This window comes from Lonchura striata, chromosome 11 (genome assembly GCF_046129695.1).
Source record: "Lonchura striata isolate bLonStr1 chromosome 11, bLonStr1.mat, whole genome shotgun sequence".
NCBI classification, from domain to species: domain Eukaryota; kingdom Metazoa; phylum Chordata; class Aves; order Passeriformes; family Estrildidae; genus Lonchura; species Lonchura striata.
Genome location: NC_134613.1, coordinates 17,910,850 through 18,124,962, shown reverse-complemented (window position 1 = coordinate 18,124,962; position 214,113 = coordinate 17,910,850). Strand labels below are relative to the sequence as shown.

The following is a 214,113-nucleotide window of genomic DNA, read 5'->3' as shown; positions in this document are numbered from 1 at the left end:
AATTAACTCCTCAGATCTTGCCATCCTAACCATATTCCATCACTACACGCATGCACAGCCTCCAGTGAATGTCCAAATCTCTGTTGTCCTTCCTGGCATTACTTTGATTTCCTAGAACCCACACAGCATTTTTATACAGCACATGATAAAGCAGCTTCCTTTTCCCCTCTTGAGAACTGAGGTTATTTCACCCTATGCTACAAGAGATCTGCACTTGTTGACAGGCCAACTGTTCATGCTGCTGAACAGAGATGTTCAATGGCCTTTTGTGCTTTTCTGTGACTTGGAAGTGTGTTAAGCTGAAGAAAACCACAGTGCATTTTTGCTGACCCTTGTGCACATCAGCAGTTCTGGTGCAGAAGTACGAGGACCATCTGGTGGGTGCATGTCAGCTTGCAGAGCTGGGCTGACTGGCAATGGGTACAGAACTTATGTGTGAGAAAATGAGGCTTCATGAGCTGAGCTGAGGAACTTTCTGGCTGTCTATCACTGGAAATCTCTATAAAAGGAGTCTATTTTGCTCTCAAGATATGAAGCCAACCACAACAGTCTGCTACAGGTACATGTTGTAACACACAGGTGTTGGCAAAACAGTTGGTGGGTGGCTGATGATGGAAATTCAGAGCAGTTTTTAAAGCAGTTCAACCCATAAGTTTTGTTCCTGTGCCGGAAGCATGGTCCATGATGGGAGTTTCCACTGTGTACTTGGACCTCTGTGAATCACATCCAATCCCTCTTTGCCCTCCTGAGGAAGGCATCTCTCTTGCTACTTATTTTTCATTTGGCAGATGTGTGAAGATCCATAGGAAAAGTTTGGGCAGGTATTTCATGCAAGGGTATGAATGGGAGAAAGTGCTTATATGTTTGGGTAAGCTGGAAATATTTGCCATTACCCACGGTTCCCAGCACCTGGAGGACTTTCCTCCCTCACATTCTGTAGTTTGGGAGGTCTCATCCAGTCCATAGACAGCTCCAGGGAAAATCTGAATAGTACAGGTCAAGGATGGAGCACTCAGGTCCTCGACAGAGAAAAAGACACTTTTAGACATCCACACTGTACATTCAATTTCAGCCTGTTTCACCCTTCATAATATTTGCAAGACTCAAGCAAATATTGTCAAGTGACCTAGATGTTGACAGTTTCTCTTGCTGCCTCACACAAAAAGTAAATGCACCCATCAGCTCTGGCATGGATTCAAGAGAAGCCAGGGGTGCCATATACATTCACATCCTGGCCACACGTGGTGATGGCAATAAATAATTGGTTACAAATGCACGTATTACTTTCTTGGTTAGTTGCTTTACTGTGGAATCTGCTGTATTGATTAATTTTAATCTACTTTGTATGCTATTTAGATATGAAATTGAGTCGAATGCAGAGGATGGGGAAACTGCGCTAATTTTTTGGGAGTATGCTGCATTTGATTAGTTTTATAGACTGTGTTGATAAAAGCTTTTATCCTAGTCTGCTATCAACTGTCTGTGTTTGTCATTTTTTACTCCTGGGGTCCCATATAATTCAGTTTCACAAACTGATTTGATGAATGTTTTCTGATGCTTGATTAAAACCTTTTGGCACAGATTTGCCTATCCCTTGCTCTGCACGTACGTACCTGGACAACATTTGCTGAAGACAGAAATAGAACTGTATTCAATTAAAAGGTGTATTGAAAAGAACAGGATGGCCAGAGCAGGTGATTGTAAACAGTGTGCTTTGACAAAGCATGAAGTATAAAACCCAAATGAGAGAGAAAACTGTCCCAGGAGGACTAAAGACAGTTTTTGGAGCCTGCAAGTCCCCTTCCATCCCTCCTTCTGCTCTATCTACCATCCATCCCACGGGGCTGAATGGATGGCAAGCCTGCAGTTATATCTTGAGACTCTTCTGGGCCAAGGAAACACTGTCTGATCTTCAAAGGTCTGGCACAGGCAGTAGGAGGCTGTGTGAGTTACTTCTGTAGTTGCTATTAGCAAAGAATCACCAAATTGTTTGCATTGGAAGGCACCCTAAAGTTCATGTAGCTCCAATACAGGGACACGTTCCACTAGACCAGGTTGCTCAAAGGCCCCATCCAATCTGGATTTTATTTATTAGACCAGGCAGGAGGGCATGAAATGTCACCTTTTTTGCAACACACCTGCACAGATCTTATCCCTGTGGGATGGCAAAGGTCACTGTGGAGTTCTCGTTCTTTGCTTGCTTTTATTTCTTGTTTCTGTGTTACAGTTCCAAGCCTCCAAGAGTTCAAGGAATGTTTGGACAACATTCTCAAGCCCATGGTGGGACTCTTGGGGTGTCCTGCACAGGGCCAGGAGTTGGACTCAATGATTCTCATAGGTCCATTCCAAATCAGCACATTTGATGATTCAGTGAAGTTACAGATACAGATGGAGCAAGGCAGCAGGTGCAGGTACCACATGGACTTCAGCAGAAGATTTCTTTGGTCTGGAGGATATGTAAGGATGACATGAAATAAGATGATTTGTACCTGTCATAAACTCAAGTGTGTGTGATTCTGCTGGGGCTGTCAGCAGAGATGTTCCCTGTTTGCATGTCCTTTAAACAATAGTAATTGGAAAGTTTTGACCAGAAAAAAAAAACAGTATTTATGGCAGGGCTTCCAGTGATATATGTAAAGGGGACTTTTGAGAGCTTGGTGTTAGCACAGCTTATCAGCATGTAGAGGGGCCCTGTGAGCTGCAGAGGTGGACCTGCCAGATGTGCCCCACCAATTGAGCAACTCAAATGACATCTGCACGAGCAACTGATAAGCATTGCCTCCCAGAATTGAGAAATCATCACAAAGAGCTGTGACGAGCTGCTGGGGTGCATGGTGGGTGACACCTATCTGCAAGCCTGCACCCCTTCTTTTCCCAGCAGAGCCCCCCAAACTTTCCACAGAGGGGCAGAAGAACCCAGTGAACTTCTTTTTAATTCATTAACCTAATTTTGCAGGTCATTAAGTGTTTGTGTTTTGGATGGGTTTTATTGCAGTTCACCCATTTCACACCATCTCCTGTGCCAAGGGTGAGCTCTGATGTCTGAAGATTGTGAGACACTAATTTTTACATTTTAACTGAGATATCTATACAGTAGACAGGAGTGGGGCTGTCAGCAGAGATGTTCCCTAACCTGTTTGGATGTCCTTTAAACAATAGTAACTGGAAAGTTTTGACCATAAGAGTGGTTAACTTTTCCTGAAGGCTGCTTTCAGCCACAGTCCATGATTTTGCAGCAAAGATTGTAACTCTCACAGGATTTTAGACAATGGTAGAGTTTCAAGAAGGAAAATAATATTAAAATCTCTTCAGGTGCAGCTGCTGTTATTATCAGCTACCAGCACTGGCTTCAAACAAGGAGGGGCACAAAGAAAACACCACACACTATTGTCAGCAACACTAATGCTCAGTGTCTCAGTTTTGTAGCTGCTTGGATATGATGAAAACAAATCTTTAATAGCTGCTGCTTCCACCATTGCACTGCACTCTGTTTTCTATTCAGTTGCAAGGACAGCTCATTTCCAGCAAAGGGGAACAATGTGCTCATATTGCTAATTCACGCCACTACACACAAATGTTCAGATTATGTTGTGCAGAACCAAATTCCAGCCTCATTCATGAGTGCAACTTGCACTTCAATCCAGTTCCCTAGCAAGAAGCAGGGAGCTCTGCAGCAAAGCTTGTGACAAATTAAAACCTGAAAGAGGCAATGAAAGAACATCTGATAGATTTTATTATTTTTTATAAGGTTTGAAAAGCAGACCTGGACATATAGCAGAGGATGGAACCTAGGGGAACTAGTGTCAGAGATGATTTGATGGCAAATGATTTGTCAGGAGGTTGGCATCCACAGAGTGCTGCACAAATTTCACTTAATCTACTGCCTCCCTGTTTTGGTTTGTGGTGATATGTATTTGCAGACAGGATATTTTGATATAGAGAATTTGGGGGTTGATAATTTAAAGACTAAAGTAGAGTGAAGACTAATCTTGGGGAAATGCAAGGTAAAAAGATGTGTTAACTGCTGCTGAGAGCAGGGGCTGGGCATCTCAAGTGGTTGGTACAGCCTTTTTGTGGTCTCCAGTGGTCTCTGCTCCTGGGGCATCAGGAGCCCACCCACAGGCCAGGGGCACTTGGGCTCAAATCTAAGCTGAGATCCTGCCCAATCACTTGGCAGTCTGGGGAGCTGCCTACCCATCCCACAGTGCTGTCTACCTTTGCTAATTCTCTTCCTGAGTTACCACCAGCGCCTGGCACTCCAGGGGTATGTGGGAGGCTGAAGAAGCCCACTTTGGCAGGGAATATTTATCTTAGGGAAAATTACACCATCTCTGCCTGTGTTTTCATTCACCTTCTGTGACTGCATGGGCCACAATATCTTCCATGAATGGGGCCAACCAGCCGATCCTCCTGCTTTGGTGCTAAGCTGCTGCACTGTCTTTTCTCTATATTTTCCATGCTAATTTCCTTGCCACCCAGTCTGGAGTATAACAACTATGCTAAATGCCTCTGGGCAGCCCTGATGACAGATGATCTTCACACTCTACACCCCAAAAGCACTTCCAAAGTCTTTGCAAGAGTGGCACATACAAGCCCATCTGCATGGGCATGTGCACAGCTGGTACAGACTCAGGGAATCCCTGCTTTGGGACTTCTGATCCCCACTATGTGACAGGGGGGCACCTACAGCTAGACCAGGGCTGTGTCAGCTCCAGGTGAGGCAGCAGAAGACAGGGATTGATTTTTCAGGATGGAGCTGACAAGCAAAGAATAGTCCATTGATGGACAACCAAGAGGGTAGAGCTAAAGATCTCGGTGTTCTCGTTATGGAAAATTTTAGGCAGGTGTTATCTGCTACCACGCTACCTCGCTCGTGATTACTTCAGATGCGAAGAGGCAGGCTGGGCTGGGCTGGGCTGCGTCAGTCATTGTTTGGTTGGAGGCTTGGAGGGGACAGTTTCTCCGTCAAGACGTGGCCTTTCACTAGATGGTGCTCTTTGCTGAGCCATCGCTGTGTCTGACCCCTCTTCTTGGAGCTGGGAACTTCCAAGTGATCTGCCCCATAAGCCCTTCTTGTACAGATTGCACTAAGGCAAAGGAAAATGTTTTTTCCAGAGGCCCTGCTCTCATGTGCCTTATTTTATGGAGCCATATGAAAAAAAAAACAAAACTACTTCTTTGTATCTGGTTGTTAAGATTGTACAAAGCTGGTAGCATTCCAGCCTCCAAAACGATCAAAATGCACAAGTATTGAAACAATTTTTATTGTTTCAGTTGCTTTCAACTGAATCAACAGTGCACATTTTGGAAGCCAATGCCAAGTTCAGGTGCAGGGTTTTCAGGAGATAATGTTCTTCACCATACACAGTGCTGGTTTTCTGTTCTACTTAGAGAGAACGTGATGCATGGGAATTACCTGCAGCCTTCACCCAGTGCTCTGATTAGCAGCAAAATCCCTGGAAAGTATTTTGAAGTGGTTTTGGGCTGGTTCTCATGAAGTGACACATGTAAAGCTCAGTGCTGATACTGCCTTTGTGCACATCATCATGCAGCCTCTGCCAGTGCTAGCAAGGATACACAAGTGTGCTGTAGAAAAAGCCAAGCACAAATGCTGGGCCACCACAAGTACACATCTCCAAAGAGCTTCCAACAAAAACGATAACTGAGGGCAAGTCACCACCACAAGAGATCAGGCATCTTCACTGTGCAGGGCCTCCTCCAGCCCAGCCGCACACAGACCGCAGGCCAGATGAGCTCATTTGTAATGGTGGGGTGCCGTCTCCACAGCTTTTCTGGGGAAAGGCGTGGGAACGGTATGGGAGATGTTCCTCCATCAAACCTACACAACCACAGGAGAACCAGGAAAGAGGGTGAGGAGCAGGATGAGGCTGCAGACTGGGCTGGTGGGACTCAAGTGGAGCTGCTGGGTTTGTGACAGGTACAGATGTGCAGCAGATTCCGTTCACAGCTGGACAGCTCGTGCTCTGGGCACTAGGAGAGGCTTTAACCACTGGAAGTGGGGACGGCAGAACTCCAACACCCACCAGTACAGGCCCTGCAGCCGGAGCTCAGCACGTGGGAATGCAGGATGCTAAAATCCCATACAGGTTTGGGTTGGAAGGGACCTTCAACATCATCCAGCTCCAACCTCCCCGCCATCGGCAGGGACACCTCCCACTAGTGCAGGTTGTTCAAAGCCCCATCCAGCCTGGCCTTGAACTCTTCCAGACATGAAGCAATCCCCAGATCCCCGTTCGATGCTCAGCAGCTGATGCGCTCTCTCAGCCCCGCACCACCATGTCCCACGCACGCCGCCGGCTCTCCCGCAGCAGCCCAGCAGCCGGGCCGGGGCACGGGCGGGGCGGCAGCCCCGGGGCAGGGAGCGGGGCTTTCCCCGGCGCTGCCCAGGGCAGGCACGGCCGGACCTCAGCCCACAGAGCGCAGCGCGGCCCCGCACGGCCCCGCACGGCCCGGCCTAGGGCGGCCCCACCGGGGCAGCGCATGCGGGCTGGCCGGGCGGCGCGGCGGCGGCTCAGGTTGCGAGGCGGCAGCCCCCGGCCCTCCTCCTCCTCCTCCTCCTCCTCCTGCTCTCCTTCCTGCCCGCCTCCCCGGGCGGAGAGCACCGGCCCGGCCGCCTCCTCCGCCCCCTCCCCGTCCCCGTCCCTCCCGGCCCCGCTGCCAGGGGCGAAGCCGCCCGCCGGGCCCCGCGGTGAGTTTGCCCCGCCGGAGTTGGGCGAAGCGGGGCGGGGGGAAAGTTTGGGGAGGCCGGCGGAGGGGTGGGCGCTGCCCGGGGCCGGGGGCGTGCGGAGCCCCCCGCCCCTTCCCGCGCCCTCGCACGCTTCCCCCGCCCTTCCCCGTCCTCCATGGGGGTTTTTTTCCTCCGCGCAACTTCGCGTGGAGCCGCTCCGGGCGGTTCCTCTCCTCCGCGTGGCTTTATTCCTTTTCGTTTTCCGGCTCTCGGTAGTTCTTCATTTATTTGGAGCGCTCTCTCGCGCGGCTGCTCCCCGCCGCTATTGTCTGCGGGCCGGGGCCGGGCGCGGTCCCCCCGCAGCCGGGCGGGGGTGGCGGCCCCGCTGTGCCCGGCAGAGCGCCGGGGACACGCACCCGCCCGGCCCCCAGCCTCCCTCCGCTTGAACACTGATACCCTGCTCGGAACCCGCCTCCAGGCTCACCGGCACAACTTTGTGTCTCAGCTCATTGCGCGGAAAGTCACCGCGGGTTCTTAGCTAGAGCCCCCCCGCAACACGCTGCTGTTGGTGGGTGTCACCTTTGGGTCTCGGTGGCCTTTGGTGTCACTCAGAGGGTCATTGCCTCTGTGGGCTCTAATTCATGCTTTCAATCTGTTGCTTGAAAATATAATTATTTTTGTTCTTTCTCAAGTGCAGACCCTTCTGAAGCAAATGAAGGAGTTTCTGGATGAGAATTGCGACATAGTAGTTTTTCTGAACCTGTATACTGTTGGGGTTTATTAATCCACCTTCTGTGACTGTGTTGTAACCACAAGTCATATAGAGGATGGGGATTTGCAGAATCTGATTTTGCTGACCTCTGGAATTGGTTCTGCTCCAGTGTCCTTTACAGGGCTTCATGTTAGCTGGAGATAGTAAATGGGAAAAAAAGTGATTTACAAAAACTTCTTTTCTTCTTTTTTTTTTTTTTTAGAGTGCACTGTGCCAATTCTGCTGTGGATGACCAGATAGGGATTCGATAAAGGGATTAGAAATCCTGCACTGCTGTAGGACAGTTGGTCGCTGTGGCTCTCTGTAATCTCCGTCAGCCGTAAAACTTTAGGTACTCATGGAGATATGCGATGCAGTAGAAATATGTAAAGCATGTAACTTCAGAGCTGAGTTTAGACAGTTGGTCTGAGATCTATGGATGTCTTGTGTACTTGGAGTTTTGGCTAATGTAATCTAATCGGTTTTAAAGGGCCAAGTGACATTATTTCTGTTTGTGGTGACTTCTTTAGTCCCTTGATGGGTGTGTTTCTCATGTTTTGCACGCCCTTGCTGAGCTGTTGTGGAACAGTAAGGGTGAACCAAGTTCCACGTGGGTCCTTGAAGGTAAGATATCATTTGTTGTGGTGTTAGAGGAGGTGTATTTTTATACATAGATACTTTAGCAGTGGGAGTAGATTGATTGTTAACCTCATAACATCCCTGCTGTGGATAGAAATTGCTGTCTGTAATAGAAGGGCATTTACTGTGCTTCGGGACATGGTGACAGTGTCTTGTTCGCACACTTGAAATTGGGTTAGTTTGGGTTTTTTTTGTTTTGTTTGCTTTTTTTACAAGGCTGATAGCAGATTAAGGGTGCATTAGGCAAGGTGACAATTGTCTGGTCGTGCGTTTTCCTTTGGCAGGAGTTCAAGATTGTTGTTCATTTTGTAGGTTGAGCCTCTCCATCGCCGTCTGTCCTTGCAGCGCTGCCTGGTGCTGGACGGACGGGCTAGCCTGGGGCTGTTGCTAGAAGGGTATGGATGTTGGGTTCTGCCAGGCAGACAGGTTTTGTAGGTAGCCTGAATGACGAGTCCCCCGCAGGTAGTGTGGATGAGCTGTGCTGTGTGATGACAGCGTTCCAGCCTGGATTTCTTGCCCAGCTCCGGCGGCCACGGATGGCCGGCATAGCCCGAGAGGTGAGGACACGACGTGTCCGAAGTGAGGGAGTCCAGCCAGGGACTGCAGCCAGAGAGAAAGGCAGGAGCTCGATGTTCCTGATTTACAGCTTCGCTGCATCAAAGGAGGGAAATGCATTTAAGAGCTCAAAGCTTCTCAAAGGAACAGAGCTCTGCCAGGTACTATGTGATGATGGATGTTTTTAAACAGTCTGCGTAGCGCAGCTTTGAGACTCAGGCATATGCAGAACTCACTAATCTCTCAGCAGGATATGCTTGTGAGTAAGCTGTGTTCTGGTCTAGGGTACACTCCTGTGCTAAGAGGAGGATTAAGTACTGTTAAAGGAATCTGGTTATTCTATCCAAAGCATGAATTAAGAACAGCAGTCAATAAATTATCCTAGAGGAAAAAAACATTGGTAGGTTTACTGATGGTGTTCACATGCTCCTGTGTTACAAAAGCAGTGGGGTTCTTTCATATAATTTTCTGTTGGAATATTAAGTCTTAATAAATAGTTGCTTAACAAAAAAGTCGTTAGTAGAAACTGTAGTGCCTGCTGTACCTATTTCTTTTCCACTGTTTCCAGGACACCACCATATCAGTTTTCTTTGCCTGGTGGTGATCCACTCGCCAGTAAAACCGACCTTGAAGCAGCTTGGAAGCTTTTCTGCTTATTACTGTAGCTGGTTATCTCTGCAATCTACTTGAGTGCTATTAAATGCTATTTCTATAGGGGTTCCCCACACAGGCAATAAATAGCCTGAAGTCAGCTAAACCACACAGCTGATTGATAGGGAGGAAATATTTGGTTTTGGCTTGTCTCTACTGGTAGAAGGCACTGCTATGAAGTTAGAAACTTGAGGAGAAGGCTGGATAGTCCAGGAGGCCATAAAGGCGTGGTATGGCCTCCCTGTGTGATTGTGGCCCTATGTTTTACCAGTCTCCTGCACAGGGAGTTGGCGTGGTTTCCAGCTGGAGGGTAACTCCTATTTGCAGACACATGAGAGGCTGGATGTGGAAAGCTGGGGAGGAAAACACCTTGCAGCCTGTACCTTGTGATTACTGGTTGCTGTTCAGTGCCAAGTGTTCATGTGCTTGCTTGCATTGATCACCTGTAGGACAGATAAAGGTAATGAGTGATGTCCTGAAGCAGCTGATAGCTCTGGTGTAGAGTCCTTTGCTGCCCTGGGGTTTGCCACAGGGGATATAATCCAGCTGGGAGCCTGGTTTGGGCTGGCGTGTACCACCTGGTCAGTCAAGTCCAGGGAGCCCTGCACCTTTTCCAAAAGAAAACTTGTTTTTAGGGTGTTGGATATAATGCGATTTTTATGAATAGCTTAGTCATGCTTCACTTTTTTTTTCTTCTAAAACAGCTGTCAACAGTCTCACTGTGGGGAGGGAATCAGCCACTCCTTCTACTTACTGAATAGTCAGACACTTCAGCCTGGCATTGCACTTCTTAGTGGCTTTTGGAAACAAAGCCGTGGATGTGGCACAATGGCTTATTTTTATTTATTTATTTATCAAGCCTGCCTTTTTCTCTTTGCAAATGACCTTTATGCAGATCTAGAAGGCAAAGCCCATCACTGGGAGTTAGCTGGTTAGTTACTTACAGTTACTGATAAGAAAATATGATGGCAGTGCTCCAGGAAAAGCAGCTATGCTGGGAACTGCTGTACAGATCTTTTTCAGACTGATATACCTCTGTATATTTATGGTGCTTTGTCAGGGAAACAGGGTGACTCCTCTCATAATGTCTGCATGACAAATAAGCTGTGACGCCACAAATCCTGTAAAGAGTTTACTGTCCTCCTGGAGACGGCTGGTGGAGACATGCAGTAGGTAAAAGTTTCAGTGTCATGCTAAACTTGAACTGCAATTTTGTCATCTCATTTCTTGTGTGTGTTGGCGTAGCATAAGCAGCTTCTTCCAGTTCCCCAGCTGGGCCGTACTGGGGTTTTTGGGTCTGTTCAGCAAACCAGACTGGGAAATGGATCCCAGCTAAGAATACGTTATTGTTTTTTGTTATACAATTCATAACTTGTGTCAGTTAAGAAAAAAAGTTCATTCTGTACCTGTATCAGTTACCTGACTTGTCTTCCTTTGTGTTATCACAAGCAGCTGCTGTGGCAGAGGGTTGGATGCTTTCACCAGGAGAAACCTAAGCTCTTGGAAGTGCTTTTCCATTTGCAAATAAGGCATTTGGCTGTGGTGCCCATCCCTTTTTTATAGCATCAGAAGACAGCATGGGAGATAGATGTTTCTGAGATAAGCCAGTGAGCTAAAAGTCATAGTGTTTAATTTTTATGTTCTGTAAGACAGCAGTTCAAGAGCAAAGAGAAATCACTGCAAAATAGGTTCTGCCATTTTAATAATGTTCTTTAAAATTTTCTTTATAACCATTTTGGATAGGTTGCTAGGTTTTTGAGAAACAGGGCAAGAAAGTGCAATCACGAATATTTTTAAGTAGTCAACAGTCCTTAAATGTACAAAGTGTGATACCTTGGAAAAAGTAAGCTTTTGTTCTGTTGTAGCTGAAATGGAACACATGTTGTGACATGGTCAGGCAGTCTAGCAAGCCTGTTTTATATATATTGAGACGAAACTTACAAATCTGATGCTGAAGAGTTTATTGGATGGTTTGTAATATGCGTGAGAAAAAGGTTCTTTGTTGGCATAGCAATGAAGTCCTCACAGTCCAAATGCTCAAATATTTAATCTGGGATTGGAGAAAACTTAAAGAAAAATTATCCCCGAAACTACTGTCAGCACCTTCTACAGCACTTGTGCTGAGGGCTTGAAATACAGTATATTCCAAGCATGTTTTGGGTGTGAGGTTGGGTTTGGTGCCTCTGGGTGAGGTCTGTTTGGTGTGGGTCTTGGGGGCTTCCATGGTTGGGGGAGGATCTTGGCTGTGGCCCTGGCTATAGAATCCAGAATGGTGCTTCTTCACCAGTGAACTCATAACTCTGTAGCGCAGGTTCTTCTGCCAAAGTTAGATCTCCTGGACCCCTTGGATTTTTCTTGAAAATCTCTTTCCCCTTATAAAGGCTGTGAATTGACTTTTATATTCAAAATAATCCAATCTCTTCAGTCATATTTTTCTTTTTTTTTTTTTTTTCTCTTTTTTTATTTTTGTGATTCTGTAAGTTGTGCATAATAAATAATTTTCCTGTTTGGCTGCTCTTGTCTTTCCAAAACTGGTCACAGTATTTTATTTGGTCAATGTGGCAACGGAACTGTCACAGTTTTCTTGTAGGTTTTATCTTTCCATGGTCACTTTTTGATTTCCTTGAAAATCATGGGGTGGAGACTGATTGCTCATTGGAGTCTGTGGAGCTGCTCTTATGAGATGATATTTAAAATGTATGAGTACAGGTAGTTGCAAGTAATCCATTGTGTCTTTGTTTCAAGCACTTGTGAAATTTTCTAATAGACTATGCAAAATTTGCCACAACTTCTGCTTCTAATCTCTTTTTTTATTTTTTGACTGCTTTCAGGTGGCTATCTAACTTTCCCGTTAGTCTCATTGCTGAACTGTTTTTACTTTAATGTTACATTTGCAAAATACACAGTGAGAGATCTCCCCAAATTGTTTTTTAATGTGAGATGTTATTTACAGTGTGACAGCACTGCTGAGATTAGCCTTATCCACTCTAAAAGGAAGAATTTAAGGATTTTCTTCTGTAGCAGCTCCTTCAGGTTTTATTTCTGAGAGCAAGGGAAAAGAAAATAAGAAATGAATTATTCATTTTAAAATGAGGCTGAATTTTGGTGAAACTTTTTCTCTGTGAGTATGATTTAAGGCGGCCAACTTAAAGGTCATTTGATTATGATGATCAAAACTTTGTGTGGAGAGAAATTGCCCCATGTGTCATGTTTGAGTCTTCTGTGCTTTTTATCACCCATGACTAATGCAAACTGGAGCAGCAAGTTATGTTAAAATCTGTGACATATTTGTATCTTCATCTAAACCGTATCTGAGGTTTCTGGCAAAATTACTTGGGAAAGTAAATCTTTTTCCCAGTGTGTCTCTGCCCTCAGTGGTGTAACTGTTCTGTAAATCTGAGTGCTGCACTTAGTAAAACCATTACAAACAAAGATTCTGGCACGGAGCAGTTGTAAACCAGACTGTCTTCAGATCAAACTCCTGACTCACCCATTCATGTGTCACGCATGGGTGCTGGCCGAGCCGTCGTGTTCTTGCAGGTATCCCTGCCTCTAGTGGAGGGAAGGCTGGAGTGGGAGTGGGAGTGTGCACAGCAGTTTAAAACGTCCTGCTGGAAGTTCTTTCTGAGGGTGGGTTTGCCCAGAAGATCCTTTTACCGTGTGCCTGATGCTGCTCTGTTCTGCCACTTTTTAGGGATGCGCAGAGTGGCTGCTTGTGTGAAGTCTCTCTCTTCAGGGCAACAATACAGAAAGCTGTGCTGGCTCAGACCATGGTTTGTCTGGCCTTGTTTCCTGCCCCGTGGTGTTGGTTGTGGGTTCTTGAGGAGGTGTGAGGGCAAGAAAAGTCCACACCAGTGACTGGGCACAGTGGGGTTCAATACCAGGATGTGTGGCACATTCAGCTTCCTAGCATGTGTGACTGTCAACACCCTGCCAAATCTTGAAACTTGTTGTCAGTAGGAAAAGAGGGGAAAATAAGGAATGGTGGGAGTGAGATTGCTGAAGTGAATGAGTCTTGGTCACTTTACACATGCTGTTTTCCCTCCTGAGTTTCCTCTGGGATGCTTAAGCCTTTGGTCCCATAATAGCAGTGGGACAATGAATGCTTGGATGAAGGAAGCAGGTGTTAAAGGAAGGGGGGGAAGTGATTTATTTTGAGGGGAAGGGGAGGACAGGATGGCCATATTTGCCTCTTATACAGACTGATTTCTTTTGGCTCATGAGCCTTGTGCACAGCATGCTTCCTAATTGCTGAACCCACAAATAAGATGGAAGCAAAACTGGGACTTGCTTCTTTATTTTTTGAGTTGATATCACTTAGTGAGTCAGCTGAGGAGTGAGGTTTGCGTGATGTACCTCTGGTGTTACGTGATGAATTCTGTTGTTTTCTTCCCTGTTACCATAAACCTTTCACTGCAGCAGCAAGGCTGCAGTGCTGACAGCACTGGACGTCTTTAAATCTGCACTTTGTACTTGGGAGTGCTGGTTTTTAATTGTTTAAAACCAAACTGGAGCTGATTGGGTTTACATGTGGCCTAGATGAAAACAGTTTCTGTAGTGTGATTGAAGGTCTTTGAGTTGGTGCAGAGGATGATTCTGAAATAAAGTAAAACAGGCTGCTTCAGATGTAGCAGATGTGCTTGCATCCGTAGCCCAAAGATTTCCCATCTTGGGACTCATGACAACACTCCCATTTCAATGGGGTTTTCAGCCTGTGCAGGAACCTCTCTTGAGCATGGGAGTCAGTTTTTCCATCACTGAGTGTTTTGCAGCCACTCCACCCATTTTTATGATGAGTGATCATCAGCGAAGAGCACAGTGGAACATAAGAGGTGGTGAGCAAACCTTTTGTTACATTAAATGTAAATGTTTATAGTTTCTCTTCTCCTAGCAGCTGCAGAGAAAGTAGGTTGTCTCAGCTGGGTATAGAAATAAAGACTAAACCCTTTTTATATGTACTGTCATAAAAGAAGGCCTTGTGTAATAAACATTCATTTCACAAGGTCCAGGTGTCTCTTTATGCTTTTGTGTGATTCAAGGCAAAAGGTTGCTGCACATGTTTGTTAACTGCAGGTTTTTCTCTATTGTGGTGCAGATGCCAACAGGAAAATACACATTTGTCCTCAGACCCATTGTGGGAGGATGCTGGGGGTTATGTTGGTACCCACTGTGTGGCTGCGTTTGAGTTCTGGTGGCTCCTGCTGAGGTGGGCAGCAGGAGTGTGAATCCATTTGTGCAGTGGGGGCTTGGGAGTCTTCAAACTTTGGAGCTGCTTTTCCACCCTGGCTAGAACTACTAATTAATTTTGGAAGAGTCTTTTGGTTATGTAGCCTGAAGAAGAGTTTGTGTGTAGCATGGAGACTGAGATCTGAGCACTTAACTAGCAGAAAATGCTTTTAACTATAAAAGCATCATAAAAGTGTTTCCTTGAGTGGGTGCCTTTCTTGTCCTTCTGTAAGATGCTGATGGGAGTGGGGTGAGGAGAGCAGGTTTTTTGAGAACTGTCCCACAGTGAAAACAGGGCTTTGATCCTTGTTTTCATGGGCAGTGTATTAAGCTAGAAAAAGAAGTAGACCGTTGCATGAAGAGTTTACAAGTTGCTACTGTGGATAATAAATATGTTTGCATGGATGTTAAGAGGATTAATTTTTGTGACGTGCATTGAAAATGGGAGAATTAAAGAAGTACTTAAGTGCTAACTGGATTCGTGTCTCGTAGGTCTTGTAAATGTCTTTCTCCCTCCTTCCAGTCAGTTTTAAATTGTATTTGTTATGGGTAAGTTTCAAGTTGTGTTTGTTATTGGTATGAAATTTACCTGTCAGTCCCATACTTCTTTTTTCTGTGTTCTGAGAATTTTGCAATTTACCTATGGGCAATAAGGTGGTAAAATGTGTTTTCAGATGGCATTTCAGAAAGAGAGGTACTCTGCTGAATGGGATGTGCTTCCTTCTACAGCTTCCTTCTACTTAAACGGCAGGGTTTAGTGCTTAGACCTCCCTAGTTTTTCCTTTATCAGATTAGCTAGGATTTTGGCAGGACTTTGTGCTGCTTTTTCTTAGCCAATCGACTTGCATGTGAGTGTTCAGTAACTTTCTTGCTTTATAATCTCAAAGTTCAGAAGTCATCGAGTTCCTTGAGACTAATAAGAGATCCTATCCCCAGCAACACCTTATGGCAGGCAGAGAACACACTTGAGTATGTGGAGAGCAAGTTTTGAAATGAAAATTCAAAACTACTTGAGGAAGATGGAGGACCTGTGGCAAGGAAAGTGCTTGGAAATGTATACATCTTCTTGAAACTACAAAACGTGAATTTGCTTTTTACCTTTTCTTTCCTGGATTATTTGCAGGTCCCATCCCCTCAGTGATATCAGCTCATACTGTGAGATGGCAGACAAATGGCAGTCAAACAGTTACTGTACAATTGCATTATATAAAAAGATTAAGCATTGTGATAAAATGTATCAAGTGAGTATAAACTTAAGATTTTTAATACTTGGCTTAGAGTAGTCCTGATTTTCCCACCTCTCTCCTCACCCTGCAACTAATTAGTAAAATCTTCACTGATTTTTACTACAAATCTAGTCTGATCAGTGCTACTAATATTAATTAAGAAAGAATAATGCCATTTGCGTGAATACCTGTGTGTATTTATGCTTTGGGTTTGTTATATCTCGGCCAAAAGAAACGTGGAGCATTTTGGAGGAAACATGCTCTAAGTCTTGTTGGAAGTTTTTCTATGAATAAGTACATCACTTGGTGTTTGCCGTGAAGGAAATAAATTTTTTCCTTGCAGAGTTTTTTTTTGATTCTTAGATAAGTCTGAGTCTGAGCCACTGGATATTTTGGGGATAGAGACTTGTTTTAACATTTGGTGGAAGGTGACTGAGGATCAGGAGCTGTTGTAGTGTGGTTGTGTTAATGTGGCTGTGATGCTCAGCAGAGCAGTGTTTTAAATTCCCACACAAGGCATGTACAACTCTGTCTACTTGAGACCTTGTTACTTCTGGCTGGTTGGGGGGGAAAAATATGCCCATGATGGAGAGGAGAGAAAGAACTGTTGGATTGCTGCTAGATGAAAGCCTAACAGCAGTGGGCAATTTGGGAATACAGCCGAGCTGGAATGCAGGGTCAGGCTCTGTGAGTGTGCCTTCCAGCCAGGGAGGGTGGCAGGGTGGCAGTGGCAGGGACCACCCTGCGTGTTGGGAACCAATTGTCACCCCTGCTTCGTGCTCAGCTTCGAGCTGTCCCCTGTTGAAGAGCAGCCTGCTGGGTGTGCACTGGGCACTCAGCAGCATGCTGTGAGGAGACAGGACTAATCCTGGTTTTTGCCTTCTCTGTGACTTAAGCAAACTTGAATTCACTGCTTAGTGCAGGATGCTGAACCCCTGGTGCTTGATGTGCCATGTTCTCCTTGGTCAGTGTCCTTGTCCTGCCAAGGAGCAGAGGCAGGATCAGAACACACACTCATTTCTCTTTGCCTCTTTAAATTATCTGTGTTAACTCTCTGATGTCTGTTATTTAGAAAATAAATTTCGGCTCGTACATCCAACCAGGAAAGCGCTTATATATCCAGCAGCCAGGAAATTGAATGAGTCCTGATCTATTCTTAATTTCTTGTGTTTCCTGTGGTTTTATTGTTTGTGTTACCAGCCCTAATATTTACATGCTTTTGAATGAGCTTTTCTTTTTTTGGAAGATAGTGCTTTGTTTGTATGCCTTGCAAAACAGGTTCTTCCATTTTTTTTTTCAAATAACCAAACAACTTAATTTCTGAAAGGAGTAGGAGGAAAAAAAAAAAAAAGGAAGATTATAAGAATCACCAAAGGGAGTTATCTAAGAATAGATTTTTTTTTTGGTTTACGAGATGCTAAGACTCATTCTAAACTTCCATCTATCCCTCCAAATGTCCTTGGGCTCTTTAAGAGCTTTGTAAAACTTGTTGCATATGAAATTAAGTGCTTGTGGGTGCTTTATCTGAATAGCAGATACGTTTACAGTTGACATTTTAAATGCAAAGGTGCTTCCATGAAAAATGCTTGTAAGAACAAAGCCGTAGTTCCCACTGAAACCCCAAAGACATAGGAAGACAAGTTGGTGGAGTCTGCTGTGTTAATGTTTAAAAGTAGTGCTGGTGACTGTTGTTTATCTATGTGTCTCTGGAAACTGATATAGTGCTTTTTTTTCTACAAAGTAAGGAATATGTCATAGTTAAACTCCCTGCCTTTCTTCTGGATATGGAGGACTGATAGAGCTGATGTTCTTTAGGGGATGTGTCCTTTGGTACATCAGCTGGCTGCCTTTTCCATGGATGTTTGCTTTCCTTTAGTAATCCGTTAGGAACTAATTTGAAATAGCCAAATTTTTAAAAAATAGTGTTCTCCATGGAATCTGTGATCAGCCTTTATTTGCAGGTGTTACTGTTGTGTGTTGAATTTCCAACTAATCTTCAGATATTTATTTCTTTCAAAAAATAAGACAGAACTTCAGACCTTTTTCTTTCAAATCTCTTCTGCCTGCCATGGATAAAACCTAGTTGCACGTTGATGAATAGTGGCTGGGAAGGCTGTCTGGTTCTGCAACAGGATCAATAAATAGCATTAATGTCTGGTTTACTTTGGGAAGGAAGGTGTCCCGTTGTGGCAGTGGCAGGAGGGGAGCCTTGCACTCACTCCCAGTAAAGTTGCCCTGTCTGGGCAATGTTCACCAGCACGAAACTCTGAGAAACATGATACAGTGTCTCTGCTGAGATACAGAACCCCTTTGAAAACTCCAGAAAGTACTGACATTTATAGAAATGGGTAATACTGGCCTTTTTATTTTCTCTATCCCTTTACTGTCAGCTCAGAGAGAACTTGGAGTATCATAATATGGTGTGAAAACGGTTTCCCCCATCACCCTCCCTGTCATTTGCTGCAGGGAGCACCTTGGGACATGCAGAGCACATTGCTGCATGTGGTCCATGTCTAACACTCCTGTGTGTTCAGGTGGATGGGCCAGCACTTGGAGTAGCTGTTCTGGTTACCAGACTGGATCTGGCAGCTCATTATCAAACATGTTGGGTCTCAGGATTGAGGTTTGGATGAATGCCTCTGAAATGCAGCCTTCCACCAAGGATATTTTCAGGTTTGGTCTTTGGAGCATTTGGTTTGTGGCACAGTTGCTGAAGGAGAAGCTCTCCTCTCTGCTAGATCAAAAATCTGTTTATTTTGGAAAATGGAAAGAAAATGTCCAGGTTGTTCAGGGGTGGCACAGTTAATAATTTCTGACACCCCAGAAGCAATCATGTGTGCAAAAGGGCAATGGCTGGTAATTACCCCAATGCAGATGAGACTTGGGATACTTGTGTCCTGTTTCATTGGCAAAATGAAACCAGATAAAGTTTCAGAACTGGAATAAAAAAAGTTTAATTTTCACCCTTTTAATGAAGATGATGATAAAACTTTGGCTGTGTGTTTTTTTTTCCTTTCCTAAGCTGCTTGTGGCATGGTTATTGCTGGATGTTGTGAAATGTAAATAACACCAAGGTAGTGAACTCAGCATCCCCTGCTCCTTGGCAGCGTTGGTGAATGGAAACATCTGTCCAGGGCCTCTCTGCTTCCCTTCCCTCACACAGCTCCTGCTTCCAGCACAGTGCTGCAGAACGTGCTGCAAAGTCCTGCAAGCCCTCTCCTTAACTCTGCACCGCACAAAATGGAGGAAAATCGAGAGGGTAAAGGCAGTGAGGAATGTTTTTTCCCATAGTGGATATTTCAGTGCAAGTCATTCAGATTTCTGGTGTTCTGATGCCAGCCTGTGACATGGCACAGACCTGAGCTCGTGCTCTTCGCACAGTCCAGCTCCTCTGGTGTGTGCATTTCACTCTCAAATCACTCACTTGGCAAATGCTTAAATATTTCCTGTCTCTCCTATTCAGATTATACATACAGGCTGTGGCAGGGTGTCCTTTAGCTTCACTAAAAAGGATTTGTGGGTTTGCAGGCGTGGGGATGGGTGATAGGGGATGAACTATTTTTTTACTTCTTAAAGAGGAGTAGGAGGCGAGGGGACAACCCAAAACTGCAGCCAGAAGGAGGGTGGGAAACCACCCTGGTAGTTCACTTGGAGTTTCCTCTTGAGCTTGGGTGGGAGATCTTACTAGGTTTTCACTTTGTGGCCATGAAAAAAAAAAAAAGGCAAACAAAACCCCAAAACCTAAGTAACCATGCAAATAATGCAGGAAATACGTAGTGAATGTTTTGTGATTGGGAGAGATAGTAACTGAGGTTTCTGAGCTTTAGGTTGGCTACAGGATGTAAATACTGCTTGTGTTGATGTGGGTGGCTGTTGTGGACCAGGTTCATTGACAGTTTGGACTCTAAAACTTACTCTGTAAATTTCAGACAGTGATTTGAAGTTGTTTTCATTTCAGCTAGAGAAATTGTTAATTTTGTCCTGTTGGTGGAACATGAAATTGAGATGTTGTCCTTACGAGGTGTTTTCATGGTGATTTTTATTTTAAATTTATTTTTTTATTTTGTAATCATAAATTGGGAGGAATGCATGGGAGAAGAAAAGGGATGCTCTTGTTCATTTTTTAATGTAGGAATACCAGCTGTTTTTCTCCCCACTCTCACTCCTTGTGTGAGTGGTGAAAAAGAAGTGTCTGTTTTTAAATAGATCAAACATCTTTCTAGCACATAACATTGGTTTGAGGTGAGGCTGCATGGTGGGTTTTGATGGTTTAGGGATATATTCCATTAATTAATACAGCCATCTGTGATGCATTTATGAAAGCTTTTTTTTTAAGCTTTCTGTGTTTTTTTCCTTTGCTGTCAATATAGAAAAAATTATTTCTTTAAGGGAAACCTTAACTGTGTTAGCCAGGGGCTAATTCTGCATGCAGTATATCCCGTTCTGAAAAAAAAGTGGGTTATTCTTAACATAAATTACATACTCAGAATTAAGTAAGTTTAAAATTACAGTGAAGACAGGCTAATAAGGGTTTTACTCTGCTGAGGAATTTGACTTAAAGCTTGCATTGGAGCCTGAAGTTGAATTTGCCAATCCAGCTGAAGTGTAAAATGCCTTCCAGTCTCAACTGGAGTAAGCTAATGCAGAGTTTTAACTGAATTATGTTTTTTTACTCTCCTCTTCATTGGACAGATTTATAAAGAATTATTCTGATGATTTTATTTTCCCCTCTGAGTACTTCCAAAAGCTAACACAAAGCATCATTGCATAATGGAGGGGTGGACAGCAGAATGCTTCTGTGATCTCCAATGTTGCTTCAGGATTTCTAGTTCTGTAAATAATTGCTCAAGGCAAAGGTACACTAATATTATTTGATGAACAGGAAGTCTGCAAATAGCCATGGTATTTTGCCATCATTACATTTGCAGTGGTGCAGGTGTTGAGCCTTACCTATAGCCAGGAAAACCAGTGCCTCAAATAGATTTGTAAGAACATGTGGGTGAGGAGATGGGATGTAGATCTAAATTTAAAGGATTGAAAAACATAAGAAAGTTTCAGGAGATGTGTTGGTGATGGCCCTGCTACATTGCCTTGGCTTTGTAACAACAAAACAAAACCATCCGAACCCCATTTCTTCAGAAATGGCAAGATATTCTTAGGTTTTATTTGTTTTTAATGGATTATGGTTGTCTTAGATTGATGTGCTGCTGGTTCTGCTCAGGGCTCACTGGTATTTGTTACTGTGGTTGTTTTGCCTCATGCTTCTCACACCCAAATCTTTCCTTAGCTCATTTGATGTAAAAATCCTTTTCTTGGCTGTGTTGGTGACCAGAGCAGCTGAGTGTGAATCTTGAGCAGCTGGTTAGGTGACACTCCATGTCTCCTCCAGACAGTGAGAGTGTTCAAGCACTTCATTAATACTTAACTTGAGCTGTCTCAATGAGATGGCTGAAGGAAATTAAATACTGTCATTAAAATAATGCTGCCAGAAATGCCTGGAACCAGCTATATTGGGAGCCTGGCTCATCTGCCCTTGCTCTGGGAGCATGGCTGGATGCAGTGGGAGGGTATCCTGTTTTTTTCTTTCCACAGCTTCACGACCTTGCATCACCAGCCCATGCATTCATTTGGGAGCAGACTGATGAAGGAGAGACTGAAGGATGATATGCAGATGGGAATGTTTCTGAGGGTGATGCTTATTGCTGAAATGGTCTTGGAGTAGTTATTTTGAGAGAAAATCTTGGCTCATGTTCAAGGAGCTGAACTACCAAGAGCAGCCTGCGAGGTGGAAGAAAAAGGGATGGGGAGCAAGGAAGCAGGTGGTGAGAGGATGTATGTAGCAGAGAAGTGAAGGAGCACTCGTGTTATCTCTTCCAAGCCCTCTGCTTTTCCTCCCTCTAGAGATGGCCATTATTTCAAGTGGGCCCTGAGGTTTGGAAAAAAGGTTTGGGGTGTGTGTGAGCAGCAAGTATTGAGAAAATTGCTCTGCTGTGTGTAAACCTAGCATGGAAATTTGTAACTGAGATGCACGGTGATGTCTTTGCTTGATTTTGGCTATGAAGCAAAGTACTTGGTGCCAGTCCAAATGGACTGGTATAGAAGTAAATAAATACTTGTAAAAGATTGTCTCTATCTTGCTTAGTACTGTTCCTGAGTGTTTCAGTTTCAGATGTTCTTGAAGAAATTGCTCGTTCTTAGTCTAAAACGCAGCACTTAAGATATTTAGACAGAAGTGGTGCTGCCTCTCCAGACAGGAATTTTTGTATAAATGTTTAAAGTGTCCAGTTAATCTGGCAGGATTGTGACCAAGGCACGGTACAGTGCCTGTGTGCATTTACACTGTAATTATGAATGGTTTGTGGTGTGAGACAGTGTGATGGCTTCAGTGCTGCCTCTTTGTTATAAATACAGCATCTTCTGGGCTGTTGTTTAAAGACTCCTTTGGAAGCCTGATTTAGTAGTTGAGCTGAGTGAATAATTCAAAACCTTTTTATCAAGTTCTTGTTTAAATTCTTAAATGAGCTCACCATAATCTTTTTATGTACCCCTCCTGCATGTGTCATACAAATATTAGAATAATTGAGTTTTACTAGAGCAAATATTTCTGTGAAGCAAATTTTTAGAGCTTGATGTATGATTGTTTATGGAAAGGGGAATGTTAAAATCTCACACACCAGTGCCTATGCCAGAAACTTGTGCTGGCTTACTTAGGAAAAGGGTGGGGGGTGAGACCCTTGGCTTTGTTGGAGCAATCCTAACTGAGCTGGTTTGTCAGATTGACTTGTTTGCAGTTTAAAAACTGAACACTTGTATTTCAAGGAATTTCAGCTATATCTCTCTTACAGGCCATTCTACAAACAGTAGCAGTACCTAGTTTAATATACTAGCTTTTTTTTCCCAGGAAAGTACTATTTTGGCTCTTTTTCCTTTTCTCACCCCTTTACATGAGATGAACTAGCACATTTGTAATGCCTCTGCTTAGCATCACTGAGTAGCTTAACAAAGGGATGCAGATGAGAGAAAATCCATAGTTACCTTCCAGGTTTCATCATTCCTTGGCTTGAAGTTCAGTCCAGGCTGGAGGAGAGCCTTGCAGATAGGTAATTTGAGCGGATTTAGTATGCCTACTCACATGTATTAATGTTTGCAGACTTGCTGGTGAAAGCTCATTAGTGTTAAGTCACTTCTGAGTACTGATGGTCTTTAAAAGGCAAATGAAAGCCTTGCAACCAGGCTGTCTGCAGAACTGGCATCCATTTGTCCTCTGCTTCTGAAGAAAAATGGAAGACTTAAAAATCTAAAGCCAGCTCAAGAAGCAGGAATTGAGGATTAGTCAGAGAGCTGGGAGATGCTGTTTTCTCAGTGGAGAATTGTTGCTTAATTGGTTACAAGAATTTAGTCAAGGCTGTTTATGCTGTTTGCAGACAAATCTTCTCCTGTGCATGCTCTGGCAGTCCTCTAACCTTCCTGGCACTGCAGTGTGTGCTTGGAGATGAGATGGAAAATCCTTTCTCTTGCAGTGCATCATGCGTTTGCAAAGTCTGATTTGAATGTGCAGGGTTTGCTCTCTGAATTTTGGATTTCTTTGCTGACTTTTCTCTCTAAACACTGCTGCAGCCACCTTTAACAACCAGTAGTAATGCCCCATGCCCCTTGCAATGTGTGCAGAAATCTGGAATTGCAGACTTGTGTGACAATGAAACTACTATTGAAACTTTCCATTGCCTTCAGTCACAGCTAGTCCAAGTGTAATTACTGACAGTACAGATGCTAGAAACTGGGCATCTGTATATCCATACCCAGGCCCGTGAGAAACATAAGGTGGTCTTTAAAAGTAGGAACTTTTAGGTTTTGGGGTTATTAAAAAAAAAAACCACAAACTGACCTCCAAACCCTGGCATCATCACAACAACCAGCTTTGACTTTGCAGAAGGACCCGAGTAAGCCTGTTCTTTTTTTGGCTTTCCTGAAATTGTTATATGTGTAGAGTCATATTTTCACTGAACAAAATGAGTTGTATCCAGCACTGTACCAGTGGGCCTGGGCTCTGGTTGTGGTGTTCCTGTAGTCTGTCAGCTTGAGTGGGAGGAAGAGTGTTCAGACTTGGTCTGACACCCTTGCATCACCTGTAACATTGCTGCACTTGGGTTTTTGTGAAGCTGAAAATACCAAGGAAAATCTCCTTCATACCTCTTCATTTCCTTGTGATGCAGTATAAGCTCTAACTTGCCACTTGTGGTTTCCTTGGACCTTAAAACAAGTGTGAAATTTTGGGTGGGCTTTTGCTTGGTTTTAATTAAATAGTGGTGTAACAAGAGTGGTTTTGTGATGAGAAAGACCCAACAATCTTACCAAACATGCAGAACAAGCAGGCTGTCTTGTCATCCTGTTATGACATTCCCACTGTAGGAAACATCCTTTGTGCTTTGATAAGTTTGTCCTCATTCATAGTGTGAAACTGCAAATAAACATGTAAAATTGCTTTTGTGCCTTGGAGATTTATAACAGTTTGTTGTCCCTTCAGATTTGTGTTGCAGAGTGTCTGTGAAGATAGGGGAGCAATATTACCTTATTTATTATGGGAGGAATCTGAGACTTGGCAGCTTTTTCTGAGATACCCATTAAACTGAGCATTTGCAGAGTTTGCTGTAGTTTATGATTGAAGTTGGTGGTTACAACAGGCAAGATCCTACTGCAGCACAAAGTGGGGAGAGGGGGTGTCAGCTGAGCTTTGCCTGAAGTGGATGTGTCTGCAGAGATGCAGGCTGGAGTAAGAATAGAAAAGAGGCTGCTGTCTCCTCATTCCCTGATTATTTGATCACTGAGAAGAAATAATGTGACCACAGGGCAAACTGATCTGTACAGTTTGTGCTCAAGTTTTGTCTAGTATATATAAAATAACCTAAAGGAGGAGGGTGGATCAAAATAAGCTCTGGATTTTGTTGTAGCTTGATGCTGTTTGATTGCATATGAGTATTCTGCTAGGCAAGAGTTAATTTATCAACCTGTCTCCATTTACATAAGTACCATTGATACTTCACCCTCCCTGTGGTGACCTGTGAACCATCACTGTTGGGTCTTCATGCTGTTCTAGATTTGATTATTCCCTCTTTCTGCCCAACAGAGATTTACACTCCATCCTTGTCTAATTCAAACTGGTGCCTTTAAGTTTTCCCACTCATATAATAGTATATTAAATATATATCTATATAATTTTTGCTTGTTTTTATCTCATTTAGCATTGTCAGAGGAGAAAACAGTTAAAGATTCAATGTGTGTTTGGACTGAATGGAGTAATGATGAGGTATAGCTGAGTTATTTTCTTTCTTTTAAAGCTGCTTGTGATTTTCTGCTGTGGATATTTTGATTCTTGTTTATTTTACTCCTTCGTTCAGAGAAGAATAGTCTGGGAGAGGGGAAGGAAGAGGCAGGGTTTACCCCTACAACCATCATTGTTAGCCCTAATTTCTGGTACAGCTTTGCTGCTTTGGCTCAACCTCTTTAAACTTGAGAAATGTGTTTTTGTTTGCATTCCCATCTTGTTGCATTTAAAAACTATTCTAACTCTACCAGATTGTTTGAACATTAATGGGAGAGTGTTTTTCAGAGACTTGATAGAGTTTCCAGACAGCTTTTCATCCACCAAATACTGTACTGGGCTCTCACTGGTGAGGTTTTGCTTGGTTTACTCTAAGAATCTGCAAAGCAACTGTTCAAAATTGCTGACACATGTTAAGTAATGTGGAAATCACCGTCCTACCCCATTGAAGTCTGAGAGTGCTCATGTCGACAATAAGAACAAGATCTGACCCTGAAAATGATTATATGAACAGTCTCAATCTGGAGGCCATTTTTAGTGTCTTCCCTCTGACTCTGGCTAGTTTATCCTTTGGTCTTAGGTATTCTATTTTTAAAAAACTTATTTACTCAATCTCCAGAAAAATACCACATTCTGCCTTGTGTGTGTATTTTTAAATTATTTAACCACATGTGCATATTTGATGATGCCAAGTTCAGAGTAAAATCTCAGTTCTGTAGTTGAGTATCAGGAGAGTTAATGTTACTTCTAATAATAATGGTAGTGATGTAATGCTTATTTAATAAGAAATCCATCATCTTCTACCTCTCTTCTCCAAACCTCTAGTTTTCAGCTTTGGAGCAGCTGTAATCAGCCTGTACAACTTGCTTCCTCCTCTCATGAATAAATCCAGCTACCTTATCTTCTCTATCGGAAAGTCTTCCCTGGCTTTAGGAGGGTATAAAAGGGGCTTTCACTGCCTAACAGGAAGCAAAATGAATGGAGGAACTTTTGATAATGCCCCGTCTGTCTGAGCGGGGGATCAGCCCGACTAAATTGCAGCAGATTAGTGAATGATAGTGCTTCAGCTGGGGCCAGAATTATAAGTTTTTAATCTTGGAACAAGCAGTGATTTCTTCCTCCTAAACAGTGGTCAACTCCTTCTTTGATTTGGAGGCTTGCAGTCATCCATATTCAGTTAGTTTGGGTGTGTGGTTTCTTTTTTTTTTTTTTCCCCTTCCAGTCTGCATTCATGAGTCTCAACAAGCTTTTGGGATTTTTGGTAGCAGTGATTTTGGTGAAACCTGTCATGGCCACATGCCATTTTTGCCAATAACTTGTACTTTGCTTTGGAATTTTTTTGCCTATAATGAGGTCTTGTATTTCCCAGCTTTCTTAATATTGGTATGTGTTATTCTACCTCAGCCTTTTCAATTAGCTTTGGGGTGGTTAGGGTATTTTTTTTATAAGCAGCATTTTTGTTTCTGACCACCTTCTTCAGCCTTACTCTGTGTGTGAACATGTGTGACTCCTTGATTCCCACCCCACAACTTGGTCCAAACTTTCTGATAATCCATCTCAGTGGGAGGGAGAGGTGACTGAAAGTCTAAATGGGGCAGTTGAGCTAATTGCCTTAGGCCTGACTTGTCTGCTGGATAACACTAGTTTTATTGCAACCCGACGTGATTGACATTTAGGGAATTGCACTGGTATAATGCTGGCAGCAGCAGTGAAAAATCTGCCCTATTGTTTCTGATACATTGCTGTCTGAGGAGGAGCTTTTTGTTATAAATAACTATCAAAAAGGCAACTAATGGAATGAAGTTACTTTTTCTTTAAATCACTTAAACTTTTCCAATTCCCAAGAAAAAAATATGAGTGAGAGTAATATCCTATGTACTAAAACTTTGCCTTGTTCTATGTTTTTTTCAGGCTTTTTTTCTTAGATTTTATTACTGGAAAACTCTCTAATGACAACTTTGCTTAGGTAAGTGAAGCAAGATTTTTTTCCTGTGGATTTTTTTAGAATCACTTCCCCTATCTTAACTTCTTTTGCATGTTGGGTTGAAATGTTGAGCTGCCAGCCAGCTGTGCTCTGTGTGCTGTGGTTAAAGGCTAGAAAGATGTTGTAAACAAAAGTGGGGTAATGCCTCTTGTATGACATAAGGACCTCATTTATTCATTTAATCAGATGAAGTGGACATCATGCAGAATAATGAAATACAGGTTATATCTGCATATTACTGCATAATCTCATCAATTTTTTTTTTTTTTTTTTTCAAAAGTTGCTCTGCTTTTTTTTTCCCACTGGAAAATAAACTTGTTCATTTTGTTATAAAATGCAACCTTCATGCTTCCAGGTTTTTAGATACAATTGCTCTTCCTCCATCCCTTTCTCTTCCCTCTTATCCTTAGGCAGGAGCTTCTAATACGGAAAAATCATAAGAAGCTTGAGAGTTTTGTATTTTTTTTAGCCCAAAATACAGGAGAACATGAACAAAATTAACACCTCTCCTTTGATCTTCTGAACCTCATATACACCTCTAAAATGCAGATTCCATATAATTGGTCTTTGACAGGATCTGAGTGTTGACTGAAAGCACCTGGTCTTGTCTCTTTCTAAATTTTGTCTACCTTTGGGGCATTCTGAGCACAAATCCAGTGCTGAGGTGCCATGGATAATGGGTGGAAGAGCTAAAAGTGCTGCTGTACCAAAATGTATTGGGCTTTTCTTTGTGGTGGAGAGAAGACTTGATTGACCTCTGATGCAAGACAAGAAGTTAATCCCTAGGCATACACTTAATTTTATGTGTTAGTTGGAGTTGCTTGTTGATCCTGGATGAAGCCAAAAGCAACTGCAGTGTTCACAAGGGAATATAATATCCTAACATCTACCCTGACAAAACTGCTGCTACTCTTTGCAAAGTGTCTGTGAAAGGCTTTTAATTTTTCTCCTGTCTCTGCTTTCTGCAGTACCCACCCTCTCTTCTTTTCCATCTCCTCCCAGTGAATGGTCAGCATGGCAGGTTCTCTCTTTGAGAGGAGGGACCTTGGTGAAATAAAATTGATTGTCTTAAACCAGAAGTCTTCTCCTATCTGCTTTTCCTTGGTATTTATCCCTCTTCAGGGAGGACTTTAGAATAATGAAGACAGTCAAGTGCAGGGAGGCTTTTGAGTTGCATTTAGTTTTTCTTTTAGGTAGCTCATTGGAGTTTATCTATCTGCCATTCCTTTGCCAGTGCTGAACTCAGGGTATTTTATGTGGAGTAGATGTTGTCTCTTCCAGAAACACATGGGGATGGGCTGGTGGACTCCAAACTGTGAGTGAGCCAAAAAGGTGGAAAAGTCCTCAGCAAAACCCTCTGAGGGCATGTCTGAGAGAGATTGCTGCTTGGGATCCAGCACTGCATTGCTCTAGAGACGTACCTTTGCATTGTGCTTGAGCTTCCCCCATGTCTCCCTCAGCTGCTTGAGCAGTGACTAATTTACAGACTGAGGCTCTCTTTATTGATGCCACTGCCTGTACAGAGGATGGAGAGGACTCTGCAAATAAGGGAGTATTTAGGGATCAGTTTTAAGTCCTTTTAACACTATATATTAGACACATCTATGAATATATGCAGACTGAACTAATAAATAACCAGGGAATGGTAGTTAAGAGGAAAGGGCATAATTAATTCTGTCACGTACTCTCTTTTAAAGTTGGGTCCAAAGCAGTAATGTGTTAGGCTGGGAAGGTAAACACTGTCATTATTCAGCAACAAAACATGTACAAGGCTGACATTGTTTTCCTCCTTTTTATATAATAATTTTTTTGCAGTGCTTGGAGTATCTTTGGTGGTCTTTGGTGTGCTAAGAGCCTGATGAAGGCCTACCCTTTCCGAAGGGTCAATGTTCCTTTATTTGAATTGAGTTTTGTATTAATGCTGCTTTGCTGACACAGAACGTGTGCTGTTCCAGAAAGCTCTTACTGTTTGCTGTGGTTAGGGTGCTTGGCTGGAATTCCTGCAATATAGTTTGGAGGGAGGTATTTCTGTTTCATCAGGTGATCCCTTTTCAACTCCCCACACTGCAGTGTTACCCCAGGTCAACTGTACATGTTGCATAGGAAAAAATCCTTTTCGTGCAGATGCTGTTAAAAAAGCCAGCATGAGTTTACCTTGTATATCTTTTTTTATTTTCTCCTCCAACTACACTAGCATGCAGAGAAAGGTTTGACTTCAGCAGATGCAGCTTTGCATGGTCCTTCAAGGTTAATGTGTTTGGACCTTTTTTAATGGGGAGAGGGATTCAGGAGAGTCCTTGCTTTGCATCTTAAAGCATCGGAAGTTGCAGTGAGAATGATGATATATCTGCTAAAAGGAATAGCTGTCATGGTAAAAAGTTACCTAAAGCAAGGTAGTTAACTTTTCAGCATGTATGATAAATAGTAATAGGAAAAAAAGCTAAAGAGTTTGAAGTTCCCCCTCCTTGCTGTTACTCACAGCACATCCTCTCTCTTCTCTCCTTCATACCTCTCATTTTAGCAAATTTCTTGATTTATAGTTACACGCACAGAAAAACAAGCAAAGACAATATGCATATTTCTGTCTTGACTGTGCCCCACATGACCCACCCTGGATATCAGATCACTTGAGTTTGCATAAGTGAAGATGTGTGTATCCAAAGTGGGTTGGTGTTGTTCAACCCCTCTGTGCCTCTTTCTGTTGAGTTTTCTTACAAGTTTTGCAGCTCTGGCTCTTCCAGCAGAAGTCTTGGATAGAAAACACCCATGGAGACACCAGTGGAATAGCTGATGCAGCTCAGCAGCCACCTCCTAAAATAAGTGGTGGAAGGATTCCTGTTTCTCTTAGCAGTATTTTCTTTGGAAGATGAGCATATCCTCAGCATGTCCTTGGCTTCTGTGTCTCCCTAGCAAGCTGCAGCACTGAATGCTCCTTCTTCCACTGTTTCCAGCTCAGTTTAAAAGTTCTTCATTCAATGTATTTCTGTGATCCTTCAAGGTCTGCTCTGTCTGATTGCAAAACTCCCAGAAATTTGGAGAGGGAGTTCTTCCTTGGGATGGATTGAAAAGAAGTTGTGTGTTGTCACTTTGCACAAAGTCTTTCTTCAAAGTATGATGTATTTTTTAGGGGGAAGGATCTCTTAAAAAGTTATTAGCCCTTGGTGGGTGGCATGAACAGCATTGACTGGAGGGGCAATTGTTCTGTGGTTCATGTGTTGTTTATTTTGCAGGCAGTGATGTTTTTATATTGCTGAGGCAGATGGAGGGATTCCCAGCTCCACAATCATGACCCTGGGGGAGATGAGCTGGTTTTAGGTCTCGCCACTTGGATGATGAGGTTAGCCTGAGACAGAGATGCATCCCTGTGTATGGAAATGGTCTTGGCCCAGATCTTGTCTGGTGATGTAAAGCCTGAGAAAGGACCAAGAGGTCAGCTTCAGCTTTTTAAGGAATCTGATGTATGGTCATTCTGTGGCATGTGTGGACTGCTGCTTTTTTATTTCAAAAAGGGTAAAAAATGTACTTTCAAGTTTATGTGTTTTTTTTTAACACACTAATTAGAGCTACAATTAACTCTAAAGTAGAGCCTACTTTACAGCTACATAAATATTTATATCTCTGATACTGAAACACTAATGATAAAGACTCCCAAGAGGTTTTTTTCATAGCTACAAAGCAAGGAAGATTTCTCCCATTCTCTGTCTCTTAGAGCCTTTCTTCCACTTCACCTACTTCCCTCCTACTGAGCTGAGCAACATCCTCAATCTGCACACACTGGGACTCTATTTATTTTTTTTTTTTTTGCATCTATAGCAGTCTTAAATAATTACTCTTCTAATACTTGCTACAGAAGTGAGCTCCTCTGCTTATGTCAGTCAATGGTATCTAGAAAACTGAAGCTCTGAAACAAGCTAAAATGAGTAGAATCTTGTTTCCTCTTTGCTCACATGGGTACTTATTCACTTCCCCATCTGCTTTGACTTTGAAGACTGCTGAGGTTCTTCCTCTGTCTGACCCACTTGGCATAAGCTAGAGAGGATTGTCTTTCTTCGGTAGCCAAGTTTATAGGGCTTCAGCTTGTTCATAAATAATCCTTAGAGTTTTGAGTGCTGCTTTTCTCCTTCTTTCCCCTTCAAAACTGACCTGCTGTCATTTGTGTGCAAACTGGGGGAATATTTTCTCAGTCTATCTATAGAGGAGAAAATTTGTGCAGCCACTGGACGCAAGAGACTGTTAAGTGTGCTGAGAAGATTTCACTATGGATCCATGATTTTAAGTACTTATCCACTTTCAATTTTTGATCCCAGCACACAAGAACATCAGCTGTAGAGGAGGGCTTTGCTCTGCTAGTCCTTGTACAACCACAGTTCCAGAGTACAAAATACAGGATTTGGATATGCAGAGGCATCTTTATAGGAACGTGTAAATATTTAGTGTACTTCAGAGTGGGACAAGGTGTTGCTCTGCCTTTGCTTTCACACTTAAGTACCTGCACCAGTAATTGGTTTGCATGTGTGAATGGTTATTTTAAGATAGCATTAAAACTCACTTTCAGCTTTACTGAAGTTCTGCAGACCAGCCTCTCCTGACTGGAACTCTGGGGCCTTGTGATCTGCATGTGGTCCTTCTGGCTCTTGGTAGCAGGAGATAGCAACTCTCTGTGGAAAGATAGGCTGTAATTTTGTCCTGCTTTGAACATGTGGGATTTTAAGTATTTCCTATGAGATGCATTATTAGTATAAACAAACTGTTTTGTTTAGTGTAAGCTCTTTATCCCAATAGTATTTGAGATATCTTATAAAGCAATCACTGTAAATTTAAAACTAATATTTGGCATTATTTAAATAAACATAAATCAGGATAGTATACAAACAACACAAGTTCCCAGCCCAGGGACCTGAAAGACAGGCCTACTTGGATGTAGCCTGTGTACTTTTTGTCCATTTCCCTGTTAAATTTAAAGCATTGTGCACCTAATAAAAAAATTATATATTGCAATGGACGTAGATTTTAGTGGTACAATTACAGAATAGATGTAAAAGCATGCAGGGTAGGTAGATGTTTGTGCAGTCTTGTGGTGCAGCATCTTTGCTGCCCTGGTTGGTTTGGGATTCCAAATTGAACCTTTTAAGCTGGAAAGGGCAAATTACTGTTTAGTGTGTTGTAAAAGGTCTTCTAGACTGTGGGAGTAAATGAGTTATTTCAAAAACATAATGCTGGAGAGAAATTTCCATGCCAGACTGTTAAATTTCATTGCTATGTTAATTAGATAGGAAGAAGCCCCTTATTTTGTAAAGTTTTCCAAGTCAGTTGAAGCTCTATCACATTAGATGCGACAACTGAATGATCAACTACTTGTCTGGGTGCCAGGAGCCTTGTACTTCCAAATTAATTGTGTTTTTATGAGCCAGTGTTAACTTTTTGAAAAATAAAGCTTAGGCCTTGGAAAAAACAGATGCTGATGACTATGGGAAGGAATGGGGAAAAGAATATAGTGTTCCTGGTAATGAGGTGACCTCTGGTGCTCTAATTTCACTTACCAAGTAGCTATTATTTTTTTATTATAAAATGTAAAATTTTGCCTTTGAGGAACTTGATTTTAGAGGGTGGAGGAGTTCACAATCCTTTCAAGGCCTGAGTTCAGCTGGTAATCCAAGAGGGAAATTCAGTATCTTCATAGATGGAGGGTGTATGAGTTTTTTTTAGTTTGTCAGGCTTTTCAAAGATGTACAGATTTGCAGATGCGTGAGCGACTGGGGGGAAGCCCTTGCCTCTAAGTGGTGGTAAAATTTAAAACTCTTATGGGTATGGCTCTGATCAACATTCATTTCAATGTTCCCATAAAAAGCTTATGACTTGGCCGGGTTTCAAGGACTGAAAAGAAAAAAGCTGTGTATACAACATGTTTTATTAATGTTGAAGGAGTAATATTGCTGTATTTCAGAGTCTGCCACTGCATAGAATAAATTCTTTTTGGCTCTTGTACACTTTGGCTTTTCCCTTGAATAAAACAAGGTGTGACTTCACATCTGCTTTTTCCTAGTAGCCTTGTATTAATCAGGAGTATACATATTTCCAAGTTTTGGCTAGGATTCATCCTTTTTCTTTCTAATTCTCCTATGTTGCAGAGTAAATTCATGATTCTTGACCCTCATCTGATACTGTTAAAGTGTATTTGAATAAACTTTGATGTTAAGCATCACATCCCACTTACTTGTGATGACTTTTTTCCCCCTTTTAAGCTGTATGTAAAGGTGAATTTGAAATTAGGCAGCTCAGAAAGAAGTCTTCTGTTGAAACTTGGCAAATGTGCATGAACTAGTAAAAGCAAATTTAAAAAAAATATACTTTTAAGGGAAATCAGTACTGTAAAACACGAGCTTTAAGATGAAATTGTTGAAGATAATTTGTGCAGCCAAAGTGCAAGAGGAGGCAGATAACACAAGTCAAGCACAAAATCCCACTTTACAGCCACGTACCGGTGTTCCTTTGGTAAGATTACCTCTGCGTGGGGCTTGGCTGGCGATCAAGGCACGGCTTAGGGAGCCGGCTGGAGCGGGGTCGGATCGCTGGCCGTGCGCGAGGCATCGGGCACGCTCTGAAACAGGAGTCTGGGTTCAAATCCTCCTGAAACAGGAGTCTGGGTTCAAATCCTCGTGAAACAGGAGTCTGGGTTCAAATCCTCCTGAAACAGGAGTCTGGGTTCAAATCCTCAACACCGGCCTCTTTCAGAGTGTGCTGCGCTGCCTGGCTGTGGGACACAGCCCGGGCTCTGCGAGGCAGGAGTTGGGGGTATGTGACTGCTTAAAAGTAGCTTTTGTTCCCAAAGTTACTGTGTGGGTTTTGGCTGGAGTAGAGTTATTTTTCTGTGTAGTAGCTAATATGGGGCTGTGTTTTTGATTTGCTCTGGAAGCTGTTGGTAACTCAGGGATGTTTTGGGTACTGCTGAGCAGAGTTTACTCGCAGCCAAGGCCTTTTCTGCTTCTCACCTGTGAGCAGGACTGGGACACAAGGAGTTGGGAGGGGGATGCAGGTGGGACAGCTGAGCTCAAATGTCCAAGGGATATTCCAGACCATATGGAAGCATGGCCAGTGTATAGGACTGGGAGAAGAGAAGAATGTTCGGAGAGACAGTGTTTGTCTTCTCATCTCACCATCATGTGATGGAGCCCTGCTTTCCTGGAGATGACTGAACACCTGCCTGCCTGTGAGAACTGGGGAGTAAATTCCTTGTATTGCTTTGCATGTGTGCAGCTTGTGCTTTACCTATGAACCTGTTTTTAAACTCAGTGCATGAGTTTTCTCACTTTTACCCTTCCAATTCTCTCCCCCATTGCACTGGTGATCGCAGAGTGAACTAGTGGCTGTGTGGGTCTGAGTTTCTGCCTGGGGTTAAACCATGATAGCTATCCTACTGTTAAAAATTGACATAGCTAAATCTCAGTCTTATGCTTTTGATTTGTGAGTAGTGTTGCTTAATTAACAATTATGAAGCACTTGGAGCACTTTAAAAGTGCTGTTGGATTGTAAAATATTGCATTTGCGTGTGCAAGCTCTTAAATGTGGAGGTTTCCATGCTCCTGCTGTGCAAGCACTTGGCTGAGTCACACAGACTCTTCCTGACCCAGTTTTCTTGTTTTCTCACTCCTCCCATTTGACCCAAGCCATCAGCCTTTCACTTGCCCACCTTCTTGTCACAAATTTGTGAGTCTGTCCCTCAAGAAGCAAGCAGTTCTGCTCCACCAGTGCTCAAAGTCAGCGTGGAGGGGGCTTAGAGCAACCAGATCTAGGGATAGATGTTCCTGCCCATGGCTGGGAGTTGAACTAGGTGTTCTTTAAAGGTCCCTTCCAACCCAAACCATTCTATGATCTCTTTCACAGAAGCTCCTTTGAAGGTTATTATCACCCCATGGCCTGTTCCAGGAATGCTCTTCCCCACACCCATGAGGTTGGGCTCTGGTTCCTGGCAGCAAACAAAATCTTCCTTCTGCTGTTTCCTTCCTTGTGTCGCTCCCAGGCCCTGCACAGAGGTTTGGCAGGTGCCCTTTAGGGAAACCATTTGGACTTTGATTTGCTTCTCCAGAGAGGAGCTGGGTGAGCCTTAGCTGCTGTCCTCCCTGTGGTGGTCATGGAGACCCCTGGGGCTGAAGAAGAGTTCAAGGGCAGCAATTGGAATTGCACTGGGGTTACAGATGGATGTGTGTGCAGGTGTTCCCTGTGGCAGGGACACAGTGAGAAGGTGCTTTTCCAGGAGAGTTGGGGGAAAGTTCATTTGGAGCTGATGTGGCTGTTGTGACCGAGAACATTGGTCCTTCTGCACAATCATGCTGTAATGGCAACTGCTGCCTTTGTGAGACCACTTGCATTGCCTCTATCTGACCTGTAAACATTTTGAAACTTCTCTTTGATATTCATCAGTGCTAGAGAGCTGAAACCCACCCATGAGAACATGATTTGATTAGTTATTTGAAGAAATTCCCGCTTCCCATATCAGAGCAGGCTGAATTTTTCAAGAGTATGTTATTGGCAGATGAAAACGGAGCACTGGAGTGTCTAACAAGAGATGCAAAAATCCCAGCTGCTTCACCAAGAGATGAAATCTCTTTGGAACCAAACTGAAGCTCCCTGGGACTTGCTGGTGTTACCTGCAGTGCTGGCACCAGCACTAATGGCCAGCATGCTCTGAAAAAGAGAAAGCTCATGTAACTTGGTCTGCTGAGCCAAGGCTTTAATTCAAGCGTGGATAAAGCAAGGAATTTGATCAGGCTCCTACCGTTGGTCACACTTTGAGCTCAGTGAAAAGGAGTAGAGCTGAGCTGTGGGACACAGGGTTTTCCTTGTGAAATCTGAAGTGTTTGGCAGATCCCTGAAAAATATGCGTGCATAGTCTCCATCAATTGCCACGTACTCAGGTTCAGCTTCTTGCCATTACCTCTGTGCAGTGAGCTCGTGGCATGGATGGTATGGAAGAATTTAGTTTTTCTTTTTGTCTTGGCCTGTCAGCCAGTTCTCTCAGCAACTCTTAATCTTGGATATTTATGGCTTGAAATAGTGTGTGTTGAGTTGCATTTAATCCTGAATTAGATCTATACTCAAACTAGCAAAGGATGAAAAATTCTGTTATGCTGGAACCCTTCTTAGGAGAGGATTCTGTGGGTTTTCTTAAAATAAAAATGAGGGAAGGGAAGGAGGAATAGATGCTTAAGTGGTTTCAGTCACTATTAATGTTTGCCTACTGCAGCAATAACTTGTATTTCATGTCTTTTCCCAGGGATGGGAGAGGAAGAAAGAGAATGAGGAAGTTGGTAGTACAGTTTTAGTTAGATTTGATTAGCACTTGTTCAACTGATGTATGTGTTACAAACCTAAGAGTTGCTTTTGTTTATGCTCACTTGTGCCCAGCATTCCTGGGAGTTCTGGAGTTGCAGTCTATTGGAAGATCTAGATTGAATTCCTGTTGTCATTGTGGCATTCACTGTGCGCACGACTTGGAAAGTTGGCATTTTTTTCAAATTTAAAGTATTCCTTGGTCCTTTTTTCAAATTTAAAGTATTCATTGCTGTGAGGTGTCATGAATGTTGTCAGCAATAAAATTTTCTTCTGGATGCCTTTTGCACTTGTTGCTGTGCTCATTTCTGTCTTCTTTCCAGGCAGTCATTACCACTTTCTTTCTTTCTTATTTTTTTCCAGAATTTTGTTTAGTAAGGAATGACATTCTGCAAACAAATCAAACGTGGAGCAATCTAAAAACTTCAAAGCTGACCCTGCCATGAGTGAAGTTTTAGATGGGGTGATGATCTCAACGAGGAGGTCATCACATGGTCTCCAGTGCTGTTCTCTGCTCTGTGAGCTGTGTGTCTGCCACTCACCTTGGCTGGCTGGAGCTGCACTTGGCTGTTTGTGCCTGTTTAAGAAGTTAATCTTTCTGAAAGGCTGAAAGCTGCTTGCTGTGGTGTGGTTGCCTCAGCTACAGGAACATAAACCAGTAATGCTGGGGAAAACAGAGGGATAAACATTTGCTGCTCTTTATTTGTGTGAGGAATTACAAGAACTTGGGATACATTTAGTGACTTGGAACAATTTTTATTTGAATGCTGGCTCTATCATGACCTCTGCACATAATGAAATAAAGTACTCAAGCCTTGCAATGCAATAAGGAAAATCTGTTAAGATTGTAGTCCCTTAACATCAGTTGACCTTTCTCTAACAAACCAATGTGGCTTAATCCTTGTTTTTTAATTAAACATCAGATACTTGAAGGCATAAGTTACTGGCAACTAATCAAAGTGTTTAGGAAACCTGAACATTGGTGTCTGTACTGCACAGGTTGAGAAGCTTGTGCATAGGTTGATATTTTAAATTAAATGTGTAAAGATGAAAGAAAAGGGAATGAACTTGAGAACCATAAAGCTTGCTTTTTAGTGTTCCTGTGAATTAATTGCATCTGTTTTTCCTGAACTTACGATTAGATTGCACCATGGAATAGTTGAAGTGCCACTGATTTGGAGGTTCTGTAGTGACGTTTATCAATGTGGCCTCCTAAGACAAAGTTGATTTATGATGTAACCTGGCCCCTCTCCAGTGGAATCACTAGAGTGTGGGCTCTGCATGTGCTGCTGTTTCCTGTCTCTCCCATCTTCTTCCCAAGCCTTGGGGAAAGAAATGAACAAGATGTTCATCATCTCGAGGTTGGACAGTCTGTTGGGAGGCCGCTGGTATTATTTGGTGGCTTTTCTGTTTTATTGTACAGTCTTGGAGCCATTTGAGCAACTTCAAGATCAGGTCCTATAGAGTAGATAAGGAAGATGTGTGCAAATGTGACATTTGTGTGCATTGTCCCCTTTTTTTTGTATGATAAGTGATGCCACATGAGAAATCCTCTTGCAGACATATAGATGGCACTAATAGTGATGCAGGAGGATGTTGGCAGACTTTTATGGGTAATACTCAGAAAGTTGGTGCTCTTTCCTGACCACTGTCTGCATTTATGCTTCTGTGCTGTTGTGACTTTCTAAGATGTGTGGTCTGTATGTTACTAAAAACATGCAGCAAGTAAACTTGTCCAGGCAAGAACATGACCTTGATGCACAATCATTACCTAGAGCCCTAGGCTGGAAAGAATTATTAGTGTTGTAGATTGTGGTAAGGAGTCATCTTCCAGGTCGGTCCCTAAATATAGTCCTTTAAAGGTTTTAGCAGTGCTTTTGGACTATAATTTTTTTAATTGCAAAGGACATAAATCTTCTTGTTACAAGGGAATGCAAAAAAACCCACCCAAACTTCTTTCAATTCACAGTACATTTCTCATTTTACAAAAGGAAAAAGTGCCTGACAGATGGAGTGTACACCTTTTGAAGCTGTGTGGAAATGAATATTCAACCTATGAGCCAGGAGCAAGATGTAGCAGGGATTGTGTGAGAGCTTTGTGTGGGAGGAATTAACTTCCCATGGTTTACATAGTGTAAAAAGAGGAGACCCCTCTTTCCTTGATGGGAGTAGCCCCACTAAAGTCAGAGCTCCTATTCACATGGAGGAAGATTTGCAGATTCAAGTCTTAATTTAGATGCATTTGTTTGTATAAGGCTGGCTTGGTAATACAGATAATACACAATTTATTAGTCTGTTAAACTTTCAGATTTCCATCCAGTTTAAGAAGAATTTATTGAAATTTACTGCCCTGAAAAATGAGCCTGTCATTTACTGAGGAGTAATAAAGAACACTGGCAAAAATTATAATGTCTTCCAAGACACAGCAGTGTTTCTGAGTGTGTTTTTAGGCTGCCTGGCACAGAGTGCCTGAGAGGGCAGTTTTAGGTACTGTGGTGTTATAATATCTAACCAAACCAAGCACGGCTGGTTGAGCATTGGTGGAGGTTCCTGACTTTGTCCATGACTTGGAATGCATGGGAGTAGCAAAGCCCTGTAATGCAGTACAAGAGGGTGGTGGAGTTGGAATTAATTTGCTGGGAGTTGCCTTTTTATGGGGGAATGGGGAGTTTCTGCTCCCAGAAGAGATTTCATGTCAGACCCATCAGACCCAAAGATCCAACATCAGCCTTCATGCCTTTCTCTAGCAATACTTTTAGGAGAGTGATGAGTTGGAGAGGGGAATCTCTTCATGTGAAGCAAAGGACACAGAGTTGGGTCCTCAAACTGAGCAAAAGTTACAAAAGAAACTTAATGACAGCTGTGCTTTTTTGAGGTACATTCCTTAAGCTGCTGGGATTGTGTTTGTTTGGGTTATACCCATATTTCTTTGCTGTGTTTGAGCAAACTCTTTGAATTCTTTACATGAGTTGAACACCTTGCTCTATCCTACTGCACGTGACTGGATGCTCATCATTTCCATTTCAGCGGTGCTCATCATTTCCATTTCAGCATTTGGTGACCTTTGAAAAACTTTCCTCTTATTGCTTATGTTCCACTCCTTGCCCTCTGAAGATGCAGGATGATACTTAGTGTTTTTTTCCTCCTGTCACTCCAGTTCAGAAAGGGCTGGAAAAATTCTCTATCAGAAGTCACTTAAGGATTTTTTTTTGTCTGCCTTAGGGAACTTTCCTTCTAGTCCTCACCTCTGCCTTGTGTTGTCTTGTAACAGAAATGTTTCCCTAGGAACACAGTGTACCTGAGAGGCAAGACGTGCTTATTTTGCTGGTTAATCATCATGGGTGCTGATATGGACTAAGTTTGTGAGTCTAACAGCAATGTTCAAAGCTGGTTTTCAACAGGAGTGATGCTAGTGAGAGCTAGGGTGCTGATGGGACCCAATTTAAATGGGAAGAAACACAAGCTGCTCACTTTTCAACCTTTTTTGGAAGAATATAGGACATAAAGGATAATTTTTCTAAGGTGGTTGTATATTAATGCAGCAGCTGGACGGAGGAGAACCAGCATTTCTGGTAGGTGCATGAGCAGCATTGTGCTATTTTGCCTCTGTGCACCTTTAGTGTTCATTCCTGTCATGTTCCATCCATCCAAAACCTCTCCAGAGGATAGGAATTTCAGTGGACCTGTGCTGTTTATCCTGACTAAAGGGTTATTCTTGGTGCCTTGTTTTCCCCTCCTATTGCTCTCCTCCAGCCTGCTTTTGTTGAGCTGGCTCAGAGCTGGGCTGCTGCTTGCAGGCAGAAGACAAGTAGTGTGGGAACAGCTTCTTGCTAACAGAATCCATGAGCTGGGGATAAAGAGAAGTCCTGAGACATTCTTCTGCAGTCCACAGTCCAGACTGCTCCTGAGACATTCTTCTGCAGTCCACAGTCCAGACGCTCCCTTCTGCCTTGTGTTTGTCATACCCACTCCCAGCAGTCTGGGAAATGGGGTGCTTTTGGATTGCTTTAATTTGAAAAAAGGAAAAACCATGAAATATTTGATCAGGCATGAGAGGTGGGAGTAATGAACGCGGTTAAGTGTAATTTAGGTACACAGAGCAATTTGACACATTTTAGACAAAATGTTGCATTATAAACTTTATTTGCAGTGCAAGTGAGGGATATTCTACTACCAGGCAGAGTTGTGGAAGAGCTCAGCCTTATGCTTTGGGAATGAGGCTGAACTTCTTGGGAGAAATTCTACAAAAGGAACCCAGATCACAAAACCCCCTCCATTAGTGTAGACCTGTAGAAGAGCACAGCTCAGAGGCACATCTGGGCACATGCTATGTTGCTCAGACACTCTGTGGTCAGTGGGAATCTTTCCATGCTGTTTCTATTCTATGTCAAGTGTCCTCAGGCAGAGGGAGCCCAGCTTACCTGACTAAAGGGACATCAAAATGATTTCTGTTTTTGTCATCTATGTGCATCAGGACTATGCAGTAGAGACACATGCTCACAATGAAAAGAAAACTGAATCTGCATTCTTCTGTTTTGCTTTTTTGTGGGCCTTTTGGTTCATGACTCAAAGGCTATTGCAGAGGCTTCTGAGCCAAAATGCAGCTGTATTTTTCAGTCACATGCTGCCTTGCCAGATCCAATAATAGCAACTATTGGGCAAGAGAGAAGAGAATAATACAACCTGCCTTACTGCAAGTGTTTGTGGAACCATACTCGTGGGAAGTTGAAGATGATTTTCATAGTGAGCAAACCTTTTTATGAACTTCCTCCATCTCCTCATCCCTATGCATGTGTACTTGTTAACACCCTGGGTGCTTGTGGAAATAGGACTTGCTAATAAAGGACATCTCCATGGTTTGTGATGGAAGAGCAGTGACTGAACTGTGAGATATTCCTGGAAGAGTAAGATTCAGTAGTAGGGGAGAGGGTTTGAATTGCAGCTGGAAAGTGTTGAGAAATCCCTTTTGGCAAATATATTCAACTGAGAAACGAAAAGCAAAACAGAGACCTGATGGATCCTTGAATTGGACTTTAATCCCTCTGTTATGCTTCCCAAGGAGTTCACCAGCATGTTTTGCACATCTTCAGTCCCCAAACTTGTGCTCTTGTCTTTCATCTAAGGTTTTAGTTTTATACTATGCCATGAGAAAGATTTGTTGTGTTGACAGACAATGTAAAGAAGAAAAGGAGTAATATTGCAAATCCCTCTAAAATACAGTGGTGGGTTGGTAGTGTGGCCCTTCTTTAAAACCATCTGTAGAAGCCCTGTGATACTCATCATTTACATCTGATCAGAAGGCAGCCTGTAGGCTTTAAGCCATGTGCATTTTTTTCCAATTAAGTTGTGTCCTATGTTGGATCCTTCCCATAGAGTATGGAAAATAAAAGATGCTTTTAGTCTTTCCCAAATTTGTAACAGCACTTTTTATTTGGTCCATATTTTGCCTTTTATGTAATATATATGCTTTCTTACTGCCCAAAATTTAAAGTACTTTTCTTTACAAGCTCACAAAACTTCTTTAATCCATTACTGAAGTGCTGCAAACACAGGCTATGACTGTAAACAGTACATGCTATTGGTGAAGAAAAATTACCATCTTGGAGGCCTTTATTTTAAAGGTTGCATTTTGTTCTACTTTAGAAAGATACTGACTTGCCAGAGTTTCAGCATTGCTTCTTTTTCCCATCTGCAGATTGTGATCTTTCATCTTGAGAATATAAATATCATTCACAATTTATCGTTCTTTATGCATGCTAGTGGAATATGAGGTTTGTCCTGCTGCTGCAACCCCTTGTATTGGAGATGTTGGCCAGAGAATGTCCCCATCACCACAAGGAAGGGGCACATCTGGACCTCCAGCCAAGCAGTGCTGCAGCAATTATTTCCACCAAGGTTCCTGAAGTAAGAAACCAGATGTGCTTGTATTTGTATAGGATTTTGGGTGACAAAAAAGACATGGATAGGAGAGAATGCCACCTATGTTTAGATCACGCTGTTTTCTGTGTCCTGTTGTTCTTGGCATTGGGAGGGGGGAAGAGTCTGGGAACAGAGCAGTAGCTGAACAAAACAAGGTGAATCAAGGGCAGAGCAAGAAGCTTAACTTGCAATTTCCTTGTCTTTGTTGGTTTGAATCTGACCCTCCACATTGTTTAATGTTTTGTATTTCATTTCCTCAGTTGCTTAAGGAATGGTTGAGGCTGGCAGAGATGCTTCAAAACCATGGTGAGGTAGGGCGTGCAAGATTTGAATGAAGAACTTGGTTTTTACTTCCAGTAGAGATTCATGTTTTATTTGAAAATAGGTCAGAGAAATTATTTGCTTGTTCCAGTGGTGCAGAGAAACCTTTTAGTCCTGGTTGGCTCATAATTTCCTTCTGTACCATTGAGGATGAAAAAAGAAAGTCCAAAGTCAAGTGTCTTGCACAGCAGGAGCTAAATCAGTGTGTTAGTGGTCAGAGTCTTGCTTGCAGCAGAACTGGATTTGATCTTTTGCTGCATCTCCACGTTGAGCTTTTGTTTCCAACCATAGCACTTAGCTGCTTTCCTCTCCTGGTGCTCTGGCAGTTGAGAAGTGGAATTTGTAAAGGAAAACAGCTGTAGTTCAAGCTGTGGAAAAGTTACTGAAGACAAATCCCTTGGGGGTATTTGGCTTGCTTTCCAACTTTGAATTTCTCCTGTAAGCATTTAGAAATAGACTTAATCCTGGAGTCATGGGCTTGAGAGGAATGTGAAGGTGGTATTCTTCAGCCTTTAAAAGAAGCAATAGGACTTGAATGATCCTAATGCTTATTTTTGACCCTAATGTTATCTCTAAAAAGGAAAGAAATAACCTCTCACTCTCAGATAAATAAAATTCAGTAGGTAGATGTTTATCTCCTCTGGAAACACTGGAAAAACTTTGTTTTTCTCTGTTGCTGTGACTGTCCCCACCTTTGCCATTCCTCCCTAATCACATGCATACCCCCAGCTCATGGCCTCCCTGGAGGTTTGCATGGGAGGATCTCTGTTGCTTAGGAATTAATCAGCTTCTGCTGGCTGTCCTTCTTCCACCTGAAGTTCTCAGGTGATCTCTTCCTCCTGCGTCACCCCTAAGAATTCAGATGTCAGAAAGAGCCTTGCCCTGAGGAATTTATAACTGAGTGAAGGGCCCTTCCCGTAGGTCCCTTCTGTTGACAGACAATGTAAGGAAGAAAAGGAGTAATATTGTGAATCCCTTTAAAATACAGTGGTGGGTTGGTAGTGTGGCCCTTCTTTAAAACCCTCTGTAGAAGCCCCAGCTTTCTCAGCTGGCTGCTCTCTAGGCACACAGGGATGCTGGAGGGGGGCAGACACAGGGCTTTCCTTGGGATGACACAGTGCTCAGGCTCCTTCCAAACTGGGAAGGCTCCAGCAGAAAAATGATGTGTCAAATGATTTTTTCTGCTCCAGCAGAAAAATGATGTGTCAAAAGGAACGTGGGTGTTGACCTGGCCAACTCTTGGTCCAGCAAGCAGCAGATGTATGGCTGGTGGCAGCTCAGGGGTGAGCAAAACCTCCTAATGGCAACTGTTGGGTGCTGGCCTAAAGTAGTTATTGAAACCTTACTAGAGATGAAATCCCTCACTGGAGGAGGCTTGGCAGTGACCTGTGGAAGAGCACCTCTAAAATTTAGCTGTGTCTTCCTAGCACTGGTCAGTGTCAGGTTTCCCTGGGTGATCCAAGATCAAAATGTTGTTTGAGATTTTCTGTGAGGCTGTGACTGTCGGTGAAGGAGCATTTATTTTCACCTGTGGCACCAACCAGTTCTTGGGATCTGGTGGGTTGTCTGTGATCTCTAGCAACCTCTAGTGCTAAACACCTGTGCTGTAGGCTTGCACCCCTTGTATTTTTGGTGAGAATGATTATTTGAAACTGCTAGGAAAAAAACTGAATGGATTAGGGAATGTGTGGTGAATTTCTCAAAGTATTTTACTTCATCTAAACCCCTATGTTTAGATTTCTATGTAGACATTAAATTCTGCTGTCTTTATTTTCTGTTTTTAGAAATGCCAGAACCTATTCATTTATTTAAAGCATATTATTTCTTGTTATTTATGCACAGATCACACAAAAGTTAAATTGGTATTAGCATGTCACTGCTTTCTGTGGCTTAACTCTTTCTAATACTGAACATGCTGTGGAAAAAGTGCATGTGCCTTTAGTTATAATTAATGAAGTGTATATTGGAAAACCTGTCAGGGAGTTTTGATTACTTTTCATTAAGGTTTTATTTTTGTTTTGTTACCAGCTAACCCTGTTCAGTGCTCTGCTGAATGGCAGTCAAGTCCTGAAGAAGGCAGGCAGTGTCTGACTGGGAGATTAGCCACAATTGCAGGAGTATGGGCCAGAGGAGATAGCAGCAGTATGAGGCTGGGTTTGCAAGAGCTGAATCACCACTTGCATAGGTGTAGATAGATAGATAGGCACTTTTCAAACCCTACCTGCACGTGGAAATGCGGGTAGTGCCTTTGCTTGATTGCTGTGTTGGTGCCTGGGTAGTGCCCACAGTGCTGTTGACACTCAGGTGCTGTTGCACAAGTGGTCATTTACAGGTGCACGGGGAGAGGGGTGTGTCCTCACAATTAGGTGGCTTTAACTTCGTATTTTTCCTTCACTGAGCAAAAATCTCTACCTGCTTAGGGTAGGTGAGGAGGGGGAGGGTGTTCTGCTGGGTGAAAATGGTTGTCACTGCTGTAAATAAAGATCCTTTGCTTCAGGGGATGGTTGGGGAATAAGTCCCTGATGTACCGGCAGGTACGTCAGCAAAGTTGCCCAACAGCCCGGTGTACCTGCAGTAGGGTTTGGTAAGTGATGGTAGCCTCATGTAATTTGTTTTTGTTTTTTTGAGGATGCCTAGCAGCTGGCAGTGAAGTCATCACAGTGCTAGTTGGGTTGTAACTCTTGAGTAACGGGGTGGAGTGTACTTTGCAGAGAAAATAATGAGTAGGTCTTACTGTGGCTGCCTCCAGCCAATGTGTGAAAGACATGGAGGATGCAGGCACCTCCAGGATTTCACTTTGCTGTGTGAATGCAGAGCCAGTAACAGGCTCAGGTAATCTCAGGTTGTATTTGATGTCAGACTTTGAGACAGAAGTTAAACGAACATTTGCTGACTTGTTTCAGGAATTTTTTTGCTAGTGGCAAAAGCTTGCTTCATCCCCTGGCATGCACTTGGAGTTACATGCTCTGGGCTCTTTGGGTACTGGGAAAATTTGTGCCATTTTGTGCTAATGCTATTTGTGCTAATGCTATTTGATAATGTCCCTTGCTTTTCTACTCATAATATACTGCCTTGCTGTGATCTGCCTCTTTAAAGAGGAATTTGTTGCAGGTGTCTGCATTTGTAAAAGGGGGGAAAAAAACAGCAGCTGAATGAAAACAGTCTTTTTGTTTAGAGGGAGGGAAAAGAGAAGTGGAGCTATATGAAAGCAAATCTGGCAACCTGCTGAAGGGTTTGCAGGGTAAAAGATGCTCTGTGGTTGCTTGTTGGTTGTTTCCAGCCATCTGCCTTGATGTACTAAATGCTGATCTGTTGCAGCTGCAAGTGGCTTGTAACAGCACCCTGTGCTTCCTTTGGCCTTGGCAAAAGTGAGTGGGAATGGTCACACATGGAGATGAACAGTTGCCATTATGGATTTTAATAGAATTAATAGTGTTTTTTACAGGTGCAGAGGAATACAAGTATGGCATTTTTCTATTAAGAAAGTGACACACTAGTGACATTTTAATGGGTTTCTAGGTAAGGCACAGCATTTCGTCTTGAGGCTTTTGTTTCAACAAGCATGTGCGGATATTGGTAAGCAGCTTCCCAGCTGTTGCTATCACTCTTCCTTCCCCACTGCAGTTTTGGTCCTGTCAATTTTCTTATGATCCCCTTGATATTGAACATATGGATTGGCCAAGTCACTTAACTGCTTTTTAAAATCTAAATAATACTTCTCAGCCCTGATGATGATATAGTGCTTTTCATCTGAGCACTTTACCAAAAAAAAAAGAAAAAAAAAAGGTAAAATAAGCCTGCTAAGCTGCAATTTGGTATTGTGTTTATGGACATGAAAGTTCAATAGATTCTAAAAGAATATTTCAAACCAAATGGTTTCTCCCTTAAGCTATATAAGTGCTATGAATAGAAATCAATACTATCTGGAAGTATTTGAGCTTATTTTAGTAATAAGCTCTATTCAGAAATCTTGAGGTAGGAGCACTCTCTTCCATATGAACAGTTCATGCTGAGTGCTCATCAAATACCTAAATTACCTTATTTGCTGTCAGTTCATGGGTGATATCTCTGTTAAAGCTGTGCTCATAATGCTTCCTTAAAGGAGGCTGCAGCTGGGAGTTAACTCACATGGCACAATGCAAAAGTCACTCCAGCTGTCGACTGAACAGGTTTCACTGGAGTTATGTCATCTCTGTGCAATGGAGTGTTAATGTGGGAGGAGGGAGCACTACTTGTGAGATGTAAGTGGTTGGTAGGACAGGCTTCAGATAAATCTTTTTGAGTTTGAATGTGAGTTTGGGAAAAGGGCTGACTGTGCTTTGGGCATCTTTTCTCCTGGATGTGGTTGACTGCTGCACAAAAACTGATCCTCACCTTCATCCTTGAGCTTCTGGTGCAAGGGAGGCAGGAAGGGTGTGTTTGAGAGGATCTCAAGTGCTTGGAGTCAGATGATGGCTCTGGGAAAATGGGATGTGCACTAGGCAAGTCTGCAGCCTAAACGCTGAATTGTTTGAGCTGTTGTGTAACCCACCCGTGCTCCGAGTGCTGCGTTGCAGGTTTTTGTTGCATCATTAAACCTTCTCTTGCATTACTGGTTTAGGACCATTATGCAGATCTCCTAATTCATATAATTAAGTACTGGGCAGCTCCAGTGACATGTTGATTTGAGCAGTGAAGTGACTTAATGTCACGGTTGCTTGGCAGAGCCAGGCAGCCGCAGGTGGGGATGGAGACAGCTTTTGAAGAAAGGGGGAACCGTCACTGCTGCTGGGGTGGAGAGGTGATACCATCCAGATTACAGACTGTGCTGGCAGCCATCTCTAAAGCCTTGGGCAAGTTGTGTCGTTTTCTGTCCCTTTGTGTCCCCTCCCAGCATTTCTCTGTTTATCATTGTAACAGAGGGATTCTTGGTGCATTCATGAGCTCAGCACAGAGGGGCCTTGGGCTCAGCAGGAGCTGCAGTGGGAGACAAGAATATAGATTTGTTCTTTGTTTTTTATACCAAGATACCTCCTTAGCATGTAGGAGAAAACCTTGTATTAATGCATCAGTGTGTGTTATATGCTGGTGTTTGGTTTCAGCATCTACATGTTCCCATCCTTGTTACAAGGCTTCTAAGTACAGTAAAAATTTATTTCCTTTATTTTACTGAGTATTTTTGTAAACTGTGTGGAAATGAAGAAGAAAATCAGTTTTGTACATGGGGAAAGTCAGATTAAACAAGTGAATTTTGTAGGTTTCACAGGTGGAGCAGGAATGGAGCACTGATGGTGAGTTTGATTTCCTTCTGTGGTGATGGAGCTCAATTACCTTATCTAGCTCAGTTTGACATACAAGAACTGAGAAACAGGCTACATTGACGGGGACGGTTTTGAACAATGAAAGCATGGGGATAATTTCATAACCTTGATATCACAGCCTAGCTTTGAGCAGGGTGATAGACCAGACAAACCTTCAAACTGAAATTTTCACATGAATCTTTTTTCCAGCCACTCTGTCTTCTCTCAGGGTCCATATCCTGTTCTGGGGGTGACATATCATCTTCCCAGGAAATGTCTGGCATGTCCTATCAGAGCCTGCACCCAGTATTTCAAAGGAAATAGGCCCATTCTGTTAATGGGGAGCTGTGGTTGAGTGGCATTTTCCTGTGCCTTTGAGGCATTCTGTTGGTAGTTCTTGATGATGCTAAAGTAGTCCTTGCCTTTGCTGTTCGTGCTTCCTCTGTTTCTGGTCTTCTGAAGTAGGTTTGTTTTGGGCTTTGCCCCATTCTAGCAAGAGGAACAACTCATTGAGACTGTCACCTGAGTGTCATGGTAGAGGACAGGGGAAGGAGAAGAATCTGTTGCAGAATTAAAAGTTTTTTAAAAAAGATTGTTATAGGAATGTCTGAGGGCTTGAGATGTTATTGCAGCATGTTGCTGTTTGCTTTGTTTTTTAGCTAAGGTGTCTGATACTGGTTCCCAGTAAGAAGGAGAGTAGAGGTCTTGCCATGGTGGTTCAGTGAAGTGCTAAACCCTTGCACAGATTTTAAACTGTCCACAAGTTAAGTTTTAATATCTCCCACAGATGGTCAGCCATGATGGAAACAGTTGAAGGTAATTTGTGGAAACAGTCCTTATCTCAATCCTGATGTGCTTTAACAAGGCTGTCTGGAAAGAAGCAGTTGCTATTTAGGGTGAACGTGGTGACAGGCTGCAGTTTAAAGAAGAACAAATTTCAGGACCAAGTCCTGCTTTTATTAGCAAAAATGAACGGGTAACAAAAGCATTATTCTTTCCAGTTTTTCTTTTGTTCAGTTTTGAAGGCTGAGACCTTGTGGACCTTTGAATACCTCTTGTGCAGGACCGTGCTTTTAGAGGTGTTGGGGTTTTCACTGCTTGCAGAGTCCCTGTGGCACCTCATCTTCTCCTGGGGAAACAGGTTTTTGTGTGTCATTGTCCAAGAGGTGTCTATGGGCCCAGGCTGCTGCCCCGATGCAAGGGAGAGAGCTATAAAGCATCATTGGTCTCTTTGTTTTGCTGCTTTGTTGTGATTGCTTGTGGAATTAAAAAACTTCAAACAACTTCTTCAAAAATTCAAGCTTCTTCCAGTTTTGTGCAGGTCTCCTAGTTCTAGAGAGAAAATTTGTGTCTGCCCAGGGCTAGAGTGAGTAGAAAAGTGCTCTTGGTTTGTTGCTTCCTTGCTTCCCTTTTGCTCCTTTTACTCCATGGGACTATTCCTGTTTACAAGTTCAAGGCAACACTGTCAAAAGAGTTTGGGTTTCAAAAGTTAACTTAGTGTATATGAAGGAATATTTATCTCCCATCTCTTGGTAATCAGGATTGATGGGACTCCAGTTAACATCTTAATATTATTGCTTGCTCTGCAATGTGTAGAGACATGTGAAATATGGATATATTTTACTTTCTGTTGTTTTAAAATTCTTGGCTTTTCTTCATCCAGTATGCCAAGTCAGATGCTGCTCTTTAAACAAAACCTATCATTTACTTCCAATGGAATGTTCTGTGTATGTCAAAATGTGATGAGCTGCAATCTGCCCTCCACTCTATGGTACAAATGTAGCTTGATGCAATGGCTAGAGGATCACACTGTATTTGCAGTTGTCCAAAGCAATACAGATTTTAGGCAAATAATGTTTTTTTCCTCCATTTATATAGGATCATAGAATTGTATAGCTTGGAAAAGACCTTTAAGGTCATCAAGTCCAACCATTACCCAGTTCTACCAAGACCACCACTGAATCATGTCCCTAAGTGCCACTTCTGCACATCTTTTAAATGCCTCCAGGGGTGGTGACTCCACCAATTCCTTGAGCAGATGCTCCAGTGCTTGACCAACCTTTGGTGAATAAATTTTTCCTCATGTGCAATCTAAGCCTGGTGCACCTTGAAGCAGTTTCCTCTTGTCCTTTTGGTTGTTACACTGGAGAAGAGGCTGACCCCCACCTGGTCCAGCATTTCCAGATCCCTCTGCAGAGCCTTCCTGCCCTCCAGCAGATCAACACTCCTGCCCAACTTGGTGTCATGTATAAACTGAGAGTGCCCTCGATCCCCTCATCCAGTTAAAGGTGTTAAACAGGACTGGGCCCAATACTGAGCCCTATGGAACACCAATTGTGACCTGGCTGCCAACTGGATTTCCCTCCATTCACTGCCACGTGCTGGGCTCAGCCATCCAGACAGTTTTTAACCCAATAAGCAGCAGAATCATGCACCCATCCAAGCTCTGAGCAGCCAGTTTATCCAGCAGAATGCTGTGAAACAAGGTGTCAAAGGCTTTCCTAAAGTCTAGGCAGACAACATCTGCATCCTTTCCTTCAATACTAAGCGGGTCACCTTGTCATAGGAGGAGATCAGGTTAGTCAAGCAGGACCTGCCTTTCCTAAACCCATGCTGGCTGGGTGTGATCCTCTGGTTGTCCAAGGAGTGTGTCCAGAGTCCCTTCCCTAAGGAATTAGGAAATACAGTTCTGACCATCAACCAAACTTCTGGAAAGGTCTCGTGAGCCAGTCTCGCCTGGGAGATGTGGCAGAAGCAGGAAAAGGATGTCCCGTAATGGGAATATCATGGTGTGCAGTATAGGCTGTGTATTAAGAGCAAAAGATTGCAGCAGCACACAGTTGTACACCCAGCAATTTGGGAGATGAGGAGGAGAAACAGTGTCTTCCTTGACAACATTTGATATGAAATCGTGAGGAGGTTTTATAGCAGGCAACAGCCAAAAGTCAGGTAAAACCCCAGAGGTTTGTTTAGGTGCTGGGGACTGGCTGTGCTTGGGTGCCTTGTCTATGAAAAGGTTCTAGCTGTATCAGATAATCCCAAATAATCAGCTGTCCATCTCCTAGACCATTAATTTTCTCATCTTGGTTCTGCTTTTTGAATTTGTTGAAAGGTTTGCAATGGCAATTACAACCAGATGGGGAGATAACTTGTTCAACATGTCAAAGTACTCAGATGGCAGAACAACAAAACATGGAATACTTCTCAGAAAAATAAAATAGGTTTGGGTGCAGGGAAAAAAAGAGCAAATTTGAGGAGTGGTTTCTTCTGTTCTGGACACTGGGGAGTGTTTGGGAATGGTGGGGGTTTGCTGGGGAGGAATCAGCAAAGTAACTGGAAATCCTGAGGTCCACATGTTGGGACTCTACCAAGCATGTTTAAGAGTCCCAACTGATTCCTCTCAAAAGATTATCAACACAGAATAATTTCGTTTTTGTCTGTGTTATTCACTGTCGTTCATTTAATTTACAAATACAACAAGACTACTTTTTGATGCTTTTCTCCTCTGCCTCTCGAGGATGTATCAGATGCAGATCACCTTTAAGCTATTGAGCTTTTTTGGTAAAATTACTCATCTCTTACAACAATTGCATATATAATCCACAGGGTCAGTTAATGTTGTCTTCTTAAAATTGTAAGTAGCTGTAACACTGTCCTTAAATTTTCTTTTCCTCTCTCTTCATAAAGAGTGTTTCAGTAATTAATCAGTGGCTTGGGTAATTTCTGCTTTAGCTGTCTCAATGGGGAGGGAGCAAGACCATAAACAGTCTGCTATCAAATAACTGTGTCCTAACAAAAGAGATGGGATTTCCCCCCTATTTTTACTAAACTCAAGCAAAATAGGATGTGTAAAGGTGGGTGTCAAAAGGATTCTTGTTTACATTCTCATTTACTTTAGTGAGCACTGTGGGAGATCATGACTGTAAACCCTTTTAGAGGAGAAATTATTCAGTTAGAGGTTGTTTTGAATATTTACACAGCCTTGTAGAAACTAAATTGCTTTTTATAAAGCTACTGTATGTCATCATTTTCTTGTAATAATACTGAGCAGTTTTTCATTTGTAAAGCAGTATGAGCTTGCCCATGAAACATAAATTTTAAACCCATCTTTTTAAGATTCAGAAAATAGGAGCTATGTCAGTGTTTGTCAGCACTTGGTAATGATTTCCTAGTAAAGGAGGAGGAGGAGAAGAAATCCCCATGGGGAAATCCTTCTGAAATGGGTGTGCTTAGGCATGCAGGAGTTTTCCCATAACGATTTCATGGAAACAGAAATCAATTCTTTGGGGAATTAGTACTTCGTTGACAACCTTGCTGATTGTGCAGGCTCTTTACATACAGAACTAAAATGCATAAGACTCTTTAATGTTACTTTCTTCTTCTTGTAGCAATATAAAAACTCCCACAGAATAAAACCAGACAAAAAAGTGTGAGGAAGAATTTTATGATCTATGTTAGTTTTTCATAGCTGGGCAGTTTATTTTCTCCGGTTGCTAATACTTTCCAGGTCCTGAGCATCCAAGTGAGCTTTCCATACACACACCCTCATTCCTTAGTGGAGATGAGGAAAAACCTGCAGTGATTCACAGCATGCTCACGGATACCCTGGCAGTGTTAGCCATACCCACAGTCCTTGTTGGTTCAAAGGGATAGCAGCAAACCCTGCTTTCTCTGCCAAAATATACAAATAGACTCTTAAAAGCCAAGTTATCAGTGTCTCAGAAACGAGTGAAACCAGTGTATTGTTATTGTATGTGCCTTGGAAAGAGCTGTTCCTTGGAGATCAACACAGGATGGCAAATAGTTAATTATTGCTTTATCAAACAGTAACCATGTTCTAAATTGAGGTCCTGAAAATAACACTACAAAAATGCCAGAGGAAAGTTCCAGTGTGCTTGTTTGTGACTGCGAGGGTAGTTTTTACTGGTTAATGAATCCAGAGAGTGTTTGTACGCTCTTAACTGGGATTTAAGAGTTCAGGTAATTCCACTTTCAGCTCCAGTAGTTTGGCATAAGAATGTAATTCAGAAATGTGTGACATGGCAATGAAGGAATTCATGCACAATCCTCATACTTTAAGAGGATGAAATTTTTTCTGGTTTTCCTCTTTGGTCTACATCTAAATGAGCATATTTGTAATAAAGCACAGTACCCTGTATTGCCTTGCAAAATACTCTCCCTGTTTCTCAGCAGAATGGAAAAAAGAGACTTTTAGCTGTTAATCTTAAGAAAAAACATTGTGTAAAACCAACATTGAGGTATTCAGGTGATGCAGTTCTTGTGTGGATGGAGTGAGATTTGTTGTGCAGCGCCTCACCTTCCAGTCCTGTACTTTCCCCAGCTAATTCACACAGTACAATTGATTTCCCAGCTGGTAACTAGTTTTGCCATTGTTACTTCTGTGCTTGTAATTGCACTTTGAGGTTGGCAGGTTGGCTCAGGCTGTGAGATTCCCAGATTATGGATGTTTTCCCAGCAGGGAGAGTGTAGGGGCAGAATGTGTCTCTGGTAGAACAAGAAGAGGCCATTGGTGTGTTGTCCTTGTGTTTGGTGGTGTTTGTGTGCAGCCATAACCTTTCCTGGTGTGGTAACCAAATGATGGTCTGAGATACCCTGATAACTTCGACTTAGCTAATAAAATCTCCCACACAGCATTTAATAAACTATAGCTCAGCCTTGGCTTTTTCACCTTTTGACATTTGATTCACTTTAACTGCTCTTTCTAGGTATGCTTTGGAGACCATCCCTATGGATGAATCTACTGAGTAGATTTTGCCCCAGAGCAGGGAATCAGCCTGTGGAAAATTGCAAGCAACCCCAAAGGGTTTGGCAGAGACATCCTGGTAGATTTGGACTTCATTTGCTGTTAACCATCTGCCATCATCTACCTTTGTTACTGTTAAAACACCTTGGTATAATGGAGTCTGTCTGGGAGAGGCTGTGTTGATGGAAGCAAAGGACTTAAGGCCAGCTTAGTTGTTTGGGATATGGTGATGGACAGCAGATCAACAGCTTTGGGGATAAACCAAATAACAGGAATAGCAGGACAGCAGCAAATAAACTCAGCAGCACAGTTATTCTTAGGTGGTGCCAGATGCCTATGTGTGTCTATAAATAGCCCTATCCATAATGTGGCCATTGACCTGTGTGTGCTCATGGAACCACATGGGACTGCTGCAGGAGGCAACACATGCTTCCCACATGGCTAACAAGGGAGAGGATGGTTTCCATCCCCCTTGGCGAAGGTGTGGCAGTGCCAGTTTGGGTGTTGGGACTGCTCTCAGCTATGCTGACCCTTGCACCTGGTGACTCTTTCTTCTTCTTTCCCCTTCTAGGAGCTGAGTGTTGTGACCTGCCCTACTTCTCCCTGCTCGCTGTGGGAACAACCTGAGGAACGTCTTGGAGCCACCTGTACTGCTTCATGCAGTTAAAGTAAGGTTAAGTGTTTTGGCAGCTCTTTTAGGTATACAACAGGATTGAGATGAGGGGTTTGGGAGAATGGGTTTGCCCATTGTCAAGCCATTTGTCAAACTTAGCCTTAGGAGGAGGGGATGCTGATGTCAGAGCAATTACAATGATATAAACAAATCCAAAAAATTATTTTGCCATAAAATACAATCTCTTTGTGGTGGGGTTAGAAAAGAGATGTGTGATATTGCCTCCTGTATCAGCCAGATGCCACGGTATAAAATAGCACTTAACACTTAAAACATCAGCTGTTTTTCCCTAATATTTTAAGATAGAGCTTTTATGTCCCTGGGGCAGGCAGGCATACGGTTACAGCCCCAGGATTTCCATGGGAGCCGGCCAGGATCAGAGCTGAGGTGCCTCCCGGTCGGCGCAGCGGCTGTCGGTCTGTCTGCCCCGGAGCAGTCGTGCTGTTGAGGCTTCTGGGTTTGTTGTGCAGCTAACACCAGCTTCTTGGTGTGGTGAACCAGATCATGGGATGGATCTGGCCTAAACGTGACTGTATGGTTATTGCAATGCTGACAGGAGCTGTTTGACTCATGGAGTTACACCCTTTCTCTCCAAAAAGACTTGAATGTGCAAAAACTGTTAGCCTGAAGCAAAGAAACTGCCAGAGTCTTGCCTGGAAATGGGTGCTTGCCATGTGTGAGCTCTGTCAAGGGAGGGAGGGAGGAAAACCACAGCAAGCTGTCTCTTTTCTCCTCCCACTGTCCCTAACCTGTTTACCTTCTGCAGTGCCTCCTGTTTTCCATGGTCTTTCCTACAAGAGCAGTGCTTTAACGAGACTGAGTCCAAATCGCTTGGTGTTATTGAGCTGTGGCAGCAGCTGGGTGGATTAATCATAAACTGTTGTTACTTGTAGAGAGACAAGTATGTATCGTAATAATTTGGGTTTTCCTTTTTTCAGTGGGGTTGAACAGTGGAATTATACTATTTTCAGACCTTGAGAAAGAAATAAAGTCCTTGGCACAATTATGAATGGAACCTGCTTTATCAGGAATGAATAAGTGGCTTGCTGAGAGCTGTTCTCCAAGTTCATCATGTTTAAAGGAGGAATGCACGACACCAGCTGCAGAGAAGCAATTTGTGGCTTGATTTGTCATAGTGTTTCTTAACTTTCTGCTAATTTGGGGAGCGTGGTGAGTTGCAGCAAGCTGTGCTCACTGCTGAGGAAGATTCCAGACCCTTTTTGGGGGTGACCAAGGGGGGTGACTTTTTACATTCATCTACAGCAGTGAAATCTCTGGGGAGGCCCAGCACAGGCAGCAAGAGCTTCTCATCTGAAGTCCTGCCTGGGAACCAACCTCTGCCTCACGTCTGATTTCTGGGTGTGCCTCCTCTGAAGGATCTGGGAGAAAAAGAAGGCTAATTTGGAGTTCAGGAGCAGCATTCTCATACCCTTTCCTTTTTCTACCTGCTGGTCTAGTATTTCCATAATTGTGCTTATAATGACAGTCTTTTCATTTCATTCATAAAGTGGTTACTGCTTAATGAACTTCATGTTAATGAACTCTGTAACATTTAAAACAGCTGCATAACTTGAAAAAAAGAAAAAAGCCATCAGCAATGAAGGGACGGATTTCCACTCCCCGAGTTTAATCCTGTGTTATAACATAATTGTGGAGAGTTGCCTGGCTGGGAACAGCTGCACAGCGTGGGCTCTCACTTCTGCAGAGCTCCTTGTCCCTGAGCTGGGGTAATAAATGATTTACTGGGGAGGCTGGGACCTGTGGGCACTTAACCCATTCATTTCCTGAGGGACCAGCCTGAAAGGTCACTTTGTAAAGGCACATTGTTTCTTTGAAAGAAACAATTTTAGGTGTCTGCAAAATGTGAGGTTTTGCATATGAGCGTGCTGCTGAAAGGCTCAGGTGCAGAAGGTGGGGTAGTGGAACTGGGTACAAACTGTGCTTACTTGGATTTTCATTATTTGATGCTTTAATTTATTTACAAATGAGGCTTGAATGAGTGTTCTCTCATTTCTGGGCTAGGGATGTAATATTTTATGTTGCTTGGGGTTGTACTTCCTGTGGGATATTCCCAGTGCAGTACAGTGTCCTGGGAGCAGAGCTTTAATTTTCCTTGCAGGGAATGCCACACAAAGTGACTCCATCATTGCAGTTGCTAAGTGAATGAGGAGCATTTTTTGAGCCTGTTGTGCTTCAGAAAAGATATTTCAGCAAAATGAGCGTGTTCTCTCACTGCCTAAAGTACATGTTTAGAGAAGAACATTTTCCCATAGTTTTGTGAATTGAAAGCAGAGGAGCAATTATGAAGAAACAATTTGTAATTCTGTGGTGTCAGATGTGGTCATGCTGTGACATAGGGAGTGAGGTTAGCACAGGTACTCCTGTAGGAAACCTGAAGTTTCTGATGAAATGTTCTTCTGGAGTGTTAGCCAGGCTTTTCCTGAGTAAGTCTCTGGTGCCTGGGGCCACAGTGGCAGCATTTGCAAAATGGAGCCTAAAGGGAAAAGTGAGTCTGATTATTCTTCAGAGAAGAAAAGCACATTAAAATGTTGGGCACTGAAGCTTCCTAGACCAAAATGCAAGCAGAAACATGTCTTGCATCTTGGTATTGATGCTATTTTTTTTCCAACTCGACCTGTGGCTAGAACTCTGTGCTGTGGAGAAGTAAGGTTGGTGCATGACTTTATTAAAATAGGCATTGGGTAACTACCTGGTTTGTAAATGCTAGGAAATATGTCATATTTGTCTGCTTTAAAGTGTGTGATGTTTTGGGCATCCCGGATAGTTTTCTACTGCAAGCCTATGTTTTTGGGAATGCTGTACAAGTGCTGTGGTTTGGGAAGCACAGAAGGAAGCAGGGCCTTACTGCTCAAATCTAGGGCTTGGGGGTGATGTTTCTTTTACTGAAACCATCATTGCTCAGCATAGTTCCTCAAACAGCACAGCCTTGAGAGTCAGAGGATAGTGCAGTGGAGAAGGTTTAAGGACACGTGCTGTAGTAAGAAGTGTAGGAATCAATAGTTAGAGGCTTTGCTCACTCCTATTGCATATGTAAGGCTGTAGGCATCTCCTTTCTGTTGACAGGTCTCCACTGTGTTTATCCTTTTATGCACTGGGGTGAAATGCTCCCCAAAGCCTGTTCCTGCCTCCCTCCATTCTTCACCTCATCCCATATAATGCATCTCTGTTTTGAAAGATAACCAGTAACTTGCATGATGCTTCTGCTGCCCAGTTTGGTACCTGGGGATTTTCATGAAGCTCCTGGTTAAACCCCAAAGTCGAGAATCACCCCTGCAAACATGAGCTGGTTCTCACTGAGAGCTTCCCCACAGTTTACTCCCAAAACTGCTCATTTGAGGAGGCAGCTAGAATGTCTGCTAAGGATTTCTGGAAGTTAATATTGAGCCTGAGATAAAAGTCTCTTGCATACGTGAAACAGCTGCCCCAGAACCTGTTGGAGGACTTAATTTGAGTATAAACATATGTGTGCTCTTGCGTACATGCTGCTCTTTAATTCAAGTCGACTGTTGGGTCTTAACTTTATTAGGATGTAGCTACTTGAACTGAAGATGTGGTCTGTGATTTTTATTTTATTATAGAAGCATGATGCCTCCTTTTGAAACGTTGTTTGGATTTTACAAATTGGTATCTTAAGTGCTGTTTGCCTTTAGTAATATATTAGAGGAAAAAATTTACAAGCGAGGGCAGGGTTATATCGGATTACAAGTGAATTGCTTGACAGTATGTGTGTACTGTAAAATGGGAAATTAATCACCCTGTGTTGATGATCCATGGACATTTACAAAAGGCTGGACTTTCTGCAGCACAAATAGATTCCGGAAACAGGAAAGAGGCTTATGACAAGGGGATGAGATCAGTTTGTATAATTAGAGCTGGCTAATAATCCTGTTTTACTCTCTGTTTTTCCAACTTTTACAGTATCTTTCTTTATTTGAAATTGGGCATATGAACTGTAAAGAGATAGCTGCTGTGATTTGAGTTTTGTAGGTTTGGTTTTTGTACCTACTAATAGGTGAAGGGATGGAGCAGGGAAACACATTTAATAGGGATCTCTGCCTTCCCCTACATGGGGAAAGCGCTGCTTTTGTTAAGCCAGTATTGCTTCATATCTTCACAGGCTTTGGGCAGGAATTAAGTAATCCAGGAGATTATCTTTTTGACAATTATGAGATTGAAATGGTCCAAAAGAAGAAACTTAATGTTGAGACTAAGGGTGTTTGGCTCTGGAGAAAGACAGGACTGACAAAGCTGAAATAGGGACTTTAATATAGCATAGATAAGGTTTAAGCTTATTTTTTTATGTGTGTATCTGCTTGCCTGTATCTGAGCTTTAGTGTTACACTTCATTATTTTGGGAAGGGTAATGGGAAAGGTTTGGGTGAGGCAAGTGGTGGATGCAGCCCCTGGGCAGCCCAGCTCCCAGCCCAGGAACAGTGTGGTGCCAGTTCCTGCTGCCAGGAAGCTGAGCTACATTAAGCAAAGCGAGTTAATCTATATCCAGGGCATTTTATTAAATCATCAGTCAATTAAATTGGTGATGCTCTGTTAGCTTGTGTTGCAGTGAGGCTCCAGCTCCTCTGCAAGTGGCTCAGCTCTACAACTCCCCCACTGCTGCCTGATGGGCTCTGGTACATGCATGCCACAGTACTGTGGTTTCCAACACTGTAAAGAAAAAATCCAACATATTTTTGGCAGATTTTGCACTTAAATATGTTCTTTAAATTACTTTTTTTCTGGAGGGAGAAGATTGTTGTGAAGTTTCTTTTCTTTTTGTGGAAGGAATTGCTGTGTGTCTGGTTTTCCTGAGGGTGGTTTGCTGGGTTACCTCTGTGCTGTTGGAGGAGAGTGGTGGTAGATCCAGAGCAACACAAAACATCTCTAAACCTCCTTTTCATCCCTCCTTTGTACCCAAGGATCTCCTGTTTTGTCTGTAGTTGAATGGCAACATATGTTTTTGTTTGCAGACAGTACACAGCTGGGAAACAGTGTCACCTGTGGAAATGCTGCATGAGGAATGTATTTTTATTCCTAAGCAATCCATTCATTGAGAAAACATCATGTTCAGCAAGTTACATAAATTCAGGTGATTGTACACAAATATCTGGAGGTTTTGTAGTTCTGGGCTCAGCTGTGAAGCTAAAAACAATGCTGCCAATATGCTGGTAACTTGTTTGGCGCTTCGTGTTTGAGATGTAGTTTCTTGTTTCCTCACCTCCTCTCCTTTCCAGGGTCAATGACTTTTGCTGGTGGTATCACTTCCCTGTGTGTCTGCTAAATAAATTTGGGATGGGTTACTTCTTCTAATGCCTCCAGCCTCCTGTGTTTGACCAGATATACAAAATCATGCATTATTACAGCTATAGAGAAAGTTGTTCTGCATTTGGAATTATGGTGCTTGTCTTAGGGTTTATTTTAGTCACTGCAATTGCAGCTACTCTATTTATACAAATTTCTCCATGCACATTCTTGAAGAACTGGGCTGTGGGTTTATTTTTCCTGTCAAAGCTGTTTGTAGGTTTTGTCCTGTTTTTTTTCAGTCTCCTTTCACATGGGTTTTAAGGGCAGGGCAGTAGTGCAGTGGTTAGAAAGCTCATTCATTTTATGAATGGTCAGTACTGGTGTTCATTCAGTGTTGAATGAAACTTGTGGAACAGAGTGTGTGAACAAACTCATGTCTTGCTTAATAATACAAGGTAAGAGTAACTTACTGCAGGTGACTCAACTTTGCAGGAATATACCCATGAAAAAGACCACACAAGAAAATATAAGTAATAAAAGCAACATCATGTCATTGTTTCTTTCAATTTTCAGAGTTTTTGATAAAGGTGAAAAAGAAAAAAAAAAAAAAAAAAGCCAAAAATGAGGAGATTGCTGATGGGAGTACAACACAATAAAGGTCATATACCACTCAGAAGAAAGGGAGAATATTCCAGTTTAGCAATTCCCCTGACACTAAGGGAGAACAATAAACTTGTGGAAGACATTGCTATTTTAGTTCTCTTTGCATGAAATCATGGCTCCAGCAGGAATTCCTCTGTATATGGGCAGTTGGTCTCCCTTCTGCTTCCCTCACCACTTCTCCATCTTTATTTATCTTGTGTCGTTTAGAGCAGCAGCTCTGTAGGGCCTGAAACCCAATCCTCTTGATATTTCCAAGTACTTCATAAATTAATATTTTGTAGAACCAAGAGTGCCTTGGAGGACACTGTGCTTTGTTGAATGAGAAGTGATGTGTTTTTGGAATCTTGGCTTTAATTTTGTAGTGCAGCCATATAGAAGGAAGTGACGCAGCTCAGCAAGGGAGGTGAATGTGTGCTCCCAGGAAACCCTGGGATTTCTTTAAACTCTTTCACAACTTCTGGGCTATTTGTCTCAAGGGTTGCCTCTAAGGCAGGTTGCCCCACTGTGGGTTAATGGTCCCCCTGTTGAAAGAAATATATAAAATAAATTCTATTTGTTTTGCTCTCTTGCAGATAACAAGCATCAGTAGTGTTTTCCTAATTTTTATAGGATATATGTAGTTTGGACTACCTGGTGAATTGTTATTCCAGAGCCTTGAAATCAAAGTGTAGTTTCTTCAAACCAGTGTTAGAGGATAATTTTTACAAAGTAAGTTCTGTTGCATCAAAAAAAAAAAAGTAAATCTTACTTTGGCTTTCATCCTAGTGACTCTGTGATACTTACAGCTGGAAAGCCATCCTGCTTTCTCTGCATTTCTGTTTATCTACTGGAATGCTTTCCATGCCATCTGTAACCATCAGATTCTTCATGTGTTTTTTGGCTGTTCTTTCTTGTCTACAACCACAAGCTCTTTATGATTGGGTTAGGTTTTCTCCGGGCTTTGGTTTTTTTCTTTGGTGCAGCTGAGAATGCATGGGTAAAGCTTTGCAAATAACGATCAGTGTTTCTAAAAATCAAATGGTAAAATGAGAAATTAAAAGGTCAAGTGCTGAGATTCAGATAAAGTTCAACTCGAAGTATATGTCTAGCTGAAGTTTATTTAAAATACCTAAAAATTGAACTTGAAAAGCTTGAAAACACTCAAACACTTACAATTGAAGTTTGTTTAGTGCATGAGGGAGAGGGAAAGGGGTAGGTAGGCTTTCCCAGCTGTACCATGTGGATTAAATACCCCTCATCTTCCTTGTTGTTGCAGTTCTGCTCAGTTGTTGCAGGCAAGAGTTGTTGTTTTTGTTTCTGCCTATCCTGTAGATCTTTTTTCTGATAAAAAAAATGAAAACAAATTCATTAATGGACAACTCTTGGGAGTGGCACTTTCTCATATGAGAGTGTTTTCCTTCTTAAATGCTCTTCATATGGAGCCAGGCAGCCAGGAGTGGATGCTGGGGAGCTCACAGAAGCTGGGCAGTGAAACCAGCATTTGATTTAGCCCACTGCCAAAAAGAGCAATCCTGACCAGGCTGTGATGGGAAAATGGAAAAGGCATTTTGGCATTCATGGTGTTCAAAGTCCTTCAGCCCTACAGACTGTACAGGGGATGGGCTGGCCTGGAGGAGCACTGACCTCCCTGTCACATTTGTCCTCATGATACACACTTTGCCTGCAATGCCTAGAAGAAATAAGCCACCTAATTAAGGCCAAATTAGTGGTAGCTGGGGGCAGTGGATGAGAAGAGGGTTTATTGCTTTGGCACAAGGGGCTTGTATCCTTTCCTGCTGCCTCTGCTTATTTGTAAACTCTTTAGGGCAGAAACTTCGTTTGCATTGACATTTTTACAGCATGTAACCAATGGGGCCCTAATTCTGGATGAGGTTTTGGGAACCACAGTAAAGCAAATAAATTTTTTTTTTTTTCCTTTCTTTCCCTGACATATATTGCCATACCCAGAGAAGTGAAGAGCAGTCATTTGTCCTCATCCATGAAATCCTGTGTGAAATAACACAGAGGTTCTCTAGAAAATACATTAATAGAACTCACTGTATTAATTCTTCAGTACTTAACAGAGCAGAAAGGTGTCTGTCCCATTTTAAGAAGCTCCAGTAGCTTTCTATTTTACTGACATCTGCAGATTTTTATAATGTCTGAAACCACTGTTGCTTTGAGGAACTTGAACCTGAATTTTCATTTAATGTCCTACTTTCCAAAGGATTTCACTGTGTTATCCTAAGGTGGAAAACCTAATATAATTCTAGGAATCTTGCAGTGTAATTGTCTGAATGTATATGGAGTTTGTGATAAACCTCCCAGCCACTGAAATTGGTTTAGCTATTTGTGAGAAATACCATAAATGTTTTAAGTACAGGCAGCTGCTACTGGAACAGAATCTGTAGGCTGGCATGAGGGTGTTGGGTGGGAGCTGGGCAAGGAAGGTGGGATTTATATTTACCTGTTCTTATTAGTTTGGCTTTCAAGACAGTTCATGTGCAGGCTAGATCCTGATTTCACAGTAGGACCAGTGCATTCTTCTGTATCTGGTGCAGCAAGTTCTTCCTGCCCCAAAAGATAGAAATGACTTTCTGGGGCTCAGAGCAGGCATTGGCTTAAAGGATGTGCTTGTCCAATAATAAGAGAAAACAAAGTTTAGCTGTTTAGCTTCCTTTCCCTCCTCATTTTTACACTTGAAGTAGTCCAACTTACTGGCTGTATTAGGATCCCTATGTATCTTGGCTAGGTTATGACCAGTATGATCTGCTTTTTGCTTTTCCTCTTCTTATTGGATTAAAGGTTTTTAAAAGTTTTTCAGAGGCTTCTCCCTGCCTGTCTATTGGTTGGAGAAATTCACTTGTCTAGAAACCTAAATTTAGTTCTTTACTGACGCAGAGTAGTCATTCAGACTTATCAGTCACTCAGTTTTTCTCCTGTGTTTTTGCCAAAGAACTAACTACAAGATAAAATGAAATATCTTCCAAGCCTGCCTGGCTCCTTGTAAACTAAGTTTGCATCCTTAGAAAAATTTGAATGACATGTACATTATGAACCACGGAATCACTTTAAGTGACTGATGTAAAGGCCGAGCAGTAAAATAAGAGGGGGTAAAAAATCTTCCTCCAGGAAGTATTTCCATGATTTTTTGACAAGACCTGGTGTTCAGCAGTGTCACCTTATTTCACTGCTGCTGTGCACTCTTCTTGCCAGAAAAAACCCACCAAAAACTGTCATGAGTTTGAATTCACAGGGAATTAGTCTATGCCAATGAGAAATTCTAAAAATCATATGTGAAGTGAGCTTGAAAGGTTAGAATTTTTTTCAAGCATGATTTGATTTCTATATTATATAATAAATGATCTTGTCTAGGCAATGTTTTTATGCTCCTGTTTAGGACATCTAGGTTCAGAACAGGAGAGAGCAGCTCAGGTAGGTCATGAGGGAGCTTGGCAGGTTTTGTGCATTTTTTGGTTTTGTTTCTTTTTTTTTAAATTTGAGCTCTCAGTAGGACTGGAACTGCTAGGGATATGTTGTAGGGCACACATGAAGATTGTTTGCAGAGCTGTTCTTGGAGCTCACCTGCCCAAATGGCAGCTAGTGCTACTAATCCCCTTTTCTTGAGTAAGTTTTTGTAAGAGCTCAAAATACAGGGAAAACTATCAGGCCTAACCATTCTGGGGTGTTCTTGCTGTACAAAGGGGAATCTCAAGGTTGAAAGCGGGTATGAATTGGACTGATTTAAAACTCTTGCAATTACTTGTCCATCCACTGGCTGCCTCAGAGGACCTTTTGCAGAGGGGCTGTTTTGATGCACAAGCTTGGCAGGTCGCTTGGTATTTTAAATCAACTGGCACAAAAACATTTTGTAAAATAAAGAGAGCGTGTGAGGGAGCAAGGCTGGCTGGAATCAGCTAGGAGAACTTAGGCTGTGGTTTAATTTCTGTCTCACTAAAGGCAAACTGTGGGATTTGGAAAGGAGCAAAGAATGAACAAGATCCTGCATTTTTGGTGTGGAAAGCAGAATGGTATTTCATCTATTTTAAAAAGAGCTTGAAGTATTTGCAGAGCATTACCAGTTTTGCAGACATGAGTAACAGCAGAAATTCCATTTTTAATTGTTTTGCATTCCTTCATCTTAGAATCCTGGATCGCTTAATACACACATTAAATGGAAACTTAGAGTTTTTGTTTAGAGAGAATATTTTCTGCTGGAGTGGAGGAACTAAGGCAAGAGAAATTCTAGTTCAACTGGTTCAAAACTCGATATAAGAAACTTTCACCAGGTTATAGAGAAATTCCAGGGACAGACCAAAAAAGAGGAAAAATTCTTGACTAAAATAGCTTTTGCAGGATGAGTAATCGTAGATTTTGATTAAGAAAAATTCTCATCAGAATATGAGCATCAGATATTATGGAAGTTTTTCCTTTAGAGCATTTTTGTTAGTTTGTTTTTTATGTAGTTTTGAAATGTTTTTTAACAAATAATCCAGTGAAATGGGTAAAAAATGATCCAAATTACCTTGGACAAGGTTGGATTTCTTGAGCAGTAGGGAGAACTGCAAATACTCATAAATTAGTTTTCCTGGGGGAGTGGGGAAATTGCTGGAAGTATTTCAATTAAGGATTGATAATTGCCATAAAAAGCAGATATGAAGTGAGGATTGCTGGGAGGAAAGGTGAACTGAGATGTGAAGAGGAAGAAAAAAAGTGCTTATTGGGAAAAGGAATGTGTGTGAGCTAAAGCAACTTATAGAGAAGGACCTACAATTTTATGAAAAATAGCTTAAACTTGCTTTTTCTTTTTTGTTTCAGTGTTCTGAGGTCATGAAACTTAATCCACAGCAAGCTCCGTTGTATGTGAGTACCAATTAAAACACTTTCCTATTTTATTTACACCTTACTATTCCCACAAAACACTTTTTGGAGATGCTGCTTCTTTGCTCCCTAAGCAAAGGGATTTGTATTAATTCAGTTTGGATTTGTATTTGTATTAATTCAGTTGCAGATGCTCACTGGTGACACTCTCAGGTAAGTCACAGAGCCCCTCTGGTTTCCAGCAGACTGTTTGAAGTAGGTTTTGAGCTCTGTAATGCTGTCCCTGTGCAGGATCCCCCAGTTCTGTTTTTCCTCCCCAAGGTGTGCTGGGGTGCATGGCTGTGCTCGTGTCACTTAATGTGTTGAGAGGTGGTGAGAAGAAATTGCTCGTGTGGAAAAACAGGGCATCCCAACGTGCAGGGCTTGCCCACTGTGATAATATTTTTCTGTTTGCAGTTTTAAACGTGGCAGGGAGGACCAGGAGGCAGCGCAGGGCTGGGCTGCAGCAGGGTAGGGTTTACGTCAGCCTCTCCGAGCTCGTAACCCCCATTAATAAGGAACAAGCTTCCCCTGGCTCTGAATAGCAGCTTTGTTGGAGAACATGGGCACTGTCAAATCAGACCTGGAGGAGTGGGGGTGTGTGAGCGTGTGTTAAATCTGTGCCAAAGCTGCCAGCCAGCTCTGTAACTGTTTGCTTTCCACATCACCTTGCCATGCTGGGAGCAGCCTGAGCTGCTGCAGCTCGTGGTCCTGCCCGCAGACCTCGCCAGCCAGGGCAGAGCTGGATGTGAGGATGGAAAATTTGAAGGGAAAATTGGTGATAGACCTTTATCTTGGAGAGTGTTGCATGTTGTCAGTAATGGATCATATTGACCTTTAATGCTGTGGAGTTTTTAAATTTTGCCTACCTTTAATTACCAACTAGAAGTTTGCATTGGAATTTATTCTCTACCCGCTGTCCTAAGTCTGTGCTTGAAGCAAGATTTAAATACTATGTAGTGTGACCTGATTTTGTAGAGTGGCTTTCCAGGAGTACACCATATGCTGAATTTTGAAACTAAATGTTGCCTGAATTTTGTTAAATCTCAAGTCTACTGAATGTACCTTGACTTTAAAGTTATTTCATTGAAGTTTAGGAGACATTAAGAGAGAATGGAATTTATGTGCAAATATATGATGAAATTGCTACAGTAGAAACACGTGAATGGTGTAATGCAGAACTAAATTATCCTCATATCATTTGAACAGTGTATGACTTTGCTAATGGATTTCTTTTCTCAGGCTTATCTACTGAATTAGTTTATTTTCCTGCTGTTTTGTGTGGGGTTTCATTGAATATGTAATACTGAAGTGGTACACTTAGAAGTCCTCATTCCCATTTGACAGAAAACTGGGCTGAGGTCAGATGTAGCCTGATGTAAAATAATGATTGTATGGCACTTGGTATAGTGTTTCTTTTCAATGCAAATAAGTTACATTATTAATACATCAGTGACTCCCTTTTCTCTCCTCTTCCCCTGGTCAGGTGTATACACAAATCAGCTCCCTTTCAAAAAAACCAAATTTGTTGGTAGCTTAAGGAAATTTTAAAGGTCAAGATTTAGTTTTTGTGTTTGCTCTCAGTATAAATGCTTTGTACATTTTAAGATCAGTTTTGTTTTCCACGTGTTGCTAATTGACAGCTCATCTGAGAGTTGTTAGGTGCCAGCAGAATACAAAGAAAAGGGTATCTTCCTGTTATTTCTATTTTTCTAAAGGCAGACACAGCAGTCTTGTGGTCTGGCTGTTGGGAGGCAAATAACAAACCTCACCACATTCCTTCTTCAGAGTGATGGCAACTCCATTTTTCACATACAGCCTCCTTGATCTTGTTTCCAAATTACTGAGAATAGTATCCTGTTAATTCCTCCATGAGGAATTTCATCTCTGTGAATGACTGGAAATAACAGGCAACACTGACATGTCAGAGGATTTCCCTATCTTTACTTTCAGGAAAATATGCTTCTTCCACACTTGACCCTTTTGTTTTTGACATCTTTGCGTCTTCCTCTTCTAAGCTAATATCTTAAATTAAAGATTATGCAATTTAATTTTTTTTTTTACTAAATCTGCCATGAGTTTCATCCTGAAAGATCCATTAGATAGTTGTTTCCATTAGCAGCATTACTGAACTCCTTTTAGGAGGAGAAAGTGAAAAAATGATGTCTCCAGTTCAGTTCCTGGAAGCCAATTAGAGAGCTAAAGCATACTTTGTCCTATCTGGTAATTACCAGGTTGCCCAGATTTCATAAGTTATAATTAAGAAAAAGGGTTTGGGAACCTGGAGATGTTCAATGTATTTGGGGCCAAAGTTTTTTGGGTGATGGAAAAGATGGCATTTCCACATTCACACCAATAGAGAGATAGAGATTCTTGTATTACTCAAATCAGTGTGCACAAAAGGAAGGAAGACCACCTGCTGTATCCTTCTTGGTACTTTCTTTTGGCTGCTTGAACTTCTATTTACCTCTTCTGTAAAAATCATCTGTCCTGCCTCTGCAGAGCTTGTGACCACTGGGAGGTCACAGCCTGTAATGATGAGACTACTGGCCATGATAAGTGTGAAGATTAAGAAATAAGGTGGAAAACATATCCTGTAATAATGAGTGTTGTGTTTTTGTGGTTCAGTGTCTCATTTCAGCCTTACCTCATGGTTCGCTTGTTGATGAGGTTGCCAGGAGCTGGAGCTCAGCATTGTCGCAGGTTTGGGCTGGGACAGCTGCTCCTGCTTACAGCTGGCTCCTGTCCCCCAGGAGCCAGGATCCCAGAAGCACTGCGTGTGTCACCCAGAGCTGTTCTTACCTCCACTAAGGAGCTGTTCAAGGAGCTCCCCTGGCCCTGGGAGCTGCTCCCAGCAGTGCAGTCATGGGGCTGAGGAGCTGGTGCCAGGAGAGATAAGGGCAGGGAAGTGTTCCCCAGTTTAGCTCGGGTGCGATAGAGCGATGCCGCTGCTCACGTGGGCTGGGGGGCAAGCAGCTCCCTCACCCCTACCACCCTTCCACCACCATGTCAGCATGGAATTGCATTTAGAAAGGGTGGTGGGACTTAGCAGAGCCTGTGGCTGTATATTGTGGGGTGAATTTGCAATAAAAATGTTCAAACCCGCTTCCTTAAGATATATCAATTTCTACAGCTGCTAAAAAAAACGTGCACGTGGCCAGGCAGTCCTTTGGTTATCTGCCTCAGACTGCAGTTCGGAACATCTTTATTGATGCACAGACACTGGATTCAATCCAAAACTAACTTTACTCACTTCCCTCTTGTATTTCGGTGCCATCCTGTTGATATGGGAATTCTTATCAGGCACAGTGTGGAGGATGCAGGACAGTGTTTCACACCTTACTTGTGGTCTGCCTGGGACTTTGTGCTCAGGGAGCCCAGGGTCTCAAGGCTGAAGCACCAAGCTGTTCTGTTTGCTGGCAGGGCTGGGGTGGAACAGGAGGGTGGGAGATAAGAAGTCACAAACTTCAGTTTTGATTGTTTTTTTTTCGTGCTTGCAGTGACCTCAGTGATTGTCTCTTTTTATAAAAGTTCTATCTCCTACCACCAAAAGTCAAAATTTCAACTTCAGCATTATAAGGTATTTCCTGGCTCTTGTCACTGTTGTATTGGAATATCCAGATCGTATAGGAGTATGGAAAAAAAAGGATTAACAATGCTCTGAACAATGGAAGCTTATTATTAGTGGCCTTTTTATTGTTGTGATTCATTAATTCTCTGTTTATAGATGAGATGGTTTACATTAGTCACTTAGATTAAACTCCACTGTTGCTAACATCCATGGGAAAGTGCTTTGCAAATGTGAAGTGTTGATCTTTTTAGAAACATCATTAATTGGGAGTTGAGCAAATTATTCAGCAGGAGATTTAATTTCAAAAGGATCAAGGCTCACAAGCCATATCCTTATATCCACCCAAACTTTAATAAATATAGAGTACACATGAAAGAATGATCGAAGTTGTGTCTTCAGCTGCACAGAGTGTCCTGAAAATCTCCCTTCAAAAGTGATGTGCACAGCTTCTGACTTCAGCCTCTGCTGGCTCTGGAGTCTTTAGAATTTTGATAATTTTTGTAACCCAGTTGTATCTCCTACATCTCTGAAATCAATGTTAGTTTGGGGTTTTTTTTAGAAAAATGACTTGAGAGCAGTATTTGGGTATGAATATTTGGAAAAGCGCTGGGATGACATGCAGGGAATGCGTTGGGAAACATTAATCTCATCTACTCTTGATTGCAACCAAGGTTACAACCTTAGATCTGCCTTTAAGACGGGAATATTTTTTCATGGTGATAATGATCAGTGGGTGTGAAATGGAAAAGATTAACAGCTGGAGAAGCATGATGTATTGCTGCAAACTTTCTTTCCTTTTTCCTTTTAGATTAAAAGGAACAAACGTTTTAAATCACAGCACTCCTCCTCTGCATGGTTTGTCTAAGGTGTGCCCACGTTATTTGGAGTGACAAACCCAAATGTGTCATAACTGGTGATTGCATGGGAGGGCAAACACTTAATTGATAAAAATGCTGCCATTGACTTTGGTCTTTAATCAGGTCTGTGGATGGAGTCTCTTGTCTAAACTGCCACTTAGGAGCTGTGTAACCTGCAGAGTTTCTCAAGGAGACTTTTTGATAGAGATGAGAGCTCCCACTTCCAAGGCAAAATGGCATGCAGCTTAATGAAGAATGAACTTCAAAAGCCTCAGAAGGAATGCATTGACCCTCTCTTAATATAACCTGGGGTTTGGGTACAGTAGGTCTTCTTCTGTTAATGAATGAACTGCTCCTGTAAATCTCCCAGTTTGTCCTGCTTTAATCTAAAACTGAGAAAAAGGATAATGCTTGTAATAATTTCCTCCCACTTACATATTCATACAGAATGATGCCCTACTGAAGTGCACCGTGTGTACCTGAGAAAATTGTAATGCCCTCTGATGTTCATGTTTCAACCCCTTCCACTTTCTGAGATAATATTAAAGAATTGAACAAAAAACGTTCACAATGCAGAGTTTTGAGGCTGGTGGCAGCAGTGTCTGCCCCAAGTGCTGTGGCTCCCCATGTCCCTGAGTGCAGTGAGGTGTTGTACCTGTGTGTGCCTCACATCTGGCTTCTTATCTCAGGTGTCACTTGTGCACTCTTGTGTGCTATACAACACAAAAAAACAAGTATCTCTGTGAAATATCTACAATTAACGTTCTTCAAAAATCTCTACCAAGGGGACAAAAGGACAAAATGAAATACTTTTATAGTTCTACAGTAAGATGCTGTCATGAGGTTGGCAGCTGTGCTTAAGTTACTGTTCTACTAAAGCAGAAATTGTTTGCTTAGTGGCATCTATGGTGACAAAGGCCACTGAGCTGCCTGAATATCTGAGGTCAGTCCAGCAGAAAAGGGAGAACATACCACACATGCTTTTGATGTGGGAATTTCTCAGGAAAGTCACTATACAGAAGCCCTGTCTTTGTTTCTCTCAAGGTCCTTAGGCAAGAGGACATCCATCCTTGATGTTTAGTTCAGCTCTGTGGTGAGAGGATCTGATAAACCTCTTGTCTTTTATTTGTTGAGTACTTGATTTCTTCTTAATGACAAACTAGTTTTCTGCCCTACCTTCAGAATGTCTTTGAGTAATGAATGAGTGGAGGCCTCTGAGCACCTTTTACAAATAAAATATTTGCTTGCATTGCTTGTGGAAGAACCTGCTGGTTGGTTGGTTTTAAGAAAGTCAGCTGGGGCGCCTGAATAAACTGATTTTTTTTTTTTTTTTGTAAGAGGAATATATTGCAGCTTGTCTGGCTCTGCTTTAATTCTCCAGGCAAAATACTTTCCTCACTAAACTGTGCTTGACCTCATCTTTTAAGTTTTTGTCACTCAGATCTTTGATTTAGATTCTTTTCATCCTCCACTTGCCAAACTCTGGTCTGCATCATGCAAGAAGCTGTCCCTTCTGTGGAAATGGGTGTCTGGCAGCTGCCACCTGAGCTCAGCACCGTCCCCTGGCAAGCTCCCTGCTGCTTCTGGGTTTTGTCACACCTCAGTGCAGACTTCTGCTCAGTCTGCTTATTATGAGGCTGATTGCTTGGCTTGCTCCTCTTAAGAGAGACATTCTGTAGCTCATGAGATCTGTGTGATGTTAGCATAGGGCTGTTGGTGAAATGGTCACTTTTGTGCATTTGCTTTGCCTGGAGAAGTCGGATGAGGCTGCCAGACCATCAGCAGCATCTTCCTCCAGGAGAAGCTGTTTCTTAGATTACAGCTTAGAGGCCTTTTCTCAACCCTTCTTCCATATTGTCTGAAACTCAAAGTGCTGGATATGGGTTCAAAACCCTCCTCCCCTCATTATCTATTTGAACTTTGCTTCTGTGATCCTGTTTTGTGGGTGTGAAAGTGCTGGTAAACAATAAACAGTCTGGCTTGAAGTCTGGAGCACTGCTCTGAAATTCTGCCCTTAACTCACCACTACTTTGCAGCATTACATGTGAACTTTAATATGACTTGCAGAAGATGCTAGAGCTGGTACAGCTGGTAGGGGTGGGAAAGCAGAGACAATAATCTGCTTTTGAGGAGCTGTTAGATCGCTTCCTCCTGTTTTCTTAAGCTGCAGAAGGAATCCTTAAAGTATAACACTAAGAGTTATATTAAAATTGGGTGAAATTATGTACATATCTTGGGCTCTGTGTTTGGGATTCATTATTTTTTGTGGTAGCTGATGAGCTGGGAGTAGCTGGGCAGACACAAGAGATGGTGTCCCCATCCCCAGCATCACTGACACTGTTGCCTCCTCTCCTGTCAGGAGGAATAAGCAATGGAGGTCTGCATTTGGGTTTAAGAGAGCAAAATTACTCTTCAACTACTGTTACACTGTGGGTTGTATTCTTATGTTACCTTTAGAATGAACAAACACATTTCCCATGTTATTCCTCAGGATACTTGCCCCTGCTGTATTTCCTGTAACAAAGTGCTGACAGTCATTTTGTTCAGCTAGAGGCAGTTCTGACAGCAAAGCTGATGTGAGAGCAGTGCTCATGAAGATGTTGATTTCATGAAGCCAGAATTTCACATAGCCTCCCAAATCCCCTGCACTCTGCTGCAGTGCTTCCCATTGCTTCCAAAGGCTGTGTTGGATGTGGTCTCCCTGCAAGTGCTCATACACTGCCTGGCTCAGTAAAACATTTCCATATTGTGCTTAAGTGCAAAATAAAATGTGAACCACTGTAGCTCGATGCTTTGCAGTGCCATCAAGTGGCAGCTCTGTCGCAGGACACATTTTCAGAGCAGTCTGTGTTTGTATTGCTGTTTTAAAGTATCTGTTTTAAACAAAATAAAAGTTTCATCTGTCTGCAGTTGGGGGGGGGGGTTACTTTATCAGTAAGATAATGATTGTAATGGTTTCTGTTCTCTAATGGCAAAAATGTCACTTAAAAAAGTGTCTCAGGCATTGCAGTAGCTCCAAGTGCTGTAGCTGTGAAAAATTTAAAGACTGGCGAGGATATTTTGCAGCTGGCAGGAAAATGAGTGCTCTGGAACACACTGAGCTCTGTCTCTCTGAAGGTTTTGCTGTACTGTAGAGGAGGCTGAAGTATCAGGAAAAAAGCCATCCTTCATCTCTCTTCTGCTTTTGGACCTTAGTGTTCAAACCTGATTTTTTTTTTTTTTCTTTTGGTTTTCTTTAAGACACCCCAAGGTTATTTGTGAAAATAGTCCAGTGGTAGAAGATTGCTTCTAATAATATGTCATCATATGTACTTTATCTTCCAGGAATTGTGACTCTCTCCATCCTTCTGGTGCCAAGAGAGTAGCTGGATTTCTCTTAGTCACTGCACACATTCAGACTGCCTGCTATTGCTCCTAAGCACTGCAATTTTGTTGTTATTGCTAGATGGGCAATTAGTAGGAAATACTATCAATCACTCAAGCAGCTGGTTATAAAATTACCTGGTTTGGTTCTCGTAAGTGTAATGAAGAACAGAAGAGGCTTTAGGATGAGGCCAGAGCAAGACATCCACATCAATTTGGGTGTGTTTTTCTAGGAACTGATTGAAGTAGTTTCCAGAATCTCAGAAAAAAAAAGCCTAAAAGTAAGAGCAATACTTGTCATAGAAACTGGATGGTACTGGAGGGGACATTCTGCAACAAAGAAATTTCCCCCTTTCTTTTGTCCTGTCTTCATGTTCATTGTGACATTACAGGGACACTTGCATAATTTAAAGGTTAACTCCAATGTGTTACTGCCTTTGTGTACATCTACACCTCCTTCTTTATACCAGGCTTTGTGGTAGAAGGGACTTGGGGTTACTGCCACTACTTGCTTATTCAGGCCAGAAAGTTCACAATTCTTTAAGTTGATAGCCTGGCTAGCACTAAGCTGCCTGAATAAATGAAAATTCAATTGATACTTTCTTTACTGTACTGCCAAATTCACCAAAACAATCAAGTCCCCATTGCAGTTTTTCCCTGGGTGTTTACATTTAGTACAAAATGTTGAATGGTACCCTTCTTATCCTTTCTGTTTTCTCCTTAAGTTTGATTTTGCTGCTAATTGTACTGTTAATTTTACCATGTTTCTGTGTATGCTAACATTATTAGGAATGACCTTGGCTGGTTTTGGTTTTGGTTTTGTGAGGGCTGTCTGTGTGCAGCACAGGCTGGCACTGAGCTGATGCACCCTGCGTGCTCTGAGCGAGTGCTGCAGAGCATGTGGAGCCCTGTGCCAAGGCAGTGGTACAGCTAAATCAGCTATTAACGGCCCAATCTAATAAACCTGCCTGGTTCTTGCTAGCAGAGTGGCATGTCAGGAAGATCTCTGCATGAAGATAAATCATGTGTCTCTTTCAGCACTAACGAGATCCTGTTACTTTGATGGATTTCTGCTGGCACTCTGTAGAGATCTCCTTTGAGCTGCATGGATTAATACGTGTGTAATGGTTATAATAGCATCTTGCCACTCAATAAAGACTCATCTTGGAGCTGATTGATTTGGAGGCTGACAGAGACATGCTCTGTCAAAGGATGTGGGCCACTAAAAATGGATTTCTTGGAGCATACCCATTTCCACGGGAGTTTGTGCTGCTCACACTGGTTCAGAGTAGAAAATCCACCCCTTGCTCTCCTCAGACCTTTTATCTCTTTGTTTGCAAGCAAATCCTGCTGCAGGATTAGACACCTGGACTGGCTTGGGCCGTGGTTGAGGTTGTGAGATGGTGTAAATAAATCAGCCCTAACAATGCTGGCTCTGCAGACAGGCAAATTGAGGGTGTCCATGCCATGGTTTTTAGCACAGGTTGCACTCGGGGTGGATCCATGAGAGCCAGATTGGACCTGGAGGCAACAGCTCAGGGCTGTTTATCATAAATGTCCTTGTTTTCCCACAAATTCTTTTTTGCCCTAAGAGTCTTGAATAAATGGTCTTTTGACTCTGCACTTGTGTCAACATTTCATCCATCAATGTGCTAAGCTAATCTTATTTTTGGACCAAATTCTTTTTCACCTTTGAGGAATGAAAGTGGTGGAGAGTAGAAAGTTATTTTGTCTCTATGTCAGTGTTTCAAGTCATGGCTTTGTGGCTAGTTTTGGAAGAGATCACTTGGCTCAGTGCAGTGTTAATGAAATATAGAAGGTATCACCTTGATTTGTTCTGTGGGCTGGCAGAAAAATGTCTGCCATCATTCTGCTCTTTTGGTGGCCTGCGGGCAAGACAGAATGGTCTGTGATTGTATTTTCTAAAGAATGAGAGAGTGCTTTGCAAAATCTGGCTTTCTAATCATAGAGGTGCTCCAGTATCTGTGCTGTTAACCTGAAATCTTTCACTGGTAAAATAATAGCACTGCTGTTAATTTTAAAAGGAAATAAGGTTAGGTCTGGAGGTCCATTTTAAAAAAAAAATATTTATTTTATTTAAAACATTGGAGTTATTCTTGTTGTCTTCTTTTTTGTGGATGTTTGTGTTTTTTTGTTAGGAAAACTTCTCTGCTTCATGCTTTAAGATCAAGGAGTTTGAAGTCATTGACTATGACTGCCCCAAAACTTGGCAGCTTGCCATTCTGTTTATTTCTGGAGTCTTTCCCTGAAGGTTTTATCTGCAGGAGGTTGCAACACTCCACCCCAAGGACATCCATCTTTCTCCCTGCTCCTGACCCAGGTCACTGCCTTTATCATGGGGGATATCTCCAGGTGAGGGGGGATTTCTAGAGCTGCTCATGTTCAGACAGATTTCACAGCCCTACCTTTGTTCCTGGGGCCTGGAGTTCTGCAGAATGAACCGTGTTTGAAGTGATTTTTTTTTTTTTTTCCTCCTAAGTGCTCCTCTGAGTCAATCTATAGTGGTGAAATTGAGGATGTCTGTAATAATTGCTGTTACCTTGCTGTAACAGATACCTCAGACCTCTTCCCATGGTCCCTTCTTTTTCTGTCCGTGTGCTGGGAGCTTGCAGGCTAAATGGCTACATCTGGAAAAGGTGATGGATGTTCCAGGCTGAGGCATTTGAGATCCACTGGCAGAGAGGGAAAGGGACTCAGCTGGGTGTTTTGGAGGTAGAACCCATCCCCAGATCCTGCCCCTCAAGTGTGAGCTGTTCATCTGTTAACCGGGGAATAGCAGCCTGGAAGAGTTTGGTGGATGTAGGTTATTTTCTTGCCATGCAAGAAGAGCATCCTGTGGTTTTTGGATCCAGCAGCGATAGTGCTGTGTCACAGCTGACTGGCTGGAACACTTACTCAGACCTGGAAAAACTGGGATCTAAGCCTTTCTTAATCAAAGGGTTATTCCAGGAGATGAGAGCACTGTCATGTTTGCTCTAAAAATAGTTGCCCAAACCACCATTTCCTTTTGCAGTCAGGAGCCTGGGTGGCTGCACATGGTTTTGTTCTGCATGGGGATGTCCATGTGTCCTTTCCAGATGTCATTCTCCGAGGGTTTAAGCACAAGTTTGCACCAACCCAAAGTAACCTTAGATGGGAGGGATCTTCCAGGGTACTCAGCTGAGCTATGGGAGCTGTTTGGGAGCAAAAGTTTAGCTGCTGATCTTGTTGTGTACTGACAGAGCTAGATGGTAATGGATCATTGAGCATCTGAACAATTATATTGCACTTTTTTCCTTATTTGATGATTTCTGCTACATTTTGTAAAGGTGTCTTTTCCATGTTCCAGCTGCTTGCAGACTCCTCTGCAGTTCTCACTTTGAGGTGGAATTGTCTCAACTTTCCCTTTGATTTTGTCTAGTTTAATTATTGTCAGTGCTGCACATTTTCCAAAGAAAACGTCATGTGATTGAAAAGCCAGCTGTTCCTTTAAAAGCCATCTGTATGAAAAGTACTCAGTGTTTAGACCACAATTCCCATTTCATTGATGGAGAAACTCAAAGCACAGGGATGTGAAAGGACTTGCCTCCTGCTGGAATTCCTGCCTGGGTACTCTGTGTCAAACAGTAGCTGGGGTAACAGTGAGTTCATCACCATCTAAAAATTAATAAATAAAGGTACCAATGAGCCTGAACTGCAGGAAGAGAAGGAAAAAAACACAGATGGGATTTTTGTGCTGTACTGGGTATGGTGAAGCTCTTCTGGGAGCAGTTTAGGGCTTCCCAAAGGAGAAGAATCAAATCTGCAATAAAGCAGTGACTCACCAAGGGCCTGATTCATGTTGTGAGTAGGGGAAACAAACCAAAACTTGTTACAATGGCAGGTTACATTTACTAATCTAATCCAGCCTCTTCAATAACGCATCATAACCCCAAAATCTACAACTCTTAGAAGGAAATACCTAGGGAAGGAAGCTTTCTTCCCTGCACATAAATCTCCGACCCATCTAACCCATGGACTTCCCATTCAGTAGGCTTGTGCTGCATGAGAACACAGCCACAGTTTGCTGTCAGTGGTCAGCAGCAATTTTTGTATTTTGCTTTTCTGGGTAGAATAAATTAATGATTACTGGTTGTTAAAGTAACAATTGAGTGCTGCAGTAGTGCCATCTAATGCACACTTAATTTTCATAAGTATTTTTAGATTTTGTGTGTGGAGATCAGTGGGTGGTTAGTAGCTTAAGTAATGTTCTTTAAAATTCCCAGTATGAACCATGGGGGGGAAAACCAGCTTAGAAATTAAATGCTGCAGCTACAAAAATACAACTTGCCTTTTTGGTTTTCTGGGATTTTTTTGTTGTTTTTGTTTTTGGTTTGTTTGGTTGGTTTTTTTTTTTTTTTTGAATATGGGTTTTTGTGGGGCTTTTTTGGTGTGTTATGTTGGGGTTTTTTTGGGGGGAGGGGTTTTGGCTAGTTTGGGGAGTTTTTTTGTTTGTTTTTGTTCTCAGAAATGTTAATATTTGTTAGCCAACATGTTAAAAATACTTTTTCCCCTTTTTCAGTCCATTGTTGACAAGCATGCCTGTTTCTGGTAGAGCTGATATTCCTTGGGGAACCTTCCCTACTGCCAACTAAACTCATGGTTTTCATCCTAAAGCCTGGAGTTTTGCATTTGCCAGGGCTGTTTTCATGGTCCCAAATGATGATCAATTCCCCCAAACCAAACAGATTTCCAGAGCCTGAAGTGGAAAATAAAGATGTCTTTATATGCTTACAACAATTATTTCTTTTTGGAAGATGGATAGTATTTTTGAGGTGATTACATATATGATCTTAATTCTTTTGAGCGTAAAGATTTTGTTCACTTTGTTTCCACTTCCAAATATTGCTGAGGTCATCTATTAAAAAAAAAAAAAAAGCCTTTGAAGGTAAATAGTCCATTTCAGCAAGCTAACTTGGAGTTGTTTGTGCTTTGCCTACACACCAGCCACAACTGCTGGAAAAACTACTACCTAAAAAGGTGGAGTTGTGCTAATGCCAGCAAATCATGCTGACAAACAGGTGCCTTACCTAGATAGGTCTGGGGTTTGTTCTAATGACAGCATTTGGGCCTTTTTGGAGATAATTGTATTTCTGCTGCCCTAACTACACTTACACTTCAGAGATGGGCCACACTAAAATCCATTTCTATGTTGTTTTCTAGTTTAAAGCTCGAGGTCAGGCTTGGCTTTTCCAGTGCACCTGTCCCATGGTGAGGCAGACCTGCTTTCTCCCTGTGGTTTGGAAAAGGGAACATGTGTAGAGGAAATAGCCCTGTCCACCTTCTTTACATCCCGTTACGTCTGAGACCAGGGATTTTCGAGATCCAAACAAGGGACAGGGTGGCCTCTTTCATGAATGAACCAAGATGGAATGTTTTCATTTCCAATGGGCTTTAAGCCAAGTAAATATTAGTCGATCCAAACTAGTTTTGAAATTAAATTATTCTTATTTGTTGGAGCATTCCAGAGAATGGCTTTGATCTGTCTGTACTTTCACCAAAGGGATATTGGCAGGCTGGCCTCCCATTTCTAGCCATTTGGGATGAAAGAAGGGTTATAATAACCACCTTGTGTGGCAGTGATCCTGAACAGATGACATTTTTTGGACAATATTAAATGGATAAAGGTAAACATACTTCAATTAAAATGTTTTTGGAGGCTGAATGCAATAGGGCTGTTGGAAAGTCTTCTATGTGGGTTGGAGGAATTTGGCTGCATTTGTAACTGATTTTCTTTAACTCTAGAAATCTTGGAAAGGGAGGGGTTTGTTCTGTGCATTATTTCCTTTCCAAATAAATACATTGTTTGAATAACTTAAAAATCAAATCAAAATTGGCAGTGAACAATGAAATTGTCAGTAACTGGGAGGTAGAGAGGTTGAAAAAGGAGGGTTTTTTGTTTCTTGGATCACATCAGCACAGTGACCTGTACCAGGCATAGTGACTGAGTTAGCTCAGGTGATACCTGCAGGGAAACTGAAGCACACAGCAGTTAAGTAGCACATTATCAGTCTTACCAAAGGTATTTGGAGACAACTTAAAAATTAAAGTAAAAAATCCAAAAATTGAGATGTTCAGTGTCCCACAGTCTTGGCTGAAGGATCCTCCAGAAGAGGTGGGAGCAGGTTGGTGGAGACCCTCCCACCATGAAGTGCTGCTTAGACACAGCTGAAGAACCTTTTAAATTGATACCAGTTGATAATTTGTAATCTCCCTAGACTTAAACAATAACTGAATTAAAATCTAAGGAATGGAACAAGTGGGTTGGAAGGATCTGCTGGAGGTGACTTGTCTGACCACCCTTCACCTTCAAAATTTGGTCAGGTATCTAACTAAGTTCAGCTATATGTTTAACTTCTAGCTTAGATTTCAGATTATGTGGAACCTCTGGTGTTGAGGTTTCTTGCATGTATTTACTAGATTTTCTGTAAATAACTAAATATGCAAATTGCCATTTGTAATATTGATGCAAATTAAATTGCTTTTCCTAGGAATCTGAGTAGTTTGCATGGACAGACAGGTGCCTTCTCACAAAAACTATGTCAGTTTGCTTTGATTTCACAAAAATTAGACTAGCTGTATTTGATCTGAGTTAAATAAAAGAAAAATCTCTTTTGACAGATACCGTGTTAAACACTCCGTGCTGTTGGTGCGTGTTCTGAAGTGTCACCTGCATTTTAAATCTGTTTAAGTACTTTGTATGTTCATGCCTTGAGGGAGAAGTGGTTTGAACAAAGACAGATATAAAAAAAGAAAACACAAAGGGTTTGTAGGTTAAAACTCAAGCTTTTGTTTTTTTGAACATCAGCTCAAATCTGGATCCATTTGCTTGAAATTTAATATTTAGTTTTCAACTCGGCATGTGAACTGGTCATGCTTGAATTTAAGCCTTGATTTATTTCTTTTTGCACCTGTTTTTATTTTAACACTGACTCTATACAAGATAGAGTTTTGCTACATGGCTCCTTCCTCCCCAGCTGGAAGTCTGGTCTGATATTATCGCGTGAGACCTTTCTAAAATTTACATTTGTAACTCTACAACCTCTGAAAATACAAACTACACTCGCTGCTCCATTAGATTATGGAGTTCTTTTTGAATTTATGGTTTTCTTTCCTGTGTCACAGAACTAACCCACATATTTTAAGACCAGTGGCTGGTCGTGAACTTGCCCTGCAAAACCTTGTTTGTATAAAACAAGGTGCAGTCCTGCCCCTGGCAAGAGGTGCCAGATGGGCTGGATCAGGGGAGAACTGGACATAAATTTGGAGGAGGAAACTTAAAAGGAGCTGAGGGAGAGAAGAGGGAGACGTGAGGCAGAGCGTGGGAAGTGATGCTAACACAGGATTGATGTACAGGAGGGCCTGAAGTCTGGGAGTTTTCTACAACAGTTGTATTTGACAAAGAGAAGGCATGAACTCAGTGATCTTAACGGGGAGGTTTTAAAGGAAATGACATGTGCAGTCTCTTGAATATGCAAGTCAGAATTACATAATCTGGAATAACAATAATAATAATCATAAAATCTTTTCCAGATTTGCAGCTGTTATCGTATGCTCAGTGGGGTGGTGGCAGGGAGCAGGCAGCCACAGCTGCTGTGTAAAACTGGGGCATCCACCTGGTTCTGATCTCCATAGAAAAGGGACAGGAGGTCACATCACAGACTGTTGTTCTCAGTGTCTTGTAGTTTATATAATGTTTTCAGGCTAATAAGCAAAGTATGGGGAGACCCCAGAGGCATTTAAAAGATGTGTAGATGTGGCACTTGGGGACATGGTTAGTGATGGCTTGGCAGTGCTGGCTTACCGTGATGCTCTTGGAGGTCTTTTCCTACCTAAATGAGTCTTACGATTTTTTCATCAAATGAAATTCCTCACTTAGTTCTGCAGTAACTGTAAGCCATCCTCTTTCCTTGCTTTTCTTTCCCCATGGAATACTGAAATTGGTTCATATTGCCCTGTTCTTTCCCATGCAGATGTAGGAATTTCAGGTGTATTTACTGTACCCTTTGCTGGGTTAACTGTGATAACCGTGAGCACCCTTTATAAATATAATTTTTCCTGAGAATAAAGATAAGTTAAATGATAAAGTATGTTGTGATACTGAAGTAAACGCTCCATAATACTAATCAGTAGAGTTTAACCAACCCATCATGAATGATTTTTTTCTCAAGGCTTGAAGAACAGCTCTATTTACTAACACACATATCTTTTCACCAAGGCATGAGCTTATCTGATGAGTGAGAAGAGCTACATCTACCACTGTCTGTGCCACCACCATTACTGTTTCTTTATATGGAAGGTGGAAAAAATCTCATTTGACATGAAACCTTGGTATCTTTGTATATTTGTGGATTATAGATGAGAGATATGTTCAGTAATCAAGTTGGATCTCTGGTTTTAGTGCTAGCTTGGACAGGGGAAATGTGAGTGCTCAAGCAAGAATTAGGGCATTTTTTCAAATTTCTGAGAGCAGAGGCAGTTTTGGCCACTATCTCATTTCTGTTATATATGTCTATATTCTGATATGCATTATATATTGATATATTCTATTTGACATATATTTGACATATAATATATTTAACATATAATATTTGTATTATATATGGATATATTCTGTTATATGTGTCTGTATATGTGTGTACAAAAACCCCTGTGTGTAGCATGCACATCTTTGTCAGACTTGGTGTGATTCATCATATTAAGTTGTTATTTTGAAAATACCCTGGAGATTCCTGCATGTCTCTTCCTAGAGCTGCATTCAACTTCTTTCCTAGATGTTGGCAGGCTTTGACTTGCATATCTGCAAATTAGGATGGGCACTGAGTCCTATGATAGGAGTGTATGAATGGAGAGTGTGAACCTTGTAGGAAGAGTAATTTTATTTCAGATGATGCAGTTCTTGTCATGTAAACCTGATCTTGTTTCTTGTCCTTTTTCCTAGGGTGACTCTGTTATTACAGTGCAGCTGACTGAGGAAGATAAAGTTGAAGATGATGTAGTTTTTTATTTGGTCTTCACTGGATCAACTGTCCAACACTGCACAAGCACGAGAAAGATTAATCCTGGGAGTCTGGAGACAATTTCTCCTGGTAAACAGTTGCTTTCCTTTGCATATCAGTGTATCAGTCTGTGAGATTTGGTTACTAGAAGTGGACTGGAATGTAATGCTATTTGCTTGGTTGACTTTTCCTCATTTACACATTCACAAGGAATAGAACATGTGGTTTGGATGACTGCTTTTGCCTTTTACAAACCTCTTACTTGATTTCACTAGAATTATATGACTTTGAGATTGCAGTTATTTAATATGTAACTAAGAGATACCATTGTAGAAAACTCACAGTTACACATGCACATAGTAAAAGGCTTTTAAATGCAGCAAAGATGGTGGAATATCCATTTGTAAAATTAAAAATGCTATTGCCCAAATGGTGGACAGCCCAGTAAGTCTTAGCTACGCTCATCATATGCTTGACTTGATGAGGTTCAGTGCTCTCTTCCTGGTAAAATACAAGCCTTTCCCCTAAATCCTGTTCAGCTCAGAGCTCACAGAGCATTTCTGGGGCTCCTGCAGTACAGGTGATGTGCTGCTCAGTGCCATCTCTTCATGGCTGGTTCAGATGAGGTGGGTTTCCACATGAAAACCCACCTCATCTTTTTTATCCTTTTATCCTTTGTGCCACCAACAAAACAAAACCAATCAGCATTTCCCTTTGGTGACTTCAGGACCGTGGGAATGAGCGTGTTCCAGGCTGCAGTCCTCACCATTAACCTTTCATTCTGACTTGTTGCTATGCAGCACATTGCTACCAGTGTGAGAAAAACGCCTGACATTTTCACTACACACAGTGTAACTCAGGCCATCAAGTGTTTTTCTTGGGTTTGTCTTTTCATCTACCTCCTAAGTATTGTTTTGTGAGAGATGCACGTGGAGTAAAATTTGGAGTTGTTTTCTCTTGGGAATGAGTGGCTTAAAAGTTGGCTGCTCCATTTTTTTCATTTCCTCCTCTTTTTGTGCCGTTGATGTTGTTCAGTTGGCTTGGGAAGAGAAGCCTTTTTATGGCTACTGATGACTGGAGCCCCGTGCAATCAATTAGATTAGTGCTTATTTTCTCCCAGAAGAGCAAGAGGGGGTGACTCCTTCCCTGCTTTTGTGTGGTGGGCGTGGGGCTCTGCCAACCCTGCTCAAAATGACTTCACCTCTCCCTCGGGGCCGTGGCTGCTGAGCCAAGAAAGGAACTGAAAAGCTTCAGTGTTCCCTTCAGCCCATGTGGGAGCCAGGCTGCTGGATGGGATTTCCAGGCAGGAAGGACACTTAGGACACTTTCCCATCGCTGCTGCCCTTGCAGCAGTGCTGGACGTGCCCAGGGCGGTGGCTGCCAGGTGGGACCAGAGGGATGCTCTGGGCACTGCCTGTCCTGCCAGCCCCAGATGTAACTGAGTCACTGGGGAGGGCTCCCTGCAGCTCCTTCTGGTGCTGTTAGTGGGAAATCTGACACCGTTCATGATTCAAAAGGAAAAGAGGGAATTTCTCTCAATTGTTCCTTTAGCAATAATGGATTTTTTTTTTTTTTTTAACCCAGCATAGTCATGATCTTGTGGTGTGTGAAGGTGGACTAGGATGGGTGCTGTCCCAAAATTCAGCTTGTTTCAGACAAAGTTTTAAGGGACCTTTCAGAAAGGCAGTCTCATTCCTGCACTGTGCAGGGCTGTGGTGCAAGGAAGAGGTGACATCTCAGATGTAAAGTAGCCACATGGCTAACCACCCTCATCTCAGACCTCATCTCATGCTCAGACCTCATTTTGGTGAGACTGCCTAAGAAAACAAATACTTGAGTGATGAAGAGGTTGTTGAGGAAAGGCAAATCAAGAAATGGGAAAAGCCTAATTTTTTCATAGCCTTTGCTGACACCTGTGCATTTGTCCAGTGTTGTTTCAGCAGTGCTTACACTGATTTCAGTGTAAATATGACTTAGTTCAGTGCAGCTCTTCCTCCTCCTCCTTCCTGGACGCACAGTGAATCTGTAATCTTGTGTTTACTCTGTATGTTCCACAGTTGCCTTGGCGATGGCTGTGGTGACTCAGAGCGTTATTTGACCTGGGAGGGATTAGCCATGAACAACACACAGTGTGTGTGAGACCAGCCCTTGTTCAAACACCCAGCCCGGGGCGCTTAGCAAATGCTCTGCAAGGAAACTCCTGCAAACAGCTTTTAGCCAAAATCTCACCCTTTTCTTGCAGCTCCGAGCATCTTTCATTTGTTGCTGTGATGCAAGGAGTGTTGCACATCCCTGCGAGCACAGCAGCTCAGGTGACAGCTCGGGTGCACTAAGGAAGGGCTGATTCACTCAGGAGCCTCTCTGCCTTCCTGGAACCTCCTCTGCATCCCTTCTGCACTCGCAGGCTCTTCCCTCATTCTTGCCCCAAATCCTTAACATTTCATTCTTCCCCCAAGTTCTTAAAATTTCATGTAGTCCCCAGGAGACTTTAGAAGAAATCCATCAACGGCTGGGATGAAAGTGGTGACTGTAATTCTGTTCAAGCTGAAGTAAAAACAAGCCCAGATTTGTAATTTTTTATTTTTATTTTTTCAGTGTGTTTCTTAATGTACAGAAGTGTAACAGACAGACAAATTACTTCATTGCATTTGCTGCCAAAATTAATCAGAATGTTTCAGCAATGCTTTCAAATAAAATCACATTTAAAAAGAAATCTTAGCAACATAAAGTTGTTTTAGGTGAAAAATTAGAGAAAATGGAATGGAAATATAAGCTGTCAAAATATCCCATAAATTTTCATTGTGTGTGAAAATTCTCTATATCCTGAAAGACTTTACCTAAATAAAAGATTATCACTGCAGAATTAAATGACTGCTGCATCATATATAATTACTAGAGCAATCTGCTTATTTCCTGTGCTCTTTTTATCATCAGCCTTAAACACTGAATATATATGTAGTCAATACTACTGTTCAAATATGAGCTTTTAGTTTTGTGCATAGTAGAAGAAAGAACTTCTGATTGTAAATTTATGGGAGCAGCTTTATTTTACCAGAGATGTGAATAAATACAGATTCATCACTTCTTCAAGCTACAGAATACTTACCTGTATTTATACTCATGCTCTGAAGAATGGGACGGATTATCTATCCTGCCCTGCTGTTGGTTGTGTTAATTTAAGGAAGGTAATTTCCCCTTGTAAGAAACAGATTCTCATTTGACCTGCCCAGTCATAACTTGAAGGGTCAAAATTAGCTACTGTGATTCAAGAATTAGGCAGGAGACGAGTTTTTGTGTGCTTTCAGTAGTTATTTTGCCAGCTTGAGAGCTCACCAGGTTACATCATCCATGCAAGCTTTCGTTTGTCTCAGTGAAAAGCTACCAAAACCTTATTTAACTGTTGGCTTTACTGTCAATGTTACAGTTCTTCTATTTCTAATTAACCTGGCTGAAATTCTCCCTAATGGAAGCAGTTTTCCTCAGTACCAGAGGCTCTGTGTAGTTCTACAGCACAATTTCAAGCACTGTTGTATCAGACACAGCATTAAGGTGAGAGGTGGAGGTATAATGGCACTGGCTGTGCTCCAGTGGGGATCTCAGTGCAAAAGCTTGGTCACTGGAGTTTGGGTGTTAAGAAATCATCAAAAGTCTGAACAGGGAAGGAAGTAGAGAAATGATAGCATCTCTGCTGCTGTGGTTAACTGTTGTTGGCTGCTGAATTTGTACAGTTGGGGATGGGTCACAGATGCTTGTCCTCCTGGTGTTGGTCATTAACTGAGCTTTTCAGCAAGTCCTTATTCTTACAGCAGCTGAGACTGCTGTAATCTCAATGAATTTTTTCATTTCCACCATCTCTGCAGGGTAGGGAGGCTAACTGAGGCCAAGCAGATTGCATGTGGTAGTGAAGGAAATCTGTGTAAAGCAGGGAAGTGAAACATTCATTGCAAGACAGCAGCCTCATCTCCTGTCTCTCTGCTAGAGCAGCTTTTTTACCACTGGGAAAAAACCCAACCCAGTAATAAAAATCCTCAAATCATGATCTGGCAAGCAAACCAGCAGAAGAAGGAATGACCTCATCACTGTCCACACAAGTCAAAAGTCCCAACCACAGCCTGCCGTGGCCAGCGGAGGCCTCTGAGCATCAGGAAGCTCTTGGGGAGATCTGGGGGAATTTTCTTGCAGGAGCTGGTGTGCTGGGAGCTCCACTATTCGTGTAGTGCATTTATTGCAAAAGTTTGCATGCCATCACCATAGCAGCTGTATGGTTGGACATGTATTTTGCTTTGCATTTAACGACTTGTGGTCTGGAAAGTGTGGCAGACGTGGGGGAAATTTGAAATGAAATTTCAAACAGGGAGAGACAGTCCAGAAATCCAGAGCTGCTGCAGCAGCTCTTGATCAAATAAGGGTAAGAAACACCCTGTCTGTGAGCCAGGTCAGCAAAATTTAGTGAGAAGTAAATTTAGTGAGATACAATTGCCTTGGTGAGTACTTTTGCAATGTGTTGTATCACTCCGAGCTCTGTAATACTAAAATCGCTTGAACTCAGAAGGTGAAGGATTTTTGTGTGGGTTTCAAAGGGGAGGAGAGTCAAAACTGGAAGTAGAAAAAGGGTCTGAGTGACTGTCTGTCTGGTGGTAGCTGCCTGCCAGCAGTTTCCACAGGGCTGACACATTCCCCTTGACTCAGTCCCAGCTTTCTCTCCATCCTTAAGCTAAGACAGAGAAGCAGCTTCAGTCTTTGTTCTTAATTCCATAGCTGTCAGAGTTGTTTTTTGGGTTTTTTTCTCCTTACTTTCTTTATGCTAGTTAAAAGGATAGACAAAAATTAATTTCACTTAGCTTGGAAATGCCTTCATTTCAAACTTCTTTTACTGTGAAATCCTTTACATCTGGTGATGCTTTATTCATTTCTGCCACAGAATGTGTTTTCCCCTAAGAAACAACTCTTCATAGAAAAAGCTGTATTTCATGAATTACAATCTTTGTATTGGTAGACCAGAAGGGTAAACAAGTTGCATAACAAATGGCCACTTGGCAATACCAGTTGTGGATTTGAAAATACTCTTAATTATGAAACAAAAAAACCCTTAAAATAGACTAAAACAGCATAGCCAAGAAGACTTTTTGCAGTTCATCCTCTTCGGTGTATTTAATTGCTTGAGGCAGTGTAATTAAAAGGAAGTGATGCCAGTACTAGATGACATCAGTCACAGGAAAAAGTGATGGAATCTGTTTTGAAATTATTTAAGATGTAATGTGTGGGTTCTTACACTTCTCTAGGTTTTTAGGGCATCTGCAGTGTGTAAAAGCTTTTAAAAAAATCTTTACCCACTCTTCAATCCCTCTTTCACCTTTCCAGTGCAAGGTTTGAAAGGAAAAGCAGAGGCTCTTGTCCAGTGCTGGTGCTGTGCCTGTGTATTTCATAAGGCTTCCTGTGTTGCAAGAGTGAATACAGTAACTGTGTACATTTCACAAATGTACTTCAAAGACGGGCTCTGATTTTCAGAACCAGACCTCAGGGTTTCTGAAGCAGAAAAGAAGCACTTTTTGGATAGTCACAGGAGATCCCTTGGCTTCCTTTTCCACAAGCCACCAGATGGCAACATCTCTTGGATGCATCTTGGATGCAAATCTGAGATCCTTCATGAGGTTCACAACATTTGTTGTCTGGTTTTCCTGTCGTTAAATCTCTCTGTAAGACCTCTTTCAACCCAGCTCCACCATGGTGACTTGGAGGGTGCAATTATTCTTTAGTCAGCTACCCAGCAAACCCAAACATGTGCTTCCAGCAGGGCTTTAAATAGCTGCCCAGGCTGGGGGCCCATTGTTTGATAGCTCCAATGTGAGTTATGAAAATGGGAGGTTTGGACAGGATTTCCACTTTTGGAGGAGTAGGAAATGAAATCATCTTTTAATAAAGCTCTGTTTAGGGGTGTTTTGTCTCCATGTTAAACAAGAAGTCAGAGGAGTTGAGCTGCTGCCCTTTTAACTGCACCCCAGGTCACAGGCACAGGTAGCAATTAGATGGACAGGTCTAAGCTGTTCATTAACTTCTCTGCTAATGACTTGCAGCTGAGAAATCTCCCCCTGTTCTCGTGCTCATTGATCTGCATCAGCTCCATGTAGAGGAAGCAGTGCTATCATGCTGATACATCTCATCTCTCTTCAGGGATAAGAACAGACAGACCAAAGCACCATGTCTTCATTTTTCATTCTTGTATTTTCCCCAGAGCAAGCTTCATTAAGTGTCTCCATTCATTCCCAGTAAGGAATTCTTCAGTTCAAGAGCTGTTGTCTCATTTAACATAATTTTGAAAGTGTGGTTTGATGTGTAGATGAAGAATTCACTTCATAGCAGCAGAATTAGTCACTGTACCCATCCCTGCATAGATTGAAATAGTTTTTTAATTTCTGTATTTTTCCTACAATATGTTGGTATTTCTCAAAACAGCTCCAGGTCAAGAGCTGTTTCCAAGCTAGATTTAAAGTAACTGAGGAGCAAAAGGAGAAATGGGATAAAATGCAATGTTGCTGCAGTTAAGGGATGGATTAGTTGACTTTTATCAAAGACAGCATACAAATGACCACATTTGATACTGTGGGGAAAAAAAATTAGTGAAGTATAGCCAGGCAGTCTGAGATGTCAGCTAGAGAGAAACACTTAAGTTTGTAAGGAGAGTTAAAATTTGAACAAGGATACTGCTGGATGGTACAAGCAAGACAATAATTGAGTATTTCATAATTTCTATTGCTGTTTGGCCAAAGGGCCTGATTTCTGGAGAAGGCTGAAGACAATCAGAAGGGTTGCTAGGCAGTATTGGGAACCTGATGGCGTTGTAAAGCATGGAGATTTCTCATCCCTTCTCTGAGGTGATCTTATCTGTGTGATTTATTCAGTTACATGTGTTTTCAGCCTGTGGAAATGCAAACCTTTGTAAATAAGCTCACTGCTCTTCCTGACTGTTGTGGTTTAACCCCAGCCAGCAATTAAGCCCCACACATCTGCCTCTTATGCCATGGGGAAGAGAATTGGAAGAGCAAAAGTGAGAAAACCTGAGAGTTGAGATAAAGCTAGGTTAATAGGTAAACTAAAAGCCACATGCAAACAAAGCAAAACAAGGAATTAGGTCACTCCTTTCCATGGGCATGCAGGTGTTCAGCCATCCTCAGGGCAGCAGGGGCTTCATCACATGTATTGGAGATTTCCTCCCTCTTTCCCCAGCTCTGTGCACTGACCATGACTCCATATGGTCTGGGATATCCTTTGGATCACTTGGGGTCAGCTGTCCTTTTTGTGTCCCCTCCTAACTCCTTGTGCCCCAGTCCTGCTCACTGGTGGGGTGGGTGAGAAGAAGAAAAGGCCTTGGGTCTGTGTAAGCAATGCTCAGCAATAAGGAAAATATGCCTGGATGATCAAAATTGTTTTCAGCACAAATCCAAAGCACCCCACGCTAGGTACAGCAAAAAAATTAACTATATTCCACCAAAACACCAAAACCAGCCCACTGAAACACCCAGAGTTTTTTCCTTTTCCCCTTTCAATGTCACATTTTTCTGTTCCGCATCTAGGCGGTGTAGGAGGGGGCTACAGCAGTCCATAGTGGATGGACAGAGGTGATGGAACCACCCTGATGGCTGATAAGTGCATAACTTGGTGCTTAGCCCATGTTAGAAGAAAGCCCTGCTGTCTGCCAGAGGGAGAAGAAGGGTGAGGCACGGGAGCAATAGTGGCTGTTCTGGCACTGCCTGGAGCTCTGTGTGATTGTGAGCAAGTTACTTAACCTCTTGAAAACAGATTTGGTTTTGCAGTGATAACCATTACCTCCTGAGAGTGCCAGAAAGCTCAGTTCCCTTCTGGGGAGCTCTGGGACAAGGGCTGTAGAACTCAGATTTTAGTCCAGGCCATTGGATCTTTGGTGTGGTGAGAAGTGTTGCCCCACTGATGGTTCCTTCAGAAGGTTCCTGTACTGGGGACGTGTTTGCTCACACTGTTCCAGCAGCCATTTCAAAGCAGGGGGCAGAGACCTCTTGAGCAATTTTTCTGGTATTGTCTGCTCTTGTTACATACTGGCTCCCCTTTCATTTGAACTGCTTGCCAAAAGTCAGAACCTGTCCCATGTTCTTGCCCCCACGGCTGACATCTTCTCAGATGTGAGTAAGCACAACATCAAAGCTGTTGCAAGCTGTTGCCCTTCTGAAGAGCATTCCCTAGGGTTTAGCATGTTGCTTGTTTGATCCTGTTAGATAAAAAGGGATTGTCATGTCTATCACTTTCTCTTCTAGGCTGCATTCAATATCTGGGGAAGTTTCAGTAGAATCCTACAGGTCAGGACATGGTCATTTTATCACCTTCCCTTGCGTTGCACTTTGAAGCTGGCGTTTAACACAGGCTCCATCCAGGAGAACTTTGTGTACATCTATGATGTGCTGCTTTCAGGAGACCACACATCCTGACAGAGGTTTCTGTAGTTGTTGTCTCGATGGAGGAGCTTTTGCTGTCCAAACAACAGCAGAGTTGTTTGGCATTGTGACAAGGAAGTGACTGTCCCAAATGATTTCTCTGTAGCTGCTCGTGGGCCATTTTGGCTTGCTGCTTCAATCCTGAAAGTCTGCTGGCAGAGGAGTCGTATTCTAGGTTATTCTGCAGATGGGATTCTTATGGGAATAGGCAGAAAATATTTTTTAAAATTTTAATAAAAGGTTTAGCTGTCTTCATGCTATTAAGAAAGCTTTTACTGTGTTTGGTTTTTTTTTAAACTGCATTCTAGCAACCATACATTGCTGTGAGTTAGGGAAAGCCCAGCTTGTAGGATTTGAGTCAGCTGCTGTAGGTTGGCACAGTCCTCTCACAGTGTGCATAGAGATCACTGCTTTTGTGGAGGCTGGAAACAAAATTAATCTCTTACCTGCTCTGTGTTTGATGTTCTTAGGAAGATCAGCAAAGCAAGAAGGTGTAGGAGGAGGCATGTACAGTTCTAAATGACCTTAAAAGCCAGTTCCCTCAAAGTTGTATCATCTTTCCCCACTTCTCCCTTGATCATTTGGGGCTTTTACTGTGAGGATGATTGGAATCTGTGAATGGGTTCCATCTGGCAGCTGAGTCCTAATACAGTAATGTATTAGAATGCACATGCACCATTTTCAAGAACAGTAGAAATTCTTCCTACCCCTATTCTTCAAAACAACAGAACTAGTAAATCTACTCCTTCAGCTTTCTTATCATCCTGTTGCTAAGAGGTATCTGGTGCTGGAAGGAAAGAAGTTTACTCACCTTTCAGCTTCAGAGCATCCTGGTTGTACTGAGCAGTTGCAGCAACATCCGTGTGTGTTTTCCTCCCCTTCTCCACTTGCCTTTGATACCTTTCCAGCTGCATTTGCTCTCCTTAGGAAGCCACAGCCTCATCTCTGACAATTTTGGTGTTACCCACAGTGTCCTAATAGCAGTTTTGACCTTTCAATTAACTTCAGGATTGCCTCTTTCAGTAGACAAAATCTGTACGGATGCCAAAAGCCTCAGAACAGATTTGTGAGGTTGGCTGAAAGACCATGAAGATTAGGGACATATTTTCCCTTTTGTCAGGGAAATCAACAGCAAAAGGCCCCAGCAGAAGAAGGAAACTTTCCCACTGACCACAAATAGGGGTTTAAATTGAATTTTCAAGCCTTTAAAAATAAATTGTCATTTTGTATTTAATTAATCAGGGTTTCATGAATGTGGTAGTATGCTGAGGTCATGGGCAAAAAAAAGCTTTTCCAGTAATTAGTACAGGGTCCATGCTGTTCTGGCAAAAACAGCCATGATGTCAGTCTGAGGCTGGAACAAGAAACTGTACCACACAGTGGACTTGAAACACAAACCTTATTATTGAAGGGGCATGTCTGACAACTACAAGTTCTGGTTGTGTTGGACACACAGTATATTTTTCCGTTTTAAAATTCCCAAAAGGTGTTTGGTTTGGTTTGCTGTTTGGTTTTTTTTCCTCCTCAAGTTTCTGAGTCAATGAAATTGCTGCCATGCCTCCTTTCTCCTGTTTCCTTTCCCTAAATAAATAATTAAATTACCAGACTTCCAACCCTCTTGTTTTGTAAATATGGAAAATGGTCATTTCCATGTTTTTATTTAGCAGAAGCAGCTTAGTTTTTAGTTTTGTTGTGTGATCCCAAATGCAAGGGGCAGGTGCAGCAGTGAGCACACCCAGGGCATGCCCAGGTAGGTCGTGCTCTCGTAGCCATGTAGACCTTTGTTTTAGATGAAATTTCAATGTTTCAGTGCAAGCCAAGTGATGTGACAACATTTGGAGTATGTAGTTTTACAGCACTAGAAACCAGATTCTAGCTTCTGATGACTTGCTGGAGTCCTGCGGAGCTGCAAAAGAAATGTTTGTCCATATAACCTGGCTTTAGGTATGTTAGCAAAATCTTTCACTTGAATTACTTAAAATTCTTGAGATTGCTTGTTGCTGTATATAATAGCCTGGGTGGCTTATAGTTCTTGGCTTATACTGGGACTGAGAAGAGCTATCCACCTTTTCCTTTCAAAATGTATAAGAAATACTTATCTGTGATGATACATATAAATTCCAAAGACAACGTTATTTTAGAGTTGTGACCCTCAATAACGTGGTCTTATTTGATTGAATGCAAAGAGTGTGTATGTCAAAAGGAATTGCTCAGGTTTTTTTTTTTTGTTTTTTTTTTTTTTTTTTAACCATATTTCTGAATTTTGTTTTGCAGGTCATGACTGCTGTGAGACGGTGAAGGTGGCACTTTGTGCCTCTAGAGAAGGTCACCCCGTTCTGGTTGTGGCAGAAGAGAGTTTCCAGTTTGTCCAGGACGAAGCCTACGATGCTGCCCAGTTTCTGGCCACCTGTGCTGGCAACCAGCAGGCGCTGAATTTCACACGGTTCCTGGACCGCTCGAGGCCACCTGCTGCAGACGTGGACTTTTTGGATGAGAAAGTGGCCTTGGCATTTCGTCACCTGAAGCTGCCGACAGAATGGAACGTGCTGGGAGCAGACCAGTCCCTGACCGGTGAGGACTTGTGGGGCACAGGGACATTTGTAGGTTGGCAGAGAGGTAAAAGCCTGGGAGAAAGGGTTCCCTGCCTTGGGAGCCTGCCATCCAAAGGGTGTGGTGGCTCTGCTCAGAGATGGGATGTGATGTCCTATTGTAAATGCAGGCGAACCCAGTGGGAAGAAATGACGATGTCTGACTCAATTCAGAAGGCTGAATTATTTCTTTATTATAACTATGCTAAAGTACATCAATATCCTATATAAAAAGAGGATACTAAAACTACATACTACTTACTCTGACTCTAACTCACACACAACTTGTGACCCTCTCTCAGAGTCCAGCCCCAGGTGGGTTGGATTGGCCATCAGGCTCAAACAATCCTCACCAGAATCCAACCAAGCACTCACTCCAGGTAAACAATTCTCCAAACACATCCCACATAGGAAAAACAAGGAACAGAAATAGAAATTGTTTTCTCTTTCATTTCTCTCTGTGCACCTCCATGAAAATCCTGAGAGGGAGAGAAATGTGCTTGCCACAATGTCCACATCCCATATCCCATATCTTGCCCACCAGCTTCATTAAAATATATAAGGTATAAAATATATAAAATATATAATCGTTACTCATGATTTCTCCTGCTCTTCTCTTATGAAATGGCAGGAGCTTACAGTCAGTATTTTCACATATAGCCTGAAAACATTTTTTTTGTGTGTGTAACAATGGCATGTGCATCAGCATAGTGCTATATGCTGGTAGAACCCTTTGTGTAGAATATCTGATGCTCCTAGAAATATCCTTGTGCCAGAAATTTGGTGCTTGTAGTAAATGTTGGTTTTATAGCACAGGTGCAAAATGACTGTGATATGAAAAATACACGTGATTTTTTTGGAGAAAATTTGAGGCTCTGGCCCCGAAGGTTTATATCACATCTCTGGTTGCACACAGGGTGGGTTAACACTGCAGTTCCTCAAAATAAGCCTGGCCAATTTTGCAGATAAGGAAAGGGTGGGAAAACTTGACCCTTAACCACAGCAGTGAAGGCTACTGAGAGCTTATAAATAAATCTCAAGGCTGGCCCAAAGTCTCTGGTGGCTGCTGAAGCAGAAGTGCTGAGGTGTTCAGAGTGCTGTGATGTGTCTGTGTCCTTGGACTTCTGCTTAGTTTGTCACAAGGGGATGAAAGGAAACACACGTGGGACCAGGAGACTAGTTCCAGTATCTACAAATCCTTGCTGTAAATTTCCAGGGTATTTTGGCAAACAGTTTCACTTCAGGAATGTGACTGTGAGGCATCTGTTATCTTTTATAAGATGCAATGGCACAAACACGTGAATGGGGCTGGGATGTGCCTTGCTCGGGGCAGCAGGCTCAGTTCTGCTCACTGCAACAGTTTTCCACAGGAGATTTTCCTGCTTTATTCTTCTCCACCTTGCTGACTGCTTTTGTAAAGCTCAATACAAGGACAGGCAATTCCCTTGTTAGCAGACATTAAAATATTTGATCATACTTAATGGCTCCTTGATAGAAATTCAGCAGCTGTCATAGGTTTACAAGGAGATAACACTTCCTCTGAGTGGAAGTCACTGATGTTTCTTTCTGCATTTGAAAGTGTTGTGATAATGCAGACATTCTGGTTAAGTGATATAAATACGGTCACAGTGATCTTAACGAAAACTTTGAAACTCTGAATTGTTGCTGTTTTTGCATGAAGGCTGAGATCTGCCTTTTTTTTCTTTTTGACTTTGATTATTCTTTGGAAAATCAGCACATAGGGAAACAAGGCCATAAGATTTACATTGGTTTGCTCAGTTTGCTTGTGTGTCTGGAAGTTGTGGTTATGCAGGACTCTGTATGTTGATGGACTTGTGGAGCATCCACAGTGAGAAGAGGGAGCTCTGTGGTGCCAAATTCTGTAATTCTTGAGTGTTTTGGCATCTTGTGATGAGGTGTGCATAGATAGAAGTGAATATATATAGTGTCACTAAATGCAAATCTAATTCAAGAATATTAGTGCTGTAAAATATGTTCCTTTTTGTTAGCGGCAGAGTTATCTGGTAGGTTTTTTTTGCAGGGAGATATTTACACATAGGGAATTAGGGGGAATTTTTGTCTCTGTGACAGGAAGGATTTGCATGCATAAGCATTCTTTTGGTCACAAAACTATTTTGCTAGAGTGAGATGGAAGAGATGTCCCTGGTTTATGATGGAGTGCTAGATTAGAAAAACCTCTGTGCTAAAATATAGCACCCTTATTCTGGTGCTTGTGTGTTAATTTGTGTGTGGGAGAGAGAAAAGCACTGCAGAGATTGCACTGTAGGAGTGTTTGAACAATTAGGCACATTCTGGCCAATGCCTGCAGTGGGACACCCTGTCCTGCACTGCTTCACTACCTATGAACAGCTACTGCAATTCATGCTTCACATTTCCCTAAATGTCAGCACCAGATAACTTCAAATAACCTTCTCGAAGGAGAATATACTATAGAAATGAGAACAAAAGAAAATGTCAGATCCCTTCTTGAAAGATGTTTAGCGCTGCCTCTGAGCTGGCACATCTCTATGGGCTCTTGTGGGCTGGAAACAAAACGCTGCTGTTCAGCAAAACCTCTGAAGGCAGGAGGGAACTGAGAACCTCTGCCAGCCCCCCGAGTGGCACAGTCTGATGGGGAACTGCTGCTCAGAGCAGGCTGCTGTTGTCAAACACGCTGAAAGCTCCATTTCTCAAAGGCCTGAAGTAGGAGTCTAACTTTTGCAGAATTTAGGAAGTAATGGCTTTCTGCAGGCAGAAGCTGGGTGCAAGATCTACCACTGAGCACAAATCCAGGCTGAATTTTGGGCAGGGGGTGGCTTTGAGTGGAGGCTTCTCCTTGTTTCGCCTGCACCCAACCCTGGCCAGGCTTTGAGCAGAGGGCAGGGAGTTCACTGCTGTCACCCCAGAGGACAGAGGGGCTGCTGGAAGTTCCACCCACCTCAGTCTCCTGAGGCTGTTGAGCTCATCTGCTGTGTCCCTGAACAGACACAGCTGCAGAACTGGGGATGGGGACACCTGGGATTCCTGACATCAGGGGTGCTTGGGCTCCATTCTCATGCTGGGACTGGCAGAGGGTGTTCAGCATTTGGAGGGATGAACTGGGAGGCAGAAGAGAGCCCGGGACAGTGTGGCTGGAGAAGACCACAGTCCCTCAGACACAGCTGTGCTTTCACCAGGCACACACTGTCCCTCCACAGCAAGCAATTCCTGGGCCTTGCTCTTAGTTATCTGTCTATCTGGATGAGCTCCAATGGCATCCACAGTTTCAGAATATCCATAATTAAGGATTAGTCTTGTTACTGTGGTATTCCAAACAGCATTTCTTTCAGGTTCCATATAATCATGTCTGTCTTAATAATTACAAGTGCACTGTAACTTTCTAAAGAACATAGTTGTTACTGCTGTCAAAACTAGGGCTATTTACTGTTCTCAGTAGCATTTAAAGGCAACTAGTTAAATGGAACAGATTGTTATGCTTTATGTCTAGAAATCAAAATTTAATATGTATCCTGAGGATGTATGCAATGTTAATGCAGGACTGTGATGTTCTATTTTAAATTACTGAAGAGAAAATAAGCTAACTAGAAAACCACAGCTGAATAGTTTGAGGTATGAGTAATGATTATGGCTTATTTATGTTGCAGTGGGGTAAAAAAAAAAAAGGAGAAAAAAATGAGGGAGCATCTGAGGCTCAGGTATGAGAAGCTTAGAGAGCTTGATTGTATCACTAGTAAACAGATCACTTCCAAAATAACTTGGAAGCAATATTCTGACAAAACCTTTGAGGAAACAGTCTTTCCATTTTGCTTATTAAAAGTGAGTGTTGAAACCCAGAGCTGTGGCTGATTTTTGGTTGTGTGAGCTTTTTGAGGTGGTGCTTCAGGAGCTGGTTAATGTTGGCAGAGGGTTGCTGTGATCACCATGATATGGAGCAATTTCTCTGGGAGTGTAAGGACTGCTGTGAGATAGTGAGCCAGATTTTCAGGCAGATAACCAGGAGACCATCAGATTAGATTAGATAGAACACTTAACTGATTGCAGTTACTGATGTGTTGAATATGCACAGCTTCCCAGAAATGCTCTGGGATAAACATCGTCCTTTGATAAGAGCTGTTTGGAAAATTAAACTCCATGACCTCACCAGGTGGGGGTGGATGTAGAAGGAGACTCTCTGCCCTGGTTTAAAATAGTCTGAATGTGTTAGGATTATGGGTTTAATAGCTTCATGTACAAAACCAGTAGGATTTCAATGTACAAGACAGCATGAGTGTCACCAGGAATAGAGATCATGAATTGGGTTTTTTTTTGCATGAAAGGAGAATATCTGAACGGAGAAAGTAACCAAAAAAAAAATCTTATTTTAAACAAAAAATCCTAAAAAACTTTTTAAAAACCTTTAGAATTATTATTAATACCTAGAATTTTTTTTCCCATGGGAGAATGCTAAAGTTGTGCTATCGATGATGTATTTCAGACATGAAGCTTTAATCTGTTCATCTGCTGCACTCTTGTTATAGTTTCTTTTGGAACCCTTTCAATGTAATAGTTACAGGTGTTCTTTTGGTTGGGTTTCATATCCTTTCCAGTCTGCTGCTCAGCTTCTGTGCTCTCTGATAAAGGATGGTATGGTATAAATCAGCATGATCTGTTCAGTGCCAACAGCACAAAGTGCTCTGTTCAGCAGCAGTCCTTGATAAAATGTAAAAAGTCTTTTCCATACCTAAATTTAGTGCCCTCTGCAGTGGAAAATGGGAAGCAGAAAGCAATTCTTGTTCAGACAGCTTCAGAAATGTGCTGCTCAAGACTAAGATGTACCATTTAGTCTGTGGCTGAGAAATTGTTGGCATGGGAATGTTCCTGTTCCCTTTGATATTAGTAAGAATGGGGACATGGAGATCTTTTGGTGTGCTTTGAAAAATTTCTTGTTTATCAGATTAAGAAAGGAATTATGCACACATCTTTGTATTAACTGACCTCATAACTCCAAACACATTGTCTTTGCCTTGACCTTTCTGCAGGGCAGTTGTCTGCTGGAGCCTTCCTCTAGGAGCTCAGTGTGAGGAGGCAGCTTGGTTCTGGGACTTTTTGCCCTTGTTTCTCTAGGGTTGATCTAAGCAGTGAGAACATTTCCAGCAGATAGCAAGCTTTTGGGGCCAGATGTGATGGTAGATTTCCAAATTGCTGAGTGTTAAGTGTTTGGGTGAAAACCAAGTAAAGGTCACGAGCACAGGAAGACAAAGCAATGCTACTCCATTCCATGGCTGGCTTGTGAGATGTCTCAGGGCATGGAGGATAAACTGAGCATTAGGTGTGTCATCTTGATTCTTAAGATTTTCTAAAGCCTTCAGAGTTTATATTCTTGTAGAGAACTTTCTTACACAACTTTCTGTAAACAACCTGTTGCTTTACATTCCTTCATAAAGGTGAAGAAATTTGATGTACTGTACTTTGTCCAGTGTCGGAGAGGTGGCACGCTCACCCTCCAATCTACAGTCACCTTTAGAAAAGTATAAATGTTAAGGTCGGACATAAAACTTCCCCTTTTTTACCTGTGCAATAACAGCAGCTCGCATCGTGCTTTCACGTATCATATAGTAACAAGGTGTAGGTTACTCTTATCTGGAAAGTTGTTTTAAAAAAGGAACAGTAGTTTTTGGGGTTTTCTTTTGTTATTTAATCAGGTTTAAAAAGAAAGTTTTTACTTAGTGTTCTTGGGCATGTCATACCCAAAGTTGTTTTTTTTTCCCCTTCAATGCTTATTTGTTTTGTTCTAATAGCACCTTAAACCTTAATCCTTTACTATTAGCAAAGTACATAGGACAGTCTTCTATGGAAATTTGGTCCTCAGTTGTGCAGATAAACTGTCTGTTCATGTATCACAGCAGAAAACAATTACACAAAAATAATATATTCAATGTCTTGTATTTTGCCAGCTGGACTAGAGTACCCTGCCATTATGGGGCAATAATCATATGTTTCAACTCTTGCCTATTACTAGGAAACGAGAAAGGAACAAAACAATCTTGGCCTTTTCAGTATCGTGTGTATTTCCACAATTTCCTAATTACCAGAAGCTTCTTGTTGGCATTGAAATGACAGCCATTTTAAGACAAGAATCTCTGGCTTAGTGTGTAGTAGGAGAAGGGGCTCTGGTTTTTGCATGGTAAAGCTTCTGATATTCTTTCATGTGTGGGACATTCTGCACCACGACAAGATCATAAAATCATTGACTGGATTTCAAACATTTTGTGTGACAAGCTTCATTCCTGCAAAGGTAGGAAGTCTGAAGGGATCTGTCTGTCTTCTTCCACTCTCTATCCAGACAAATGTCCATACTTGATGCAGACCAGCTCTTGTGTAGTTTTGAGCAACACCAGCCATCAACAGATGTATTTTCATTATATATTAGTAGTTAATCCAGCCCACAGATGGCACATGCCTTTTTAGCTGTTACCATGCAAGCTTTGCACACTCCAGAACCTTCCAAAGCCTTTGCCTGAGGCCCCTGCAGTTGTTGGATGTACAGTACTTTGTCTCTTTGCTGCCATCATCTGTGCCCATCTGTTAGGGTGGCCTCGTGCCAGGTTCTGTGTCAGGCAGAGCCTTCCAAAAGCGGGTAGTGAGCTCGTGTGTCTGATATGCTCTGGTGGCAACATGCCACCTCTCCTTGTGCAGGTCCTGTGTGCACACTGTCACTGCCCAAAGGCACCAGGGAAGTGCCACATTCACCTCAGCTGCATTTCAGGCACCTCCAGCCACGCTCTGGAACTACCCTGTCCACTGATTCAGTGATAAAGGAGATTGTTTCTACAGAGCAGGAAAGGTGTTCTCAGAAGGTGCAGGCCATATCAGCAGACTGGGACAACTGGGGAGGCATTGTGACAATTAGGAGGGGCCATTTCATCTTTGGGCATATGAGACAGAGAAGAACCCATTTGGCTCAGGGACAAGAGCAATATCTGCCTGCATCTTGCAGAACTTGCAGTTGGTAGTGTGTATTTAGTGGTGAACCATGAGCTGGTGAGCAGAAGATGCTTCTCCCTATTGGAAATGCTCTCAGCTGAGGAGGAGGAAGCATTTGGTCCAGGGATCTGTGCTTATGCTTTGCAGGTCTACGCTGCTCAGCTCTGAGGCAAGACTGTCCATTCTGGTTAGGAAGATGATTTTCCTTTTCAACAAAGCAGCCATAACAGGAGGTCCCATGCAAGAACAGAACGTGGTCAGACCAGTGCAACACATTCTTTATTTTGATGGCAGTTGTTTGCTCTGATAGAAGTGCTTTTGTGCCTCCTGCATCTCTGTAGGAAGAATTAAACCACATTCATTATGTTGGCTCTGCCAGTCAGTGTACAGGTAGTGTGGGAGCTTTGTGCATGTACAAGTTCTTTGAGTAAGACACTGGGCACTTGCTTTCACTCTGGAAAAGTCCTACCTGTATCCACATTTTGCAGCCTCATCAGTACCCTTTCTTCTGTGTCTGTCTGTATGCTATGTTATTTTTAATTTTTCTTTAAATCCAGGGCTGCAACCATTGATTAACCTCCATGTTGTGCTATTTCTAAATCATTACGCTGTGTAACATTTAATACCCAAATCCTTCTCATTACTTAGCCAAAGGCTGAGAATTTGTCTCTGGGAGAGCTCATCCATTCCCTTTCCTCTGATCAGCTGGAGCCTCCATTCAGACACACTCGTGTATTCAGGGCAGCTTGGTTTTGCTTTACGGTAATCAAGAGGAGGTTGGGGGAATACTTGGTTTGTAGCCCAGAGACCTAATTTGGAGTCATTCAGAAGAGAAATGGTGCCAGAAAGCCTTTGGTTTTTGCATACAGATTAGTTCTTCAGAATTGGATCCAAAAAGTTGTGAAAAATTGTGTGTGAGGCAGTGGAGAGCTGCCCGTTTTTGGTTTGTTTTGTTTTTCACCGAAGGTCTTAATGATGTCCCTAAAGTAAGTAAATAAGCAAGAAAAACAGCAGCACTTTGAAAAAAAATACTTCTCTTGGGGCACACTTCTTAAAGAAAAAAAATACAAAATTAAATCCTAAAGCCATTATGTGTATACATTTTAAAACCTGTTGTATGGATTTGGCTGGAACCCAAATCAGTAACCTAATAAATAATTTCTGTGATATTAAAGGGTTTATACCAAGCATGCTCATTGGCATGGCTTTCTGAGACCCAGTTGGTGCTTTTTTGTTGTTGCTGCTGTCAGTCAATACTGAAATCCTTTGTTAATTAAAAGAACAAATTTTTATTTCTTGCCATTTTTTTAACCCAAATGCTTTTGCCTTTCATATAGAAATAACATGCTTTGATCTGCAAATGCTGGATTTCAGCAGTGCATCTGGAGCTCATTTCTGGTTAAAGCTTTTCAGAGCATCATTCTAGGGCTGCAGCTTTTGGAGTAGGGGGATATTTTTCTGAGATGAAAGCTCAGGCTCTAGAGTGACTTTTACCAAATTAGAAGGTCATGGTTATTAAATACATAAAACAGCAGTGGAGATTGGTAGTTTATAAATGCTGCTACTCAGAGTGACAGAGCTACTGCATTAACAGAGCTACTGTATTAGGCTGAGAAAAACTGGTTTGAGGCATAATCAGATCAGGAAAGAAAACATTTTTTTGTCTGCGTTTTTAAACAGTTCATTTTTATAACTCCTTTGGTTCTGTGCATTAAATGTAATTGCGTTTTTTTTTTTTTTTCTTCATGCCTTGGGATAAATCAGTGTCCCATTAGGTAACAAAAGTTGTCTGTCCCTAAAACCTGGTCCTGGTTGTGTGAGGAGAAGTTTTGTACATCCAGGAAAACCCACCTGACCACGCTTCTGTTCGGGTGTGCTGGGGCTTGGTGCTGGCTGTGGCTGTTGAGGAAATGGTGGGGTTTTCACATTGACTCCTGTGGTCAATCTCAGCATGAGAGGTCCTGAGCACTTCCAGCCCCACCGAAGCATGTCCCTCACTTTGAGACTGGTGTCTCCTGGATATTGCCAGCCGGGCTGTTTTTCCAGGTGCTGCAGGTTCCTTTGGGCTGTCAGCTCCATGCCAGCCGCTGTGTGGTGGAGCTGAGATGTGGGGCTATAACATTCCCCTAACCTGCAAGCCTACGAATTCCCACTCCTGACTTTCTTTTCCTCCCTTCCCAGAGAACATCCCTCGGGAAACCCTGATGCATTTTGCAGTGAGGCTGGGTCTGCTGCGCCTGACGTGGTTTCTGCTCCAGCAGCCGGGTGGAAGAGGAGCTCTCAGCATCCACAACAACGAAGGGGCAACGCCTGTGAGCTTGGCCTTGGAGAGGGGCTACCAGAAGCTGCATCAACTTTTGACAGAGTAAGGATGATTTGGTGCTTCCTCAGCTGGTTTTCCATTCTCTACCATGCTTGGCTTTGCTGTATGTTATCACTCAATGGTGTCTGAGTGCTATACTCCATCCTTAAAGGCAATTTTGATATAATTTTACTTTTAACATACTTGCTACTAGCAGTGGGGGCAGTCCTGAGGGTTTAGGGGAAATGCAATAATTTTTTTAGGGGGGTTTTCTTGTTGCTCAATATTCTGCTTCCAGCTGTCTCGTAAAGTCCAAAGTGAGTCACTGTAATATTGACTAATTAAGACAAATCTTATGCAAACACAAATGAAAAGCTTTTCTTCAGGCAAGCACAACTGCCTAAAAGAGGGGAGCTAACAGTCATTGTGGTGGTGGTGGAATGTTGTGTTCCTACTTTTTAGAGAGGGAGTTTTTTAGTTAAATGAAATAATGATCATTATATTGACATAAGGCAGCATCTTGTAGAGAATAGGCATTTTACTGATGTAGGTTAAAAAAAATAAGGTAAGAATTAGTGCAAATATTTAAAGGAGAACAGAATATTTAACAGAAACAGGTCTGTTATAAAGGGTCTTGAGAAAGAGCCAGGTCTTAAAACACATAGCAAGTAACTAGTGGCATGAGCATTTATTGCACTGCTTTACAATGAATCCTTTGGAAGATGGCAAGTTAGTTTTGAGCAGCAAATGTTTGGAGTTCTAGCTTTAATAGCTGAGGCTAATAAAGACAAAGAGCTTAAAAAAATCTCAAGAGGGCTGTTTGTATAGGAGAAAAGATTTAGTCTCTGTGTGTGTTATTCTGATGCCTGATTTTCTTAAGCTTTGTTATAAACTTTGTGTTTCTGAATTGGTTTCTCAGATACTTGGAGTTTATGTTGAGTGACCCAATGTCATGTTTAGGAGTCTGCTGTGTTGTCCGCATTATCACGCAATGTTCTCTGTTACAAATTGTAAATTATTCTGCTCTCTATAGTTGTTGGGTGCAGTGTTGGGGGACAGAAAATATGATCTGTATTGCTGGACTGATTTCATTTAAGTTTTATCCTTAAATTCAGGCAGCCACTTGGAAAGTGATGGTGAAGGGGAAGGTGCAGGGTGAGATGGAATTTATACCCAAATAATTTCTCCTGCCACCCTGCATCAATACAGAGAGGATGATAGTGTTACATTATTCTCCATCAAGGTTAGTCATACTGTGAAAACACAGCCATCTCACAGGCTAGATTGTAAAAATGGGATATGCAAATTCATCCTGTAGCTGCAGCAAGGTTCTCCAAGGTGAGACTAACCACATTAACAGGCTTTACATACTGTCAGGAAGCTTAAGCTGGCCAAAACTTGATTATAGAGCTCACAGTAAATACTGCAACCCTAATGCGAGTAGAGCTGGTAATTTAAATAAATATGGGAAGTAAACAAAACTATTACAACAGCTATTAATGTATTTGGTGAAGTATTTCAAACTGACTCCAGTTTTGGAATGGCAGTTCTCACTCTGGAATGAAATTCCATGACACTGTCCTGTGTCATTGGCCTTAAGGAATGCTGCTGGCCCAATCCATGGAATTTCTCTGATGACCTTTGCAGTTTGTCTTTGAAAATAAGACACAAGCAATGTGTTATCGTCAAGGTCCCAGTTCCTGTTCTTCTTGGTGTATCCTTAAACTGTTTCTTGTGATTTGTTTTCCTCTTGGATTGCTGGGTGGTAATTCAATGTATAAACATCTGACAGCCATGCCACAGGTTCCCTGACTCTGAAAACTCTTCTATTCCCATGAAGCCCTACAAACAGAAATCTGTGGATGCTGGAAATCCTGGTTCCCTTTCTCAGTGGGTGGTGGAGCATCGTGGTATGACCTTGGGACTGACTGGAACAGTGACATTGGGGATGGCCACAGCCCTTCCCCACAGGAGGGTGATGGTGAAAAAATGGGCACACCCTGATTCCCCAGCAGTGATTTTTTTATTATTATTATTATGCTGAGCATTTTCTGCAATAAGATAGAATCAAGATTTGAAAATCCTTATTGGGAGGAGAAATACTGAGCTTCAAAACACAGACAATTCCGTGCAGATAGCAAGTGTCATTTATGTGCTGTCAAAACACAAAGGACACTGTACAACCTCCTTTCTGCACTCTGCCTATGCTCACACTATATAATCCATGCACACAAATTTGGCACACAGCTCATCCCACTCAGCAAAACACAGAGCAGCAATGCATGTTAGTGAGGGCCCCTACAAAGAAGTCATTATTTTTACAAGTAATTAAACTGCACTACGCCAAATAAATGAATGCAGCATGTTTTGTGATGCATTATCCTTGAGGGGAACTTATTGTTCTATTGCTTGCTAATTTGCAGTACCCTGCATTTTACAATGATTCTCCCAGCCAGCACTGGGAAGGGGTGAAATTTTGCCATAATTAGAATACACTAAAGAGCAGATATAAAACCTTCTCTGTTGTTGTTTTGCCTTGGTTTGTCTGTGAAGTAGCTTGATTCAGCTGCAGTATAAATATTTTTCTCAAAAACTAATTTCACTAGCAGCACTTTGAATTTCTTTTTATCTGATGAACTGTCCCTTCTCAGCTTTTGCAGTATTTCATGTAAAAAAAAAAAAATAAAAGATGCTTCCTATGAAAGTTTTCCATCCCTGGAAATATTCTGTTCTGTGAAGTGCATTGGCTTTTCATCCTCAGACAGGATGGGCTGTTTCTTTTGAGACCCAAACAAGGAGCTGTCACAGAACCTGTGTAGGTCATCAGGGATAGAGAGTCAATAGCAGCATTCATTAAAAAATATTCATATAAACAGATAAATATTAATCATCAGCAAACATCCTTGTGTTGTGTATCATTCCTGAGTGGACTTGTTTTATCTCCAAGAGGAAAACTGTGCAGTAAACAGTGTCCTGCAGTGCAAATGGAATAGGATAGTGCAGAAGTGCAGTAGTTTTGTAGGGGAAAAATAGATATAAAGATTTATCTATAAAGATAACTTTGGAAATGGCACAGTTTGCAAAGCATTCGTTGAGTTTTGACAATTTCCAGAGTGAAGGGTCTGTGGTTGGAGCCTCTTTCTCCCCAGTGTTGGAGCTGGGTGGTGCTGACTGCAGGGTGCTGGTCTGGAGAGGCAGCACAGCCATTAAACAGGCTGGTGGAACTCTGTGAGTAACTGGACAGCTGCAGAGAGCAGGAGTTGGTGTTTTCCAGAGCAGTCAGGGCAGTAACACAATCCCCTGCCAGCTCCATGTTCTGCAGGACTCTTACAGCAGTGGGAAAATGGCTTTGAGGCACCGGGAGCGTGCAGGATTGCAAAGAGGTTGGAAGTGCTGCTTTGTAAAACATACAAACACTGATTTTATTTCTGTCCAGTAACATTTCTTTCCCCAGCAAAGCCAAACACTTGTAGTTCCTTCACAGCTGAGAGTGATTTATGTCCTCTGAAAAAGGGAAGTGAGAGAAAAATAAAGCCCATTTAAAAAACAATTTAAATTGCATTTTTCTAATCCCTGCAAAGAGTTGGAACAGTCTCTGAGTTTTTTACTGTAAACTTTTTTTACTTTTGCTCATTTCTCTGCTTTTTGCTTTAAAGTGTTTCTGCACAGCTCTGGGATTGCTCTTCTCTTCAGATTTCAACAATCTGGAGGCTCACTCTGTGAAACTGTAAATTAGTAGAAGTTTGTATTTCCAAAGTTAAAATGACTTAATTAACACACATGAGGAATAACTCACTGGTAGCAGAAGGGTTTTGAGAATGTTTTTCAATCCATGATTATCACTTGCTATTGTTCTGATTTTACATAAGTAATTGGTGAAGTCTGGCCTGTAATCTCCATGGTGCCTCTCAAATAAGGATGCTTTTTCAGTGACTTTACTTTTATAGCTAAATACACTTTTCTGCTTTTCTGAGCCAGAGCTGCAAGAGGATTTGCCTTGTATGTCTTTTTTTTTTTTTCACCCCAATTTAGCAGGGCCTTTAAGCAAGTGTTTAATTTCAGAAATACCCAGTTTATGTTCAGCAGAGTGTTTAAGCATGATCTCAAAATCAATCACATGGTATACATATATTTTATTTCTGGCTAAGCAGAATCAGAGGCTGTAAGGTTTATTGAATAAGTGCTGATGTTTCTCCATCTGTTCTTCCACTCCAAACCAAGCAACAAATCCATTTGATTGCTATTTGGGGAGCTGGGTTTGAGATATGTCTTGCTGTGGTGTGGCAGGAGAACAGCTAACTTCATATCTACAAGTGATGGCACAAGATGATTGTGTTAAAAGAGATTCAAAAATGTTAAAAGGGCACTGGAAGAGGACTCAGAGAGGGTGTGTTAAGGAGATGCTGTTTAGCTACAGACAGTAATCTTCTGGAGTAGTGTGGGAAGGCCAGAGGTCTACAGGGTCTAGTTTTGTGGCTGTAGGATTTTCAGTTGAAACACCATAATTTAATAGCTTTAAAATCATGATTGGAAAGATGCTGAGGTGCTGCGGGTTTCTTGTGGCCACAGCAGAGGACAAGACTGGGAGTGGGAGGATGAGGCAACCAGGTGTAAACGTGATAGAGCAGGAAGGATTTGTGTTTCTCTCTTCCACCCACTCACCCCACATCAGGCTCCAATTTTTACTGACTTCCTCGTGTGTTCTCACATCCTATGAAGACTTTTCATTGTTTGGCTCCCTCCTCTCCTTTGTTTTGTATGTAACCACCTCTGAATACAGAAGAGAGAGAAGGCTTAGTCCATGTGATAGAAACAGCTTTTTAATGTTTCTGTATTCCCACTCAGAAATTGTAGTCCTGGGAGATCATGGAAACAGACCTGTGAGGATGAGAAAGAAGAGATTTAGAAGAGATTTGAGAATATTTGCCAAGATATAAGAAGAAATTATTTTACTTCCCCCAGCAATCCTGATCTGGAAATGTTCCCAAAAATTATAGGGGCCATAAGTGCTGGACAGCCTTGTATAGTTGGTAAGTGATTATGAGAGACCAGCTCTGTTTCAGGATAAATTTAGAAAATGCAGATAAGTGGTTTCCCAGAACTGCTGGGTTTTTGGCCTCAGGCATGGGCTTGCTGGATACCCAGTTAGGATGCTCATATTTAGTCTCTGGAGCAGATTTGCTCCAAGCAGTGACATTCATGACAGGGGTTAGAGTTTGAAAAGATGATTGTAGAAGAAGTCTTTGTAAACTGCTGTGTCAGAGGCAGTCAAAGGCACAGTTTCTTCTCAGGGGTGTGTTGCAGATCCAGTGATCACGCTTGCTTGCAGCATGTGGAGATGTTTTGCAGAGACAACTCTTCTTCCATATCCCTTGTCTTGATCTGAGGTGCTGTTTTTAGCTGTAAACACTGCTTGCTGAAGTATTCTACATTATGGTGCTTTTTAAATTTAAAACACAACAAATGGCATCTGTTTTCACTCTTGAGTGCGTTTCATATATTCACCTTAAATTCCCTTTGTTTACGGATGAGTCTCCAGGTGAACCCTGGGTTCTGTGTTGGACCTACAGCTCCACATCCTGAGCAGGGCATCCTTCTTGTTAAATTTATTTTTTTCTTTGCCACGTGGATCTAGAGGCTAGTGCTTTCAGAATAAACCCACAGCTGTTGCCAGGCTTGCAGTAAGATAATGAGAGCTGGCAATGCTACGGAGCTTGTTTTGTTTCAGCTCAGAAATCTGGAGGGGATATCCCCAGGAAATAACACCTTGAGTTCCCACACTGCCTTCCTTACCACCTTGTGAAACTGTGGGATACATCTCCCTAACATGAAGTTTTGCTTAACTCACCGAGTCTTCTTCATTCATCTTCTGATCTCTTCCTCCCTCCTCTTCCTCTCCCTTGCAGCTCAACCCTTGTCTCTTGGTACTGGAAAACACACATGCAGCAGGCGCCAGCACCTTGAATTTCAGACCCATGTTACTGAGCAGTTTCTGCAGTTTTTGAGGCCAGGCAGAGCTTTTGATCAGGTGGTGGTTTGTTGTTTTTTTGGGGTTTTTTTTTTGTTCTCCTTTTCTCACTTATCTTCCCTCTTCTTAAAAATCTCTCGCCCGTATCTGCCGGAAGCCAGGAGCAGTGTGGTGTTTTTCCTTTTTCCGACGCTCACTGTCTGCTTCCCTGCCAGATGAGGAGAGATTCAGCACACAAGTATGGTGTAGCTCTGCTGTGAGAAGGGACCAGTCTACTTGGGCAGTGCTGGGAGTTTAAATAAAAACCACTTCCTACTTACTGTCCCATCCCAGCTTGGCTGGGGCTTGGAGCAGCCTGGTCTGGCGAGTGGTGTCCCTACCCACCTTGGGATGATATTTAAGGTCCCTTCCCACACAAACCATTCTGTGATTCTGTGATCTTGTCTTACACGCCAGATGGGCAGGAGGTGATCCTGTAGTTTCAGCCATCTAATCAGCTCCCACATGGAGCAGGACATGGTCTGAGAGTATTTTGAAATATTTTTGCTTCTCCTCCCTCTTTGTTTGAAGTTGTCATCCTTCTCTAAGCCACCTTTCTGCAGATGAAGGGTGGGTTGGTAAGTCTGTTCTTCATTTCAACCAAAAATTTCCCTTCTGGGTTTGCCTTCATGGCACAGAAGACTGACCAGAGCTGGAGGACTTCTTCCAGGCTTTTCAGTGGCCCATGGCATGGTTGTATAGAGGGTAGAGCTAGTGAACGTTATCAGCCTTCTCAGGCAGTCCTTGCTTTTTTAACCAAGATACTTCTGTGAAAGTTGAGCTCAGAAATGTTTCTTACAAAATGTTCAGTTCACTGGTATCTGTTACATATTTTGATGGGAGCTGTTGAAAAGGGAAGATGAGAAAGATTTGACCCAGGATGGTTAAATCTCATAAGAAGACAGATTTCCGTTGTTTCTGGCAAAGCGCAGCAAACTAAATTTTTGTGCTGAACAAAAGCAGATTCTCAAACTTCTTGAAGGCTGGAGTTTGTATACCTATTTTTGCTAATAAATCTTCAGTAAGTATTTGCATATCTGTTTTTATCTCCTAGCAGAGGAGCTTGGATATGCACTCCTATACAACCACTACAAAAATTCCAAGTCTGGACAAAATAAGCATCTTTCACAGCCAGGAAGTACAAAATGCGTAACAGCAAAGCTTTTTTCCTGGAAGAAAGTGTGTTTTTATCATCTCTCAATAAAACCCAGGACTTGCAGTGAGACATGCAGGAAAGGCACAGTGAAGCTCAGTGTTATGAAGGCAAATGAGCAGGAGTGTCTTCTCAAATGTCCTTGGAAGTGATTGCCCGAACAACAGGAACAGTGGTGGGAAGATGAGTTAAGGCTTGTGAATCCTTATTTGTCCTCTCTGCTTCGGACCATTAGTGCTGGGATGGAACAGAGTATGAAAGGGATGGTTTGAAGGAGGCAATAGCTTGAACCATTCTCTATCTCACTGCTTAATTTCGTGTAACGGAGGTGACTGCTATTAAAAATGAGAGCTTGGAGTTTGTACTTGGCTGAATCTGAGAAACTTCTTGCTTTCTCAAAAGGTTTAAAGCTTTTTATAAAGTGTAACACAGACTGGCAGCTTGAATATGAAAAGAAACTGCTGTCTTTGTAAGCAGGAGTGACTGTTTGATCCCTCTGGGCCGTGTGAAGGTTGCGGATTGCTGGAGGGGTGGACACAAATCCAGTGTTGTAGGGGACTCTGCCTGTCATCTTGCTCCAGACCGAGCCTTTTGAAGTTGCTGAGGGCCCTTTGAGGCTCAACAGGTCATGCAGGCAGCTTTGTGGGTGCTGATTTGAAGATGCTGTGAGGGTCCTTGAAGCTGATGGGAAAGGGGAGCAGATTCATGGTGCGCAGTTCTTTAATCCCGCTGCTGTTGTCCCCGTGAGTGGGTGACTCTGGGCTTTGTGCTCACTGCCTCGTTGGACTCTGAGAGTGGCTCTGAGTACACTGGTTTCCCATACATGACAGCTGAAGAGAAAAACACTCCAGACAGAAATGTCTGTGTTTCCCTGATAAAGGAAGGTCATTTCTTTGGTTGCTTGTAATGGCTCAGTTGACTTCAGTGCCTCTGTGGATTTATACCAATCACCACCAGAAACTGGCTGCTTCCTTCTGTTTGTTTGTGGAAATATTGATTCTGCTTAAATCAAGTGTAATTCTGCTGAAGTCAAGTCATGAGACAGATGGTGGAAGCCATAGTAATCCTTTGTCTGAGTTTCTTTGCAGATTTAACCCAAAATGAGTCACGGAAGGGATGGGTGGCTGTGCTGGGGCAGAGCAGGGGCAGCCACTGCCACCACCACTGCCTGCACAGGTTTCTCTGCCTCTGATGAACCATTTGACTGTTTCCCCACCCTGCTGTGCTCATTCCTGTTATGACTTTGCTTTCTAGATTGCTTGACTTCCCAGAGAGATAGCCCCATGGCTTGCTAGGGGGCCCTTGCCCATAAAAAAAGTTTGCAAATTTTACAGTAAGACTTCTCAGCAAAGATTCTGAAAACTATGTGTAGATTTACCTGGTTGATGGCATGCATTTATGTACCTTCTTGAATTCTTAATTATTTAAAGACCATCACAGCTCTGCCTCTTCCAAGGAAATTTGTAGCTGGGCAGGAAAGGGAGATCTGAAAATGGTTAGTCTCTGCAACAGGGAGGGGACATCATAGAAGCATGGAGGAGTTTGGTTTGGAAGGGACCTTTAAAAGTCATCTGGTCCAATCCCCAACCCAGCTCATAGGTGGGGCTGAGTGTCAGTAGATGCATCCCTGGTAGAAGGAAGAGAGGGAAATTCCCATTTCTTGCACCCCTGAGCAGGTCAGTCTCATCCCTTGTTCATGTAACATTCCTGGGGTTTGGCTCCATGTCTCTCCTGGGGGGATGCAGGGCTTGGTGGGGTGGTGCACAAGCTGCACTATCTGAGATGATCAAAAAAGATTTTGGGTTTCCTGAATCAGTTCTGGTTGAAAATGAAATCTGTGAACCTGAAGGTGGTGAGTGCCTCAGTGTTTGCTCACCACCTCAGTGGGCCAGTGTAGCTGCTGTGCAGCTCAGTGAGACCTGAGGAGTCACATTGAGTGGTGCAAAATCAGGGTTTGATGTTCAAAAAGAGAGAACTGAACAGAAATTTCTATTGACTTCATTTACCTATTATTTTTCATTCTGATCTACAGCATTTTTCCTTTCTTTCCTTTGGATTGGTAAAAAGAAAGCCCATGATAGTCCTGCAGAAAAACAGCTGTCTCACAACATTGAGAGCATCTCGCACAGAGGCAGTTTCACAGTACAGGTTCAGTTCATTTCTGGAGTGATAAAATTGCTGCAATTCAATGGCTGTTGGGTGTTTGTGAGCAGTGTGCTGGCTTTGGTGTAGAAGTTGTACTATGATAGTTTTCATTCCTTCCAACTTATCCCTTTGCTGTTCTGCCTTTCAGGTCTCTGATGTTCTGTGACAGCTGCTTTGGTGATCTTCACCTGTGATAAATCTGATTTAAAATGCAGTTGTCATGCCCTTAGCTGCTATTCTGTCACAGTCTGGGGTAAAAACCACTGATCTCTACCTGAGAAGTACCTTGTGAAATAAAGCTTGTGGCTGGCATTAGTGCTAAATCACATTAATTTTCAAGACTGAGGAGTGTGTGTGTATCTGTCTGTCTGGCCCTGGAGCCAGTGCCATGCTCCACTCGCTCCCATGATTAGATGCTGTCCAGAGTGAAGGAGAGCGTGCGTGTCCTGCCGTGCAGGATCCCTGCTGGCCTGCCCACTAACCCATCTTAGCTTTGCAGGGAGGGAGCCAGGGAACTCTAACCCACCCTTGTTTTGCAGGGAGGGAGCCAGGGAGCCGGACTCGTGGAGCACCCTGTCTCACACCGTGCACTCGGGGGACTACAGTGTGAAGCACCACCGCGGGCTCGACGTGTACCTGCTGACAGCTGAGGCCAAGGAGGGGACAGCAGCCAGCTGGGAGAGGGACATCCAGCACCTGCAGATGCACATGCAGAGCCACCAGCACCAGGTGAGCAAAAGGCTGAGGGGAGGGAAGAGGAGCAGATCTGGCTGGTTGCAGCCTGGCGCTTGGGGAGGACTTGGACATGTCAGCATCTTTCAGGGCATGTTTCCCCAAGCGTTTTCTCTGGATTCATTATCAAGCATCCAGGTAGACACCTGTCCATTTGCTTCCTATTTGAGCATGGGGCGATCTGATTAAGCTGTATTAGACAGCAAATGTTCTCATTCAGAAGAGAAGCAGGCTCAGGGCTGTGTAACACAAGCTCTGGTTTGCCTCTCTCTGTTCCCAGCTCCTGCCTGACCCACTTGGATGGGCAGGAACACTTTCCTGGAGACATGCTGACCCTCTGCCTGTCTGGCAGACACTGGGCAGCTTAAGGCAGGCTCTGGAGTGAGGCTGGGGGTGTGGGCTTTAAGTAGACTGGGGACATCTCTGATCAGATGGGTAAGTTCAGGGTCAGAGAGGAGACTGAGAGGAAAGTTTCTGAGACGGGTGATGGATAAAAATGGCTGTTTCAGTAGCCATTCAGTGTAGGACTCAGAGAGCAAGCCTGCCTTGGCCATGCAAGGTCTGTGTCCATAATGGTCCCTTCACTGTGCTCCTCTCGAACTCTGTAGTGGTTGGACCACAGGAACTGCAGGCTTTGTAAGGGCTTTCTCCTGCTGCTTTAAAATCCATGCCACAAGGGCTGAGTTGGGAAGGTGAAACATCAGAAGATTTTTGTGCCATTTCTCAGAAACGCCCATGTGTCTGTCACCATTGGCATCACTTGTGGGTGTTCCTTCATCAGATCACATATCCGGGGTTGCAGAGGTGCAGGATCTAAACAACAGGATATTTTTGTTGCTTTAACTAAGGGAGGGGAGAACTGTTGTGTGCAGCCAGTGGGCTGGGGGAATGAGCAGAGGAGTGGGCTATGCTGAGCCATTTTTAGCCTTCCCTGAGTAGCTGAGATGTTAATTACTCCCAATCTCAAGGGGGATGGCATGAGTGACAAATCCAGGCTAACTCTGAAATCTCTTCCCCTTTCCATCAAAAGCCCCTAAGCCATGGCAAGCTCACTGCTTGTTTGCTCATGCGAATGCCAGAATGGGAACATTTTCCCTGACAGTGAAATCAGAAATAGACTTTGCTTTCCACCACTGTTTTACTTCACATCTAATCTGATTTGAATTTGGAAAGCAGCCCTGTAATTATTTCATTTAGGTTTATTTTGGGTCAATTGAAAGCCTGTTGGCTTCCTTTGGTGATGGCTGTATTTTTCCGGCTATCAGCAGAGTGACTTCATTCTGAGGATGCTGGGGCTGCTGCGGCCCCTCCTTTTGAAAACCCTGCTTGTTCCCAAGCAAGTGTCACTGTTGTGTGTCTGTCCATCCTGGCTAGGATCCAGGAGCACAGTCTCCATACTCTGCTGTGGGGTTACAGCCACCAAAGGCTTGGCACATTGTTTGCCTTACAAAAAATACCTGCAGCCTGTGGGTACCACTGCACACGGAGCCCTGCATCCCATCCCTGATGCTACACAAGGGATGGAGATGCCATGCTGCTGCCTCCAGTGCTAACCTGGCTTGGGATGCCTCAAAACCAGGGAGGCATAGCTGACAGTGTTTATGGAAGCTGGGCAGAAGGGTTGTTTGGAATAGCAGGGAGATTGATAGCAAACAGAAGTACATTTAGTGGTGTGTGACTCAGAGAGCTTGTGGCACTGCTCAGTGTTTGTAAACCTCAGAGTGTGGAAAGGCAAGTGAATGCAATATCCTTAAGGCAGCAGTGATGATTTTAGCCACTATTAGTATCTGCAATACCCAGAAGTTCTCCGTGATGCATCAGTTAACATAGTGGCTACTTTAATTATCAGGGTGTTTAAGCTGACAGTTTTCGTATGAAATTCTATTTGTCTGATAACTAAAAAATTAAACAACATTTGCAGGGAGCTGTTCAAGTTAGATTTCTAGTATGCATGTATTTCTTTGAATAATTTTTGAATAAGCGCAAGAAAAGTTCAGATTTTACATAGTTCATTGGAGTTTTACGTATGTGGAGAGTCCTAGGCACTTAGTGAGAAACCAGTGTGACCTTGGAAAGCTTGTGTTGCAAAACCCCAAGCAAACCTGTGGGGAGCTCTGTTGGGTGTACATCAAGGGACTGGGGTTGCTCAGTAATTTAACAAGCAATTATTTCTAGGGTGTGAACATTGATACGATCTCTTCTACAGTGATGAGAATATGAAAGGAAATATTGAAACAGAGGGTTCTTTTTAGGTAAAGGTTTGTTTGTATCCAATTATAAAAGCTTGACAAAGCAGGTGCTCTGGAAGGAAAAAGCAGATTAGAGAGGAATTGATTATGATCCTAATGTTCCATGATAATGCATGTATTAATTTTAATAATATGTCATAATTCTGAAATTTTTATTTCCAGTTAGGAAATAAATTTCAGATATTTAATTATGCCTGCATTTCTCAGGAATAGATTAGATAATTATTAGTTCAGTCCTGAGAGCAGGAGACAGTTGGTGTGTTTGGACATTGCCTGCCAGTGCCCATATCTGAAGTAGCATTTCCATCCATAGAAATAAAAGTGAGAAATGCTGGCAAGAGCTGGGGAGTGCTGGGTGGGGATCTGAAGGTGCTCTTAAAGCATCATTTGCTTGAAGTTCTTTGGGACTAGGCTGGTGTATATTTGCATTATTTGGTGGACTGAGTTCTGCTCTTTACTGATCTTGAATTTAAGTGCACTCAAGAACTGAGACTAGAGCTTTTCAAAGAATAATTACCAAGATTATAATTCTTTTCAGTGATGGCAGATGGTGTAGCAGGGGGGTAGAGAGACAAATTTCAGCTTTGGGTTGTTCAGGCTGGCTTTAGGAAAAATTCTTCATAGGAGAGTGGTGTGGCATGGGAACAGATTGTCCAAAGAGGCTGTGGATACTCAATCATTGGAGGTTTGGCAAGATAAAGTCATGGTTGACCTGATGCTGCAGTGGCAGTAGGCCAGTTTCAGGCAGGTTGTTGGACTAGATGACCTTTAGATGTTCTTTTCAACCAATGCTTCTTTCATTCTAATAATTTCAATATTACCTCCTTCTAATAAAACAGCATGTAAAATATCCACTGCAGTGCATTTGTAGCTCTCTCCTGGATTACACCAGGAATTGGATTAATGTGCAATAGAATTAAGTAGATACAGGTCTTGAGTAACTGCATGACAGAATAAACCTGTATTTTTGTTCTTCTGTGTCTTGTTACAGAGTTTAAGGCAGCAGACAGAGCCTGTACTGGGAGATTCTGGAGACAGCTGTACTAAAGGAGCAGAGGGTCATATAACCACCACATCTCAGAGCCTAGAAGAAATGGCAAGAGAAGAAAGGCAGGAAAACCCATCTGATCTGGTTCACCTGGACATCAGGCAACTCTCAGACCAAACCCGTCAGGGAGACAAATGCAACAGCAGCAGTCTGGAAGCTTTTAATGATGCACCAAAAGATACAGTCATCCCAGGGGGTGCAAACAGCCCAGCGAGCTTCTGTGAAAGTAAAAACACAGAGATATTGTGTAAAAAGGAAGGAGAGGCGGGGCTAAGATCTGCAGAGGGCTCTGGGACTGTATCAGATGAGGACTGCACTGTGAGCCTGTGTGCAAGTGTAAATGGTGCTGTAAGTCTTCCATCCTCTGGAGATACAAATGAAGAAGCTGGAATGACATCGGCTGGAGTTATTCTGGATCAAGCTGGTGTGGGTGCTGCAGACAGCGCCCATCAGGAAGTGCAAACTGCAGAGGAGTTTGCTGGCAGTGCCGCTGCTGTGGCTGCAGCTGCAGGTGAAGCCTCAGCTTCCTCAGAGGGCCTGGATGTGGCCATGGGCCAGACTGAGTGCAGGAACTGTGCCGGGGCACCTGAGAGGGCTAAGGGCCAGCGGCGGGCAGAGGATGGCATGGCAGAGCCTGGTGAGAGGACTGCAAACCTGCAAGAGAAATACCCAGCTAAGGAAGAGTCATCCGGCGCTGCTCAGCCCTTACTCAGTGGTTTCAACGGCACTGAGTGCTCGGATGGGGAGGATGCAAATGTGGGAGTGGTGCCAGGCTGTGACGGTGCAAATGCAGGTGGTGACATTGGCAGTGTCTCTGCTGACCTTTGCAAGACTGGCAGTAACAAAGAGACTGATGTGGATTCGTGCTCTGCTCAGGTAAACGGTGACTTCACGGGAAGCCAGGGTGATGCCAGTGTCACAGGGAGGCAGGAGGTCACTGCAAGCACTGCAGAAGCATTGCCAGCGGCGAATGGGGTGAAGGTGCCTGCATGCACAGCAAAACCTGCTTCTGGTTTGGAATTCCGTGGCAGCAGTGAGAGTGGGGAGCAAGAAGGGCAAGTGGAAGCAGGCTGCACAGGTGGAAAATCCAGCCTGCCCTCGCTGGAAGGCAATGTAGAAACTGATGGCCCTGCTGCTGAGCCTGCAAACAGAGATGTTGGTGGATCTAATGAAAGTGGTGCAGAAGCTGCACACTGTCAGGAGAGTGGTGAGATTGCTGACTGTGGGGCTGCAGCCATGGAGAGCAGTGAAAAACAGCCAGTAGGAACTGATACCAGCAGCTGCAGAGATGGAGGAAGCAAAGATTCTGCAGGCGGTGGTCAGGAAGTTGCTGCCTGTGCCCCTTCTGCTGCTCAAACTGGTGTTAAAGGTGAAATGGGCAACAGCTTCAAACCAGACACTACTCAGCAGGGTGAACGTGAGGAACGTGAGCCTGCATCACTCCCTCCAGAGGATGCGAGCACAGGCCTGGCAGAGAAAGAGCCTGCCCAGGCTGGAGCAGAGGAAGCAGAAAGCGCTTTGGAGCAGGAGGGGAGAAGCAGCAAGGTGGAATCGTCCTCTCCCCTACCCAGAGGAGAGGGGCTGGCTGTGAGTCAGGAGGGAGATGCTGCAGTGGCACCTCCCGGGCAGGAGGCAGCTCTGCAAGGTAATGACCCTGGATCAGCTCCGTGTGCCAAGGGCGCAGACTGTGCCGAGGATAATTTAATAGGCACACCCTCTGCAACTCATAATGAGGAATCTAAACAAAACCAGGAAGCGGTGGTGGCGAGGGCAGGCTCGGCAGAGCTCGCCTGGCAGCATGGTGGGGAGCATGGCGGGGTAGCTGCTGCCTCGCCTGGGGACCATGCCAGGGAAGAGGGCTCCCCTGGGCAGGGCCACTCGCAGCAGCTTGAAGGAGGCAAAGTTGAGCCTGAGCAGGAGGCTCATGTGAATGGCAACGAGCAGGTTTTGTCAGAGGAAGTTCTTGCTGCTGTTGTGAAACCCTCTGCCTGTAGTCTGGGGCGGCCTGTGGTGGGCAGCAGCAATGTGGATGCTGGGCTGAAAGTGGCAGACCAACCCAAAGAAGATTGCAAGACTGGAGGAGCAGTTGCAGCAGAAGGCACCATGCATGGACCTGCATCAGCAGAGGAGTCGGTGAGTGCAGAGAGTGACCCTTGTCAGAATGCTGAGCTGAACCAAGGACAAGACTCCACTCAAACCCTGCAACGAATCTGCCCCCCCAGCAGCACCCCCGAGTTCAAGGGCGCCTCAGAGGCAGGAGCCCCGAGCGATGCCTGTGAGGGCAAGGAGGTGCCCAGGCCGGTGAGCATGGCCCCTGTTGCAGCGTATGATGGGGAGCAGGGGGACACGGAGAGCGTGCTGCCCCGGGCAGCGCTGCAGCCCATCGCGGAGGAGCCCACGTGCGACAGCGACTCCAGCACCGACACCGTCTGCCCGGCTGCTGACAGCCACGCTGCTGCTGCCCTGCCAGGGCCTCAGGGGGAGGGCTTGGCTGAGCCCGATGGAAAGCAAAGCCAAGCTGTACCTGCCGTGTCCTTCTCGCCGTATTCCTGCTGCTTGCAGGCTGTGGAGTCAATGGAAAATGTGGGAGTGAAGAGTTTGGTATCGGCTAATGATGCCTCTTCTCTGGATAAAGTTCCTAAAATGGTAAAAAGTTTTGATGCAGTGGTTTTTGCAGCAGAGACACCTTGTTCTCCTGAAGTACCTGCCGCAGAAAAAGTGGGGCTTGAGCCCCAGACTGCAGTGGATGCCAGAGCCAGCTTTAATGGAAAAATGGATTTCAGTTCCTCAACAAAGAAGAAAAATGTCAGCATGGCAGTGCAGGGAGCTGAGCCTGTTACAGGTAGGAAGAAATTAATTGGTTTTCTACTTTTTAGTTTTTTCTTTGTAGGCGTGTCTCTGTCACGTCATCAGCAAAGGAAAGGAAGTAAGAGCTGGATACTTGTGTTGGAGAGGAAGTGTTTGAGGTTTTTCTTCTGGGAAACAAAAAAATTTGTAGTTTCATATAAAAACTTCCAATTCAAATGCATGTTGCTTGTCTGACACTGGAGATAAGAACAGAGCATCATCTCCTATGAATTTCTACTGAAGAATTTCTAGCATGTAAATCCTCACTGGAGAAGAAATGAATGGGCTTGAGCTGTTTGGATTACTTTATCTTCAAGTTGTAAACTTTCATATGAGCATGAGGGTTTATTTCCTTGGTGTTACTCCTTGGCTTTTTCCCTTTATTTCTGCTGATGTGGAGCCAGTGGGTACAACAGGGCTCTCCTGATTTTCTTTACTTGTCGGCTTGAGCCAGCTGCCAGTGTCCCTCTGAACTGCCCGAAGCTGCTTCCTAATTGGCAGCATTAGGTCATTTAAAAAAGCCATGAGCCCTACCCCCGCCGCCTTTTCCGGCCTTCAGAGCTTTTTTGTCAGGCAGAGCAGCTGGTGGTGTTTGCCAGTGCATTTCAGCAGTGCTGGAACTCGGGGGATGAGTTTTACTGGCTCCTGTGGGCTGGGAGGTGGGACTGGCGTTCCCCTTGGATGAGTGGTGATGGGAGAGAGCGGTGGGACTTGGGGGACAGCAGAGAAGCCTGGGGTCCATGCAGCAGGAGCTAATGGAAAACATCACCAGGTAACTCCAGGAAGGGAAATAAAGGGGTACATTGAATGAAAAAGAAATGGGTTTGTTGCTGCAGCCTGGGATTTAATTGTAGATGAATTTGGTACTGAAGCATGGAGCTAATCTGATCTGTGTATCCCACCTGTTCAGGCAGCTGTTCTATGGAAGCAGCTGAACTTTTTCAGTTGGCATTTTTTCTTTGCTCTGAGAAAATGATACAGTGCCTCTTGCTTTCCCAGCACCTAGCAAACAAATAAACAAAGCATTTAAATGATTAAAAGAAAATCTGCCATGATATAATAATGAAGTTGTGAAATTATAAAGCTGTTTCACTGCTCTAATGCTGAGAGCTGTTTCTTCAGTCTAAGTGCAGCATGGGGTGATGGTAGAGAGTTTGTTCTGTTATGTGACAGCAGAATAATTGAGGGCAAGAGAAAGGCTTGGAGGGGAGGAGGGTGTCAGTGGAGGGTCTAACAAATCCATTTTTTGTTGAGTTCAGGGTTTTTAGGATGCTTGTGTGTCAAGAGATAACCAGTAAACATGAGTCAAGAGATCACTAGTAAATAAGTAGAAAGATCTAAAGGATTAGAAAGCTGTTTTCAGAAGGAACATGTTTTAATGCTGTGTTGGTTTGACAGTTCAATAGATGGGAGTGGCTGTAAGTCAGAACTTGGCTGGGCTCCTTTTCCTAGGAACCTCTGGCTCTGCCAGCTCTACCTGTACAGTCCAGGTCTTTACCTCTGGTTGGTTTCTTGGAGCTGTGACACTGTCTAGGTGAGGTTTGAAAAGGAAAAGGGACCAGACAATCCAATAAGATAGTAGCTAAAGTAGGAAAGTAATGTTAAGTCATCATTCTGTATTAGGATATGGCAAGGGGAGAAAAAAAGGAGTTACTGATTTAAGATACATAAGGATTTAGGGCTGAGAGGTCTTGCAATAAAATGGTCTGACCATTAAGCAGAAATTGTTTATGTGCAATGAGATGCCACACAAAACAAAATTTAAATTGTAGTATTTTCACTTGAAGTACTTTAGAATTATTTTGAATCAAAATGTTGGGGAAGCCCAAGTAAAAAATTGGCTTTAAGCAGAGGCAAGTGACTGTTATGAATCCAAGATCTCTATATAGAATATTTCTGATACTGACCTCCTATAGAGCAGTGTCTAGAACTCTGATATCACAGTAATTCAATAGAACTGATTTCTTTTTTATAATTATTGCAGTCTACATTTTTCATGTTGGTGTCTAGCCTTGGGTAGCCCGTTTTTTGTATGAGTTCAGTGGCAACCTTCAATTTTTTTTTGCTGTGCCTGTTCTTGGAAGTTTTCTGTGATGTCTGGATTTGTACAGAGGATTTTGTATCCGTGCCGGAGTGGGACTCGTCAGTTCTCAGGATGAATCACATCTTTTTTTGGTGGAATACAATAAAACCTTCCCAAAGGAAATGTAGGTCACAAGGCCATTTCTCAGAAACTCGTGTAGTCAGAGGGGTTTATTGTCATAGTAATTTATCAGCGATGTAATCAGCTGATAATTGCTGTTGGCATTACTCCAGATCATTGAGGTCTTTAATTTTTTTATTTATATTGTGAAGCTGCTCCCAAATATGCACCTGTTTATCTCATTGCCCCTGCTTAGTTTCCGCCTACCCCCAAAACAAAGGCTTCAAAAGGCTCATTTCCTTATCCAGACAGGTGTCTAGTGACTGGTCACAACCCTGACAGAAGCTGATGAAGGTAGATCCTGTTTTCCTGAGGCATCTCCTCCTACTGTTAACTTTAGACTCAGAAGTGCATTAGAGCTGAGTAATGGGTTCTGCAAGCTCATTATCTGCAAGTCAGGCAGGTAGATGCTCCTCATTAAAAATGAAAGGAGTTAGGGTATGAAATCATGCCACAATAACCCGGCTGGGAGAGAAGAGAGGAGAGGGGAGGGGAGGAGAGAAGAGGAGGAGAGGAGAGGTATTAGTCGTAGTTTTATTTATTGGTAGTATTTTCCCTATGGAAAAGCTCTTGGAAGGATTTCCTTCCCCTGTTAGAGTGGCAGGATGAGCAGGTAACAAATGCTACTAACGGTGCCACACTTGCAATAAGGGGTACTACGCTCAGAGACCTCTGTGATAGCTTTATAGTGCTTTTCCTTTGGGATATTTCTTAACAGAAATTTAGGAAGAAGTGACAGAGTGAAAAAATTGTCTTGAATTTCATCCTGAGGGCAAAATGTCTTCATCCTCCATTTCTTACCCAGCAGGGTGAGCTTGCTTCTCCCATCCTCGGTGCATCAAATGTTTCTTACTTGTGTACTCTGTCTTTGGGTCAGGATCTTAACCACAGTGGCATTGCCATGACCCCGAGCACATCTCCCAGCAAACGGAGCTCACAGAAATTTGTAGCATTATCTCTGATTTTTCAGTCTGCCCACGAATTCATGCAATCGAGGCAAAATCATTGCAAAACCAGATGGTCCCAAAAAATAAGGGTAGACATTAAAGGCCGTGGAAAACCATTAGTGACAATTGTTAGGACGATTTCCCCATGAAGATGGGAGGCTCCTCTTGCTAAATCCCCGTAGGGCTAAACTCACTGCAAGCATACGTCACCCTTAAGAAGGCGTTGTCATCCATCCAGTGTTTGTTTTTAGGAGAAATGAGAGAGGGAGTGGGATCAGAGGGGGGTTTAGCCCTGACGCAGCCACTCTCCATCTGAGAGGCTTTGGTCAAGTCACTTCACTCCTCTCTAAGTGTCCTGTGTGTCATGAGAGTCCTTAGCTTAGGTTTGAAGGAGTATCATGAAGTTGACTTCATGCCAGAGAAAGGTAAGCAGGGGGAATCCCTGGGGAATGGTGACTAATGAAAACTTGGCTGGGCAGAAGAAGCAGCTGGGACATGAAATTTGTACAACTGTGGTGGTGACACCATCATGGGAGCGTGGAGAAGGGAAAAGTCAGCTGGGACTTTGTAAACTCCAGCAGCAAAAGTTTTGCTTTCCTAGTCCAGGGGGATAATTCTCTCATCCATAGGGCAGTGAAGGTGGGTCAAGCTTTTGCAGCTTGTGATTTTTTTTTTTTTTTTTTTTTTTGCAATGCTTAAAATAGATATTGAGGGCAGACAAGGCTGGTTTCTTGTGTTATGTTTGGGTTATGGTAAGGAGAAAAATAGCAAAAAGTTTGATTCTTTATGTAGATGAATGGGAGCCAAGAAAATACATTAACAAATACCTGCAGATGTGCTTGGCCTCATCTACAGGTTGTCAGGGGTTTCATCCTTTGTTTGCTGCTGTTTCCTTCAGTCCCAGATACGATAGTTGTTAAAATGAATAGCAAGAAAGCAGTGAAGTCAGCAATGAAACCAGAATTTGGAAATCAAATGGCCTTGTAGGGGTTCAAATGGACTTGTTGAAGGGCCTTGGGGGTTTGGTTTTCTTCTCCTTTTTTTGGGTGGAGGAGAGGACTGGTTTGAGTAAACAAAAAAATGTTAGTAGCAATGAAAGAAATTTGTTTTAAAATAACCTTTGTGGACCTTCTGTTTGCACAGGGATGTTGGAAATGAAAACTGAGGACGAGGTGGATTTTCAGAAGGACGGCACAGAGGAAGTGGTAAGTGCAGGTGTTGTCACCTTGTCCTTTGTTGTGCTTTATAAAGAAACTTGACTGCTACTGTGACCTGGTGGTTTCCTTTCTGTGGCCTCTGCAAAGCTGAATGGTGCCCAGTGATGTTGCTTTAGCCTTTTAAAGATAGCCTGGGCGCTTTTAGCCCTTGCATTTTCAACTGCTGGATTCAGGCTGCATTGGTGTTCTCTCAACCTGTGACGGATTGAGCCAAGAGGTTCCTCGTGGGGCAAGGTTGTACCAAGATTTGTGTATGATTTGACAAGAGCCACGTCCTGGAATGCACTTGAGGTTGGTGGTGCTGTGTGGGGCCAGTAGCACCTTCAAGGTCCCTGCATTGCTGCTGCTGGGGTGGTCCTGGAGAGTCTGCCCATCCCTTCTGGTGCTCTGTGTTTCCAGGGAGGTTTTGGCAGGAGGAGCCGTGGCTGTGGTTTATGTTGGTGTGTGCACAGACTCTGAGGTCTAAAGGCATCATGGGCTGGGAGTGTTTGTGTCTTAGCTGGAAGAAAAATGAATTATGAGAGGATATATAGGGATCAAATGTGGGGGAAATGCCATATTCCTCATGTCAGTGAAACAATATAAAAAGGTCATGCCAGGAATCAGGAATCCATTGGTATTGTATTTTATTACTTGTGCTTTGCCATATTTAAGGACTATCTGTCATTTAAAAAAAAAAAGGTTGGTATTTACCTTTACATGAACATAATTTTCATTTCAAGTACCACTAATACAAATTCTGCTTTTTCAATAGCTGTGGGTTTTTTGGTGTTACCTTTCCTAGATGGATTTGTATTTGCTCCTGTATTTTATGTGTGGTTTCGTATTCCTGACAAAATGTTTTGTACATGGCAAATTGATGGCAGCCTTGTTTTGGAGCACATTACCTTTGTGCAGCTGTGTTTGTGTCTTCCCCTACCATTATTAAGCTGTTAAAAGAGAAAATACTGTGGGGATGAGTTTACACTGCAGGGTGGAGCTCCAAAAATCTTTGCTCATCATGCAGTAAAGCTCTTTGAACAGCAGAACAGTCTTGCCAAAGCTTGTAATAAAATCAGGTTTATTATGTTTTTAACAAGTTAAGGCTTAATTTCTGTAGCTGTTTGCTCGGTGAGTTAGCCAGGGACTAGAGAAAATAACTTTCCAAGCTAAAATTTGTGCTGTCTGATATGGAAGTCTTTCATTACTGGAATGTGTGAGTGTAAAGATGCTATTGATTTTTTTTTTTTTACAGACCCTTTATTAAAGATCATTTTCCTGACCAATACTTCCAAATCTGGTAGTGAAATAAGAAATCTTTAGAAAATGCAATTTAGGACACAGCCTTTTACTTTCAAAAAAGGAGAAAAAAAATTGAATTTGGTTTCCATTTTGCATGTTTTACAGGCATTTTGGGTTTTATGTGTGTGCTTTCTTCTCTTCTTCCTCTCCCTCCCACCCTGTCAAACACCTCTTTAGAAATCTGGCTTTTCCGAGGCAGGAATGGGAGTGCCAGGGGAATGGAAACTTTGCTGCAGGACTGACAGGGTTTCCTGTTGCTACGTTCAACAGAAAGAAAATAACAACTGCACTATATTAAGGCCACTAAAAAAAAAAAAAAAAACCACCAACCCAACAAAAAACCCAACCAAAAAGGAGTGGAAGGCTTATAAATAGAGCTTAATTCACACACGAGGGCCGGTGAAAGCCACCATCGCTCTGTGCGCCTCTCCTGCCACATCCTGACTCTGCTTTATTTAGTGCTGCTTCTTTTTGTAGCCAGGAGCCTTTCAGGTGCTCATTGGCTTCTCATTACAGAGCCATTTTGTGGTTAGTAAAGGTGGTTTTCTTAACTTGCTGGAGATAAAAGTGTTGTTGCTTGCCCCTGGTTGGGAGCTGCAGGTATTTTTGCAGCCTCGCTGGTGCTGTCGGCAGTTTTGGATATTGGGAATACTTGTTAACTCTTGTTTTATGGGTGAGAAGTTTGCACACTGCTTTTTATAAGCACAAGTTACTTAAAAAAAAAAAAAGTCTTGGAATTTAAATAGTGCAATTTCTTATATAGTTCGGTCAGGCTGAAGGACAGTAGCTTGAGTACTCTGGAGAGAGAAGGGGGAAAGCTCTTTCTTCTAAGCTGAGTTGTGAAAAATAAAAAACTGTGAAACATTTTTAGAATTAGCTGGATCTGTGCTGCCAGTGTTACAGATGTGAGATTTCACACTTTCTCCTGTAGTTGTTTCAAAAGATTCTTGCATGTTGTGGAAAAGCTGCTGTTAAAAATTGTTTAGGAAGATAATGGTCTGTAGGGTTATAAGCACTGAAGAGAAAATAATGGAAAAATATTTTTTCCAATTAAAATGAGTTTTTAAATTATCTACTTCTTAAATTTCCAGAATCTTTTCTCAGAAATTGTATCTGTTCAGATATAAAACTCAGTAACCAGAACTTCCCAGGCTCCTTGCATGGTGGGCAGTGGGTGCTTATCCTGGTGGAGACTCTCCTGGTCCTTATGTTCCTGCTGAGTTTGGGAATCTTGAGTAGAGCTGGGAGAGTCACTTGATATCATCTATTAAAATGAGACCTTAGCATTTTTAAAATGGAATTATTTTTAACTCTGATGAGAAATTTGGTTTGGCTTCTGCATGCTACAATATTTAAATAATTTTAAATGGAGCCTGTGGCTCCAGCATCATAAAAGTAAAGCAGCAGTTTAAAATGAGCTGTACCCTGATGTGCTTCTCTTGTGTTGATCCCAGAAATTGGTTGTGATTCATTATTTGCTGAATCTTTGTCTTCACGTGGCAGGATGGATGAGGTTGTGCTGCTGGGTTCATGCGATGGCTTTGGTTGTCTGAGCCTGTGACTGAGAAGTTGTAGCTGGCTGACCTCAGGAACAGAGTTCACTGGGAAATAGCCTTCCCATTGCATTTTATTAACTGTATTAGTGAGTTCCTATTGAATTGAATGCATCCTACCTTTACCAGAGGAATCAGTATTTAATTAATGTCTGTATTTTCAGAAATTGATGACAATGAAGCTTAGAAAACTCTTACACTTACATCCCTCCACTGATCCAAGTAGTGCAGTAACAATTGGTGTATCAGCAAGGTCACTTTCTGGTGGGAAACTTGCAATATTTTCAGTCATGATCTGGAAGATGGAGGTATGTTTATAACACTCAGATGATATCAGGTCAGGAGGGATTGTAGGAACTTGAGAGTACAGGGTCAGGGTTCAGAGTGACCTTAAGAGATTGGAGAGCACATCCAGATAAGAGATAAAAGCAAACAGTGAGTGCTGCATTTGCAAAGGAGAAAGCAAAATGCACTTTTACCAATTCAGGCTTAAGCTGGAGAGGGATAGGTTAAAATAAGGCTGAGGATTTGTAGTGGATAACAAATGAATCAACTGCAAGAGTTATTGAAAGAGAGACAAATCTTGTTTGGAGTTGTATTTGAAGGAGTGTCCTCCGTAAGGTGTGGGGGGTGACTTACTCATGTGTGGCACTGTGGAGCCATCATCAGTGCCATCAAATGTGGTTTGGAGTGCCCTGCTCAGAGGAAGACACAGGCAGACTGGAAAGTGTTCAGAAGAAAACAATGAGAAGAGATTAAGAAACGTGAGAAGAGACTGAAAGAACTAAATTTATTCAATGCAGCAAAAAGAAAACCATTGTGCAATCCAGCAGTCTGCCAACATGTAATAGTGGTTATTAAAGTCCCAGATTTCCATGGCAGTTTAATTTACTGATTTGCTAATTTGCCAGGATGATTTAGGCTGGATGTTGTGAAAACATCCTGTTACCATCATAAAACTGTTGCAAGACCACCTAGGGAGGCCAGGAAACCTCCTTTCCTAGGAGTTGTTACAGATAAGAGAGATGATGCTGTCAGGACTGAGCCTCAGGTCCGTTGTTGCCTGTTGGTTTTGGTTTGTAAGCCCCCATGTTTGTGCTTTACTGAACAGGGAGAAGAGCAAGAAGCTGCTTGGCCAGAGTCTGGCAGGGTGAGCAAAGGAAGGGGACTGGGACAGCAGGACTGCAGGAGATGAGAGTGGGAAGAAGGGGATGGAAAAGAGCCTATGGGAGATACTAGACACCCAAACCGCACTGAGATGAGTGTTGGGATGGACAGTAGGTGTGAAGAATACAGGGATTTTTCCTTCCCCACAACTGTAATCTCTCATGCTTCTCTTCCTTGGAGTCATCAGATAAATGGATAGAATTCTGGCCAAGGTGTACAGTGTCACCCACCTCCTGTGGCTGGTGCTGAGGAGCAGAGTCTAGTGCAGTTTTTGTCAGATCAAGTGGTGCTTCATGGTTCCAAACTGCTGGAACCTTGCTGGTGACCCAAGACAAGGGATTGTCATAGTTCTCCAGGCTCCAATTTATTTTCTTAGGAATTAACTATTTTAACAAACTGCTCACCCTGAGGACCTGACAAAATTCAGGTTGTCTGTATGCACTGAGGTTCATTTTCTCTATCTGCATGGGTGTACACATGTACATACTATGGGATGGGGGTTGCAAATCCTTTTTTAACAAAGGGCCTGCAGAATAGCATAGGAATTTCCTCAACAGTTTGGACAATTTCAGAGCAAGTGGCTGAAGTGCTGGAAACAAATCAGAGCTGGGTCTGGTGGTGGAAAGTGCAGCCTTAACAATAGGCTGTGTTCTCACCCTGCCTCTTTAACATCACTTGTGTAACCCTCTCTTTGTAAATGTTGTCCTGTAACTACAGTAAACACGGAAAACCCGAGCCAAAAGGGTGCCTGCTCTAAGCCTGGCATTAATGCTGGAGGCTGACACACACTTACCCATTGGGTCAGGGCTTTGGGCTAGTCATCTGCCAAGCCCTTTCTCACACCCACCAGCATCCTGTGTCTGCCCTGGATGCTCAGAGCAGAGGCTTTGAGCTCTGGGAGGAAATTGTGTCAGCTGGCCAGCCCTGAGTGAATGCATGGCTGTGTAGGACACATCACCCTGGCTTTCGCCGGCTGCTCTGGGCATCCCCACACAAGTTGCAGGGAGCGAGAATAAAAGCTGGGGGAAGGAAAAGAAAAAGAAATTAAAACCAGGCTGAGGTTCTTGTTTGGCCTTTACCATTACTCATGCCTTGAAGGCATTTATACAGCTATTGTGGCAGGTTCTTTTGTCCTGCACTGAATTTCTCTGGGTGCCGCATTTCCGATGCCTTTTTATCCAGAACGCTGATAATCCCCAGCTCAAGACTGCACTTTCCAAGCTCAGTCACAGGATTCACGGATGTTAAGGGGCGAGGCAGGAACGTGGACACGGAGCCAAATCCCCAGCTCAGTGCAGGGAATGCTGCTCCCAGGTCTGGCTCCAGGCTGATGAAGGCGCCCGCGCCGCCCCCACTGTGGCCACGGGGCTGGTGCCAGCCCCGCTGATCTCTGGAGATGGTGAGTTCAATCTCCTCCCCTTCCCCTTCAGCCACTGTTCTTCAGAGGCAAAGATTGCTGCCTGATACTCTGGTTTTTCATCATTTCCTCATTTTCTCTAACGAAACATCTGGCTCTGCCATCCTCCCAGTCGCAGTGAAGTTTATCCCTCTGTTTTTTCACACTCAGTGTTAATTAAAAGCATCGAGATCTAGCTGCAGTTTCATCTGCAGATGCTGTTGCCTCAAAGGCAGAGTTGTGTGTATATTCTTGCTGTAGTTTTGAGATGGTTTAGATTGAAGACAACTGTTTAGTAACTACAGTTCTGCAGTGCTCACTTATGGCTTGCTCCAGACAAAGGGGTTAACTCATAAATTATTTTACATCACTGTATTAAAGTAGCTTTCAGATCCTTTTTAGTATCAGGACTCTGTTATTTTACAAGTTTATAAAATATAGACCTAACAGATTTTAAGTATAGAAAATCCTGTGTTTGGAGCTCTCTTCCAGTGGTTTGATACATTCATTTTTTATGCAGTCATGAAATTATGGATCCATACTTTCCATAAAATAATGGATGTTTAAGACAGCAAAGGAATGCTGGCATACTGAATATTTCCTGCATATTACCTTATGGAGGAAAAGATTATGCTGTTTCTGAAAGGTCCAATCTCCTTTATCCTATAGGTACTTTTATTTGTGTTTGAAATATCTTAAAAGTTTTGTGGTCTAGCTGTTGTACAGTAGACATGGTTACTTGCACATTGACTTCCTGGTCTAAATATAGAGAAAACTAAGATGATAAATGGGAGATCAATGTGGACTTTTGATAGAGGCTGCATTATTATTACAAATGGGTACTTTGGTGTATCAGATCACTGGGCTTTTATCTTTCTAAAGGAACTTCTCTAGTTCCATTCTGATATTTTGGAAGCCAGAGTTGGCCCCTTGTGTAGACAGATTTATGCTTTTCTGCATATTGCAGGGGGTTTTTTGTTTCATTTTTTTTTTCAGTTTATTAGAATTTACACCACTTTAGAGAAAAGCCTTATAAATGCAATAAATAGATTTTTAGTTATATTCCTATACATTTGTTCTGGGTTTTTGTGAGTAGTCATGGGACAGACAGGAGAGTTGAACAGGAACTCCTGGGCACTGATGAAGCAGGCTCTACCAATATCCAGGCATAGCATTTCTGACTTTAACTTCCAGCAAAGGATGAAAAGAATGATAGGAGTAAGAACATAAGAAGTACTGTCAAACTTTTTCCATAGAAACTTGGAATCAAAATGCCTGTCACCTCGTGGTCCTTTCACAGATTTCCCTTTCTGTTATTGTTCTCAGCCTTTTCCCACTTCTTTTAGGTTGTTTGCCTTCCCTTATTATATTATTTTCATGCAAAGGTGGAAACCTGTTTTTTTCCCTCCAGCATCTCAGCTGTTTCTGCTTGGTGTCTGTTTCTGCCTGGTGTTGCACACACATCCTGGTGTGGCCCAGGGTGACTCAGCTGTGTTGCAGAATGTTTTCTGGGCTCAAACTGCTGTTAAAACATCAGTTGAGATAAAAGCCTGGGTGATAACTAAATGTTTGCCTCTTCATGCAGCATCCTTGCACTGGGCAGACTGATGGATCTCTGGCTTGGCAGGAACATCTTTGCAGTTGTATGGGACAGGCTGGTGGTGGTGGGGAGATTTTTAAGCTTGGGGCTGTGAAACAACAATAGATGGTTCATGTTGCAGTGGATGGTTCTAATATCACTCAGAAGGACTGTGTCATTTGGTGTCCAAGAATGTGATATCTAAAATAAAAGTTTGGGAGGGAGTGGGTTTGGCTGAGCTGGGGCAGCTGCAGGTCAGAATTGAAACCCCCAGGGCCAGAGCAGTGCCTTGGTGTTGTGTTTGGCTATGGGCAGTCATAGCTGTCCTTGTCATAATACCAAATTAATTGAAACTTTCAAGAATAGGAAACTTCTGAATTTTGGTAGAAGACTTTAGTCATAAATTATACCAAAGAAGAGGTATGTCTCCAAATGACATGTACAAAGCATGGACAAGAGTGACTTTTCTTATTCCATTGCCACTTTGGTTTTTTACTGCTGTGGTCTTGTTTTGTACTTCTGCTTTGGAATAACTCCAGCAAGGAGGTTGTAACAAGAGTGTAAAATGTTTTGCCAAGATTTAATAAAATATACTTCATCAGCTGTATAGAAATTAGGAGATGTGAGAAAATTCTAAACTAGGCTTTCTTTTGTACTTGATCTCTTGCAGATAATAAAAGTTCTTCTTCCACTTCTCTTTCTCTTTCTGCTTCACTTATACATTAAATTTATGCCTAAATAAACACGTACTTGATGTAGCAAACTTTCTGATTGCCTCTTGAGCAGTGGTGAACTTAACTGCTCCCTCCCTTCTTACTTGCTGTGTATCTCATCTTAGTGCCAGTAATGTACTTTGTGAAAATGAAGGTGGTAGCTGTGCCCAGGAGACTAATCCAAAAAATAGTGCAAATATTTCTGGATTACCTTGTTTGCTTTCTCTTCTGTTTGTGTAGTTTGAAACAAAGGAATTGTTGATGTTCTTTCTTTAATCTGAGGTATGCTGCTCTCCTTTCAGATCTGCAGAAGGTCTGATGGGTGCTTATGGTTTCCTCAGCCTGGTTAGATATTACTTCTCCCTAAAGACTTAGCCCTGATACCATTACAGCCACTTAATAATAGTTTCTCCTTATTTTTGCACTTAGTTATTTGGGGGCAGATTCTTACCTGCATCTTTACCAATACCACATGCCTCCCTCTCCTGGAGCATTTCCATCTTCCCCACTGAAACACCAGGACTGTGTTTGCAGGTACCTTGGGGCTGGCTCTGCCTGTCTCTGGCTGTGCTCTCCCTCCTCATGTGGTGTCCTTCCAGCTGCTGAGATAAGAGGCAGGAACGTGAAGCCTCGCCCCTGCTTGCTCATTAGTCTGAGCTCTGGTACTGAGTCTGCTTAGCATCAAGTGACTTGTTTGTTTTGTGTCTGAGACTATGCTTACCTCCATAAATCAAAAAAAAAAGATCATAATCCTGAGCTACTTGACACTGAACTTTTGCTTGGTTTCTTAACACAGCTGGACATTAAACGCCTGAAAGTGGTTAGGAGGAATATTTCCAAAATACACATTTTCAAAGACTGGAGGTGCAGTTCTCTGAAATGTTAGTTTCAGTCTGAGATCATCTTGTGTTTAGGAGTATGAAATCTCTTCTGTCTTTCCAAAATCCTGTACTGATTCTTACCAAAAGCATGGTGAGGGATGGCTGTTAAAATCTACTGAGGTTACAGAAGGATTCCTTGTTATTTTGTTCTGCTATTATTTCTTTTTTTTTACCTCACTGGCCATAACAAGGTGAGGAAATACTGACCTGCTTGCCCAGGAAGAGGCAGATAAATTTTAGCTTCAAATGCCTGCACTCCAGGTTTAAAACAGAGCAGTAATGTACCTTTTTGAGCCTTTTAAAGAGAATGAGGGTTGCTTACATCATGTCCATATATTTCTACCTGTAGATAACCAAAGAGAGGCATGACTGTAAAAATTGGGATCTTACAAAGGGAAGGGGTTAGAGAAACTCCTCTCTGCAGCATGAGTAGAAATGGGTTTTAGGGCATTTTCCAAATTTTGTGTTTTAATGTGTTTTGAAGAGACATCGAGAGGCAGCTCAAAAAGCTTTTTTAGTTCATAGCTGTATATCTGGGGGACAGTGTTTGATTTTTCTTGTCAAGCTTTGTTTATTTCTTCTTTTCTGTCTTTGAGGAAGCTGAGTTTTATTTCATATGCTATAAATGATGCAAAAAGCACCCAGAACGCTGTAGATTTGATCCTATGCCTTTGTTATAAATCTATGTATATAGACTAAATAAATATCTTCTTTCTGGACTTAAAATCCTTGCAGTGCAGCAGACAACAAAAATTTGTGTCTTGGAGTAGCTCCGAGAATTCTTTAATGCTGAAATATCTCTTCTGCTTGCAAACCTGGGGCTCTCCCTCCTCTAGATAAGCAGTTTCTGTTTAAACTGTTTTTTTATGACTGTCCTTTTGGGCAAGCATTGGCACAGCTGACGGAGACTCTAGGAGTGCATGGCAGGGAAATAAGAAGTTTGAAGGTAAGATTAAACAAGTCCTCTCTGTTAAAAAGAGCAAGGGGAAAGGGGAAAGAAAATATCTGTGCATGGGGTATTGGCTTTCTTTGGCTCTTGACAGTTTCAATGTACACTGAAAAAGACTGGAGCTCTTTAAAAGCTTTGTAAGTAGTTTTTTCTTCAAGAAAACAGAATTTAGATAGAAACATCTTGTTTCAACTAGCAGCTGAATTAAATGTTGAAAATAGGATATTTTGGTTGAATTTGTTGTTTTGGTTTTTTTTTTTTTGTTCGGCAATCATCAGATTCACAAGAAAAGTACATTCTGTTTTTATGCAAGCCTTCCTGTGAGCAGTGCATGTTCTCTGTCTGGGAAGGAGCACTGTCTGAAGCACCAAATATCTTGTGGCAGCTTGGCTCTTAAAATATATTGTGTGTTATCTTTTACAGAGGATGTTGGCAGATGTCTGGATCCCAGCAGTGAAATAGCAGGAGGGGAGGCAAGACAAACCTGGGGTTTATTGTGGATTGCTGCTGGAAGTGCAAATGGGAGCCAGGAAGATGGGCAGTGGAGGTGTTTTAGTCCCTTGTATGGGCAGAAAGCAGCAACAGCAAGGGGATATTTTAAGCCAGTATTTAGGGGAGATGTATTTCCTTTATTTCTTGTCTGAGTCTGGTGGGCAAGACCAGCCTTGGGGGGCATTCAGCCTTTATCCCCCCAAACTCCCAGTTCAGGGGATGGAACGAGGTGCTCACTGCAGCCACTAAAGAGAGACCAAAGTCAGGAAAGGAGCCCAGCTTTTATTTTATTTCAGTCTTACCAACTGGCCTAGCCAAAATAGAGCATAGAATAACAACAGCTGTTGAAAAAAGTCAAAATTATGTGCCTGTATGAACAGATGTTTCCATAAGCCATTGATTTTTAGGTTGGCCCAGCTTAAATACAGTATGAGGGTGAAAGTCAAAAAGGTAAAATCTTATCTAGGAGATGTTTCTCTAGTTAGGAGAACTTTATAAGCTGTCAGAGAAGCATTAAACAAAGTTGCACCAAAATATATAGTGGCTTTTAGTTTAAATTGTGAAAATATTTTGCTTTCAATAGCTTTCAGATCTTTTGCTGGGTATTTCTGCTTATGCGTCTGCATTAAGTAAGCCCATTTAACCAAACCTGATCCTCATATAAACATGGAATAATGACAGTATCCCACATATGGGTTTCATTAATTTTTGCATGTTTTGAAGTTGCCTTTTTTTTCTCTCTGAAAGGCAAACTTCAGAAACAGAAGAGACTAGTGCTGCATGATAGCCAAAAAAGACTAACTGAGGAATAATAACTTGGAATAGTTAAATTATTTAACTGTTGTATAACAGATTTTTTTTTTTTTTTTCAATAGAGAAGGATTCTGCATAATCTGCATTCCTCCCAGTTGCTGTTAGTTGTTTGCTTTGATGGAACTGGCATCAGTTCTGCTGGTTATCTGCAAGCTTTTGTGCTCTTGTGTCTTGTAAATGTTTTGGATTTTAGTCTGAAGAGAAAGCTTCAGAACATTTTCCTCTTTCTTCCTAAGCAAATAAAACCAACCCTTTCCTTGTAGTCACTGGCAAGAAATCTCAGATGCTCCATTTTCCTTATCTGCAGCACAGCAATTCGCAGCTCCTGGGACAGTCCAGATCAGAAGGATAACTCGGGGAAATTGCAGGGTATAATAAATGCTGCTTTTTGACATTTTTTGCACCATTTATCATCATCCATTGTCTTAAATGTATTTATCTATTGAAAATGGCTGTTAAATCTATGGAAATGCATCATCTCTGGCAGGTGGGGAATGAGAGAGGGGAGCACAAAAACTCAGCAACTAAAACTTTCCTAAAGCACCTGTATTGGCCTGTATTGGACATTCCCCATATTTGCAGGGACATTCCCTAGCTTCAACTGAGTGGAGAGGCACACGAGCAGGGCTTGGGACCCATTATTCCAGTTAGGATTTAACCCTGCAATAACAAATGTTACTGTAGAGGGATCTTTGAAAAGCTGGCAGAGGTGTAGGATATGTTAGTTTATACCCTTAGAATAAATATTTTATTCTTTTTCTGGAGCAGCATCAACTGTTGAGACAATTTCTTACTAATGGTGATGCTTTCACATGTCTGGCTGTAATTATACATGTTTTATGCCCTGAAACTACTTTAAAAATACTTTCTAAAACCAAACTGTAGGGGAGAACATACTCAGCATGGATTGATGGGGCAGTAATTCATGATGGCTTTGTGGACCCAATGAATCCTTACCCTTGTATATACATCCTTAGTCCAGAGGGATGAAAGTGGGGTAAAAATGGATAAAACCAGGTTTTTTTTCCACAGGGTCAACATTCTCTCCTGGACTCTTGAGCTATAAAGACATGTTTGTTTAATATTCTTTACAGAGGACTACCAGGGAAACGGATAAAACAGTGAGCAAAGGAATACTCATGCGGTCCTAAAGCAGACCTCCCAGGCAGGAGCTGGATTCCAAATGCCTCTTCTCAAAGTTTGCATTGGATTTCATTTCAGCTTTCCAAATGCATGGAGAGAGGGCACGAAAATATTGGTTGAATGCGGGTGTAGGTAGGAGGGTGATCTGGAGTGGCTGTTAGTGATGGGAGAGGGGCTTGGCTGCACTCAGGGCATCTCAGTTACCCATAGAGGCTGAGATCCTCCTTCCCACAAAGCAAACAGGAAAATTTGGAAGGGCAAAACCAACGCCACAGTGTCCTTAATCCACCGCCTTCATTAGCAGCCAAGCAAAAAGCCGACCTGGGAATATGATGGGTGCCTTTGTACAGTGCTCTGCTTTCCCAGTGCTTCCCCTCCCAGATTTTCAATTACCTGATGAAAGAAAAGATAACTTTTTCCCTTTTGACAGAATGCCTGGCCAAGACAATACACGTGTGGGCTTCTGAAGGGCTGAGTCCTAGGGACTTCAGTTAAAAAGGGAAAAAAAAAAAAAAAAAAAAGGGAAACTGAATCATTTTCTGGCATGATTTATTCATTTGAATGACCCGTCTCTGTTTTTCAGTTAGATTACAGTGCCTTAAACTGTAGGCATGAAAGAATGGTAGAAGTTGAATAATTTCCTCAGTACAAGATGTGTCATTTTTATATTGTCCATTAATTTCACTTGCTCATGCCATGCGTCATTTTTGTTGGGCTTTATCCGCCAATTCATCTACATAATCTGCTACCCTGTCTCTGTTTTTAGTTAAAGACATAATTCATCAGATGGAACCATCCACCAGGCATTTCATGGCACTGATCTCATGTTATGCTGAGGCATCCTGCAGTGGCTCAGGCAATGTCTGCCTGCTCCTGTGCCTGCCCACAGCAGTGGGGATCATTTCAGAGCACAGGGATGTTTCCTGCACTCTGGAAATGTGAGGTGCTTTGTTTTCCTGCACATAAACTTGTATTAATTTTTAACCTCATATCTTGAACTGTAGAGATTCAGTCTTTCTAGAATGTATTGTTATGGGGAACAGAACATGTGTTTTTAGTTGTATAAATCAGTACTTTCTTGTAGCCTGTATCTATCCCAGTCATGTCAGAATATGTCTTTTTATTATGGATTATATTAAAATGAAAAACTCCTTTGATTTTTGAATTTGTAAGCTTTATAGATAATGGAACATCCCCTTTTTCTTATATTTGAGACAAATGCAATGATTTCTTCCTTAACTCCTCTGTAGGACAAATTATTAGACATTACTTGATTGGGCTTGAGCAGGCCTTCAGGTATTTGAGGGATGGTCTGTGCAAACCAATTTCAAGTGACTTGTATAGTGTTTACGGTGGATTGAAAACTCCTATAAATGCAATTTGCTATTTTAAATACTTTTATTTATGTCATTATCTTTTCAGACCTCCAAAATTGTAATTTTTCCTTTATAGGAGAATCACAGTAATTAGCAAAGATTACCACTCATTGTGTGCATGTAAAATTTACATGTTTATTGACAGCAACTGAAAACCATAAAGGAAAACATAAGCAAATCAATTGTGACCAACTTTAGTGTTGGATGAGATCAGAGAAGTGAGTGCCATTTCTTCAGGAGCAGCTCCAGGCTGGGCTGTGCCAGCTGTGAAATTGAAGCATTATCTTCCATCCAGTTGTTTTGGTTGCAAGTTGTGTTATTCTTTACAAAAGTCACCCTTTTTTTGGTGTTTGACCCAATCTGTAAATCATTAGACTCTGGTGGGAAGAGCCTGAGCAGCTGACAGGAGGACACAGGCGATGTGCAGCTGATTTGTTGCTGCAGTTCATAGCTCAGGTGCTCCTTGACAGCCTCTTTTGGGACTGTTCCTGCTTTATCCACTCATGTTTTCCCTTCTTTATTTTCAGGATGTTGAAACTCACACAGCAAAGCAACATGTCCAGTGCTTGACAGCAGAAGTATTTCTCTCAAGTCCCATAACACACTAAATAAATATCTGTGGGCTGGTCCAAGATCCCACAGCATTTCAGCCAGCTAGACATCCCAACTGCGGTTATTTTTGGTAAAGGAAGAAGCAGATCTTGCAAAGTGATGTAGAGTCAGCTGAGGGGTTGCTAATCTCTTGAGTGGCTTGTGTTTCTCCTTTAGCCATTTGGGAGCTGTAAGATGGGCAGTTGACTTCCTCTGGAAGGATGTTCAGGCATGCTCCGTGGCTGACCAAAGCTTCAGCATTTTTTTTAAAGGTTATTTGGACAATAGAAATTCCTGAAAAATGTACACTGAGTCTCTGAGAAATATTAGAAAAAGGGAAGGTCAGGAAGTGGCTGAAGGTCTCTCAAGGTGTTTTTGTATTTTCTCAAAACACATGCTTCATGTATCCGTGTCCGACAGCTTTCCAAGCCCTTCTCATTCCCTCATGGCTCTTTAGCTGTTTCTGTCTGGTTCTGTCTGAGCTCAAACACAGGCTGCAGCTGGACAGGGGATTGTTTGAAGTTAAATTCAGCTCAATCTTCTTGTCCCAAAGCATTGCTCTGTGAGGAAATGCCTCTCTCCAGATCTTGGTCTGAGTATATGATTTAAATAGGGAAGTCTTGGGAGAGTCTCAGGCTGGAGAATAAAACTTGTGTTGGTACTGTGAATAATGTTCCCCAAGGAATAAATCAAATTGATGAATATGGAGGTGTTTTAGAACCTTTAGGATTGTGAAGGTTTGTTGCTGCATCACTGACCTTCCCTCTCAGAGTAGCATGGATTTGCCACAGGTGGTGGGAGACTGTCCATGTCCCTCTCTGTGACTTCTTTTCTTTCCGTGCCCTACCTCGTAGGGGAATTCAAAATCCCAGCCAGCCTTTTGGAGCCACTTGTAGCTTGGTGGGACACTGGTGGATGGTGCCATGGCCAGAGGGATGCAGCTATGGACAGAAGTGCCACCAGCCCACAGGGATGCAGACAGGCACAGTGGGACTGGGTCAGCCACAAAACTCTTCTCAGTGTTGCAGTGCTCCTGCAAACATGAGAAATGCCATGATAAATCCAGATTTCTTGACCAAGGTCTGTGGTGTGAGTGCTTGCTGTGGTCAACAGCAGCCTGGTCTGCTTCAGAATCCACATTGGAGTGTCCGTCTTGGTCTGGTCTCAGGTGGGCACTGACCTCCCTCCCAGCAGACAGGATGGATGTGCTCTCCTTTCCAGATTGGACGTGCTACTCTTTGCAGCATTAGAGTACAGATTTCCTTTGCCTTATTTAGTTTTAGGCAAAAAGTGATTTGTTTTGTCTATCCTTGCAAGTGCCAGAAATGTAAAATTTTTAAAAGCCTTCCCAAAAAGCTGCTTTCTTTTTAAGAAAAGAGCAAATGAAATTGTAATTCTTTTTTCTTACTGTCTAATTAATTTATTATCACCTTGTTTAGCCCAAAAGTGTGTTTTGTCCTGCTTAAAACAGAGAGAATTTTTTCCTTTCATCTGCTGCTCCATTAGTTCCTATTAGAGTCGTGGTTAAAAAGTTAATGCGCCTGAGTATTTCTGCAGATTGCATCATTGCAGTGTTTCATAACGATATGGCAAAAGTAATTTGAAACAGATAACAATAGTTCAGTCTGTTTCAGGATAACCATGATTTCCTTGTCATTAAGAGGTCTGTTAGCGGGTGGAGGAGGAGGAGGAGTTTTATCTGGATGAGTTACAGATCATATGGCGTGATCAAGTGCGGTTGTTCTTTATTTTTTTCTTCCTCCTCTTTTCCTTCCCTTGAAATCCACAGCGCTGGACTTGGGTTTGGATATGAAATGATTGGATAGTTTCAAACTCCTGGCTGCACGAAGTGGCTCAGAGCTTCCAGATGTTTTCAATAAGGAGCCCAGAACTGTCGCATCAGCAGCCGGTGGCCGGGGCTGCTGCTCATGTCTCCTCTCCATTTTGAGCAACTCGCCAAAAACAGAGAGAATTATTTACTTGTTAGAGGAGGTTTTTTAAAATTTAATCTTTATTTTCTGATCTTCTGTTTCATTGTGTTTCAGAGCATAAATGCTATATACTGTCTAAACACTTGTATGGCATTTAAGGACTGCCTAAATAGCTGGACAAAAGAGACTGAAAGTCTTTGTTCTGCTCCATCAGTGCTGAGTTGCGTTCTGTGTCTGCCTGACAGTGCCTGTGTGGATGGCAGGCTGTGTGCAAGGCAAGATTGCTAGCCTGAAACAATGCAGCAAAAGCCCCACCTAATGTGGGAAGAGGGTGATGGTCTCCCAAGGGAGAGTGTGTCTGGCACATTATCTTCTACTTGTTTGTATAACATTCTTTTCCTCCTCTTCCTTCAACAGTAAAGTCTGGAAATGTAGATGAGATGAACTTTGGGTGTCTGTAGTCGTCACTGGCCCCCAATCTTTGCTGTGAGTCAGGAGCAGAACAACGAAAAAACTTTTGGAAGAAATTAGAGATTTGGAAGCTTAAATTAAAAAAGAAGAGAAGGGCTTTTTTTTTTTTTTTTTTTTTTTTTTTTGTGTGCGTGTGTGTGTTGATTCTTTCTTTCTGTGGCTAAAGGTGGGTGAATCAAGGAGGTCAACTGACAATCTTTACTAGCTCTAGACACATAATTAAGGAGTAAGGCAGGTCATCAGCTTGATTCACAGGACATGCACCAAGTCCTGGGACACGTCCAGTGCCCAGAGTCACCCAGCCTGGGTCTGATAGCTTCCCTGGCTGGTTCTTTCCACCTGTCTGCACCTTCCACATGAGCTGCTGTTCCTTGCTGCCCCGTGGAAGCCCATACTGGGTTACTTGTGGCTTTTGGAGATCCCAAAATGCTTGTGCATATCTCAGGAAAATTGTCTTCCTGCTGTGAAAGCTGCACGTTTCCCAGCATGTCTTCCATTTGTTTTGGATGGAGGTGTTTCTCATTTCCCCTTACCTGCAAAAAGGGTGAGGTAATGTGAGCCACAAAAGACTGGGTGTTGCAGCTGCAAGTTGGACCCATCTTGCATCTCAGTGGAAGATGCATTGTCACAGTGATGCTCACCTCCTCTGCATGGTGGGCATTCCTTGACTGCAGCTGGACATCTCTTTCTGGTTGCCAGAGGAACTCTGTGGATCAAAGTGCTTTAAATGGAGTGTCTGACCAGAGCTGTGCAGTTGTTGTTAGGATAAATCTTGGCTGGGTATACCAGCAGCTGTAATTAAATTGATTTGAAAACAACTCTATATGCTATATCGGCCAAAAAGAAAAAAAAAAAAGTGCTTCATAATAAAACATTAGAACATCATTAAGACACTGTGACTGTTGCAAATGCCTACACCTGAACTAAATTCACATAATTTATTTATGGGTTCCTGTCTTATAAATTTAGATTTGAGGAAATCCCTGCCTTTTATGGTTGTGTTTGAAGGGCTGGAATGCTGTCACAGCATTTCTGATTCCTTGTCTCGATGGGCACATGACTGCTGGGACTCATTACTTGTGGAGAAAACTGGTGGCTCCAGAAAGTCCCCTAAGTACAACCACATTGTGTGTGTCCTAATACTGAAAGCAGAAGCTCTGCTCATTGTTGGAGAGAGCAGAGTCATTGGCGGAGATCTTGAGCCAGGGATTGTAGCTGTAAGCCTCGTAGAAGAATACTGCTCAATTCAGCTGGTGGTGTGGTGATGAAGCTTTGGGATGTGAGGGAGAGACTGAGCATAAGGGAAGTGTGGGGAGACCCTGGCACTGACTAGGTAAGAGCGTACCTGTGTTCCTCACTGGGAGAGCTCATCTGCTGCTCCCAGCCTGCTCCAACCTGAGGATTCACTCAGGAGCAAGCCCCAAGGCCAGCTTTTGTGTCAGGGCTGGCCACTGTGTCATCCATCTCCAGAGACGGAGCCCTTTGCTTGGTTACTGAGTCTGCTAAATCTGTAGGGTAGCTGTGCTTTTGTGCAGTCTCACTGTACAGGTCGGGTGTGACACCCGGGAGCTCACAGCAGTATGTGGTGGTTCTGTCAACTCCTGGGTTTTGGTTTTTTACCAAACAGGCACGGAGGGGAGTCAGTTCCCGTGTTACTCAGAGCCACGCTGTGGTGCAGTGTGTTCGGGCAGTCAGAAGCCTGGGTAGCACTGGGAAGAGGGAAGCTGGAGGGCTTGCTTGCAGCAGATGCGTTTAGATCTCCTTTGCAACACTCATCTTGCATTCAGATGCCGAGAACTTTTGTTTTATCCGTTCCAGTAGGCTGCAGGGTTTAAGTCACCTTTGCCAGAGTTTGAGCTGGTGGTCACAGATCTCTTTATACAACCAGGGAGCCGGGACCACCCTACAAGACTGGATGAAAAGACCTACAACCCCCTAACTAAGCTCCAGGAGTGCAGCAAATCCCAGCAGCAGGAGGTGGGCCAGTTCTCCCGGCGCTGCCGAGGGCGGCTGTTGGAGATCAGCAGTCAAACCTCGGGTAGATAAGTGCTGTTTCCAATTCTGTGTTCTGCCTTGAATCTTAGGATTAAAAATTGCTGCACTTTCAGCTTTTTCATCTAGCAAAGCAGCAAGTTCTGATTGCTGCAAACTCCCAGTCTCCGAAAACTCTGCTTCCCCTTTTCTTCTCTCTTTTTTTCCTTTGCATTTTGAACCGCCCCCATTCCCTTTTGAATCGGTGAATGAGGGAATGTCTAAAGTCAGGGAAGTATGGAAAGATTTCATCCCTGGAGAGGTCAGGGTGGGGTGGAAAGCGGAGGGGGCTGCAAGGGGGCAGTTTGAAAACAGGAAACCATGTGGCAGTGAGCATGCAGGGCCCAGCTGATGTGAATGAGCTATTGAGAGCAGAGAGACTCGTGCTGGCCCCAGCATTAGAAAGACAAAAAACTTTAGGATTTTTTTTTTTTCTTCCTCCAAGAAAGAAGCTCTGCCTTTCAGGCTAGAATATATGAGGGAAGATTGTATCTTCTGGACAACTGGTTGCTGAGATCTTTGCTCTGTGTTGCAAACAAACCAAGAAGAAAGTAAATGGCTGATTTCCTTTTTTTTTTTTTTTTTCTCCCATGTGCTCTGATTAAATCATAAGTTTTCGTTCCTGGTTTAGGAAAGCAGTAACCTTGAAACTGTCTTTCATTCACTTGGCCTGAGGGAGTGGGAAGAGTCTTTTTACCTCTTGAAAAACATGTCCCTTTGCTCTCAGACTCATTTTGGACCGAGCAAACGCACCAAGTGCCTGCAGCCAGAGGTGGAAGAGGCTGGCAAAGAAAAGCTGCTGCTTTTTCTTTTTCTTCCCTGCTCCCTCCTCTTTTTTTTCCTCTCTGTGAATCATGCTCCCACAACTGCAAAGTAAATTTGAAAGCCGGGAGAACACTGGTGCAGGACTAAAAAGGCAAGCAGTGACGTTCCAGCCCAGATCAGGAGGGAGTGGCTTTATTTCATTATTTTCTTTGCTTTTGCCCAGCGCTGTCATTAGAAATTTAAACTTAACGCAAACCCAAGCCGTCTTGCCCGGTGAACAGTGAACGGACTCGCAAGGACGAAAGTACTTTTTTGTTGTTTCTTTCAGTGCATGAGGGCATGAAAAACAAAACACTTTGGTGACAGTATTTGCGCTGGATACAGCAATTGGGTTTTTTGGTTTGTTTTTGGGTTTTTTTCCTGAATTAGACCCACCGTGGCTGAGCCTATCTTCTGCATTTCCACTTGGAGTGTCAGTATTCCTGCTGCACACATCTGGCTTTTGTTCTCTTTTCAGGCAGGATTTTCATTCTGGTGCTTTTTGGATATCAAAGTTGTCTGGAAAACATTTTTTTTGTTATTATTACTGTAACAGGAAGGCTGATACCATTCTTAGCAGTCGCAAAAAAAATAATCCTATATGTATAAAGCTGTCTTCAAATATCTTTTGTTTGCTATAAGTTCCTGCATTGCCTGTAAAAGCAAGTCTGTTCCGAGAAGACTTTATCAGCTGGGCGCAGCGCTGGGATTTTTGTTTTCCTGTTAAGAAGCTCGGGCAGGCTGGTGTGCTGAGACACGGGGACTCCTCTGAGCACGGATGTGAGAGGTCTGGGGCTGTGGTGAGCCCAGGGTTCATGGTGGGCTCTGCTCCCCTGCTCCCAGCTCTTTGGACAAAATGTACGAACGCCACAAGAGGCGATACAGCCTGTGCGACATTTCCAAGGTGGACAGGACTGTAGATGTTGTGTTGTTAAAGGTATGATGTTTGTATGTATTTATTTATGGGTTCCCTTCCCTATCTCCCAGGGATCAATTGATTCCTTGCTCTACTCGTGTCCCTCGGGATGATGCAGAGGGGAGGGACAGGTGGAAGAGCTCTTGCCCTTCAGCATGGAGATGGTTTTGAGTGTTATCAAACCATATCATGTCAAATATTATTATCTCTGTGACTGGATAATCTCTTGTGGCATGCACTCTTCGGGAGAGCTCCCTGGCCATCTTCCCTGCCCTCTGCCCTTAAACAGTCCCTGGTGTGAAATCCCAGCTGGGTTTTTTGTGTGAGGGGAAAAGGGTTTCCATTTCCAGTGCTTGCTTTTGATATTGAAAGGCACATTACCCAAAAATATACATTCTGTCAAAAAAAGGCATGGTGGATCCTCCTTTGCCTCTGTTTTTTGTTTGTTTAGAAGGGTTGCTGTCAGTCTTGTTGTTTGGGTGTGATTTTTTCTGAGGATGGGTTGGAGCAAGAATCAGGAGTGTCTCTTGGCCAGTTGTCCCAGTGTGTTCCTCCTCTAATCTAAAATTAGCAAGTGCTCCACCAAATGGCACAATGGCAGTCTGGGAATGTCCTGTCTCTGTAACAGCTTTGTGGAGCTTCAGCAGTTTCCTGGCAGAGTGGATGGAAATCGGAGAGAAGCCAGAGGGACTGCAAAACACAGCCCAATTCAGAGATCTTAACTGCTGGAAGAGCATTTTCTTTCCCTCTCCCTTTTTCTCTTTTCTCTTTTTAGCAGAAGCATTAGGATTCTACATGATCATATGGCTTCCTTTTTATGATTTTTGGTTCATGCTCTTGTTTCCAAGTGAAGACAAGAATATATAACAAATTTATTTTCAATTAATTCTTGTTCTACTTTATCTGCACTAAAATAGACCTAGCTCTTGTTACCTTGCTTCGTTAGGAGTGAAAGTGTTTTCCCTTAATTCAGTGTACCCAGTGGTTTTGGTGGCACAGATAGCTGTAAGTTGTTTTCTCTACCAGCTCAATTTTTTTGAGTCTTTTAGAACTCTGTTGTTATTAATGCTGGTTGAGGATTGAATCCCATGATATTCAGTCTATAGACACTAGTATGAGTCATTAAAAATGTTGTTGTATTGTGTACACACTATTTCTGTGGAAGAAATAACGTGTGCACTATTCTTAATAATTCTTGGGAGGAGACGTGGTACCTCTGATAATCCTGGTTGCCAATAAAAAGCACAATCTTTTTCTTTATGAAGAGTATCTGAATGTCTGGGTTGAAATACAATTCACTAGAATTATCCAGCTTCAGTGTTTCTGATGTCATCAGTTCCTTAAATTAGGTTTTGTTCAGCAAAGCTTAGATTTTATAACAAAATGTGGCTCTAGTTAGTTCCAACTGGTATTTTCCTAATTGAGTTTCAGAGCTGTGGGTTATACTGTCTGTTCCTGCAAGTGACTCAGTGTCCATATATGTGTGCGTGTGTGCACGCATTGCTGCTCCCACCATGGGCTGTACAGCCTGCAGATGTTTAAAACAGGAGGGTGCTGGTGACAGCTACAGCTACGATCAACTCTAGCTCGATTTTCAGTCATCCTTCATGATTTCTCTGGTTTCTGTAACATAAGTGGTAGATGAAACTGAATGTTGATGATCTAGGGATCCAAGCCAGCGCTTGAGTGCGTCAGTGGCAGATCATCTCTTGACGTTAATGGGAGTTGGATCAGGCCCTTAATGAGGGAGCTGGGGGTGGGGTTTCTGTTGGGTTTGTTTTTCATTAAAATACTGAAATAAAATTGTACCTTATCTCAGCCATTGTATTTTGGGGAGTTCAGAGGATAGGATTTCTTAAATATTGAAAAGCAAGTAGATGCCCCTAGAAAAAAGCAAACCCAAATCAGATCCATCAATAGTGTTTGAGCTGATGCAATTTTAACAGGATACCTGCAAAGCACCAAACAGCTTTCTATTTGGCTGCAGGTTGACTCACACAAGCTGTCATTTCTTGAGTAATAGGTGAATATGTTATTTTCTTCATTTTAAGGTAGGGAACTCAGTGTTTAGGTTTAAAGGACCCTTAAGATCATCAAGGCCAGCCATTAACCCAGCACTGTCATGTCCTCAGTGCCATGTCTAGGCATCTTTTAAATACCTCCAGGGATGGTGACTCAGTCATGACATAGGAAAGAAAATCAGCTGCTTAAAAAGGACAATGGGAACAAGTGGTGAAGAAAGAAGATCTTACGCCACTTTGGGTACTAAATGTTTATAGATGAGATTATTTGCATTCACTGCATCCATTCTTACATACAATCACAAAAGAACTTTTGGTTCCTACCCATAATTTTGTTGTCTGAAAGGCCACTGTCTTGAGACTCAAGTTTTCCATGTTTAGACTGAGCCTGAAACAGTGGCTTGTGAAGTTATGAAAAAAATGAACCTCAGCAATTTTGAGGGTTGATGCACACAATTATTTTTGGCTTTAGCATAATTTCTTCCTCCTCTCCACATATGAAAAAGCAAGAGGCAGCAGGTTACCAGCAGTGTCCCAGTCCCTGTTGGAGACAGGACTTCATCTTAGGAAGAAATTCCTTAATGTGAGAGGCGTGAGACCCTGACAGAGCTTGTCCAGGGAGGCTGTGGGATGCCCCATCCCTGGAGGGGTTCAAGATCAGGTTGGATGGTGATTATTGAGCAACCAGGGAAGGTGTCCCTGTCTATGGGAAAGGTGTTGGATTTGCATTATCCTCAAGTGCTTTCCACCCTAAACCATTCTATGATTCCATGATTCTGTGTCCTGGCTGCTGCAGCAATGCAAACTCGATGAACTTGGATCCTGCACTTAGTGAATGCAGGGAAGCCTGGATGATGCAGAAACTACATAAAAATTTGCTGTCATTGTTCCTGCTGGGTTTGCATTGTAGCAGATGAGGGAGAAGTTGTGGGGTGTGTGGGACATCTGCTTGTCTGAACACTTTGCTGAGCTCTGAGCAGCTACGTGCAGGGTAAAGCAGTCTGTGCTGTGTTACTGCAAGCCCAAAATGGGAAGTCTCAGTGTGCCCATGTGTGCCTTGGCAGCCCTGTCTCATTTTTATGTTGTGCCTCCTACCACAAATAAAACTACACGGACAGGATACAAAAACCACACTGGCTGGTACCTGGCACATACATGTGAAGTCAGACAGGCGTTCAGTGGGGATGAACAGGCAGTGCTTTGCAGAGTTACAAAGAACTGGGCTTGCTTTGGGAATGGGAGACTGAGTAATCACAGCTGGAATGCCTTTTAACAGTTTTTGCCTGTATCTGCATTTCACTTCTGTATGTGAATGCTGAAGCTGTTAAGGGTAGGCATCAGGAGTAAATGGGGCAATGAGGTTTGATTTTTTCCCTTTTCAGATGAGACGATCCTATTCAGCTTCTAGCTGAAGATCAGAACATTGTTCATGGAATTAAAAACAGCATTAATAATTAATCAAGGTATTTTGAAATTAAAGGACAGCACTAATTATTAGTGTTCTGCTTCCTGGCTGCTCTGGTAGCTTTACTCCAGCACCAGAGAAGAGCCTCAGATTGATCCCTGCCTACCTAGGGCGAAGTACCATTTACAGCATCCTATGCTAAAAGTGGTCTGTGGAGAAGTCCCTGAATTAACTGGAAGTAGGCTTCCTTACATTTTATGTTAGAGTTTTTTTTTCTTTCCTTCTTTGGAGTTGTTCTAGGAGAAGGATATGCCCAGCTGATGTGATGTTCATCAAACTTTGTGGGCCTAAATTGACTAATATTTAATCCAACATCTGTCCATGCTGTTCTGGTCACTGAGGGACAGAAGGAGAGAAGTGTCTTTGGAATGATGTAGAGAATTTTTGAGCTTTTCTGTTTGTGTCTCATATAGAACTACAACTGGGAGGGCAGCTTAAATGCAATGATTGTGTTTTCACATTAGACACACACGTGTTTGTGGGAGTTTTGCTCCCATATTAGCTAAGAGATGGGGTTTTTTTTTGGGAAAGAAAATGCTGTTATTTTTGAACCTTAATTAAAGTCTGTTGACTTTTAGTTGATGGTGGAGGACATTGCAGTGCCAAGGGCTGGAAAACTTACTTGGGGCATACATTCCTTTTCCCTGCTGGGACATTGCCGGGGGATGAATGCACTCTAGGAATTTAGTGTTGCTTTTGCACCATAAAGAGCTAATTTATTCAGTCATGTAACATGTCCTGTGCTTGTAGAAGCCTTTTTTGGTGAAATCCTTTAATGTAGCTTTCTATAGCAGTGCTGCTTTGTTACTATGAGAAAGGTCAGTTTAGATCTCCTTGAAGAAATGTCTTGATACAGTGTCACCAGCTCTGTAAAGAGACTCAGTGTAGCATATTCACAGTGCTAGAAGAAAAAAATCTTCATAGAAATAATTGCAGAGATGCAAGTGTTGTCCCTTTTGGCATACATTTGAGAATGTCTTTGTGTTCTGCATCCACCTGTTAATATCATCCCCCAAAGTTAGGAGAATACACAGGGAGATTGCCAAAATAATTTAAAATAAAAATAAATGTGCAACTTGCCAGCAAATTGATTTGTCTGCTCTTAATATTGCCTGGCAAGATGATTGCCAAAGCAGTGATTGTTGCTCTTGATGTGATTTTTTTTTTGTGTATGGAGTCTTTCTGCAGCAGCAGATGTTGAAGGAAAACAGTGGAAATTGCTTTCCCAGATGCCCCATCCTTCATGCTCCTTTCCAAACTGTTTTGGAGGATCTTGAAAGGTAGTTTTTGTGAAGGGGATAAATCAACTGTTCCTTTAGTTTCTAGTGCAGGAATTGCAAGCAACTGGATAATTTAATTGTAAATGGAATTGTAAAGTTAAAAGTTCATCAGCATAAACATTGAATTCCAGTTATGTGTACAAATTTCTTTATCCTCTAGGAAATTTTCAGGAACAGGAAATTCCTAGAAAATAATTAAAATATGCATAGAACTTAAAAAAAAAATCATTGTATAATTTCTGCTTATGAAAGAAATTAATTATAATTGAATTTAGAGTATTGCTTTTTTCTATTTTTCTTTTTATTCTATAATGGATATTTAAAATTGATATTACTCAGTGTGGTGCATAAGTACTTAATGATACGCTAAGCAAGCTACAATTACTCTCCTAAATATTTTCCTATGTGCAGTCGTATCTGGTTTTAGCTGCAAGGTAGATCATAGTCTGGAAGCTGGGGAAAATAAAAGGAGAATAATGGAAACTTGCACATTCAGGACAAAGTTAAAATAATATGGAGGGAAGATGAATGTCCAGGGATCTGCTAGGAAATTAAAGTTAAAGTCATCTGGTTCTTTGTGCTCTGGAAATGTTGATTTATATCACGACCAGTGAGGTTGACAAGTGCAAACTTTTGCAATAGCAAAAGATTTCCTGAAAGGTCAGTGTGTTCTCTTTATTGTGAAATGGAAGGCAAGAAGAGTTAAAATAAAACCAGAGGGAGAGAAAAAGAACTTTTCCATGCTGGAGGTGTAGGAGAGGTACATAGGAGCCAGGTAGTCCCTGCCCCCAAGCCTATACCTGGTGAGCCTGCCCCACAAGGCTCTGCCCTAGATATTTTTGGAGTGTCTTTGAGAAGGAAGTCCTGAGCCTGGATTTATGGGCAGGCACCACACCAGAGTGGATTAGATAATTCCTTGTCCAAGACCAAGGGGAGAGGAAGGAAGAGCCTGGAGTGGAGTCTGGGGTCACTCACAGTTCCTGTGGGACAAAGGACACCTCAGCCCAGGTGAGGTGTCACCTTGTCCAGCACTTTTTTATGCTTTAAGTCCCATAAGGTTTCAAGTTTAGAGTCTGCAGGAAGATGTCCCCAAGAGTCAAGAAATACCTGTCTGTGCCCAGAAGAGCACTGGAACCATCTGCTGCTCACAGCTCCAGCTGATGTCCTAAAGGCCTCTGAACATTTCGCCTGCTGGTGTTTCACAGGCAGACAGAAAATCCTGCAGGATTCAGTCTTTGGTGCCTGGGGACGTGCTTCCATGATTCATTTTGTGTCTGAGCTGCAGATAAACACATTCAGGCTTCTGTATGGAAAAATAGCTGGTTCTCTCCTGGCATTTCTTCAAAAGCTGTGTATTGAAATTCTGTTCCCAGAGGCTGTTTCATATTCACTCTGCCACTGGAACAGCACAGCACCCTCTGCTCCCGCTGCAAAGATTTGGGATGCCTGGACTCAATGTGGGCAAGCAAGAAAGTATGGGACTTTTATCATCTTCTGTGGCCACCAGCCTGTGGTCCGGTCATTGGGCTTCTCTCAGCAAAACCAGAAACTGAGGGGGAAAAGGGGGGAATTTTCTCACATGCAATGCAGACGTGTCTGCAAAATCCCAACACAACTTCATTTCACATTTCTCCATACTGGTACATTCTCCAACTCCTGATGTTCAGGTGCTTTTATGAAGACATTTTCTTCTCCAGCTCTTACTGTGTGTACCCACTAGTCCTGAGTAAATACAAGCATAATTCAGGTGCTGAGGAGGGATCCCAGTACTCAGTGTTGGGCTGTGGGTAGTGGGGTTTGTGTTCTGAGTATCTGTGGACCACCCAGTTCCCTCAGAGCACGCAGTAAACCTCACTCAAAGCATGTCTGGGCTCATTTTGGCCTAGGGAATACTTGTATATAGTAGTGGTTTCCTTTGTTTTTGTTTTGATGGTGATTATTACTTTTCCTGAATTAGGGCTACTGAGATAAATATTTAATTTCTAATGTTGTATTTTGTACATAGTCAAGTATATCTGAAGCAGCACCTTAAACCTCAGTGTTACTCTCTCATTAACTTTTTTTTTAAAAGAGAAAAGCAGACATTTTCAATACTTGGCAAAGCCACAGGGCTGAGGAGAGAACTGGCTGGGAAATTGGAAAAATGCTCAAATCTTTTTTGAAAAAATGCCAATGTCTATAATGCATTTTCAGTGAATGACTCAATTGGTTCTATTAAAGGAAAATATATAATGTTAATTCAGCCTAATATGGCTTATTCAACAGACAGCTTGAACCTCTTCCTATTTTGCTTTCTTACTGCTAATTATTGAATGGGATGTTTAATTATTGATTTCCAGTAGTGGATAACAGTATAAGTCAGGAGCAGTTCCTTTGAATTTGATGGTGATTTGTTTAAAATTAAGAAGGGTCAGACTCTTCTTAAGGAGGAAGAAGGGAGGTACAACTCAGTCAGAAAGAGACAGAATTTGATTTTGTATCTGAAATGGGTCATTCTTTAATTTGTGTGCATTTGAGCACATTTGCATTTGTCCTTCTATGCATATTCAGCCTCAACCTTTAGATTTGCCTTTAATAAAATACAGGAAAGTGTGGTGCAAATTTATTCTGCTTTGTCTGGAGAGAAAAGAATAATATCATGATATTTATTGACTTTACAGTCATAAAGTGGTATTTATTGACTTTGCAGCTCTTTTAAGACAAAAAAAATAAATTCTGCAGTTAAGTTTAGATACCACACAGCCTGGTTGAGAACAGGGAGTGCCTTCTGAAAGAATCGGAACATGACCCACTGTCCATACAACAGTTAAAATGCAACATCCTTGTGTTACTTTGGAAAGCAAAATACATATTGTTTTGAAGTTTTGTTTACAAATACTTTTTCAGATTGAAGACTGCTTCTCTTTTACTTGCTGCCTCTCATTTAATATAGATGTATCATATGTAAAAGGAAGAAAATGGATACACAGGTGCAGGGAAAACTGGGATCTTAGATGTGTGTACATAAAGGGGTGTGATGGGGTCTTGGGTGAATATCTGTAGAATACAGTCAGGGGGTAAGAGCTACAAAGTGTACATCATCCCTAAGGAAAATAGCCTGCAAAATTCCATGGAGGTGGGAGGGACATCCAGGTGGGACGTGCCCTGAGATCACCCCGAGACCTGACTCCAGTAGAGATCAGCATCTCCTTCACCTCTCCTGGGAGACTCCTGCTCATTTTTACCCTCTCAGAACTCCCCTCCTTCCCTGTCTCTGTCAGCAAGAGCTGCTGGCTGGGGAAGGTCATGGCATCCTCTCCACTGGAGGATTTTAGGGGCACGTTGGATTAGGACCTGTCAGATGATAACTGAGCCTAACTTGGCGCAGCAGGCAGGGACTAGCTGACCTGTCAAAGGCCCTCCCAACCCCATTTTGTCATCGTGCAAGGATGGAGGAAGACAAAACCTGAGGAAGAAAAAATGTGCTGCAGCAAGTAGCTGCCAGGTCTGGGGGAGTGCAGGGTTGCCTGTGTGGTGGGGAGAGCAGGAGGTGCTGGCAGGAGCCCCTCGGGTGACGGGCAGGGGACACAGCCAGAGCAGGGAGGAGCCAGCCAAGGACTGCAGTAACACATTCCATGATCTCAGAGAGAGAGGAAACAAGGACGTGGGTCATTAGTCAAAGCAGCACGTCAGGTCAAGGGTAGGAGAGGCTTGGTTTTAATTTATTTTAAAAAAATAAATAATAAGAAGGCAAACCCAGTGCATTTCATAACATAGGAGAAAGGAGAACATTGAGGGGATAGGAATGCAGCAAGGGGCTGCAAAATAGAGCAGGATCATGGAGGAGATTTGGACATTGGTCAGAGGCTAAAAGTAAATAGTAAAAATTAGCTGTTTGAAAGGGAGGAAAGGAAATTATTTCAGGAGATAAAAGGAAAGCCAGAGAGAGGGTAGGAGAAATGCTTGACATAAAAAATCAGGTTAAGTCATCCACTTCAGTAGCTTTCTTTTAGCTACAACTTAACATGTGAGATCCTGTGTGTTGAGATAGGTCAGGAGGGGAAGTAGCTTCTGGGTTTTGTGGTGTGGGACAGGTGAGATTTGCATGCATTTGACAGTAAGTCAAGGCATTTGGCTCAAAGAAATGATAGAGAGAGTAAAGGGACTTCAGAGTCTGCCAGCTGCAGACAAAAGTGATGGGAAGTGAATGTTGGATGAGCCAAGGATTCTGGATAGTCCAGCAGACTTCTGAGTCAAAATGTTGGACAACGCAACCCGAGTGAGGAAGATGAAAACACAGCAGAGGGAGGAGGAGGCTGAGAACAGATCAGTCATCCCTGCTGAAAGACTGGGAGTCATGGAGAGGGTGAAGGACGGGGTGAGTGATAAGGGCTGATGTTGAAATAAACCATGTGATGTGTCTTAGTGTTAAAATGGGCGTTTCTATCATCGTCATTTCAGTTAATGCAAGCCCAAAGTGCTTCTGGTTCTCACCATGACCTGGGCACTTCCCAAGCCCCCAGTTCCACATCACCAGAGCGCTTTGCTATCTCTGAGCTAATTATCTGTACAGCAGTATGGGTGGTAAGGAATTTCTATTCTGTAGGTAGTGAACTGAGGCATAAAGCAGAAGTATTTTCCTGCCGTCCTGCTACAAGTGGAGGTGGGACTTGAAGCCAAAGTTATCCAGTCCTCTGCTAGTAGCTTAAACACTGACTCATCCTCCCTCTGATCTCCTTCCTTGAGCAGGAGCCACCTTCAAATCAAACTTTCCATGGAGAAATAAAGGGTTTTGGCATATTTTAATGGTTTGTTTAGTGATGCAGAAAAGAATAAAATCGTATGTTACTTTTGACATTTTTATTATTGGGAAAAAATTAAGCCATAACTCTGTATCTGCTGGTTGATGCAGAGGGTTATTGGAGAAGAGACTTAACAGGGGTGCTGGTGAGAGTGGCCTTTCTCTGATGTGCTGTGATGTGTTTTCCAGATCAACCGTGGGAGCTGGTGTCCGCTGGAGCCATGTCCCGACCCCTCCGGGCTGGAGCGCAAGCGCACGCGGGACTCTCCAGGTGAGCCCTGTGCTGAGGGCAGCTCCACACCAGCCCTCCTCCTCACCTTTGCTATCCCTCCTTTCTCCCTGCTGCTGACATCCTGGCCTGGATGGGGAAAACACATAAATTAAAGAAACTGTGTAATGACTGTGCTCTGAGTCATTGTTAGCACATGGCTGCAGCACTTGGCTAGCAGGGAGCTGTGTAGTGTGTCACCATCTCAAATAACTCTGCATTTCAAGTGCTTCAGTATCTTGATTTCCCCCCCACTTTTTTTTTTTCTAAATAAACTTGAAAGATACTGAGAGGAGCACCCAGACATGGTTTCTAGCTAAAGGGATATTACCATAAAAGAAAAAAAAAACAGAAATTGAACTCCTAAATCCATATTTAAACCCAAATGAGTGGCTTGAGATTTTTTTTTTTTTTCCTCCCCCTCTGAAAGTTGCCATGATTCCAGGCTCAGGAAGCAGGAAGGCTGTTCAGAGCCATGGTTCCCACACCCTGCCCACCAGCTGTGCCAAGCTCCCATCCCAGCCCTGCGTGCTGGCTGGTGCTTTCTGGCTCTTCCACTGGGACAGAAAATCTGGTCTGGGCAAGCTTCAAAGAAGGGTTGGTGTCCAAGATTAAAAAAAAAGCATTTCCTTTCATTGGATTATGCATGTTTGAAACAAATAGAGTAATTTATCAGGCCCCTGAACAGGGACTTTGCTTAGGCTGCTCATGGAGATGAGGCTTCTTGCCCTGGTGTCCTTAGGAGCAGTGGTCTCACCCAAATCTCCTTCAATTTATCTGAGACTTGAAAGAAAATGACTGAGTGTCAGTGTGAAATTTAAATTCAGTCTTTCAGACTGTAGGCTAAGAAAGGATACTGTGCGTTAGTGACCTGAGGGGTTTATCCTAAACAGAAGTTCTAGCTCACTCAAAGTTCAGTAAGTGCTTTTTTATTACAAACAGACAACAAACAAAAATACTGCCCTTTTTAGAAAAGTCATTAACAGCAATTGCTTTTTCAAGAGTATTTATACAAGAGAACCTGTGATAATGCTGTGTCTCTTCTTTACTAATTGTATCTGTAAATCCTTTGCCTCTTGGTATAGTATTTTTATGCTTCAGGCAATAGTTACTGCAAACCATTTGTCTGCTAAACTACATGGGCTCATTTGACTTGTGAAATAGATTATCACATATTCCTATGGATCACTATCAGCTGCACACCTATTAATTATCTAATGCAATATTACACTATAGAAACACAATATTAACTATGTAATTAGATAGCTGTATATACAAATTTATATTAATAATTATAGTAATACATGTCTGTAACACATGCATAAAGAGATAGTTTTTTAAGTAAATGTGCTCTCCAGATGGACTGAAGCAGCAGAAAGATCTCAGGTTATGCAAGTTCTGGCCTTCCTAGAAATAATATTGTTACTGCACAGGCATCTTCCTGCTGCTCTGTGATGCTGGGCAGTGTAGAGAGGGCAAGTAAAATCTGGCAACACTTAACAGCAATAAAACCACAAGCTGTCTATGTAGCTAACTTAAAAACACAGTACTTGATAAGGAATTAGGCCTTTTTCATCTGCTGAAATTACCTGCAAGGACAGAGACCTCAGATCTTAGAAGGTAACTCCAGAAACTGGAGCTTCTCATTTTCTGCCAATGCTTTTGAAATTAGATGTGCAGAGAAGTGTAGCAGATACATAGTTATCAGCATGGAATTGAAGGGCTCAGCCCTGGTTTGGAGGACACAAAAGTTTGGAAAATGCACAGAAGATATTGCTTGGAAATGTTCTTCCTCAAGCTTTTTTCTCTGTTTTTTTTTTATTTTTTGCCTTTGTATTTTGCACAGAAGTGTTGCCAGGGGTGTGAGACACAGAGCCTGGCTTTGTGCAGTGTCTGTGCAATTCAAAACAAGCCCAGTAGAATGAGAAAAGGGGAGGGAGAAAATGGAGCAAATATGCACACCTCTGACCAAAAGTGAAGGAGAGTGTAGGGAAGAGAGGGAAGAAATGAAATGAATGTGTGGAGGGGTCCCCATCACCCTGCTCCTCATCTTTTTTCCTCTCTGCTCTGCATCTCCTCTGCCCCTGGCAGGCTCCTCCCCAGGAGCCTGTGCTGCCTCTTGCTTTATCCTCAGAGTGTCCATCCACATCTGAGCTGTCCCCACTGATTTTCCAGTGGAACGTGGCTGGAGCCCCTTTGTTTTTCAGTCTGGGCTGTGGACATGCTGTGCTGGCTGCCAGCTGGATGAACAGCACCTGGCCCACGTCCCCACAGCCGCTCCGTCTCTTCTTTCCCTTCATTCCCCCCCTTCTTCTCTCCCCCTCGGTGATGGAAAAGCAGTTCAGATTTTCCAGGTTTACTGAAAGGGGAACAGGAGCGGCTGCAGCATCCAATAAGTGCTTTTCCAATTCTCCACAGCCTGGAAATTCCTCTATGGGGTAATGGGGTTTCCAACTGGCTTCATCTCCCCCTGCCCTAAATGGGGTCAGCCCCACCACTATCCAATTAATGCTCTTTTCTCTACAAGTGGAGTCACTGCCATCAGCTGGGAGGTGGCCAAGGTGTTCCACAGCTGCTCTCAGGCACAGATTAAGGATGGGGAAGGCAAAGGGGTGACCTTAAGATACCAAACCTGTCATCCTTTCAGTGATGTTTAAGCTTGATATCACCAAGAATGCAGATAGATATAATTTAAGAGTGAACTAATATTTTATTGCCCTGACTCTTCTCCAGACAGCTGAGCACATTTTGGATGTGTTTAGTTAGAGGTGCAAAATAGCACCTTTCTTAAAAACAAACAAACAAACAAACAAAAGAACAACAAAAAACAAACAAACAAAACAAACAAACAAACAAACAAAAAAACCCTAACTAATAATTAGAAAATATTTTAAACTGGGAAATTTGAGTGTTCCATTTTTGCCAAAATTATAATTTATACTTTTACCTGAAGGGTGAACAAATAAAATATGTACAGACATTTCTTAGGCAAATACTTATCATTCAAAGGTTTTGGAAACAGGGCTTTTGCAGGGGCTACGGTCTAGTTCTGTACTCCTGATTAACCCAGTGCAAACAGCTGGAAGCATTTGAGAAAAAAAGAAATGCAACATGCTTATATTTCAGTGTCAGGAGTTAGGAAAGCTGAGACTTTTAAAAAAGAATCACTTAATTTTTGAATCTTGAAAAAGTAAAGCTTGTAATGGAATTCACACTAGTGCTTTTTCAGTAAGTAGTGTAGAATAGATTAAATAATGGTCCAAATACGCATTAAAAGCACCTTGGCATTTAGAGGGAATTGATTATTTGAGACAGAAAGCAAATATTGACAAGTTATATATTTATATTTATTGGATGTTAATCTAATTTTGCATTTGTTGCAATAGATAGGAAACATTCCACGTGCACTGTATGGGATACCTCATATGTAGCATATTTATCAGCACCTCAAGCTACAAGTGTTTACAGCTGTTTCATGCAGAATTTCAGTTTGCACCATGTACTTCAGTGATGCACTTAAAAATGAGTTTTAAACTGGAATAAATAATTTGAGAATTCACAGTCAGTTTTGAGAGGTGAACAAAAGTATAAACCTTTATTTGTAAAGCTGTGTGTTTTAAATCCTGGAATTCACTGGGAGAATGCAAGTGTGATGTGTGGATTCTGCAGAAAGCCTCAGGTTGTGACTCTTTGTGCTTTTCTCTGGCAGAATGTGAAAACTTCTTGGAGGATGGGCTGAGCAGCGTCTGTGCCTCGTCACAGGGTGGTCTTAAAAGAGAGTCTGGGAGTGAGTCTGACCTCTTCCCCTTGCCTGGTGATGGGATGGAAGACCTTGTCTTTGGGAAGGTAAGAAAGCTTGGTTGGGATACGGTTAAAAAAGCCCCTGATAAACCCTCACAGCACACACAGATCATCTTGGTTTCACTGGTGAGTTGGAAACCTGGAAGTGATTATCCTGGAGCCGAATAGATGGGAAGGATCTGGTCTCCTCCTCAGATGCAGCAACATGAGGGATGTATTTACTTGCAGCAGAATTCCAAAAGCTGTGCAGCCCCCAATGATTAAAAAAAAAAAAAAATGGAAGTAATTTTGTCTGTCCAAAAGTAAATCAGGCACCAGAGGAAGAGTTGAAAAGGTGGATTTTCTTGCAAGGTCATTAGGGATTGCACAGACGATATGAAATCCATCTTTAACTCATGTAACAAAGAGCTTTTCTCCAGTAAACTGTGACCTCTGTGCTGCTACCTTCAGATTTATATGCTGTAATTCTCAGAGGAACCAGTGTTTTTCTGTAAATTCAGTGTCATAGGAAGGAAACACTCATTCTAAATACTTCAGGCCAATTCCAGGGAATAGTTTTGTTGCCTAGGCGACATACCTCTAATGCCTGTTTGTGTGCAAGTAGAATGAAAGTGTTTTCAAGTTTGCTTAAAATCAACAACAGAAGTCATTGCTAACCTTAGTCATCCCTGTACCCTTTGTGTTGCTGAGGAGGTGTGGGAGAGACCTGAGAGACAGAGCTGGCCTCCTGAGCAGAGGATGTGCCTCCCTTTTGGCATCAGTCTTTTGCATCTACGTCAGAGCAGCCTGAATTTGTTCAGGGGGTCATTAGGATTTTTCTCTTGAAGAATTGTCTTGCTGTAATTTGTACTCTTCTTGGCATAAACAGATGATGAAAAAGATGATGTAAAATCAAAAGGTATGTGACTCTTCTTTAGAGCAGCCATCACTGTGTTCTCCATGAAATCCCACTCTTTGGTTCAGCTCACAGGTTTGAGCAGGCACAGGTTCTGCTCTGAAAAATGTAACTCTCAGAGTAGCTTTCATACTGGTTTTCTGAAAAATGTATTGATGGAAACAAAATCGTGTTTGCTGAAATCAAATCAGATGGTGGTGACTATTTTCCAGCAGGATGGGAAACACCACAGCCCAGGCTACGTGATCTCATGTGCTATAAATGAACAGTAAAGTCATCCTTAATGCACGTGGCAGGGCACAGAGCTCACCAGCCTCGCCCTTTCCCATCCTACTGTCAGAAGGATCTGGGGCCCTGGGCTGTCAGAGTACAAGGCTGTTTGGCAGAGTAGGCTGTCTTCAGTTCCCTTGTGTAGAGTGACATGGACTGTGACAGGCAGCTGCCATTTGAGTCTGATTTAATGTTTGTATGGGGAAGCGTGGGAGAAAGTGCACTGGGAACATGTGGAAAGTTTCCTTCTTCAAATAGGAGAAAGAAAATTAAAATGTAACCAGAGCAGGTAGTGCAGTGTAGTAGGGATGCCATAGGGAAAGGAGGAGGTGGTGGGGAAGGCAGGTCTTCCAATTTCCAGTGGAGAGAGAGCAGAGGCAGGAATTCTTTTCTTTGCAGAAAGAGAATTCCTTAATTTAGTAGCCTTTGCATTGTTCTCATTATGCAGTGGGTTGCAGACTTTGTCTTCAAATGGCTTCAAAAGGTTCCTGAGTTGAGTTTAGGAAGTTATTCAAAACTAATCTCAACCTCAGTTGTTTTGTCTTTGTTTTCCTGACCAATTTGATTCCTTGTCTCCTTTCTCAGGATTTATCTGAGTATTTTTTCTACAGTTGAAGTTATTTCTAAAGGACCAGAAAAACTAATTTAGAATTGTGAGCTTGTTCCTTAATTAAATATTTTTTGATTTTACAGTACTGAATCCAGGTGGTAGAAATGCACATTATAGATATTTTTAATAGGCACTAAAATAAATGGTGGCTATAGACTTTTGTCCAAAAAATAGCATAAGGTGCTTTTCTTGGCTGTAGTTGATTATTTATAAACCTATGAAATAGATTCTGTATCAAACTGGGAAGAGACAGAATATGTTTATGAACAAAAAGAGGATCTCAAACATTTCGGTGTCATGGTGATTATTGTTATTACTAGTTCTGTTCTTGTTTCCCTTTTCTGTGGAGCAAGAGTTGAACTTTAGTCTTCTAGAATGGTTTACTTTTTGTTTTATTTATTTATTTATTTAATGTAGAAATAACTCCTTCCTTGCTAATTGTTTAATGCATTATAATAAATGTAGGAAGAACAAGTTGCTGTCTGTGCAAGGTCTTTGGGCTGCTTCCCCTTGAAATGCATTGACTGAAGGCTCTGATTCTGTCCCAGGACCATGAAGAATTGGGATCTGTGGGGTCACAGAATCTGCAGGTCCCTGGTGCTTGTTGTGTGCTCCTTCCTCTCCCATCTCCTTCCCTTCTCCTGTGCTTGTTTCATTTCTTTCTCTCTCTGAAAGACGTGTGCTGAGCTGTGGAACATGAGCTGTCAGGTTGAGAGAGCTTTAGCACTAAAACCTGCCCCTTTTTTCCAGACTATACAGGCCATTACTGAGATTCAGAAGTTGCTTCCAAGTCTATGGCTTCAGCAAAATGTTTATTTATTTATTTTTTTTCACGTCAGCACTTCCATTCCCATGTCCTCATCATTTCTGTCCCAGACAGCCATCTGGGCAGGCTTTGCAGCATCCTCCTTCTGGGATGATTAATGCTGCATAAGGTCATTTCTCACAATCATCTGGCAACATCCTGAGGTGGAGCCCATAGGCTTTGCTCATCTTAACTTTCAACCAGCCACCAAAGTCCAGCATTGCTGGGAAGTTTTTTAATGTGCCTCTTGGGAAATGATTCAGATGAAGGGAGTCAGGAGCACACAGATCATTGTCAAAGGAAGGGGTTGCAACTCAGAGTCTTGAATATTGTTTATTTTCTGCTTTTGTTTTGGTTTGCTCAAAGAAAATACACAAATACATAAATGTTTTGCATTTATTTTTGCGGAGTTGTTGTCGCTCTTAAAAAAAAGGCAAAAAAAAAACCCAACAGCTGTGCAAAAAAAAAAAAAAAAAAAAAATCCAAAAATGCAAAAAACCCCAAAAGGAATAAAAATTTTCAGGGAAAAGCTTTCACCTCCACTCCAAATCATAGAAGTTATGATAAATAATTTATAGAAGGCCACTTCTATTGAGGTTCATTTTAGGGAACCTGGAACCATAGGCAAACCCAAATTAAAAAAATACTCTGCTGGATTATATATCAAGCCAACTAAAGGTGTTGACTCCTTTAGTGGAATGGTATTCCAAATAAACTTCAGGATTACAAGGTTTAATTTTTTTCATCCTCTTTTTTAAAATACTCTTAACACCTTTAATGTCTTTGAAGGTCAGGGGACAGAGAAAGTTTGTGTCTCAGCACTTTGCATGCTGTCATCATGGAAATGATTGAAAGAACTTTTGAATTCCCCTTATCAAGACCTCCTACAGTGGAGGGATTTAGTTGAAGAAGTTATCTTATACCCCCACCATCCCAGTGATTTCTGTTATTTCTGGAGAAGTACATGTGTCCTTTCTCAGAATACTCACAGAAGCTTCTCGGCAAATCCTGAGGGCAAAGAAAATGCCTATTAGCAAATGTCTGTCAAGGCTCTTTTTGGCCACAGTTTATGGTCACAGTTAAGTCCTGAATTCATTGAGGTGCAATCCAGCATGCCTAACTTGAAGAAAATTAGTATTTCTGTAATGTTTCCTTTTTTCTATAAGATTAGAACACATTCTGTTCTGCAAACATTGTGTTTTCTTACTCAAATAGGATTAAAGAACAATGCATATTTACTGGCCAGACAGCTCATTTTTTGAAGTGGTGACAACAATATAGATGTTTCAGATGTGTCAGCCACACTTGGCATTTTTCAGACAGAGTAGTCTTTCATATTAACTGTTATCCTTTGTTTAAAAAAAATCATGGAAATGACGACAGAATATTTTTAGAAGAATAAGCATGGGCCACAAGTTCAAGGGAATTGTTCATTGTGTTCTGTTGTCAGTCGAATGCTCAAGGTAAAAGTTAAAATGGATCAAATGTATTTCCCTTTTTTCAAACATCTCCTTGAATGGTATTTTGTGATAAAAGCCCTAAATCTTCCTTGTTAGGGAAGTGGGTTTTGTTGTGTATTTCAAACTGCAGCAGTATTCTTGTCTGGGAAATAAAAATTCCTTTTTACTCTAATTCCTCTCTATTTAATATGGTGTTCTGCACTATTGTTTCTAGATTTGCATCCAGATTGAAAGTTTCTGACCTGTCCCATACTTCACACAGCTGATGGGGTGAAGTCAGTCCTCTCCTCTCCTGCTCTGCTGCCCCAGTCCCAGAATCACAGAATGGTTTGGGTTGGAAGGGACCTTAAAGCTCATCTTGTTCCAGCCCCCTGCCATGGGCAGGGACACCTTCCACTATACCAGGTTGCTCCAGAGCCCCATCCAGTCTGATCTAATGCCTGACAGTATTTTTCTGTCTTAGAAAAGTGGCAGACTGTTTCCTCCACTGTAGGAGGGTTACCCACGTAATGACTACTTGATTTGTCTGTATATAAGCAATTCAGCAAGCTCTCATCATGACTCACACAAATATCAGATTGTCTTGAATACTGCTGAACATCATCAAAAACTTCTCAGGGCTTCCATTTCAGCTCTCTTTTCTTTAAACCTCAGCTTCCTATTCAAATGTATCAAATGCAACAGTTCACTAGTTAATGGAACTTAGTTTTCTGATATTCAGTATTAATGTTTGACATACCTTAATATGAAGTGAATGTTTTTGTAAGGATGTATTTTTAGTGTGGTTTTTAATGCTTTGTATTTAAAAGGTTCTTGTATTTTGGTGTTGTGCTGTGGATGCTGTCTTTTTTTTTTTTGTCCTCTGTTTTCCTTTGATGGATGTGAGAAGGGAAGCAGTGTGACAACATTTAGTTAAACCACCTCAGGAACATTATTGTGTATCTGTTACACTGGACTAAGAGTAAAAAATAGCTAAGCTTGAAACAGGGCTTCTCTCTGAATAGTGAAATGTTAGATTAGAAGATATATTGAATATCTCAATTTCTTTCTGTTCAGTTAAATAAAAAGCTTATAGTGTGTGCCCCTCAAATAGAGCGCAGAAAAACAAAAGTCTCTGGACTGTTTAACACCACTCCTGCTCATCCTTCCCTCCATGTGGTCTGCTGTCCATCTTTCCCTTCCAAGAACAGGATTTTGCATCCAGTTGTCTTCTGCCAAATGCCTGCTGACAGCCTGCAGCCCCTGGGGCACTCAGCTCCTGCCCAGCCCTCGGAGCCACTGTGTGAGGACCATTAACCACCAGGGCTTTGCTGACTGCTCTGTGCTGCATGGCCTGACAGAGCACTCTGCCTGTTATTATTTTAAATGATACAGCACAGGGCTTTGCAGCAGGATAAATTGAAACTTCCCATGTCAGTCCCTCAGGGCAAACACCATTTCAGACTGGAAGTGATGTCAGAGAGGTGCTTGTGTTTTTTATAGTGGCCCCAGGGGCTGTATGGTCAGCATGTGGCCTTTGGCCAGAGAGAACCAGTTTGGCTTCTACATACTGCTTTTGGAGCAAACTAAACCCAAAAATTGCAGTATGACTCAAAATCTCTAATACAGGGCAGCTTTTCCTGTAGAACAATATTTGTCAATGACAGTTGGATTTAAAAAATGCTGCAAACCCTGGTATTAGCTTTCTGCTTAATGGAAAGTAGCTGTGGATGGAGAATTAAGCTTATATTTTTTTTCTGTCTGTTTTCTGCTGCTGAGTAATTCTCCTTTTTGTGTCGCATGGTGCAGTGGAACAGTGTGTTGCCCTTGAGCTCTACAAGCCCATCCCAGCTCTACAGGAGAGGCTGGAGTTTGTCATCAGGAGTTGTGATAACCCCCTTCCCCATTACTTGCTCTCAGTAAACCTTTGGCAGTTTTATGGCACCTTGATTGATAACAGGTTTAGCCAGAAATGGTGAGAGGAACAGTATCTGCTGTGCAAGATGAAATATAGAATTGGGGATAGGAAGGCAGGCAGAGGATATGAGCTGGAAGTCTGGCTAATGGCAGCCAGGGGCTTGTGGGGTGGAAGAGATAACCCTGCAGAGCATTTCAGCCTCTTCTGAAACCACAGCAAAAAGTCTCAGTTCTATGATGGTTAATTTGCCTTATGTCACTGACTAAGAAATATCTGAGCTCATGTGAAATTCAAAATATTTGAATTTATTTAAAATGTTAACACTTCATTGGAAGTGTTCAGGACCAGGCTGGATGGGTCTTTGAACAGCCTGATCTAGGGAACAATGTCCTTGCCCACAGCAGAGGTGTTGGACTAGCTGATCTTTAGAGGTCCCTTCCAACCCAAACCAGTCCATGATTCTACTTTAACTGACTTTTAATTTTTCTTTCCCCAGCAGCCTGAAGAGGAGCAGTCTGCCTGCGATGTCACCAGCTCCAGCTCCTCTGCAGACGACACCGTGTCCCTGGAGAGGAACTCATCCCTGGGCAGCGACACGTCCCTCCCCTTCCCACCCATGGGAAGCTTCACCCAGCCCAAGGACAGGCACAGCCTGGATGGCAGCTGCACCAACATGGTGTGCTCAGAGGGAGGAGAGAAGGAAGAGGAGCTGGACAGCATCACAGACGTGCCCGCTCCTTCCTCCGTCCTGCGCAGCTCCATGCGGCCGCTGTCTCCTTTCCGCCGCCACAGCTGGGGGCCGGGCAAGAACGCCACCAACGAGGCAGAAATCAATCAGAGGAGGTGAGTGAAGAGCTGCTTTCATTTACTCTGCACCCACTCATGCATATTTATCTGTGCTTTAAACCTGGCATGATAAAACTGAAGAGTTTATCACGTCACTTTTGATTATTTCTTTTTCATTTTGAAGAGGTTAAGACAATCTCCTAATGTATGTTTGTTTGGTTTTTCTTAAATTGACTTTCAGGATTAAAGTACTTAATACCTACAGTATGCTTGAACTGTCCAGAGTAAATGGAATTACCTCAGGATAGGTCTTCCATTAGAACTGTCACCACCTCTTTCTGTACAAAGGAATTATTGGAGTGTTAAATTTCACTGACCACAGAATAAACATGACCATCATTGCTCTGATTGTATTAAGGGATAACACAGGCACCAGGGTTTAAAAAAATTCTGTGGAAGATCTTCATAATGGTGAGATACCTTACTCATCACTGATGTTCCTGGTGTTCAGGAAGATTCAAAAGAGAAGTTTTCTCATCTGGTTTTTCAGAAAGTACAAGGGGCAGAGGTGTATGAGCCATGTGAATGTGTCCATGCTGGTGCCAAGGGACTGTGGGAACAAAAGTTGCTCATTCCCCCATTTCAGCAGGGAAGAAGATGAAATAAAGGAAGATGCACGCCAAAAAGTAGTAATTGGTGTGAGGTTCCCTGCCATGCCCTGCACTGTTCAGCATTTGGCCTGCAGGATGCTTGGGGCCAAACCCTGTGCATTCTGAGCCCAGTGGAGGTTTGGCCAGTGTTTTTAATGTGCTTTCATGCTCTGAGAGCAGGAATGGGTTGCTTTAGCAGGATCAGGGTGCCATACCCTCCCTGCAGCTCACAGAGGCTGCAGGCCCAGGTGTGCAGGGCAGTGCCACTCTATGGTGCCTGTTCTGTCGTCATGGCAAAAGTTCTGCTCTTAGCAGAAACAGCCATTGCACGTGGGGCTGCATGGAATTACATTAAAACTGTCCACTCACAATGGGTTCCTGAAAATTCTGACCCCTTTGGATAATCCAGGGAGAGGCACACAGCAGCTGTGGCTGTCACTAAAGGAATATCACCTTCAGGTTTTAAAGTCAATGTTGAAAACCATTCAGGATTTTCTAATTAACGTACAGTGAAAGATTTTTGTTGTTGTTGTTTAGCACGGTCACCTTTTTTGGGCTTCATTCCTGGTCCTCAGGTAATATTTAAGTAAGTTAAGAAATCCCCATCAATTTTTAAAAGCAAGAAACGAGTCAGCATACCTGCAGGTTTATGACAGAATGAGTCCATAAGCTCATGAACTAATTTGGGGAGATTTATTTTTAAGTGTAGGGCCTGATGCATAAGGATTTGTGAGGGTAATAAACTGCATACCTGGCAGTCACTGCTAACACTGAACAGATGGGGTTAAATTCTCCTGCATCACACTTTGGAGGCTGTTTCTGATGTGGGAGAATACATTCATTGTATTGTAAGAAAATCTGAGTTAAAGGAACAGTAATTCTTGTCATATGTTCTCACAGCTGCAGCTGTATAAGGATAGCTGTCATGTAGGGTAGTTAGAGAAGCTGGGTGGGTCTTTGTGCTGATTAGATTCATGTTTGTTTTTATGCTTCTTTTAGAAAGGAATTTGGATTATTTGCTGTGTTGTTTTGTTCTTTTCTTTGTTCTTTTCATATGTGGCTGTTGTGATGTTGAGGCTCTTGTTGCTTAGTGAGAAACAACAAATACTGAGGAAGTGAAGTGCTAACAAGTGACTTTCACTCAAATCAGTTAAATTTGGAGTGTTTGCTTATTCATTTATTTCACATGCAGCAGATGATTTTCCAGTAGAAGGGGAAAAGTCCTTATTGCAACTTGACTTTTGCAAACCTTTGGAGTAACACTGAGCACAAGCCTTGGCTGAGGTTTGTCCTGCTGATGGGCAGGATCTGTGCTGCTCCCACCACCCTTTGTGCTCCCTTCCCTCCTATGGGCACCCATGGCACTTCTCTGCTCTGTAGGTGAGCAGCTTGCACTCACTAAATGAGGAGAAGAATAACCAAATAAAGTGTAATTGCCACCAAAACCAGCCCAAGGATCAGAACTGGGCTGTGCAGCCAGGAGGAGGAATGGGGTGACAGTGCAGCATCCGCTGAGCTCTGAGAGGTGCTTCCTGCCCCAGCAACAACTTGCAGCCCCCATCCACACCAAAAATAGTCCAGACTTTGATGACAAAGATAGCTAAGTCAAGCTTAGATAGAGGACCCAAAAAGCCTACAGAAAAAAAAAAATCAGCCTTTTGTAAAATTTGGTCTTTTCCACTGCTATGTGTTTTCTGTTTGTAAGAGGGATGAGTATAAAAGTTTGTTCACAGAAAACACCAGGAAAAAAATAATCTTAAATGAAAATGTGAAAACATGCTCAGTTCCCCTTCACTTCCCATCTTTCCTCAAATGCACTTCACAGATAATTCTCATGTCTGTATTTTGCTATTAAAAATACAAAGAAAACCAACAAGGCTGCACAAAAGGAGCATCCTTCAGTTAATTCCTGACATTCATAGCAGATTTGAAATGCCTGTCTTTCAACAATGCTGCAGTGTGTGTTAAATATCCAGGCTGGGGAAAGAAACACCCTCATGTTTCACTGATGGATTAATCACAGCAGAACTGGAGCTGGTGTTAATCACTGTTGCTAAAAGCTTCTGTCAAGTGTTTGGCCTTATCTAAACTTTAAACTGACCTGGCTTTGGTGGCAGCAAAGTTGCAACATGGTCAGTACCTGTGCAGCCTTCTTTTTGTACAAAATAAAAGCAACCAAATCCCAGATTTGTTTGTAGAAGAGAGGAGAAACACAGAGACTCATTACTTCCTTTCATGTTCCATTTTGTGTTTTCCCTGTATGTCCATTCCCTCTGTCTGTGTGTTGGGGATATTAATCCTTTAGCTGCCATTTGTTAATTTTTTTTTCATTCAAGCTGCTGACCATTCTCCATGATTCATTTTCAGTTCAATGCGAATTCTGGGGGATGGTATAAAGAAGCCTCCCATTCATAGGAGAAGGTACAAAGCCAACTAATGTGACTAACTGTTTTGTGTTTGAATGTCTACTAACTCCATCCTCTCCTGTTAGCAAACCTGTAGTACCTCCGGAAGTGTTGACATTGGAGCTGTGCATCCCACCTGGCTGCTTTCTCTCTCCAGTCTGACCCAGGGCAGGTTTTGTGCCCCACAGGGCACATGCTGTTTTCTCCAGGATATTATATTAATAATGAAGAGAAATCTCAGATATGATTTTGTTGGCCTTTTCCATATATAAGATTCGGAGTTGGTTAAACAGAGTTTACCTGGGAGCTTGTGTGTGGTTTGGATTTAAAGCACATCAGAGACTCCTGGCACGACTTGAGGAGGGGCTGCTGGGGGAGGGGATGGGTCACACATGATCTCGGAGTTGGAGAACACTCTTAAGATCTGCAGCTGGTTGAATTAAATGGCTTTAATTTTTCTCTTTTGATGGTTCTGTAACCATCTTCCTAAAAAATAGAAAATAGGTGTGTTTTTACTTCCATGTGTTTTTCCTCTCTATAACAAACTTTCAGTTTCTCATCCATCCCACAGATACGCAGTTCCACCCATGTAAGCTTTGCATTGATTATTAGTATGTAAAAGAGGATACTTAATTTTTGACACAGCAGGTGTGGACTGTCCACACTTAGACATTTTAGGCTAAAGAAAGAAGGAGAAGTTGAACTTCTGCCCTTCAGTGGTTCAAGCTTGTCTCACCTCCCTTAGTCTGCTACCTCCCCTCCTGTGCCAGGTTAACTGGGGATTTCACTTCACTTGAAATATGGATGGGATGTTGTGTGTGTAAACAAGCTACCATATTCCCACATGTGAAAAGAATGTTACCATGATGTTATGACCAAAAAAAAATCACTGTGCCTCACCATGCATCAGCATCAATGAACCCTAGCAGCACTGTACAGTTCTCTAAAAATATTTTTCTTTTTTAAAAAAAGACACAGGAAAGAGCGTGCTTTTTAAAGCATGTTCTTCTAAGAAGCTACTTCATTTGCAGCACTGCAGGAAGCAGTGCAGTGCTTGTGTTCTCAGATCATGCAAATGAACTTCTTTTATCAGTATTCTCTTAAGGCTCCTCTGTAGGAGCTGTGTTAATATTTAGAGTCAAAATATCCTGAAACACTGAGCTTACATGTAGAATAAGGAAAATGTCTAGAATACCTGGTCATATCTGAAATGTGTAATAATCCTTTCATAAACACTTTCTCACTTTTTCTGGTCTCTAAACCATTTTGGAATCATCCTCTCTAACCCCACTTGTGGAGCAAGAGCCTGAAACTGATTCCAAACTGTTTATGCTCTCCCACAAGGCTGATGTAGATAAAAGCTCCTTCTCCTCTCAAAGCTGTCTTCTGTAAAGGATTTTTGCATGCTCTGCATTGATCCTTTTAGGATTTTATGGTGTTGCAACAGGCTGTGGGTGGCTCCCCCACAGGACTGTGATTCTGCAAGAGTGATTTCCACAGCCTTTGCCAACAGATCCCCTTCCTTCCTTCTCCGAGATCTCAACACTTCCAGGGGTCCTCCTACATATGTAGGGCTCCTCTTCTTCCCTCCCTCTAGTTTTCTATTTCTCTCCCCTCAAGTTTAGCACTTGGGATCATCTCCATAACATGGCAATGGTCAGGAATAGAGGCACCTTTTAGAGGCTAGTGTAAACATTGCATGATTAATGAGGAGAATCTTCTTTCCTTTGATTGAAAAGGGACCACACAAAAATGAGTGCCTTTGGATAGCAAGGTGACATAAGGATGTCTGCAAGGGTCCACCAAGCTCAGTGCTCTTGTGGCCACAAGCAGATGGCCTGGGGAATCGTGTGTGACACCTTCCTTGGGATGCTTTCTCTGCTGCCCTGAGCAGGTCTGAGTGACCCAGGGAGGCTGAACCCAGGCCTGAGAGTGGAGGTTGTCTGTGATGGAGATGGATTTCCTGTGGCCCGGCCTTGGTTCGTTCCTCTGTGATTTCACACAAGTATTTTAGTCCCTGCCATCCCCCACTAATACTTAAACATCTGCCATTGTGGTTGAAGCAGGTGAGGATGATGAAGTACTTGGAAATACTGGCATGTTATGAGAAGGACTGTTTTCATGGAGAATGGTTATAGTACTGTGCTGAGAGCTCCTGGTGAGGCACAACTTTTGGGTGCAAAGCTTTTGGTATATCCTCACCCAATTAACATCCTTTATAAAATGGGCAGCAACTACGTGAACTCTGCCACTCAACACCCATCCAGATTGTTTCCAATTGCCAAACCTTTCCAGAATGTTTCCAGTGTTGCAGTGTGTGTGGAAACAATGAGATGGCATGACATGATGCATTCAGTGGGTTTAAATCTTCATCTGTGCCCTCAGAGGCTTCTGGCACTTACAGTTCATTGTCCAGGAGTGTTTAAATTTGTTCTGCCCTTTTCTTAGGCTCCTGTCATGGGGCAAAGAGTGCTCTGGCTGTGTCCCCTCCTTGCCTGGATCTCACACCAGGACCTGGGAGCAGGACTTGTGCTTATGCAAAATTCCCTTCAGACAATGTATGCTTCCTGAACAGCTTTTTCAGGATTTAGGGATCATATAAATGTCATAGCTGACAAGAAGATGGATTTCTCTGTTTCTGCAAAACCTGCAATTGGGCCATGAGCTAACAGAGAAAAATAACAAAAGCAGTCTAAAATAACAGCCAAAATATTTGCATTCTGTATTTGCATTTCTTATGTCTTTCATGATGCAACATTGGGACTCTTTCGGGGAATGGGAGCTGAAAGGTTTTTTAGTTAGAAGCACTCTTGATTTAATCCCAAGTCAATAATAAGATTAGCCTGTTTTTTTTCTTCCAGCCTCTTTCACTGACTGTGAAGCATTTAAGAATGTGTCTTTCTCCTTATTTTTCCAAGTGTAGCCTGAGGTTATTAATATTTCTATGGAGGGGACTTACACTGTGAAATATCTGTAAGGGATTCTTTTTCTGATTTGAGAATGAGAGTTCCCAGGAAAATACTAATAATCACTAACACAATGGCTGTGTGTGACTACTTACAAATTGGCTTTGGTATGTTTTAGCCTTGTTTTTCCCAAAAACCTCTCTCCCCTCAAGGAGTACTTTATGCAGTACATTGTATACTTGCTGATGGGGTCGTTTTGGGGGAAGCGTGGGTTGTCCTGCTCCCTATTCAGTGGTAACCTCAGGCATTTGGAGCACTGTGGTCTGTTTGTACAACCAGACGTGTGCTACTGCATTATTTCTGAGTTTGTTGGGTTGTTTGGTTTTTTTTTAAGATATGTGAGAGTGAGTCTTTTAACATTCCCCATGTTCCATAACAACCCGATAATCACTGCCCTTTTCCTTTCTTTGCCTCTTTTGCTGTTCCTAGTTTGAGCTGGTGTCCCTCAGGCGTACAGTACATTGCCATGGGTCCTGACTTTACTTGTAGAAGGTATGGTATGAATAAACGTGCAGCAGCACAGGAGCTCTGCAAGCACCCTGTCATCAGCTTCTCGTGCATCGCCTCCTCCACTGCTGCTCTGGCTGAAGCGTGCACGTGTTTGTTTGCTTGGTCTGCTTTTTCAGCAACTACTCTTGGGAGAGGATCCTCAGAGCTGGGCTGCAGGTGGAGGTGGTGGCTGCTTTCCAGTGGCCTCTGGCAGTGAAGAAGTTGCACTGTTGTGTTGAGCTGCTCTGTCCAGTGATGACTTCAAGCCGTGTTTTTTTCCACAGCAGTGATCAGAATGATAATCACAACAGCCAAAGAATCAAAACAAGATTAAATGTGATTCAGCACTTCCCTGTACCAGATCAGTCTCATAAAGGATTTAAGTTCACACAGACTTGCTCTCTGTAAATTGAAAGACCTAGGTTTTTCTTCAAGGAGATGAATTGTGTAAAACCTTCCCTAAAAAAAAAAAACCCTGATCACCACAGATGAAAATTTCCCAGGCTCTTAAGTTTTGCATCTTTTGTAGAAAGTCCCAGTGCTGAGATTGATGTTTGCAGGTCACATCTTTACCCAATTTTGTTTGGAAGCCAGTCCCCCAGATTTTATGGCTTTATAGCTTTACTCTGGCAGTTTTTGCTGGTTGTGGGTAGAGCCATTAAAACTCTTTTTTCTGAAGAGTAGATATTGAGAAATAAACCTGCCCTTCTTGGACAGTTAATTATGTTTGGTGGATATATGCCAATCAGCAACTTACAGACCAGTATCACTGATAACTCTTTTATGGGCTAATATTTGCAGGTTTTAGCTAGTTTTGTCACAAGTACATGATTTTTTTTTTTTGCTACTGTGTAGCATTGTTGTTGCCACCTTGGAATGTAAAAAAGAGATCTTCTTCTGTCATAAATAATCAGTAGAAATTGGAGTGATTTCTACCTACAGGTGTTTTAGAATAAACTTTTAAATGCCTGCTATTGATACATGTTGATTAGTCACAATCTTCCTAAAGCAGATTAAATTATAAATGCTTCAACCAGTCTTTTTTTCTCATTAATTACCATGAAAGAAGGTTTTTTTTAAATTACTAAATCTTCTTATTCATGGTTTCTTGCAGTTTTTGCTTTCAAGGTGCATATTTATGAACCTTTTAATGCTGCAGAAAATTAATCACTGCTATGCAAGTCTACATGAACTTAAAGCTCCTCTGGTTGTTTAAATCATCTGTACAGCCTATAGTATGTTTTCTTTTTCATGTGTTTACATGTCAGCTTGTTCACCACAGACATCCTGATTAGCCTTGGGTTGGGATATAAATCCAGTGTAGGGTTGGGACTTAGTATCAAATCAAACATTAACCATGGATCTGTGCTTGTGTCCTGGGAGGAGAATCTGCAAAGCTTCACCCAGTGAACCCACACTGGCATTTCAGCAGGTTTGTTGATCTTGGGCACGAGCAGCAAGACGATCAGAAGCAGAATGTTAGGGCAAGATTTATCAGATTAAATAGTCCCATGTGAGAGCAGGTGTGTTTTGTATAGGTGAGAGGAGAGTGTATTAGTGTTTTTCTGTAGGGGTCACTTGTCTATCAGCACCTGTCTCTACAGAATTTGGCCAGACATTTTATTTCTAACAGCTCTCCAAGCAAAAACTTAGTATTTTATTTAGCTTTGAGTTATTGCCCTAGCTCCTAGCTAGCTCCCTCAGTAGATGATAAAATAAAATTGATTGGGTGATGGAAACAACATTTATTGAATTTAAAAACAAAACCACAGTATGTGTAAAAAAATAAACCAGCTTTGGCAGAATAAATGACATTATCAGTGCCAAAACTGTGCAGTGTCAAGATTCAAAACAGATTCAGAGGATGTGGCTGCAGAGATGAGTGTTACAGCAGCTGATGTGGGAGGGATGTTGGTCCAGGACAGGCAGCACCATGCTATGCATGGTTTGATTTGGGTGGCTTTATTCCAGGGGAGAGCCTAATATAAAGCTAGCAAAGAGAATATGTGGAAATGCCAAAAACTTTAGAAGAGGTGTTTCTGGATTTTCCTGTGCACCACTCAAAAAGAGTTAAAAAACCAGTAGGAAAGGCAATTGACAAGGAGTTTCAATGGTTGTTCAAGCAATGAACAAACCTTTATGCCTCATTAGAAGCACAAAGATGTTTCTCTTTGCTCTGAAGAAAAAAGAACATGCTGAGGAGTAGCACCTGCCTTTGCCTGCACACTTCAGTGCCTGCTCTATGTGTTTCGTGTTTGCAGGTGCTCTGCTGAAAGACACTGAGGGTTTGGCAGCACCTGACCTCTGTGCTTTTCCTTTAGTTACAGCCTAGAAGGCCTTGCTGGAGACTCTGGTGAGAACAAGAAGCCCTCTACAAACCTGGAGGCTTCTTCTCTGAGCTCCAAAGACCTCAGGAGGAGTCCACTTGCCAGCAATCAGTCCCTGGTCCTGCTCACTGAGGAGCTCGAGCAAGGAGAAATCAGAGACTACAACCACCAGGTAAAGCTGTCCAGCTACTGTTGGATGTCTGGGAAACGCTATATTAACATTTTGGAAGTCATTTTCCCAAGTGACAGTCTGACAAAGGCTTCCACCTTATATGTACATACACATAATATTAAAAATCTTCTGTCTTTGACATGGAGGAATCTCCAGCTATTTTAAATTTTCTACTTTGTTTTTTGGGGCAGCACAACACTTGTGTCATCTCTTGCTTAGAGGAATGGCATCTTTGGGGAACAAACTGCTAAGCATCAGATTTTTTTTGTCATGTTGAACGACAACCTAGTTCTGCTGAGGAGCTGGAGTCACAACAGCAATTTCCATGGCCATCAGAGAGCTTTAACAATATCTGGTTTTTAATGTCTTACAAGAAAATGAAGCACACATAATCTGTTGCGTAATTAATTGACATTCTTGACGTGCTCAGTGTGGTTCTGTTCTGTTCTGCAGGTGCATCAGACATCACAGCCACAAGGATTTAACTTCTGTTCTTCTGCTGTTTCATCTCCACTGACCAAATCCGTGTCTCTAATGTCAATTAGCAAACCAGTGCTCGACAGTGAGTAATCTAGTTTTCCCTTATCCACTCTGTCCTCTGTATAATTGAGTATATGTTGCTTCCTTCCCAAGGCAAAATGTGCTACTGCCCGCTCATGCTTCCTTTATTACATGAAGTACACATTTCACTGCTGCATGGAATTGTGGGTGGAAAGGCAGAAATCATTCAGTTTGGTTCTGTTCTTCCTAGTGTATCCCTACTGTTTTCTTTCTCTTAGGTTTCCTTTGTGTGGGTTGCTTTTTTCTTTCTAAATTAGACTCCTGGTACGAAAACTATGATTTATTGAGTATGTTAACTAAAAAAAAATAGGATCTAGTTTTGCATCCTTACACCTTTCTGACTTCCTTCTTTTAATGTCAGGTAAATTCCACTTGAGGTCTTACTTCCCTTCATCTAGACTTTTTTAAAGCTGATCTGTGGAAACTTGAAAATCCATGTCTTGATCTCCTTGGGGGAGTTTGTTGCTGTTCATTTTGAATTAAATATTTTGGAGTAGTTATTCAATAAAATAAATATTTATTGAATCTCATTCCTGAAGAAAATAATAAAAGATGATTCTATAAAATTTTCCAGTTTAGCTTAATTGAAGCGATAACAAGCACTTAATTTTGCAACTTGGCTGAATTGATTCTTTCAGCTGAAAAAGTCATTCAGAAGGCTGCAGCTGGATGTGCTTTGGATGTGTTACACATGTTTTCATTTTATTAATTGCCAGCCAGAAACCCTATTGACGTTTTAGCTCTTGTCAATTAGTGATGGTGTCTGATCTTTCCTCTTTATTAACATGATTCTCCCTTGCAAAGCACAACAGGATGCTTTAAGAAAGGTGTATTATTGATGGAGGAGACTTGCTGGAGAAAGATCACAGGGATTGTGCTTTGTAGGAGATGGTTTTAAATTCTTCACCATGATAATTCTGTGATTAACAAGAATGTGACCTAATGAACATGTAATAATCAGCAGCAGTAACCAAAATGGGTCCTGTGAAGAGACCAGATCCTGCCCTGTGTGGTGGCATTGCCTCTTCCCTCCTTGGGCTGAAGGTCTTCATTGTTGTTTTTTGAGGCATCCAATTTCTTGGCATTGCACCCAGCCTCTGACCAAACACCAAAAAACTTGGCTGGCTCCCCAGAAATGAGCTATTGGTGGCTGAGGAAGCCTGGATGTCCAAGGCTGTTAAAATGTTCTGTGGCCTGGTATTAAAAATGCCATGGAGGCTTGATTATCCCATCTCCTTCTAGAACCAGCCTGGTCCCTGGAGAAAGAAGGAAAAGAGAAGATGTAGTAACCTCTCCAGAGGGGCTGAGGGCTAAGTAGCAGGGTTAATCTTCTGCTTTGAGGCAGATGTCTGTGGGTTTGGGACACTGAATGTAAACATTATTAACATTCCTCTAAGCTTTATTTTCTTAGTCATTAATTTGTGACATTTTTATAGGAAGGTGGTTTTTGAAAATCAGAGCATTTGAGGGATTGATGTGAGCATCCAAAAGGAATAAACACTTGGAAAATTTAGCTAATGGATTTTTTTTCCCGATCATGACACCTTCCTGACTACAGAAACTTCAGTAAATCATCCAAAGGACCACATCCAGCATTCCTGGAAGTGTCCAAGGCCAGGTTGGATGAGGTTTGGGGTAACCTGCTCTACTGGAAGGTGTCCCTGCACATGGCAAAGGCCTGGAACTGGATGAGTTTTAAGGTCCCTTCCAACCCAAACCATTCTATGATTCTGCTTCATTCTTCCCCTTTGAAAGAGGGACAGTGATATTTGCATTGTGACCATAGGACAGTTTGGTGCCTCTTACAAGAAGGTCTTGGTTTATAAACTTCCTTTTGTCACATGTCCCTTGATGCTCATGCTTTTCCAGCAGGACATTTAAGAGTTATGCAAGAATTATATGAATTCTAGGACAAATTCAGTTCTTTATTCCACTTGCATAATTTTGTGGTAGGTGTTTAAAAAAAAAAAAATACACTCTCATCGCTGCAAATGTGTCTGAATGGGAAGAAAGCAACATGCTGTGATCAAGAACTTTAAAAGCCAAATCCAGATATGGAGGGTTTTCTATTATTTTTACTGTTTATTGTCATATGTGCTGAGACAGGAACAATTTCCAAGACCAAGTTCCTAGCCCACACCCCATCTGATGTGTCAGATGTTCCAAGAGCTGATGTGGCCATTCACAATGTTAATCCTTCAGCATTTTATAGAGGGAGGTCACAAGAGCTGTTGGCTGGAGTGCTCGGAAGAATGCTTTTAGGGTTGGAATAGCAAATTTCCAGTGTGGAGCACTGTTATAAAGCCAGGAATTGCTATAAATAAAACCACTGCAATGGAAGTTGAACTGTGCTGGCAAAGGTGGTTCAATTTACAGTAAAGTATTATTGTTCATCTTGACTTTTAGTCTAAATAGACAGTAGACTACAGAAGAAAAGGCCATGTTGCCTAATTGTGTTCTTCATGCCTGGAACACTAGAACAACTCCTTCAACAGGCAGTCTAAACAAAACTAATGCATGGGTCTTCCTAAGAATTCTTCAATTTAAATGCCTTTACTGTGCACATTTTAGTCAAATTGCCTGTAGACAATTGGCATTTGTGACTAATGGCTAGAGGAGACGTTCAGGGGAGTTTGTCTGCATTGCTTTCCTAGCATTGGCTATTCCTTGGACAGTGTTTTTTTATTCTGAATTCAGTTTTGATGTATGATACCAGCCATGCAAAAAACCCTCATTGTATGTGGCTGACAGGACATGTTTTATTCAAAGAGAGAAATAATTGCTTTGTCTTTCTCTTGGAAGATTAGTACTGATAAAGTCTTTAGCCTATTTTCCCTGTTCTGCAAGTTGATGTATCCATGGAATTGATGTATCCATGGAATGACTTAAAAGTACCTGCATACCTGTGCTGGAGATACTTAATGTAGGTGCTTAAGGACCCTTAGGTCAAACCTGTCCCAGGAACAGGGGCTCCTCAGCCCTGTCCCAGTCACCTTTCCTGAGGACACACAGATGTACCATGTGAGCAGTGGGTGTCCAGCAACCAGCTCACAGCTCAGAGGTTTCCACTTGTGCTTGTTTGAAGACAAAGGTTGGGAAATAGGGCCTTTGGGAATCCAGTTTCACTGAAGAATGGCTAGCTGGCTCCTAATTCTCTTTTCAGAGACCATGTACTTACAAAGAATTATTGGATAGCTGCTGCTGTCCAAGGGCTGCTCTTAAAAATAAATGATGGGATATTTGATGTCGCAGACTGCTGAGCTTGGCACTGTGTTTGATAGGCATCTTCCAGCCAAGGGCAGAAGAGGGTGTAGGGGGACTTTTCTCATCTTTAGGTAGTTTCTTTAAAACAAGGACTCTTTAAATTTTAGAATAAGGCAGAAGAGATGCTTGTTTTTTCTGTTTCATTGTGGAAGAAGAGAAGGGGAGTTAAAGTCTCTGTTTTAATGCTGGAAATTTTGAAGGGATAACATTATCAATATTGTTGGTTTTTTTAAACTTAGAATTGGCAAGAACCTCCCCATGTAGATAAAGTCAACACTTCAGATAAAATTTCCTTGTTAATATTTGGTAGCTTTGTTGTGTCATTTAACTGCAGAAAGCGCCTTCAAACAGATATCTTGAGTTCTTCTAGTTTGACTTCATGACAGTACTTCCACTGAAGCTGATGCCCTTTGTCCAGAGATCCATTTTGTTGTTTGTATTCTGTTTGGAAAGATACCTGCCTATAACTCTTTACTAAGAGGTCCTATAAAAAATGTCAGCAAAAATAGGGAAAGACTGGAGCCTCGAGCCATGCTTGCAGTGAGACCTGTGCCCTCTGAAACCTGCACCCTCTGGAATTTGCACATTCTCAGTTCTTTGTTTCTTGTGCCTTTCTGGAGCCAGCTGCTTTGCAGACTTTTCCTTTGCTTTGCTTTTAGTTTGCTTTGGCTGCTTTCCTCTCCTTTTTATTATTAAATGCGTTTTCAAGCATGCTCTAATGTCTGCTGTTAACCCACTTCTCAGCCCAGGGCCGGACTCGACCATCGAGACGAATCTCCTTCTCCTTCAGCATCTCTCCACTCATTCCTAAGTCTAAAACTCTCTTTTCTATTGGCTCTTCTTCCAGTGATGAGGAGGAGGAGTTGGAGAGTAAGTAATCATTCTCTGTGCAATGCAGCCATCATGGGTGGAAACACAGGGAAATCTGGTTTTCTGCTTCAGACACTGGAACTTCACCTTGCAAACATTGAACTACCCTTTCCATTGCATGATGTCTAACAGCATTATCCTGGCTCTGTATCTGAATACTAACTAATAGCAGAATGAAAAGGATTATTATCCAAAGAATCTTCTACATCAGCACCATCACATCTTACTTGGTTAGTTTTAGTCCATATCCATGTGGCAGATATCATCACCTGCCACACTGAGCAGAAAGTGATTTTTACCTTTTTACTAAAACCAAAATACTGGCCTTGAGCTTGTTGCAGGGCATTGAGTTAGCAAAAGAGGTGCATCCTTGTCCTCCATAGGTGACAGTGAGTGCATTGCTCAGTGAAAGAGAAGTGAACAGAAGCCCTGATTATTAAATTCTGGAAATCTTCACAGCAACTTCACAGTTCCCCCACTAAACACAAATTGCAGTCAAAGACCTTAAGTCTTCAAGGTGTTCATATCTAAGTCCTGATACTGTTATCAAAATAATTCTCTGGGAAACAGGTGAGAGTTCTCTGGCAGCTTTTTTTTTTCTCCTGCAAACTCCATTGCTAAAAGAAGCCCAACTAAGGCAGAAGATTAAATTAAAGTGATTTAGAGTCTTCTTGTTTTTTAAAATGGGCTTAGCAAAGATTATTCAAAATGCTTCCTATTTCTTAAGCATGTTTTATTCGACTGTTGAAATAAAGCAGACACATTCCTTGTGTCCTTACTGGGATGGGGGAAATTGCTTTCCACTCCAATAGATTTTGATTGCTTCCTGAGTTTAAAACAATTTCCACACCATCCACGTTGTACATATCTAAATTCTCCTCCTTTCCAGTCCTGGTTTTCACTGTGGGTTTGTCCTTTCCTTCAGCAAGGTCCTGTGCCCAGGTTTGGTATTACCACTTCAGATTTAAGCTCCTTCCCCATTGCTCTGTCCTTTTCTTCTGCTTTTAACAAAACTCACAGATCATGGTCCCCACAAAGTGAACTGCAAAGACACAGCTGTTCACTCATGTGATGCCCCACAGTAAAAAATAGCCTTAGGTAACCTTTCTGGTGGAGTTTATTTGGTGAGTTTTGTTCTTTTAAGCATTTGAGTTATTCTATTATTATTTATTTTTGGTTTATTGTTTTAAGCATGCAATATCTGATATTCATTTTAGGGTATGACAGTTTTGGAAGATATTTATAGGAGCCAGTATTTATCTTCTCTTCCTCAACAGTGCTCGTGTTAACAATAATAATTTAAGATAATGTCAGATATTGTCTCAAACAATTGCATTGTTTTCTTTACATATTTGAGAGTACTGTGGTGACTTTATAAAGGTTGATTTAGCCACAGGTCCTTCTGAGACCGTTTTGGCAATGGGCATTTTTCATGGAGCAATCCCAGACCAGTTTTTTCACAACTTTAGTGTTCATTTCTCATAAGAGGATGAATGTTTGAACACTGAGATTGCAAGTGCATTTCAGTTACCAATCCTCAACCTTTCCATTCCTGCTTTTTCTTCAGAAAATGGAGAATTAGTTGAAGTTTGTCTGGTTATATATTTAAGACATAGATTTCAGATGGCTGGACAATTATTATGAAGCCTTTGGATTTCTTGACCCACAGAAGTTTAATTACTGAGATCATTAAGGCATTGCAAGCTGGTTTCAACATCCTAGTCTAGTCACTGCTTTCTGCAAAATGGATCTTGATTAATTATTTCAAGTCCAGCTACCATATGAATTAATTTTTGTGTATAAATACAGCAAATTTTGGCTGCTAGCCAGGTTCACTGGTCATAGATAGGATTTATGGCTTTTGAAACAAAAACTTTTTTTTTTTTTTTGTGGGTTCTGAAGTCAGATTTCAGTTTTGTTCCTGGTCATGACAGGGAGCAAAAACATTTTAAAAGTGAGCTTTCCTTCCCCTGTTCTGCTTCAGAAACAAGCCAGAAGGTGAGAAGATGTGTCTTTTACTATGCCTATCTTCCTGCGGTTTACATCTTGCAGCAGTGTGTTGATCATGTAATGTTATATTATAATCTAAAATATGAACTCATAAATAGACCTTAATTCTTCACTGGATCCATTTTGCCTGCCAGCACCATGAATCCCCCATTTTTAAGATGAAACTGCTATTGAAGTAAAAGATAAATTATACATAATTGTAGTTCTCATGCAGTGTATTTTCTCAAGGTAGCGAAAAACAGTCACAAATACCAAATTATTGCAGCTCTTGGTTCGGTGTTTGTTCACATTTTTGTTGTTAACTGCAAAGAAACAAAAAAAAAATCTGAAATACTTAAATCCAGTCAAACAGATTAATCTCGTAAAAAAAAAAAAAGGAAATACCAACGAGGTCTAACCCAGATTAAAAGCAAACCAGAAGTGAAATGGGAACCAGAGTTACTGGAGCTACACCAAGGATTTGGGAGTCTGTAAATTGCTTTTATGATCCTAGTAGGCACTTACCTAAGTGCCTACTTAATAATATAAATCTACCTAGTTTTATATTATAAAAATATCACATATATAATAAATAAATAGAATACAAAAAATATAATATTGGAAATTGAATAGTAGGCTTCATTTCATACATGTTACAGTATTACTAACTTTGGTGTATTTGGGATAAATCATTAATGAGGTGAAAGATTTTGCAAGGGAAATATTAACACAGCTCTCCAAGCAGGGTTTAGGTAACAGGGTATGCCTGTATTTTAGTTTCTCAATATGAAGAAATTATATTCCTGTTTGAGACTCTGTTGGCATTTGAATCAGTGGTTAGAAAATCTGTATTTAAAGCCTAGCATTGCATGCTCAGTTTTTTTTCTAATGCTCTTACTGCTTTTGGATAAAGGGCCTCTTTGCCTCTAGTGGCAAGTAGCTCTTCTGCATTCACCCTTAGCATTAAGAGAATTTGAGCCAAAATGCTGTTTTTCTTGCAGTATATATGCAGAAGCCTAGTAAGGTGACAGCTGGGCCGTTTCTTGAACTACAGATAGGGCTGCAAACATTGCTTATATGAAGGGGTTTTTTGAGTCTTGGCAAGCCTGGTTACTTCAGAAAGAGCCCTCTGTCCTGGATAGTTTCACCCTGATTTTTCAGTGCTCTTCAATGGTGCTGGTAAATGCTGTGAGCTCCCAGATCTGCTCCAAAAGCATTGTGCAAGCAAGTTTCTTGTGTAGAGAGGGTTGGTGCCACTGGCAGGGCTTTAGCTTCGTGTTGAAATTGAGCCTTTCCTCAAGCAGTGTTTCGTGACGAAGCCCCAGGCTGGTAACGTTTTGTGGAAAGCAGAATAAGGCTTCCCTTGTTTCCCTTACTCTTTATGAAGTGCCTCAGGATTTTGATGGGAAAATGAACTACAGTTTTATCAAGGAGAAAAGTTTTATACATGAAACCCGGATGTACTGTACAATAGATCCTTTCTAAGTGGAGTATAAATAAAAGCATTGTGTCAGAATGATTCTCATTTATACTTATTGCCATTGAATTGGCAGTTCTGATTCAGCCACCCTGATTTACCAGCAAGTTTAACAGTTGCATGGTCTTTACTTAATAGCTGAAGAGTGATAAAAATACTAAACAGGCTTTCACCTCAGCATCTAATTTGAGAGCAGCTAAGGTTACAGGGAACAGATTTTATCCTGAGCACGTGAAATCTGTTCTAAACACCCACTTCTGGAAAACATTTCCCTTTCCTCTTGAACCATCCCAATATGCAAATCATGTTTTTTGGAATCAGTGGGATAAGGATGCAGTCTAACCTGTCCCCCCCTGCCCCTCCCATCTTTTGCAGGTGCGCAGTCGTTTGGCAGCTCCGTGGGCTCCTCAGTGCAGAGGTACAGTATTGCATTGCATTATGCAGTATTGCAGCATCCTGGGACACCCTGCCTCTTCTGGGGGGAATCCTGCAGCAGGCTCTGCCCAGGGCACCCCAAAGCCTTCCTGGCACCAGAAGTTGTGAAAATCAGTCCTGTGCCCCTAAAGGCTGAAGAGTGTTTTAGATCACAGAATATGAAAGTCTGAGTCTCATCTCTTAACAAGGCTCTGTTTATTCATAGCTGATAACATCATGTTATGCATTAGAAATGTGTTGATTATGCATTATTGCAGGGTATTGGTTTGCCCTGAATTATATTTTACACTAAAAGTAGTTCTTTCTGCCTGTGGCTAATTCTCTCTATCTCTCTATAACAAAAGCCAAAACAATCATGTTTTTGTGTGTTATTTTACATCCTTGCAAGTTGCACAGATGAGACAATCTTCCTGGCGGCTTTCAAGGTGCTTCCCTGGAGGAAGGGCCTTTGTGGCACTGGGAGTCTGGTCTCTGTGCCACTGACAGCTTTGGCTTTATTTTATGACAGGGAGGCTCTTCACCTCTACTCTCTGCTGTCTTCTCCTCCTTGATTTAATTAGTGTTTGTGTTCTGCTTTTGGTTTGTGTTGTACTCAGTATTGACAGACTATGTCGATTAATGCAATAATAATTTCCCTATTCCTTTATCATAGCTGAAAAAGTCATAAGCTTGTGCGTGAAAAGTTTGGCAAAATTATCAGGGATCCTAAAAATTCCTAAATTAATATACGTAACCATTGTGGTTTATTACTTAATATTGGTATTCTCATTTCTCAGGGGAGGCTTTGCAGACAGTGGTTTCTGTTAAAGACATTCACAGCCTTTTCAGAGTTCACAGATGCCTTTCTCTGGAAGGAAATGGTTCTTTACAGTATTAATGGTTCCTGGTTATTTGACAAGGGGAGCAGCAGAGGGTGCTATGGCATGGCCTGCTTCAAAACAGATATGAGGAGTCACTGAAATTTATCTCAAAATGAGTGGATTGACATTTTGTCTTCACTGTTCTTTCTCTGGTAAAACACCATAAATCCCCTAGACAGTACTGGCTAATAAATGCATTTGTCCTTTAAAAAGAATTGATCCATTTAATGGATGCTTTGGGAAGGAGGGGAAAAAAATGCAACTTTTATCTTTTTTTAATTTATTTTAGCATATCTGAAGAGAGCAGCAGTGTCTCCGCTGGTAAAGGTGTAACAAAAGTCAGCCGCACCTTCAGCTACCTCAGGAATAAAATGTCCAGCAGCAAGAAGAGCAAAGTAAGTGCTTCTTGTGATTTCTGGAATGCCCGTAGGCAGCAGAGAGGAGGTCTGCATTTAGGTCTTTGCTTGACTTCCTTTTAATTACTTTCTTTTACTTTCTTCCTTCCTTTTTGTTTTTTTAAAATGGCAGGAGTGTCTGTGGGGTGATAGTGACTGGCTCCATGGGAAATCTTAGCACCCCAAAACTGAGCCCAAGGACAACTGTATGAGGCTCAATAAGGCCAAGTGCTGGGTCCTTGACAATGCTGGGTGAACAGTTAGACTGGTTAATATTAAATGTCTCTTCCAGCCTTTATGATTCTATTTTTTCACTCATTTTCCCAGAGAGAATAAATTTTGCCCTGGTATGAGTTAGGGCTTTGTAGTGATTAATGAGTCTAATTTCTGCAGAACCTGAAAACCTTTAATGAAACAAGGACAGGAGCTGTAAGAAGGGACTGCCTGCCTAAAGCTGTATTGTCTTTTCATAATCTTTTTACTTTTGCCACAAAGTTTGTTTGCACTGCAGGTGAAGTTGCTCAAACAGTGACTTTTAGTGATGCCTAATATTTATATTTTTCCCCTTTTTCCATCCTTGAAACTGTGGAACTCAATTTGCTGAAAGTTAAGCCCTGCTCAACAGCTGAATTTCCTGGGAACGGTATTGAGATCTGGCTGGGACAGAAAATACAACAGCAGTGCTTTTAGACACTTGCTCAGTGCAGTTTGATTTCACTAATTTCATGATTGTGTCTGAAAATGTAAAGAGTTGCTTCCAAATCTGAGCCATAACACGCACTACAAAAATTGCAGCTCATAAAAAGCCAAAATATCATTCAAGTTATAATTTCTTGTCTGCTCATGGCGTAATGTTTGCATTACATACATTTTTAAGGCTCAACCAGTACATTTAAATAATTTGACAAAAAAATTTGTTGGAACACTGATTTCTCAGAAGCATTATAGATGAAAAAAACCTCTAAGAGTTAAAAACAGAACCAACTAAACAACAAACTTTGAAAGGGGAAGTTTGACACAGGAAGTTGGGTTTCTGGGCTATCAGGAGGGAGGGAGGCTTCAGTGTCTTTTCAGCTCATTTTTAGTCGTCTCCAGACCTTCAAAAATGCAGTTTTCTCAGATGAAGTAAAGTAAAATAAAGCACATCTGAGCCTACTAACGGCTCTTTAGGAAAATGTAGAGGGTTATGTAAAAAAAAACCTTAAAAATAAAAGGATGTTAGAGCATTAACTGGAGGGGACACTGATAGAAGTTGGTGTTAATTTACCCCTGCCTGGCACGTACTTGGTGTTATTAGGGATTATCAGTGTATCTCTTGGTGAGTGCCCTGATTAACATTTGTGAGGTCTTAAACCTGCTCTGTCTTCGTCAGTTCAGGAAAAAAAACCCTCTTTTTTTTTTCATTTTGGTCAAGACTTTCTGAGAAATTACAACAATTAGCATGAGTAATTTCTCTTTTTCGTTGCCTTGCACAGTAATAATGCAGTGCTGTGCCAGCAGCAGCATTTCAGGGTATATGGTAGGAGTTGCAAGTGTTTGAAAGGATTAGGAGACAGGGAATATATGTGACCTGCCGAGCAGGAGGAGCTCAAACACACAAAACCTCTCTGTCTGGGCAACTTCTGCAGCACTTTGTTTGCTTATGTGCTACATAGCAACAGTATGTGAAAATTCACTTTTTCTGTAGCCCAAACATGACAGAGTGTTTGATTTACTCCCCTCTACCTTTAAAGAAGGGTGGTCTTACACTGACTTGTAAAATATTAATCACATCCTTTCCTGCCTGTACGGGTTTGGATTTTAGCTTTGTTTTTTTTAGCAGTGTAAGCTAAGGTAGGGCAAGATGAAAGCAATAGCAAAGTAGCTAAAATCATCTTTAAGGAAGTCAGCAACTGTGCTGCCCCTCCCCTTTTTGCTCAACTCCTCGTTGCTGTGCCTCCTGCCCCTGGCCCTGCTGCAGCCTCCGGCACCGCCATGGGCTAGCGAGGAGCAGCTCCTGCTGGGGAGCGGCTCTCCTGGCCCGGGGAAGGATGTCCATAAAATGGAATCGATTCTCAGAAGTACCTCAGATAACAGTGAAGCTGGTGGGACTGAAGCACTGGGAGGTAAGAGCTGCGTGGTTCCCGGCGAGCGGGATCCGCGGTACCGTGGCGCCTGTCGTGGTGGCTGCTCCGGCACGGCGCTTCGGCCACGAAGATGGGCTTCACATCTCACTGGCAGCTCCAACAGCACCAAAGTAGCCTTGTTGCTACAGTCCTCCTTTGAGTAAAGTTACAGTAACTGCCACAGGAAAAAAGAAAAACCTGAAAAAAAAATCTCATTGTGGGAACTTGTCCTTAAGTGGAGTGGCTGGCAGCCCTTGTGTGGAGTTTGCTGTTTCCTTCTTGAAAGTGGTGCACTGATTTCCTGTTTTTCCTGGAGCCGTTCAGCTTTAATTGAAATTAAAATTAGGCTTCGGAATTGCTGGGTTTTACAGTGAACTTCAGGTAGGTTTAAAGCATAGGATGGTAAATCTCCTTTCAGCATGAGAGTCACAAGATCTGGCTTGAGCTTAGAGTGATCTTTTCTCCTGGAGCTTCACAAGGCTTGGCAGTAGAGCAAAACTCCAGGCATCAACTTGGTACCATCAGGCCAGACCTAAACTGTATGGTTTTAGTTCCTGAATCCTGCCAGGCTGGATATGATTAGAGATGGGCAGGTCAGTGGATGGAACATGGGGCTGTGGAGGTTCCTGTGGGGTGGTGTCAGCCAGGCTGATGGTTCAGAGGAGGTGGAGATGTGATGCAATGCAGACTCTTTCTGGCAGTTTTTCTGCTTCAGACAGGATTATTCCATATGGTAATACTCCTAGTTTTGCTTATTTGCAGAACAAAACAGCATTTGGGGCCAGTAAATAGACTTTCTGTTTGACACTTTGCAGGGAGAGACTCCGGCACTGGCATTTTGCCTGGGATTTGTTGGGAGAGGAGTCCTTAGGCTGAGTTCCTCCTGATGTGAGTGTGTCATCCAGGGCTCAAGAGTTTCCCTGCAGTGGCTGCAGAGCTCCATCCCTCTTTAAGCCACTTCATGGCAGTTGCTCACATGGGCAGCTCTGCAGCTCCCTGATATTCAGGCTAAGACAATATTAAGCAAAGGGCATGTGGCATATAAATAACAAAATGCAAAGATAAGCTGACAGTTTTACCGGTTTCTGGAAAGCTTCTGTTTCAGATGCCAGGAAATCTGCAGCAACAGTTAAAAGCACAGACCTGGAGCTGACTCGTATCATAAACATTTTGTAGGTTGGTACGTGGAAAGATGAGGAGTTGCAATTCAGATTCAGAGCTTTTCTGTGGAGTTTCCTTTAAAATTTGTTTGGAAGAATTCCAAATCCATGAAAGACTGCAGGGAAAAATATTTTAGATTTTTAGTATTTTCTATCTAAGGTAGAGATAGAAAGGAAGCAAAAACTCTTTGCTAAAAGTTGGAGAAGCTGTCTGTGCTTGTCATCCTTCCAAAGCTGAGTAGCCTAGAGGTCGAGTCATGGCTTGTGGCAGATGAGAGGGTCTTTTATGGTGTTGCTGTTGTTCCCCAGCCTTTCTTTGGTGCCATAGGTCAAAAGTTTGTAAAAGATCCATTTTGCCAAAATGCTTCACATAGTTACTTGGAGTTGCATGTAACTGTTGAAAAAATTGCTAGTTGGAAGAAAAACAGAGGTGGAAATATTTTGGCAGTAAGGCTATAGAGGCACTGAGGAAGAGCTTGTGTTCTCCATTAGAAATGCAGTTGAAAATCACGAGCCTTATGGTTTGGCCTTAAAAATGAGCTGTGTTGAAAGTCTGATCCACACTGCATGTGGTATTTGTATTTAACATTAAATTAACATTATTTAAAGTGCTGAAGAGGCTGATGAGAGCCCAGAAACAGAAAAGAGGTAAAGTCATTAAGCCAAGCAAGCATAAAACAAAGGCAGAAGGAAATAAGTGCTTTCAGAACAGACTCGGTGTCATCTGCAGTGGTGAGACACCTGTGTGAGTCAGTAGTATGTAAATGCACTTCCACAGGGGTTTTTTTGAGGGAGAGCTGTGCAGACACATGGCCATTGTTCAGGTGCACCTCGGTCGATCCCCTCGCCGTGCCAAAGGCAAACACTGAGCAATCTGTAACTGGGGAAGAGCCCAGTGACGAGGCTTTCGGTCATTTTGTCTCGGCAGGAAAAAGAGAAAGATAAAGAGAAGACTAAAGAGAAGGACAAAGATTCCAAGGAGAAGGAAAAAGATAAGAAACTGTTAAATGGACATCTCTTCACTGCAACCTCCGTTGTAGCCCAAGCAACCTGTTACCACTGTATGAAGCCTTTCAATAAGGATTCGTACTACTGTGCAAGTAAGTCGGGGGGGTTGCCCCCCTTCCTTTTATTTTTCATTGAATCTGGCATGGAAAATACAAACCTTACACTTTATTTTCCTTTTGTGCACAGTTTCCCCGCACCTTTTGTTTGAGGATGTGAGGTGGGAGGGAGACTTTGGAGATAGTGATTCATGGAGCAGTGCATTGCCTTGTGGAATTTGGACTGACATGAGTCGTGGCTGCATGGAGGTGTCCTGAAACCTCTTTCCTAAGCCTGAGCTCAGCCATCACAGCAGGCCATGGGGTTTTCTACACCTTGTTGGGCTCTATCAGTGTGGAGAATGTTGGTTATTTCAGCTGCATGTAGTGGCTTGGAGCTTAGGTCCTTTGATAAGATGGACAAAGGACCAGGGACAGCTGGCTTGGATCATGGCTTCTATTTCCAGTGGTGGGGAAAAAAGTCCCACCCATCTGTGGTGTGTTGCTTTAGTTCTCTGAAATGCTGCTTTGGTGAGCCACAGTGGGAACCACATGGTACAGAAAGGAAATGCTGACCCTCTGCTCCCTTAGAACAAGAAATTGCATCACAGGTCAAATGACAGCTACCTGTGTGCATGTGAAGGACGTGCAGCACAGAACAGGCAGGGTAGGAACTTCACTGAGGGTTTCTGAGTGACTGGGCAGTTTGTTCTCATTTCTTATCAGATGGTTTCTTCTGCCTGTAGCTCGATAAGGTCCGTGGTGTTTGTGTGGTTGAGACCAGAATGCTGCTTGGTTCATGCAGCAACCCAAAGCTATAGAATATGCAGACAAATCCCATTTTTTTCCCACTATAGCTCAGTGGAAAAGGCTTTCCTCTCCTCACTATTATTAATTTTTTACTCCACTAGCTTAGAAGTGAGTCAAAGCGACTGCGGGAACTGCTCCCAGGCTGGAGCCTTCTGTTCCTGCTGGTGGATGTGAGCAGGGGGAGGACAGCCAGCTGAATCCCAAATGGCATTTCTGAGTTTCCTGGAAGAGATTTCAGCAGAGTTGTTTGAGACACACTCTGTATCAGCCTGATGGGAAATGTAAAACACCAACAATTACAAACTCTCAAATGCATCCTCTCCCTTTCCCCACTTGACTTTCTTAAGAGCTTCTGAAGCTAGGCAGAAAATCAAATATATCCCAGTTTGATGCTCTATATACTAATAAGTTAAAATAACCCAACAGTGTCATATATTTAGCACAGATGTTCTTTCCTTCTTTTCAAGGTATGATACAAAATTGTTTTCTGCATTGGCCAGAAAAAGAATGTCATAAAAAAATGTTTGGTGAAGGCATCCATTGAAAGCTCACATCAGTGAGTGGTTCCTTCTCCCACTGCATCTTACAATCAACCTCAGATGCTTTGGAAGTGATGGATAAGCAGCAGCAGAGGTTCTGATATTCCTGTGATGATGTAGGCTGGTGCTACCACCACTGCTCTGTCTCACCTGTGGATGATTTTTAATGCCTTTTAGAGCACTGGATATTTTATATTAATGTCTCAGCTTTTCAGTGGTGCCCCCCCCAGCTTCCTGAAACATCTGCTCAATGCTGAAAGATTGTGCATGTTCTGAAACAAATGGACAAGCAAAAAAGCCTAATTTTTGGTAGCTTTCTGCCTTGTCTTTTTTACTTTTTTATGATCAGTGATGCAGAAAATAAGGTTTTGGGGGTTTAGTTATTAATACTAGTGACACAGAGGAGTTAGAGGAACTTCTTTCTTGCTGAAGAGTTGAATTGGAGGAATAAAGTCCCTACAACCAGATTTTTTAACATAAAACATCCAATCTTTCTGCCAAATGGTACACACTAAAGAGCTGTCTTAAGGCTTTCAAGGCTTGTGTGTGATTTTCATGTTTCTGAATTGTCTGAGTGCCTCTGTTCACGCACCAGAGGAGCAGGTTCTGTTCCTCTTTCTTGTTAGGTCTGAAAACTTAGAGTGCTTCTGGGTTTTTGCAAGAGTTTTCAGGTTGCTTTGTTCTGTCTTCTCTTGCACAGGAAATTGTGAGACATTGTCAGAATAGCAGCACCCTATGACCTTACCCCAATCTCTGTCAAAATAGCAGAATTATTGAGGCCTAAATGTAAGAGATTCTAGAACTGTGAGCATATTTTGTCATTCTGGACATAGAATTTTTTTCTTTTTTTTTTTTCTGCTTCAAGAAATAATTCAGAACTTCACACGTACTGTTTAACATACATGTAAAATATAGTTCATTATCTGTGTTGGTGTTGTCATGAATAAGAGGAAATACTTTTCTGTAAACTACTGAATCTTATCTTGAGCTGTGATCTTTCATCTGCCAAAAGTGTTAAAGCCTGAAACCCAGTTTTCAATTCCTACAGAATGAAAAAAAAAAGGCAGTTTTAATCATCTTTGAAAACTTTGTTGAAAACTTTGATTCCCAGAAATCTGCTGGCAAAAGTCATGGGTAGATTCAGGGTATTAAAAAAAAAAACCACCAAGCCACCCAGCTTTTGCTCTGGCATATATGCAGCAACGTTTAAACATGATGGTCTTTGCATTGGTGAATGTGATGCTTTTGGACCAAAACTTCAGTTTCCAGCAGGAAGTCCCAACCTCAAGGATTCCTGAATAATGCTGCTCCTCTTACCTTTTCTGGTAGCCCTGCAGTACAGCAGCACTTGGCTCTGTGCTCTAGATCTTATCCATGATGTTTGAATTTGTGTAAATTAATTTCCCTGTCCTCTTCCTGTCTTTTATATCTCATAGTCTTTGTCTTGATGAGAGCACTATTTGTCTTTTCAGAGAAATACTGGCCCTACAATTGGTTTCTGTTTCTGTCTCCTTCTTTTGCTTTCCACCTTAGTTTCAGAGGGATAATGCCATCAGGGGTTTTTTTTCCTTTTTATTTCTTTCATCTAAGGCCCCTGGTAATTCAACCTTGCATTGATTTTTAAACAGAATTTCCTGTTATATTCTCTGAGGAAATGTTATTAACAAAGGGCTAATTATCCTGGAAAGCAGCCTCTCTCAGTATTTGTTGCTAGTTGTGTAAACCACAACAATGCCTGAAAGTTACAATTCTCAGTTGTGTAAATTAACAGCTCAGATTGCAAACAGCAAAAATTTACCTGTTTTCTGTGGGTTTTTTTTTTAATTTGTTGGTTTTGGTTTGGTTTTTTTTGACAGACTGTAATGCAATTGTTCACAAAGGCTGTAAGGAGAATTTTGCTTCTTGTGCAAAGGTCAAAATGAAGGTAAGGGATTTAATCTACTTTACTGAATAAATATATATAAAACACTTTCTACCACATGTCACAAAGTTTCCAGTTTGTTGTGAAGAACTTCAGCCCCAGTGCTGAAGCTTCCACATAATGAAAACTGTTAAATATACTGTTTATATGAGGAACACAGAGATTTCATGCATACTCCAAATGCAAGGAACCTGCTTCTCCAAGCTAAATAATGTTTGAGCAATTACAATTTCAGTATTTTGAGCAATTACGATTTCAGTATTGTCATCACTTTCACATTTTCATATTTGCTGCACATTTCTCCATCTGTTATTTTGCCCACTTCGTTCAGAGAAAATTAAAAATATATTTAAAAGTACACAAACACTGAGAGGCTTCAGGAAAAAAAAATGAGCTTTTTTTTTGTTTAGTTATATGGCACAACGTTCTGGGAGAAGGGAGGGAGAAATTAAAGTGAATGTCATTTTTCTTTCAGCCACAGAGAGGGATGCTGCAGGCACATGATACCTCTTCGTTACCCACAGTAACCATGAGAAACAAAAGTAAGACAATTTCTTTCCCTCTGCTTTGGGAGTGCTCTGTGTCTGCTGTTCTTAATTGTTCTGACAACTGATACTTGATATTATGAAAAAATAAGCTTTTAACAAAGCAGGGATGAGAGCATCCTCAGTGCATGCTAAGCAATATTTTAGACTTCAGAAATTGTACAGAGTTCATCCCCTTCTGCAGTGTCTGTGTAGCTCTAAAGAAATGTAAAATCATCTCAGATTTAGAAAAATCACTTGCCTGTTGTAGCTTGCAGAATACCTATACCTGTTAAGGCCACAGAATCTGGAAGATGCAGCCTATGTCCATGGGTGTCTGATATGGGAAGGAGTACAACTATGAGAATTAAGTAGAGAGGATTCAAAACACAATTATTTTTCTTTTAATTAAAAAGTCTTGGACTTTGAGGTAGGCAAAGTAGAAAGTTTAATTTTGAGTAGGAGGAATACTGACAAAATGTTCCTGACTTTGCTGAGATACACACTGTACTGCAGAGTGAGTGACCCAGTGTGACCAGGGATGAAGAATAGATGTGAAATAGCCCAGATTGGTTTTGTAGGTCCATGATTTAATAAGCTTAAGTGATAAGCTTTGATAAGATAAAAGATAGCTTGTATGGAACCACAGTATATAATATAGTTGTAATCACTGTGATATTTATAATGAAGTTCAGAGGTGATGCTCCAGAGAGCAGAAATGCATCTGAAGAAGGAAAAATCTGGAATTAATATGAACAGATTATGTAAAGGTATGTGATGGTATAATGAAATCAGGATTGTCATTTCTCTGTGGTACCTACTGATAAGGGAAACTTATCTTTAAGAGTTTGACCAGAAACAGGATTTATATGACTATTAGCCCAGGGAAATACAAAGGCAACAGGGTGGATTGTGACATGTGATTAATTATCAAAACAGTTACATTCAGTTTCTTATGTGTGTTTCTGGAGTTGCAGATCCCACCTGGGTATTTCAAGCATAGTGCAGTGATTTCTGCAGCTGTTCATAACTGCTGACATCCCCTGGGGATGATTCTAGAAAGAAACGGCAGTGGATTTCAGAGTCTGGATCCTTTTAAGTCCTCACCATGCCAGTTCCAGTGGTTAAGGTGTTTGCAGGGGCTGACTGTATTCCCACCCTTGTGTTGCAGGCTCGCAGCCGAAGGAGCGCCCGCGCTCCGCCATCCTCACTCCCGACGAGAGCACCGTCACCTCCACCTTCAACAACAGGAGATCACAGCAGCCCACTGCACTCTCCAAAAGTGTCTCCATACAGAACATTGCAGGGTAAGGCTCCTCCCTGCACACCTGACTCTGTGTGCATGTGTTATCCTATGCTGCTGACATAAAGACGTAATTTCAGTCTCACTAAAAATAAGTTCACGTGCTGTGACTTGCGATAAAGGTACAGAAGGGATCACTAACAGAGAAATAGCCATGTTCTATATGATACCATCAGCTGTCTTCTCCACAATCCTGTGTGAGTTACTTTAGTCATGGCAGGAGTGCAGAGGCACAGTTGAGTTGGCCTGGTAGATTCAAGACCACTTCCCCGCGATGCTCTGGGCTCTTAGGAAGAAATTCACTTCCTTGGGCTTGATACTGTGCAAGCACGTATTTGCAGCTCAGGTATAGTGTTAACTTTTGTATCCACAACAAGAGGGTGAAGGCACAGAGCTGCAGTCTTCCTGTTTTTAGACTGCATTATACATAATTCATTACAAAAAAAAAAATAGAAGAAAATTTAATTTATGGTTCCTACTGTACTTGCATATTGAGCAGTTCTACATGTGAGGCAGTCACAGGGACTGGCTTATTCTGGGCAGTTTGGATGTCCTGGGTATCCTAAATTTCCATGGGGAATTTAACTTCAGTCCATTTTCTGATCTTTCCCAGAGTTAGTGATAAGGACTGTGTAGCCTAATGGTGTGGCACTTTTTCACACTGTTTGCTCCAAGGGCAAGGAGGATGGGACGTGACTGGAATGGAGTTGTCCAAACTATAAAACCTCAGGAGTGGTTCTTTATGGAAAGCACCGTCACTCACAACTATAGTGCTTACAGCTTCTCAAGCTCCAGTGGGTAGTTAGTAAACAACTCATAAAAGCACATTTCTGTACATAATTGTGCAGTGCTGGCTTTGTTTTTCAATTCATATTTAAAATGCATTTATTCTGCTTATCTGAAAGTACATTTGGCTATTTTTTTTTCATAAACAATATTCTGTGTTCTGTTTTTCTGCAGAGTTGGGAACGATGACAGCTTAATACACACTTGGAAATTCCTGTCGCAGTCAACAGACTCTTTACATAAAATCAGCCGGGTTAATGAATCCATGGAGTCACTGGTTGATGAAGGTAAGAGATCTCCATGGCATTTATAGAAGGAAGGTCTCAGTGCTGCTTTCCAGAAATAGAAAATCCATTTTCAGCAATTGTCTTCTTTTATAATGGACAATTAAAGTGCCTTTATTTTAATCTCAGAATATTAGTATGATAAACTAAAACAAAGCCCCACATAGTAATTTCTTTAGCTCATTGAATTGTGGAAAAACATTTAGAAGGTTTCAGTTACAGTTGAGTTACTTGGAATTTAGCTCAGGGACAAACATTTCCTCTTCTGTTGTGGTTTTTTATTTAACTGCAATGTCGTTTCATGGCAGATTAGGAATACATTATCTGAACTACAGTTTGGTCCATGTGAAAATGGTGAACAGGAAACTAGGAAATAGCCTTTAGAATTGTTTTTCACAACTAGTCTTTATGTGGTATGTGATCATTTGTGTCAGTAAAGGAGAATGTGTGTGGTGTTTGTGGTGTGACTGAAAAAGCCTAAACCAAAATAATTAGGCAGCAATCTCAAATGGGACAAGTTACCCACATCTTAATGGAACTTACATTGGTTTGTGAAGGTGCAGACATGAATGAAGGACAGCTCATGGGAGACCTGGAATTAGATTCCAAGCAGCTGGAGGCAGAGTCCTGGAGCCAAGTAGTGGACAGCAAGTTCCTACAGCAGCAGTACAAAGATGTTGTCAAACGGCAAGATGTGATTTACGGTGAGACATCTTCACTTTTCACTCACTGTAAACAGCTCCTTGATAGAAACACTGCTTTGGTTTCCTCAAAAGCCAAACTTTCATTCTTGAAGTTCCTAGAAACATAATGTATTCTGTGGAAGCTGTCTTTCTGCATTTCACACATCCAGAAGCCAACAAAAACCCCAGAAATTGCCTCTCCTCATTTGTCTGCTGATGACTTTCAGATTGGTTTCCACCACAAGCAGCTAACTTTAAAGTCTTTTCCTGAGGGATTCAGGAGCCATCTTGTATGGCAGAAGGGAGGTGTGTGGAGGCTGGCAGTGAGGCGTTAGGAAGGAGAAGATACCAGGCTGATGGCTGAGACCCCAGCAGCAACATCCAAAGCTCTCTGTTGTAGGACACCTCTTCCCCCCTGTATCTCTCACACATGAAACTCTGGACTGATGTTACAATTCCTGACAGAGAATTTTTTTGAAACCACTTAGAGAAGCCCAGTTATGGCAAAGCTTTCTAATGGCAGCTTTTCCTTGTAATGTAACCCACAAACTCTTGTCCTCATCCTGTGCAGAGCTAATGCAGACGGAAATGCACCACGTCCGTACGCTGAAGATCATGAACGATGTGTACAGTGCAGCCATGTTAAAGGAGCTGCAGTTCGATCAGCAAGCCGTGGACAAGCTCTTTCCCTGCCTGGAAAACTTGCTGCACATCCACAGTCAGTTTTTCCAGCGGATTCTGGAAAGGAAGAAGGAGTCACTGGCAGACAAAAGTGAAAAGAACTTTGTTATCAGGAGGATAGGTGACATCCTAGTGAATCAAGTAAGTGCTGGAAAATGTTTTCAGTTCTGAGAACACAGCTGGAAGCCAGATGCTTTTCCTTCCCTCCTGTTTGTGCCTGTCAGATAAGCACGGTTGATGGCAAACTTACTCTTCACACATACAAATCTCCGCCCCTGCTTTTTGAAGCACTTTTTGCTCTTTCAGAGGAAGGTCCACTGTTGAAAATTAATTTAGTTCATTTTGTGGGAAAGAGAAGCGTTCACTGACAGGCACAAAACAGTTTGACCGCAGACTGGAGGGTAGGCAGGAGCTCACAGCAAAATATGCCCAGTGTGTCCCTTGGCTGCTTTACTAACCTGGTGTTTAACTTGGGGTGGGTCATTTTACTTTTCTTTATCCACAGTTTCTGTCTTCTTTTTGTGTCTTGACTCTTTTTGTGGTTGGCTTTTAAGCCATGTGATTGGAGTTGCAAATTCTTCTGTATGTGTGAGCTCAGTGAAGTCTCCAAAGCAGCTCTTTACTCTCTAGAGATCTGCTTGCATGGTTGAGCATGCTTTGGACTAATTTGATTTCATCAAGTTCTTCTCAGCACCTGGCAGGCACTGCTGGGATGTCACCCCAGGAGTTTAGTGCAGGTTGGAGCTGTGTGTCCCATTCTTTGCAGTTCTCCGGGGAGAACGCTGAGCGAATGAAGAAAACGTACGGCAAATTCTGCGGGCATCACAATGAGGCTGTCAATTACTTCAAAGATCTTTACTCAAAGGACAAGCGCTTTCAGGCATTTGTCAAGGTAGGACCTGGCAGAACAGATGTAGCCAATGGAAAAAATGTGTCCTTTCTGCACTCTGGGGGAGTGTTTTGCTGCAGAACTGAAATTCTCATCTTTGTTCCTTAGAAAAAAATGAGCAGCTCCCTGGTGAGGCGTCTTGGGATTCCGGAATGTATCTTGTTGGTAACACAGAGAATCACAAAGTACCCAGTCCTTTTACAAAGGATACTGCAATACACCAAAGGTAGGGACCAGTTCCTGTATTCTAAGCACATATTTGTTTGTCCAGTGTGAAGTTTTGATCCTTTGCAGCTGAAGCAGATTTTCTTACCAGCTAATCTAGTCATTGTTGTCTCACATCACTGCAACGAGATAACTCAATTCCATACTTCCATTTAGGATTAGTTGTTTAGGCACCTTGATTTAGTTATTAGAAGTCTGTCTGTGGTTAATTGTGGAGCAACATGACTAGACTCCAATGTCTCCCCAGATTGGTTTTTTTTTTTTGGTATTGGTTAAAATATGTAGTTAATTTGTGCATTTCATCTCTACTGTCTTATATGCAAAGTGTATTGGAATATTCTCCAGCCTCAGCCACATATATGTAAAAGGTTTAGTGAAATTCTCTTTAAGGGGGAAAAATGTCTCATTTAAGTATTAAAAGTTACAATGTGGGAACTTGGGAGAAGAGGAAGGAAGGAAGTAAAAGTGGGAAGTTAGACTGCACAAAGTCAAATTGAGATGTTTCTGTTTCTTTTTTAAAGAAAATGAAGTGGAACATGAAGACTTGACTCAGTCATTAAACCTTGTTAAAGATGTGATTGCTGCAGTCAATAGCAAAGTCAGCAAGTATGAAAAGAAAATGCGTCTTGAGGAGATTTACAACCGGACGGACAACAAGTCCATCATGAGGATGAAGAGTGGCCAGATGTTTGCAAGAGAGGACTTGATGCATCGGAAGCTCATCCGAGATGGGCCTGTTTCACTAAAGAACTCAGCTGGCCGGTTAAAAGGTAAGACTGTCCTGCCTTCTGCTGTGGAAGGATGCAGCTCACCTTCTCTAGTGTAGGATTAGTCCTCAGATTGGTGCCTCCACCCTTGATTTATTCTTCTGCTTTGATAGAGTGTGACACCAGCTTTTTCCTGCTGTACCCCCATTCCCTATTGCATTTCCAATTCTTTGTGTGGGTTCTGGGGTGATGGAGAGCTGCTTTTCCTCCTGGTGACTGCATGCCTGCTGAGGGCTCGGGTGGCAGTGACACCTCAGTGTGTCAGCCAAGGAGCAGAGTTGCTGTGGGATGTCACAACTGGGGCTGCAGTTGCCCAGAGCATGAAGTCAGATCTCTATGTCTGTGCCACAGTTCCAGGAGTTGTGCTAAATCTAGAACCCAGCCTCACTTTTCCCTGCCTTTCCTTCCCTCCAAGGGCTGTGGCAGGTCTGCAGCAGTACCATCCCAGGTGCACTGGGATGCAGGGAGATGTCCCAGGTATTTGCTGCTCTTGAACCTCTTAAGCTGTTGGTACAAACTGTTCAGGAGAGACGCTGGTGTCCCTGCAGCTGCCTCTTGTTGGGTCAGTGTTTTCTTGAGTTGCTTTTTGTTTGTTATCAGGTGTGACGTTCTCCAGTGAGTTAAACGCTAAATCTCCCAAGGAAACTCAGCTGGGACCACAGTAGCAGTAAGAGCACACAGGGCTGTGCCTCAGGCTTGGCAGGAAGGCTGGGCTTCCCTTCCTCCCTGCAGCATTAGCTGATTAAATTATGGTCTGTGGGCATGAATGGGGCCTGGGAGCCTGGTGCCGTGCTGTGCAGGGAGGTGGTGATAACACGGAATTCCGTATGGGGTATGATTTATTTTGAGGTTTTGGAAGCAGGAAGTTTACACATGATTTCTAGGCACCCGAGACTGCTACTGCCTATAGATGGTGGATGAAGCAAGTTCTGCTGCTGTTGTGAAATCGTGATAAGCACAGGCTCCATTTGCATTTCTTAGTCATAGAAATGCACAAACCTGTCTGTAGTGCAGACTCACAGGGAGAGTAGGTGCTGCAGGCAGGCTGCAGACCCAGGGAGAAAGTGGATCGTTCATATATTCAGGTTATTTTGTGGTATTTGAAATGGAGCACTGAAAATTAGAGGAAGAACTTCTGTTCAAGAGTTTTAGCATTTCCTCTCTTACAAAGTGTATGGAACAGAGAAAAAGGCAGTCAAATGCCACCTTCTGCAAACCTCCCAGAGCCTGGATTTCATTTTGCAGCTTTGCTTAAAGTTTAGTGGTTCTTTTATCTGGAATGGATTCTGTCTTCCCAAAACAGACTGGAAGGATTTACCCATGGGATGATTTAAATTTCTGGTTTGCTTCCTTTCTGTCACAAGATTTCCCAAGTACATTACACAAAACCTCTTTGTACTGAGGGGTCTGGGTGGGGCATTACACTTGGTAGTTGCTGTGCAACTTTATGATATGTTATTAGGAGACTTGGAAAGCTCTATATGTACTCTGGGAAAAGACTGATTTAAAATCCTCTGTTGGCTTGAGGTTGTGTTTCCTTCTCCCGTGAAAGAAAGCCAGGTCCTGTGTCTCACGCAGGCTCCCCTCAGAGTTGTGTTTGTCTGAGAGCAGAATTACTGGTGGCTCCTGAAGTCAGTATTTCCTGGGAAAGAAACTGCAGCTGACAAATGTTGTTATTGCACGATAATTTACACCCTGCAAACCACTCATCAAGAGAACCATAAAATCCAAAACTTCCTGTGCAGATATTTTGCTTGAGGGCTGAAATATTGATTGTTTGAGAAAACAGAGCTTCTATTGAATAAATGTCTGGCTTTCACTGTTATGCCCATGTCTTAACTGGTAGTGAGCATGTGGCTGGAGAGGAGCACTCCTGCTCTGATGGGTGAGAGCAAATCCTGCAGGATGCCCAGGTGATGATGTGACCTGCTTAATGCAAAGCTGGTTCAGAGCTAACCTGATCTGGCATTCCCAGGAACTGCCCTTGCTCCTCCTGCCAACTGGGAGGTTGATCTTGCTTTCAGGGTTTGCAAAACCAGCCCTGCTGCTCCCCAGCACTGGTGTTATTGCAAGGAATCTGTTCTGGGGTGGGTTGTGTGGTTATACTGCACTGGTGTGCTTCTTCTTTTGCAGAAGTCCAGGCTGTTCTCCTCTCTGACATGCTCGTGTTCCTTCAGGAGAAGGACCAGAAGTATGTCTTTGCTTCACTGGTAAGGCTTCAACCCTTTTTCCTCCTTACTTTTCTATGTGAGAGACTTGTGATATTGTGTTGTGCAGCAAAGCCAGCAATTGCCTGCTAAACAACTTAATTTTCTTGCTCAGAACATTTTTGTTTGCTGAGCAGCCTCCATTCTTTTTGATGGGAAAACATGTCTTCATGCCCCACCTCCCCTTCCTGCAGTGCCTTGGCACAGCTGATAATTTGCCTTGAAAACCTGCCTGTCACTGGAAGCACTTGTGCTTTGCAGTTTGTGCACACTGGAGCAGTGACTGGGCTGGGAAGGGATGAAGGGATAATGCAAACGTTGTAAAAATGAACCTCAGCAGAAGGAAGTGTCCAAATACATTGTGAGATGCTGCAGGGGGCAGTGAGGTGAAATGCCAGGGCAGTAAATCCAACAGAACAGCTTGAAAATAAATGTCAGAGAAATATATTTGTAATGTGCAGGAGCAAAAACATTAGGTTTGAGGGCAGGTCCCCAAAAGGGCTGGGCACATTGACCTGCTAATGAAAACCTGGTGCCTAATGGAGTTTGCTGGGCTGTACCTTCCAGGCATGGTCTAGACTGGCTAAACCTAGTGACCTTTCCACTCTTTGAGCATTTTGAAAGCTGATAATTTGTTATTCCAGCTCCACCGACCCTCTGCACAGGCTCAGTGCCCTGCACAGGGGAAGCTGATTTGCATACAAGTCCTGCTAATGAACCAGATCACCCCAGCTGTAGCATGTGGTGCAATGCACAAAGGGGCTGTGCAGATGACACAGCAGCCTGGGGACATTTTAACCCAGCAGGCTGATGACACAGAGACCATAGCACACAGTGAACATCACCTCACACATGAGTTCTCACGTAGCAGTCAGCTGTGAGCGTCCAAGAACAGCAGAGGTTTTGTGGGATTTGAAAACAAGACTTTATACTGGAGAGAGATGGGGAAGATACTGTGTGTGAAGCAGGATAGCAAGCTGTACCAAGTGTAAGGAGCTGTGATATTAATGACAGGGAGAGTGTGGTCAGTAGGAAATGAGATCAGAGCAAAATATGGTACAGTTTACAAAACCACTGAGTTAAATTGAAATTAATTTTTTCTTGAAATGAAGTGAGGTAAAATTGCTTTTCCTGCATAAAATTGCTTTTCCTCCTGTTGGAGGAAAGCAAACCCATCCCTTTTGTTTGACCCCACTGAAATGATCTTGTTTTTTTAATTAGCCAGTATGTTCAGAAAATGTTTACAGACCTGAGAGATGTAGCACTATGGTTTATTGAGACCTTTTCAATGCTAGTTTGAATCTAGGAGCTAGCTCTGGTCACCCTCCTCACCCATTTCTTTCCATCTGAAGGACCAGAAATCCACTGTGATCTCTCTGAAGAAGTTGATTGTACGAGAAGTGGCTCATGAAGAGAAGGGTTTGTTCCTGATCAGCATGGGTGGAAAGGATCCTGAGATGGTGGAAGTCCATGCCAGCTCCAAAGAAGAGCGCAATGGCTGGATACAGATCATTCAGGACACAATGCACACCATGTAAGACACTCAGCTGTTCTTGTGAGGCAGGGGGTGCACTGGGTGTGTTCCTGTAGTAATTGAGCCATGTCTCCTGTCCAGGGATAGAGATGAAGATGAAGGAGTCCCTTGTGAGTCTGAGTTTGAAAAGAAATTGTCCGATGCAAAAGTGAGAGGACTGAAAGGTAAAATTCCTGGAGCAGAGCTGGGGAGCCACTGTGGAAAAATATACAGGAAGTTTTGGGTTGGGTTTTGTGGTGAAACTGTGACTTTTTTCAATACTGCATCCAGCAAATAACTGCAGTCCTGGTTTGCAGATTGCCTTCCATGCATTATTTATTTTCCAAGCCTGCTGTGCCAGATTGCCCAGGGCACTGTCGTGCTGCCAAGCCCAGCACATATTGTCATGCTCCACTAGATGGGGCCAATATCTCAGAAATCGCTCAGGTCTCCTTGCCAGAGCTTTTATTTTGTCTTTATCCCTGTTTTCTGTTCACCCCCACAGAACAACTTCAGCAGAAGGATAAACAGATCCTGCTCTTGCTGGAGGAGAAGACGAAGATCTTTCAGGACATGGCAGACAGTTCTGTGCAGGAGGAGGTGCCAGACTCCAGGCTGCTCTTCAGAGCCAGCACAGAAGAGGCTCCAAAAGGAGAGGCAATCATGAAAACGGCAATAGATGAAGGTGAGCCAGTCATGTGACATGTAAATTATAATAGCCAACTATAATTGCTTACCTTCAGTGAAGGCATCAGTTCTCAAGCACTAGTTTTGGAGGGGACATCTTCTCTTTGTCAGAATAACAAGGAGAAACTGTTCCTCATGGGACAGATCATGAGAATCAGGAAAGGAAGCAGATACTGGGGGAGTGTTGAAAGAGGGCAGGAAAGTCAGCACAAAGAAAACCATGCATTGAACCTGCTTTGGGGTCAGGAGCAGCATGGGATTTATCCTTAGCTGAAATTTAGACCATCCAGGCTTATGCTGTTCTTCAGTCTCAGCAAGATGTGAGGGTGGGGCTTGGGTTCCAGCAGGTGCTTGTGGTGCCTGCAAGGGACAAACAGTTATATTGACAAAGTCAAGGGTAGGTGGAAACTCAGGCTACTTTCCAGTATGATCTTTGAAGAGGCTAAAATTATTAAATGCTGTTGTCAGAGAACATTGAAGTTGCATTGGGATTAAAATAGTTCAGAAACCTGAAGTGGGCTTTAACAAAGACATTGCTGCTTTTTATCAGTTGAACTGCTGCAAGACCTGGTGAGCAGAAGCCTGGGCACTGCCCTAGGACAGCAAGTCAGCAGCACTGCCATGGATCAGGAGGGAGGAGTTGGCCCCATCTCACTCCCTAGAAGGGCAGAAACTTTTGGAGGATTTGACAGTCATCAGATGAACGCCTCCAAGGGTGAGTAGTTCTGTGTGGACATCAGAATTGGCTAATAACACACGTCATCGTATCCTCTTGCTTCAGAAGGACTTCAGCTAGTGGTTTGGGTTTCACAACTCCTCTCCAGCAATAGTTGATAGATTAAATCACAGATTAGGAAAAAAGCCTATGTACAAGTGGATTGATGAAAACCTGTGACTATACAAGGGTTAAACATCTGAACTCTTCACTCCTCTCTGTGCTCTCTCAAAGTAATACTTGCTATTTTACTTACGTGCCACATGAAAGCATTTGGCTTCTCAATAAATTAGTTTCTTCATGTTATTATTGTAATATCTACAGGTCTGCTCTTTGTTCTTCACTTTTCTTCCCAGCAGGAGCCTGATGCTGTTGCATTTACAAATGGATGTGGATATTGCTGAATCAAACACCTTCTCCCCTGTCTCTGCTCTCTATGCATTTATGTTCCACCTACATCTGCATGTATTATTCCTCCAATTAAGTCTCTCCCAAAGAAATGCGTGACTACTTATTTCAGCTGCATACTTGGCTGCTTCCCAATGCCCTCTTTCTTTGCTCTAGTCATCAGAAACTTCCCTGTCCTCAAATTCCTTTCTCTGTGGTCTTACTCACACTCCCAATACAACCAGTTTTGCTGTGCTAGTGTCTGTCTCAGCACTGGCATCGTTGGACCTCGTCTGACCTCCTGCATTAAAGGAGCAGTGTTAGCTCCAGACACTCAGACATGAGAACTATGTAGAGGCTCTTCCAGCTCTGCTGGAGAGCTGCAAAGCTCTCCACAGGCCTTGTCATCATGATGACAAATATACTCACACTGGAGGGGTTTGTGGAGGGTTGTGCCTCTCTCTGTTGCATCGATGAATGGGACAACCTCAGGCTGTTGCCCAAATGTAAGTTTTCCGTAGAAATACCCTCTGATTCTAATTCAGTAGTTGTAGGGTCTTGGGAGATTTTGGGAAAAGAATGCAGGGCCTATCTGTTCTGCCCAGGAGGTATGAAACCTGGCATTCTCTCCAGTTCTTCTGTTCACAACCTGTGAAACCTCAGGCAAGGCTTATAACCTGACTCCCCTTCGTTCTCCCCTCCAGCAAAGCAGAAGGGAGGAGTTTCCTCCTGCAGAGAGGTGGAAGGTCCCAGGACGTGGCGCAGGAGAGCAGGTCTGTTAGGAGGACTTGAGGGTCAGTCTCTAATAGCAGAGCCAGCCTTGGGGGTGGGGGGAGGAGAGGGCCTTTACACCAGGTGTGGTGTCCTTCATGCTGCTGCAGACTCAGGTTTATGTAAAGTCTTTAAGAGTGGCAGAAGGAACTGCAGGTGTGGGTTTTCCCCATGGGCTGCATCTCAGCTGGCAAAGGAGTACAATAGTCTTGGCAAGAGCTAGAGGAGGGAAGGTCTGTGTGACTTCTTTTGAGCAGAAGGGCAGCACAGGGGGAAGGTCAGAGCCCTCGTGTCCCCCAGGTCAGCCCAGTCCTGCTCAGGAGCACTGATATGAGCCACCCAGGGGGAAGTCAGAAAGAGAAGCCCAGTGTGCCTTTGAAGATCCAGGTATCTGATAGCTAAGGTTAATGATAAATTGTTAGCATAGAATTACACAGGGTGTTGCACAGCAGTATCTGACCCAGATGTAAATTAACTTGCACAAGAGAGGCATTGAAACTATACCTGCAATAATACACCCTGATATGATTCTGTTATCATCCTCCATCTGCTCTTATGCTGCCTCATGTCTTCTCAGCAAGTATTCTGTGGTAGTAGACAGCAATGCAGGGGCTAGACAGGGCACCAGCTGAATTTATCAGCAGGTTCTCTGAAACCAAAGTCAACCCTAATCTAAATTCACATCCACTTTTTCTGGTAGTGCTGATGTGTTCCGTATATTTAGGGCTTGAATTCATTTAGTTAAAATGTCAAGAGCTCTGTGTCCGCTTTTGTGGAACACGCGAGTTTCCTGTATTAAATTCCTCAGACTTTAGCAAGTTCACCTCTGCCTTAAAATGTTGAATAACTGATGCCAGTGCTGGCTTCTTCCCTTAGGTGGAGCGAAAGATGAAGGCGATGATGCTCAGGACCTTCGGAGAACAGAGTCAGACAGCATTTTAAAGAAGGTAAGGCTTGATTTGTGTGTCTGCCACCACTGAATTCAGATTTCAGAAGTGACAGCTCTACCTTAAAAAACTGCCTGAGAATTTCTTGACAATTGGATACATCCTAATAAGTTAAAAATAAAATAAAACATGAAATATGCACGCAAAACCACTCACTTGAAAACCACTGCAAATCAGTTGTACTCCTTAATGGCACAGGTTAGCTACCAAAGCATTTGTTTTCATTTTGCATTGTTACTGAAATGCTAAGGTCAGCTACTGCCTTGCACCTTTTCTTTCTGGGGATCGATCCATCACGTAACTGCAAAATAATACCTAATTAACATTTTATTCTATATGATTCTAAATGGCCTAAAAACATGCATGAATTCTCCCAAAATGGAAGATGGAGAGGAGTGTTTAATGGATGTGTCATTAGTTCAGCTTCAGAAGGCATTTGCTATGATTTTTCATTGTCCTCATATTAAATTTGTGATCTTGTCATAGGGTGGAAATGCTAATTTGATGTTCATGCTGAAAAGGAATAACGAGGTAAGAATTGATTCCATTGCTCAGCTGTTCCTTTCACTTAAATGGCTAGAGAATTTGTCTCAATAGGTGATAATGTAGAAGAAAACACATTTAATTTGCTGAAGCAGATCTAGACTTTTAAATACATTAAACTGAACCCACTGTGTCATTTATTTGTTTAACCTTGGATGTTTAGACAGAGGACTCACTGACTGTCATCTGCTTCCCAGCAAGATGATATGTGCTGATTATAAGCAGCAAGGGTTAATTACTACCAGGATGCACAAGGCTGTATTTATTGTGCATCTGCAGACAGAGAGAATTTAATTTTATGTTGCAGGTGCAGTGAATTGGGGCAATTAGATTTCTATTCTCCCTTTGATACACATTCATAACTCCCAATTAGCATTAATGACAAAATGAGAAGCAGTTCTCTTAGTACTGGCTATCACTTCACTACTGAAAATACTGAAGTGCTCTTTTTTCTTCTTGAAATTAATTGTAGGATATGAGAGATTCAGAGAAATTTTTAGCTAGGCTAAATTTAGGGAGAGGGCATAACTCCAAAGTAGCTTGCTCTGTATTGATGCATGAGGTGTTTGCACTTCTGTATTTTCAGAAAGCCTCCAAGAACACACCTGCTGCACTTGTGTGCCTGCTGTAGTGCAGCTTTTCTGTCTGATGTCAGTGGGTCTTGTATGGGTCAGCTGGGGGAGAAGGGTAAAAATAGTCCACATCTATTTAAAGATTGCTTTTTTTTTTCACCCCTTGAAATTTTTTTCCTGAAATTTTTAAGTGAACTTCTGGGCTTCATCTCAATTATTTAGCTTGTTCTTGAGCAAGCTGATGATGTGAGAAATGGTTTGCAGAGACAAGCCAGGACTTCCCATGAGCTCTGTGCCTGGAGGTGTCTCTGCAGGTGTTCCTTCCCCTGCTGCAGTGACAGCTAGGGAAGGGAGGAAGGTGATGCCAGGCACTTCTGGGAGATGTTTAAGGGTGTACTGGGGAATGATGCAGTCATTGCAAGGGAAGAGTGAGGAAAAGCTGTGTGCAGTGGGATGGCTGTGCATCTTGTCAGACCCACTGGTGGTCACAGAGCAAGAGAGAGTGCTGTCCACGTACCCAGCACCCAGTGAGATCTAACAGCAGCGCTTCTGTTTTCTCGCAGCAGGTCCTCCAAACCATTACCAGCCTCCATAAGCTGCTCAGTGCTTTGCAGGTAGGCTTAGCCCTTCATCCTGCTCCCACACATTGCTTGCCTGAGCTGCCAGTCATGCTTTGCCCCTTGTGTCCCCTCCTCGTGTCACAACCCTGCATGGCTGGACACCCCACAGCCAGCTTGCAGGCTGTGGGATTGATCTGCTGCCTAAGGGAACCAGTGCTGGCCTGAATTTGGGAAGCTGCTTTGCCAGCAGGCTCTGGTAACCAGGCAGCAGTGCTGGGCTGGGCTCAGAAGGGGTTCAGTACAGCACCCCGAGGTTTTCAGGGACGGGCCTCTCCCCACAGAGAGGATGCTGCAGTGGTCTCTGTCTCCTCTGTGCCAGGGCGTGGTGCTGCAGCAGGACACCTACATCGAGGACCAGAAGCTGGCTCTGAGCGAGAGGGCTCTGAGCAGGAGCTTCTCCCGGCCCACCTCGCTGCTAGAGCAGGAGAAGCAGCGCAGCCTGGAGAAGCAGCGCCAGGAGTTGGCCAACCTGAAGAAGCAGCAGACGCAGCACCAGGAGGAGCGGCGGAGGAGGGAGAAGGAGTGGGAGGTGCGGGAGAAGGAGCTGGCAGAGCGCGAGGCCGAGCTGGCGCAGCGCGAGGAGCAGGTGCAGAGGCAGCGGCAGGAGCTGGAGCGCGAGCGCGAGGAGCTGCAGGTGAGGAAGGCGGCCTACCAGCTCGACCTGGAGAGGCTCCGCACGGCGCAGAAGCAGCTGGAGAGGGAGAAGGTGCAGCTGAAGCAGGACGTGGAGAGATTTGCTCAGATGCGGCAGGAGCCTGACCACAACCAGGTAAATGATGCCAACAGCCGGGCTCCTCGGGAAGCTGATCCCTGCAGGGAGCTGCCAGCCAGCTCCTGGGTGAGCTGCATGCCCTCACAGGGCACACAGCTATGCCAGACATGTAGAGTGCCACATGTATTTAAAACTGGCTCTTCCTTCACATATGATGTGCAGAGCTGCAGTTTTTGTACCTCGAGATGCTGAGGCACTGCCAGGGTTGGTGCTTTGTGGTGTACTGGGGGTGCTGGCCAGTGCTGGGCAGCCTGAGCTCTGTCCACTTCCCTGTCTGTGTGCTGGGGGATGGCACAGAGGACTAGGCAGGCTCCCAGGAAAGATGCCCAGGCAGTCCCAGGGGGTTGACACTGCCTGATGTTGGCCTTCACCCAAGGGCTGAGCTCTGGGGAGTGGTCAGGCAAAGGGGACATCTTTCTGAGAAACAGCCTGAGTGTTGTGGGTAACCTGCAGCCTCCAGCTGTCACAAAATCAACTTGTGATTCTGATAACAGTGGGGCAAGGCTGTTCGCATGCTGACATCCATCTCCAAAAGCATTCTCAATATCCAGCAAAGAGATGGCATTGCCCCTGTCCTGAAAAAAACCAAGCACCTGCAGTCCAGATGTGGCTCAGTCAGCAAAGGTCCCCAGCTCTGCTGGAAGAGGCTTCTGGTGCCTGCTCACAGCCACAAAGAACACCCACACACAGATCCTGGTTTGGGCATTTTTCAGCAAACTGAGGTTTACTCCTTTATAGTTCTGCAGCAGTCTGACTGAGGAGAGCCAGCACCATTGGCAAAACATGGACTGAATTAAATCCTTAAGCCTGTTGATCATTTGTTTGTTTGTAACTCACTAATTCTGACTCTAATTTGCTTAAAGCTGTAGCAGGGTTAGTTTATAAATGTTGGATTGCAGAATGGGAATTATTTTCGATGCCTGAACGGCCTAATTGTGGAGCTGAGCAGTGAGCTCTGAAAAGCTAATCACCCAAGGAGGTCCTGCTCCCTCCCACCTGGCTCCTGATCAAGCCAGAAGTTTTCCAAGCAGCCAAAGCTGTTCCAGCTCCAAGCACTTGTAGACAAGGGGCATGGATGCTGTGGGAGAAGCTGAGAGGTAAAATGCCTGTAAGGCCTAAGAGATTTAGGAGAAGGAAGCACCTTCTCAAAGCAGGTATCTGACTGACATTGCAGAGCTATTAATAGAGTGTTCAGTCAAGCTTTGTTGGGCTTGTTTTGATCTTCCCTTTGAATGTGCAAGCTCAATTACATCCTGAGACAGCCGTTAGGAAAAATAATATCATGAAAAATGCTTTTGCTTTCATCTTTTGCTTGGGAAGGCTTCCTTTGACACACGGTGCTCCTGTGCCGTGTGCTGGCGTTCCCTTCCCAGAGAGGCACGCTGCTCCTTGGCCTCCTGCCACCATCTGTGTGTGCAAACGATGCAGGGTGAGTCTTGCTATTGAGATCTTAGAGAATATTTGCCCTTGGCTTGTTGATACATAGCAGAGTACATGTAGGAGCAAAAGATAGTGCAGTGTTACTCTTTTTGTGCCTCATATTTTCATCTTGAACAGAGAGCGCTTTTCTCTCCTTACTTTGCCTGGATGGGGGCAACGTTTTACCTGGTGAATGGGTTGGATGTTCAGAAGAACAACCTCTGTGAGTGGGCTGGGACACACCTTTTCTGTCCATGTTCTCTGCTAGCCTCTTTCATGCAACACTTTTCCTTTCTAGGTTTCAAATCTACATGAGAAACTTGCAAGAGTCTCCTCCCAGTCCAGCATTGATGAATCCTCCATGCAGAAGAACCCTTCCCTTCCTAAACAAGGGCACTTTGATGCAGAACTTTCTGTCTCCCCCAAAAGGAACAGTCTTTCAAGGACACACAAAGAGAAAAGCACTTTCCATTTGCTTAGCACAACAAACCAGACTAACAAGGCAGCTGAGGAACAGACCCAGATGCCTACTCGCCTCTTCAGTTTAGCCAAACCAAAGGAGAAGAAGGAAAAGAAGAAAAAGGGCAGGGGACATCGCTCCCAACAGTCTGGTGAGTGTCAGGGGAGCTCACAGGTGTTTTTTTAGGGTTATTAAGCTGGTTGTTTTCCTTCAGCCAGCAAACTTGTGGAAGCCACAAAATCTGGCTTTAAATGAGGATGTTGACACAGTTATGGGGAAGAGCAGCTGTGCTGAGAGGACTTCTCAGCTTGAAGTGATCTTCCATGGGTGTTTCTGCCTGTTCTGAGCCCCTGGGGTTGTCAGAGGGACACACATTCTTCTCATTGTTTCTTCCTTTCCCATCCCATCCTGAGCAGCCTCCATGGGCTGAATTCTCTGCTTCAAGAAGGAAAATGTTCTCCTTCAGTGTCGATGCTTTCAGAAGGAGCTGCTGCTGATCCTGGCTGTTGCAGCTCCTCAGGCACTGATGTCTGCTTTAGCTCTGTGGCAGTTTGGAAGTGATACCCACAAGCCTTCTATTGGCCTCTCCCCTCAAGCTGGTCTATTTTGTCTCTTGATCTGAAACAAAAACATACAGGGCTTTTTTTTTTTTTTTTTTTTTGTCTGATAGTTTTGCATCCCCTTAGGACTCAGAGCTGCACCTCAAACCTCTGACCCACATGAAATTTGATCACATGCCCTCGGATGACTGGTTTCATTCATGCTAGCTCACTGATGTTTTCCAGTCTGTGCACAGGAAATCTCACCCATTAGAAGGTGTAATTTCATGGTAGCTCATCAGGGAACTAAACATCTTTTACAGGGCTTGGTGAATTTGGCAGACAGGAGGGTTTCTGTGCTCTGCCTGGTGTGTCCCTCTGTTCCTGTAGTGATTCCTACATCATGTTTTTCTGGTGCTACAGATTCTCACTCATCAGAAGCACCTCCAGAGGGTGAGGAGATCTTCTGCTGAACATGGACTATTCCAGTGGTCACTCGTGGCATTGGCACCGTGGACATCTCCCTGCCTGTGACACAGCACGCGGCTGGTGCCTGCGCTGGACAAGCATCTGGAGGTTTTAAATAAAAAAACTTCTGAAGTCTGCTAAGTGGTGGATAAGGGCCTCTCTCCTGTGGTTTTAGGTGAATTCTCCCTGCAGAGGCTGTGCCTGCATGGCGCACAGCACCATCTCCCTGTGCAAACCTGGGGTCAAACGAATTGGGGTAGATGTTGTCTGTCTCTTCTTACTGCTAAAGGATGAGAGAACATAGCCTTAAGGGGTCTGTGCCTTCAAATTCCCCTTTTCTGGGGAAAAGAACCAAAACCAAGCATTTAGCAAAAGATTAGGACTCTACAAATGGTGCGTACACACTGGCATATATAGATATACTGTATATGTACATATATGTATCTATGTATCCACTGGGATATGCTTGCAGTCCCTACAGCCAAGGTCCACCCGTGGGGATAGATGATACCTGAGGACTTTCAGGGAGTGTGTAGATATTAAATATCTTGCCCTTACTGCTCCAGCTGTAACACAGTGACCTGCACACCCCTTTTGTGCTCATGGGATAGGGGATGTTTGGTTTCAGAAGGGTACATTACACCAGGAAGCAGTAGCAGCATTCAGAAGCAACAACTCAGAGGATAAAAATTAAAATTTAAAATCATTATGAACAATTTCTGTGTGAGGCAGAGAAATCAAATTTCAAACTTTTTCTAGAGTCAAGCAGAATATTATTGGATGTATTTAAAATGGTGCAAATAGGAGAATTTTGGTAGGTTGGTAAGGCAATCCCAGGGAGCCAGACCAGATGTCCAAATGGAAACTGCAGTAAGCACATTTGTTTTTTTACACAATCTCTTTGAGCTCCAGCTCAGTGCCTCCCATCCCCAAAACAAAGATTATGTTTTTGCCAGAATAGAGCTCTCCAGTTGCATTTTACATCCCCATAGAAGCCTAATGACTGAGTGGGGGACTGGCTACAAATCTGCTTTTAGGGATCTTTGTTCTGTTCTTTGTGTTTTTCTTAGCTTGCTTTTTGTACTGCCGCTGGGTTTCTGTTTCTCTGGATTTTCTCACTTGCCCTGCTCGTTGCTGAGGCAGAGGGAGAGCAGCAGTGTCCGAGCAGGTCAGTGAGATGCAGCAGGGCAGGCTCCAAGGAGAGGGCTGCTGTCCCTGTGGCTGTGCAACACCGACCACCCAGGAACCATTTCTGGGGAGAAAAAGGCTCTGATGGACAAACCCCCATGGGACAGGTCCTGAGGCCAGCGTGGCGTGTCCCTGTGGCCTCTGGGCTGGAGTGTCTGTGCAGAACAGGAGAATTCAAGGGCAGCTCTTGCTGTGCCAGCTGTGGGGTGTCTGTAAAGTTCTGGAATACAGGCGTGTGTTCAGTGGGGGAGGAGAAATGCAACAAGAAATACTTTTCTCAAAAATCACCTTTCTTCCAAACCCTGTCAGGAGAATTACCCAAGTGGATTTGTAAATGGTTACCAGCTTCAAAACAGGTCAAGGTTTTGCTCAAGAGTTTGAAGCTGTCAGGTGCATTTCCTTTCCTACCATTTTTTTTCTTTGAAATAACAGATAATCTGTCTTTTTGTACTATTGTTTGATTTCAGTTTGCTCTCAGGCTTGTCATGAGCTGGTGACCTGCAGCAATTTTCAGAGTTAGTGCTGATGAGTATCAGCAGCATTGATGGTGAGGTGGATGCTTGGGTTGGGCTGTCTTGGTGCAGGAACCCTGCTTGCTTTGGAAGCTCTCTACACTATTAAAACTCAAAAGAGGAAAAAAAAAAAAAGAAAGGAAAATGGGTTGAGATTTATTTTTATTTTGTTTTTTTAAAAAATACTATTTGGTGCTTGTTCTTAATTGCAAGCAGGGCTTGCAAAAATATTTATCTTTCATTTATCTGAAAGAGTTTTTTTTAAAGTTTACTTGGTTTTATTTTTTTATTTCTTTTTATTTTTGCTTTTGTTTGGGGAATAGTTTGAGGGTTTTTTCTCTTTCCCCTCTTTATTTCTTTTTGTTTGTTTATTTGTTTTGTTTTCTTACCAAAAGATTGGTAAACCAAATGTTCTCATCTTCCTGTTTCTGACAAACCATGGGGTTGGGCAGTGCTGCTTTGCAGCTCATTCCATGCCCAAAGTCACACAATTTCAGCTGAGAGCTTTCTTCAAGGCAGAGCATCTTCAGGCCAAAAAAAATCTTTAAAAAGACACAGTAACTTTAGACAGGGCTCCTTCTGTCAGTTAGTTTCCACATTTAAACATTTTGGTTAGGTTTTCTCATGCCCTTTGGAGGCAAAGGAAAAAGCAAAGCACGGGAGTGCCTTGCAGTGATGTGAGGTTCTAGTTGCTCTCCAGTACTTGAAGGGAGCTGAAGGAGGCATGTGCTGCTGGTGTGGTGTTACCTTTTTCATAAGAAAACCACCAACTTCAGAAAGTAACTTCTGCTCTGCTGCTTATACATCTGCAAACACGAATGGGCCAAGCTGAAATTTCTGGAAACCAAAGCAGTGTGTGGCTCATGTACTGTTGTGTGAGCAGAGACCAGGGCACTGGTACATCTGAGCTCCCCTCAGTCTGGAACAGCCTTTGCCACTATGAACTTTTCAGTTTATCCCACTGTCTTTTCCCCAGTCCCAGTCCCAGCACATGCTATATTCACAACACAGCAATGTCCCGTGGCTCTGAGAAGGGCACCAAAAGGCAGATGAGTGACCCAGGGCAGCAGGATTGAGTCTGCCTGGCTTCACCATCTCTCCTGACCTGTGCAGATCAAAAAGAGCAGTCAGTGCCTGAAGTGCAAATACTGTTGGCTAAGTGATCTCCCAGGGAGATCACTTTCCTTGACAGAAACCACAGGTGTGAGTCAGAAATACAGTGACCAGAAATCCTGTGTGTCTTAAATTCTGGTGGACAGACCTTTGTCCCTGGAGGATGTCTGTTACTGTATGATTCAGTATTTTGGAATGAAGCCTCTCCTCCCACGCTGCTTCCTCCTTCTTTCACCTTTAGGAAGGTAAGGGCTTGTTTTTATCTCTTTAGCCTTTTATTTTTCCCATCTCAGGTTTTCTTTGGAAAGGCTTGGCATATGTTCCCAGAGTCAGATTCTTGCTCTGATCCCTGAAGGTTGTCTAGTGTTGTCTGCTAGAGTATTGTCCCAGCTTGACAGCACCAAAACCTTTCCTCTTCCTGGCCTTAAAATTGCATTTACTCCAGTTCCATGCCTGGCATCCATCCTGCAGTTGTTGAAAGCATGTTATGTCTTCAGCCTGAGCTGCTGCTAGTTCCCAGAGCCAGTCCCTCCATCCCATTTGGAGCACCCAAACCACCCTGTTTTGCATGGGGTTCCTGGGACTCAGAGGAGGTTCAAAAACATCTCTTTGAAGCCCATGTTGTTGGAGGAGAAGAGGATCCTGTGAGGGCTCTTGGAGCTGTTTGTGCTGGTGTTTCTTGGAGGGCAGAAATCAGATTTGATTTTCTTGGGATTTTCTTGGCCTGGTCTTTGCCACTGCCCAACAGGAGGGGTTTCAGTGTCCAGGGAAAGTGAGAGTGTGGGCTCAGACAAGTACAGAAGTGGCCAGTATTAGCTGGGGGTGCCAGAATACCCAGCAGCAGAGAGTAGCTGTAGCAAAGGGTGGGAGACTCGATGGGGCTGTGTGGGCTTGGCCTTAGATTATTTTAAATGAAGTGATCATCTCAACACATAACTTGATGTCAGTTTGATGCCATAAAGCACTTTAAATGGAACTGCTCTTGTCCCTTTCAATTATAGTTATTTGGAGACAATCAGTTTTGCCATTGCTTCCCCCTCTGTATCCCCAACAAAATCAGAGCTTCAAGTAGGGTGTGTTCCTGGTTTGGTTTGGCTTTTCCCCGAGAGGGGAGGAAGGGCCAAGCTGTCTGTTTTATTTTTAGACCAAAGTGGGTGTGAATCTGACTACAGTCCCACTGCAGATTGGTTAAGTGGCAGGACAAGAGAACTGGCTTCTGTTGGCTCAGGTACATCCCCCAGGAGAGTCCGTGTCAGCTTCACCATCACCTTCCTCACAGCACGTAGGGAAGCAACCCCACCAGCAGTTTTCCCTCCATCTCCTTGGAGAAACTCAGAGCGAAGGAGATGTGAGGGGATGCATCCAGATAAGTGATACCCTTTCCATGCACCAGGATATTTACTGCCCAGGCCACTGGGACACGTCCCAGTGCTGTCATCCCCACTGAGGGTGGACTCTTCCCTCTGGAGGTGTGGCAGCACAGTAAATGTCATCAGCTTGTGTGGATTTGCATCCAGAGAGTCCAATTGCCTTTGCACCTTCCTTGAGTCACTAGGATATCTCACAGCTATTGCTGAAACACCCAGTTCCAGTCCTTCCACATGCCACCTAGTCAGAAGAGGTTCTTCAGGTGCCAAATCCCAAGGAAGCTGTCTAGGATGTCTATGGCATGGAGCAAGGGAGGACTGGGCAGGGGACACAGGAGAGTATCTGCTAAAATCCCACAAAACATTCCTCGTTAACCAGAACTCTGGAAATTATTGTGCCTGCTGGCCAGGTTTGGGAATTGATCATGATTTAGGGCACCCTTTTAAATAAAAAACCTCCCCTGCTGCTCATAACTCTTGCTTCATTTGTCAGAAGGGGCAGCAATCCACAATTCTTCATTGGTGATACAGCTAATTTTTAAATATAGGCGAGCTGAACTGGCCAAATCTCCTACACCTGGGCTCTTCAGTCTTGAGAGGTGTAACACCAGCTCCTGCTTTTCCAGGGCTCTGTGCCCTTTCCTTCCACGTGCATTTCACTGACACTGATGCTTTGCCCAAATATAGTTCAGCTTCCATTGCTTGGGGGGGAGGGGGGAACAGGATAACACTCACTGCTTTGCATACAGCTATGAGCTTTGTATGTATTTAAGCTGCCTATAGGTATCCATCCTTTCCATGCTCTAAAGTAATGCTACTATTTTCTTTATCAATATTAAACACTGACTCAAAAGAAAAAAATGAAATAAAAATCTATGTCCAGTTCAGTTCGCCTATGGTTAAAGTTTAGCTTGGTGTTTATTTTGTACTAATATGGAATGCACTTGAGTAATTCCCAGAACATTGAGGTGTATTATAATAACCTGATGTACCTCTGCTTTTGGTTTGTTTCTTATTAAAAAAAAAAAAAGGAAAAAAAAAAAAAAAGCTTTGCGTTTTCATGTTGAACCCATAAAGAAAAAAAGTTGGGAAAAAAAGATTTTTAAAGAAGAGGGTAAAACCTAATTGCTGTATGTTAATTTGTAATTATGTAAAAAGTAAGCAGGTTATTGACTGTAAAATTCTTCAGTTTTTCTGTAACTTGCCAGAAACCATTAGGTTTTGTAACAAGCTTTTATTTATCTTCTTTTTTAGTTATCAGTATCAACCTCTTGTAAAGTCATTCTTCCTCTAAATAAATTTGATTTTAAGTCTGAGCTTTCTGCCTGATTTATTCCTACACCTTTAGTATTTTTACCAATGACTTTTTTGCACCAAGGCTGGATGAAGAGCCCTAACCTCAACCTGTAATCAATGTTTGCATTGCCTTTATCGTCTCCATTCCAGTTTGAACCCACTGGACTCCTTATTTTCATCCTCTTACAAGATTTGCATTTTACTGAAGGACAGATGGCCATGTGATATTCCTTGGGT

The 214,113-nt window shown here is 42.6% G+C and overlaps 2 protein-coding genes across 2 annotated transcripts; both read left to right on the top strand.

Annotated features, from left to right (window-relative positions):
- Nucleotides 1-6,663: 6,663 nt before the first annotated feature.
- Nucleotides 6,664-141,157, top strand: LOC110470594 (uncharacterized). Its single transcript, XM_077786011.1, has 10 exons — nucleotides 6,664-6,709; nucleotides 54,221-54,317; nucleotides 65,042-65,086; nucleotides 81,855-82,002; nucleotides 92,649-92,945; nucleotides 102,107-102,290; nucleotides 112,072-112,261; nucleotides 115,505-118,403; nucleotides 122,702-122,763; nucleotides 140,933-141,157. Exons 3-10 carry the CDS (start codon nucleotides 65,054-65,056, stop codon nucleotides 141,155-141,157), a joined length of 4,038 nt encoding a protein of 1,345 aa, XP_077642137.1. The 5' UTR covers nucleotides 6,664-6,709; nucleotides 54,221-54,317; nucleotides 65,042-65,053.
- Nucleotides 141,158-142,130: 973 nt separating this feature from the next.
- On the top strand, nucleotides 142,131-213,896 carry AKAP13 (A-kinase anchoring protein 13). Its single transcript, XM_077786010.1, has 31 exons — nucleotides 142,131-142,883; nucleotides 152,598-152,679; nucleotides 156,386-156,522; nucleotides 162,914-163,257; nucleotides 166,218-166,271; nucleotides 169,651-169,923; nucleotides 172,032-172,209; nucleotides 172,663-172,771; nucleotides 180,746-180,788; nucleotides 181,955-182,060; nucleotides 186,254-186,425; nucleotides 189,574-189,641; nucleotides 190,114-190,180; nucleotides 191,334-191,469; nucleotides 192,426-192,538; nucleotides 193,093-193,239; nucleotides 193,790-194,040; nucleotides 194,666-194,791; nucleotides 194,897-195,014; nucleotides 195,535-195,783; nucleotides 197,914-197,990; nucleotides 199,340-199,521; nucleotides 199,603-199,685; nucleotides 200,006-200,185; nucleotides 200,738-200,902; nucleotides 202,937-203,007; nucleotides 203,494-203,538; nucleotides 204,686-204,736; nucleotides 205,062-205,511; nucleotides 207,232-207,544; nucleotides 208,356-213,896. Exons 1-31 carry the CDS (start codon nucleotides 142,803-142,805, stop codon nucleotides 208,403-208,405), a joined length of 4,521 nt encoding a protein of 1,506 aa, XP_077642136.1. The 5' UTR covers nucleotides 142,131-142,802; the 3' UTR covers nucleotides 208,406-213,896.
- The last annotated feature ends 217 nt before the right edge of the window (nucleotides 213,897-214,113 follow it).

Excerpts from the sequence above, each read along its gene's own strand:
- LOC110470594 (XM_077786011.1), top strand. The coding sequence starts at position 65,054 with ATGAAACTTAATCCACAGCAAGCTCCGTTGTAT. Across the intron at positions 82,003-92,648 it reads TCTGGAGACAATTTCTCCTG|GTCATGACTGCTGTGAGACG; the intron begins GTAAACAGTTGC and ends TTTGTTTTGCAG. Across the intron at positions 118,404-122,701 it reads GGGAGCTGAGCCTGTTACAG|GGATGTTGGAAATGAAAACT; the intron begins GTAGGAAGAAAT and ends CTGTTTGCACAG.
- AKAP13 (XM_077786010.1), top strand. The coding sequence starts at position 142,803 with ATGTACGAACGCCACAAGAGGCGATACAGCCTGTGCGACATTTCCAAG. Across the intron at positions 172,772-180,745 it reads TAGCAAACCAGTGCTCGACA|GTGCGCAGTCGTTTGGCAGC; the intron begins GTGAGTAATCTA and ends CATCTTTTGCAG. Across the intron at positions 194,792-194,896 it reads GCTTTCAGGCATTTGTCAAG|AAAAAAATGAGCAGCTCCCT; the intron begins GTAGGACCTGGC and ends TTTGTTCCTTAG.